General features: G+C 43.5%; 5 protein-coding genes across 8 annotated transcripts; 3 read left to right on the forward strand and 2 right to left on the reverse strand.

Annotated features, from left to right (window-relative positions):
- The first annotated feature begins 117,779 nt into the window (after nucleotides 1-117,779).
- cog8 (component of oligomeric golgi complex 8) lies at nucleotides 117,780-131,279 on the forward strand. Its single transcript, XM_068049226.1, has 4 exons — nucleotides 117,780-118,362; nucleotides 118,824-119,642; nucleotides 129,375-129,543; nucleotides 129,711-131,279. The coding sequence occupies exons 1-4, from the start codon at nucleotides 117,820-117,822 to the stop codon at nucleotides 130,019-130,021; spliced, it is 1,842 nt and encodes a 613-aa protein (XP_067905327.1). The 5' UTR covers nucleotides 117,780-117,819; the 3' UTR covers nucleotides 130,022-131,279.
- Nucleotides 131,280-146,009: 14,730 nt separating this feature from the next.
- nob1 (NIN1 (RPN12) binding protein 1 homolog) lies at nucleotides 146,010-158,972 on the reverse strand. 2 transcript variants are annotated; one of them, XM_068049228.1, is made up of 9 exons: nucleotides 158,865-158,972; nucleotides 156,260-156,392; nucleotides 152,948-153,081; nucleotides 152,048-152,119; nucleotides 150,460-150,642; nucleotides 150,001-150,210; nucleotides 147,999-148,096; nucleotides 146,619-146,763; nucleotides 146,010-146,293 (listed from the first exon to the last, which is right to left on the reverse strand). In XM_068049228.1, the coding sequence occupies exons 1-9, from the start codon at nucleotides 158,931-158,933 to the stop codon at nucleotides 146,024-146,026; spliced, it is 1,314 nt and encodes a 437-aa protein (XP_067905329.1). In that variant the 5' UTR covers nucleotides 158,934-158,972; the 3' UTR covers nucleotides 146,010-146,023. The 2 variants fall into 2 exon arrangements, with proteins under 2 accessions (XP_067905329.1, XP_067905328.1); XM_068049227.1 differs by having other exon boundaries at nucleotides 150,460-150,645.
- Nucleotides 158,973-164,439: 5,467 nt separating this feature from the next.
- On the forward strand, nucleotides 164,440-187,830 carry LOC137378814 (ataxin-1-like). Of its 2 annotated transcripts, XM_068049230.1 has the most exons (6): nucleotides 164,440-164,581; nucleotides 175,024-175,125; nucleotides 175,252-175,325; nucleotides 177,481-177,527; nucleotides 178,743-180,622; nucleotides 180,971-187,830. In XM_068049230.1, exons 5-6 carry the CDS (start codon nucleotides 178,847-178,849, stop codon nucleotides 181,472-181,474), a joined length of 2,280 nt encoding a protein of 759 aa, XP_067905331.1. In that variant the 5' UTR covers nucleotides 164,440-164,581; nucleotides 175,024-175,125; nucleotides 175,252-175,325; nucleotides 177,481-177,527; nucleotides 178,743-178,846; the 3' UTR covers nucleotides 181,475-187,830. The 2 variants fall into 2 exon arrangements, with proteins under 2 accessions (XP_067905331.1, XP_067905330.1); XM_068049229.1 differs by lacking the exon at nucleotides 177,481-177,527.
- Nucleotides 187,831-204,734: 16,904 nt separating this feature from the next.
- On the reverse strand, nucleotides 204,735-241,740 carry LOC137378815 (zinc finger protein 821-like). Its single transcript, XM_068049231.1, is given in 6 exon segments — nucleotides 204,735-210,728; nucleotides 210,730-211,254; nucleotides 214,064-214,230; nucleotides 219,244-219,416; nucleotides 227,252-227,368; nucleotides 241,686-241,740. Coding segments are annotated over 6 exon segments (1,074 nt in total). The 5' UTR covers nucleotides 241,738-241,740; the 3' UTR covers nucleotides 204,735-210,688.
- Nucleotides 241,741-257,526: 15,786 nt separating this feature from the next.
- On the forward strand, nucleotides 257,527-271,346 carry aprt (adenine phosphoribosyltransferase). 2 transcript variants are annotated; one of them, XM_068049881.1, is made up of 5 exons: nucleotides 257,527-257,822; nucleotides 267,985-268,088; nucleotides 269,030-269,136; nucleotides 269,278-269,356; nucleotides 270,945-271,346. In XM_068049881.1, exons 1-5 carry the CDS (start codon nucleotides 257,725-257,727, stop codon nucleotides 271,082-271,084), a joined length of 528 nt encoding a protein of 175 aa, XP_067905982.1. In that variant the 5' UTR covers nucleotides 257,527-257,724; the 3' UTR covers nucleotides 271,085-271,346. The 2 variants fall into 2 exon arrangements, with proteins under 2 accessions (XP_067905982.1, XP_067905981.1); XM_068049880.1 differs by having other exon boundaries at nucleotides 257,529-257,822; nucleotides 269,030-269,163.
- Nucleotides 271,347-286,940: the final 15,594 nt, after the last annotated feature.

Genomic DNA, 286,940 nt, shown 5'->3' on the forward strand with positions numbered 1-286,940 from the left:
CACTGAAATTACTGTTGCGCACATCTTTTTAAGTTCTGCAGTGAAGGCACCAATTGATAACGTCGCCAATGAAGCACTTATTACCCACCTCGGATGCAGGAATCATCACATCCTTGCGTCATCTCCTGCACTGCCTCCTTTGCTGGAATGCCGTCCTTAAGTGTCAAGGATTGTTTTCTCAAGGGCACATTTTACATGAAAGGAAATAATGAAAGAACATCAGTGTCAGAGCTTCCCTCCCTCCAATGAAATTACTGTTGTGCATGCTTTATGCTCTGCAGTATAGGCCAATGAATCACTTAGTACCCACCTCAGCTGTAGGAGTCAGGATGATGTAACTGCCTTTATCTCGTGATGGTTCAATGCTGCTCTCAGGGAAAACATGAATGATGTGAGGGTGCTGGAAAAAGAAGGACATTTCTTTTGGACTATGAACATAAAGCAGGCCATTTAGCCCAGCTGTTCCCTGCTAGTGGTTATGCTACTCGTGCGTCTTCCCATCCATTCCCATTTAATCCTGCCTACTACTATCAGCATCATCTTCCATTTCTTTCACTCTTATCTACCTTTGCCTTAAAGCCACACTGAGGATGGAGAACGATGTGGCTACACTCCCACCTCACCAGTTGTGTACGCAGCAAGAGCATTCACATTTGTGCTACCACTGGACACGGCATGCTTGTTTCTTTTAGTGCTCAGTCTCTTCTTGCTGAATGTTCCCCAAGTGCTTGACCCCTTTGGACGCCTTCTCTGCTTGACAGGCAGCAGCTGGCAATTGCGGAGTCTCACAAGGCTCTGCATGGTTGTTTCAAGGGCGGATGGGGAAACATGTGGCTGTGTGTCCACGTGCACTGCTTGGATGGGTGTAGGAACAGGTGACTGTGTGTCCATGTGCACTGCTTGGATGGGTGCAGGAACAGGTGACTGTGTAACTGAACAGCAAGGAGAGGGTAACGCAGGTGGGGGAAGTGGAGCTTTGAACAGGCAGGCGTATGTATGGTCCATCAGATCATTAGGCCAGGGGGTGAAACGCTCAGGATCCATGGATTGTGGCATGCGACTGATGTCCAGCGAGTGGCCACCTCCATCCGAAGGTGCTTCCGGGCAATTGTTGGGCAAATTAATTGGCTCCATCTCATCAGCCAATCCTTGTGTTTATGGTGCATGCACAGAAAAAGGCACTCCCCTTCCGCTCCGCTGCTCTCCCCTCCCCCCTGACCTCCCTTCCCCCCTCCCTCCCGACCTCCCTTCCCCCCCCCGTCCCTCCCTTTCCCCCCCCCGTCCCTCCCTCCCTGTCCCCCTCGTCCCTCCCTCCCTTCCTTCCTCCTTCCCTCCCTCCCCTCCCTCCTTTCCCCCCCTCCTTCCCTCCTTTCCCCCCCCCTTCCCCCCCGTCCCTCCCTCCCTTCCTCCCTCCCTTCCTTCCTCTGTGCCTCCCTCCCTTCCCTCCTTTCCCCCCCCTCCCTTCCCCCCTCCCCCCCGACCTCCCTCCCCCGTCCCTCCCTTCCTCCTTTCCCCCCTCCCTTCCCCCCTCCCTATCCCCCCACCCTTCCCCCCTCCCTTCCCCCCTCCCTTCCCCCCTCCCTATCCCCCCACCCTTCCCCCCACCTTCCCCCCTCCCTTCCCCCCACCTTCCCCCCTCCCTTCCCCCCACCCTTCCCCCCTCCCTTCCCCCCACCTTCCCTCCTTTTCCCCCTCCCTTCCCTCCCTTGAAATGTTTTCAGACCAACTTAACAACAGGGACTGGAGCACATGTGGTGCCCCAGACAATGTAAATATTTTCAGAGCAACTTACCTTGGAACAATCTCCTCTGTCTAATAAAAATGAAGCAAATGTCCAAAATGACTAAGGCCGAGAGGGGGGTTTTGACGACTGGGCAACTCTCAACCTCCATAAATTTGCCCAGGCATGCGCCATGGAGAGGTCACTCCATAGTTGCCTCACAGCGACTAAAACAACACCACTGACCACCTCCAGGCGCGTATCCATTGTCTCTCGAGATAAGGAGGCCCAAAAGAAAGAAAGAAAATGCCCGACGAAACCTCTCCTCCTTCCATTTTCAAAAACTCGCGCCGAAGCTTTCGAAAGATTGACGCACATGCGCACACGGTCTCAGGCCCTCTGCGCATGCGCTGCGGTCCGGATTGCCAGGACCAGTTTGCGCATGCGCAGAGGCCAACCTGGCGTGTTTCCCGAGGAAGATGACGTTACGCGATGACGTCATCTGCGCATGCGCAAACTGGTCCTGGCAATCCGGACCGCAACACATGTGCAGAGGGCCTGAGACCGTGTGCGCATGTGCGCACCGCGGCGCATCCTGATGACGTAGCGTTGTCATCAATCACTTTGCTTGACAAAACCCATCTGGCTAATTGGATCAGGAAGTACTCCAATTGTCTCTCCATGCCACTAACTTTTAGAATGCAAATGTGCAGCCATGTTTTCAGCCACTGTTCTGTAGTCTTTTTAAAACAAGTTATGTTCAATATCCAGTAAGCATTCAAATAATGTTCCATATGACAAAATTAATATATTTCCATCTGGCAGGTGTGGTTTCCGTCACACTAAGAAATTCACTTCCACAAAGTTTTCTATTTTAAGTCAAGGTCTGACTTCACAAGTTCACACGGCCAGTGGGACACATTCCCTGCTGGTCACATATAGCAGGAAGTTGCTGGCACTGCCCGTAATTACCCTTAATTAAAATTTCTGAACTCAATAAATGTTGACATTATACTTATTATTAAAGATCTTAGAAGATTGACAAAATAATTGCTTGCACTCAAAAGATAATATAGAGGAGTTATAGGGCACATTGTCCATGGGGCTACAGTGACTTTAAGTATTAGTTTAATGGTGTGTAAGAATACTCTAACTGGATGATTCAGTACAGTATTAAACATAGTCAGAGCTGTGTCAATAGCAGTTATCTTGGAAAGTAGAAGACGGATTAGCATTGGGGCATCTGGTCAAACAACAGGCAGTCTAAATAAAGTTTAAAATAAACAGCTATGGTTCTCTGAAAAATTCAAAGTCTCAGACAGTCCTATTCCCCCTCCTCCCCAGTTCAACAACAGCAACATGAAGAAACAAGAAATTCAGGAACTTTTCAGAAAAAAAAACTTAATTTGGCAATTTTGAACCTTCTGGATTACCTGAACTGCCCTCCATTCTCCTTCTGCAAAGTCAGCTATGGCTCAGTTGGTAACATTATCAACTCTGAGTCATAAGGTTCTGGGTTGAAGTCCCTTTCCAGCGACTTGAGCAGAAAAATCTAGGCTGACACTTCAGTGCAGTACTGAGGGAGTGTTGCGCTGTTAGAGGTGATGTCTTTCAGATGAGACATTAAATCGAGACCCTGACTGCCCTCTCAGGTAGACATTAAAGATTCCATGACACTATTTCAAGAAAGGCAGGGGAGCTACCCTGGTGCCCTGGCCAATATTTATCCCTCAACCACACTAAAACAGGTTATCTGGTCATTTTGCATTGCTGTTTGTGGAAGCTTGCTGCGACATTTCCTATACAGTGACTACACTGCAAAGTACTTCATTAGCTTTAAAGCACTTTGTGACGTCCTGAGGTTGTGAAAGGCACTTGTATTGGTGCAAGTCTTTCTTTTCTTTTTCTTATTATGCTCTTCCCAATTTCTCCAGCACTTCCCTTTACGGTATTACATTTACTGACAGTCTCTCTAGTGAAGTTGATCCAATGAAAACAGGAAAATATGCTTTAATTTTACTGACATTTTCTAAAAGGCCTAGGCATTGAGTAGAGCTGACAGGCCTTGAAAATCCACAGCAATCCCTCTTAGCTTCAGCGGGAGTCTGCTGGTAAGGCCGCACATTAGGTCGTGGCTAGATATACCAGACCCCAGCCTTAAGTCAAAGTTCATGATTGGCGTGTTGGAGACAGAGCCTCCGCCTGTTTCAAATGTGACTATTGACATAAGACAAGCCTGGGACTAAGCCAGGGGCAGTTTCCAGGGAGATCAGGCACTCTCCCTCAGGTCACTCCTCGGTCGTACTTCCAGCCTCTTTGGCAGGCACACCGTAGAAGTGTCGCTAGATGTGTGAGTGCTGCCATTGCTAGGCAAATTAGTGAACCACCCAGCCCCCAGCAAGTTAGGCCTGATGTGCACATCTTGGCACTTACGTTAAGATAATATGCCCCTGCACAAATTTTCCAGACAGAGGAGCTTTCCAAGAGAGAAGAGAAAGGAGAAATGATATTTGAAGCACTCAAAAATGAGTGTTTATAGAATAATGCTGGTGGACGCCCGCATGCAGATTTGCCTTCTCTAGAAGGAATACTTCATGTCCTAAGGGAGAAATAATAAGTAGAGACAATTAGAAATAATGAGGAATAAAATTAATGCTACAATTGACTGATTTAGTAATAACGGGCCACTAATTTATGAGCAAAATTTAGGGATTTGTTGAATATTGCCAGCAATGACATAGATAGATTCTGACACGTACAATACAAGCAGAGCTGGATATCATCCAAAACATGTAGCAGCAGATGATTCCCAGACCTAAAAAGATGAATAAAAAAGTATTTTTCATGGTTCAGAAGATTCAAACTGCTGAAGCAGAAATACTGTGGAAATCTGCTTTTGTGATCCTCTATCTGTTACTTCAACACACTTGTTAAAACAGAATGTACTACTTACTAAGAAGAACTCTCCTGCACCCTGCACCATAATTGTAGATTCTGGGAATTAACATTATTTAAACAAATTATTGATAACACCGTGGGTGGAATTTTATGCTCAACCCCGTGGCGGGTTAGGAGGCAGAAAGAGCATAAAATCAGGTGTGATGGTAACGGGGGGTAACCCACCACCATCCTGCCTCCACAAAATTTAGTCTGGGGCGGAAAGGCTTGTGATCGGCCTTCCGGCCCCACTGCCAACTGAGGCCCTTAACTGAGTAATTAATCCCTAATTAAGGGCCCCTTCCCACCGCAGCCACAATTACCCATGCAATGGGCAGCCCTGTCACCACACGGAAGCACGGCACGAAAAATCATGTGGGCTGCTTCCCAACTGCAGGGATTGGGGAGGGGGGAGGGGTGGTGGTTGGTGCTGGGAGTCCCTCATTCAACGACACTTTGTGCCTGAACAGGGGACCCAGCATTGGAACTGGGGGTGGACCCTTGCCCTTGCGGCCAACCCCCCCTCCCCCGCGACCCCCACTTCACGTGATCTCTCTCACCCTGACCTACCTTAAGCCTGGTTCTAGCCTCGCTCCTCAGTGTCTGGTCGCTGCAGCTATAGCAGCAGCCACCGGCCTCTGATTGGCCAGCAGCTCTGCAAGGCTGGGACTTCCAGCGACAGGGTCCTAAATTATATGGTAGGCCCACCACTGTCCAGTTAAGTGCCTGATTGTCACTCAATTCGGAGGGCCTTTCATTCAAAGCCGACACGGGGATCTTGGTGTTGGTGTCCCCTGACGTCGAGACCTCGCTGCCAGTGCAAATTTCCACCCATATCAATTGACTCCAAATAAATGTGTATCTGATGAAAGAATTATTGGAATCCCGGTCCCAGTAAAGTGGAGTCGCAACCAGATCACTATAAGCACACTGCACACCAAAATGGCAAAGTCTGGCCTTGCTCTATTTTGTAAAGCTAGTAAACTTACATCACAACTTTTGCCTACAGCTGGGAGCTCACCAAAAGTGGGGGTTAGGGAGATACAGAAAATCATGCAAAACTACAGCCATTGTAAGATTGCCAGGAGATTTTAAGAGATATTGGCTCTCATTCAAATATATTTAAATTAGGTGTTTGGAAACTTGGCAGGTGGATTATAGGATGGGCTACATCATGGTCGGATATTTGCGCGTTGGTGGGGGGAGGGGAGGTGCAATTTTTGGGCGAAATATTGATGGAAATGACTGCCATCCCAATTTGCTGGTCAGCATAAAAAGATGCCTACTTAAAATCCAGAAAAATGAAAATGGTGTGGAAATTTCAGTAACCAGGTCATTGTGATGTTAAGAGATGGAACCAGAAATGTGTTCCTCCCCATTAGGCCTGGTGGTAAAATGAAAGGAATGTGAACTTGACAACAATGAGTTCAAACTCAGATTTAACAGATTTACACTTCTTTCCCCTCATTATACAAGTTTTGATGGTTCTTGCTCGACGACAAAATGATGTAGCACTTCTGCTGTGAAGCTATTTTACACTCTACACATGCAAGTTTCCTGATTTTACAACAAAGTCTACTAAACAGTAATGCAGTAACACAAAAGTCTTTATTTTCTGAGTGGAATGCACTATTTTGAAAAAAATTTATAAAGCACTTGATACCTACAGCTGTAACACAAATGGTTAATAGTTGAGGGTGCTGGACTTACACTTGTTTTACTCCAATTTTTACATTTCAGCAGAGGGAAGTTATCTCAGAAGGAAATTTTGGCATAGGTTCTTGTTGTGAAAATAAGCACAAGAAACCAGCCTAAATTTCATCATAATTTTGTGTAAGTGTGATCCAGGCAATTCAGGACTAATGTTTTTTATGAAAAGACGAGCTGCTTCTTATCAGAAATACAATGTCACATAAATGAAGTAGAATAAAGCACAGACAGAAATTAAACTTGTTCCATTCACTTGTATGTACCTAAGGTAGCTGAACATTTTGCTGTTGAGGAACTAATATAGATGTATTTACTAATGGTCACTAATGCAGCAATCAAGATACATGGAGAGAAAATAGATGCATTGATTGTAATTTTCACAAATTTCCAAGATTCTGGAAAGGTCCCAACAGATTGGAAAATGCAAATGTAACTCCTCTATTCAAGAAAGGAGGGAGACAGAAAGAAGGAAACTACAGACCAGTTAGCCTCACATCTGTCATAGGGAAAATGCTAGAGTCTATTATTAAGGAGGTTATAGCAAGGCACTTAGAAAATCTTAATGTGACCAGGCAGCATCAACATGGTTTTGTAAAAGGGAAATTATTAGAGTTCTTTGAGGAAGTAACAAGCGGGATGTGGATGCTGAGAGGTGTTTCCTCTTATTGGAGAGACTAGAACCAGGGAACACAGTTTAAGATTAAGGGATCTCCCATTTAATTTGGTGATGAGGAGAAATAATCTTCTCTCAGAGGGTTTTGAGTCTTTGGAACTCTCTTCCCCAGACAGCAGTGGAGGCAGGGTCATTGAATATTTTTAAGGCAGAGGTAGATAAATTCTTGACTAACCAGGGAGTCAAAGGGTATTGGGGTAGGCGGGAAAGTGGAGTTGAGGCCACAGCAGATCAGCCATAATCTTATTAAATGGCGGAGCAGGCACAACGTGGCCGAATGGGCTACTCCTGCTCCTAATTCGTAGGTTCGTATGTGGATAAAAGGGAACATGAAGATGTGGTGTACTTGGATTTCCAAAAGGCATTTGATAAGGTGCCACATTAAAGGTTATTACACAAAATAAGAGCTCATGAGGTGTAGGAGGTAACATATTAGCATGGATAGAGGGTTGGTTAGCTAACAGGAAACAGAGAATAAGGATAAATGCGTAATTTTCAGATTGGCAAGCTGTAACTAGTGCAGTGGCACAGGGATCAGTGCTAGGGCCTCAACTATTTATAATCTGTATCAATGACTTGGATGAAGGGACAGAATGTATAGTAGCTAAATTTGCTGATGATACAAAGATAAGTTGGAGAGTAAGTTGTGAAGAGGACATAAGGAGTTTGCAAAAGGATATAGATAGGTTAAGTGAGTGGGCAAAAATATGGCAGATGGAGTATAATGTGGGAAATATAGAAAAGCAGTCTATTATTTAAATGGAAAGAGACTGCAGAACTCTGCAATACAGAGGGATATGGGTGTCCTGGTACATGAATCACAAAAAGTTAGTATGCAGGAACAGCAAGTGATTAGGAAGCTCAATGGAATGTTGTCATTTATTGCAAAGGGAATGGAATATAAAAGTTGGGAAGTTTTGCTACAGTTGTGCAGGGCATTGTTGAGACCACAGGCTGAATTTTGTTCTCAGCCCAACGTCGGGTTCCGTGGTGGTGGGGGAGGCCAGAGAATCGGAGCGGCAGAGGCCGCCACAGAGCCCAACGCCGGGATTGCAGGGCCCGATCTTCTCAGCGGCGGCAAGGTTTTGTGGCGGCACCTCCACCACTCTGTGACGGGATCCTACTTTAAATATTTAAAATAGCTCTCTACCTAAATTTAAATTTAATTCCCCATGATCTTACCTTCAGTACCTAATCTTCAGCATGTTGTGTGGCACTCGCATCTTCACTTTCCTGTTCAGGAGAAGCTGGTGCCAATGAGGTGAGGAAAGGGTCAACTCTGCAATATTTTAAGGATGGGTGGACAGGGCAACTCTGCACTTTGTTTGTAAGACTGGCAGCCTTTTAAAAATGGCGCCAGCATCTGCTCCTGCATCAGGTGACACCTTGAATGGCATCGCCAATGTCACCCCACCATGTGATGGGTGGGGCGGCTGCCATCAATAGGTTAAGCGGCTGCCCGCCATGTAATCGCAGCTGCGCAGGTCCTGTGCAGGGAGGCTGGCATTTTCTGCAGCGCTGTGGGGACTTGACAGGGTGGATGCTGAGAGGTGTTTCCCCTAATAGGAGAGACTAGAATCAGGGAGCACAGTTTAAAATTAAGGGAACTCCCAATTTAGATGGAGATGAGAAGAGTTTTTTTTCTCTCAGAGGGTCGTTAGTCTGTGGAATTCTCTTCCCCAGAGAGCAGTGGAGGCTGGGTCATTGAATATTTTTAAGGCTGAGCTAGATAGATTCTTGAGTGACAAAGGAGTCAAAGGTTATAGGGGGTAGACAGGAAAGTAGAATTGAGGCCACAAACAGATCAGCCATAATCTTGTCAAATGGCGGAGCAGGTCAAGGGGCCAACTGGCCTATTCCTGCTCCTAATTCATACGTTCATCTTTTTTAAACATCTTTTCAAATTAGTCTTTGGTTACTGAACTGGACCAGCCATATAAGTACTGTGGCTACAAGAGCAGGTCAGAGACTAGCAATTCTGCAGCGAGCAACTCACCTCCTGACTCCCCAATGTCTGTCCACCATCTACAAGGCACAAGTCAGGTGTGAGATGGAATACTCTCCACTTGCCTGAATGAGTGCGGCTTCAACAACACTCAGGAAGCTCGACACCATCCAGGACAAAGCAGCCCACTGAGCTGGCACCCCATCCACCACCTTCAACATTCACTTCCTCCACCACCGACGCACAGTGGCAGCAGTGTTTACCATCTACAAGATGCACTGCAGCAATGCACCAAGGCTCCCTCAACAGCACCTTCCAAACCTGCAACCTCTACCACCTAGAAGGACATGGGCAGCAGAAGCATGGGAACACCAACACCTGCAAAGTTCCCCTCCAAGCCACACACCATCCTGACTTGGAACTATATCGCCGTTCCTTCACTGTCACTCGGTCAAAATCCTGGAACTCCCTCCCTAACAGCACTGTGGGTGTACCTACCCCATGTGGACTGCAGTGGTTCAAGAAGGCAACTCAACACCACCTTCTCAAGAGAAATTAGGGATGGGCAATAAATACTGGCCTAGCCGTGAAAGAATGAAAAAAAACAAAGTGGAAAATAAATCTGCTCTTACAGCTTCTTTTTTCTTATAGCAGGCATTTACTGCAGTAGTCCAGACAGAAAAGACTTCTTGTCCTCTGGAGAAATAGTGCAAGGATCCTGACAGTATTTATTCACAAAATCCCTTCACTTGTGCCCTGATCCAACCTCTATTTTGGTACATAGTACTCTTCGATTTCATCATACACAGGGTAGGTTTTGACTTTAAACGGATGACAGCCAATCGTCAGCTCGTTTTACATCTCTCCTGATTTTCATTTCCATTGATGGCAAATAATTTGTCAGTGGAAAGATCTGCTGATTGGCTGTCAACCCTTTTACATTATCGCACAAAGTCAAAATCTACCCCGGAATATTGTGGCTTCTTTTGGAACAGGGTGAAAAGTAGGAAATGTTACTCATTTGTCAGGCAAGCCCCCACGTGCCAAGAATGAGGAAAATTAATTTTGCCACATGAACATTGATTTTAAACTGAAATAAAAACAAGAAATGCTGGAAATACTCAGCAGGTCCGGCAGCATCTGTGCAGAGCGAAGCAGAGTTAACGTTTCAGGTCAGAGACCCTTCTTCAGAATAAGTTCTGCCAGATCTGCTGAGTATTTCCAGAATTTCTTGTTTTTATTTCAGATTTCCAGCATCTGCAGTATTTTGCTTTTGATTTTAAACTGTTGTTGATGAAGAAAGAGCTTGTTTTAAAAAACAATTGGAGTCTTTGGCTGAAGAGAGACATTAGCTTATCAACAGACAGTACTTTAAAGGACAAAGGGGCTATTCCCTGCTCCAATTTAATCCACAATGGACTTTTGATTACCAGACGTTGAAGCATTCCAGGTTAACTACTAAGATGGTTGAATACACAGAAGAAGTGGTCAGACCAGTTTAGTCACATGACTGGCTGGCTGTTTGTTTTTTGAATTTTGAACTTGCCACAGAGTGTTTGAAACTCAGAAAGCTGTTGGCTCCAGGACTGGAAAAGACCTCTCTCCTGTCTGCTCTCATCTCGTTCTCACCAGCTTCGGAAACCATTGAAGACATGTAAATTCAAAGAGAGAAATGTCTCCTACGTGAACAAGGTTTAAGAAGAATACTGGTCCCCAACGAAACAATCAAAGACTCTACGACGAGCTGGAAACACAGAAACAGTAACAAGAAACCCCCTTCAGCGTGCTTCAAACCTCTCTACTTTATTTTTCTTCTGCTCTTTTCTGTCCCTAATTGCATGTGTGTATCGCGTGTGCATGCTAGTGTGGGTGCGTCGTATATCCGTAGGCGTTAACCGAATTGGAGTTTAAGTTTAAGTTTTAATAAAATTGCACTTTTCTTCTTTGAACCTAAGAAAGCCTGTTTATGCTCATTTCTTTACCTTATAATTGGAAAGTGGTGCACAAGGATTCAGCAAGGGGGAGCTCAAAACACAGTATGTTTAAAAATTAAACCCAGTTACAATAAGACCAGGTGAAGACAATAAAAGACCCCTAGACACCTTTCTCACCTGGTCTTAACACATTAAATATCTCCAGTTAAAAGCATAGTAAGAATAAAGAGGCTCTGTTCCTTACTAAAATAATCCCAAATCAATCAGAACCATTAAAAGTCGTCAGCTGTCTAACACAGAGGTACATGACCAAAGTCCTACCACAGCCATTATGCCAAAGCATAAAACTTAAGAAATATTACCCCAGACTTAGTGAATCTGCCTCCCTTTTCCTTATGTGTCGGAGTGTACTTAACTCATGCTTTATCTCAATGACTCTGAGCTAGAATGACTCATAACATAGACATTTTCTACAGGTCTGGTCATCTGGGTTTGAAGCCATGGCCATCTCTGAGTACTGTCTATAAAAATAATTATGTACACAAAATTGGTTGTAAGCGAGCACCTTGCAGGAAAGGAGAATCAATTTATACAAAATCCTCTCTGATGGCAGTAATAGTTGATTTTTGTTCCAAGCGGCTTATGCAGCGGCAGAGTTACATGAAAAGTACATTTTAATTTAATTGCTTTCCAAGTGCTTGACCCTGTTTTATAAGATGAGTACTATAATGGATTCTCATGCTGCAGTAAAAAGCTGCTCAGCTGTCTGTGCTTCACAGGAATGTGGAATTATTTGGATAGATGAGGCATTGTCAAGAGACTTGAAATGATGAGCAAATTAAGTGAATAATTGTTATGACAGTCATGTAGAAGTGAAAATAGTGTAATAAACTACCAATGCACCTGTGCTTTATTAAACTGAATTTTTTAGCTCATTATTCTGCAATATTGTAAAAAAAAGTATCTATTATTCCCCATGTAAGAGCTGGCTTTTATATGTTGCAATAAAAGCCCCAAATTAAAAATGTAAAAATTAAAAGGAGTTTCTAACAAACTGATTATCACCAACATGTCTGTATACTGATCCTAATTTACTTAAAAGGCAATTTAATTAGAGCTAGAATTTAGATAAACACTATCATTGATGACGTGCAAAAATGTTTAACTAATTGTTAACTTAATGAGGAAGAAAAGTCGAAGGAGTGTATTTTTTGTTCAAAATATGCTCCCATTTTATAGAAAAAAATAATACATTTATTTCAACATTTTTTAGTACCTGCATGGAGACCCTGAAATTAGGGCTGCTTCCCTCCTCAGCGAACCCATAATGTTGCTGATCGGGAGTGTCCCTGTGCTTTCTGCAGCAGCCCCATTGCAAACACTAGGGCTGTGGCTTCAGACTGGCCGATTCAACATTTCATTATATTCATGGAAACCAAGATTAAGACAGATGAGGCCTCCTGGGATCCTAGTGAAAATAAAATCATGATTACTCCTAGCTATATGCAACAGACAAGAGAGAAAATTTTGGGTTTAATGTCTCATCCATAGGAACCACCTGTAAAAGTGAAGGCCCCACTTAAAATTGGCTGCAAATATGATTCAGACCAGTTACTGAGTAGTCTGTTAATATGAGAATTCTGTTAAAAAGAGCACAGATCTTTTTTTTTATTCATTCCATGGCATGTAGGTGTCACTGGCCAGGCCAGCATTTATTGCCCATCTCCAATTGCCCATGAGAAGGTGGTGGTGAGCTGCCTTCTTGAATCGCTGCAGTCCATGTGGGGTAGGTACACCCACAATGCTATTAGGAAGGGAGTTCCAGGATTTTGACCGACTGACAGTGAAGGAACGGCGATATAGTTCCAAGTCAGGATGGTGTGTTGCTTGGAGGGGAACTTGCAGGTGGTGGTGTTCCCAAGCATCTGCTTCCCTTGTCCTTCTAGGTGGGTTTGGAAGGTGCTGCCTGAGTAGCCTTGGTGAGTTGCTGCAGTGCATCTTTTAGATGGTACACACTGCTGCCACTGTGCGTCGGTGGGGGAGGGAGTGAATGTTCGTGGACGGGGTGCCAATCAAGCGGGCTGCTTTGTCCTGGATGGTGTCGAGCTTCTTGAGTGTTGCTGGAGCTGCACCCATCCAGGCAAGTGGAGAGTATTCCATCACACTCCTGACTTGTGCCTTGTTTTTTTTTATTCATTCATGGGATGTGCGCGACGCTGGCCAGGCCAGCATTTATTGCCCATCCCTAATTGCCCTTGAGAAGGTGGTGGTGAGCTGCCTTCTTGAACCGCTGCAGTCTATTTGGGGTAGGTATGCCCACAGTGCTGTTAGGAAGGGAGTTCCAGGATTTTGATCCACCGACAGTGAAGGAACGGCGATATAGTTCCAAGTCAGATGGTGTGTGACTTGGAGGGGAACTTGCAGGTGGTGGTATTCCCATGCATTTGCTGTCCTTGTCCTTCTAGTTGGTAGAGGTCGCAGGTTTGGAAGGTGCTGTCCAAGCAGCCTTGGTGCATTGCTGCAGTGCATCTTGTAGATGGTACAGACTGCTGCCACTGTGCGTCGGTGGTGGAGGGAGTGAATGTTTGTAGATGGGGTGACAATCAAGCAGGCTGCTTTGTCCTGGATGATGTCGAGCTTCTTGAGTGTTGTTGGAGCTGCACCCATCCAGGCAAGTGGAGAGTATTCCATCACACTCCTGACTTGTGCCTTGTAGATGATGGACAGGCTTTGGGGAGTCAGGAGGCGAGTTACTCGCTGCTGGATTCCTAGCCTCTGACTTGCTCATGTAGCCATGGCATTTATATGGCTACTCCAGTTCAGTTTCTGGTCAATGGTAACCCCCCAGGAAGTTGATAGTGGGGGATTCAGCGATCACAATGCCATTGAAGGTCAAGGGGAGATGGTTATATTCTCTCTGGTGGAGATGGTCATTGCCTGGCACTTGTGTGGTGCGAATTTTACTTGCCACTTATCAGCCCAAGCCTGGAAGGCAAGAGGGAACATGTCAGATATAAGACAATATATGGCTCCACGGTTCAGCATTGCCTCCCTGGAGATTCTTCTCCAGGCTGCAAGGGAAAGGCAGGGGGTCCTCTTTCTAATGGAAGGCAAGAAAAGGTCCACCCACCTGACCAAGTGAGCCTGGATGGAGATCGCAGAGGAGATCAGCAGCCCTGGGGTCACCCAACGCAACTGGGTCCAGTGCAGGAATAGAGTCAATAGCCTACTTGGTTCTGCCAAGGTGGAGGTGAGTGCTCCATACCTCCCTCCTCTTCGGGGATTGCAAGTGACTACATGGGAGGCAGCGCAACACGGGGAGCGAGTGACCACAAAGGCGATGGCAGGGGAGCTTGTCATCACCACATCCTGACAGATGCATGGCTGCATCTCGGCGACAGGCCATCTTCTTTCACAGCTCAGCCCAATGACATTCCCTCAGAGCAGATGTGGGGAAGAGCAATGTAGGGAACCCTATCAGGGGATGAGAGGCTCCCACTAGCAGAACAGCTCTCTTGCTCTGCGTGCAAAGTTTTACTCTGTCCATCTTTCCACTTGCAGGACAAACAGGCCCATAATGCAAGGTAGACCTTGCGGACTGGTGGAGGAATAGCTGATATCTGGCCTCTTTCCATGGCTGAGGAGGAGGCACTGGAGCTAGAGGGGGCCCGGGACAGCCCTCAATAATGGATGGGAGACTGGAGTCCCCACACAAGAGAGTGAGGGTAGCCTTCATTCGATATTCACCACACTTCTGGAGATACACATAACACTTAGTTAGCATGACAAGATCTGGAAATCCTAACCCAGAGGCATTTGTGTTCTCTCATGCAGGTCGCCGTCTGCAGGAGGCTCCAGCTGAGTGGGGGAGGGGGGCAGTCTTCAACCCCTGAGGAGGAGGAGCAGTCAGAGGATGCACCGTCACATGACTCTCCTGCACCTTCCACCAGCACAGATGCTTCTACCTCGAAGAGTTTGCATTCAGCCATAGAATCAAAGTCACAAGCTAGTGAGAGCACCACACATGCCCCTGGGCAGTTGGCCGAGGCTGTGACAGCCGAGACCACTGACAATTGGAGGACTGTGGGTGGCCAGGCCATGCTGAGCCCCAGGTTGATGACAAGCTTCTAGTGTTGACAGTACAGGACATGGTGGAGTTGCAGAGAAAGGTAAGGCAGCATCTGGCGGAGCTGCCAGAGGCCATGAGCGGCCATGAGTGGATGTCGGAGGAGTCCATCCATGTCATGAGTGCTGCCATGTCTCAGGCATGTGAGTGCATGGCTTCTGCCATCAAGAGGTTTCGACCCTCATGAAGAACTCAATCCGACGGATGCACGCAGACCTGCACAGTGTTGCCATGGCCTTGAGCTCAACGCAGCAGTGGCAAAGCGAGAGAAGGACGAGGTGCCTGGAGTCTTCTCAAGATCCTCATCCTTCTCTGGTGAGCAGGGAGTTTCAAGTGAGTCTTGAAAGGGGGGAGAACAGGCTAACCGGAGTCTTCCCTCAGGGTGCTCTGAGTGTGGATAGCGGCTCCTCAGCCCCTCCGCCAGTGAGTTCGGCTCCAGTAGCTGCAACTGCTGAGGAGAGTCCTGCAACTGTGCAGGAAACCGTCAGACAGCTGGGACCTCCAAAGTCATCACAGACCAAGGGACAGCCTGATCAGCAGACTGCCTCCAGCCCAGCTACTATTGCAGGGGTCAGACCTCGTAGAAGCACTTGAAAATGTATTAAGTAAAGCACCGAGACACACATGGGTTTTCACAGGTGTTTGACATTTTCCATTTGTATTGTGTTATTAAGTTCTATTGTTATTACAGTTCACATTCATTGTTGAAAAATGCTTATTCTTTCATGCCTTAATTGTGAGATGCTGCCTTTACCTTTGCTCCCTCATTGGGCTGTCAGTGTAAGCCCAGCCCTCCTTTGGTAAGTGTCTCAGATATTCCAGAGCGAGTGGATAAGCTGGGCGCTAGGCATGGAATCCAGATAGAAAGGAGGCGACAAACTGAATCCATTGAGGTGAGTCTTTATTGAGTTCACTTTGAGAGGTTATCCTGGTGACTGGAAGTGGGTAAGTATGAGATTGTCACTTGCCTCCCTGGCCTATCCCTCAATGTGCCTGGCCTCTGGTGCAAGGGGTTCAATATCCAGTGCTGCCTGCTCATTAGCCTCCTCCATGTCCTCCTAGTCAATTGAGGACTGGCAATCAATCACGTCCTCTTCATGCAAGGCCTCCCACCTCTGCAGTGCCAGATTGTGCAGAGCACAGCAGTCCACCACCATACCTGAAACCCTCAATGGGGCATAATGCAGGGCTCCCCCAGATCGATCGAGGCACTGGAATCTCATCTTCAGCAGCCCAATGACCTGCCTGATGGTCGGAGGTGCTGCATCACGCCACGGGGGTCCAGAAAGACAGGGTGTATGAGACCCATGCCAGCTGATCAGTAGGCCTCCAGAACATTGTCGTTGCAGAGACGAAATTACCTTGGCATCTTTGCCTTTGCTATTCCCATCAGCTTATGTTGCTAATGGCTCAGGGACCACCCTTACTGAGAGCCAGCCCAGCATCCAGTGATATGACCACCTGACCCACACACCCAGTAGTATGACCACCCGATGCTCACACCCAGCAGTATGGCCATCTGACACTCACACCCAAGAGTATGGCCACCCGACCCTGACTCCCAGTAGTATGGCCACCCGGCCCTCTCACCCAGTAGTATAGCCACCCAACTCTCACACCCAGTATTATAGCCTCTCACCTGAGACCAAGTCCACCCGGTACTGCCACCCGAGACCAAGCTCACCTGCTACTACCATGCAAGACCAAACTCATCTGTACAGAGTGCACAGCATCTCAGGTTGACAATGGCGTCCACTTCCCCCTCTTGCCCTATCCAGGGCTTGTCATAGCTGCCTTCCTACTGTTGCACTGAGGTCAAACAGTGCCACCACATTTCAGAGGCCAGGGATCTGAAGGCATGTGAGGGCCACTTGTGATTCACTTAATTTCAAGCCCCCATTGAATCGCGATCAGTTGCATGCTAATGTATTACAATGACATATTCAGCAATTCAAATGGCAGTCTTGTTACAATGGAGTGGCAACGTCACCTTGGAGCATTCCCATGACTGACTAAAACCAGAACCAACCAGATTTCTGAGCAGGTGCATCTGACACTATTCTCCGCTCCCCAAACCTCCATTCCCACTCCAAACGGCCTCACTAAATTCTGCCCCATGTGTGCAAAGACAAAAACAGCAGATAAAAGTTGCTACTGATCCTTAGAAGAAACTGGGAGATGAAAAAGATTTAACATGGAAAACAAAATTCCATAGCACATTTGCATGCCATCCAGGTCAAAGCGAATCACAAAAAAATGGCAAACCTTCTGAGGGAAGAAGGAAATCACCAGGTGATCAACAAAGGTGGGGAAACAGAAAGACCTCTTGAGAAGGTGTATATTTGTTTTGTTCGTTCATGGGATATGGACGTCGCAGGCTAGGACAGCATTTATTGCCCATCCCTAATTGCCCTTGAGAAGGTGGTGGTGAGCCACCCTCTTGAACTGTTGTAGTCCGTGTTGGGTAATTACACCCACAGTGCTGTTAGGGAGTTCCAGGATTTTGACCCAGTGACAGTGAAGGAATGGTGATATAGTTCCAAGTCAGGATGCTATGTGGCTTGGAGGGGAACTTGCAGGTGGTGATGTTCCCATGCATCTGCTGTCCTTGTCCTTCTGGGTGGTAGAGGTCACAGATTTGGAAGGTGCTATCTAAGAGCCTTGGTGCGTTGCTGCAGTGCATCTTTTAGATAGTACACATTGCTGCCACTGAGCATCGGTGGTGGAGGGAGTGAATGTTTAAGGTGGCGGATGGGGTGCCAATCAAGCGGGCTGCTTTGTCTTGGATGGTGTCGAGCTTCTTGAGTGTTGTTGGAGCTGCACCCATCCAGGCAAGTGGAGAGTATTCCATCTCACTCTTGACTTGTGCCTTGTAGATGGTGGACAGGTTTTAGGGAGTCAGGAGGTGAGTTACTCTCTGCAGGATTCCTAGCCTCTGACCTGCTCATGTAGCCACGGTATTTATATGGCTACTCCAGTTCAGTTTATGGTCAATGGTAATCCCCAGGATGTTGATAGTGGGGGATTCAGTGATCATAATGCCATTGAATGTCAAGGGGGGATGGTTAGATTCTCTCTTGTTTGAGACAGTCATTACCTGGCACTTATGTGTCCGCGAATGTTACTTGCCACTTATCAGCCCAAGCCAGGCTATTGTCCAGGTCTTGCTGCATTTCTACAGGGACTGCTTCAGTATCTGAGGAGTCGCAAATGGTGCTGAACATTGTGCAATCATCAGCGAACATCCCCACTTCTGACCTTATGATTGAAGGAAGGTCATTGATGAAGCAACTGAATATGGTTGGGCCTAGGACACTACCCTGAGGAACTCCTGCAGTGATGTCCTGGAGCTCAGATGATTGACCTCCAACAACCACAACCATCTTCCTTTGCGCTAGGTATGACTCCAACCAGTGGAGAGTTTCCCCCCTAATTCCTATTGACTCTAGTTTTGTTAGGGATCCTTGATGCCATACTTGTCAAATGTTGCCTTGATGTCAAGGGCAGTCACTATCACCTCACCTCTTGAGTTCAGCTCTTTTGTCCATGTTTGAAGCAAAGCTGTAATGAGGTCAGGAGCTGAGTGGCCCTGGCGGAACACAAACTGAGCGTCAGTGTGCAGGTTATTGCTGAGCAAGTGCCGCTTGATAGCACTGTCAATGACATCTTCCATCACTTTACTGAACAGTACAGCGGTAATTGGCCGGTTGGATTTGTCCTGCTTTTTGTGTACAAGACATGCCTGGGCAATTTTCCACATTGCAGGGTAGATGCCAGTGTTATAGCTGTACTGGAACAGTTTGGCTCAGGGGCACAACAGGTCCTGGAGCGCAGGTCTTCAGTACTATTGCCAGAATGTTGTCAGGACCCATAGGCTTTGCAGTATCCAGTGCCTTCAGTCGTTTCTTGATATTACGTGGAGTGAATCAAATTGGCTGAAGGCTGGCATCTGTAATGCTGGGGACTTCAGGAGGAGGCCGAGATGGATCATCAACTTGGCACTTCTGGCTGAAGATTGTTGCAAATGCTTCAGCCTTATTTTTTTCACTGATGTGCTGGGCTCCCCCATCATTGAGGATGGGGATATTTGTGGAGCCACCTCCTCCAGTTAGTTGTTTAATTGTCCACCACCATTCATGACTGGATGTGGCAGGACTACAGAGCTTAGATCTGATCCATTGGTTATGAGATTACTTAGCTCTGTCTATCGCATGCTGCTTACGCTGTTTGGCATGCCAGTAGTCCTGGGTTGTAGTTTCATCAGGTTGACACCTCATTTTGAGGTATGCCTGGTGCTGCTCCTGGCATGCCCTCCTCCACTCTTCATTGAACCAGGGTTGATCCCCCGCATGATGGTAATGGTAGAGTGGGGGAATATGTCGGGCCATGAGGTTACAGATTGTGGTTGAGTACAATTCTGCTGCTGCTGATGGCCCACAGTGCCTCGTGGATGCCCAGTTTTGCATTGCTAGATCTGTTCGAAATCTATCCCATTTAGCACAGTAGCAGTGCCACACAACACAATTGAGGGTATCCTCAATTATGCTGATGTAAGGTTTAGATAGGATGTGATGTTGAGATAGCAACACGTGATATTTTAGGATGTTAAAGTCGCATAGAATTCTACATTGAAGCTTACATCTCTAATTCCTTGCCTGTAACAAGGTGCCTAGCCCATTGGCTGATAAAGAAGTAAATTTTGGGCATATTGCCTGTGATTTTCCACCCATTGAAATCAATGGACGATCTTATGATCCCTGCTCACAGTGGGCCTGCTATGTCCCATGAGCAAGAACATAACGTCATGAAGTAGGCCAATTTCTCAAATAAGTTATAAATTAGTTCTAGTTGTCATGGAAATGAAGGAAAGAGATTCACAAAGGGTGATGTATGAGCCTTCCTCACAAGGGAAAATTTATTGGCTACTAATTGTCTTGCTATAACTATCTCAATTTAATCAATTTTTCTGGTTTTAAAACTGACAAGCTTCCCATTATTGTAATTGTTAAAGAATTATTTCATATTTATGGGCCAATTATCTCATATGTTTTGATACAAAATGGCTTTAGATGCATATTTATACAAAGCATGTGTTATAGCTCAGGAGCATGATTGGTGATCTGACTGTGAAACATAGCCAATAGGAGTGAGTTATGTTTTATTATCCTCTCCAATCCAAAATGCTAAAGCATATCAAAAATATGTTGTTTTTTATCAGGTTGTTCTACACTTTACATAATGTTCTAAAATAATCTTGCCTTTCTCTCCTCCTACATTTCACCATCCACACTTCTTCATAGTTGCTACCTTTTAAAATAAGGATATTTTGTTACTGCTAATTTATATTTCCACATAATGTAATGGCATCAAAATAGATTATAGAGGGAGAATTTTATATTTACTTTGAAAGGGATTTAATGGGTTGGATTTTAAGTTCCCAATGTGCTGGGAGCCGGGGTTGAAGAAGGAGGGAGGCTTCCAGTAGTACGCAGGGAAACCCAGAAGTAAATGCAGCATGTTCCTTACTCAGCTGCAGCATTACCATATCATTTCTGGATTTCGCTACCAATTAGTGTGAGCAGGCTTAATGACAACCCGCATGGCTCAGCTTCAACTCCAGTGTTTAAAGGCTCGCGCCAAACATGTACTTTGATGGATTTTGGAGTTGGGGGAGGAACAGAAGGAATTCGCAGAATGGAATCCAGATGTTCAAAGGCTGCGGCTCACTTTAGTGACCCCTCCCTGGATATATGCAGGGGGCTGTTACGGCCCACAGAACGATACTCTGGCCTACTGATGGCAGCAAGAGACCTGCTGGTGAAACAAAGACAGCGTGGCTGGGGGGGGGGGCTTGAAATCAGTGGTAGGAGTCTGGTGCCACACTTGTGGATCCAATTCCAAAAATGGTTTAATGATCTGTTACCACCAGGTGTGAAAGGGCTCGAGGAGTTCCCTCTCAGCCAGTGTGTTCTGATGAAGGGTCACTGACCTGAAAAGTTAACTCTGCTTCTTTCTCCACAGATGCTAACAGACCTGCTCAGTATTTCCAGCATTTCTTGTTTTTATCCCTCTCAGCCTTTGCCTGGTTTGGTGGTAACAGGGTTTAATTTTTAAAACACCATGTTTTAACTTCCCCTGTGAATCCTTGTTCACTGCTCTCCAATTGTAAGGCAAAGAAATCAACCAGACAGGTTTTCTTAGATTTAAACAAGGAAGGTGTAAGTGTATTAATCTTAAAACTCTAATTCGGTTAAAACTACTATCAATGTGTGACGCGACCACACTGGCATGCATATGAGATAAACACATACGCAGATAGCAACAGAAAAGGAGAAAGAATAAGGAGGAAAAGTTTGAAGCAATAGCTGGAGTTCATTTACTGTCCTTTGAGTTCGATGTAGAGTCGTTGATTGCAGTTAGATCTTGCCGTTTCGTTGGGGCCCAGTGCACGCTTTCAAAATTATTTCACTGTAGGAGTCTTCTCTCTTGAGGTTTAAGTGGTTTCCATGGGTCTGGAAATTCGAGAGAGAGAGAGAGAGAGAGCCAGGGAGAGACCTTCCTTCTCTTTTGTCTTCATATTGCAGATTCTCTCCTCAAACTGTTCTGTGAACACAATTCAAAAACCCTGGGCCATCAGGTTAGTCATGTGACTAGTTTTTTTTAACAAACTCTCCTGCATTTTTGTGGATTCCTTTCATCTTAGCAGACACCCGCAGTAGGGTGGGGGGGGGGAATGAAATGCTGGCTTGTTACCCATTCAATGTCTGGTGATCAAAATCCATTTGGGTTAATTGGGTCAGGGAGCAGTTCCAGTATCTCTTCAGGTAACTGTCTCTTAGCATGCAAATGTTCCCAGCCACTGCTGTTATCTGTTTAAACAGATTATCTTTTCAGTACAGCAACAGTTTAAAATTAATGTTCATATGACAAAATTAATATGCCTCATTCTTGGCAGGTGAGGTCTTCATGACAGACCTAAGTAGGTAAGAAAAGGTGAGTACAGTGACACATTCACCTGCATCCTGATGTGTGTAACCCAATCCACTCACTGCTTCCTCAAGCCTACTTCAGTACATCACTCCTCACACCAACTTACCTTGCAGGTGCACCCATCCCTCTCTATCTATGCACTTCCTCACATCCCCATCTGTTCATCAACCACTGACACTCACCCTCATCTTTATGCAATGTCATGCCTCTTCCTCATAATCAACCTCAATAAATGCTCTCAACCCATCCATTCAACTTTTCTATCCCTCCTTTATCCAGAGCACAGAACACAAGGGAGAGGCAGAGAACTGGATGTGTCCCTCGAGTCATCTCTCAACTGACAGCTACAGAGGAGAAGGTGCTGGACTTCAATGGAATCTCAGTGTGCTTGGCTGTCAGAGATGGAAGCCTCCTATCTGTTCATTACATATCTGTTGACCCTCAAACTAGGGTGTCAACTGACGTGGCGGACAAAAGACACCTGTACGAGATACTTTGTATAAACACTTTTATTGATTCTTAAATCACTTAGCTACTCGTTACTTCAATTATTAAACTACTTGTTACTTGCTACAATAAATCACAAGCTTCACGGCTTGGACTTAAATATGACCCGTTGCAAGGTGAGGTGATCAGTCTCCCTCCGATGGGTTCTCTTCACTGAATCCCGACTTGGTTCCCCTTCGCAATGGTCCTGCAGGTCTTCTTCTTTTTGGGGCTCCTAGCCTCCCCTTTTTATCCAGTTTCTCCCAGCATCGAGAACGTTCTTCGTCGCGTAGACTCAGGGCCTGGAGTCATCTGTCTGCTTAGTTCCAAAACAAAATACATCTGCTGGCCTTCCTTCTTATCTGTAACTTCAGCATCTCACAGTCTCATCGAAAATGTCTGATCACACACTGCCTAGCAGGCTGGAAAACAATTACTTCAGCTGATTCACAGCTCCTTGTCCTTTTGTAAAGCTGGCAACTTTTCTCTTCATGCCTTGCACAGTTTTAGCTGTTAGCCAACTGGCAACAGTCCCCCATTTGATCCATTCAGCATTAGCGAATTGGATCATAAAGGAGCCCTGATCATACCCCACCTCACAACAGCTGATATTCAAGTCCATGCCATGTTACATTTAGTTATGTCTATCATTCGTTCTCGTTTTCGCATATACCAATCCATTTCTAACTTCCCTTCCATTTCAACTTTCCAATGTTTAAACATAATCATAGTATACATTTGATACATCAAAATCACAGTCATACCAATAATCACAATGTGCGAAACAATTCTTATCCATCGATGTATCTGTCTGTTGGTATCCCAATTCAAAATATCATCCCACCAGTTGGTTACTCTGATCGTTTCAATCTTTCGCACGGTTCCCTCGGCTTTCTGAATGACTTTGACAAATATCTGGTGCATTTTAGCTAACTGTTTCTTGATCCATTGCAAGTCCTCAGGTAAAAGTCTAATGTTAGTTTCGTATTTTTCAAAATACTTTCCTAAACGCTGTTTGATTTCTTCCGTGACATTAATCCTGCCGACTAAGCCAATTCTGTTGCGCCTATTTTAACTCGGGATGGGAAGATTGACCCCTTTTCCAATTATGTCAAACTCCCAGGCACCAGACACCGGAGTACAAACATATGACAAGAAGTTTAGGGGCTCTCTTAGCCTGGTGAGTATGAGCATCCTCCCAATGCTGCACTCCTACGGATCCCTGACCCGTGTACTGAGGGCCACTTATCCTCTATGTACCCCCTCAAAATGGACCCCTGGCCCATGAGGATTCCCCGAATCCTTAAGTAACTTACACAACGGAGCCCTGGCCCGTGATCCTTAACTTCCCCTTTTGTATTTCGGTGTCTAGTTCGGATCCTGCAAGCTCAAAATAAGCTGGCTGAGAGTTCTAACCTTCTGGTCCAAATGCTCTATATTATCATACATAATTTTATTATCGCAAGTCCATTTTCTGGTGCTGCAGTTAAGGCAGGGCAAGGGAGATCAGTTACTTGTGGCTACTGGGTTGTAACCTTACTCGTTGGTGATTCAGATGTGGGGGTAGCTGTGGGGGTTGGTGCTTCTTGCCTGAATAATTTCACGATTGCTGGTTTGATTGCTGGCTCCTTCCCTTGTACACCCCCCAGAATTCCTTTAGATCAGTCACTTGTATCAGCCAGATCTAATTGCGAATTCCCATTAATTATAATTCTGTTTCATTTTGAGCCCCGGAGAAACTTACAGTCCAATATTCACAGTATCTTTAAAATAGAAATGAAACATTCACATTTGATTCCAGGCATTACCATGTTTTGTTTGTTTTTTTTCTCTATCTCAAATGGCATTTTCATTTCTTAAAAGTAACTTGCTAAATTACACTGGATTTTCAACATCTCAAATTATTCCAAATTCAAATAACAGTGTTGCTGGGGGTGACACGTTTTGTTAATGTTCCATTTAATTTCTCTCCAAAAGAAACTTTTTTATATACTTAGGAACCACCTTGACTGCTTTTTTCATCATTTTTTGTTGAATGAAATTTTGACTTAAATGTCAAAAAATAAATTCCTCTTTGAGTGCGTCAAATAACCACTTATATCAATTTAATTTTGTTTATCGATTCCAATTTCTAATGCCCAGGCTTGGAGGTATTGGATAGTTTTTTTTTAGAGACAGAAGTGCTTGCAACTATCTCTCCTTCTCAAGCACTTTGTCTTGGAAGATAACAAATAAAAGTTTTTGAAAAGGCAAAGCCTTTATTCCAAATTGTGACTATGCTGTGACATTTGATGTCTGCAATTAAGTTGTTAAATTCTTAAAGCTGCTGGATCTCTTGCTGTGGCATCAGTTCTCACGTGGCCTTGGAACCTACCGACACCTGTTTAAAAAAAACAGAAAGAATCCATTGGGGTTCTGCCCCTGAGCCCAATGGGTTAATTTGTCCAATTATATCTGTCGATTTAGAAATTTAAAATTTAATAATGTCCAATATATATAAATTTTACTCTCAGCAATGCAAAAATTGTGTGGTGGATTAAATGGAAAAACAATAGCTGCAGCAGGGTTAATTTTTTTTCTCTCCAAGGGGCGGTGCAAAACCTTCCCAGCTGCGTCACTTTACGTAACTTTTTTTTCTGTTGAAGAAAACCACACTCCATTTTAAACAAGTTTTTTTTTCAATTCTTTTGTTATCCTTAGGGTTTGAAAACAACAAAATCATTAGTAACTTCAAAGGAAAGCATCTCCATCAGGAAAGACAGCATTTTACATTAAACTCCAATTGTTTTCAAATTTTTAGCATCTTTTGTAAGCGCTTTCTAATCCAAAGATATTTTTTATATAACAAAAATGATTCTAAATTCCAATTCACTGCATTAAATATTTAAAAATTAAAACTGCCAATGTTATATGAGTTATGTCCGGAACTAAAGACTCCCCCAAAACTTGACATGCTAAACTTGAAAGTTCATTGTGGCCACAAATGAAATTTCCAGTTTTTTCAACTTAACAGGTTAGTTAACCTTAATAGTATAAACTTAACTCAGACTCATTAACTTATAATACTTATCAACTACACACAGAACAGAATAGCACGTGCTTTTTTTTTAAAGATAGGTAAATTACGTCATTTTTCTTGTTCTTTCTTCAGGCGCCTTTTCAAATGACTGTAATAAAACGAAAAACTAAAGAAAAAGTTATTTAACATTATTATAACAAAAGACTTAACACCAGCTTCTTGAACAAACTTTAAACAGACAGAATCTTTTCCGTATCTCCTTTGTTTATCCTTCTTTCTCTTAAACCAATATCCAATTCCTGACATTTGCTACTTAAAACAGCCAGTAAAACATGTCTTTAATTTAAACTCCAAAAAAAAACAGATTTTAAACTGGAACTCCAATTAAAGCAGTGCTTTAAACTTCAAATTGGATTTCTGCCAGACATCTTCAGACCTTCAAAGCTGAAGCTTATCTCTTAGAAAATTGTTCATTGCCTTTTCACAGTTGCAAAACCAACTTTTAAAATACAATAAAACTTTACCTTAAAATATAATTCAATTTTATATCCCATCCTGGGTGCACAATGTTAAATTGAAATGAAAGCACTCAACAATCACTTTTCACACTCAGTCAATTCCAAACAACTTAGAAAATTGATTCCTGTAATAGGTTATGAATTCAAAGTACCAAAATCTGTGTTAAATTCCCTGTCCCGATGCCAAGGAACACACAGATTCAACTAGTTCACAACCAAAACATGACTCAAGGTTCCCACTAAATATACACGTGTAAAAACAGAACAAGTAACAGACTCATGCTTTCAACATTAAGGCCAGACAACAAAGAGTTAACGACTGTCAGTTCTACAGAACAAAAGCTGCACAAGGACATTCATTTCATTTGTGGAAGCTTCCAACATTCACACATTCAAATCAAAAGACGCAGAACTTGTTTTTACTCGCTTGAAATTTCACTAAATATCTTACCTTGGTTGACAGCAGGTTGACTTTTTAATGTCTACTTCTCGCTGACACTTACTAGTGCAAATTGTAACATTTTTCATTTAAGTCAGATGCCGCCTTAGTAACTGCCTCTTTCTCCTGCACTGCTCTCTTTCTCCCCTGGTGTTTCTGTCCAATGGCTCCCGGTGCCTCAAAAACCTTATCAGCATATTCGACCCACTTGGGCCATTTACGCTTTAGGTACTCCCAGAGCACCTCCTCCCACTCTGGACAGGCATCCATCATTCTGCTGTTTGCCCGGCACGTCTGTGGGTCGGACAAGGTGTGACTTTAAGGCGATGACTTAACCGTGCCCACCCAGGGACGCTAAAATGTTGACCCTCAAACTAGGGTATCAACTGACGTGGCGGACAAAAGACACCTGTACGAGATACTTTGTATAAACACTTTTATTGATTCTTAAATCACTTAGCTACTCGTTACTTCAATTATTAAACTACTTGTTACTTGCTACAATAAATCACAAACTTCACGGCTTGGACTTAAATATGACCCGTTGCAAGGTGAGGTGGTCAGTCTCCCTCCGATGGGTTCTCTTCAGCTCATTTCCCGGCGGAGCAGCAGGAGAAGGTAGCGCCTCTTCGGTGGGTGAGTGAAGGCATCAGGAGCTGTGTTTTAAAAGTAAGTACTTACTGTTTTACTTACTGTTTTCCTTGTCTTTGAGTTTCTTTTGGCGCCGGAGGAACCGGAAGCTGGTCGGCAGCGAGGACTCCTGGGTGGGTATTTTCCTTAAAGGTGCGGAGCTCCGTGGACTCGGCCTCATTTCCCGGCGGAGCAGCAGGAGAAGGTAGCGCCTCTTCGGTGGGTGAGTGAAGGCATCAGGAGCTGTGTTTTAAAAGTAAGTACTTACTGTTTTACTTACTGTTTTCCTTGTCTTTGAGTTTCTTTTGGCGCCGGAGGAACCGGAAGCTGGTCGGCAGCGAGGACTCCTGGGTGGGTATTTTCCTTAAAGGTGCGGAGCTCCGTGGACTCGGCCTCATTTCCCGGCGGAGCAGCAGGAGAAGGTAGCGCCTCTTCGGTGGGTGAGTGAAGGCATCAGGAGCTGTGTTTTAAAAGTAAGTACTTACTGTTTTACTTACTGTTTTCCTTGTCTTTGAGTTTCTTTTGGCGCCGGAGGAACCGGAAGCTGGTCGGCAGCGAGGACTCCTGGGTGGGTATTTTCCTTAAAGGTGCGGAGCTCCGTGGACTCGGCCTCATTTCCCGGCGGAGCAGCAGGAGAAGGTAGCGCCTCTTCGGTGGGTGAGTGAAGGCATCAGGAGCTGTGTTTTAAAAGTAAGTACTTACTGTTTTACTTACTGTTTTCCTTGTCTTTGAGTTTCTTTTGGCGCCGGAGGAACCGGAAGCTGGTCGGCAGCGAGGACTCCTGGGTGGGTATTTTCCTTAAAGGTGCGGAGCTCCGTGGACTCGGCCTCATTTCCCGGCGGAGCAGCAGGAGAAGGTAGCGCCTCTTCGGTGGGTGAGTGAAGGCATCAGGAGCTGTGTTTTAAAAGTAAGTACTTACTGTTTTACTTACTGTTTTCCTTGTCTTTGAGTTTCTTTTGGCGCCGGAGGAACCGGAAGCTGGTCGGCAGCGAGGACTCCTGGGTGGGTATTTTCCTTAAAGGTGCGGAGCTCCGTGGACTCGGCCTCATTTCCCGGCGGAGCAGCAGGAGAAGGTAGCGCCTCTTCGGTGGGTGAGTGAAGGCATCAGGAGCTGTGTTTTAAAAGTAAGTACTTACTGTTTTACTTACTGTTTTCCTTGTCTTTGAGTTTCTTTTGGCGCCGGAGGAACCGGAAGCTGGTCGGCAGCGAGGACTCCTGGGTGGGTATTTTCCTTAAAGGTGCGGAGCTCCGTGGACTCGGCCTCATTTCCCGGCGGAGCAGCAGGAGAAGGTAGCGCCTCTTCGGTGGGTGAGTGAAGGCATCAGGAGCTGTGTTTTAAAAGTAAGTACTTACTGTTTTACTTACTGTTTTCCTTGTCTTTGAGTTTCTTTTGGCGCCGGAGGAACCGGAAGCTGGTCGGCAGCGAGGACTCCTGGGTGGGTATTTTCCTTAAAGGTGCGGAGCTGAGTAAACCCGAGCCACTACACATGTAGTGTCTCCCACCCATCCTCCTCCTCTAACCTAATAATAAGACCCTTTTTACCCTCCTCCTCTAGCCAAAAAGGACTGAACAGGTAAGCTATTTACTGTTTTTGTTAATATCTATAGTTGTACTTAACTAAGGGGTAATTGAATAAAAGAAATGGCAGCCAGTGTAGTGTCTTGCTCCTCCTGCAGAATGTTCGAGGTGAGGGAAACCTCCGGTGGCCCTGCCGACTTCACCTGCTGGAAGTGCATCCGTCTCCAGCTCCTATCAGACCGTGTTAGGGAATTGGAGCTGGAGCTGGATGAACTGAGGATCATTCGGGAAGCTGAGGGGTTGATAGATAGAAGCTACACGGAGGTCGTTACTCCACAAATCAAAGGCAGCTGGGTAACAGTTAGAGGTGGGAAGAGGTCAGTGCAGGGATCTCCTGTGGTCGTTCCCCTCAACAACAAGTATACAGTTTTAGATACTGTTGGGGGGGACGGCCTATCGGGGGCAGGCTGCAGTGACCGGGCCTCTGGCACGGGGTCCTGCACTGTGGCTCAGAAGGGAAGGAGGGAGAATGGGAGAGCACTAGTCATCGGGGACTCGATGGTGAGGAGTACGGACAGGCGGTTCTGTGGGCGCAGGCGAGACGCACGGATGGTTTGTTGCCTCCCTGGTGCCAGGGTCCGTGATGTTTGTGATCGCGTCTTCAGGATCCTTAAAGGGGAGGGGGAGCAGCCAGAGGTCGTGGTGCACATTGGCACCAACGACGTAGGAAGGAAGGGTGGCACAGATGTTAGAAGTGAGTTTAGGGAGTTAGGCTGGAAGCTGAAAGCTCGGACGGACAGAGTTGTTATCTCTGGTTTGTTGCCGGCGCCACGTGACAGTGAGGCTAGGAATAGGGAGAGAGCACAGCTGAACACGTGGCTGCAGGAATGGTGTAGGAGGGAGGGCTTCCAGTTCTTGGATAATTGGACTGCATTCTGGGGAAGATGGGACCTGTTCAAACAGGACGGGCTGCATCTGAACCAGAGGGGCACCAATATCCTGGGAGGGAGGTTTGCTAGTACTGTTCGGGAGGGTTTAAACTAGTTTGGGAGGGGGATGGGAACCGGACTTGCAATCCAGGGACCAGTGGGTCCACTCAGAAAGACAAAGAGTGTAGTGAGGTATTGGGGAAGGTAGCACTGTCGCAGAGGACAGATGGGCACGGAGAAGGGTTAAAGTGCGTATACTTCAACGCTAGAAGCATCAGGAATAAGGTGAGTGAATTGAAGGCGTGGATGGGCACTTGGGACTACGATGTTGTGGCCATCACTGAAACGTGGATAGGTGAGGGGGAGGCATGGTTTTTGGAGGTACCTGGTTATAGATGTTTTCATAAGATTAGGAATGGTGGTAAAAGAGGTGGGGGGGTGGCATTGTTAGTTAGAAATAGTGTAACAACTGCTGAAAGAATTTTCGAGGAGGATCTGCCGACTGAGGCACTGTGGGTTGAGGTCAGGAACAGGAAAGGAGCAGTCACCTTGATGGGAGTTTTCTATAGGCCCCCCAATAGCAGCAGGGAGGTGGAAGAGCAGATTGGGAAACAGATTTTGGAAAGGAGCAGAAGTCACAGGGTAGTAATTATGGGGGATTTCAACTTCCCAAATATTGATTGGCAACTCTTTAGATCGAATAGTTTGGATGGGGTAGTGTTTGTGCAGTATGTCCAGGAAGCTTTTCTGACTCAGTATGTAGACTGCCCGACCAGAGGGGAGGCAATATTGGATTTGGTACTAGGTAATGAACCAGGGCAAGTGATAGAGCTGTTGGTGGGCGAGCACTTTGGAGATAGTGATCACAATTCTGTAGCATTCACTGTGGTAATGGAGAGGGATAGGTATGTGCAACAGGGCAAGGTTTACAATTGGGGGAAGGGTAGATATGATGCTGTCAGGCAGGAACTGAGGAGCATAAGTTGGGAGCATATGCTGGCAGGGAAGGGCACGGTCGAAATGTGGAACTTTTTCAAGGAGCAGATAGTAGGGGCCATTGATAAGCATGTCCCTGTCAGACAGGGAAGGGATGGTCATGTGAGGGAACCGTGGTTGACAAGAGAGGTTGAGAGTCTTGTTAGGAAGAAGAAGGATGCGTATATAAAGTTGAGGAAAAAGGGCACAGGCATAGCTCTGGAGGGATACAAGATGGCCAGGAAGGATCTGAAGAAAGGGATTAGGAGAGCTAAGAGAGGGCATGAAAAATGCTTGGCGGGTAGGATAAAAGAAAACCCCAAGGCCTTTTACGCGTATGTCAGAAATATGAGGATGACTAGGGGGACCGTAGGTCCGGTCAAGGACAATAGCGGGAGACTGTGTGTTGAGCCGGAAGAGATAAGTGAGGTTTTGAATGAGTACTTCTCTTCGGTATTTACGAATGAGAAGGGGTGTATTACTGAAGAGGACGGTGGGAAGCAGACTGGTAAGCTCGAGGAAGTGCTCGTTAGGAGGGAAGATGTGTTGGGGTTTTTGAATAACTTGAAGATAGACAAGTCTCCCGGGCCTGACGGGGTATATCCAAGGATGTTATGGGAAGCAAGGGATGAAATTGCAGAGCCGCTGGCAATGATCTTTTCATCTTCTCTGCTGACGGGGGTGGTACCAGGTGATTGGAGGGTGGCAAATGTTGTGCCCCTGTTCAAGAAAGGGAATAGGAACAACCCTGGGAATTACAGGCCAGTTAGTCTTACTTCGGTGGTAGGCAAGTTGATGGAAAAGGTGCTGAGGGATAGGATTTCTGAGCATCTGGAAAGACACTGCTTGATTCGGGACAGTCAGCACGGTTTTGTGAGGGGTAGGTCTTGCCTCACAAGCCTGATTGAATTCTTTGAGCAGGTGACCAAGCAAGTGGATGAGGGTAAACCAGTGGATGTGGTGTACATGGATTTTAGTAAGGCATTTGATAAGGTCCCCCATGGTAGACTTATGGAGAAAGTCAGGAGGCATGGGATAGTGGGGAATGTGGCCAGTTGGATTAAGAATTGGCTAACTGATAGAAGGCAGAGAGTGGTCTTAGATGGTAAATACTCAGCCTGGAGCCCAGTTACCAGTGGCGTGCCGCAGGGATCAGTTCTGGGTCCTCTCCTGTTTGTGATTTTTATTAACGACTTGGATGAGGAAGTCGAAGGGTGGGTCAGTAAATTTGCAGATGATACAAAGGTTGGTGGAGTTGTGGATACCGAGGAGGGCTATTGTCGTCTGCAAAGGGACTTGGATAGGTTGCAGTGCTGGGCTGAAAAGTGGCAGATGGAGTTTAACCCTGAAAAGTGTGAGGTCGTCCATTTTGGAAGGACAAACATGAATGCAAAATACTGGGTTAACGGTAGGGTTCTTGGGCATGTGGAGGAGCAGAGAGACCTTGGGGTCTATGTGCATAGATCATTGAAAGTTGCAACTCAAGTGGATAGGGCTGTGAAGAAGGCATATGGGGTGTTAGCGTTCATTAGCAGAGGGATTGAATTTAAGAGCCGTGAGGTGATGATGCAGCTGTACAGGACCTTGGTAAGGCCTCATTTGGAGTACTGTGTGCAGTTCTGGTCGCCTCATTTTAGGAAGGATGTGGAAGCCTTGGAGAGGGTGCAGAGGAGATTTACCAGGATGTTGCCTGGAATGGAGAATAAGTCTTACGAGGAAAGGCTGAACATTCTAGGCCTCTTCTCATTAGAAAGGAGAAGGATGAGGGGTGACATGATAGAGGTTTATAAGATGATCAGGGGAATAGATAGGGTAGACAGTCAGAAACTTTTTCCCCGGGTGGAGCAAAGCGTTACAAGGGGTCATAAATTTAAGGTGAAGGGTGGGAGATATAAGGGGGATGTCAGGGGAAGGTTCTTTACCCAGAGAGTGGTCGAGGCATGGAATGCCTTGCCCGGGGAAGTTGTTGAGTCAGAAACTTTAGGGACTTTCAAAAGGCTTTTGGATAGGTATATGGATAAAGGAGAATGATGGGGTATAGATTAAATTGTCCTTGACAGAGGACAAAGGATCGGCACAACATTGTGGGCCGAAGGGCCTGTTCTGTGCTGTATGTTCTATGTTCTATGTTCTATGTTCTAATCCCGACTTGGTTACCCTTCGCAATGGTCCTGCAGGTCTTCTTCTTTTTGGGGCTCCTAGCCTCCCCTTTTTATCCAGTTTCTCCCAGCATCGAGAACGTTCTTCGTCGCGTAGACTCAGGGCCTGGAGTCATCTGTCTGCTTAGTTCCAAAACAAAATACATCCGCTGGCCTTCCTTCTTATCTGTAACTTCAGCATCTCACAGTCTCATCGAAAATGTCTTATCACACAATGCCTAGCAGGCTGGAAAACAATTACTTCAGCTGATTCACAGCTCCTTGTCCTTGTGTATAGCTGGCAACTTTTCCCTTCATGCCTTACACAGTTTTAGCTGTTAGCCATCCGGCTACATATCAATTGGCTGTTAATTGAATATATATGGGAGCAGGCTAAAAGAGGAGTTGTTGATTGAATTGCACAATATGGAATGTGTGTCTCTCTAAGTAAAAGCTTGTAAGTCTATAAAAAATAGGCTCTATCCATCGCTGCTTGGCTACCCAAGTATGGTAGCAGAGGATGGTTGCCTAAAGGTGGAGGTTTGAATTTATGTGATTTTTTTTTGTCTTTCAAGACATAAAACTAAAATCCTAGTGGCCACTGTGGAAAATGGCAGAAAGCAAGTTTGAATCATCAGGGTGAGATTGCCCTTTGATGTTCTCGGAGTTTGCCATATGACAGTGGAAATGTGAGATTGATATTTGTACATGGGTTACTACTCTACCAAAGAGAAAAGAAGGCATGGCCTTGGCATTGTCGCTTCCTGCAAAAAATAAAATCAGAAGTAAGCTATTTTCAGAAATGGATGCCACTCAGTTGGATAGTGATGAAGATTTGGACTCTCTAATGGAATTCCTGGATGAAATCTAGAAAGATGACTTGTTACAGGCCTATGAGGCCTGGTCAGAAATGGATAACTTTCAGAAAACAAATGGTCATTCTATGGACTTTAGCAAATTGTACACAAGGTTGACAAATTTCAAATTGGGTATCACTTAAATTACTAGATTGTGTTAAGGTGGCTCATATGGACAGGTAACTAATCCTAACTGGCATTCAGTTCTCAGAGAAGGAGATTCTGTTGGATCAGATGTCTAATGCCTTAAAAATTCCTGGGGCAACAGTCATTCCTTTCAGCCTTCATGGAACAAATGAGGCAGTGGCACAAAGAAAAAAGACTTGATGGTTACCAAGTTTCAAAATATTCCAGACACCGTACGCAGGCATGCATGTAATGGAAGGATTAAAGACAGCCAGAATGGTGATGAAAGCACATATAAAATATCCAGTTATATCAGTAGAAGACAAAGTTGGAACAGTAATAATGGCTGAATTAATTCCAGGAATGTCCAAGGAAAAGTTAATAAATACTTTGGATGTGACTCGAAGTATCATTATGTGACAAATTGCCTATAGTGAAGAGGAAGTTTCTTTGAAATGGCACAATGAAGAAAATAGGTCTGGAGAAGAGGATGAAGATAATGAACAGATTATACTGGTCACAAGGAGTTTTAATCATAGAGTCCTGTGATAAATATATTGATCGCAGACGCCTTTAATTGTGAGGTGAGGTGAGAGTGACTGCCCTTGACATCAAGGCAGCATTTGACCAAGTCTGGCGTCAAGGAGACCTAGCAAAATTGGAGTCAATAGGAATCAGGGGGAAAACTCTCTGCTGGTTGGAATTGTACCTAGCGCAAAGAAAGATGGTTGTGGTTGTTGGAGGTCAACATCTCAGCTCCAGGACATCACTGCAGGAGTTCCTCCGGGTAGTGTCCTAGGCCCAACCATCTTCAGCTGCTTCATCAGTGACCTTCCTTCAATCATAAGGTCAGAAGTGGGGATGTTCGCTGATGATTGCACAAAGTTCAGCACCATTCGTGACTCCTCAGATACTGAAGCAGTTCATGTAGAAATGAAGCAAGACCTGGACAATATCCAAGCTTGGGCTGATAAGTGGCAAGTAACATTCGCGCCACACAAGTGCCAGGCAATGACTATCTCCAACAACAGAGAATCTAACCATCTCCCCTTGACATTCAACAGCATTATGATCGCTGAATACCCCACTATCGACGTCCTAGGGGTTACCATTGACCAGAAACTGAACTGGAGTAGCCATATAAATACCGTGGCTACAAGAGCAGGTCAGAGGCTAGGAATCCTGTGGCAAGAAACTCACCTCTTGACTCCCCAAAGCCTGTCCACCATCTACAAGGCACAAGTTAGGAGTGTGATGGAATATTCTCCACTTGCCTGGATGGGTGCAGTTCAACAACACTGAAGAAGCTCAACACCATCCAGGACAAAGCAGCCCGCTTGATTGACACCCAGTCAACAAACATTCACTCCCTCCACCACCGACGCAGCATCTACAAGGTGCACTGCAGCAACGTACCAAGGCTCCTTAGGCAGCACCTTCCAAACCCACGACCTCTACCCCTAGAAGTACAAGAGCTGCAGATGCATGGGAACACCACCACCTGCAAGTTCCCCTCCAAGCCACACACCATCCTGACTTGGAACTATATCGCTGTTCCTTCACTGTCGCTGGGTCAAAATCCTGGAACTCCATTCCTAACAGTATTGTGGGTGTACCTACCCCACATGGACTGCAGCGGTTCAAGAAGGCAGCTCACCACCACCTTCTCATGGGCAATGAGGGATGGGCAATAAATGCTGGCCTGGCCAGTGATGCCCACATCCCATGAAACAAATAAAAAAAAATTGTACCATATGTGGGGTACATTGATTAAATTGTTATCTTGGTTCACCATGTAGTGATGATCAATGCAAGGTTAAGTAAGATAGAAGTACGACTTGCTTTAGGTACAATGATTTGAGATCGCTCAAGAAAATGGTAATTCCATGTATAATAGCTGGAGTATGCTGTTTTCCAAATACTGATGTGGTCTCTAGTGAGATACCTATGCTATTGAGTAAACCTTCCATGAAAAAGGCACAAATGAAACTTGACGTGGAACATGTTTGGGATAGAAATGCAATACTGTACTAATTTGCCTCCTGGCTTGCTGTAGTCATGTGGCCTCTACCATGAGGCACTCTAACTGAAGGCAGCCATCACAGTCAGTTTTCATTAAAGACACAGCCCACACCAGACTGGTGTCCTGAGTGAAGCTGCGATTGAGTGGTGAAGAAGCACAGCTACGGAACAAAGGAATGGTTAGAACTGCTAAAAGCTGCTAAAAGCCACAAGAAGCCACAGAAAAGGAACAAAGAAACAGCTGAAAGCACAGGGTAAGACAATGGCTGCAAATTTTCCTCTGCCAGCGCCAGTAGAAATGAAAGGTGATGTGAAGAAAAATTGGCAGTTTTTCCTCTCACAATGGCAAAATTACAGAATTGCGACAGATTTAATTAACAAACCAGAGTGGCTGCGAGTAGCTACACTTTTATCATTGTTGAGGAGTGCCTGTTACAAAGTGTATTCCACCCTAAATCTCTCTGAAGAACAAAAAAAACAGACAGCAGAAATTTTGAACGCCTTGAAGGCACGCTTTGAACCCCAAGTGAACCTAACCTAAGAACGGTATGTGTTCAATATTCGGGTCCAAGGTGAAAAAGAGTCCATTCATTAATATGTGACTGCATTAACACAGCTCGCAGATTCCTGTGAATTTGTGCAACTAAAACTTGATCTAATTAAAGACAAGATTGTATTAGGCATATGATATCCCGCAGTGAGAGCATGTCTACTGAGAGAAGACAAACTTACTCTCAGGAAAGCGAATGACGTGTAGACGTGCTGAGGTTGTAAATCAGCAGCTGGACCATATTCATGGCAGAACAGACCAGGCCTTGCATTATGCTGATAGACATTCCAGGCCGAAAGGGCAGAAAGATCTCAGACAAAGGGTAGGATGCCAGAGGACATCACGCACAGGAAAAGAAGGCATGTCCAGCGTGGGGAGAGCAGTGTTCTCAGTGCAAGAAGCTGAATCATTCTGCACACATGTTCAGCTAGAAGGAAGCATTACAAGCAGGTATGGATGACCACTGGAGAGATGTCAGCTGAAGATTGTGACAAATCACTATACACCATACAATAGGTTGGTTCAGACAGGTCGATAGGTGATAAGTGGTTTATGACTGTTGGAATGATGACTGCAGAAGGAGAATATCAAGTCAACAGAAAGTGTCAGATAGACACTGGTGAGTCATGCAACATCATGACCTTCACAGACCTGTGCAAAGTGTCTCAACATGGCGATCCAAAAATGAAGCCCTCAAAAGTAAGGTTGAGGCTACATGATGGCATCATACTAGTGCCCAAGTGGACAAGTTACTCTGAGAGCCCAATACAATGGCAAGAACGAAGATCTGGAGTTCCAGATCATAGACGGCAAGCAAAAGCCACTTGTCTCAGCCGAAGCAAGTCTAAAGCTTGGACTGGTAACCCTCAACGTGCAAAAAGAGATTTGCAACGTGTCGCAGCACACTAAATCATTGACCGCGGAATAGATACTAGAGGAGTACAATTATGTATTTACAGGTTTCAGATATCTTCCTGGAGAATATCATCTCGAAGCAGATGAGAGGTTAAGACCAATTCAGGATCTGCCAAGGAAAGTTCCAGCTGCCCTCAAGGCCAGCCTGAAAGACAAGATAGAAGAGTTGGAAAAGAAGGGAGTAATCAAGAAAGTGACAACCCCTACAGAATGGATTAGCAGCATGGTAGCAGTGAAACAACCTGGAAAGCTGAGAGTATACATCGACCCAAAGGATCTAAATAAAGCTCTGAAGAGATCACACTACCCCTTGCCAACCATCGAAGGAATTTTGCCACAACTTGCAAAGGCAAAAATCTTCACTACCCTAGATGTGAAGGATGGTTACTGGCAAGTGAAGCTGGATGAAAACAGCAGCTTTCTAACCATATTCTTCATGCCGTTCAGGAGATACAGATGGTTGCGCATGCCGTTCGGCATTTCCACGGCTCCAGAGGAGTATCAACGCAGACAGCATGAGATAGTTCGTAATCTTCCCGGAGTGGAAGCTATAGTGGATGATCTGATCGGGGAGGCAGTGGTGTAGTGGTATTGTCACTGGAACAGTAGCCCAGAGACCCAGAGTATTGCTCTGGCGACATGGGTTCAAATCTCACCACGGCAGAAGGTGGAATTTGAATTCAATTAATAAATCTGGAATTAAAAGCGAGTCTAATGATGGCCGGAAGTCATTGTCAATTGTTGAAAAACCCAACTGGTTCACTAATGTCCTTTAGGGAAGGAAATCTGCTGTCCTTACCTGGTTCAGGCCTACATGTGACTCCAGACCCACAGCAATGTGGTTGACTCTTAAATGCCCTCTGAAATGGCCTAGCAAGCCACTCAGTTGTATCTAACTGCTACGAATTCAAGAAGGAATAAAACCGGACGGACCATCTGGCATCGACCTAGGCACTGGAAACGACAACGGCAAAGCTAGTCCTGTTGACCTGCAAAGTCCTCCTCACTAACATCTGGGGGCTTGTGCCAAAGTTGGGAGAGCTGTCCCACAGACTAGTCAAGCAGCAGCCTGACATAGTCATACTCACGGAATCATACCTGACAGATAATGTCCCAGACACCGCCATCACCATCCCCAGGTATGTCCTGTCCCACCGGCAGGAGAGACCCAGCAGAGGTGGCAGCACAGTGGTATACAGTTGGAAGGGAGTTTCCTTGGGAGTCCTCAACATCAACTTCAGACCCCATAAAGTCTCCTGGCATCATATCAAACATGGGCAAGGAAACCTCCTGCTGATTACCACCTACCGCCCTCCCTCAACTCATGAGTCAGTACCCCTCCATGTTGAACAGCACTTGAAGGAAGCACCGAGGGTGGTAAGGGTGCAGAATGTACTCAGGGTGGGGGACTTCAATGTCCATCACCAAGAGTGAGTCGGTAGCACCACTACTGACTGAGCTGGCTGAGTCCTAAAGGACATAGCTGCTAGACTGGGTCGGGGCAGGTGCAGAGGGAACCAACAAGAGGGAAAAACATACTTGACCTCGTCCTCACCAATCTGCCTGCTGCAGATGCCTCTGTCCATGTCAGTATTGGTAGGAGTGACCACCACACAGTCCTTGTGGAGACAAAGTCCGGTCTTCACATTGAGGATACCCTCCATCGTGTTGTGTGGCACTACCAATGTGCTAAATGGGATAGACTACGAACAGATCTATCAATGCAAAACTGGACATCCATGAGGCACTGTGGGCCATCAGCAGCAGCAGAATTGTACTCAACGACAATCTGTAACCTCATGAACTGGCAAATCCCCCACATCAAGCCAGGAAACCAACCCTGGTTCAATGAAGAGTGGAGGAGGGCATGCCAGGAGCAGCACCAGGCATACCTCAAAATGAGGTGTCAACCTGGTGAAGCTACAACTCAGGACTATTTGCGTGCCAAACTGCGTAAGCAGCATGCGATAGACAGAGCTATCGATCCCACAACCAATGGATCAGATCTAAGCTCTGCAGTCCTGCCACATCTAGTCATGAATGGTGGTGGACAATTAAACAACTAACTGGAGGAGGTGGCTACACAAATATCCCCATCCTCAATGATGGGGGAGCCCAGTACATGAGTGCAAAAAATAAGGCTGAAGCATTTGCAGCAACCTTCAACCAGAAGTGTCGAGTTGATGATCCATCTCGGCCTCCTTCTGAAGTTCCTAGCATCATAGATGCCAGTCTTCAGCCAATTCGATTCACTCCGCATGATATCAAGAAACGACTGAAGGCACTGGATACCGCTTTGGGCACTGACAACATTCTGGCAATACTACTGAAGACCTGTACTCCAGAACTTGCCGCACCCGAGCCAAGCTGTTCCAGTACAGCTACAACACTGGCATTTACCCGGCAATGTGGAAAATTGCCCAGGTATGTCCTGCACACAAAAGGCAGGACAAGTCCAACCTGGCCAGTTACTGCCCCATCAGTCTACTCTCAATCAACATAAAAGTGATGGAAGGTGTCGTTGACAGTGCTATCAAGTGGCACTTGCTTAGCAATAACTTGCTCACTGACGCTCAGTTTGGGATCTGCCAGGGCCACTCAGCTCCTGACCTCATTACAGCCTTGATTCAAACATGGACAAAAGAGCTGAACTCAAGAGGTGAGGTGACAGTGACTGCGCTTGACATCAAGGCAGTATTTGACCATGTATGGCTTCAAGAAGCCCTAGCAAAATTGGAGTCAATGGAAATCAGGGGGAAAACTCTCCACTGGTTGGAGTCGTACCTAACGCAAAGGAAGGTGGTTATGGTTGTTGGAAGTCAATCATCTCAGCTCCAGGACTTCACTGCAGGAGTTCCTCAGGGTAGTGTCCTCAGCCCAACCATCTTCAGCTGCTTCATCGATGACCTTCCTTCAATCATAAGGTCAGAAGTGGGGATGTTCGCTGATGATTGCACAACGTTCAGCACAATTTGTGAGTCCTCAAATACTGAAGCAGTCCGTGTAGAAATGCAGCAAGACCTGAACAATATCCAGGCTTGGCTGATAAGTGGCAAGTAACATTCGTGCCACATAAGTGCCAGGCAATGACCATCTCCAACAAGAGAGAATCTAACCATCTCCCCTTGACATTCAATGGCATTATGATTGCTGAAACCCCCACTATCAACATCCTGGGGGTTACCATTGACCAGAAACTGAACTGGAGTAGGCATATAAATACCATGGCTGCAAGAGCAGGTTAGAGACTTGGAATCCTGCAGCGAGGGACCCACCTCCTGACTTCCCAAAGCCTGTCCATCATCTACAAGGCACAAGTCAGGAGTGTGATGGAATACTCTCCACTTGCCTGGATGGGTGCAGCTCCAACAACACTCAAGAAGCTTGACACCATCCAGAACAAAGCAGCCCGCTTGATTGTCACCCTGTCCACAAACATTCACTCCCTCCACCACCAACGCACAGTGGCTGCAGTGCGTACCATCTACACCAAGGCTCCTTAGACCACACCTTTCAAACCCGCGACCTCTACCACCTAGAAGGACAAGGGCAGCAGATGCTTGGGAACACCACCACCTGCAAGTTCCCCTCCAAGCCACACGCCATCCTGACTTGGCAATATTGCCATTCCTTCACTATCGCTGGGTCAAAATCCTGGAACTCCCTTCCGAACAGCACGGTGGGTGTACCTACCCCACATGGACTGCAGCGGTTCAAGAAGGCAGCTCACCGCCACCTTCTCAAGGGATGGGCAATAAATACTGACATAGCCAGCGTTGCCCACATCCCATGAATGAATAAAAAAAAAGTTTATGGATGCAGAGACTCAATAGAAGAAGCCATTGCTGACCATGTTCAAAATCTAGTGCGACAGCTGGACAGAGCTCGCCAGATGAACCTGAAGCTGAACAAGAAAAAATTGCAATTAAAGATGCCCGAAGTCAAGGACATAGGTCATGTACTGGTAGCAAAAGGTCTTCACCCAAATCCAGAAAAGGTGAAAGCAGTGCAACGATTTGTTGGATTCGTCAACTATTTAGCAAAATTCTTGCCCAATTTGTTGTTGGAGTGTGAACCATTATGCCAACTCACTGCCAAGGACATGCAGTGATATTGGGGCACAGAACAACAAGCAGCATTGACTAAAATCAAGCAACTAGTGACTGCAACGCCAGTGCTGAAATACTATGAAGTAAAAGATGAAGTTACCCTGCAGTGTGATGCCAGCGAGACAGGACTTAGAGCAACCCTAATGCAGCATGAACAACCGGTTGCATTTGCATCCAGGGCGTTACGCAAATGAAACAACACGATACTCAGATCGAGAAAGAGTGCTTGGCCATTGTCTTTGCTTGTGAACATTTTCATCAATACCTACTTGGAAGAGACAAAGTGACAGTCGAGTCTCACCACAAGCCACTTCAAAGCATTTTCCTCAAGCTGCTACTATCTGCTCCAAAGCGTCTACAAAGGATGTTACTCCAGTTACAGAGATATCATCTGGATGTGACATACAAGCAAGAGAAACAGGTGTACATAAATAAAAACAGAAAGTGCTGGAAATACTCAGCAGGTCAGGCAGCATCTGTGGAGAGAGAAGCAGAGTTAATGTTTCAGGTCTGTGAAAGGTAAAACCAGAAACGTTAGCTCTGCTTCTCTCTCCATAGATGCTGCCTGACCTGCTGAGTATTTCCAGCACTTTCTGTTTTTATTTCAGATTTCCAGCATCTGCAGTATTTTGCTTTTATTTAAACAGATGTACATCGCTGACATGCTGATGAGAGCTGCACTCCCAATGAAGAAAGTGGAGGATGCTACGACAGAGTGTGAAATCTTCCAGATCCAATGTGAAGCTGCAGCTCAACATGCTCTGGAAATCATCAACCCAGCAGAGACATTGAATCAGACAGACACGCGCCTTGCTCAAATTAAGCGAACTACCCAACAAGATCCAACTCTACAAGTGTTGCAAGAAGTAATGATGAAAGAATGGCCTGACAGCATCAAGGACACTCCTGTGGTCACAAGAGCTTGCAGAGATGAATTAACAGCCCAAGATGGAATCTTGTACAAAGGAAATAGAGTCATTATCCCTGAAGGGTTGAGAGGGAGAGATGCTATAGCGCATCCATGCAAGCCACCAAGGAATTGAGACGAGTCTGAGGAAGGCATGAGAAGTGCTTTCCTGGCTAAAGATGAGCAATAATATCAAGGACCTCATCAGCCAGTGCAGTGCATGCAACGAGTATCAAGCTAAAGAGTCGCTGATGACACATGACATCTCAGACAGACCTTGGATGAAGCTGGGAACAGACCTCTTCAGTCTCACAGGAACTGATTATCTTGTCATCATGGACTACTATTCTGACTACTGGGAGGTTGGCCAGCTAACCTCAATGACTACCGGTGAGATTGTAGAATGCCTGAAAGCACACTTTGGTCGTTACGGCATTCCAGACATTGTGACGACCAACAATGGCCCTCAGTTCACGAGTGAAGAATTCAGCCGCTTCATAAAGGATTGGGAAATTCAACACCATACAGCATCCCCACACTATCCCCAGTCCAATGGAAAGGCTGATGTGGCAGTGAAAATTGCCAAAGGAATCATAAAGAAATCAAGCAAGTCTGGCACCGATATATACATGGCATCCTTGAGTGGAGAAATATACCTACCAAAGGCATGGAAAGTAGTCCAGTACAAAGACTAATGTCACGCCGCACCCAAACTACTCTTTCAATAGCAAAAAAGCTACTGAAGCCAGAAGTAGTAACAGGTGTGAGTGACAAAATCAAGGCGAAACGGAAGAAAACCAAATTTTACTTTGACAAAACTGCCAAACCATTGCCAGAATTGAGCATTGGAGAGAGAGCCAGTCAGGGTACAGACTTTCAATGTTGTTGTTAAAGAGTCAGCCCAAGTGGCAACTTGGGACCTGCGTAGAGCAGTTATCACCTCGATCATATGTGGTGGAAGTGAATGATCAGATATACCATACGCAGAACTGGAGAAGCTGTTCCGTCAAAGCAGGCGGCCAATCAGGAAGATGAGAACTCACAAACTGCACAGACCACAGAACAACCTTCAGCCCCAGAGGTCCACAGCATCCCAACAATGGAAATGGAACAAGAGTTACCGTGGCAACAAGTGACAGGGGAATGACACTCACCAGAGAAGGAAAATCAACCAGATGAACAACTGACAACGCGCACACGCACTATTAAGAGACCAGCACGATTTAACGACTATGTGTGCAATGCATGTGCAGAGACTGGCAAGAATGATGAATGTCTAATGCATGAGAACAGTTGTATGCATAGTGGGTAACTTGGGCAACTCACAGTGTAAATGATAATGCATGCAAATTTTTTTTGTTTTTTTGTACGAAAAGGGGGATGTTTGGGATAGAAATGCAATACTGTACTAATGTGCCTCCTGGCTTACTGTCGTCACAGTCAGTTTTCATTAAAGACAGGGTCCACACCAGACTGGTGTCCGATGAGCTCGTAACAGAACACACTGAGACATTTATTTTTGGAAAGTCAGTTAATCTGCAGTTTACCTGGTCAGGACAATATTGTATCCCCTTAACAAAACCTGATGGGCTGAATTTTATGGGCCCTCTATGGATGGGAAAAGAGGCGGGTGTCCCAAAAAATTATGTGTGAAGGTGGGGGTGGAGTGTCCGTCGCCATCCTGACGCCCTCGAATTTAATCCATGGCAGGGAAGGTCGAAGACAGCCTTCCCATCCAGAGGCCAATTGAGGCCTTTAAGTGGCCAATTAATGGTCACTTAAGGGCCTTTTCCCACTGCCGCTGGTATTTTACCAGCAGCTGGTGGAAGCCATTCCATGTGGGGAGGATGTCCAACAAAACAAGGCAGCCTCCCTGTGGCCTAGAGGGTGGGCCTCCTCTGTTGGAAATCTGCGGCCTATGGAGGGCTCTCGACAACAAAGGCCACCCCTCCACAAACAATCACCAGTTTCCTCAACGACCACCCTCATCCCCCTCCCCCTCACCAGGGCCTGCCAGACTGGCCCCGATGAGCCCGCCACACTTACCTGAGATCCGGGGCTCCGGTGCTGGTCCTGGTTCCAGGCCTCCTGTAGTACTGACAGTGGCAGTGGCGTTGTCAGTACTCCTGAGCTGCCAGCCCTCTGATTGGGCAACAACTCTTGGGGGTGGGATCACTGTCCTTAAAGGAATGAGCACCCTGACAGCGGGAAGTTAAGTGTCTGCCCACCATGGAATTCGGCCAGTGTTCCAAAACAGGGGCGAGTTGGGGTCATCCCCTGCCTTCCAGCCTGTCGCTGGGACCCCTGCTGTCCAGGGAAAATTCAGCCCCATGTTTCTGATCAGAATGTTAGGTAAGGATTGATTTCATCAAGTGTTAAGAATAAGAGAGGAAACAAAAGCAAATTGTCCTAAAGTTACACAGACAATTTGCCCACACTACCTGTCAATAGTTAAAAATCCTGCTAAAAGATACAGATGCAGTTGATGAGGTGTGTACAAAGCTAATAGAAGAGATTAGTGAGAATTGCAAAATCTGTAAGAAGTATCAAAAGATGCCCCTATGTCCTATTGTAGGCCTTCCATTGGCACGTGACTTTAACAACGTAGTTGTTATGGGTATAAAGGTATGGGAAAAGTGGAAGTAGAAGGTGTGGCTTGAATAGATAAATCAATGAAATAAAGACCACTGAACAGTGACAGAGCAGAACTATTAGTCGTTTTGGTGGCTGCCAATAAACTTGAGGATAAAAGAGTAAGACAGGCAAAACACTAGGAGTTAGATAGTTGGAGAGAATTTGGAGTTTATCCTGAGGTACCAGATAAGGGGTAACCAGCTTCGTCACATAGGTGGATTTGGACTTCAAAGAAAAAGAGGAAGATGAGAGAGAGAATGGGATCAGAGAGAGGGGAAAGAGACTGGTGTCAGAGAGAGGTGAATGAGCGACTGGAATTGGAGACAGATGGTGAGAGAAAGACGTAAAAGAGGATGCTTTCTTTATTCAATCTTCAAATAATATCCATTGAATTTTGAAAGCATTCTCCACCTGCATTTTTTGGCAGAAAAAGTCAATAGTAATCAAATACTGTGTTACGGCCATGTGGCGAGGGGTGTGGGTGGTTCTCACTATTCAACTCCTACCTGACTGCAGCAAGTGTTTTTCGTTATTAGGGTTTAACTCCTTTGTGTTTTATTTGTCAAATAAACAGACAGTGACAGATTTTCTTGTAGGTTTAAAAACAGAAGATTAATTATTTATTGAGCAATACGCCTTATCCTGAAATTGTTGCAACCGCACCCACTCACACATTCACTCGCACACACACACACACACGAGACAGATAGAGAGGAAAAGGGGTAAGTGGTTTTTAAGTGAGGCAGGGTTTCAGAGTTCACGGTAAACCTGTTGAATTCTCTCTGAGGTCAGGTTCTCTTTGGTTGTGGGCCTGAGGTGTTTTCAGATTTCTCTGTTGGTTGAAAGTTCAGTTTGAAGACAGAGGATCACTTCTAATTCACTGCTGCACAAGTTGAAAATGTAGAATTCACAGCAGGATGTCTCCCTTCTTGGCTTGTTGGGAGTTATTTCTCCCAGCTCTGAGCTGGACAAGTTTTTGGTGATGCTTCATTCTGGGTCTCTCGCGCACTCTTCAGGGAGCTAGCTTTAAAGCTAAAAGTTTCTCACATCTTGCCTCTGCCTGGAGACAGAAATTTTCTACCCTGTTGTAACCAACAATGGCCCAGGATGTGGCTACTGCACATCTTCTCTGTTTCAGAAGAACCTACTCAATTCAAAATGTCTCTTGATGGGTTCAAGCAGGATGGGTGTAATTTTGAATGTATTCTTTTGTCTTTGCCAGACATTTTGAATATACAAAGCCAGGTCTTTTAACCTTCGGTGGCCATGTTTTAACACATTGTCCACTTTTTAAAAGAAAAGTCAATTTTTATAACTCCTCAGAGTGAGTTCTGTATTTTCAATCGCTGCACTTTGCATGAGCGTAACAACTGTGAGACAGCGAGTCTAATTTCTAACATCTGTAAGACAGAAGACAGCGACAGTGAAAAAGACAGAAATAGAGACAAATAGTGGTTTTCTTCGTTCTAATTTGATTTTTTGAAGAAAAAACAATGCGACTTTGATCATCACCCCCACCTAACAGTACTCCCGAGGCCTGTGATCTTTCTCCATTGATCCCCAATCACAGACTCCAAGGCCCACCCGTTCCTCATCTAGACTCTTGCGATCCAACCCAATCCTGGAAATTGGAGCACTAACCTGTGCAGGCTCGTACTGCAGTACCATTTACATTATGATGAGGTCCAAGACCTGAAATCCTGCCCCTCAGACCTCCCCTTTTGAGCACAGGCTGTTAACACTCTGCAGGTTAGGTGCACCTGAATTTATGGCCTATTACTTTAAAGATTTTAAGAAAAATTTAATTCACTGCCACACACACGATTTAATATAATTCTCATTCCAGGTTTTATTCCTCATAAGCTATCAGATGATTTAATTTTTGATGAACCAAGGTGTTCTGTTCAGTAGTTGTAGGCATCAAATTGATTAAAAGCTCCAACTTTCAAATTTGATGTCACTGACCATTCTAGCACTAAGAACGAATTGTTCTTATCCCAACGGCGGGTTTCATGGCGGCAGGAGGGGGCCGGAGAATCAGGACAGAATCGCCCACCATGGAATCCGGTGCCGGGATTCCCGGTTCTGATTCTCTCAGGGGTGGGATAGGCCGACGACAGCCTTCCCACCCAGAGGCCAATTGAAGAATTTAAGCCCTTAAATAGCCTATTAATGGAAAATGAGACGCCCTCACTGTGGGCTTGGGAGGTAGGGGGGTTGCTCCTTCGCGGGCAATTTGTGGCCCATGGAGGACCCCTACTGGAAACAACTGTACCCCCCAGAACCCCCTCCTCCTGGACCGAACGCACAACCCCTCACTGGGGCCTTCCGGACTGGCCCTGGAGACTCCGCCTCACCTACCTCTTCTCTGGGGTTCCAGTGCTGGGCCTGGGTCCGAGGCCACTGCGGTACTGGCCGTTACTGCTGAGCTGCCGGACCTGTGATTGGCTGGCAGCTCTTGGAGGTGTGAACCCATCCCTATAAAGTCTTTAAAGGGATGGGGATCCTGCCTCCTTAAACTTTGACAGCAAAAGACCAGACAATCGCTCTGGGACTGAAGAAATGCACAGACGTGGCTCCTGCTGCCTTTTCGGCCCGGCACCAGAAGACCCACCTCCTGCACAAAATCCAGCCCATGTTAACTGCAATTCAGAATTAGTGATTGAATCATTTAGATTTATGTAACTTATCTGAGCAGAAAAGAGACTTAATACAGCTTTTGTGGACACCTTCACAATCATGTATGAGCAACAGAAGAGCATCTAGAATTATACAATGTGTGAGACTTAGATTGTACTCAAAAAATTAATAGCCTTGCAATGTATTTAACAGCAGTCTGCAAAACATACAGGACAGTGCATCACATGAGCAATTATGTACCTTAATTTTGAGACGCTATAAAAATCATATAATTAGCATTTCAGCCTTGGCTCAGTGGTAAGATGATCACCGTTTTAGGCACCACTCGAACAATTTGAACATATAATCTAGGCTGACACTTCAGGGCAGTACTGACAGAGTGCTGTCATCTTTCAGATGACACACTAAACTGGCAGCTGTATTCCATCTCAATCCATGGCATGATTCAATGAAGATAGGTAAAGAAAGAGAAAGAGGCAAAAAGACACAAATGCAAACAGACAGGTGGTTCAGTTACAGTTTGAAGGTTACCTTCACATAGCTTCTTGTGATTGACTCCAAGTGTTAGTGTTACAGGCCAATCAGCTTTTTCAGCCCCAATCAATGCATGTTTTGGGGAGACTAAAGAAAATACGAAAATAATTCATATGCTACAAAAGCAATTAACTAAATAAATGAAAGACTCAGTATTACCTATCTTACAATTCAAAATATATTGTTTTATAAATATGTTCAGGGCAAGAGGATAATCAGGGAAACAGTAGGGCCCATTAGGGACCAAAGTGTGTGGAGCCGGAGGACATTGGTGAGGTTTTAAATGATTACTTTTCATCTGTGTCCACTATGGAGAAGGATGATGTAGGTGTAGAGATCAGGGAGGCAGACTGTGATCTACTTGAACAAATTAGCATTGAAAAGGAGGAAGTATTAGCTGTTTTAGTGGGCTTAAAAGTGGATAAATCCCCAGGCCCAGATGAGATATATCCCAGACTGTTATGTGAGGCAAGGGAGGAGATAGCAGGGGCTCTGACACAAATTTTCAAATCCTCACAGGTGAGGTACCAGAGGATTGGAGGACAGCGAATGTGGTACCATTATTCAGGGATAAACCAGGTATTTACAGGCCAGTGAGTCTAACATCAGTGATAGGGAAACTATTGAAAAAAATTCTGAGGGACAGGATTAATCTCCACTTGGAGAGGCAGGGATTAATCAGGGATAGTCGGCATGGCTTTGTCAGGGGAAGATCATGTCTAACAAACTTAATTGAATTTTTCGAGGAGGTGATTAGATGTGTAAATGAAGGTAAGGGGGTGGATGTAGTCTACATGGACTTCAGTAAGGCTTTTGATAAGGTCCAGCATGGGAGATTGGTTAAGAAGGTAAGAGCCCATGGGATCCAGGGCAATTTGGCAAATTGGATCCAAAATTGTCTTAGTGGCAGGAGGCAGAGGGTGATGGTCGAGGGTTGTTTTTGTGATTGGAAGCCTGTGACCAGTGGTGTATCGCAGGGATTGGTACTGGGACCCTTGCTGTTTGTAGTGTACAATAATAATTTAGACATGAATATAGGAGGTATGATTAGTAAGTTCGCAGATGACACAAAAATTGGTGGTGTCGTAAATAGTGAGGAGGAAAGCCTTAGATTACAGGTTGATATAGATGGGCTGATAAGATGGCAGTGGCAAATGGAATTTAATCCTGAGAAGTGTGAGGTGATGCATTTTGGGAGGACTAACAAGGCAAGGGAACATACAATGGATGGTAGGACCCTAGGAAGTACAGAGGGTCAGAGGGACCTTGATGTACTTGTCCATAGATCACTGAAGGCAGCAGCACAGGTATGTAAGGTGGTTAGGAAGGCATATGGGATACTTGCCTTTATTAGCCGAGGCATAGAATATAACAGCAGGGAGGTTATGACGGAGCTGTATAAAACACTAGTTAGGCCACAGCTGGAGTACTGTGTACAGTTCTGCTCATCACACTATAGGAAGGATGTGATTGCACTGTAGAGGGTGCAGAGGAGATTCACCAGGATGTCGCCTGGGCTGGAGCATTTCAGCTATGAAGAGAAACTGGATAGGCTAGGGTTGTTTTCCTCAGAACAGAGAAGGCTGAGGTGGGACCTGATTGAGGTAGACAAAATTATGAGGGGCATTGCTAGGATAGATAGGAAGAAAGTTTTTCCCTTCGCGGAGGGATCAATAACCAGGGGGCATAGATTTAAGGTAAGGGGCAAGAGGTTTAGAGGGGATTTGAGGAAATATTTTTTCACCCAGAGGGTGGTTGGAATCTGGAACACACTACCTGAAGGGGTGGTAGAGGTAGGAACCCTCACAACATTTAAGAAGTATTTAGATAAGCACTTGAAACGCTATAGCATACAAGGCTACGGACCAAGTGCTGCAAAATGGGATTAGAATAGATAGGTGCTTGATGGCTGGCACAGACACGATGGGCCGAAGGGCCTGATTCTGTGCTGTATAACTCTATGACTCTATTGTACCAAATCATTTGAAGTCCTGAATCAATAATTAGAAAATATTGCATTGGCATTATCTTTTAGAGCTCTTAATAATGGCCTGTTGGGCGAACATGACGAGCAAGTGTGCATCAGCTTTACTTCTACTAAACCATCAAACTATTAAAGTCATACTTTAAAAGATATTTTCTGACACAATACACCAAAGTATTCCTATATTTAAACATCCTTATAGTGAGCCAGTGGGCTATCATTTCAAATTATTCTGATCGCCTGCTGTATTTTATTGGAGTTTTCTTTTCACTTCAGAGTTGTTTTCATTATATGTACCCCAAATAAGAAAGTGTTTCTTTCAAAAATTAATAATCACAAAATATAGGGGGAACATTCTGTGAACTTGATGTATAAAATCATAAAAATAAGTAACTAATCTTTCTTTCTTTCTTTCTTTGGCCTCCTTGTCTCGAGAGACAATGGGTAAGCGCCTAGAGGTGGTCAGTGGTGTCAGTCGCTGTGAGGCAACTATGGAGTGACCTCTCCATGGCGCATGCCTGGGCGAATGTATGGAGGTTGAGAGTTGCCCAAGCGTCAAAACCCCCCTCTCGGCCTTTCTGGTAAGTTTACGAATTTGTAACATGACACACAGAGGCAATCATCTATTGGTATCAAACATATGCAGCATTAGTATATTAACTAAGCTACAGAGGATGTAACTGTTTATTTTAGCCAACATCTGTGCAGCATTATCAGACGCTTCTGTTATATTGTTCTAATTTCCCAGGAGATGGAATGTTTTTACACTTAGTTTCCCCTGCAGCAATAAGTACCTGTTCTTCTGATAATGCAGATGCTGTCTAAAATAAACAATAGCAGCAAAAAAACATGAATCCAAGGGCATTCATTCCTAATTCTGGGTTTTATTAAAATTTAAATCAGCAGTTAATGCTGTGCCTCTTTATTGTTACAGCACTTTATACTGTACTGGAAAAACATTACATTGAAATGCCTTCTATTTAACTGTTTTCATATTAAACTTGGACCTCTACATGCTCCATAAAATCATTCTTTCGTTAAGGATTGAGTAGCATTTCCACACTAGCATTTCAATAAAATGTAAAACAGTGTCACTTTACTTGCAAAAATGAATTAAACTTAATAATGTTCTATGGATCCATGCATTTATTTAATTTAATTTAATTTACAAAAGATGTCCCAGTCCAGGGCAGAGATTTGGCTCTGTCAAAATTCTAATAAGTGTGTCAATAAAAAGTATTTGACTGTTGTAAAAATGTACAAGACACACATTAATTACATTAAAAGCACAATTCAAATGCTTAATTTGCAAAACACAAGGAGAACTATACCTTATGGAATGTATACATTTTGCAGAAGAAGTTCAAGCCAATGACCATATCACTGTCTAGTCATATTGAATATTCAGCTGGTGACATCTGTATGGTTCAGTGCAAAAAATATTTCTGGTCTTTTCTGATAGCAACTAATCATGCGAGTTATTCACGAGGAAAATTATGTTCCATTTGCAACTCCTCAGATCATGAAGCAATCCGTGCCCACAGGCAGCTAAACCTGGAAAACATTCAGGCTTGGGCTGATAAGTGGCAACTAACATTCGCACCACGCAAGTGGCATGCAATGTCCATCTCCAACATAACAGAGTCTAACTACCTCCCCCTCACAGTCAATAGCATTCCTATTGTCGAATTCCCAATCATCAACATCCTGGGGGCCACCATTGACCAGAAACTTAACTGGACTAGCCACGTAAATACTGTGGCTACAAGAGAAGGTCAGAGGCTGGGTATTTTGTGGTGAGTGATTCACCTCCAGACTCCCCAAAGCTTTTCCACCACCTAAAAGGCACAAGTCAGGACTGTGATGGAATACTTTCTTCTTGCCTGGATGAGTGCAGCTTCAACAACACTCTAGAAGCTCAACACCATCCAGGGCAAAGCAACCGACTTGATTGGCAACCCATCCACCACCTTCGACATTCACTCCCTCTAACCCCAGGGCACACTACATCATAGCGAGTGGTGGGGAGCAGGGTGGGGGTGGGGTAGTTTAGTTAAAGGGAGACCTAATGCTTCCTTGTGAGACCGGGAGGAGCATTCCTGCCCTTCCTGGCCCACAAGAAAACCTGAAAAACAAATTTCAAATTTGTGTGCTGTGCCTCTTCTGGCCCAGGATCTGGGGCTAAATTTTTAAAGCTCCCTGCTAATTTCAGTGGCGAGCTTCAAAAACAGGCTCGGCGCACACACAGAGGTGCGCTGCTGAGCTGCCCCGATATTTAGTGCAGCGGCTCATTTCCATGGAGGGGGCAGAACACCTGCCCCCAATGACTTAGAGGAGGCAGGAGCTCCATCTCTGGCAACGATGTCCGGTGCCACCATGCAGGCGCCGGCACCATTTATAAAGGGCTTCAGGCCCTTCAGATTCAGTAAAATTTTAAAGTCACAGAATGTTGAAAAATAAAGTTAGACGTTTATTCACATCTTCAATCCCTTCTCCCACACCCCAGTGACAAATCAATTCATTAATCGCTCTTTCCCCTCAAAAAAACTTTTATTCCGATCTCGACCTTCCCTCCCCCCCCGAACTTTATTAACTTTAACCTTCAACCCCTTCCAACCATTTTCTCCACCAAACGAAAGAGTTTACCTCGCTTCCTCCACCGCCCTGAAAATTTCATTCCTCCCCCCTCCCCACCAGTGTTCCACCTCGGATCTCCGAATGGTGATCCGAAGGCACAGGAGTTCGGGCAACTGGCTGGAATTTTGGAGCGGGATGGCTGTCACTACAAGGTAAGTCATTATTCATTAATGACCATTTATTATAGTATTTAAATTAAGGCGCCGTGTGACAGGGGGTCTGCCACGAGGCCTTGCTGCCGCCGGTAAAATGGCACGGTGCCTTTCCCTGGCAGGCCTCTCCCAGAGGTATTTTCCGGGCCCCAATCCCTCCCCCCCCCCCACCAAGAACCCGACGATGGGGGCGCTGGTAAAATCAAGCCCCCGGTTCCCAGCAGGTTTGTCCGACAGGGGAGCGACACTGACACCAGTACCCCACCCCCTGCACACTTCCACTCAGGCATCTGGTTGAAATCGCAAATCAGGTCCTGATGACATCATCAGATGCGATCTACATATTTAAAACAGGGACACACTTCCTACCTGCTGGTGTCCTGCTTGCCTACTCAAAAGAGCAAGTTAATATCAGGCCATCTGAGAAGGAAGTGGGATGGGTGTGGGTAATTTACATCTGTTATTGTAATTACACCCCCTCCCCAGCTTCTGCCAGGTGGGTGCAGTTAAAATCAGGGCCGTTGACTCTGTTTCCCTTTCCACAGATGCTGCCTGACCTGCTGAATGTTTCCAGCATTTCCTGTTTTTATTTCAGTATAACTAACTAGAGACGTCATTCCTTTTTAAATAGTAAACAACTGAATAGTCAGCTAAACATGCCTTAATGAAACAAGAATAAATTGGATCAATTTTTAAAAAGCAGTGTCAATGATGAGATTCAAACCCACAAGATCACAGTGTAAACTTGTTTTTGTCACTGCGTTAAGAATCAGGTAAGCAGGCCATTTTCTAATGCAGTTTTAAGTTTTGATGTTAAATTCCAAGAAGTAGAAGTGCATAGCATTGTGAAATTTCACACAATCATCCTGGTTCATGCCATACAGTCCTTTGAATCTGGTCTGCTGTGAATTGCTCATTCGGTGGTGGGATTACCAGCCAATGTTTAAAAACTGTCCATCCTCTATACTTTATCTAGGATAATACTAAGATGTTTGACATGATTGACAGCTGACATGTCCCGTTCTATATTTGAGAAGTCACGGGTTTTCTTTTTAAACAATCGCCTGAATATGAGTTTCACTGACCACTACAGCTCTATGTTTTTGTTTTCCCAAGCATAACAGAAAGGGAATGTTGCTTTGCCAAATCATTCTTTGTGCATATGTAACACATACAGGTAAAAATCAGTCGCTGTTTTGCGTTGTAACTGAAAGACCTTACTGAATAAACTACTTTGGTATACTCACAATCCCACGCAGCACATGTCTATATTAATCAGTATATTAAGACAAATAAGGAAATCTGTTGATGTTGTGACCTGATTTCTGCCATCTGCTTACTTTGCCTCAAAGCAACAACATCAGGCTTCAAGGATTATGTTTATCTGTTCAGGAGAAAGCCTAGTTATATAACAAGGCATTCAAGAAAAATGGCTCTGTTAATTTTTTTCTCAAAAATTAATTGGAACTATATACTGGGGGGAAGGAGAATGATCTTGATTTCAGCTATGGATCAGAAAATAAATAAGCCAGTCTCACTCTTGTGGTTTCTGACATCTCCAGCATTTCTTCATTATGTTACAATCTTATAATACACACAAATACAATTTTAATTTTACATTTTATGCATTCATTGCTGAAACTGAAATATCATAAACAAATATATTATAAGAAATTATTATTTTAAAAATGTGTATTTTTATTATAATGGAGACATTTGCCATTGCACAAATATAAAATTGGTTTTTCAGGGCCAGTGAGGCTGTTCATCAGTAATTATGACTTTAGCACACCATTGAAAATCCAGTTGCACCTCATTCAACAAGGTATAACTTTTTCAGGGTTTTTACAGCAAGACTAAGAGCAAAAGTGTGGAAGTTCTCAACGGTTCAGTCACTTCTATTTGATAGCAATCTGGGGAGATTTTAACTGTGGCCGCTATGGGAAAGCGTAGAATCACTGGCAGCAACTTCTGGATTTCCACATTTAACTGCGCATTTGCGGAATCCAGCAGTTACTGTCAGTTTCAGAGGAGTAATGACAGTGAACGCTAACAGTTTCCCTGTCATTACTACCACCAAGTCAGGTCTTATTATTATCTGGAGGAAAGCTTGCAGAAAGTCAAAGTGGCAGGATTTGTGCCCATGTAACTACCCTGACGCATTTTTTTACAGTGGTTCTCATGTATGGCCTAATCGCCAGTAATACACAAGCCTTACCTAAATTGGATATTTAGCCTTTTGCTTTATTCAGTCTTTTCTATATTAGCTAGAAAATGCAGCTGCATTCTCATGGAATGTCGTGACTTGTCAGATGGATATGAATGTAAAGCCCGTGAAAAAATACTCACTGTCCTGCCGAAGTTTCCCATTTACTAAGTGACAGTAGATGATATATTACACTGTAGAAGTTAAATTGTGTATCAGCACTTCTAAACAACAGCTCTGCACATTCTTTTTACATTTCCAGCAATTTTGTAACACAGGACTCAAATGGTTCGCACAGAAATAAGTAGTCAATCCGTTCACTGACATGAAATTACCAGCTATCAGACTGACTGTGCTTCATACTGGCATCCCTTACACATGATAACTGTGATCCTTTCACAAGTGGGAACAGTTTCTCTCTATCTACTCTGTCCAGACCCCTCATGATTTTGAATACCTCTATCAAATCACCTCTCAGCCTTCTCTTCTCCAAGAAAAACAGTCCTAACTTCTCCAATCTATCATCATAACTGTCGTTCCTTATCCCTGGAACCATTCTCGTGAATCTTTTCTGTACTCTCTCCAATGTACCCACGTCTTTCCTAAAGTGCGATGCCCAAAACTGGTCACAATACTCCAGCTGAGGCCGAACTAGTGTCTTATATAAGTTCAACATAACTTCCTTGCTCTTGTACTCTATGCCCCTATTAATAAAGCCTAGGATACTGTAAGTTTTATTAACTGCTCTCTCAACCTGTCCTGCCACCTTCAATGACTTATGCACATATACACCCAGGTCCCTCTGCTCCTGCACCCCCTTTAGAATTGTACCTTTTATTTTATATTGTCTCTTCATGTTCTTTCTACCAAAATTAATCATTTCACATTTCTCTGCATTGAACTTCATCTGCCACCTATCTGCCCATTCCACCAACTTGTCTATGTCCTTTTGCAGTTCTTGATTATCCTCCTCACAGTTCAAAATGCTTCCAAGTTTCATATCATCCGCAAACTTTGAAATTGTGCCCTGTACACCAAGGTCTAGGTCATTAATATATATCAGGAAAAGCAACGGTCCCAACACTGACCCCTGGGGAACTCTACTACAAACCTTCTTCCAGCCCGAAAAACATCCATTAACCACTACTCTGTTTCCTGTCACTCAGCCAATTCCGTATCCATGTTGCTACCGTCCCTTTTATTCCACGAGCTATAACTTTACTCACAAGTCTGTTGTGCGGCACTGTATCAAATGCCTTTTGAAAGTCCATTTACATCACATCAACTGCATTGTCCTCATCAACCCTCTCTGTTACCTCCTCAAAAAACTGCAGCAAGTTAGTTCAACATGATTTTCCCTTAAGAAATCCATGCTGGCTTTCCTTAATTAACTCACATTTGTCCATGTGACTATTAATTTTGTCCTGAATTATTCTTTCTAGAAGGGCAACTAGGGATGGGTAATAAATGCTAGCCCAGCCAACGATGCCCACATCCCATGAATGAACAAATAAAAAAAAGTTTCCCCACCACTGAAGTTAAACTGGCTGGCCTGTCGTCGCTGGGCTTATCTTTATACCGTTTTTGAACAAGGGTATAACGGTTTGCAATTCTCCAGTCCTCTGGCACCACCAGTCTAAGGAAGACTGAAAAATATGGCCAGTGCCTCCACGATTTCCACCCTCACTTCCCTCAGTATCCTGAGATGCATCTCATCCGGTCCAGTGCTTTATCCACTTTAAGTACAGACATTCTATGTAATACGTCCTCCTTATCAATTTTAAACCCTTCTAGTGTCTGAATTACTTACTCTTTCACCATTGCCTGGTTTGCATCTTCTTCCTTGGAAAGACAGATGCAAAGTATTCATTTAATACCTCAGCCATGCGTAAATCCCCTTTATGCTCCCTAATCGGCCCAACTCGTCCTTTCACCACCTTTTTACTGTTTATATGTCTATAGAAATCTTAGGGATTCCCTTTAATGTTAGCTGCCAGTCTCTTTTCATGCTCTCTGTCTTTGCTTATCTTATTTTCTTTTTCACTTCCCCTCTGGACCTTCTATATTCAGCTTGGTTCTCAATAGTACTTTCTACCTGGCATCTGTCATAAGTACGCTTTTTCTTATGTATCTTAATTGCTTCCTCTTTCGTCATCCAGGGAGCCCTGGATTTGTTAACCCTACCTTTCCCCTTCGAGGGAACATACCTTGATTGTGCCCAAACTATCTCTTCTTTGAAGTTAGCCCATTGTTCAGCTACCGTTTTTCCTGCCAACCTTTGACTCCAATTTATTCACCCCAGCTCCTTTCTTACCCCATTGAAGTTGGATTTCCCCCAGTTAATTATTCGTACTCTGGATTGTTGCTTTGTCCTTTTCCATAGTTAGCCTAAACCTTATGATACAATGATCACTATCCCCTAAATGATCTCCTACTGATACGTGATCTACTTGACCCACATCATTCCCAAGAACCAGGTCTAGCAGTGCCTGCCCTCTCGTTGGACTAGAAACATATTGCTGTAGAAAATTTTCCTGAACACACTCTAGAAACTCTTGCCCCTCACTGCCCTTTACACTACTGCTATCCCAGTCTATGTTTGGATAATTAAAGTTCCCTCATTATATCTACCCTATAAGATTTGCACCTCTCTGTAATTTCCACGCAAATTTGTTCCTCCATGTCCTTCCCACTAGTTGGTGGTCTATAGACAACACCGAGCAATATAACGGCACCTTTTTTGTTCCTTAGCTCTAGCCAAATTGATTCTGTCCTTGATCCCTCTGGGACATCCTTTTTCTCCAGCATTGCCATGCTCTCCTTAATCAATACCGCCACATCTCCCCCTTTTTTCCCTTTGCTATCTTTCCTGAACATCTTGTATCCAGGAATATTCAATACCCAGTCTTGCCCTTATTTAAGCCAGGTCTCTGTTATAGCCGCAACATCATATCTCCACTAGTCAATCTGCGCCTGTAACTCACCAATCTTATTAACAACACTCTGTGTATTCACATACATGCACATTAACCCTGATTTAGACTTGAGTACTTTCTCCCTTACTCTGACCCCACCTAATAAGTTACTATTCTCTACTCTAGTGCTATCTATCTCTTCCTGTATTCTGTGCACCTTGGTATTCCTCTCTGATATTTCCTCCTGGTTCACACACCCCTGCCAAGTTAGTCTAAACTCTCCCCATAGCACTAGCAAATCGCCCCGCAAGGAAATTTGTCCCAGCTCTGTTCAGGTGCAACCCGTCCAGCCTGTACAAGTCCCACCTTCTCCAGAACTGATCCCAATGTCCCAGGAATCTAAAGCCCTCCCTCCTGCATCATCTTTCCAGCCACGCATTCATCTGCACTATCCTCCTATTTCTATACCCACTTGCGTGTGGCACTGGGAGTAATCCAGAGATTACTACTTTTGAGGTCCTGCTTGCTGATTTCTTATCTATCTCACTAAACTCTTTCTGCAGGACCACAACCCTCTTCCTACCTATGTTGTTGGTACCAATGTGGACCACAACTGCTGGCTGTTCACCCTCCCCCCTCAGAGTGCTCTGCAGCCGTTCAGTGACATCCTTGACCCGAGCACTAGGGAGGCAACATACCATCCTGGATTCACGTCTGTGGCCACAGAAATGCCTGTCTGTTCCCCTGACTATCGAATATCCTATCATTATCGCTCTTCCAGTCTTCCTTGTGCCCCGCTGTGCATCTAAGCCATCCGTGGTGCCATGGCCATGGCCTTGTCTCTGGTTGCATTCCCCAGATGAACCATCACTTTCCTCAGTATTCAGAACTGAATGCCTGTTGGAGAGTGAGATGCACTCAGGGGTCTCCTGCCCTTCCTGCCTGTTTCTTCTTGACTGTCTGGTGGTCACCCATTCCCTTGCTCCCTGCATACTCTTAAGCTGTGGGGTGACCACATCTATAAACATGCTATCCACGAAGCTCTCATCCTCACGGATGTGCCCCAGGGACGCCAGCTGCTGCTCAAGTTACAAACCCGGAGCTCAAGCTGCTGCAACTGACGACACTTCTTGCACATATGGTTATCCAGGACCCGAGAAGCATCCTGGAGTTGCCACATAGCACAGGATGTGTACTGCAGAGGTTGGAACAGCCCTTCCATTCCTCTGTCTATTGGATAATAAACTTTGGTACTACAAATAAACCCTACCAATAGTAATAATAACCTTATTACTGCTAATACTAAACTTTAGCAATACTAATCTACGTTACCACTATTAATATACCATACTAATACTAAAAAGCTAACAACAATAGTAATAACCTCACCAATAGTAATGAACCTTATTTAAAAATAAACCTTATTTAAAAATCAAAGCTAAGACTCACCAGCTACCCACTTGTAACTTGTGATTAATGTTTAATATTTTTAACATTTTTAAACTCCCCATTGTTTCTGAGTTCCTAAGCGGCTATACTCACCAGCCAATCAACTCATTGCTTTTCCGTGACGTCACGGTTTTTTTTCTCTCTTTTTTCAAACTCCAGCGCATAGAGATAGGTTCCTCGTAAGTGGAAGGCCCAGAGCCTGGATCTGGATTTATTCCCTGCCCAGTAGGTTCCTCGCAGGTCTGTCACTACCGCTGCTGCTCCCGACCCTCTCCAGGTAAGTGGAAGGCCCCAAGCCTGGGTCTGGATTATTTCTTTCCCTGGAAGGTTCCTCATAGGTCGCTGCTGCCGCCGCCACTCCTGACTCTCTCCAAGTAAGTCATGATTCTCTCATTTGATTCTTTTTTCCACCTTAATGTGATCCAAAGTCTAATAATCCCAAATCTCTCTCAGGTCTTATTGATTCAATGCTTTCCCACTGAAGGTACATCTCCACTGGTGTGAATGCTCCAAGATGGTGTTGAATGTCTTGCTAATGAAAGTAATATCAAGCAATTCATTCAACTGTTCAAGCCATTGTTCTGGATAGGAGGTTTTTAGACATGTGTCTCCAGATGGAAACCTTGGAATGTGAGGTATTTCAAATTGCGGTGGCCATCTTAGCTGCCAGATTTTTAAAATTTGAATGTCAGATTCCAGCATTCCTTTTAAAAGTTTATGGTAGGTTTTCAATCGATGAGTTAAAATCATCACTCAGCATAGCACGCTTTCATGACAAGGTGCTGAACAGGGATAAAAAGCACCAACTTCCCAGTACTGTCTCCCGTGCCCGAAATATGCCTGACACCTTTGGGTCACACCATACAAAGCATCCCTGGCAATTGCCTAAATGAATTGCCTAAAACAGGCATGAATCCTATTCATATGTTAATGAGAGGCCTGATGCTTTTATTGAACCTCTTCCAGAAATTCATTAGGACTGAACTCAGGTTCTTTAGCAGCCTAACCAGTGGTCCTTAAAAGGACTGCTGGAGCCCCCACTAAAAAGTCTTTTAAACGTTCCTTCATATAGATCCAGGTGGAGCAGAGTACAATTCTACTGTGGCTGCTATTGGCTCATGTCAGCACCCCACCTGTCCTCCTCTCACTCCTCCACTTCCTAAGGCTTACCTGAGGCCCACTGTTGCCAAGGCTGCTGACACAAATTGGTCTGAATCGAACTAGCGAGCTGTCTGTGGTTGCCCAATTTAGATCCAAAGTGGTTGACCTCACATTTACCTACATTGAAATCTATTTGCCACAGTTTTGCCAATTCGCTTAATCAATTAATATGTCTTAGTAATCTTATGCTTTCATCTACACTGCTTAGGGGACAATAGCATAGTGGTAACGTAACTTGACTAGTAATCCAGAGGCCCGGATTAATGCTTAAGAGACACGAGTTCAAATCCCACCATGACAGCTGGTCGAATTAAAATTCAATTAATTAATGAATCTGAAATAAAAAGCTAGGTTCAGTAATGGTGAACTGAAACTACTGGAGTGTCGTAAAAACCCATTTGGTTCAATAATGTCTTTTAGGGAAGGAAATCTGCCATCCTGATCCAACCTGGTCTACATGTGATTCCAGACCCATAGAAATGTGGTTGACTCTCATCTGCCCTCTGAAATGGCCCAGCAAGCCATTCAGTTGTATCAAACCACTACAGAAAAGTCAAAAAATAAAACCAGATGGACCACCTGGTATTGGCCGAGGCGCTGGAAATGACAAAGGCGCACCCTGCCCAGTCAACCCTCCAAAGTCCTCCTCAATAACATCTGGGGACATGTGCCAAAATTGGGAGAGCAACAGCCTGACGGTCATACTCACTGAATCATGCCTTACATCCAATATTTCAGACTTCTCCATCACCATTCCTGGTTATGTCCTGTCCCACCGGCAGGACAGAACCACCAGGTGGCAGCAATGTGGTATACAGTCAGGAGGGAGTTGCCCTGGGAGTTCTCAACATTGACTCCGGACCCCACAAAGTCTCATGGCATCGGGTCAAACACGGGCAAGGAAACCCCCTGCTGATTATTACCTACTGCTGTCCCTCAGCTGATAAATCAGTACTCCTCCATGTTGAACACTACTTGGAAGAAGCACTGAGGGTAGCACAGGCACAGAATATACTCTGGGTGGGGGACCTCAATGTCCATCACCAAAAGTGGCTCAGTAGCACCACTCTACACCGAGCTGGCTGAGTCCTGAAGGACATATCTGTCAGATTTGGCCTGTGGCAGGTCTTCATAGAACCAACAAGAGGGAAAACACTACTTGACCTCACACTCACCAATCTAGCTGTCGCAGATGCATCTGTCCATGACAGTATTGGTAGGAGCGACCACCACCCAGTCCAGGTGGAGATGAAATCCGATCTCACACTGAGGATACCCTCCATCGTGTAATGTGGCACGACAACCGTGCTAAAGGGGATAGACTCAGAACAGATCTAGCAACTTAAAACTGGGCATCCATGAGGCGCCGTGGGCCATCAGCAGCAGCAGAATTGTATTAGATTAGATTAGATTAGATTAGAGATACAGCACTGAAACAGGCCCTTCGGCCCACCGAGTCTGTGCCGAACATCAACCACCCATTTATACTAATCCTACACTAATCCCATATTCCTACCAAACATCCCCACCTATCCCTATATTTCCCTACCACCTACCTATACTAGTGACAATTTATAATGGCCAATTTACCTATCAACCTGCAAGTCTTTTGGCTTGTGGGAGGAAACCGGAGCACCCGGAGAAAACCCACACAGACACAGGGAGAACTTGCAATCTCCACACAGGCAGTACCCGGAATCGAACCCGGGTCCCTGGAGCTGTGAGGCTGCGGTGCTAACCACTGCGCCACTGCTACTACAATATGTACCCTCATGGCCCGGCATATCCCTCACTCTACCATTACCATCAAGCCAGGGGATCAAAATAGAAAGTGCTGCAAATACTCAGCAGGTCTGGCAGCATCTGTGGAGAGAGAAACAGAGTTAACGTTTCAAGTAGATGACCTGCCAAAGGCCAATTATCTCAGCCCCATGATTTAACTGCAGTTCCTCAGATTAGTGTCCTAAGCCCAACCATCTTCAGCTTCTTCATCAATGAGCTTCACTTCATCATAGGTTCAGAAGTGGGGAAGTTCGCTGATGAATGCACTGTGTTCAGTACTTTTCATGACTCCTCAGGTACTGAAGCAGTCTATGCCGGCAACATTCATGTGAGCTGATAAGTGGCAAGTAACATTCATGCCACACAAATGCCAGACAATGACCATGTCCAACAAGAGAGAATCTAACCATCTCCCATTGATGTTCAATGAGATTAACATCACTGAATTCCAACCCCCCCACCCCCACCACCCCAATCAACATCCTGTGGGTTACCATTGACCAGAAACTGAACTGGACCAGCCACATAAATACTGTGGTTACAAGAGCAGCTCAGAGGCTGACAACTCTGCAGTGAGCAACTCACTTCCTGACTCCCCAAAGCCTGTCCACCATCTAAAGGCAGAAGTGAGGAGTGTGATGGAATATTCTCCACTTGCCTGGATGAGTGCAGCTTCAACAACGCTCAGGAAGCTCGATAAGATTCGAAACAAAGCAGCCCGCTTAGTTGGCACCCCATCCACCACTTTAAACATTCACTCCCTCCACCACCAGAACACAGTAGCAGTAGTGTGTACTATCTACAAATTGCACTGCAGCAACTTGCCAAGCCTCTTTCGACAGCACCTTCCAAACCCGTGACCTCCAAAACCAAGAAGGACAAAGGCAGCAGATGCATGGGAACACCCCCACCTGCAAGTTCCCCTCCAAGTCACATACCATTCTGCCTTGGAACTATATCACCGTTCCTTCACTGTCACTATCAAAAATGTGCAACTCCCTTCCTAACAGCTGTGTGGGTTTACTAACTTGTGGACGCATGGACTGCAGTGGCTCAAGAAGATGGCTCACCACCACCTTCTCAAGGGCAATTAGTGATGAGCAACAAATGCTGGCCTTGCCAGCGACACTCACATTCCATGAAAGAAACAAAAATGCCACCTATCCTTGTGTCATCAGCAAACATGGATGTGTGGCTTTCTATCCCATCATGTAAACCATTAATAAATACAGTGAATAGTTGAGGCTCCAACACAGATCCTTGCAGGACACCTCTAGTCACATCCTGCCAATTTGAGTCCCTGCCCATTATCCCTACTCTCTGGGCAGAATCTTGTGCACTTTAAGGAATAGTCTAGGGTCGGGATCATTTCCGGGTCCCCACTCACCACTCGCTGTTGGCTTGCCTGCCTGGGAGATCTTCCAGAAGGCGACAAATTAAGAGGCCGCCTCTGGACCTGCCGTCCAATTAGGGACACCGGGTGGGTTCCTGAGGTTGCAGCCTTGGAAGGACAGCAGCCTCATCGCCAGAGGTGGGCGCTGCCACTGTTGGAGGTGGAACACGAGGGCGCCTCCATCTTGAAACGCCTTCTGAAGAGGCTTGGATTTGTTTAAAATCACTCTGGCCACAGCGGTGAGGACACACCTGTGAAGGGGAAACCCCTCCTCAAGGTGGCCGGTAGCTGCAGCTGTGGCCAGCTGATGGCCGCAGCTCCAGTAAAGGGGCAATTGTAGGAGCCCTTGTGGGGCCAGCCGCCAGTAAGCCGCCTCCTGTATTCAAATCCTCTTGCAATGAAGGCCAACATACCACTCACCTTCCTAACTGCTTGCTGTACCTGAATGCTTGCTTTCAGCAACTGGTGTACAAGGATACCCTGGTCTCGTTGCACCTCCCCCTTTCCCAATCTATCACCATTCAGATAATAATCTGCCTTTCCGTTTTTACAACCAAAGTGGATAACCTCACATTTATCCACGTTATACTGCATCTGCCATGCATTTGCCCACTCATCCAACTTGTCCAAATCACATTGGAGCCTCTTTGCATCCTCCTCACAGCTCACAGTCCCCTCCCCCCCAGCTTTGTGTCATCTGCAAACTTTGAAATGTTACATTTAGTTCCCTCACCCAAGTCAGTAATATATATTGTGAATAGCTGGGGCCCAAGCACTGATCCCTGTGGTATCCCACTAGTCACCGCGTGCCACCCAGAAAAAGACCCATTTATTCCTACTCTTTGTTTCCTGTCTTTCTACCAATTCTCAATCCATGCCAGTATATTATCCCCAGTACCATGTGCTTTAATTTTGCACACTAACCTCTTATGTGGGACCTTATCAAAAACCTTCTGAAAATCCAAATACACTACATCAACTGATTCTCCCTTATCTATTCTACTAGTTACATCCTTAAAATACTGCAGTAGATTTGTTAAGCATGATTTCCCTTTCGTAAACCCATGCTGACTTTGCCTAATCCCGTTTATGCTTTCCAGGTGTTCAGCTATCACATCCTTTATAATAGACTCTAGCATTTTCCCCATTACTGATGTAACGCTAACTGGTCTGTAGTTCCCTGTTTTTTCTCTCCCTCCTTTTTTAAATAGTGGGGTTACATTTGCCACCCTCCAATCTGTAGGAACTGCTCCAGTCTATAGAATTTTGGAAGATGACCACCAATGCATCCACTATTTCCAGGGCCACTTCCTTTAGTACTCTGGGATGTAGAGTATCAAGCCCTGGGGATTTGTCAGCCTTTAACCCCATTAATTTCTCTAGCACTTTTTTTTTTACTAATACTGATTTCCTTCAGTCCCTCCCTCTCATTAGACCTTTGGTTCCCTAACATTTCTGGAAGGATATTTGAGTCCTCGTTTGTGAAGACAAAACTAAAGTATGTGTTTAATTGTTCTGCCATTTCTTTGTTCCCCATTATAATTTCCCCCGTTTCTGACTGTAAGGGACCTACATTTATCTTCACTAATCTTTTTCTCTTCACATATTTATAGAAGCTTTTACAGTTAGTTTTTATGTTCCCTGCAAATTTACTCTTATACTCTATTTTCCCCCGCGTAATCAACCTCTTTGACCTCCTTTGCTGAATTCTAAACTGCTCCCAAACCTCAGACTTGCTGCTTTTATATACCTCCTCTTTGGATCTAATACTGTCCCTAATTTCTTTTGTAAGCCATGGTTGAGCCACCTTTCTGGTTTTATATTTGTGCCAGACAGGAATGAATAATTGTTGTAATTCATGCACACGTTCTTTAAATGTATCCATTGCCGATCCACTGCCAACCCTTTCAGTAAAGTTCCCCAATCTACCATAGCCAACTTGCGCCTCATACCTTCGTAGTTTCCTTTATTTAGATTCAGGACCCTAGTTTCAGATTCAACTACTTCACTCTCCATCTTAATGAAGAATTCTATCATGTTATGGTTGCTCCTCCCCAAGGGACCCTGCACAACAAGATTGCTAATTAATCCTTTCTCATTGCGCAATACCCAGTCTAGGATAGCCTGTTCTCTAGTTGGTTCCTCAATGTATTGGTCTAAAAAACCATCACGTACACATTCCAGGAAATCCTCCTCCACAGTATTATTGCAAATTGGATAGGAACAAAGGCGCATATGTGGAGTTAGGCTGCAGATCAGCCATGAGCTCTTTGAATGGTGGAACAGGTTCAAGGAGCTAAATGGTCTACTCCTGTTCCTATGCATCTGCAATTTGCAAAAAATACACTGATATGGCTGGAGGCCCAACTGTGATCGACTCACAGGCCTCCGGCTTCTGACACGTACTCCCATTCTGCGCCTGAAAATGGGCCGAGAGGAATTTCTAGCCCTATGATTTTCAATATGGAAAACAGTTGGGCCTAGAAGTTACACTGAGATCAAACGCATAACAGGTTTTTATGAAATTCCTTTGTCTACTATTTTATCAGCGGAGTCAACAGGGTACATTTTATCATTGTGCGATAGTATAAAACAGGTGATAGCGAATTGGCATCCTGATTTACTCCCCTCCCGATCGACTGCCAAGTCATTATCACCCATTTCAAATTATGACAAAGGACAAAGATAAAATGGATAGGAACAAAGGAGCATATGTGGAGTTAGGCTGCAGATCAGCCATGGGCTCTTTGAATGGTGAAACAGGTTCAAGAAGCTAAATGGTCTACTCCTGTTCCTATGCATCTGCAATTTGCAAAAAATACACTGATATGACTGGAGGCCCAACTGTGATCAACTCCTAAATCAGGGGAAGGCAAATTTTACGAAACTGAGAGGTGACCTGGCAAAAGTGGACTGGATACAGCTACTTGAAGGAAAATCAGTGGCAAACCAGTCGGAGGCATGCAAGAGTGAGATACTACGGGCACAGTGTAGGCATGTCCCCACAAAGATTAAGGGGGTACTGCCAAATCTAGAGCTCCCTGGTTATCTAAAAGCTTACAGGGTAAGTTAAAGCAACAAAAAAAATTACGACAATCACAAATATCTTAATACTTTAGAAAGCTTAGAGTATAGAAAGTGCAGGGGTGTAGTAAAAAAAAAATTAGAAAAGCAAAGAGAGGACATGAAAAATTATTGGCAGGTAAAATCAAGGAAAACCCGAAGATGTTTTATCAGTATATTAAGAGCAAGAGGATAACTAAGGAATGGGTAGGGCCTATCAGAGATGTACAGGGGAACTTATGCGTGGATGCAGAAGATGTGGGCAAGGTTCTTAATGAGTTTTTTTACTCTGTCTGCGCAAAGGAGAAGGATGTTGCAGACATTGTAGTTAAAGAGGAGTGTGAAATATTAGCTACGATAAGCATAATGAGTGAGGAAGTGCTTGAGGGTCTGACATCCCTGAAAGTGGATAAATTGCCAGAACCGGATGGATTGCATCCCAGGTTGTTAAAGGAAGCCAGGGAGGAAATAGTGGATGTGCTGAGGATCATCTTCAAATCCTTACTAGATACAGGAGAGGTACCAGATGATTGGAGGTTTGCGCACGTTGTACCATAGTTTAAAAAGGGTGCGAGGGATAAACCAGGTAATTATAGGCCAGTCAGACTGACCCCAGTGATGGATAAATTGTTAGAATCTATTCTGAGGGACAGGATAAACTGTCACTTAGAAAGGCACGGATTAATCACAGATAGTCAGCATGGATTTGTTTAAGGGAAGGCCATGTCTTACTAACTTGATTGTGTTTTTGAGGAAGTAACAAGGAGGATTGATGAGGGTGCAGTGGATGTGGTTTACATGGATTTTAGTAAGGCATCTGACAAGGTCTCACATGGCAGACTTGTCAGTAAAATGAAAGCCCTTGGGATACAGGGGAATGTGGCAGGTTGGATCCAGAATTGGCTCAGTGACAGGAAATGATGGGTAGTAGTCGACGGATGTTTTTGTGAATGGAAAGCAGTTTCCAGTGGTGTTCCACAGGGCTCAGTGTTGTGTCCCTTGCTGTTTGTGGTATATATTAATGATTTGGACTTAAATGTGGGAGGCATGATTGGGAAATTTGCTGATGACACAAAGATTAGCTGTGTAGTTAACAGTTCAGAGATAAGCTGTGGACTCCGGAATGATATCAATGTTTTGGTTGAGTGGGCGGAAAAGTGGCAAATGGAATTCAATCCAGAGAAGTGTGAGGTATTGCATTTGGGGAGGGCAAATAAAGCGGGGAATATATAATAAACGGGAGGATATTGAGAGGGGTAGAAGAAGTGAGAGACCTTGGAGTGCATGTTCATAGGTCCCTGAAAGTGGCAGGACAGGTGGATGGAGTGGTGAAGAAGGCACATGGATTGCTTTCCTTTATTGAACGAGGTATAGAGTACAAAAGCAGGGATGTGATGCTGGAAATGTATAAAACGCTGGTTAGGCCACAGCTGGAGTATTGCGTGCAGTTCTGGTCACCACATTACAGAAAGGACATAATTGTTCTGGAGAGAATACAGAGGAGATTTACAAGAATGTTGCCAGGGCTTGAAGGTTGCAGCTATGAGGAAAGATTGGAGTGGCAAGGGTTGTTTTCCCTGGAACTGAGGAGGCTGAGGGTGACTTGATTGAGGTGTACAAAATTATGAGGGGCCTAGAGTGGACAGGAAGGACCTGTTTCCCCTGGCGGGGAGGTCAGTTACCAGGGGGCACAGATTTAAGGTGATTGGCAGAAGGATTAGAGGGGACATGAGGGGAAAGTGTTTCACCCAGAGGGTGATGGGTGTCTGAAATTCACTGCCAGGAATGGTGGTGGAGGCAGACCCTCAATTCTTTTAAAAGGTACCTGGACATGTACCTGAGGTGCTGTAACCTGCAGGGCTATGAACCTGGTTTTGGATTAGTGGGATTAGTTTGGGCGGATAGTTTATTCGGCCGGCTCAGACACCATGGGCTGAATGGCCTCCTTCTGTGCTGTACCTTTTCTATGGTTCTATGGTTTGACACAAAGTCAAAATCCATCCCCGACTCTGTTAATGAAGGGCAAATAAAATAAACCTGAACGATATTATAAAATAAGGGATTAGATTTTTACCCTAAGCGGTGTTTCACCAGCCAGTCAATAATCCCAAGAGGAAGCACATTCCATTTTGAGGGCTGGATGTCATTACCAAACTTGCTTACTGGGCTCTCCTTCAGCTGGATCCCCAGTCTTGTCCGAAAATGGCAAACAGGGTCTTATGTATGACCTTGTTTGCATATTAAAAGGGCCGACCACCTGACTCAGGTTGGCGCTGCCACCCAGCTATAGGCACCATCAGAGGGAGTGGGGCAGTAAGTAATTCCCTAAATACATCTGGGGCACTAAAACCTTGGGCTCGACATTCATTATGGAGGCGGGAAACAGGAACCGGGTCTGGTTTTGGGTCAGATCTGCATCCCGTGGGAAGCTGATTCAGATTGCAATTCTTAAATAGGTAAGCCCTTAATTGGTATGGAGACAGATTTCCTGTCCTTTTAGAGCCAGTGGGATTGAAAATGGCAGAGGGTCAGATCAAATGTGGAGCTCATGTAGACTTCCACAGCAACTATCACTGAGACTGCTCGTTGTCCTGAAGGAGAGATCTGCTTTCCACAGCACCAGAGGGAAGTGAGATGTCACAGGGGAGCTGGAAGCCTGGCACTAGGGGCAGGGGAGACCCTCACATGGTCGATGCCAACCTGGATATAATGCTGGAGGCCATAAGGGAGAGGAGGAAGCTCCTCTTCCCAGAGGGTGGTAGGAAGAGGCTACCTATTCATGTAGCAGGGGCACCTCTCTGTTCAGTGTTATCCCCCTCCTCTCTTATCTCCTGCTCCTCCCCCGATGAGTTGTCCTCAAGGTCCACACCTCTCTAGAGGGCCATGGTATGGAGAGCACAGCAGACCACCACAAGGCAGGAGGGTATTAGAAGGCGCCACCCAACCGAACCATGCATCAGAATTGCATCTTCAGAAACCCGACGGCCTGCTCAATGGTTGGCTTGCTGGCATTGGTTGTTTCGCCTCTGTGCCTCTGTTTGGGGATCCCATAGAGTGGTCAGTAGCATCTCTTCAAGGGATTATTTCTCCTGTCCCCTTGGATCCATCCATGCACTTTGGGGATGGAGTGAAGTACCGGGAGCCTGGACTGGTGGAGGATGAGTCATGGCAGCTGCCAGGAAAGTGAGTGCACACATAGAGGAATTTCTCATTGTGGTCCCAGACCAGTTGGATGTTAAGAGAGTGGAAGCTCTTCTTGTTGATTGATCTCACTGGCCGGTCACTGGGTGCCTTGATGGCCACATGGATGCAAGTGATGATGCCCTGCACCTGGGGGAATCCAGCGATGGAGGCTGAACCCAATGCCCTCTATGTCCACACAGACCCATCAGTGTCAAAGTGGGTGTCGTCCCTGCCCTCCTGAAAATGACATCCCTGACCTGCTTGATGGCTTGATGGGCTGGCGACTGCGATGCTACCAAGGTCCACAGGTGTTCCCTGGAACAAACTGGTTACAAAGAAATTTACAGCGATGCAGACCTTAAGGGCTGCAGGTAGGGGACTGCCACAGGGGCCGTGAGGTCTCAGGTCATTGTGGATCAGAGCACACAGGACCGAGACCATCTGCCTGGATAGGCGCAGCCTCCTATGGCACTGGCTCTCTGTCATTTGTTGGTAATTGACTCTTGGGCTGTGCAACCAACGTCTTGGGTAGCACCTTTCTCCCCTTCCAGCCCCCCACTGTGCTGCTCTGACCTCCTGCTGCATCTGCCATAGCTCATCTGGCTGCTCTATCCAATGTCAGAGTAGCCTGCTCCCATTTGAACTCCGTCAGCTGGGCTTTGTGTGTTCACTAGGCCTTCCCCTGCCAACCCCAGGTGCCCAGGCGATGCCAGTGGCCTTATATCCCTCTCCGATTCCTGTCACTCATCACTGAGAAAAGAAAGTCTTATAGTTTCAGCAATGGCCACTCTGCAGTTTTTTAATCAGTCCTTTCCATATCCCTCATGGTCCCCTGCAGTGTTAACACTCTGCCGTATTCCCCACGTGGCGTTCGTCCCGTTCCCAGCCATTAAAAACTGCTGCTGACAATCCTGTTAATGAGCTTTTCAATTAGCTCAACAGGCAATTAATTGGAGGTGTGCACCCGACCCATTCTCTTACTGCTGGCGTCCCCTTAAAGATGGCGTCTCATTCTGGAGGTGGTGGGTCCCAGTGCCGAGCTCCGTGAACATGATATTCAAAGTGCACTCGCCTCTGTGCCCACACTCAATGGGCTTTAAAAATCTAGCCCTTTGTCTCTGTAAGGTGGGAAGTCTCAAAATCTCCCCCTCCTCCATAATACTTAAAGGAACAGAAAAATAACTAAACAATGTTGAAAGTTGTCGTAATGTCAACAATAGTGAAACAGATATGAATGCTTGTTGGACATCTGAATCAATAGAATTTCAAATAGCATTTCATTCAGAGCTGTCAACCGTCAACAGAAGGCCAGGTAAAACACTTGAGGACTCTGTTCCAGCTCTAATACTCAATTACTGTACCATCTTCATTTTAAAAAAATTACATATATTAAAAAAGCTCCCAATTTTAGATATTTCTTCCTCTTTATTTTCTCCCCAAACATTGCAGTATTTTCCACCATTGGGTGAAATGACCCAAGTCTGTAATAACACCATTCTATAATTATGGGTGAGCTTTCTCCATTTGCTACCACCTCCCCATAATGCAGCTGAGATCTGGGTTCATTGTCTGGGTTGCTGTAAAGACAAAATGTATGCACATCCCTCCTATATATGTGACACAGTACTTGAGTATTCCAACTCACTCTGAGGAGCACTAGAATTTAATTTTTGTGCTCTGAAAGGATACATTACAAAATTATTCATCCACCTATGCATCATTATTCTATTCGTAATAATATTAAGTAATTTGTGTGGATTAAAGAATTAGCTTGAAAACTCAATTAAAAGTAAAAGTTAGTTGCAGGTTATAATTGTGAGCCTTTGCTTCTATCCTGTCTCTATTCAACATTTGTTCTCTGGCAACCTAAGTCTTTTCTTCAGGCCTCCCTCAGGTTCTCTAGGGATAATTTTGACTACGTGCAATAGTGCAAAATAGACAATAGCAAATCGGCAGCTTGTTGGTGAGATGTAAAACGGGCTGCTAATTCGCTATCACCTGTTTTAAACTATCATACAAAATGAAAACTACTCTCTCTGTCATTTGAACTGAGCATACATGGAGCATGGAAGAAGTGTTTAATTTAGAGGTAGCAGTACTGGTCATGTTTGGGGAACGGTGGAGTTTGTCTGCCAGCCTCTTGAAAGGGCCTGGCCCCGATAAAGGAGTTGCCGTGGCTTGATGATGCCTTCCTTTTGCCAGGTTTGGAATCCAAACATGATGAATCACTGGGAGTTCATGTGAGACAATACATTGAATATACTGTACTTCAAAGATTCTGTTCAAATTCCACCTCACCTGGGAGATGGCAGCTGGAGACAGTACAGTCAGAAAGTCACACATACTGGTTGTGTCCCCACATCAAGCCAGCCTTGGCAGCAATCTGGGAGGTCACAGACAACATGACAAGATTTAGAATTTCTATGGACTCAGCCTATTGGGCCTACCAACTGGAGAACTAGCCCCCTGGCTCCTCAGAAGCTAACAGCTTCCAGCGCTGGCCACAAGAAGATACATTTCCCCCTGTGGAAATTTGCAACCCTTTCCACAACAAATAAATGGGTTAAAGACTTTTGGGACTTATCCCAGTCATGATGAGTAATGCATAAGGCCCTGCCAGGAACTCTGGAAGGCTGCCACCTTTCTACCACCATCTATGTGTTAGATGCACTTGCTTGGACTTCTTCCTCATTTTCAATCCAGCTAGCAGGAACAATTTTCTGCGCTGCAACAACAATTTCTTTGTCAGTCAACAATCGGGACATCAGGGCCTAGAAATTTGTTTGTGCAGCACCTGTCTTTCAGGTGACAAAAGGGCACTAGCAAGTCCAATATGGCAAGTGTGCACACACACTCAGTCCACGCCAGAAGTGCACTTATGTCAACTTGGTTAAGTTGCTCCATGGTCATCCAGGGTTCCCAACTGAAAGTAGCGCTAGTTCCATTGACTATGTAAATCATGGCCTAACAGTTGCTTCAGGCCCCTTTGTGAAATTATTTCACAACTGGCCAGAGCAAGCACCCTTCATACTGAGGTCAGTTTTCTCAGGTGTACAACAGTCAAACCAACAATCTTTAAAGGGACCACTGGAGGCTGCCACTAAAAGGTAAGTAAAAGTTTTCATTACAACTGCAGACTACTGCTTGCCACCCCCACCTTCACCCACAGCTGTGATTTTCTCCCCACCCCAATCCTGCTATCCCTCTAAACCTGCTCTACCTTCCCTGCAAACCAACACCTTTCCCTCCTTTCTCAGCTTCGAACCCTGCTTAATTTGCTTCCCTCTCCTAGCTTCTAACCTCCCTTCTACCTCCTCCTCCTGGCTCTTAGCCCTGATCCACCTTTCCCTTGAGGCAGACACCTCCATTCTTTCTGCAATCATGATCACTATGCTTGGTACATCACACATTCTCTGTTGCTGCTCAATGATTCTCCTTTTTATCGATGGCTCCCAAGGATACAGATCTGTATCCAGCTGAGCAGAGCTTGGAGAGGGCAGCACATATGTCCCTGTCACCACCATCAGCTCTTTCTCACTTGTGAAGTGTCAATCATCAGGTGAAAGCCCAGTGATCTGCCTTACTGGTCCCACCAAAGTGCGAGTACCTGAACTTGTGCATGTTAAGTATGAGTCCTGTGACAGTGCACCCTCAGAAGGAATCCCCTCTTCTCAGGAATCGCTGCATGTGTAGAGGCCCTCGTGGAGATAAAATATATGAATCAGTACTGGTAAAGCAAAAATGTTGCAATTTATTATGAAGATGATCATATTTCACAACCTGTTGAAATCAAATCAACATGACTGAGTGTTGTTTGACATGATATTTAATTGTGTCAGCAGGTAGCTGGGAGACCCTAATCATCCATCTCCAATGGCCAGGGACTCTGAAATGCCATTGATCTCCACAGCATCCTCCTGTGCAGTTGTAAGCTACAAGATCTGTGCCAGCCCATCTATGGTTCTCTCCCTCTCCCTGGTGTTCTGTGCTCTCTTCTCCTGCAATGACAGAAAGAACAGACCTATGACTGAGTGTAATGGCATGTGCTCACCCAATGGATGCAGTGCATTTGGTAAAGGCGACTATCAGGGAAAGGCATGAAAGGATGAGGGTGAGTGGGAGTGATGGATGGAGCGATGGGGATTTTAGCAAGTGCATTGAAAGAGGAGGATGTGTGCACCGGCAAGATAAGTGGGTAGAAGGAGTGATGTGATGGAGTAGGCTAGATAAGGCAGAGTGAGAAGGTGGGTTGATGTGCACAGCAGGATGTAGATGAATATGCAGCTGTTCTCACCTTTCCTGACCTGGTTAAGTCATTAAAGCGCTTCCTGTACTGAATCCATGAGCGTGGCACTGTACCCCTGTGATGACCTCCTGGGCCACCTCCAGTCAAGCCTTCTTTGTGTCAACAGTCAGTTTCTTCTTTCGATTGCTGGGGAAGAGTATCTCTCTCTGGCTTCTCACAACCCTCAGCAGCACATCAAGTGAAGCATCACCGAAGCAGGGTGCAAACTTTTATCATCCTGAATCCATTGTCAAAGTTCTTCCTTTCTTGCTTCCAACTCCAACTCCTACAAATTCCATCTTTGGATTAGCTCTTTAAATACTGGAGTTGAGATCGCGTCAAGTGAGTCCACACTAAGACGGCTGCCAAGCAATCAATGCCAGACCCAGAAGTAAAATGATAATAAGCTGGTTACATTGAAAAGCCCCATACAGACACACTGAACTTACTTCCAGGTTTCCCACCTGATAACAGACCTGCATCCATGCTCCCAATACATCTTTGAGTAAATATCAGTACCAATGTTTGCACAGTAAGCTATGCAAGAATGTAATTTAAACTAAGTTGTAATGAGTTGTTTTTATATTGTCTGAAGCAACATAAATGAGATGCGTGGAGTCCAGTGAGTTGAAGATCTCAAATCAGGTTTATTAACAGTCAACAAGGATATACAGTGCAGAGCTAACTATTTACAGGACTTGCCTTTTGGTGTTAACAGTAGCAGAGATATTCTGGCTCTAAGTCATATGACTGTGTCCTGGTACTTGGCTCATTAGCATACTAAGATTTAAAGGGACATCACATTTAAAGGCAATCACACAACATCCCCCTTCTTTCCAAAGATGTCTCATATGCTAAAAGTAAAAAAACACATTAGATAACATCAAAATTATTAATTCATAGATAGAGATTGTGAAATTTACAAATATAGAGGCTCAACAGTTCATATATTGTCTCGGTGGTTTGACAACTCTTGCTTGGGGAGTTTGCATCTCATCTGTTGTTGTTCTTTCTGAAGTTTCTCCCTCTCTGTATTCAATTTCTGTTGCTCTGCCTTCAGCCTACTAACATACTCTGTTGCTTTTCTGAAGATGACCACTTTTGAGGCCTTATCATTCTTGGAAAGCTCCGGCACCTCATCTCAAAGTTCCAACAGACAATTCTTCAACTCATTCTTCCTCTGCCTCCTCAGGCCATTGCATTTCCTTCGCCTCTCCTCATCCTCTGCATCTGAAGGCTTGGGGCTCAAGGTTGAGGACTTGTTGGGGGAAGAGCACTTGATCTCATGGAGATAACTGTCCGTTCTGACTCGTTGTGATGCTGGCAGTCCTCTAGAGAGCAGAAGTGATGACACGGCAATGTTGTGCTGTTGCTGGGTTTTCAGACTGCATCGTTTGATGCTGGTCAGAGTCTGCGAGCATGTTCCGGTCCTTCCAGATTTCCCCTTGGCAATGCTCTCGTGGATAGTTATGATGTTGAGGTCCTTACACGCTGGTAGTCCTGCCACTGCTGGTTCGCTCGTGTCTACTAGGTAGAACATTTGTGATTTCTATGTCAACTTGCCATAGCTACATTGTATTGTCAGTGTGCCACTGCAAGGGATGGGTGACCCATTACATGCTGTTAATTTTGTAGTTGTTGGTTGTATCATTGCATTCCAATGACTCAAGTACATAGCTTTGAGGATACGAACTGGTAGGATATTTGCACCAGCTCCGGTGTCAATCTTGACCCTGAGTGTATGTTTACCAGCTTTCTTTGGGCGCGTGATGTTAATAGTGACGAAAGCTTCCAGTTGCTTGACTTCATGAACGTGATGTGTCAGGTTTACAATATGGAATGCTTGCTCGTCTTCTGTCTGAGAACTACATTTCTTTGGGTCTTGTCTGTTTCTTTTAGTTAGTTAGTTAGTTAGAGATACAGCACTGAAACAGGCCCTTCGGCCCACCGAGTCTGTGCCGACCATCAACCACCCATTTATACTAATCCTATACTAATTCCATATTCCTACCACATCCCCACCTGTCCCTATATTTCCCTACCACCTACCTGTACTAGGGGCAATTTTATAATGGCCAATTTACCTATCAACCTGCAAGTCTTTGGCATGTGGGAGGAAACCGGAGCACCCGGAGGAAACCCACGCAGACACAGGGAGAACTTGCAAACTCCACACAGGCAGTACCCAGAATTGAACCCAGGTCGCTGGAGCTGTGAGGCTACGGTGCTAACCACTGCGCCACTGTGCCGCCCCCGGTTTCACCGGTGACTTTGTGTATCAGCTTGCATTTATGCAGTTCTCTGGCACTTTCCTTGTTGCTATTGCCCTGTTTTCCATTTGTTTGTATTCTACCATAACTTCTGGCTGCATCTTAGGAGCCAGAATTCCTGCATAGGCAGGCCCAGTGTCCTTTTGCACTGCACGCCTTGCACAGGTCTCGAAATGCAGGACAGCTTCACCGTGAGTGGGACCAACCACACTTACTACACAGCTTGTTTGCTCTTTTGGACCTGGTTATTGTGCCAGTACTATTGGCGGCACCTAATGCTTGCAGGTGCTGTTGCCCAGCTACAATGACTTTGTATTTCATAAGAACATAAGAACTAGGGGCAGGAGTAGGCAATTCAGCCCCTCGAGCCTGCTCCGCTATTCAATATGATCATGGCTGATCTCATCTTGGCCTCAACTCCACTTTCCTGCCCATTCTCCATAACCCTTCAACCCATTACTAATTAAAGATCTGTCTATCTCCTCCTTAAATTTACTCAATGTCCCAGCATCCACCGCACTCTGGGGTAGTGAATTCCACAGACTCACGACCCTTTGAGAGAAATAATTTCTCCTCATCTCTGTTTTAAATCTGCTACCCCTTATCCTAAAACTATGACCTCTCGTTCTAGATTGCCCCACAAGAAGAAACATCCTCTCTACGTCTACTGTGTCAATCCCCTTAATCATTTTATATACCTCAATTAGATCTCCTCTCATTCTTCTAAACACTAGACAGTAAAGGCCTAATCTGCTCAATCTCTCTCAAAAGACAAACAAATCAATCTAGTGAACCTCTTCTGAACTGCCTCCCACACAACTACATCCTTCCTCAAGTAAGGGGACCAAAACTGTATGCAATACTCCAGGTGCAGTCTCACTAATGCCTTGTACAGTTGCAGCAACACTTCCCTACTTTTATACTCTATTCCTTTAGCAATAAATGCCAAAATTCCATTTGCATTCCTTATTACCTGCTGTACCTGCATACCAGTTTTCAGCGAATCATGCACGAGGACACCCAGATCCCTCTGCACCGAAGCACTCTGAAGTTTCTCTCCATTTAGATAATAATTTGCCTTTCTATTCTTCCGACCAAAATGGAAAACCTCACATTTATCCACGTTAAACTCCATCTGCCAAATTTTGGCCCATTCACCTAACCTATCCATATCATTTGTAAGTTTCTTATTTCTTTATTGCAACTTACTATCCCACCTATTTTAGTGTCATCTGCAAATTTGGCTATAGTACCTTCTATCCCTGCATCCAAGTCATTAATATAGATTGTAAATAGTTGGGGCCCGAGGACCGAACCCTGTTGCACCCCACTAGTTACATCTTGCCAGCCAGAAAAAGACCCATTTATTCCGACTCTCTGTTTTCTGTTGCTAAGCCAATCCTCTATCCAAGCTAATAAATTGCCCCTAACCCCATGTGATCTTACCTTGCGTATTAACCTTTTGTGTGGCACCATATCAAATGCCTTCTGGAAGTCCAGATATACTATATCTACAGAATCCCCATTATCCACTTTACTTCTTACAGCTTCGAAGAACTCGAGCAAATTAGTCAAACACCATTTACCCTTCATAAAACCATGTTGACTCTGATGGATTGCGTTTTAACTTTCTAAATGTCCTGTTTTTACTTCCTTAATAATGGATTCTAACAATTTCCCAACGACAGATGTTAAACTAACTGGTCTATAGTTTTCTACTTTCTGCCTCCCTCCCTTTTTGAATAATTTTATTAGCTTTTTTCCAATCCACTGGAACCTTTCCCACATCCATGGAATTTGGGAATATTATAAACAATGGATCCACTATCTCTGCTGCTACTTCCTTTAAAACCCTAGGATGTAGGCCATCAGGCCCTGGGGACTTGTCTGCTTTCAATCCCAATAGTTTGCTCAGTACTTTTTCCCTAGTGATGATGATTGTTCTAAGTTCCTCCCTTTCTATAACATCTGCATTTCCTGTTACTATTGGGATGGTACTAGTGTCCTCCACCATGAAAACTGAGGCAAAATACTGATTTAGTGTCTCCGCCATTTCTGTTTTCCCTACTATTAACTCCCCAGTCTCATCCTCCAAAGGACCAACATTAATTTTAGCTACTCTCTTCCCTTTTATATACTTAGAGAAGGTTTTGCTATCAATTTTATATTTTGCGCTAGTTTTCTTTCATAATTTACCTTTGCTCTTTTTATTACTTTTTTAGTAACCCTTTGCTGATCTGTAAAAGTTTCCCAATCTTCCAGCCTGCCACTGGCGTTTGCAATATGGCATGCCGTAGTTTTTGTCTTTATGTTATCCTTAACTCCCTTGCTTAGCCATGGATGTTTTCTCCCCCTCTTAGAATTTTTCTTCCTCTCTCGAATATATTTTAGTTGGGAAGAATTTAATATCTCCTTAAACATCTGCCACTGTTCATCAACTGTCCTACCTTTTAGACTTCCTGCCCAGTCTACTAGAGCCAAATCTGTCCTCATGCCTATGTAATTACCTTTGTTTAGCTCCAGAACACTAGTGTGGGACTCCAATTTCTTGCCCTCAAACTGAATTTGAAATTCTAGCATGCTATGATCACTCTTCCCGAGAAGATCCTTAACTATGAGATCATTAATCAATCCCACCTCATTACACAATACCAAATCTAGAATAGCCTGCTCCCTTGTTGGTTCCACAACATATTGTTCCAAAAAACAATCTCTAATATATTCAATGAACTCTCCCTCGAGGCTACCCTTGCCAATTTGATTAATCCAGTCTATATGCATATTAAAATCACCCATGATCATTGCCGTACTTTTCTTACAAGCCCCCAGTATTTCCTGGTTTATATTGTGCCCCACTGCGGAACTACTGTTTGGGGACCTATAGATTACTCCCACCAGGGACTTCTTTCCCTTGCTATTTTTTATTTCTACCCAGACTGATTCTACGTCTTGATCTCCAGTGCTTATATTATTTCTCACTACAGCCCTGATCTCTTCCTTTACTAACAAAGCTACACCACCTCCTTTTCCTTCCTGCCTATCCTTCCGAAATACTGAGTACCCTTGGATAATCAATTCCCAAACCTGATTTCCCTGCAACCACGTCTCAGTAATCGCCACTAAATTATACCCATTCATCTCTTTTTGCGCTGTTAACTCATTTATTTTATTCCGCATGCTTCATGCATTCAGATACAAAGCCTTTAAGTGTGTTCTATTATCAAATTTCCCTACTCTTGTACGATTTCTTGGTGCAATATGAAGTTCACACATTCTGTCTCTACCTTTTATTTTCTGGTAACAATCAGCCTCATCACTAACCTGCATTCCTACCTTCTCCTTTAACTTTGACTTCCTAATTTTCCATGCAACTGAACCCTCCCCCCACCGACTATTTAGTTTAAAGCCATATCTACAGCCCTAGTTATGCGATTCGTCAGGACTCTGGTCCCAGCATGATTTAGTTCTGAAGAAGGGTCACTGACCTGAAACGTTAACTCTGCTTCTATCTCCACAGATGCTGCCAGACCTGCTGAGTATTTCCAGCATTTCTTGTTTTTATTTCAGATTTCCAGCATCCGCAGTATTTTGCTTTTATGATTTAAGTGCAGCCCGTCCGATTGGAACAGCACCCTTCTTCCCCAGTACTGGTGCCAATGTCCCACGAATTTGAACCCATTTCTCCCACACCAATCTTTGAGCCACGCATTTACCGCTTTAATCTTATTGACCCTGTGCCAATTTGCTCATGGCTCAGGTAGTAATCCAGAGATTATTACCTTTTTGGTTCTGCTTTTTAATTTAGCCCCTAGCTGCTCATATTCCCTCAGCAGAACCTCTATCTGCATTCTACCTATATCGTTGGTACCTACGTGGACCATAACAACTGGATCTTTCCCTTCCCACTCCAAGTTCCTCTGCAGTCCAGATGAGATATCCCGAACCCTGGCACCAGGTAGGCAACAGAGCCTTCGGGACTCTCGATCCTGGCCATGGAGAACAGTGTCTATGCTCCTAACTATATTATCCCCGATTATGACTACATTTCTCTTTTCTCCCCCCACTTGAATGGCTCCCTATACCACGGTGCTCTGGTCAGTTTGCTCATCCTCCCTACAGTTCCTGCTCTCGTCCACACAGGGAGCAAGAATCTGCTGGACAAAGTCAAGGGCTGAGGCTCCTGCAACACTACCTCCTGGATCCCTCTAGCTACCTCACTCATAGCCCCACCCTCCTGTCCCTGACCACTGGCTGAATTCAAGGTAGTTAATCTAAGGGGTGTGACTGTCTCCTGAAACACAGCGTCCAGGTAACTCTCCCCCTCTTTGATGTGTCACAGTGTCCGCAGCTCAGACTCCAGCTCATCAACTCTGAGCCAGAGTTCCCCGAGCAGCCAACACTTGCTACAGATGTGGTCACTAGGAACCACAATGGGGTCCACCAGCTCCCACATCATGCAGGTACAACACATCACCTAGCCCTGCATATCTATTTTATTTAATTAGATTTTAATTTGTTTTTTAAATTTCCCACTGATCTTTAATTCTTTAATCTGCTTTAGTTTTTAGTTTATATACTAATAAATCGATCGAGTCTTACTCTATATTTGATTTCAATTTAAATTAAAAGCTTGCCAGAATACTGACCCCAGCTGCTTTCTGTTTCCCTGCTCTCACTGTTGAATGTAATGTCACTCTGATGTCACTTTCCGATTTTTCCACGGCTCCGCTCCTGCTCCTCGGGCTGCGCTCTTCTCTGTCTGTCTCTCCGACTCTCTGCTCCTTGGGCTGTGCTCCTCTCTCTCTGTCTCTCCGACTTGCCGCTCCTTGGGCTGTACTCCTCCCTCTCTGTCTCACAAACTCTGGTTTGATGCACTTTTTGAACCCTCCGCTCCTCGGGCTGTGCTCTTCTCTCTCTGTCTCTCCAACTCTCCACTCCTCGGGCTGTGCTCTTCTCTCTCTGTCTCTCCAACTCTCCACTCCTCGGGCTGCGCTCCTCTCTCGCTGTCTCTCTGACTCTCCGCTCCTCAGGCTGTGCTCCTCTCTCTCTCCAACTCTGGTTTGATGCACTTTTTGAACCCTCCGCTCCTCGGGCTGTGCTCTTCTCTCTCTGTCTCTCCAACTCTCCACTCCTCGGGCTGCGCTCCTCTCTCACTGTCTCTCTGACTCTCCGCTCCTCAGGCTGTGCTCCTCTCTCTCTCCAACTCTGGTTTGATGCACTTTTTGAACTCTCCGCTCCTCGGGCTGTGCTCTTCTCTCTCTGTCTCTCCGACTCTCCGCTCCTTGGGCTGTGCTCCTCTCTCTCTCTGTCTCTCCGACTCTCCGCTCCTTGGGCTGTGCTCCTCTCTCTCTGTCTCTCCGACTCTCCACTCATGTCATGTCTTACCAACTTAATAGAATTCTTTGAGGAAGTGACAAAGTTGATTGATGAGGGAAGGGCTGTCGATGTCATATACATGGACTTCAGTAAGGCGTTTGATAAGGTTCCCCATGGTAGGCTGATGGAGAAAGTGAAGTCGCATGGGGTGCAGGGTGTGCAAGCTAGATGGATAAAGAACTGGCTGGGCAACAGGAGACAGAGAGTAGCAGTGGAAGGGAGTTTCTCAAAATGGAGACGTGTGACAGGTGGTGTTCCACAGGGATCCGTGCTGGGACCACTGTTGTTTGTGATATACATAAATGATTTGGAGGAAAATATAGGTGGTCTGATTAGCAAGTTTGCAGACGACACTAAGATTGGTGGAGATAGTGAAGGGGACTGTCAGAGAATACAGCAGAATATAGATAGATTGGAGAGTTGGGCAGAGAAATGGCACATGGAGTTCAATCAGGGCAAATGCGAGGTGATGCATTTTGGAAGATCCAATTCAAGAGTGAACTATACAGTAAATGGAAAAGTCCTGGGGAAAATTGATGTACAGAGAGATTTGGGTGTTCAGGTCCATTGTTCCCTGAAGGTGGCAACGCAGGTCAATAGAGTGGTCAAGAAGGCATACGGCATGTTTTCCTTCATCGGACGGGGTATTGAGTACAAGGGTTGGCAGGTCATGTTACAGTTGTATAAGACTTTGGTTCGGCCACATTTGGAATACTGCGTGCAGTTCTGGTCGCCACATTACCAAAAGGATGTAGATGCTTTGGAGAGGGTGCAGAGGAGGTTCACCAGGATGTTGCCAGGTATGGAGGGCACTAGCTATGAAGAGAGGTTGAATAGATTAGGATTATTTTCATTAGAAAGATGGAGGTTGAGGGGGGACCTGATTGAGGTGTACAAAATCATGAGAGGTATAGACAGGGTGGATAGCAAGAAGCTTTTTCCCAGAGTGGGGGATTCAATTACTAGGGGTCACGAGTTCAAAGTGAGAGGGGAAAAGTTTAGGGTTGATATGCGTGGAAAGTTCTTTACGCAGAGGGTGGTGGGTGCCTGGAACGCGTTGCCAGCGGAGGTGGTAGACACGGGCACGATAGCGTCTTTTAAGATGTATCTAGACAGATACATGAATGGGCAGGAAGCAAAGAGATACAGACCCTTAGAAAATAGGCGACATGTTTAGATAGAGGATCTGGATCGGCGCAGGCTTGGAGGGCCGAAGGGCCTGTTCCTGTGCTGTAATTTTCTTTGTTCTTTGTTCTTTGACTCTCCGCTCCTCGGGCTATGCTCCTCACTCTCTGTCTCTCCGCTCCTCGGGCTGCGCTCCTCTCTCTCTGTCTCTCCGACTCTCCGCTCTTCAGGCTATGCTCCTCTCTCTCTGTCTCTCCGCTCCTTGGGCTGTGCTCCTCTCTCTCTGTCTCTCCGACTCTCCGCTCCTCGGGCTATGCTCCTCTCTCTGTGTCTCTCTGCTCCTTGGGCTGTGCTCCTCTCTCTCTGTCTCTCCGCTCCTTGGGCTGTGCTCCTCTCTCTCTGTCTCTCCGACTCTCCGCTGCTCGGGCTGTGCTCCTCTCTCTCTGTCTGCCATCTTCCAGCAGTGCAACGATGCTGTGACCTTTCTTTTTCCCCAGTAGGTCTTTCTGAAATGTTTCAAAGGGTGTTGATACAATCACCAGCTCCATTATTCGGTCTGACAGCTCAATTTCTGAGATATCGTATTCATTGCCCTTACTACGGCATCTGCTGATGAACTGGTCTATTGATTCCTGTGGCTGTTGCCAGTAGGACATCAATTCCAGCCAGTGAATTCGAAAATTCACTCTCAATCGGAGCGGATCTTCCAGCACTTTCCATATCTTTGCGGGATCTTTCTGGTCCTCTTTAGATAATCCAGAGTATTGATTCTTTACAATCCTTCATTTCCAGTCGCTATCATTATTTTTACAGCCTATTTTTCTCGTTCTACAATTACTTGGACTCTAAAGCATAGTTGCATTCTCTGTTGAACAGTTTGAACTCAGATAGGATATCCAAGGCTTTCCAGTTCATGCTGGGAAATTTGGTATCCACGTTCCTGCTATTATTTTGCTTTAAAATTTGCTTTAAGATCTGGTTCTGTGACTCTGTGCTGCTTTCTTTTATTATAAAAACTGTCTGTTCTCTAGACTAGCTGCTTTGATTGTCAGAAGCAAGTGTTTTGCAGTGCTGTGTTTGTATCTTGCTTCCAGTACTAAGCCTGTTCTGTTTACACAGGCGTTCAACAGACATTTCTTGATGCTTGAGTGGTTTATGAGTTTTTTTTAAACTCTGGCTGAGTGAATGAAAGCTCTTCATGCTAGAGTGATTTAATAGGTTTCTTTTTATAGCTTTAGCTGCGAGCTGCATGAATGGAGGATTCCTGTGCTTTTTCCTGTAATGGCGCGGACCTCCATCAGCCTGGGAGCAGAGTCGGTCTTGTTTTTTTTAAAGAGGTTTTGCAAAAGATCAATTTTTAAGCACTTCAGAGCTTTTTGGGGGAAAAATCTATCTTCTGAAAGACTTCAAAGCTTCCGTCGGCACAAATACTCACCCAATCACAGTGATTGATTTGCAGCCTGTCATTCAGCGCTCTGTCCTCTACAGCTTGAGGTAAGCATTTTCCTCTTTCCCTATTTGGGCCAGTACTTATTTTTGAAACTTTCCCTCTTTTAGCTGTAGGAAGGTAGTTTTAAAAGCTGTTTTCCTGTGGTCTTCAATCTTGGATTCTGTCTTCTCACCACAACTGCCCCCATGTAATGGGTTGTTTTTATGTTGTCTGATGCAACAAAAATGAGATGCGTGGAGTCCAGCCAGTTGAAGATCTCAAACTGGTTTATTAACAGTTAGCAAGTATATACAGTGCAGAGCTAGCTATTTACAGGACTTGCCTCTTGGTGTCATTAGCATACTAAGATCATAAAGGGACATCACTTTTTAAGGCAATCACACAACATAAGTATTCATCCACCATAGTATTCCTGTGCTGAAAACTGAGCTGCCGTTTTACTTGCTTGCACAGTATGTCATCTATAATGATGAGGTCCATGTATCCTTTTATAATGATGTCATTTGTCCAAAATAATTTACTTTTATTATACTGTTTCAAAATAAAGACATACCAATTCAAGCCAGCTCATTTCACAGCTGTGTTTATATTTGTAAAACACCGTCCTTTAGCTGACAGAATGTTCATTTCTTTAGAGCACAAGACACCCTGAAGGGCATGGGGATTGCGAATTCATGCCGCCTGCTCATCACCATGATTGTTGCATGCAGCCCAGCACTAAGTGGGCTGCTGACTGGCTGCATGCCCAGCAGGGGTGCAGGCACAGTTGCATGTCTGGCTAGCATGAGTTACAGCTTGCCTGCAATTCTTAAAGGCAGCCTTCACCTCTTAAAGGTGAGGTGCATTCAGGCTGCAGCAGCTAGTGGAACTGTTTCTTAAAGTTAGCAGATCAGAGAGAGGGCTCCCAATTTCTCTAATGTGGTGCTGGAGGCCTAAGTGATGGAGGTCAAAAGGAGGAGAGAGGTTTCCACAGGAGGCCAAGAGGCGCTCCAGGTACATGAAGGGAATGGAAGCAGCTAGCAAGGGAGGTCAGTTCAAGGAATCTGGCACCAAGCACCTGAGTGCATGACGGAAAAAGTTCAATGATCTTACACAGGCAGTTAAGGTCAGTGAATGCATCTTGCAATGAAATCTCCCACCTGCTGCACCACCAACAACACATGCCACTCAATGCATCTCACCCCCATCACTCACCAATCAGGACTCATGCCTAACATTCTTATGCTTGACCTCACCCTCACACACTTAGCAGTGCTGCAAGCCTCACACCCACATCTTGCAGCTTTCACAAACTTCAGCTATTCAGCTGTGACAGGCACATCACCCAAATACACTGCAAGACACTTACTGACACTCTTTCCTTTCTCTTGCAAGTCAAGGTCAGACATAACAAGAGGCAGCACCGTAGAATTGGCGGGGAACAGGCATACCTGCATCTCCTGAGCCCTTTGGAAGAGATGGTTCTGTGAATTATTGAGCCAGCAGTGACTAAGGCCTTGGTGTCCCCAAGAACATCCAGGATGAAGGTATGTTCCTGCCTTATGCATCTTCTCAAATCCTACTTCACTGTCATCCTGCCAGCTAGCATTAAGTGCAAGCTGTAGATGGTGTGACCATGGGCATCTTTCTTTCTACCTAACCCCACTTGCCTCACCCCAACCCTTCCCTTCTGCATTTTGCTTTCAGATACCCAAGACCTGACACCTGGCTAGCCAATACAGTCTCACCATGACAGGCATGAGCAAGAGCACGCATACAATTAAGAAACACCATTACTCAATCTAACACTTGCAGCCACCAGCTCAGATACTGGCACATCCTTTAGAGTTAGCATAGCACATCGGATCAGCATGTGGTGTGTCACTGGGCATGACTGGGCTACCACAACACCAGGCCAGGGGAACATATAGCACGTGTGCCAAATTGCCATGGTGCCACCAGGAACATCACGGAGCAAAGCATCGGTGTTCTAAGACAGATAGATTCCACTGCCAAAGACTCAGATGAGGACTTCAATGGGGCGATGTAGAGGAGAACGCTGATGGCATGTGCACAGAAATGCTTGGTGCATTGACAGGCCTACCACATGGCTTGTTGTCACTGTCAAGAAGCATTGAGGAATCCAGCTCCAACTAGGCACAGGGCTTCAAGATTAGTACATTCTTTCCAGTGTGGAAATGGTGGCCAACTACATGACAGTACTTGCAGACCCAGCTATGATACAGTGTCTAATGGTTGATATCTCAGCTTCCATTGCAGCACATGCAGAAGCCACCCAACATCTGTGGTGCAGTGGAAGCTCAGACTGAGGTCATGAAAGCCATGCTTGTTGCCATGCAAGCCCGGCTCAGTGCCATGATGGTTTAGACTGCTGCCATCATGGCTGCGAATACCAGTGCTCAAAGGGGATTGCAGGCTGTCACAGCAGTCTAGCAATCTATGCTCCAGTAGGTTACTAAGATGTTGAGGCACCACCCCAGGGGAGTGGCAGTGGCTCCGTGATGCACGAACCTGCTGCCCTCTCCCAGGATGACAGCATTTGTGCTCCCACCACTGCCAGTCTATCAGTGCCTTCACTATTGCCTGTCAGTCAGCCAGGCAGACTAGACTGCTGCCGCCCAGGCCAAGGTGGTGCAGTCCGAAGCTGAACCCTCGTGGAGAGCTGCTCGAGATTGTCCTGCAAGGTCACCTGTGGCCTCCCCCAGTGAAAATCAGCAGCCTTCCACCAGCAAGACTGCATCCAAAGGGGTAGCACTACGTAGGAGCCTCAAGGCCTGGCAGAGGCACCCGCAAGATGGGCACTAAGGAAATACACAAGAGTGGATTGTTCAGTTTTGTATGTATTATTGGAAGTGTTGTCAGATAAAGTTGGTAGGATGGGTATTTTTGTAGTGTCTTATTTTTCAGGATTTTGGCTAAGACCCTGATCCTGAGCAGAGGGATGCAAAGGTGGGGAATTGTGGAGCGCGGTGATGTGGGAATGAGATTTTAATGGGAACCAGAGTCTGATTAGCCACTCAGATAGCCTGTCCAAAGCAATGGGGTCCCAGATGCCTCATTTCTTCCTCCTCCTCCTTCTCTTCCTCCTCCTCCTTCTTCCTCCTTTTCTTCATCCTTCCTCCTCCTAAGATCCTCATTGAAGGCCTGGTGGCAAGGGTGGCGCCCTCAGGAGAGCCAGGTTGTGGAGGACGTAGGACCACCATGGAATAGGAATCATACTCTAGTGAGTACTGGAAGGCTCCCCCTGAGCAATCCAGACAGTGGAACCATTGTTTCAGAAAACCGATGGTTTGCTCAGTGATGTTCCTGGTGGCACCATGGCTCTCATGGAGGCATGCTGTCTATGCATTGTCCGGTGGCAGAGAGGTGTAATGAGCCATGTGTAGAATGTGTAGCCCCTGTTATTAAACAGCCAGCATGTGGTTCATCATGGTGATTCAAATTTGGCAGGAACTACTGACTAGTGCAGGATGTGGCTGCTGCCAGAATAGGTGGCATTCACCGACAAGATTCTCTGTGCTGTAAGATTTGGTTCAGGAGTCAAAGGTTGCCCAAAAAGGGGGTCAAATCATAGGTAGTTTTAAAGCAGTTTATTAAGAAGCAGCAGTTTAAATATGATGATGCATAGACCAAATAGGCAGAAAAGACATACCAAAAATGTTGGGGAACACAGGACTTAGTGAGAGAGAGGAACTGAAGGAAATCAGTATTAGTAGAGAAATGATGTTGGGGAAATTGATGGGATTGAAGGCCAATAAATCCCCAGGGCCTGATGGTATGCATCCTAGAATACTTAAGGAAGTGACCCTAGAAATAGTGGATGCATTGGTGGTTATGTTTCAAGATTCTATAGACTCTGAAACAGTTCCTACAGATTGGAGGGTAGCTAATGTAATCCCACTATTAAAAAAGGGAGGTAGAGAAATTGTAGGGAATTATAGAACGGTCAGCCTGACGTCGGTAGTGGGGAAAATTCTAGAGTCCATTATCAAAGATTTTGTACCAGAGCACTTAGAGAACAGTGGTAGAGTCAGCATGGGTTTACGAAAAGGAAATCATGCTTGACAAATCTACTAGAATTCTTCGAGGATGTAACTGGTAGAGTTGATGAGCGGGAGCCAGTGGATGTGGTTTATTTGGACATTCAGAAGGCTTTCGACAAAGTCCCACATAAGAGATTAGCGTGTAAAATTAAAGAGCATGGGATTGGGGGTAGTGTATTGCAATGGATAGAAAATTGGTTGGCAGACAGGAAACAAAGAATAGGGATAAATGGGTCTTTTTCCGAACGGCAGGCAGTGACTAGTGGGGTACTGCAGGGATCGGTGCTAGGACCCCAGATATTCACAATATACATTAATGATTTAGATGAGGGAACTAAATGTAATATCTCCAAATTTGCAGATGACACAAAACTGGGTGGGAGGGTGAGTTGTCAGGAGGATGCGGAGAGGCTTCAGGATGATTTGGACAAGTTGAGTGAGTGGGCTAATGCATGGCAGATGCAGTATAATGTGGATAAATGTGGAATATTGTGTGCAATTTTGGTCTCCTTATCTGAGGAAGGATGTCCTTACTATAGAGGGAGTGCAGCGAAGATTTACCAGACTGATTCCTGGGATGGCGGGTCTGACATATGAGGAGAGATTGAGTCGGTTAGGATTATATTCGCTGGAGTTCATAAGAGTGAGGGGGGAATCTCATAGAAACCTATAAAATTCTAACAGGACTTGACAGGGTAGATGCAGGAAGGATGTTCCCGATGGTGGGGGGGGGTCCAGAACCAGGTGTCATAGTCTAAAGCATCTGTGTAAACCTTTCAGGACTGAGATTAGGAGAAATTTCTCCACCCAGAGAGCGGTGAGTCTGTGGAATTCGCTAGCACAGAAAGCAGTTGAGGCCAAAAGATTGTATGTTTTCAAGAAGGAGTTAGATATAACTCTTGGGTCTAAAGGGATCAAAAGGTATAGGGTGAAAGCGGGAACGGGTTACTAAGTTGGATGATCAGCCATAGTCATAATGAATGGTGGAGCAGGCTCGAAGGGCTGAATGGCCTACTCCTGCTCCTATTTTCTATGACACATAACTGTAACAGGTTGAATGGTTTACCGATCCCAGATTGTACAGTGGGGCAGAACGGTGGTGGCAGTCTAGCCGACGGATGAGGTAGGTGAGGTGTTGCTGGTTTCTAATGTCCATAGGATCCTCAGCCTTCTTGAGCTAACCAAAGTGTTAGGTAGAAGCCAGCACAGACTCCACTTCAGGAAGCCCTCCTTCTGTCCAAAGAAACTGATGATTTTCCTCCCGAGCACTTGGCTACATACTTTATTTCTAGGGGCTGGTGGGTGTCTCATGTCAATCACTTGTTCGATTCTGGTACTCAAAGTAAACCCCTCCCATGCCCATCACTCTTCCCCTGAAGTCATCTTGTGGCTTATCACTTGCCAGGTACCATTTGTAAACTTCCGCCAGATGCTTGTCTAGAGACAGTACAAGGCTCCAACTTAGGAATGTCTTGTTTCACTGCCTGTGTTGGAGTCATGACCTTGGCAGAGATAACAGGCCTATGATGTCCTGTGTCTGACAGCCTGGCAGACTGCTATAATATCATTCTTAATAAGAGAGAGCTATTTCTATAATATTCAATTAATTTTCTTAAGATTTGATAAGGCTATTAGACAGCCTTTTCTTACAGTGCATAGTCGCACACCAATTGCATATTGAAAGAATGGATCCCCTTGTGGTCGCGGTACATCTCCCCGTTAATATGTGGCGCCCAGTGAGTCATATGCATGCAGTTGATGGCTACCTGCACTATTGAGAATCCTGCTAACCTGGCAAAGCCACATGCCCACTCCTTCTGCTTCTCTCTGGTTAGAGGGAAAATTATGAAGTCCCCTCTCCTGGCAAAGAGGGTCTCTGTTACCTCCCTGATGCAGTGAAGCACAGTGAACTTTGATATGTTGACAATGGCAATGACTCCAGCCTGGAAGGATCCATTTGCATAGAAATGGAGGGCAATGGTAATCTTCACGGTCACTGGCAGCGCCATTTTTGCCCTGCTCTGCGGCTACAGGTCTAATTAAAGGAGCACAGTTCAAGGACCATCTCGTTGGTGAATCGTGGTTGCCTCAAACACTGTTCCTGGCTGAGGTGGAGGTAGGAGAAGTGCTCCCTGAATACTTTGGTGGGTATGGCCTTATATTGAGAGCCCTCCTCCCTCTGTGCACAGCTTCCCACTCTGCTGTCTGTGCTCCCTGTTGTGCTGCAACCCAAGAGGGACTACAACTCCAATTAGTGAGAGGAGTCTTGCTGCTGACAGGCCTTCAAACTCCACTGAACCCATCGGAAAAGTCCAGCACCACTCCCTGCTGACTCCAACAACTTTTCAGAATTCCTCCAACAACACAGTACACAGAACATGATGAAATACGGTCCTACAATGTAATCTGCACATTGGTGAGGGTATAATATTCCCAGACTCTGGCTGTTGCTATGTTTGCACAGACTCTGCAGCGGGTAAAGAAAGTCAAAAGCAGCTCACTTGAAATTCCCAAGCTGATCCCTTTAACTAACTCTAGTGAGGATCCCTCATGCAGATGAATGCATGCTCAGCTGAGAGTCTTTAAAAGAGGCCGTTAACAGGACTTAAGGTCCAAAATGGAAGGTCGGAAGCCAAATCAGGTTAGACTCTAAGTGACGTGATGATCTGACCCACTGCACGCTTCTTGTGCACACATGGCACACCCGCGCTAGCACCCTCACAAGCATGGCACACCCTGAAGGCCACGCTGTAAGTGGCCAGAAGCAATTTGATCGTCATTTTCAGCTCTCTGGGCTTCTGTAGCGCTGACACCAGCGGTGCTAAAGAGCAGCAGTTTGTGGCCAGTAAACTTCCTAAGAAGTGCAAGGAATATCCTTCTGTGCAATAAATTGGAAACTGATATTTGTTAAGTGCATTGAACTAAAATAAAATAGTAGCATGTTATTAACAATATCTGAATATATTTTAATGATTGCATTTAATTTTTGTCTTTGGGTGATTGAATGTAGTGCCAAGTCAATGGAAAGTAAAATTGGCTGGGTGTAAAATGGACACTGATCTGACCCCATCAGTTTCCAGCTGGGTGGGTTAGGTTAAAATTCCCCCATGCATTTTTTCATGAGTCCCTCAACCTTAAAATATATTGTGTCATTAATATTGTTAACATGTAACACACATCAAAATGGACATATTTCCACAAAACTTTATTGATTAGAAATGTTACATAGAGACAAACACCATAGCATCCAAGGCTACGGGCCAAGTGCTGGAAAATGGGACTAGAATAGTTAGGTGCTTGATGGCTGGCACCGACACGATGGGTTGAAGGGCCTGTTTCTGTGCTGTATAACTCTATGACTCAATGATATCCATAGGATGTAGGATACACAGATTAGACCCGTGTAGTGCTAATCCCAGAGATTCAAATTTTTAATCATTCCTTTTATTATTTTCAGACTGTTTTGTCCCTGCAGTGATTTCTTCCCTTAGGATCATCTCTTTCTTTGGTTAAAAGGAATTGATCCTACCAAGCCTCCAATAACATGATGAAATATGGTCCTACAATGTAATCTGCACACTGGTGAGGGTATAATATTCCCAGTCTCTGGCTATTGCCAGGTTTGCACAGTCTCTGTGAAACATTTGGACTCAGTATGAATTCAGTTCATGAGCTAATTTCTTCCGACAGAGCTGCTCATCTCAGCTTTTCCCCTCAAGGCAAGTGAACTCATCTGGAAGCTTTGCTGAAGACAGACAGAGCTGATTACATGTGGATGGATGGCTACAAGTGCCAGCCGGTCTTAGGACTGAAAGCTATGATGACAGCAACACTGCAATTCTAAGCTACTTTAGTCAAGTGCAGTTCGTCTGTTGTCACACTGCTGACAAAGCCAATCTTTCTTCATTGAAACTATTCCTTTAGATGTAGATGTGTGTGCCAAAAGTTTGATAAGAGCTAAGATCAGACAAGTGATAAAGGGCTGTATTTTCCTCCATCTGCCAGAAATTCTCTAGGCTGGGGTTTTGCGCTGCCTATGTGACAGCATCAGAAACTCAACTTATTTTCCTGGGGCAGGCTACTTTATTCTACAGGATGAGCACGGGATAGCATCCAGAGGCAGCACCAGGAATTTGTGTAGAAGGGCAAGAGGAGTAACCTCAGAGGGTACTGCTATTAGAAGAGCCTCAAGGCTCTTGAATGCCAGGTTGATATGTTACTGTGATGAAATCTGCAGTTGCAAAGCTTTTTTTTTTAAGACCCTAACTGAGAGGAAACTAGAATTGAAATGGAAATGGAAACCAAAACTGAAACAGAAGCTGGACAAACAACAGGTTTCCAAGGAAACTGACACTGGTTAGAACCAGATAAAAGGAGACAGAGTCCTCCCCAGACCAGGCAGATCAGGCAGGAGTGGAGCACTGGCAAGCAGAGAAAAGTGAAGACTGAATCCAGGAGCTGTTTTTGTTACCTAGCCAACTATCCAGAGCCAGCCTTACAGTGCACAGGTGGTCACTGTAGGATTCAGGTAAAGGAAAGACTGGTAAATCCACGCCATCAAGACTGTCGTGAGCAAAGCTGAGGAGGTTCTGGAGAAGTGCGCCTTGTGGTGAAGACCGCACCTGTGGAATTCAGATTGAGAGGGAACTGCTGTCGGAAGAACAGTCGCTAAATCCTTGAAGAAAGGAGCTGAAAATCTACCTGAGGAACTTCAGAGTTGTAAAGAACTGTGTGACTATAACTGTTACCCTATATTCTTGGTGGACTGCCCAGTAAAACAGTGAGACCCATCTCTGTTGTACCTGATAGTTAAGGTGTAATTTGTAATATATATATTGACCGTGATCTGTCCGTTGCTTCAAGTTTAATTTAAGTTCCGAAGAAGGGTCACTGACCCGAAACGTTAACTCTGCTTCTCTTTCCACAGATGCTGCCAGACCTGCTGAGTGGTTCCAGCATTTTTTGTTTTTATTTCAGATTTCCAGCATCCGCAGTATTTTGCTTTTATATTAATTTAAATTGGTTTTGGTTTGAGTGTTGAAGAAAAATTTATAAAAGTGAAATCTTGTCTGTTTGGTTTGGTTTGATTTCCTAAATTGGGATCAATCGGTGGATTCAATTCTTTTCATTTGTTGGTGGTCTCCACAAGAATCATAACAAAATTGGGGACTTGTCCGGGTTGCATTGTTCACAATTAGGCTTTAAAATAGCTTTGCTGGAATTTTCTAGGGTTTAAGTAAAAAAGATTTCACATTTACTTTGGTTGGATTCAGTGGGAAATCAACATGAGTACTATTAATATACAAGAATTTGTTAAGAGAGGTTTGACTCTCAGTATATTGCAGCAGTTGAGAAAGGTCAATTTGGTCGCGATAGCAGCACAAGTGGGGTTAGTGTAAGCCCAGAAGCTATGAAAGCAGAGATAATCCAAGAATTGGTTCCTCACTTGAAGCTGGAGAAAGAAAAGAATGTTTTTGCTAGTGTTCAAATAGAAATAGCTAAAATTGAGTTAGAGAAGACAAGATTGGAAAGCGAAGAAAGAGGAAAAGCAAGAGAAGAAAGAGAAAGACAAAGACAATTTGAAGTGAGAAAACTTGAATTTGAACTAGAGAGGATAAAACTGAATAGGGAAGAGAAGGAAAAAGAACAAGAAATGCAAAAATTGGCATTAGACCACAAAGTGAAAATGGAAAGGCTCAAAGCCAATGAGCGTGCACTGGGGTGAAAATTGATGATGACCCAGATGAAACTCCTTGTGGTTTTGATCTGGCAAAAGATATATACTTGGTACCTAAATTTAGTGAAGAGGGAGTAGAAATGTATTTTGTGTCATTTGAGAAGATTGCCATGAATCTGGAGTGGCCTAAATCATCTTGGCCAATGCTCCTACAGAGTTTTTTTTAGTGGGGAACTATTTAGAGGTGTACTCATCTTTTTCAGATGAACACTCATGAGACTATGAAAGATTAAAGACTTGTTCTCAATGCCAATGAGTTGGCACAAGAGGCTTACAGACAAAAATTTAGAAATTTAAAAAAGATATATTTTTGGAATTTGTTAGAGAGAAAGAAATGGTGTTTGATATGTGGTATAGATCAATGAAGATTGCACAAGATTTTGAGAACCTTAGGGAAGTAATTCTGATTGAAGAATTCAAAAATAGCACCCCTTCAGGAATAAGGTCTCACCTGGAAGAACACAAAGTTGGTAAAATAAGGGATACCGTGGCCATGGCAGATGATTACGAATTGACCTGCAAAAGCAGTAGTTACAAGCCCCAGTTCGGAAACTTTCAGAGAAGTTGGAGAGATAGGAAGTTTGATAATGAAAAGAGATCTGGTTCTATTGAAAAAGATGACAAAAGTAAAGGCATAGACACACCTCAGGTTAGTAAAAGAGAAGGCCGGGGGAAAAGTTTGGAAGGGACCAGCATGCTATTTCTATCATGAGAAAGGACATGTGAAGGCTGAGTGCTGGAAGTGGAAAAACAAGCCTGTTGCGTGTCTACAGTCGAAGGGTGTTTCCACAGGGGATACTGTCGTAGCGGGTGACGTTCACATCAAGAAGGTAGTTTCTCCCATGTGCACTGATAGAGGGAATGAGATTGCAGAGAACTATAGAAGTTTTCTGTTTAAGGGTGAAGTATCCTCACAATCGTCTGGTGAGGCAGGCAAGCTAGTTGTTATCCTTAGAGATACAGTGGTGGCACAGTCACTGATGTTGGCAGGTGACATGAATTTTTTCCCCGGTACTTCACTGAAGGCGAAGGTGTTAATCCAAGGGATTGGTGGAACCCAATTATCCATTCCTTTATATAGGGTTAACTTAAAATGTGGTCATTGCTCCTGTTACCGTTGGGGTCATCCGTAGTTTGCCCAGAGGGGGTAGATTTTCTGCTAGGAAATGACTTGGCTCGGGATAAGGTATTGGCATCTCCAGTACTTCAAAAAAGCCAGTTGAGGTTGTTTAAATTGAGGTTTTGCAGGAGAAATTTCCTGGAATATTCCCAGACTGTGTTGTGACGAGATCCCAGGTTCATAGAGTTAAGCAAGATGAGATGGATTCAGTCGTTGTGGAGGACAATTAGGGGGTTTGGTTAGCTAAAACTTTTTTCAAGGATTTGGATGAAACTGTTGGTGATAAAGGCTCCAAGGCTAGTAATGGTGAATTCCTTAGTAGATTTTCTTTGATTGAGGCACAGTGGGCAGCCCCTGCCTTAAGAAATTTGTCTCGGACAGCGTGTTCTGAGGCAGAGGCTGAAATGGTCCCTGGGTATTTTTAAGTCAAGAATGACATTCTGATGAGGAAGGGGAGGCCTCCCCAGAGGCCCACTGATGAGGACTGGCCTATCTTGATTAAATCTAAGGAAACCTGTTTGATTTCTTTGCCTTACAATTGGAGCAGTGAACAAGGATTCACTAAGGGGGAGCTAAAAACACGGTGTTTTACTATTAAACCATGTTACGGTTAAACCAAGCAAAGGCTGAGAGGGAATCCCTAGACCCCTTCTCACCTGGTCGTAACACAGGTTTCCTTAGATTTAAACAAGAAAGGTAGACATTTATTAATCTTAAACTCTAATCCGGTTAACAACTATGAATATGCGACACGACCACACTAGCACGCATACGCGATAAACACACATGCAGATAGAGACAGAAAAGGTAGAAGGAATAAAGGGGAAAGGTTTGAGGCAATAGCTGGTAGTTATTTACTGTCTTTTGAGTTCAATGTGGAGTCTTTGGTTGCCGGCAAGTCCTGTTATTCATTGGGGCCCAGTACACACTTCAACTTGTTTCGATGTCGCAGTCTTTTCTCTCTTGAGGTTTACGCGTCTTCCGTGGGTCCAGTAGCTTGGGAGAAGGCAAGAAAGAAACAGCTAGGAGAGCGGCTTTCTTGTTCCAGCTTCAGTTGCAAAACTGCCTTCTGTTCCTTTCTGTGTGGCACAATTAAAAAAATCAAATTGGTCAGTAGATCAGTCATGTGACTAACTGGCTTAACCACTGCTTCGTTTGTGGATTGTATTGTCTTAGCAGGCCCTGGAATGCGCTTCCTTACACCTCAATGTCTGGTGATCAAAATCCATTTGGGTTAATTGGATCAGGGAATAGTCCTTTGTCTTCACAAGCAGTGTCTCTTAGTATGCAAATGTCCTTCCAGCCCAAATGTCTGGTGATCTCTTTAACAAATCATTTCTTCACTTCAGCAACAGTTTAAGATTGATGTTCATATGACGAGATTAATATGCCCCATTCTTGGCAGATGGAGGGTCTGCATGACATTTTCTTTATTCCACTGACTGAATTTATATTTTTTGAAGAAGTTTAAGAGAGAGCAGATGAAGGATGACTTTGCTGGCAGCTTATGATGGCCACCTAATTTGCAACACTGTCTCCTACATTGTAAGGTCTGTGAGGTGGAGACAAAATGGCGCTCATCCCAGCAAGAACCGAGACCGAGGAAGTTTAAGGGAACTACCTGTTCCTTTTAGCAAAAAGATAGACACTGCTACCATATTTGAATCACTGGGTGACTGTCATGTGACAATCCCTTCCCATCTGTGGTTTTAAGCTTGTGTTTCTCTGCAGCAAAGGAGAAGCCTCTGGACTCTGACACGTGCAGACCCAAGTGGTGGGGGGGGGGGTTCCCCTCCCTCTCTCTCTCCTTTCCAGCTTGGAAGCCTTCAAATCCTGCCTGTTGACTGACCACCTTTGCATACTCTGGCTACAATCAGACACCCCGTTACAGGAAATCATCCACTTCGCTGTCTCCAAGAGACGCACTGAACCAGTCATCTACCTCTTCAAACTAAAAGCCTCAGGACCACCGAATTTAGCTAGAAGCCAGCCGAATCACCAAACCCCACAGACTGTATACCCCTTTTTCTATGGACTCTAACTCAACCAATCTACCTTTCCCCACTCTGTAACCTATTTGTGTGTGTGTAAATCTTTAGTATGTGTGTGTGCGTGAGAAAATTGGCATGTAGTTTATTATTTTAATTAGTTTGGTTTAAGTAAAATAAAGTTAACTTCTTTCATTGTTAAACTCAAGAAAACCTGTCCAATTGGTTCTTGTTATGATTGTAGCTAGTAAGTAATCAAACAGCTACTGAACTGGCCGGTACATACACTTTAAAAAAGAATTAAACCTGTTGTGGTCAAACAAGGAGAGGGAAAACAGGGAAGCTCTTCGACCCCTCCTCACTTGACCATAACACGTCACACATGTCAGATGATTGAGAAGCCACAACCTTTGATTAAGATAACCCCATTAATAACAATAGCTACATTAACGAACAGTTTAGTAGGGTTCTTGTGGATTGTGTTGGACTCTTACCAGCGACTAAGTCAGGTCCTAAGTATCTCCTGACCATCATGGATTTGTCCACTCGTTTTCCAGAGGCAATAGCCTTGAAAAAGATCATAGCAAACGTTGTGATTGAGGGGTTTATTCAGTTTTTCAATGGGTATGGGTTGCCAAAAGAAATCTAGCCTGACCAGGGGTTAAATTTCATGTCAGGTATATTTCAGGAGGTCACACGTGCATTGGGAGTGAAGCAGCTCAAGTCGTCTGCTTATCACCCGCAGTCACAAGGTGCTTTGGAGAGATATCACCAAACCCTGAAGAGTATGATTAAGGTCTATTTTTTTGAGATCCCCATGATTGGGATAAAGGGATATCATTTCTGTTATTTGCAACCAGGGACACACCCAATGAGTCTACTGGTTTTGGTTCCTTTGAATTGATCTATGGGGATGAAGTTAGGGGTCCTCTTAAACATAGTAAGGAGAGATTTTTGGCACAGGAGGAGGAAATTACCCTCCTAGATTATGTGCCAGAGTTTCAAGAGAGACTCTCAAAAGCTTGTGAGAGGGCTAGAGAACATCTCAAGGTTTCTCAGCAGGTGACGAAAACACAAACTGAGAGAACAGCTAAGGCACATAGTTTTCAACCCGGTGATAAGGTGCTAGTTTTGTTGCCTTTGCCTCATGAACCACTGAAAGCTAGATTTAGTGCTCCTTACTTAAAGAAAACTCAGTGAGGTGAACTATTTGGTAAATACCCCAGACAGAAGGAAAAGTCAAAGGGTGTGCCATGGGAATATGCTGAAGAGGTACTATGACCATAAGCATAGTCAGTCAGTAGGTGTAGCACAGGTGGTAGAGAATATAGATGGTGACCCTGGTGCAAGTGATAAACCAGATGAGTCTGAGACTGAGTGTTCCCAGATTGAGCCCCCTGCAGTGAAACCGAAAATGTTCAAGTGTTGAAGGGTCTGGATGAGGTGCTACAATATCTACCTGAGCACCAGAGGAAAGACATAACTGACCTATTGAGAGACAATGAGCTGGTATGTGCAGATAAGCCAGGTCATACTTCTCTGGCAATTCAGGAGGTTGATGTAGGGAAGCTAAACCAATTAAACAAAACCCCTAGACTCAATCCCAGTAAATTGGCTAAAGTCAGAAAGGAGGTTCCGTACATGTTGAGTAATGATATAATTAAACCTAAAGTACTTGTTGTTTCCTGTTGTTTTAGTACTAAAACCAGATGGTTCTCAAACGTTCTGTATAGATTACTGAAAGGTTAATGTGGTAACTATGCAATCCCAAGGCTTGAGGATTGTATTGATAGGGTGGGGAACTCAAGTCTTTGTAAGCAAGATTGATTTTTTTAAGGGATTGGCAAGTCCCCTTGTCTGACCAAGCTAAAGAAATATCTGCTTTTGTGACACCGGATGGTCTGTTCCAATGTAACATTATGCCATTTGGTATGAAAAATGCACCAGCCACATTTCAAAGATTGACCAATCAAATGATTGCCGAATTGAGTAATTGTGTTATGTACATCAATGACCTTTTGGTGTATAGTGACAGCTGGAGTGATCGTGTTTGACATTTAAGGGCTCTATTTGACAAGTCAAGGTCACTTATTTAGGACATATCGTGGGTCAAAGTCAAGTATTACTATGAAAGGCCAAGATTCAGGCAATAATAAATTTTCTTGTATCCAAGACAGAGAAAGAAGTGTTATGGTTTCTGGGTATGTCTGGATTCTACAAGAAATTTGTCCCTAATTTCAGCACAGTAGTCACTCCATTGACTAATCTGTTAAAGAGGAACGTGAAGTTCATGAAGGTCAGAGTCATGCCAAACAACATTTTCGAAGTTAAAGGCCATTTTCATAAAAGAACCAGTACTTGCAGCACCAGATTTTAATAAACCAGTCAAAGTGGCTATTGAAGCCAGTGATGGGATAAGAGTAGTACTGCTCTAAGATGATGTAGTTGGTATGGAATGGCTTGTTAGCTACTTCTCTAGGAAGCTCAATAAACATCAAAGTACTTGACCATTGAGAAAGAAGCTTTTAGTTGTGTTCTGGCTTTACATCAGTTTGAGGTATATGTAAACAATAGTCATGGGGAAATACTACTTTATGCAGACCACAACCTACTTGTGTTTCTAGAAAAGTTCAGAACAAAGAACCTCCAGCTGTTTTGTTGGGAGTTTGATGTTATAACCATTTACACTGAAAATTGTGCCTGTGGCAGGGAAAAGCAAAGTAATTGCTGATGCTCTACCCAGAGTTTAAAGGGGTGTAAAAAAGGAAGGCCCTGAGTTATGATAATTCTATGATGCTTGAATCCTAATTGTCACATTTACTTGGGTTCTGTTATTGGTTAAGTCCTTGCGATTTTGCAAATACGATATGTATAAGTGTGGAATATGAAAATGTTATCTGTACAGTATGCCTTAAGTATTCGTTAAAATGTTTATGATGTAAAGAACTTGCTGAATTTCTAAACTATTGTAAAGAAAACTTTTCTATGGTAAAGCTTTCTTTTCCCCAAAGTGGGAAGTGTGATGGACTCTGTGGTTGCAAAGCTTGTTTTTTTTAAAGACCCTAACTGAGAGGGGAACTAGAATTGAAACAGAAACTAGGACTGAAACAGAAACCAAAACTGAAACAGGAAAAACTACTTCAGGTTTCCAGGGAAACGGACACTGGTTAGAACCAGATAAAAGAAGTCAGAGTCCTCATTAGACAGGCAGGAGTGGAGTGCCAGCAAGCAGAAGAAAGTGAAGACTGAATCCAGGAGCTGTTTCTGTTACTTAAAGTAGCCGACTAACCAGACCCAGCCATACAGTGCACAGGTGGTCACTGACTCGGATAAAAGGAAGACTGGTAAATCAAGACTATCATGAGCAGAGCTGAGGTTCTGGAGAAGTGCACCTTCTGGTGAAGACCGTTCAGATTGAGAGGGAAGTGCTTTAGGAAGAACAGCAGCTAAATCCTTGAAGAAAGGAGCTGAAAATCTACCAGAGGAACTCAGAATTGTGAAGAACTGTGATCCTATAATTGTTACCATATATACTGGGTGGATTGCCCAGTGAAACGGAGACCCATCTCTGTTGTATCTAATAGTTAAGGTGTAATTAATATATATAGACCGTGATCTGTCTGTTGCTTCATGTTTAATTTATGTTGGTTTTGGTGTTTGAGACGGTGGGGGGTGGGGGGGTGGGGCGGATGGAGTTGGGTGGTAAAGTATCCAAGAGAGAAGAATTATAAAGCGGCTTTTCTAGATGATAGGAAGGGGAGGCGATAAGAGAGAATGACCCAAATTAGACCAAGAGATAAAAAGGAAGCTAGAAGCAATGGGTTTGAGTCCAGAGCGGCAGCAAAAATGTGCATGCGAATAGATACAGAAAGAATTCAATTGAAATATTCTAAAGCTAGGAGATCTGTAGCATGAGATAAAAGTGTGATATTTATAGCACTATTTAGTGTCGATCATGGATCCAAAACACAAACGAATGTCGCCATGCTTTTCTGATTGGTGTTTGGGGAACTAGTCAATCAAAAAACACTTCAAAACTGAAAAAACATATCTCTCCTTAAATTCTTTTTGAAGCTATATCTGTTTTTTACCTTTGATTTCTCTTTGTTTCGACATGAGACATGCTTGTAATGTAGGAAATGTAGCAGCCAACTTGTGCACAGCAAGCTCCCACAAACAGTTGAAACAAATGATCAGATAATCTGTATTCGGTGTTGGCCAGGAGATAAATACTGGCCAGGAAACAAGGTGAATGCCCCTGCCCTTCTTTGAATAGCATTGTGAGATCTTTTACATGCACCCAAGAAAATTTAACAATTCATCCAAAGGACAGCACACCCAACAGTGAAATGTTACCTAAATTGCACTGCAGTGACAAACTAGATTAGGTGCATAAATCTCTAGATTGAGATTTGAACCCATGACTTTCTGACTCAGAGGAAAACTATTATTTTCGTTCATGCTCACATATCTCTCATGCTGCTATTAGTAGTAATTGCTTTGTGCTCTTAAATCATTCAATTACTTCAGGACCTCTGAGCACTGGGGTCAGATTAATTCTTTTCTTTATATATTGCAATGCTTGTTGTGGTCTTTATGAACTTTGAGGCTTCTAAATAACAGGTTGTATATGTATATATGTTCCATAACAGATGTTGCTAGTATATTTGTAGGCTTTTGTCAGTAAATGAGGATTTGTTCACTTATTCACCATTTTCACAAAAAAAAGCTCACTCTGAATTGAATTTTAAAACATTGACTGTTAAAACACTCATTAACTGGATGAGAAACATTAAAGGATCATTACAGCACATGCACCATAATTGTGAAAAAGTATTTGTTACTGCTAATTAAATTGCATTCTGAAGAAACACATTGCAAAGTCTGAAACATAGTTATTAATTACATTGAAAATAAGAATTCTTACGCTTTTTAATTAAAAATAAATATTGGTCTGTTACGGACAGGTTGGAAATTATAGGGGTGGTTTCCCTTTTCACCTCTCAACTGGCCGCAGACAGTGTTTTTATTAGAATTGTGTTTTAACCTTTGAGCGTTTTAATGGTCAATAAACAGACAACTGACAGGTTTTCTCAGAGGTTTAAAGATAAACGCTTATTAAAAAAAACAAATTCACAAATTCAACACCACCCCCCCACACACACACCAAAAAAGATAGAGATTAAAAGATAACATGCATTGAAGTCTAGTGTTTTTAAAAGAGTTTGTTGTGAAATCTTGTTTGTTTCCCGGGAGGGAAATTTAAACAATGCAGGTCTGTTCTTCCTTTTCTCCTGGTTCACTGGAATCAATCTTTGCAGAGTTTCAGGTGGACGTACACTTGACTGCAGACTTCTTTGGTTAAATCTGTTACAGTCCAATGGCGAAGATCCTGTTTCAATCTCTCAGATGGAGAGTTTTCAAAGGTCACCTTTGTGTCTTTGCCTCTAGGTAGTTTTTTTAAAGTTGGTATTCGGCAGGGTCTTCTTCTTGGCTGGAATAGATCTCTGTCAGCCGCCTGGCTGCTGGCCTACTGTCTCTGCTCTGGCTTTCTGCACAGAAAAGTAACTTTTTTTTTTAAAAAACCTTACCAGGCTTGGTTTCTGTCTCCCCTGGTGCAATGTCTCTGACCGTGGCCATTGTTAGACAATGGTGTTTGAATGTTGCTCATCTTGATAAAGTGGTGTTTGGTCACACCTATTATCCTGAGTTTGAGTCTGTAGACTCTAGGTCTGCAAAGGTCATTATTACATGCCATTTATTGGCCCACATCTGAATGTGGTGCAGGTTTTGCTGCATGCAAGCACAGACTGCTTCAGTATCTGAGGTGCTGTAAATAGTACTGAACACTGTGCAATCATCAGCGAAGATACAGAGCAGCATAATCTCATGGTATGGTGGAACAGGCTCAAGGGGCTGAATGGCCTACTCCTGTTTCTATTACCAGATCCCTTATGTTCATGGGTCACTACACAACTTAATCTTCCCTGTCAATATTGTTTAGACATACTACAATTACTAGTAAATTACAAACTGTGGCAATACCTCAAAATAACAATCTCACATTTAAACCAAAATCTTTTATTACAGAAATATAGTCAAAATTACAGCAGGGCCAGGGATGCCACTGGTGCTTGGCTGCACCATGTTATTATTAGACTCTTGGGACTGAGGTGTCACTGCCTGTAGTTCAGATATTTTCCAGCCCTCACCTTCCCTCCAGGTATTTTCCACACTTCCATCACACACCTATCCACTATCCACCCCCACACCAGCCATTCATGGTCCATTTGGTGCTTTGTACCTTCCTCCACAGCATATCTGAGGTATTTCAGGCTGTAATTAGACAGACTGAATGTTCCTGCATATTTAGACAACTCTGCTATTTTTGGTGGTTCAGCAGATCCAGCGACGCAAAGGTGCTGTTGGAATTTACAGCCCATCATGAATTTCTTTGAGATTTTCACTCAAGAAGAAAAATTATACGTAAAGGGCTCTCAGTATTCCTTTCAACTGCAAACAAGGTATTCTTTAATATTTCTCTCCAGAAAATAGTTATCATGATTTCTGGAATATTCTTAAGACAGACATACCTACAAAAATAACATATTGCTGTGTTTCATTCATTTTACCTGGTAATTTAATTTACTGGTTTTCAAGGAAACCTGTTCAAAGATATCTGTGGATGTTTGTGTGATTTAATTGGGATCTGGGTGTGTTGAATGATGAAGTTAGCGAACACAAAAAAAATTCATTGTGAGATCACAGTGAATTGCACGAAAATGGAATTCTCCTTTTTGTATTTTAGAGTTGGTTTCCAGTTCTTGAAAGCGTGTAGGCAAGATGATTGATTCATTTTGTTGACTTAGTTCAATAGCAAACAGCATTAACCTTTCATCCTCATCATTTTGAAGTAGTATGATATGAAGTATGCCTATATATTAAACAGTGCTGGTTTCCACAGGCCAAGTGGTGCTCAGTTGCAACAGCTGGGTATTGTTAGCACTTTCCTACTGCACAGGTATCCTTTTACATTGGCCGGGATTTTATCTGGGCAATGGGGGTCTTGAACTGGTTATACATCTTCATAAAGTTAATTCATTTTCTAACTTACCCTCCCACCATCTGGTGGCTCTCTTCATCTTGCCTGGGTAAGTTTAGGATCCATGTGTAGAGACCCGGGGAGGGGGTGCAGGGGAATGGTACCTTTCATGGTGCAATACATTATTGCAATAGTATAATTACATAGAATGTACAGGAAAGAAACAGACCATTCGGCCCAACTAGTCTGTGCTGGTGCTCATACGCCACACGTGTATCCTCCCATTCCACCTACCTCATCTCAGCCTTTCAGTGTATGTTGCTATTCCTTTTCTCTCATGTACTTGTCCTTTCATAGTTTCCTTTTAATTATTGCTTTTCATATCCCGATTTTGTTTAGATTTCAGCACTCTGGTCCTCATCCTATGGGTTCTGATAATTTTTACATTTTCTGTCATTTTCTTGTTAATTTTGAAAGCTTCTTACAGGTACAGACCCAAATAATTACTAAATGCTTTTTCCAATTAACTTTGTTGACAAGATTACATATGATTGCATATGATTAACAAAAACTACAGTATTTCTGCATGTAATAAAGCAAAATAAATTAGGAATTAAAAATAGATATAGTTTACTGTTCCAGAAGAATGCTCCAAAGAAATGGATGGCATACTACAGACTAGTTTGATGAGAGAAACTGTAACATGTAGCCTAGAATGGCTAAGTATCCCAGCATGCTTTTCCAGCAGGCCAAGAAGTCTTTGATTGTGGTCCGGAGTACACAATAGCCAGACAAATGGACTGTCAAGAGGGAAGCCCTTGATTAGATCTAGCAAGTCATCAATCTAACAAAAATAGGTAGACTAAATAGAATATGAATTAGGTAAGGTAAGATATTACCATGCAGACCCCCACCTGCCAAGAATGAGGCATATTAATTTTGTCATATGAATACTGATTTTAAATTGTTGCTGGAGTAAAGAAATGACTTGTTTGAAGATCACCAGATACTGAGCAGAAAGGACATTTGCATACTAAGAGACGCTGCTTGTGGAGACTTACGCCAATTAACTCAAATGGATTTTGATCACCGCACATTGCAGGTGTAAGGATGCACATTCCAGGCCCTGCTAAGATGATACAATCCACACAGACAGGACTGGTTAAACCAGCTGGTCACACGACTAACTGGCTGGTCCAGGTTTTTTGAACGAGACACAGAACAGCTTGAATTCAGAAGACAATGAACAACTGAAGCTGAAACAAGCAAGTCTCTCGCCTGGCTGTCTCTCTCTCTCGCTTTCCCCCCAAGCCACCGGACCCACAGAAGACATGTAAACTTCAAGAGAGAAAAGACTCCTACACTCGAACAAGTTGAAGCGTGAACTGGGCCCCAATGAATTGCAAGACTTACTGGCAACCAAAGACTCCCCACTGAACTTAAAGGACTGTAATTACCAGATATTGCCTCAAACTTTTCCCCTTTATTCCTTCTACTTTTTCTGTCTCTATCTGTGTGTGTGTTTATCGAGTATGAATGCTAGCGTAGTCACGTCGCATATTCGTAGTCGTTAACCGATTAGAGTTTAAGATTAATAAATTTCTACATTTCTTGTTAAAATCTAAGGAAACCTGTTTGATTTCTTTGCCTTACAATTGGAGCAGTGAACCAGGATTTACTAGGGAGGGAGGGGGAGCTAAAAATACGGTGTTATAAAATTAAACCCTGTTACGGTTAAACCAGGCAAAGGCTGAGAGGGAACCCTGAGATCCCTTCTCAGCTGGTCTCATCAATATATAGAGTTCCATAAGGAGATGCAGAAAAGGGATTTCTGACATGAAGATTCCCCCCAGCAGAACCAAATAATATTTGTTTTATTAATTATGCCTCTTGTACTAACCACTTTAACTCGTTGAAAAACTAGGCCATTCTTGAGCCTGATGATTGTACTTTGCTGTGAGTCAGCTTGTTAACTCAATGACTGCTATGTGTGTTTTAACCTATTAATAAAATATATCTGCTACACACCATATCGGTGTGGTCTCCGTCATGATTGTATGTGTGGGCTTGATTATTAGAAACTATACGGTACTTGGAAGAGAAACTGAAAGTAACTTTGTACTTTGGGGACAGCACCTGACCTGGGGGTTGTTGTACGGTCAGACAGGTATATGCAGCAGCAGTGAACAGAACTCTTTATTAAACACTTGTTAAATCTTTATTAAAGTTAAATCTGTGACTTCAAGAGTGATTGTTTGAACCTGAGATATGACATTGACGCAAGGATATAAAGAGAAACAATATAGAGGTGAATTCGGAGATATTTAGCATTGTGTCAGGGCATTTGCTGGAGCTGATATGTTGGCAGTCCAGGGAATTGAGCTGTTTGATCCGGCGGGTGATGCCAGTACCGTCACCGTGAAATGGAAAGCGTGGCTGGAGGAATTTGAAGCGTATGCTGACAGTCATGGTTTGTTTTTGAAAGGGTGACGGAGGGGCAGAAAGCACAGCGACGAGCCTTCTTCCTGTTTAATGCAGGTGCGTCAATGAGAGAGACTTTCAAGACGTTGCTACGGAAGAAAAGGTAGAGTATGAACATGCAGTGAAAGCTTTGAAGGACCATTATGTGGTAAGGCCAAATGCCACATTCCAAAGGCATGTTTTCCGTCAAATGAGACAGAACGAGGAGGAAACAGTAGCTGGATTTGTGATTCATTTCAGGCAGGTGTCAGATGGAATTTTATGCAATTATGCTGCGATGCATCTGAATAACCAGATAATGGATCAGATGATCCAACATTGCAAGTCGGATAAATTGAGGCGTAGGCTGCTGAAAAGGTGAGGTGACTTAATGTCGGATGACACTTTGAAAGTAGCGGCTGCATTGGAAGCAGTGAATGGACAACGTCACAGCATGAAACTTGATCCCATTTCCGCCATCAGCACAACCAAATCTGACATTAATCGAGTGACACAACAGAATCCAGGTACGCGTAAATATAAACAGTAAAAGTCTGAGAGAGAGTGTTTTAGATGTGGCAACTTGCGGCACTGTGGAAGAGATGATTGCTGCCCTGCCAACGGAAAGATATGCAGAAAATGTAGGGGCAGAGATCATTTTGCCAAGAAGTGCAGAAGCAAAGCTGAACAGAGTGTGAAGCCTGGCAAACTATGTAAAGGAAAGAGAGATGGAAGTAGGACAATTGTGAGACGAGTTGAAGAAAATGCAGTGAGTGAGGACACAAATAGCAATCATGGATACATGTTTTCTGTCAATGGAAGCAACCATGAGAAAGTTCCAGTGATTGTTGGGGGTCTTGAAGTGAACATTATTATAGATTCAGGCAGTGACAGTAATGTCATCAGCAGAGCACTGTGGGAGGAACTGAAGACAAAGAGAATAAAGTGCACATCTCGAAAATGTGTCAAAAAGCTTTATCCTTACACATCTAAAACCCTACTTCAAACTGTTGGATGCTTCACTGCGAGTGTGAGAGCTGGAGATCAGAGTGTGGAGGCAGAATTCGTTGTGATTGAGGAGGATGTTGAGCCTCTTCTGAGTAGAGAAACTGGCCAAGCCTTGGGGGTGCTACACATTGGATTGAAAGTGAATTCTGTGAAATCTTATGTGGAGATTTAATGGGGATTTGGACCAGTGTTTCAAGAAATTGGGAAGTTGCACAACTGCTACAATTGTACAGGGTTTTGGCGAGACCACATCTGGAATACTGGGCTGGACTTTGTTCTCCCCCATGTGTTGGGGTGCGTGGCAGGATGGGGGGCCTGAAGATGCCTCCGGGAGAGAGCTGCCACACACCTGACACCGGGAGGGCCCGGCCCGATATTATTGGCGGTGGGACCCCCATTTGAATATTTAAATAAATTTAAATGAATTAATTAATGACACTCACGTCGCCGCCTAATGTCCCGCTGCGATCTTCGGCCCGGTGGCCAGCACTCCCACACCTTCGGATCCCTGTCCAGGGAAACGAGGTGCCACACTGGTGGGGAGGGGGGAGGAGGTAAGTTTATCATTGGGGGGCTGGGGGGGGGGAGGGGAATGGGGTCAAAGTCATGTCACGGGTGTAGGGGATGCTGTGAAGGGTTGGAGGTTAAATTTTGTGCAGCTTGGTGGGGGGTGCGGTCAGATGGACACGGTAAGTGTTTTGCGGCGAGGAAAGGGAAAATAATTAATCTTATTGCTATTGGGAGAGAGGAGCAGAAGAAATGTTTTCATTTAAAAAAATTTACTGTACCTTTAAATATTTAAACTTCTCGGTAGTGCTGACAGCCCTTTAAAAAATGAAGTCAGCGCCTGCACACAGGCAGCTGATGCCATTGCCAGGGATGGACAGCCAGCCCTCTCCATGTGATCATGGCCGGGGGGAAATGAGCCACCTTACGGAAAATTGTGGTGGCTCCCCAACAGGTGGCCCACATAGACAGGCCGCTGTTTTGTTTCCAGAAGATTCAGCCACTGTGTGCAGTTTTGGTCTCCACATTTAAGAAAGGATATACTTGCATTGGAGGCAGTGAAGCAAAGGTTCACTAGATTAGTCCCTGGGATGAGGGGGTTGTCCTATGAAGAGAGACTAAGTAAATTGGGCCTGCATTTTCCAGAGTTCAGAAGAATGAGAGGTGAAACATTGAAAAATATAAGATTCTAAAGGGGTGGATAAGGTAGACACTGAGAGATTATTTCTGCTAGTTGGATAATCTAAAACACAGGGGCACAGTCTCAGGATAAGGGGCCGATCATTTAGGACTGAGATGAGGAGAAATTACTTCAGTCAAAGGGTTGTGAATCTTTGGAATTCTCTACCCCAGAGGTTGTGCATGCTCCGTTGTTGAATACATTTAAGGCTAAAATAGCCAGATTTTTGGTCTCTCAGGGAATCAAGGGGTCTGGTGAGCCAGCAGGAAAATGGAGTTGAATCCTAAGATCTGCCAAGATAATTTTGAATGGTGGAGCAGGTTTGATGGGCCATATGGTCTACTCCTGCTCCTATTTCTTGTGTTCTCATGCACAACCACCAAGTGATATTAACAATTGATGAGAATATGAAGCCTGTAGCTCAGACTGTATTCAGAACACCTTTTGGTCTGAGAGGGAAAATTGGGACAAAGATCAAGGAACTCGTTGAACAAGACATCATAGAGCCAGTTGAAGGACAAACACACTAGAGAAGGAAGCTGTATCATTCGTGTAGTCTGTGGCAGTTCATGCTACACCCAGAGCAATGACAACTAGAGAGATTGAAAGAGAGTCAGACAAAGATCCAGAATTGAATGACATCTAATCCAAGCTGGAAATTGGGAGAATTGCCCATTCAGAGCATACATCGTTATAGGAGATGAACTGTGCACAATTGGGTCATGTGTTCTCAGAGACAACAGACTTGTAGTGCCACAAAAGTTTAGGCCTAGACTGGTGATGCTAGCTCATGAGGGTCATTTGGGAGTGGTTGGTACTAAGCAAAATTTACAAACCAAAGTATGGTGGCCAGGGATAGAGATGTGGAGCAGTTTGTCAAAACATGTCATGGATGTCAACTTGTTAGTTGACCCAATCCACCAGAACCAATACGCAGTACACTGTTATCAGCTGGACCATGGGAGGATGTAGCAATTGACTTCTTAGGTCCACTTCCATCAGGAGAGTCCATACTCGTGGTGATTGACTATTACAGCCATTATTATGAGTATGTGGTAATGAGGTCTACAATAGCGGACAAAAACAGTGTTTGCATTGACTTAAATATTTGCAAGACATGGTCTACCAGTCACTTTGTATTCAGACAATGGACCACAATTTATTTTACAGACCTTTGCAAATTACATGCAAGTCACAGGCATTCACCATCACAGAGCAACCCCTAAATGGCCTCAGGCAAATGTGGAAGTGGAAAGACAAAACCAATTCTTAGAGAAACGAATGAGGATTGCTCAGGCTGAGGATAAAGACTGGAAGGAGGTGTTGTTGTCATAAGTGGCCATGTATAGAGCAACTACACACACAATGACAGGAACGAGCCCAGCTGAGTTGTTATTTGGATGCAAAATACGCACCAAGATATCAGAGCTGAGGGACATTAGAGTTGATCAGGAGGTTCGAGATCATGATGCTGTGAAAAAGGTTGCTGCAAAGTTCTATGCAGACCACAGAAGGAGAGCTAGACAGTCTGATGTGATGCCAGGTGATGAAGTATTACTGAGACGGACTTAGTATAAATGGGTGGTTGATGGTCGGCACAGACTCGGTGGGCCGAAGGGCCTGTTTCAGTGCTGTATCTCTAAATAAAATACATAAAATTATTGCCAAGAAGGGAAACAATGTGACTGTGCAGTCGCCAGAAAGAGTACTGTATAACAGAAATTCTTCACGCGTCAAAAGTATTATGGTGACAAAGACACAACAGCGGATGAACCAGATGTAGGAGCTGAGGCGAAGCTGACATTCAGCAATTCAGATTCCAAGCCAGTGATGCTGATGGCAGGCAGACTGCTTGCTATCCAGAGGGAGAAACATCGATTCCAGAGGGGCTGACGACATTTCCTAATCCTGACATGGTGACCAGAGTTCCTGAGACAACAGGCAGCGCGAGAAGAGACTACCAAAACGATATGAAGATTTTGTATTGTGATTATGTTCAAAACAAAAAGGGCGTTCGCCAAATGCTGCCCTTGAAAGCAAATGTAATTGAAGAAATTCATTTACTCAGTGAGTTAGGAAAATAATGATTTAAGTTTGGTTATAAAATTTATTACAGTATGTTTAGTAAGAGATCAAATTTTAAACTACGTACATCAAGCAGGAAAATCATGGACATATTTTAGCCTGATAAGGGAGGAATGTCATGATTGTATGTGTGGCCTTGAATATTAGAGACTATACAGTACTTGGAAGAGAAACTGAAAGCAACTTTGTGCTTTGGGGAAAACACCTGACCTGGGGGTTGTTGTAAGGTCAGATAGGCATAAGCAACAGTTGTGAACAGAATTCTTTATTAAACACTTGTTAAATCTTTGTTGAAGTTAAATCTGTGATGTCAGTGTGATTCTTTGAGCCTGAGATGTGACAGTCTCCCTCGGTATCTCTTACAAAAGTATATAATTTAGTGAATAATACGCTGTTCTGAAATGTGACATTAAACAAAAGAAGAGAAGGTTCTTACTGCTTCGGGTTTACAAACAGGCAAAAAGTACAAAAGCAAAGGCACGCTAAACCTATCATTTTCCACTCTTCATAAACTTCAGCTCATCCAAAGATTCTGCTGCCCAAATGTTAACTCGCACCACGTTCTGCTCACGCATCACCCCTGTTCTCGCTGACCTACATTAGCTCCTGGTCCAGCAACGCCTCAATTTTAAAATTGGCTGTGTTTGCTGGCAACGCAACCACTAGGTAGCGCACTGCACATGCGCAAATGCCGCCTTATGCACTGAAACGTCACTGTCTGCAATGTTTTAGGCAGCTGCCAGGATTAAAGATGGCACTGCTCAATTTATCACAAAAAACAAACTAAAATCAATCACTGCAATCCCACCCCAAACAATATCCCGCTTCTCTTCCAGCATCCCGATTCCAGCATTTCTTGTTTTTATTCCCGCTTATCTTCCCTGGCGCTGCCTCCTGCACCCATCTACTCACCGCTCGCTCGCCGCTGCCTTCCCTCAGCCACCCGTTTCATGCTTCAACAACACCCCCACTTCCCCAACTGGTCAGCCACTCGCTCCCCCTCGCCACTTTATCGCCATCAGCTGCTCACTCCCACCTCTTCCCCCCCCCAACTCCCTCCCACTTCTTCTCCCCCCCAGCTCCCTCCTGCTTCTCCCCCCACCCCCCTGCTCCTGCTCCCCAGGGGTGAAGCGGGTGAGAGAGAGAGAGAGAATGGCAAGTTAGGGATGGGGAGGGAGACTGCGAGCGAGAGACTGGTGGAGAGGGGGAAGTTGGGTTCCCGCTGGGTGGTGGGGCTGAATGACGTTCCAGTACGGCTGCCCGATGACATTTTTGCGCGCATGCACGAATTAGTCCTAGCAAGAATGTATGCTGCACACGCGCTGCACCTTACTGACAGCAAGAGACCGTTCTGCGCATGTGCACAGCTCTGATGACATCGGCGCACCGGATGCGTTATCTGGAGTCACTTTATTTAACATTTTCATCCTTGTCTTCAAATCCCTCATAGCCACACCCCTCCTTATCTCTATAACCACCCCCAGCTCTACAATCCCCAATTATCTCTGTGCTCCTTCAATACATTAAAGACACCACATAAATGCAAATTGTTGTTATTGTTGTTCATTAAGCCTCAGCTGAAGTTTTGTATCCAATTCGGGGCACCATTTTAGGATGTCATGGCCTAGGTCAGGTTACAGAGATTTACCAGATTGGTACAAGTGATGAGCAACTTCACTTATGTGGAGAGACTGGAGAAGTTGGGATTCTTCTCCTAAAGTTAAGTATAAGGGGAGATTTAATGGAAGTGTTAAAAATTAAGAGGGATTTTGTTAGTATACATAGGAAGAAACTGTTCCCACTGGCAGCACAGGCAACCAGAGGACAGATATTTCAGGGAATTGGAAAAAGAACCATTGGAAAAAGAACCAGCAGGGAGACGTGGAGAATTTTTTTATGCAGTGAGTTGTTAAGATCTGGCATGCGTTTCCTAAATGGGTGGTGGAAGCAGTTTCAACAGTAACTTTCAAAAGGAAATTGGATAAACTCTCGAAAAGGAAAAATTTGCAGGCCTTGGGAAAAGAGCAGGGACTAATTAGATAGCTCTTTCAAAAAGCCAGTATGATTGGTCAAATGTACAATTCAATGATTCTAAAAAGAAAAATGTTAGGAATGAGAAAAGGCCACTTGGTTCATTTTTTAAAATTCTTTCATGAGATGTGGGTATCACTGGCAGGCCAGCATTTGTTGCTCATCCCTAATTGCCCTTAAACGGAAAGGCTTGCTAGGCCATTTCAGAGGGCAGTTGAGAGTCAGGAGTCACATGTAGGCCAGACCAGGTAATGATAGCAGATTTCTTTCCCCAAAGGACATTGGTGAATGAAATGGGATTTTACAGCAATCAATGATAGTTTTATGGCACTTTTACTAAGACTCATTTTCAATTCCAGATTTTTAAAAATTAATTAACTGAATTTAAATTCCACCAACTGCCATGGTGGAATTTGACCCAATGCCCCCAAAGCATTAGCCTGGGCCTCTGGATTATTGGTCCAGTGCCATTACCACTACACCACCATTCCCCCCCACAACTCATCCCCTTCCTTCATAGCATTAAATTTCATTCAGAATAACCCAGTGCTTTTGGCTCTATTCAATTTCATGGTAGGTCATTCTAAATGTTAATATTCTTTGAATACATAAGTTTTTTTCCTGATATCTGTGTTTAACAGTGGATCTCAACTGGGCCAGGCATTGAGTGACTACAAATGGACTTGGCATCCCTGGGCTACTGAAAGGATAAACAGGCCACGATTTCTACTTGTGATCTCTGTCCAGAGAAACCAGCTGAACACGTGCATGTGTACATTAGGTGAGGGCAAAGTCAGGCTTTGGCTCAGCCGGCTAGAGTTAAATTTAAATCAGGCTGCCCAACTGCAGTGTGGCAGCCTGATTTAAATATTGTGATGAAGCACCACCCCCCCCCACCCCCTCACACACACCTTTTTTGAGAGCAGAACACATAGAAAACCATGTAAAAGTGGCAGCAGGTGCAAAGATGGCAGGATTGTGGTCCCGTTTCATTTTGAACTTTCAACTTCACCCTCCAACCACATCCCGCTCATCGTGGGATTGTGAGGTATTTTCAACCCAAACTTTTCACTACTTCAATAGTACTAATTGGCAAAAAGGTTGTTCAGGAAAGATCGGGTCCAGGACAAAGGGAATATTATGTACATGAAGGCAGAACCTCTATGTGGTCAACCAAAGATGGATATGGTGAATTACAGTGTTCATGTTATACTTGGCTGACTGAGGTGTCACAAATGGGGAACTGAAGAAGGGTCTATTTCCGTGGGATTGGAGATGCAAGAATTATTCTTCAACTGACATACAGATATAAACTCTTGCGGACGTGGATGCTGTTTTGGCTAGTCATTTCGCCCCTAAGAACTATGTATCATTTGAGAGGTGCGTTTTCTACCAATACTCCCATGAAGAAGGAGAAACTGTCAAGAGATGCCGGTTGAGACTTAACTGAGATTATGGTCCATGTATTGATCAAATCAGGGATCAGGTCATTGTAAATGCTGGACCCCCACACTGAGAAGCAAACAGAGAAACTGCATTAAGCCTGGGTGAATTGTTGGGAAGAGGCAGGACTCAACAGCAAATAAAACAGACAGTGGCTCTCAAACATGGGTCCATGGGGTCTGCGAAATAATATGAAAGTGCTTACTGAGTCAGCCTTATGGGTGAGCAACATAGAAACTTAGAAAATAGGTGGAGTAGGCCATTCGGCCCTTCGAGCCTGCTCCACCATTCATTCTGATCATCCAACTAAGTAACCTGTTCCCACTTTCTCCCCATATCCTTTGATCCCTTTAGACCCAAGAGCTATATCTAACTCCTTCTTGAAAACATACAATGTTTTGGCCTCAGCTGCTTTCTGTGGAAGCGAATTCCACAGGCTCACCACTCAGTGGGTGAAGATATTTCTCCTCATCTCAGTCCTGAAAAGTTTAACCCGTATCCGTAGACTATGACACCTGGTTCTGGACCCCCCCATCATCGGGAACATCCTTCCTGCATCTACCCTGTCAAGTCCTGTTAGAATCTTATAGGTTTCTATGAGATCCCCCCTCACTTTTCTGAACTCAAGTGAATATTATCCTAACCGACTCAATCTCTCCTCATACATCAGTCCCGCCATCCCAGGAATCAGTCCAGTAAACCTTCGCTGCACTCTCTCGATAGCAAGAACATCCTTCCTCAGATAAGGAGACCAAAACTGCACACAATATTCCAGGTGTGGCCTCACCAAGGGCGTGTATAATTGCAGCAAGACATCTCTGCTCCTGCACTCGAATCCTCTTGCTATGAAGGCTAACATACCTGCCTGCTTACCTTCAGCAACTGGTGTACGAGAACACAGTAGGGCGGCACAGTGGTTAGCACCGCAGCCTCACAGCTCCAGCGACCCGGGTTCAATTCTGGGTACTGACTGTGTGGAGTTTGCAAATTCTCCCTGTGACTGCGTTTCCTCCGGGTGCTCCGGTTTCCTCCCACAGCCAAAAAGACTTGCAGGTTGATAGGTAAATTGGCCATTATAAATTGCCCCTAGTATAGGTAGGTGATAGGGGAATATAGGGACAGGTGAGGATGTAGTAGGAATATGGGATTAGTGTAGGATTAGTATAAATGGGTGGTTAATAGTCGGCACAGACTCGGTGGGCCGAAGGGCCTGTTTCAGTGCTGTATCTTTAAATCTAAATCTAAAATCGAACACCCAGGTCTCGTTGCACATTCCCCTCTCTCAGTTTATAGCTATTCAAATAATAATCTACCTTCCTGTTTTTGCTACCAAAGTGGATAACCTCACATTTATCCACATCATACTGCATTTGCCATCTCTCTCAACTTGTCCAAATCACCTTGAAGCTTCTCTGCATCCTCCTCACAACTCCCCCTCCCACCCAGTTTTGTGTCATCTGCAAATTTGGAGATATTAAATTTAGTTCCCTCATCTAAATCATTTATATTGTGAATAGCTGGGGTCCCAGCAGCGATCCCTGCAGTACCAGACAAGTCACTGCCTGGTGTTTGGAAAAAGACCCGTTTATTCCCACTCTTTGTTTCCTATCTGCCAACCAATTTTCTATCCATCACAATACACTACCCCCAATCCCATGCGCTTTAATTTTACATGCTAATCTCTTATGTGGGGCTTTGTCCAAAGCCCTTTGAAAGTCCAAATAAACCACATCCACTGGCTCCCCCTCATCAACTCTACTAGTTACATCCTCGAAGAATTCTAGTAGATTTGTGGCAACATGGGCAACCACGCAGGGCACCATGGTCAGCAGCAAGCAAATGAGTGGCAGTTGGAAGCAGGCTTGATGTAAGTAGGGAGGTGGGAGCAGATAGCGCCAACTGAGTTCAGTCTTGTTCAAGACAGGGGAATTTTTATAAATACTACATACTTAAACTCAAAGCAAGCGTGCCAAATACAAGTTCACCCAGAGCACCACTTTCCCTAATTTAGATGGGGGTGGTCTGTGATTACTAAGCCATTTGAAAAGGGGCCATTCAACTAAAAACATTTGAGAAGCACTGGAATAGAAAATGGAGACAATGGACACAACAGCCAGGAATTAAGGCATGAATGTGGCTGACAAGGGCAAGAACCGAAATGTACAAAAAAAAAGCAATGCTAGAAGTGGAGACTTGTTTTACAAAGGGTCAGTTAACAAAGGATCCAAATTTCTCAGTGAGGGGAAAGAAATGCAGGAATTGAAGCTAGGTTAGTCACTCTGTTTATACGAATACACTACAAAAAGTATAAGTCAAGGTAAGTAATTTCTGTACAGTAATGTGTGTTTTATCTTTGACAGTCTTTTTCATTTTTTTTCCAATTCATTTTGTGTTGTATTTTATCATTCTTCTTGTCATTTGCAATTGCCCCTTTTCCTTGCCAACACTTTCAGCAGATTTGAGAAGAACACTGGTGACCTCTGCAGGATGTGCAGTTTTGCAGAACATCAACAACTCCCAAATTCCTCTTCAACAAAACATTATAACTAAAGAAGCCTCGGGAATATATCTGCAGGCACATTTTTAACTCAGTTTGTAGACAATCTTTTGATTGTATTACACCAACTAGGAAGAAATCACTATGTTCGAGGATTATATGCAAAGTGTTGAAAAGCTTTCTGGTGCTAGCCTTGGCTCACTTGTAGTACTCTCACCTCTGAGTCAGTAGGTTGTGCATTCAAGTTCCACTCCAAACAGTTGAGCACATAACTTCAGCCGACATGTGGTGCTGAGGGAGTGCTGTATTGTTGGAGATGCCGTCTTTTTTGGATGAAACTTTAAACCAAAAGATCCCATTGTGCTAACTGAGAGCAGGAAAATCTTCCCACGAGTACTGGCCAATATCAACAAAAAAAATTATCTGATCATTTCCTTATTGCTGTTTGTGAAACTTTGATGTGCGCAAATGGGGCGCCAAGTTTCCCAACATTAAAACAGCGTCGACACTTCAAAAAAGCACATCTTTGGCTGAAAAGCACTTGAGGAAATCTCTAGGTCATAAAAGGGGCTATATAAATGCAAATCCTTTCTCCTTTGAATTTTAGTATTGGTAGCATTTGACAACCATGAAGTTTCCTTGACCAATACAGCAACAACATTACCTTACAACAGCAGACATGTTCCTGATCAGGAAGTGACGGTTGAACCGCCTCCTGCTAATAAAGTGGTTGTTGTTGAAACCGGACGTGACGCTAGCCAGCAAAATGGCGACCTTGGGGATTGATGTGGAGGATGAGAGCATCCTGGCGTCGATTTTCAAGGATTCTTTCCCTGAAAACTGGAGGGAGAATCCCGATTTCACGCTGTATCTCTCCGAGCTCAGCTCGTACGGGGTGGATAAGCTCAACCGGGAGCCCGAGAGGCTTGCGGAGGAGCGGGCCCAGATCCTGCAGCAGACTCAGGAACTGGCCTTCTCCAACTACAAAACATTCATTAAAACAGCGGAATGCACCAAGGAAATCTACCGCGACTTCGGCCTGGTGGAGAAGCACGTCTCCAGCCTGCTGGACAAGCTGCCCGGACTGAGCGAGAAGTGCAGGCAGTTCATCAAGGAGACGGAGGAGACTGGGGCCAGCAGGAGGATGAACACCCTGACCCTCAACCGCCACACCGAGATCCTGGAAATCCTGGAGATCCCGCAACTCATGGACACCTGCGTCAGGAACGGCTACTATGAGGAGGCTCTTGAGTTGACCTGTTACGTGAAGAGGTTGGAGAAGAAATATTCTTCCATACCCGTGGTACAGGTATTAGCTTCCTTGTAATTTTGTTTCCAGTATCAGCTATGGGTGAGAATTGATTTCAGAGTGTTCCTCATGTGTAATTCTTCTTAACATGACATGAAATAGATATAAAAAAGCAAAAACTGCCGATCCTGGAAACCTGAAATAAAAGCAGAAAATGCTGGAAATAGACTTTTATTCATTCACAGGATGTGAGTGTTGCTGGCAAAACCAGTATTATTGCCATCGCTAATTGCCCTTGAGATGGTGGTAGTGATAGATATAACTGGCTGCAGTATAGGATTTTCCTGATACAACAAAAAGATACTTTCTTTTAGTTTCATCTCCTATGCACATTTTATGCATTTTGGTCCAACTTCTGCTCACCTCGATCATTATTTCAAATTGAGAAATGTAAATACATAGTTTTGTCGTCTAAATCTCTGCAACATTTTAAAGTGTTCTTTATCACATTTCTCACACAGGGGATAGTGAATGAAGTCCGTTCATCTGCTCAGTTGATGTTAAACCAGCTTATCCAACAGCTACGTACCAATATCCAACTTCCAGCTTGTCTTCGGGTCATAGGCTATTTGAGAAGGATGGATGTTTTCACTGAAGCAGAATTAAGAATAAAGTTTCTTCAAGCTCGAGATGCCTGGTTAAAATCTATGCTTGGCTCCATAACAGACAGTGATCCTTATTTTCACATAACTAAAACAATTGAGGCTTGTCGAGTACATCTGTTTGACATCATCACTCAGTACCGTGCTATTTTCTCAGATGAAGATCCATTATTGCTTTCCAGCAATCCCACTGTGAATGAAAGTGCTATTTTCCATGGCTGGGTGGTGCAAAAGGTTTCTGAGTTTTTGCAGACCCTGGAATCAGATCTTCAGAAGGGAGTGGGTAGTCGCTTGGATTCATTGCTGGGGCAGTGCATGTATTTTGGGCTTTCTTTTAGTCGTGTAGGAACAGATTTTCGTGGACAGCTTGCTCCTATGTTTCAAAAGGTTGCTATGAATACTTTCATGAAAGCTGTTCAGGACGCTGTGGAGAAGTTTCAGGAAGACATGAATTTGTACACATTAACCTCTGCCTCGTCAATGTTAGGCAGCGCAATCCCTGTGACACTACCGACTAGTCAGCCGGGCACTCTGCAGCCTCCAATGGTGCTTCTGGACTTCCCTCCGCTGGCATGTTTTCTAAATAACAACTTGGCAGCCTTTAATGATCTTCGTCTCTGCTGTCCTATAGCACTTGCGCAGGAAGTAACCATGTGCTTGGAAGATGCACTTGTGAAGGTATTTCAGCTGCTGTTACCACAATATAATCAAATGCTAAAGAAAAGTGTTTTTAAACAAAGTGCCAATTAAGCAAGTTTAGAAACACAAATGTTGGTGTGTTGCCTACTTAAGTTTTGTTTACAGTCTAGCTTAATTGAAGTACTAAAATGACTGGTCATTTGATACTATAAGATATTTCCCTCACTGTAATAGTTTTTCCATCACACTCATCTGTCACACTAAATCTGCAACTTGGAACATCTTCCCCACTTCTACCATTTTTCTGAACTATTTTATAAAAGGGGAGAAAAAAAGGCTGACTGTAAGCATTCCCATAATTTGACATATCAATATTTTTTGCCTTTCAGCATATATCAGTGGCGATGATCATATTGTACATTCTGTGGATAAAAACAGCATATCCTCCAATTGATTATTATTGCCACAAGGGTATATGCTAAAATTCTTGTATCTAGCACACGTTGTCTCTCAGAGGCATTGTACCTAACGTATCGAATTTGTAGGGCAAAAGATGGAGGGAGAGAAAACAGGAACCACAGGCCAGTTAGCCTGACATCAGTCATTAGGAAAATGCTGAAATCTATTACTAAAAAACTCTTAACAATGCACTTAGAAAATCATAGGATGATGAGACAGTCAATGTAGTTTTTACGAAAGGGAAATTGTGTTTGTCAAATTTATTAGAATTTTTTGAGGATGCAACTAGTAGGGTAGATAAAGGGGAGCCAGTAGATGCAGTATACTTGGATTTCCAAAAGGCATTTGGTAAGGATCTACACAAAAGGTTAATATGAAAGCTAAGGGCTCGTGGCATTGGGGGTAATATATTAGCATGGATAGAGGATTGATTAAAGGACAGGAAGCAAAGAGTAGGGATAAACAAGACATTTTCATGTTGACAAGCTGTGACTAGTGGAGTGACACAAGGATCAGTGCTGGGGCGGCACTATTTACAATCTATATTAATGATTTAAACGAAGGAACCAAGAGTAATGTATCTACGTTTGCTGACAATGCAAAGCTAGGTGGGAAGGTAAACTGCGAGCAGGACACAAAGAGGCTGCATAGAGATAAAGAGAGGTTCAGTGAGTGGACAACAAGGTGGCAGATGGAGTATAATGTGGGAAAATGTGAGGTTATTCACTTTGGTAATAATAGAAAAGCAGAATGTTTTTAAAAGGTCTGAAAGTTTTAAATGTTGATGTTCAGAGACTTGGATGTACTTGTACAAAAAACAGAGTTAGCATGCAGGCACAGGAAGCAATTAGGAAGACAAGTGGCATGTTGGCCTTTATTGCAAGGGGATTGGAGTACAAGTATAAGGAAATCTTGCTACAATTGTATAGGGCTTTAGTGAGGCCACACCTGGAGTACTGTGCACAGTTTTGGTCTCCATTTCTAAGGAAGGATATACTTGCCTTGGAGGCAGTACAGCAAAGTTTCACTGGTTCCTGGAATGAGGAGGTTGTCCTGTGATAGCCTGAGTAAATTGTGTCTATACTCTCTGGAGTTTAGAAGAATGAGGGGTTATCTCATCGAAACATGCAAGATTCAGAAGGGGTTTGACAGGGTAGACATTGAGAGATTGTTTCCCCTGCTAGGGAATCTAGAACATGGGGCACAGTCTCAAGATCATTTAGGACTGGGATGAAGAGAAATTTCTTCAGTTGGATGGTTGTGAGTCTTTAGAATTCTCTATCCCAGAGAGTTGCAGATGCTCCATCGTATTCAAGGCTGAGCTAGATTTATGGTCTCTCAGAATCAAGGGATATGGGGAGCAGATGGGAAAGAGGAGTTGAGACAGAAGATCAGCCATGATTTTTTTTATTCATTCTTGGGATGTGGGCATTGCTGGCTAAGACAGCATTTATTGCCCATCCCTAATAGTCCTCGAGAAGGTGGTATGGTCTACTCCTGCTCCTATTTCTTAGGATCTTATGTTCACAAGTACATAGGAATAGGAGCAGGTGTAGGCCATTCAGCCCATCGAGCCTGCTCCGTCATTCAAACAGTTCATGGCTGATCATCTACCACTATGCCATTTTTCCCCACTATCCCCATATCCCTCGATGTCATTAGCATCTGGAAATCTATCGATTTCTGTCTTGAACATGCTCAATGATTGAGCTTCCACAGCCCTCTGGGGTAGAGAAATCCACAGATTCAACACCCTCTGAGTAAAGAAATTCCTGCTCATCTCAGTCTTAAAAGGCCTACTCCTTATTCTGAGACAGTGTTCCCTCGTTCTAGACTCACTAGCCAGAGGAAATATCCTATCCACATCCATCCTGTCTTGCCCTGTAAGAATTTTGTAAGTTTCAGTGAGATTGCCCCTCATTCTTTGAAGCTCTAGAGAATACAGGCCCAGTTTCTGCAATCTCTCCTCACAAGACAATCCCGCTATCCCAGAGATTAGTGTGGTGAACCTCAGTTGCACTCCCTGTATGGCAAGTATATCCTTCCTTAGACAAGGAGACCAAAACTGTACACAACACTCCAGATGCAGTCTCACCAAGGCTTTATACAATTGCAGCAAGACATCTTTACTCCTGTATTCAAATCCCCTTGCAATGAAGGCCAACATACCATTTGTCTTTCTAATTGCTTGCTGCACCTGCATGATAGCTTTTGTGACTCATGAACAAGGACACCGAGGTCCCTTTGGACATCAACGCTTCCCAATCTCTCACTATTTAAGAAATACTCTGCCTTTCTGTTTTTTCTACCAAAGTGGATCACTTTACACTTATTCACAGTACATTCAAACTGATGGAGCTGTCGACTGACAAGTCCCTGGGTCCTGATGGGCTTCATCCTAGGGTCTTAAAAGATGTGGCTAATGACATAGTAGATGCGTTGGTGTTAATTTTTCAAAATTCGCTGCATTCTGGAAAGGTTCCATCAGACTGCAAAGTAGCAAATATAGCCCCTTTATTCAAGAAGTTGTGGGGGGGGGGGTTGGTGGAGAGACAGAAAACAGGTAAATAGGCCAGTTAGTTTGATGTCTGTCGTGAGGAAGATGTTAGAATGGATCATTAAGGAGGCACTTAGAAAAACTCAAGGTAATCAGGAATGGTTAGCATGGTTTTGTGAAAGGGAAATTGTGTTTAACCAATTTATTGTAGTTCTTTGAAGGAGTAACATGCGCTGTGGATAAAGAGGAGCCCGTTGACATACCGTACTTGGACTTCCAGAAGGCATTTGACAAGATGCCACATGAAAGGTTATTGAGCAAAGTAGGGGGTAACATATTAGCATGGATAGAAGATTGGCTGGCTGGCAGAAAACAGAGAGTATGCATAAATGGGTCCTTTTCTGATTGGCAGGTTGTGACGAGTGGAGTCCCACAGGGATCTGTGTTGGGGCCTCAACTTTTTACAATTTATATTAATGACTTAGATGAGAGGAATGATAGCATGGTAGCTAAATTTACAGATAACACAAAGATAGGTAGGATGTTGTGTTGTGAAGAGGACATAAGGAGGTTGCAGACCGATATAGATAGGTAAGTGAGGAGGGGAAAATCTGGCAGATGGAGTATAATGTGTGAAAATGTGAAGTTGTTCACTTTGGCAGGAAGAATAAAAAAGCAGCGTTTTACTTAAACTTAGAAAGACTGCAGAATTCCGAGGTGCAGTTAGTATGCAGGTACAGCAAGTCATAAAGAAGGCTAATGGAATGCTATCCTTTATTACAAGAGGAATTGAAAATAAAAGTAAGGATGTTATGCTTTATGTTATGCTTCAGGCGAGGTACCAGATGATTGGAGGTCTGTGAATGTTGTACCATTGTTTAAAAAGGGTGCGAGGGATAGGCCAGATAATTATAGGTCAGTCAGTCTGACCTCGGTGGGTAAATTGTTAGAATCAATTCTGAGGGACGGTATAAACTGCCACTTAAAAAGGCATGGATTAATCAGGGATAGTTAGCATGGGTTTGTTAGGGGGAGGTCATGTCTTGCTAACTTGATTGAGCTTTTTGAGGAAGTGACGGGGAGGATTGATGGGGGTAGTGCAGTGGATGTGGTTTGCATGGATTTCAGTAAGGCATTTGACAAGGTCCCGCATGGCAGACTGGTGAGTAAAATGAAAGCCCATGGGATACAGGGAAATGTGGCAGGTTGGATCCAGAATTGGCTCAGGGACAGGAAACAAAGGGTAGTAATTGACGGATGTTTTTGCGAATGGAAAGCTGTTTCCAGTGGCATTCCACGGGGCTCGGTGTTAGGTCCCTTGCTGTTTGTGTATACATTAATGATTTGCTTAAATGTGGGAGGCATGATTGGGAAATTTGCTGATGAGCCAAAAATTGGCCATGTAGTTAATAGCAAAGAGGATGGCAATAGACTCCAAAATGGTATCAATGATTTGGTTGAGTGGGTGCAAAAGTGGCAAATGGAATTCAATCCTAAGAAGTGTGAGGTAATGCTTTTGGGGAGGGCAAATAAAGCGAGGGAATACAAAATAAACGGGAAAATATTGAGAGGGTTAGAAGAAGTGAGAGACCTTGGAGTGTATGTCCACAGGTCCCTGTCAGGACAGGTGGATAGAGTGGTGAAGAAGGTATCTGGAATGCTTTCCTTTATTGATCAAGCTATAGAATACAAAAACAGGGATGTGATGCTGAAACTGTATAAAACGCTGGTTAGGACACAACTGGAGTATTGCGTACAGTTCTGGTCACATTACAGAAAGGACATAATTGCTCTGGAGAGAGTACAGAGGAGATTTACAAGAATGTTGCCAGGGCATGAAAGTTGCAGCTATGAGGAAAGATTGGATCGGCTAGGGTTATTTTCCTTGGAACTGAGGAGGCTGAGGGGAGACTTAATTGAGGTGTGCAATATTATGAGGGGCCTAGATAGAGTGGACAGGAAGGACCTGTTTTCCCTGGCATGGAGGTCAGTTACCAGGGGACACAGATTTAAGGTGATTGGTAGAAGGATTAGAGGGGACATGAGGAAAACCTTTTTCACCCAGAGGCTGGTGGGTGTCTGGAATTCTTTGCCAGGAATGGTGATGAAGGCAGAAACCCTCAATTCTTTTAAAAGGTACCTGGGCGTGTACCTGAAGTGATGTAACCTGCAACGCTATAGACCAGGTGCTGGAAGGTGGGATTTGATTGGGCAGCTGGTTTTTTCAGCCGACAACTAGCTGAATGGCCTCCTTCTGTGTCTTTATGGTTCTATGACCAACACAAACAGATGGACCGCTGGGTTGAGCACTACCTAGAACTGTACTCCAGGGAGAATGCTGTCACTGAGACTGCCCTCAGTGCAGCCCAGCCTCTACCAGTCATGGATGAGCTGGACATACAGCCAACCAAATCGGAACTCAGTGATGCCATTGATTCTCTAGTCAGTGGAAAAGCCCCTGGGAAGGACAGCATTACCCCTGAAATAATCAAGAGTTCCAAGCCTGCTATACTCTCAGCACTACATGAACTGCTATGCCTGTGCTAGGACGAGGGAGCAGTACCCCAGGACATGCGCGATGCCAATATCATCACCCTCTATAAAAACAAAGGTGACCGCGGTGACTGCAACAACTACCGTGGAATCTCCCTGCTCAGCATAGTGGGGAAAGTCTTTGCTCGAGTCGCTCTGAACAGGCTCCAGAAGCTGGCCGAGCGCGTCTACCCTGAGGCACAGTGTGGCTTTCGTGCAGAGAGATCGACCGTTGACAAGCAGTTCTCGATTCATCAGAGACAGGAGAAATGCCGTGAACAACAGATGCCCCTCTACATTGCTTTCATTGATCTCACCAAAGCCTTTGACCTCTTCAGACTACTAGAAAAGATTGGATGCCCACCAAAGCTACTAAGTATCATCACCTCATTCCATGACAATATGAAAGGCACAATTCAACATGGTGGCTCCTCATCAGTGCCCTTTCCAATCCTGAGTGGCGTGAAACAGGGCTGTGTTCTCGCACCCACACTTTTTGGGATTTTCTTCTCCCTGCTGCTTTCACATGCGTTCAAGTCCTCTGAAGAAGGAATTTTCCTCCACACAAGATCAGGGGGCAGGTTGTTCAACCTTGCCTGTCTAAGAGCGAAGTCCAAAGTACGGAAAGTCCTCATCAGGGATCTCCTCTTTGCTGACGATGCTGCTTTAACATCTCACACTGAAGAGTGCCTGCAGAGTCTCATCGACAGGTTTGCGGCTGCCTGCAATGAATTTGGCCTAACCATCAGCCTCAAGAAAACGAACATCATGGGGCAGGACGTCAGAAATGCTCCATCCATCAATATTGGCGACCACGCTCTGTAAGTGGTTCAAGAGTTCACCTACCTAGGCTCAACTATCACCAGTAACCTGTCTCTAGATGCAGAAATCAACAAGCGCATGGGAAAGGCTTCCACTGCTATGTCCAGACTGGCCAAGAGAGTGTGGGAAAATGGCGCACTGACACGGAACACAAAAGTCCGAGTGTATCAGGCCTGTGTCCTCAGTACCTTGCTCTATGGCAGCGAGGCCTGGACAACGTATGTCAGCCAAGAGCGACGTCTCAATTCATTCCATCTTCGCTGCCTCCGGAGAATACTTGGCATCAGGTGGCAGGACCGTATCTCCAACACAGAAGTCCTCGAGGCGGCCAACGTCCCCAGCTTGTACACACTACTGAGTCAGCGGCGCTTGAGATGGCTTGGCCATGTGAGCCGCATGGAAGATGGCAGGATCCCCAAAGACACATTGTACAGCGAGCTCGCCACTGGTATCAGACCCATCGGCCGTCCATGTCGCCGCTTTAAAGACGTCTGCAAACACGGCATGAAATCCTGTGACATTGATCACAAGTCATGGGAGTCAGTTGCCAGCGTTTGCCAGAGCTGGCGGACAGCCATAAAGACGGGGCTAAAATGTGGCGAGTCGAAGAGACTTAGTAGTTGGCAGGAAAAAAGACAGAGGCGCAAGGGGAGAGCCAACTGTGCAACAGCCCCAACAAACAAATTACTCTGCAGCACCTGTGGAAGAGCCTGTCACCCTAGAATTGACCTTTATAGCCACTCCAGGCGCTGCTTCACAAACCACTGACCACCTCCAGGCGCGTATCCATTGTCTCTCGAGATAAGGAGGCCAAAGAGAGGTTATACAGGGCATTGGTGGGACCACATCTCAAATACTGTGTTGAGTTTTGGTCTCCATATTTGAGGAAGGATGTAAATGCGTTTTATGCAGTTCCGAGGAGGTTTACTAGATTGATGCTTGGAATGAGCAGATTGTCTTATGAGGAAAGGTTGGACAGACTGGGCTTATTTTCACTCGAGTTTGGAAGAGTGAGGGGAGATTTGATTGAAGTTTATAAGATCCTGAACGGTCTTGATAAGGTGGGTGTGGAAAGAATTCTTCCTCTTGTGGGTGAGTCCAGAACTGGGGGGCACTGTTTTAAAATTAGGGGTCGCCCTTTTAGAACAGAGATGAGAACTGTTTTCTATCTTGTGACTTTGGAACTCTCTGCCTCAGAAGGTGTTGGAGGTGGGGTCATTGAATATTTTTAAGGCAGAGGTAGATAGATTCTTGTTTGACAAGGAAATCAAAGGTTATCGGGGTAGATGGGAGTATGGAATTTGAGACCTAAACAGATCAGCCATGATCTTATTGAATAGTGGAGCAGGCTCGAGGGGTCGAATGGCATACTACTTCTGCTCCTAACCCGTTTGCCCGAATGTTGATATATTCCATCTGCCATGTTCTTGCCCATTCACTTAGCCTGTCCAAATCCCTTGAAGCCCCTTGCACCCTCCTCACAACTTACTTTCCCACCTAGTTTTGTGTCATCAACAAATTTGGAAATATTTGGTCCCCACATCCAAATCATTTATATAGATTGTGAACAGCTGTGGCCCAAGCACTAATCCTTGCGGTACCCCACTAGTAACTGCCTGTCATCCTGAGAATGACCCATTTATTCCTACTCTTTGCTTTCTCTCTGTTAACCATAGCAGTATATTACGCCCAATCCCATGTGCTCTAAATTTTGTTTACTAACTTCCTGTATGGGACCTTATCAGAAGCCTTCTGAAAATTCAAATACACCACATCTGGAATGAGCTGCCTGAGGAGGTGGTGAAGGCGGGAACAGTAGCGACATTTAAGAGGCATCTGGACAGGTACTTGAATGAGCAAGGCATAGAGAGATATGGAATTAATGCAGGCAGGTGGGATTAGTATAGATAGGCATTATGGTCGGCATGGACACGCTGGGCCGAAGGGCCTGTTTCTATGCTGTACGACTCTATGACATCCACTATTCTCCTTTATCTATGCTACAAGTAACATCCTCAAAAAAACACAGGTTTGTCAAACATGATTTCCCTTTCACAAATCCATGTTGACTCTGCCCAATCATATTATTTTCCAAGTGTCCAGTTATCTCATCCTTTATAATAGATTCCAACATTTTACCTACTACTGACATCAAACTAACAGGTCTGTCGTTTTCCATTTTCTCTCTTGCTCCCTTCTTAAATAGTGGGATTGCATTTGCTACTTTCCAGCCTGCAGGAACCATTCCAGAATCTATAGAATTTTGAAAGATAACCACCAATGCATCCACTATCTCTGTAGCCACCTCCTTCAAAACTCTGGGATGTAGCTCATCTGGTCTAGGGGATTTATCAACTTTCAGTCCAATTAATTTTTTGAGTACTACATCTATTGATACTAATTTCTTTCAATTCCCTTGATTCCTAGTATTTCTGGGAGATTTTCTGTGTCTTCGTCTGTGAAGACAGTCACAAAGTAACCAAATCCTCATTCTCCACTGCAAATTCTCCTGTCTCTATCTGTAATGGACCTACATTTGTCTTTGCTAATCTTTTCCTTTTCACGTACCTAAAGATAGTGCAGATAGTATAGGATACGAGCAACAGAGTTTTGGACAGTGGCCGAACATTCCAGGACTCGTGTTTGCAAATCCTTCCCCTCTTTCCTCTGTCCAGTGATGGAAATCTGAGAAGGAACACATTTTTAAAAATAATGTATGCTTTGAACTTTTGGAACTTATCTATTTTAATTACTAGCCCTCACTCACTCCCTACCTCATACCTAGGAAGAGAGAGAATTTCTTCAGCTATAGAAGTCTCAAGTCTAGCTTGGGATCTCAATGAAAGTTTGAGAGTAAAAGGGAAAAAATGAGATATGCAGAGTGAGTGTGTGTACAATGTATACACTGAGTCGGGGGTACGAAGACCAATGGGTCCAAAGGTTTAAGCAGGATGGAGAGCATGAGAAAGTGGCATGACCAAAATAAACAAGATTCTTAACTAAAATTACTATTTACATTATAAAATAGCAATGTCTTACTAGCACTATTTTGCCTTGCTCCGTGGCATGTGTGCTTCTAGTAATTGCTCTTTTGATGCGGGGGAGTAATTTAAGGCTGAACATTTCCTTTGGAATGAAACCTCCAAGATAATCAGCAGTGATTGTGCTGGACTGCAGCAGTGATCTTCACAATAGTTTGACAAAAACTGAATTTGAAAACAGTTGTTCTAAAAATCAGACTTTTATTGAGTTTTGAGGGAATGCAGTGAGTTGGTGGCAGAATGGAGGAATTGCATTCCCAGACTTGTGCTAGAGTTATCTCTGATACATTAACATTGATAGCAGTGGCAGATCTGGATAAGGCTACAGCTCTATCTTCTTTCTTCGGAACAAGATGTTAAGTGCTGAGTACCTTGGAGAACATTAGTTTTTTTTTGCTAATTCATTTTTTTTCTTTGTAGGTTACAAAGTTAATTCTCACTTTTCATCGAGCAGAGGAAACTGCATTCAGTGTGAAAGAACGGGAGTTGTTTGTCCAGTTCTGCATTACATTTACTGAAGACCTAGTGCCTTACCTGAACCGATGCTTACAGGTTCTTTTTCCACCTGCACAAGTAGCACAGATTCTTGGTATGTACTCAGTTGTTGCTCATGCTCCAGTCACTATTTACTTAGTTTTAATGTATTATACTTAATTGCTGTCCAATAAACCTTGTTGAACCACAGCCCAGTGACTCACTGGCAGCCAAATATTATCCTTTGTCTTACATATTTCACATTTTTTGTGTGTTTGGCAGGTATTCCTCCCACTCAACTTCATAAATATGGTTCCATTGGGTGCATTAATATAGGCATTATTGTAGAACTGCTTGATTTTCTCCTACCAAAAAAGGAAGTTATAATTCCATCCAAGAACAACCTTGATGGGGAACTGGAACAGATCCTGAGAGCAGACAGCACTTTAGACAACCCTGGATTAGAGACAAAAACTGAGAAGCTAAGTGAACAATATCCACCGGCACTGCCGTCATCTGCGCTGAATGTTACAACGGAGGAAATGAAACCAAGCCCACCAAATGTAGACAGCCAGACAGCAGTAGGTACTTGACTGAAATCTGGATTGTAGCGTGGTTTTAAGTTTAAAAACTGTGACTGTTGTGTACATGGAATTCCTATCATTTATTCCAAACACTGGACTGAAATGCATAAATGCTTGACATTTCTTCTAGTTCATTAAAATTGAAAAATTAGATTATCTTTGGGATTAGTTGGCCCTAAAATGCAGAACATTTTGCAATGAAAAAAATCCTGATATGGTCAACCAAGGTGAGATACGTGCTATTTTTTATCTCAACACATCAGGCCATGTTTATGTAAACTCTTACATATTAAGTTGATAAAACAGGAAATATAGTTTTTCCAAGTATCTGATGTTTTGATAACTTTTTGTTGTCATCTCAAAACAACCACAAAGAATTTTCAGCAGTTAGTGTAAATGTATATAATGAGAACTGAGAAAGCATGATTAATGTCTCTGAACAGAATGATAGCGTTTCTACATTTGACACTTTTTTTTGTCAAGTTTTATTCCGTTAGTTTGACAGTTTTTGTAAGTTGTTAGCTAATTCATGCTAATGACAGCACTACTTACTGCTAAGGCAACCACTTACCATTGAATTAGCTACTAACAAGATTTGTGTCACAACAAACCATATTCCAAGTTTTACTCCAGAAATGAGCAATCACTTGGAAAGAAACTGGCCTGACAAAAATTTATTTTATATCTCCCATATATGGGATCACTATTAAATCTGGCCTGTTTAAGAAACTAGGATGGTATTGAATCGCTTAGGTCTAACTTTCGAAAGACCGTGCAGTTTACAGGCTTGAATTGTACAATACAATCTCAAACTATACGTGTGGCAAGCTGTTCAGAAATAATTTTATAAACTTAAGGGTGTGGTAGAGTTTGTGAAATTAAAATAAGTGCTTGTTGTGTAAATAACTATTGTAAACATGATGTAACTTGCAACAACAATATTATTGGGATATGTGAAACTTGATCAATTATGTGTTAATCAATGAAAACATCCTTAGCTTTGTGAATTGTAAATAACAAATGTAAGGTGAAAAGTGCTCTAAAAATGATTTCTGGGCTTCGAACAATTTTGTCATAAGGTGCCAAGTGGGTAAGGCAATAGGTTATTAATCCCTTGGGCAGAATAGGCACAGGTTTAAGTCCCATCCTCGTCATTAGGGAAGTTTTGTCTAATTGTTGTGATTTCTCTTGTATAAATCTTGTAAAAATGGTTAATTTGTTTCCTGTATCAATTAAAGATTAGTCGACTTCCAAGCAATGTACAAGGGTATGCTTTTTACTATATGCAATCTGGCAAAAATGGAGATGAATTTACAATTGACCAGTTCTGTAATCCAATACTATTTATCTTGTTGATTTTTGACAAAGTACAAGAATTAATTTTATCATGAACGATAAATACTTTTTGTGTCATGTTAAGGGCTCAGTGAGATTTAGAATGCTCGAATTGCACATACCAACTGTTAGGTATGAAGGTTAAAAGAATCAGTTTTTTCATTTCCAGCTCCCCCTCTTTTCCTGCTTGTTCTTAAGAAGCATCTCTTTGGTCTCCTTATCTCGAGAGACTATGGGTAAGCGCCTGGAGGTGGTCAGTGGTGTGTGGAGCAGCGCCTGGAGTGGCTATGAAGGCCAATTCTAAAGTGACAGGCTCTTCCACAGGTGCTGCAGAAAAATTTGATTGTCGGGGCTGTTACACAGTTGGTTCTTCCCTTGCGCCTCTGTCTTTTTTCGTGCCAACTGCTAAGTCTCTTCGACTCGCCACACCTTAGCCCCGCCTTTATGGCTGTCCGCCAGCTCTGGCGAATGCTGGCAACTGACTCCCACGACTTGTGATCAATGTCACAGGATTTCATGTCGCGTTTGCAGACGTCTTTAAAGCTTAGACATGGACGGCCGATGGGTCTGATACCAGTGGCGAGCTCGCTGTACAATGTGTCTTTGGGGATCTTGCCATCTTCCATGCGGCTCACGTGGCCAAGCCATCTTAAACGCCGCTGACTCAGTAGTGTCTATAAGCTGGGGATGTTGGCCGCCTCGAGGACTTCTGTGTTGGAGATACGGTCCTGCCACCTGATGCCAAGTATTCTCCAGAGGCAGCGAAGATGGAATGAATTGAGACGTCGCTCTTGGCTGACATACGTTGTCCAGGCCTCGCTGCCATAGAGCAAGGTACTGAGGACACAGGCTTGATACACTCGGACTTTTGTGTTCTGTGTCAGTGCGTCATTTTCCCGCACTCTCTTGGCCAGTCTGGACATAGCAGTGGAAGCCTTTCCCATGCGTTTGTTGATTTCTGCATCTAGAGACAGGTTACTGGTGATAGTTGAGCCTAGGTAGGTGAACTCTTGAACCACTTCCAGAGCGTGGTCGCCGATATTGATGGATGGAGCATTTTTGACGTCCTGCCCCGTGATGTTCGTTTTCTTGAGGCTGATGGTTAGGCCAAATTCGTTGCAGGCAGCCGCAAACCTGTCGATGAGACTCTGCAGGCACTCTTCAGAGGCATACTTATTCCTATATCCCTATTTTAAAATGAGATGGCATAATGGAGGGCAAAATAGAAAAGTAAACGCCAGAGAACACACCATTTACTGTAGAACTGAGCCAGGTTCCTGGTTCGATACCTAGTTGTGTTGAAGTATTATGAGCAACTCCAATGGGTAGGTGGTGGGAATCACTATTGCTACCTATTGGATGAGCATAGGATTAAGTTCAGCAGTAATACCTTTCACTGTTAAATAGCCCGCCCACACTAATCTACACAAAATATTGACAGGCTGCTGGGACCTATGTAAATCAACCCCAGAAAGCGAAACAACTGGAACGTTTTGGGAATTTACATGATATTGGCTCAGATTTTGCAGCAAATAATGGTGACGCCGCCAACATCAGTTATTAAAGTGTAAATCGGACAGCAATTTCCAGCAGATACACATGCCCAGTTAAATGCAGAAATCAGGAAGTTGCTATCAAAGTTGCCCTGTTCCTCCAGAAGCTGTGTTATAACACTATCTTGTGCAGAATCAACATTAAAACATATGGAATGGGGTGAAATTACAGTTCTTAACCACTAGATACTCACTAAACAGTCAGAAGAAGTTGGGGCTTGTCCATTCAAGTGTAAGTGAATTTTTAACAGCATATGAACATAGGAGCAGGAGTGAGCCATTCAGCCCATCACGCCTGCTCTTCCATTCAATATGATTTTGGCTGATCATCCACTTCAATGCCTTTTTCCCACACTAACCCCATATCGCTTTATGTCATTTCTATTTAGAAATCTGTCAATTTCTCCTTTAAACATACTCAATGACTAAGATTCCACAGCCCTCTGGGGTAGAGAATTCCAAAGATTCACAACCCTCTGAGTAAAGAAACTTCTCCTCACCTCGGCATGCTAAGTCTTAGCACTGCCAAACGAGCTGTCTGGCACTTAAATTCACTTTTACAAATGTGGAGTCTTGTTCCTTCAGATTTTAATTATACTGTCGATTTTTTTAAAATGTTAAAAAAAATTCTGTCTCTTATCTCAATCCCATCTTTCCTTCTGTTTCTGTACATGATTTGACATAAATTACTCTTCTTGGTTTAGACTCTGCTTGTCTCAGTAAGGATTCTGCAATCTAATTGATTAAAGAGATACACCATTACTTGCTCTGTTCGCATAGGTCCCAGAGCCCCTTTACAGCGTGCTCTGCTGTTTTGGATTTATAATAACCACAACTTCCAGTGCAAACTCTATTGATGAATTTGTTGATGCCAAGTGACCTGATAGATACCAAGACCACCAGGCACTCTTCTAGAATGTACAACTCCTAAGTGGTTATCTTAATACACAAATTGTGACTTTTTCTGTCATTACAATTTTGCTTACTGTGGAAAAAGTGCTGTTATATTTTAATGTTATTCTCACTTTATTTTGGTACTCTGGCATTGAAATGCAGTTATGTACTAAAATGCTGCACCATACTGCTAGTACACCCACTTCTGCAAATGGCAAGTTTCTAAGCTCATTTGTTATGCAAGGGGTAGGAGCTTTTCCAAACTAGACTAGGCCAGGGGGCTGCTGGGTAAGTAAAACACTATATATTTGGGCGGTTTAAAATAACTTTCCTTTCATTGCAGCAGCTTTTTCGGGAGCAGAGTGTGAGCGAGTGAGCAGCTGGGAAGGTCGGTTTGAAAGTAAATTTAATTTCCTTTTGTTTTTCGGCGGAGGCCAGGGGGCTGCTGGGTAAGTAAAACACTATATATTTGGGCGGTTTCTGAACCCGAGACACCACACTTGTCGTGTGTCCCACCCGCCCTCCTCCTCTAACCAAAAAAAAAAGGACTCGGTGGGGTGTTTATAAGGTAAGGCTTTTTCGATTTCTCTGGTTTTATTGTGATTGGTAAAAACTTTTCGTTCCTTTTTCATTTAACTAAGTTAAGCTTAAGATTAAAAATGGCAGGAGATCTCAGACCCGTGTCATGCTCCTCTTGCTCAATGTGGGAGCTCAGGGACATGGCTGATGTCCCTGACTCCTTCACGTGCAGGAAGTGTGTCCAACTGCAGCTCTTGTTAGACCGCATGACGGCTCTCGAGCTGCGGATGGACTCACTTTGGAGCATGCGCGATGCTGAGGAGGTCGTGGATAGCACGTTTAGTGAATTGGTCACACCGCAGATTAGGATTGCTGAGGGAGAAAGGGAATGGGTGACCCAAAGGCAGAGAAAGAGCAGGAAGGCAGCGCAGGAGTCCCCTGCGGTCATCTCCCTCCAAAACAAGTATACCGTTTTGGATACTGTTGAGGGAGATGGCTCACCAGGGGAAGGCAGCAGTAGCCAGGTCCATGGCACCGTGGCTGGCTCTGCTGTTCAGAAGGGCGGGAAAAAGAGTGGAAGGGCTATAGTCGTAGGGGATTCGATTGTAAGGGGAGTAGATAGGCGGTTCTGTGGTCGAAAACGAGGCTCCCGAATGGTATGTTGCCTCCCAGGTGCACGGGTCAGGGATGTCTCAGATCGGCTGCAGAACATTCTAAAGGGGGAGGGTGAACAGCCAGTTGTCATTGTGCACATAGGCACTAATGATATAGGTAAAAAACGGGATGAGGTCCTACAAGCAGAGTTTAGGGAGTTAGGAGCCAAGTTTTAAAAGTAGGACCTCAAAGGTAGTAATCTCAGGATTACTACCAGTGCCACGTGATAGTCAGAGTAAAAATGAATGAATAGTCAGGATGAATGCGTGGCTTGAGAGATGGTGCAGGAAGGAGGGGTTCAGATTTTTGGGACATTGGGATCGGTTCTGGGGGAGGTGGGACTATTACAAATTGGACGGTCTACACCTGGGCCGGACTGGAACCAATGTCCTTGGAGGTGCTTTTGCTAACGCTGTTGGGGAGGGTTTAAACTAATGTGGCAGGGGGATGGGAACCAATTGAGGTCAGTTGACAGTAAGGAGGTAGTAACAAAAGCCTGTAAGGAACTAGATAATGAAGTCAGTGTGACTAAGGGGAAGAGCAGGCAGGGAGCAGATGATGAATATAAAGGGACTGGTGGTCTGAGGTGCATTTGTTTTAATGCAAGAAGTGTAGTAGGTAAGGCAGATGAACTTAGGGCTTGGATTAGTACCTGGGAGTATGATGTTATTGCTATTACTGAGACTTGGTTGAGGGAAGGGCATGATTGGCAACTAAATATCCCAGGATATCGATGCTTCAGGCGGGATAGAGAGGGAGGTAAAAGGGGTGGAGGAGTTGCATTACTGGTGAAAGAGGATATCACAGCTGTGCTGAAGGAGGGCACTATGGAGGACTCGAGCAGTGAGGCAATATGGACAGACCTCAGAAATAGGAAGGGTGCGGTAACAATGTTGGGGCTGCACTACAGGCCTCCCAACAGCGAGCGTGAGATAGAGGTACAAATATGTAAACAGATTATGGAAAGATGTAGGAGCAACAGGGTGGTGGTGATAGATTTTAATTTTCCCAACATTGACTGGGATTCGCTTAGTGTTAGAGGTCCAGATGGAGCAGAATTTGTAAGGAGCATCCAGGAAGGTTTTCTGGAGCAGTATGTAAATAGTCCAACTCGGGAAGGGGCCATACTGGACCTGGTGTTGGGGAATGAGCCCGGCCAGGTTGTTGAAGTTTCAGTAGGGGACTATTTTGGGAATAGTGATCACAATTCCGTAAGCTTTAAAATACTCATGGACAAAGACGAGAGTGGTCCTAAAGGAAGAGTGCTAAATTGGGGGAAGGCCAACTATACCAAAATTCGGCAGGAGCTGGGAAATGTAGATTGGGAGCAGCTGTTTGAAGGTAAATCCACATGTGATATGTGGGAGGCTTTTAAAGAGAGGTTGATTAGCGTGCAGGAGAGACATGTTCCTGTGAAAATGAGGGATAGAAATGGCAAGATTAGGGAACCATGGATGACAGGTGAAATTGTGAGACTAGCTAAGAGGAAAAAGGAAGCATACATAAGGTCTAGGCGGCTGATGAAAGATGAAGCTTTGAAAGAATATCGGGAATGTAGGACCAATCTGAAACGAGGAATTAAGAGGGCTAAAAGGGGTCATGAAATATCTTTAGCAAACAGGGTTAAGGAAAATCCCAAAGCCTTTTATTCATATATAAGGAGAAAGAGGGTAACTAGAGAAAGGATTGGCCCACTGAAGGACAAAGGAGGAATGTTATGCTTGGACTCAGAGAAAATGGGTGAGATTCTAAACGAGTACTTTGCATCGGTATTCACCGAGGAGAGGGACATGACGGATGTTGAGGTTAGGAACAGATGTTTGATTACTCTAGGTCAAGTCGGCATAAGGAGGGAGGAAGTGTTGGGTATTCTAAAGGGCATTAAGGTGGACAAGTCCCCAGGTCCGGATGGGATCTATCCCAGGTTACTGAGGGAAGCAAGAGAGGAAATAGCTGGGGCCTTAACAGATATCTTTGCAGCATCCTTAAACACGGGTGAGGTCCCAGAGGACTGGAGAATTGCTAATGTTGTCCCCTTGTTTAAGAAGGGTAGCAGGGATAATCCAGGTAATTATAGACCGGTGAGCCTGACGTCAGTGGTAGGGAAGCTGCTGGAGAAGATACTGAGGGATAGGATCTATTCCCATTTGGAAGAAAATGGGCTCATCAGTGATAGGCAACATGGTTTTGTGCAGGGAAGGTCATGTCTTACCAACTTAATAGAATTCTTTGAGGAAGTGACAAAGTTGATTGATGAGGGAAGGGCTGTCGATGTCATATACATGGACTTCAGTAAGGCGTTTGATAAGGTTCCCCATGGCAGGCTGATGGAGAAAGTGAAGGCGCTTGGGGTCCAAGGTGTACTAGCGAGATGGATAAAGAACTGGCTGGGCAACAGGAGACAGAGAGTAGCAGTAGAAGGGAGTTTCTCAAAATGGAGACGTGTGACCAGTGGTGTTCCACAGGGATCCGTGCTGGGACCACTGTTGTTTGTGATATACATTAATGATTTGGAGGAAAGTATAGGTGGACTGATTAGCAAGTTTGCAGACGACACTAAGATTGGTGGAGTAGCAGATAGTGAAGGGGACTGTCAGAATACAGCAGAATATAGATAGATTGGAGAGTTGGGCAGAGAAATGGCAGATGGAGTTCAATCAGGGCAAATGCGAGGTGATGCATTTTGGAAGATCCAATTCAAGAGTGAACTATACAGTAAATGGAAAAGTCCTGGGGAAAATTGATGTCCAGAGAGATTTGGGTGTTCAGGTCCACTGTTCCCTGAAGGTGGCAACGCAGGTAAATAGAGTGGTCAAGAAGGCATACGGCATGCTTTCCTTCATCGGACGGGGCATTGAGTCCAAGAGTTGGCAGGTCATGTTACAGTTGTATAGGACTTTGGTTCGGCCACATTTGGAATACTGCGTACAGTTCTGGTCGCCACATTATCAAAAGGATGTGGATGCTTTGGAGAGGGTGCAGAGGAGGTTCACCAGGATGTTGCCTGGTATGGAGGGCGCTAGCTATGAGGAGAGGTTGAGTAGATTAGGATTATTTTCATTAGAAAGACGGAGGTTGAGGGGGGACCTGATTGAGGTGTACAAAATCATGAGAGGTATAGACAGGGTGGATAGCAAGAGGCTTTTTCCCAGAGTGGGGGTTTCAATTACTAGAGGACACGAGTTCAAAGTGAAAGGGGAAAAGTTTAGGGGGGATATGCGTGGAAAGTTCTTTACGCAGAGGGTGGTGGGCACCTGGAACGCATTGCCAGCGGAGGTGGTAGATGCGGGCACGATGGAGTCTTTTAAGATGTATCTAGACAGATACATGAATGGGCAGGAAGAAAAGAGATACAGAACCTTAGAAAATAGGCGACATGTTTAGAGAGAGGATCTGGATCGGCGCAGGCTTGGAGGGCCGAAGGGCCTGTTCCTGTGCTGTAATTATCTTTGTTCTTTGTTCTTTACTTACACATCTAGCGCCATATGCAAGTAATAGAGATCAGGAAGCAGACCAGTAGCCTATTCTGATTCTTTTCTTTTGGGCCTCCTTATCTCGAGAGACAGTGGATACGCGCCTGGCGGTGGTCAGTGGTTTGTGAAGCAGCGCCTGGAGTGGCTATAAAGGCCAATTCTGGAGTGACAGGCTCTTCCACAGGTGCTGCAGAGAAATTTGTTTGTTGGGGCTGTTGCACAGTTGGCTCTCCCCTTGCGCCTCTGTCTTTTTTCCTGCCAACTACTAAGTCTCTTCGACTCGCCACAATTTCGCCCTGTCTTTATGGCTGCCCGCCAGCTCTGGCGAATGCTGGCAACTGACTCCCACGACTTGTGATCAATGTCACACGATTTCATGTCGCGTTTGCAGACGTCTTTATAACGGAGACATGGACGGCCGGTGGGTCTGATACCAGCGGCGAGCTCGCTGTACAATGTGTCTTTGGGGATCCTGCCATCTTTCATGCGGCTCACATGGCCAAGCCATCTCAAGCGCCGCTGACTCAGTAGTGTGTATAAGCTGGGGATGTTGGCCGCTTCAAGGACTTCTGTGTTGGAGATATAGTCCTGCCACCTGATGCCAAGTATTCTCCGAAGGCAGCGAAGATGGAATGAATTGAGACGTCGCTCTTGGCTGGCATACGTTGTCCAGGCCTCGCTGCCGTAGAGCAAGGTACTGAGGACACAGGCCTGATACACTCGGACTTTTGTGTTCCGTGTCAGTGCGCCATTTTCCCACACTCTCTTGGCCAGTCTGAACATAGCAGTGGAAGCCTTACCCATGCGCTTGTTGATTTCTGCATCTAGAGACAGGTTACTGGTGATAGTTGAGCCTAGGTAGGTGAACTCTTGAACCACTTCCAGAGCGTGGTCGCCAATATTGATGGATGGAGCATTTCTGACATCCTGCCCCATGATGTTCGTTTTCTTGAGGCTGATGGTTAGGCCAAATTCATTGCAGGCAGACGCAAACCTGTCGATGAGACTCTGCAGGCATTCTTCAGTGTGAGATGTTAAAGCAGCATCGTCAGCAAAGAGGAGTTCTCTGATGAGGACTTTCCGTACTTTGGACTTCGCTCTTAGACGGGCAAGGTTGAACAACCTGCCCCCTGATCTTGTGTGGAGGAAAATTCCTTCTTCAGAGGATTTGAACGCATGTGAAAGCAGCAGGGAGAAGAAAATCCCAAAAAGTGTGGGTGCGAGAACACAGCCCTGTTTCACACCACTCAGGATAGGAAAGGGCTCTGATGAGGAGCCACCATGTTGAATTGTGCCTTTCATATTGTCATGGAATGAGGTGATGATACTTAGTAGCTTTGGTGGACATCCGATCTTTTCTAGTAGTCTGAAGAGACCACGTCTGCTGACGAGGTCAAAGGCTTTGGTGAGATCAATGAAAGCAATGTAGAGGGGCATCTGTTGTTCACGGCATTTCTCCTGTATCTGATAATGATGGGAAATAAATTCAAATCTTGCATACTCAACTCACAGTTGGCATCTGTGCAGCCTTGGAAGGTGTGGTCTAACCCGGGCTTTGTATACCTGCAGCATATCTTCTAATCCTTAGTATTCTAGCCCTCTAGATATAAAGGCCACTATTCCATTCGCCTTCTTAATTATTTTTGTACCTGTCCATGATATTTTAATCTATGTACATGGATCCCCAAGTCTCTTCAGACCTTCACTGTTTCTAGCTTTTCACCATTTATACAGTACTCTGATCTATCCTTTTTAGGTCCAAAATGGATGACCTCATACTTGCTCCAATTGAAATCCATTTTCCACAATTGTGTTCATTCACTTAATCTGCTAATATCCCTTTGTAATTTTATGCTTCCATTGCTGGGCTTGATTGACCAAGTGAGGGCATCACAGCCGATCTTGCTCCTGACCTGCACCGTACTTTATACACACCCTGCTCTTCCAAATATTTGCAATGTCTACACTTCTGTCCTAGCTCAGATTATCTAAGCAGATACAAACTTGTGATTTTATTTATGAATTTATTTCCCTACTCTGCTTGTCTCTTGTTACACCTGGTGCATTTCCCCTCTAAAATATCAGTGAGTTAACTTTCTTTTCTATGCGGTGGCATGAATTTGAAGGGCTGAAAAGCTCCTTCTGTGCCGTAAATGACTTTTTTTATTCATTCATGGGAAGAGGGTGTCGCTGGCTATGCCATCACTAATTGCCCTTGAGAAGGTGGAGATGAGCTGCCTTTTTGAACCACTGCAGTCCATGTGAGGTAGGTACACTAACAGTGCTGTTAGGCAGGCAGTTCCAGGATTTTGATCCAGCGAGATAGTTCCAAGTCAGGATGATGTGTGACTTGGAGGGGAACTTGCAGGTGGTGGTGTTCCCATGCATTTGCTGCCCTTGTCCTAGGTGGTAGAGGTCACGGGTTTGGAAGGTGCTGTCTAAGAAGCCTTGGTGCATCGCTGCAGTGCATCTTATAGATGGTACACACTGCTGCCACTGTGCGCGGTGGTGGGGGGAGTGAATGTTTGTGGATGGGGTGACAATCAAGCGGGCTGCTTTGTCCTGGATGGTGTCAAGCTTCTTGTTTTGGAGCTGCACCCATCCAGGCAGGTGTAGAGTATTCCATCACACTTCTGACTTGGGCCTTGTAGATGGTGGACAGGCTTTGGGGAGTCAGGAGGTGAGTTACACACCGCAGGATTCCTAGCCTCTGACCTGCTCTTGTAGCCACGGTATTTATATGGCTACTGCAGTTCAGTTTCTGGTCAATGGTAACCCCTAGGATGTTGATGAATGGGGGATTCAGTGATTGTAATGCCATTGAAGGCCAAAGGGAAATGGTTAGATTCTCTCGTTGGAAATGGTCATTGCCTGGCATTGTGTGGCGCAAATGTTACTTGCCACTTATCAGCCCAAGCCTGGATGTTGTGCAGGTCTTGCTGCATTTCTACATGGACTGCTTCAGTATCTGAGGAGTCACGAATGGTGTTGAACATTATGCAATCATCAGCGATTATCCCCATTTCTGACCTTATGATTGAAGGAAGGTCATTGATGAAGCAGCTGAAGATGGTTGGGCCTAGGACACTACCCTGATGAACTCCTGCTGTGATGTCCTGGACCTCAGATGATTGACCTCCAACAACCACAACCATCTTCCTTTACACTAGGTATGACTCAAACCAGCAGAGAGTTTTCCCCCTAATTCCCAGTGACTTCAGTTTTGATAGGGCTCCTGGATGCTGTACTTGGTCAAATGCTGCCTTGATGTCAAGGGCAGTCACTCTCACCTCACCTCACCTCTTGATTCAGCTATTTTGTCCATGTTTGAACCAAGACTGTAATGAGGTCAGGAGATGAGTGGCCCTGGCGGAACCCAAACTGAGCGTTGCTCAGCAGGTTATTGCTAAGCAACTGCCGCTTGATGGCACTGTCGATGACCACCTTCCATCACTTTACTGATGATTGAGAGTAGACTGATGGGGCGGTAATTGGCTGGGTGGGACTTGTCCTGCATTTTGTGTACAGGACATATCTGGGCAATTTTCCACATTGCTGGGTAGATGCCAGTGTTGTGGCTGCACTGGAACAGCTTGGCTAGGGGCACGACACGTTCTGGAGCACAGGTCTTCAGTACTATTGCTGGAATTTTGTCAGGACCCACAGCCTTTGCAGTATCCAGTGCCTTCAGTTGTTTCTTGATCTCACGCAGAGTGAATCGAATTGGCTGAAGTCTGGCATCTGTGCTGCTGGGGACTTCAGGAGGAGGCCGAGATGGATTATCAACTCGGCACTTCTGGCTGAAGATTGTTGCAAATGCTTCAGCCGTATCTTTCACACTGATGTGCTGGGCTCCCCCATCATTGAGGATGGGGGTATTTGTGGGGGAATATTCTGGGCCATGAGGTTACAGATTGTGGTTGAGTGCAATTCTGCTGCTGCTGATGGCCCACAATGCCTCATGGATGCCCAGTTTTGCATTGCTAGATCAGTTCGAAATCTATCCCATTTAGCACGGTGGTAGTGCCATACATGATGGAGGGTATCTTCAATGTAAAGGCGGGACTTTGTCTCCACAAGGACTGTGCAGTGGTCACTCCTACCAGTACTGTCATGGACAGATGCATCTGCGGCAGGCAGATTGGTGAGGACAAGGTCGAGTTTGTTTTTTGCTCTTGTTGGTTCTCTCACCTCCTGCCGCATACCCAGTCTAGCTATGTCCTTTAGGACTCGGCCAGTAATGGTGCTACCAAGCCACTCTTGGTGATGGACATTGAGGTCCCCCACCCTGAGTACATTCTGCACCCTTGCCATCCTCAGTGCTTCCTTCAAGTGGTGATCAACATAGAGGAGTACTGATTCATTAGCTGAGGGAGGGTAGTAGGTGGTAATCAGCAGGAGGATTCCTTGCCCATGTTTGACCTGGTGCCATGAGACTTTATGGGGCCACAGTTGATGTTACGATCTCCCAGGACAACTCCCTCCCTACTGTATACCACTGTGCCACCACCTCTGCTGGGTCTGTCCTGCTGGTGGGACAGGACACACCAGAATATTGTAATGGTGTCTGAGACATTGTCTGTAAGGTATGATTCCGTATGACTATGTCAGGCTGTTGCTTGACGTCTGTAGGACAGATCTCCCAACTTTGGCACAAGCCCCCAGATGTTAGTAAGAAGGATATTGCAGGGTCAACAGGGCTAGGTTTGCCGTTGTCGTTTCCAGTGCCTAGGTTGATGCCGAGTGGTCCATCCGGTTTCATTCTGCTTTATTGACTTTGTAGCGGTTAGATACAACTGTCTTGGATAGGCCATTTCAGAGGGTATTTAAGAGTCAACCACATTACTGTGGATCTGGAGTCACATGTAGGTCAGACCAGGTAAGGACAGCAGATTTCCTTCCCTAAAGGACACTAGTGAACCAGATGGGTTTCAACAATCAATGGTTTCATGATCATCATTAAACGAGCTTCTAATTCCAGATTTATTAATTGAATTCAAATTCCACCTTCTGTTGTGGTGGGATTCAAACCCATGTCCCCAGAGAAATAGACTGAGTGTCTGGGTTACTAGTCCAGGGACGATACCACTATGCCACTGCCTCCCTGTGAGTAGATGGACTGGAAGACCAAACATTTTTGTGATGCTCATCCAAACAGGTTACAATTTCCAACCACAGTAATTGCGTGTAACTACAGGAATGGTGCTTATTAGATCTAATTGTGCAGTTGCTGATTTTCTTACATTTTTGTCAGCCTCCTTGCAGATACACATAAGCCATTATTAAGCTCAATATCAGAGCTTAAAACCACTGACAAATCTACACAATTAGAATTTTTGTTTTCCTGCTGTGGATTGCACACAATCTTCCTTTTGGGAACCACCTCACTTAACTAAGCTTGGAGGTTATGATGGACAAAGGTCAATAACATGGAAATCGCTGCAACGGCGATTGGTGACAAACACTATTAATTAGACCATTGCACTCCTTGATTCCCCCATTGGCCAATTTATGGCATGATTTTCTGGAGAATTCATTGCAATATGCCACAGCAAGTATAACAACAAATTAGAAATGGCACAGCGAATGTAAAGTACTCTCAAATGAATTATGTTAAAAGATTTAATAGCAGCATTGAGAACTTGAAGTAATAGCGAAAGTGACCTATTTTCAGGCAAAGAAAAATTTAGCTGCTAAAGGCTTGTTAAACATTAGCCAAATACCTGGCTTACAGGAGCCTCATCAGTTATAAGCTTCCTTCAACTACAGGTCCATATGAATTATTTTGTGTGTCAAACCATATAATACTCCAACTAATCAATAAATTTCTCCAAGAAATTTGCTTATTGATTTCTGCAGAAATTTCAAGCTCATATATGTTTCATTTATATTTGGCAGAAAATTACACGATATGGACAGGACTAAATGTTTAATTATCTAAGATAGCAAATCCATACTGATGAAATATGAACTGTTTATATCATTATAGTGAATATTTAGAGTGAAAGCATAGTTTCCTTTTAGTTTCAGACTAATTAGCTACTGTTAACAGCTGAAGATCAACAGAAAGGGCATTTAGGGATGGGGCAACAAATGTTGGCCTTGCCAGTGGCGATCACATCCCAGGAATGAATAAAAAAGTCAGAGGAAGTGATTATAGTCATCTAACAAGTTTGAGAAAGATTGCGAGAGAGCGCCTGCTCAGGTATGCCAGTCGTATTGAAGTGTTTCATAGATGGACACACTATAAATTTAAAGAGCTAAAGAGAAAGGTGTTTGGCACAAAAGAGGAAACTGAGCTTGACAACTTTAACAATGGAACCACCGCATATCCTCCATTGAAGGCCAAAGGAGAAAATAATCACCAATGAAGGATTAAGGACGAGATAACAAAGATAAAATGTGCTGTTCTCTGGTAAGACTTATGGAGGAAAGAAGAACATTTTTTTGTCCTGTTTGATGGCATGGATGAGACCAGTGTTCAACTAGTACTAATCTCTTGTGCTGTATTTCAACCAAGTTAAATATTTACTGCATTGGTAGGTAGTCTATTTGAAATTAATCCACATGTCTAGTTTTGGCTTCTTGAGCTTACCTCATTCAGTGGTTCCTTGTCTTAGTTTTTTTTTAAAAAATCATCAGCTTACTATTTTTTAAAACCTGAATATTTCTTTTTTTCACCTCCATCTTTTTTCAGTGAGAACAGATTTAACTTATTTAACTAAGGCCGGTCTTCATCCTCTTGAATTCTTTTTGCTTCCTTTCCAACATTTTGATATTGGTAGCTAGATACACTTTTCCAAGTGCAGTTTTGTTTATGCTTTATAGTGTCAGTATCACTTAGAATTACTTAAGAATATACAATGCAGAAACAGGTAATTTGTTCCAACTAGTTTGTGCTGGTCTTTATACTCCGCCGGAGTTTCCTCCCATTCTACCTACCTCTTTGCAGCCTTTTAGCCTATCTTTCTTTTCCTTTCTCATGTATTCCCCAAAAGTTTTAGATAGATGCTGAATTCAGCATCTTTTACCATTAACAGCCATGCAGTGGCACCAATCATGGTTAAGTATTATTTGTCAAATAGAATTTATAAAGAAGATATGGCAGAACAACTTTGGAAGTTACTCCACCAATAAGAATGTTTAACTGTCATGAATGCAGATTAGATATATCTAAAGAGGAAACTTTAAAAAACAAAGTCTGATGAAACAAAGTAGCGAGAAAAAAATTAAAAAGTGAGTGTCTTAAATTTATTTATACTGAAGTTGGCAAAAATTGTAGAGTATAGCCACAGAGAATCAGGACTCAAAGGATCTGTTAAATTCCACAGGAGTATTTTATACTAATGAGGCATGAAGCATGTGGCTGAAGACATACACAGTTTTGACTGCTAAACCCTCTTCCCCCAGCAAGAGTCATATCCCTTCAGGCAATATTGTTGATAAAAAGGATGTTAAATAATGAACATCCTTTAACAACCCATGTTGAATTTACATAATACATAAATAGTTTTACAACACAAGTGATGGAAAACCCAAGTAAGATACTGAAAAATTGGAGTATAATAGTTGGGAAAAAACATTTATTTCTTCTTAACAAATTTTTTTGACACAGCATTTGGGTTCATCCTCCTCCTCCCAGCTCCAATTCTGTTGTCCCGAATGTTTAAGTGAGCAGCTCTGCTGTAGATGTCATTCTCCACAAATGGGGAAACCCCGGCAATGTAATCTGGGTCAAAGACATTCGTCTTCTGCCTAGCTTTTCTGGACAGTCGTTGCTGAGGAAAGTTCTGGTCTTCACTCAAATGTGGATTATTGCCATGTTTCCCGCCATGTGGTGTTGGGATAGAATACTATTGGGGGAAAAAAATTAATTTGATTCAAACAATTTTAATCAATCAGAATACTTAGGATATAAAAGTATCATTCCAGATGAGGTATTTACAATTAATTTTTAAAAACATGGTCAACCATAGTTTACCAAAGAAAATGTTTGCTCTTAAAAAGGAAACATTCTTTCTGAAACAAGACTTATATTCCTTCCATTTAATTAGTATTTAAACTACAAACTACACTTAAGTAGTTTTATAATAGAGACTAAATCGAACAGGAGGAGTTGTGTAACATGACAAAATGCGTTTCACATTAATTATAAATGAAAATAAAAAGTGATCTTACCCTCAGTCCTCGTGCATTTAGAACCTTTGGGTTTTTTGAAAAATGCATGTGAACACTGCCATCCTCATTTATAGTCACTGCCACCTTCTTCAGCGTCTTGTTACCACAACTTGGGCAGAATGTCTTGTTCATGTTAGTTGTAGTCCTAGTTGAAGCCAACCAGAGAGGTAAGCTTAGTACACAACTCTGGATTTCAGGTATCTTCATTATCCCTTCCTCGTTATTGATACATGTATGGAGGATTTAAAAGCTTCTCTATTGCAGAATCCACCAGTGGCTCAGAGGTAAAATTACCATCTCAGCCATATAGACCAAGAAGGACTGAAGTTAGATCCACAGGTGTCGTCAATGCACAATTAGCTACTTCAGCTGCAGTAGGAATGCAACAAGTGGCATTAGCACTGCTGGACTAAGATGGGGAAATGAATTTGCAATCCACATCACATAACTCCCTCCAAGTTAGCAATGATTCAGAGAGGAATAAAGATGTCCAGTATGGAAATGTTAATTAGGGAGACATGATGGGCTGAATGGCCTCCTGTGCTGTACTTTTTCTATGATTCTAGGGCGATGCTCTTCTGAGCTTGAAGCTAAAGCAAAATATTGGACCAGAGAAGAAGGTATCTTACTTTGAAGTTACCTACACTATATTTGCTCAGTGACTACTAGCTTCCAACACTGGGTCCCTAAAATAAAAATCAGTTTCCAAGAATAGTATCCTTTGCCCTTTGATAAACATAAAAATTGATTAAAACACCTCAATTCACAATGGACTGAGGTTAAACATACCACAAGATTAATTTTCCCTACCCCAAGCACCAATCTGTCGGAACACCTGGCAGGGTGGTTTACACCCTTGGTGCTGGATGGTTTCTTCATTCTCTCATGCTTATGGTTTACTGAAGCTTGCTCTACTCTGGCAGATTTTCATGCTTCCATTTCTACCTGCCTCATCCCTCTCCTCCTCAGCTATTCACACATTCTCAATGTCTCTTTTCTCTTATTATACTTTGTATTACCTCATGCTAATATCACTCTGGCCATTTAATCAACTCCTAATTTCCACTTAAGCACTTTGCAGATCATTTATTTCTCCACTTGAGTACTTGTTCTTTTACCCCTCCTTTTTATTAATGCTGTTCTTGTGTCATATCCTCCAACTCTGACAAAAGGTTCACATCCAAAACATTAACTCCTCCACGTATGCTGATTAACCTGCTGAAAGTTTCAGATTTCCAACATCTGCAGTTTTTGTGCCTTTGGTGGTTATGGCGTGCTTTTATCCTCCAAATTCCCCATGATTCCTGGTTTTTGATGTATATCATTGTACAGTTTTAGATACTCAAAAAACATTCCAATGTACATCTGATCAATACTTACTTGAAACATGCATGACAACGCAAAATATAGTTTCTTGCTTGTTTTATAAGCATTCCTTTTAACGAAATCACATGAAGCCCCATCTGAATAAGGACATTCTAAGAAAGAAACAAACAACTTGGATTTATCATATGTTATAGTGTAGGTACACATGGCAACCAACATAACTTTTTTTATTTTGTAGTGGACGTGCAATTTGTTTAAGTTTGTGTGGCTCCTTTTAATTTTGTTGTGCAAACGCGCATAAACAACTTAAAGGGGCCGACTTGTGCATACCTGCATGGGGACTTTCGGGTTGCAGTAAAGCTGAGCAGCTTAAACGGAACATTGGCAGCAGCCAATTTGTGCACTGCACGTCCCACAAACAGCAAAAAAATGAATTTGTTTTCGTGATATTGGTGGAGGTTTAAATGTTGGCCAGCAAATCAGGTGAAGAAATAGAGTGTAGGTCTAAATAATTTGTGTAGTCACTAACTTGCAAAATGTACAATTAGAACACTGGCAGGAAGAATGAAAAAGCAGAATATTATTTAAATGGTGAGAGACTGCAGAACTCTGCAGTACAGAGGGATCTGGGTGTCCTGATACATGAATCACAAAAAGTTAGTATGCAGGTACAGCAAGTGATTAGGAAGGTACATGGAATGTTGCCATTTATTGCAAGGGGAATAGAATATAAAACAAGCAAGATTTGCTACAGCTGTACAGAGCTTTAGTGATACCAGATCTGGAATACTGCGTGAAGTTTTGGTTTCCATACTTAAGAAAGGATAAAATTGCAGAGAAGCTTTGTTTGTCCGATTCCTGGGATGAAGGGGTTATCTATGAGGAAAGGTTGAACACGTTGGGTGAATACCCATTTGAGTTTAGAAGAATGAGAGGTGATCTTATTGAAACATATAAGATTCTGAGGGACTTGACAGGGTGGATGCTGGAAGGATGTTTCCACTTATGGACGAGACTAGAACTGGGGACACAGTTTAAATAAGGGGTCTCCCATTTAAGATGGAGATGGAGAAATTTTTTCCCTCAGGGTGGTTTGTCCGTGGAATTCACTTCCTCAGAGAGTAGAGGCTGGGTCATTGAATATATTTATGGCTGCGTTAGATAGATTCTTGATAAACAAGGGAGCCATCTGTTATGGAGGGCAGAGAGGAAAGTGGAGTTGAGGCCACATTCAGAACAGCCATGATTTTACCCCAAATGGCGAAGTAGGCTCAAGGGGCCAAATGGCCTACTCCTGATCCTAATTCATATGCTCTTATGTAACACCAGAATACTCACTTCATGTAGGTACAACTGCTACTTGCAGTAGCTTTCCATCACCACTGTTATCTTTGATATCTCCACCCTTAATCTTTTTTCAATGAACCGTAGTCTCTCTTTTGGCCTCTAGTGGAAGCACCCTACATCCTCCATTGTTAAAGCTGTCTCCAAGAAGCTGTTTCCTCTTTTGTGCCAAACACTTCTTTTCCCTTCAACAACTCTTAACTCTCTAGTAAATCCAACTCTATTGCAATACGACTGCCATGTCTGGGCAGGATCTCAGAGAAGTCTCTCTGTTATGGCCACTGCACCTCAGAACTTTTCCCTCAATCTTACGAAGCTCTAAATACAAAATCTTACAAGCTCTTCCTCCTGCCTATGTTCCCACTGTATGAAACCAAGAACTTTTACACCTGATCAGTACTTCCTGATTTACCTCATCCTTGCTTTTTCCAATCTGTGTGGTCCTTGCATTATGAGGTGATGGGCTAAGGCCCAATGTAAAATAAAGTTAAACTGCATATGCAAGATCTGTCACCACTAGTCTTCTCTACTCATCACTGGGATGTAGGTATATTCACCAGTTCAAATGGTAAGCTAAGAATAATAGTACTTTTCTCGTGGGGACAACATGGTAACATTGAAGATCTCAATAGGTTTTTAAGCACGGGTATAAATAAACACACGCTTTCGGCCAAAGAGTTCAAAAACTTAAAAGTAAAAAAAAAACTATTACCTGCATGGCAAAATCTGTAGTCATACAACCAACTTTGATATTTGCTGCTGTCTCAGAGCAACCCATGTCCTGGAAGATCTGCTGAATGTTACTAGGTGTTATCCACCCATCATCGTCATCTTCCTCCTCCTCCCCATCACTTTCATGCAGTTCTTCTTGGTGTTGCTTCTTAAATGGTCTCTCTTTTGAAACGCAGACATTCTCTTTGTTCTGTTAAGTAATGCAGGTTAGCACATCGGTTTCTGGTAGGCATCAAAGTATTATAATTGGAATATCTGGATTTATTTTTCAGTGGTTAAAGATTAGCCTGTCTGTTTTTGTACAAACATTAACATTAGCTTAGTTAAACAACAGAATAAAACCCAAACCAAAATACTGCAAATGCTGGAAATATGGAATAAACAGAGTTAACGTTTCAGCTTGATGACCTTTCATCAGAAAAAAATTCATGTTCCTTACCAGCAAGTCTTGTAGCTCTTCTTCAATGCAAGGTAGTGGGTTTCTCCAGTACTGAAAGGAATTGAATTCTGATAAATCAGCCACAGCCGACTCACTAGAATGTTTTGTTCTGGTGGGATGGCTAGGCTCCTCTGAACATAAAGGGAGTATACCATCTCCCGTTGGCCAACCTTTCTCTGGATGCTGCTGCATAAAAAGAAATGATTTTCATTGTTTCTTACATTGTTCCATTAAAACAAACTTTACAGCCTAGGACATAAAAGTTTCTAAATCACTAAAATTTTAACGGTGGGTAGTATATAGGAAGGGTGAGTGAAACAGCTTTGTTTGGATGTACAAGTCAACCTAAATGCAACCGACTCAAGTCTAAACAAACTAGGACTGAAACTAAATTAGCTCGACAAATAATACCGTATGTTAGTTTCAAGTTTTTTCAATTTCTTGACCAATCCAGAAATTTTATTTCTGCAATTTCTCCCTCTCCCTGCACTTCACCCCACCCCCCCACTCCCAATCTTCTTCCCTGATTCTGAAGGAGGACAATTCCTTTTGATCTGGTAGTTTTGATATGCAAATCTAGGCAGGCTATTTGAATGTGGAGGACATCAGAGTGAAGTCTGATTCTGTCTTCACATAATATTTACACAAAGAAAGCAGTAAGCTGACTAAATGTTCCCTTTTCTGGTGCCCCAACAGTCGAAATCAGCTAACTCAACACCCTCTGGGAATCAAGCTAAAACTATATGGTCTTCATGGTGCCTCTACTAATTAGGCTGGGGGATTGGCGAGGTCGGCGGGCGGGTGCAGTGGATAATTAAAAACTGTTTTAGTACAAGAAATCCATAGCTAAATCTGGTCTAGCTTAATCAATTCTGAACAACGTTGGCTTTGACTAGTACCATGTTCCTCTCAACGGCAGACCGTTTCTTTCTCATTAGTCCCCCTCATTTCCCTTAGCCTCTGTGCTTCAGTTTCTGTCTTCAGCTTCCAATTTTAGTCCCTTATTCTAATTAATAGCCTGGTTACACACATTGAACACTACAATGTAGCCATCTATTTCAAAAGTTGAATTCAGTAAATTTTAAACTCGATAAAGTATAGTAAAGCACTCAGGAGGTAGTCTGCATTTGGAAGACACAAGTTAAAATCTTTATAGTCAAGCTCCATTCCAGAACTTGAGCTTATAACCTAGGCCGATATTTCAAACCAGTAATGACAGACAGTACTTTTAGATGAGGTGTTATATTTGCCTGAGCGTGCAGACAGTTTAAGAAGATCTCAAGGCAATTTTCAAAGAACAGCATGGAGTTTTCCCAATGTCTTGACCAATGTCATCTTCAACCACCACCACCAAAACAAAATAACTGATCATTCATCTTATTGCTATTTATGGACCTTGTTGAGTGCAAACTGGTTGTTGTAATTGTCACAAAACAACAGTGACTACAGTTCTTTATTTACTGTTCTATACGTTGATCATGGAGATTAGGGATGCAATATGTACAAAACTAACAGTTGTTGCTTGAAGTAGAATTCATAAATTCTTTACAAAGGTTCTAAACTATGCATTTAATCTTTTTTTTTTTACCTTAGATGGCAGATGAAAGCCTGCTATGTTGATCAGTGACTCTGGGTGCCTTAAAGTGGTACTCACTTCAACCTACCCAAAAAAGAACAAATTGGATTTTCCACAATTAGTGATTTTTTTTCTCTACTCGAACACATCTGCCTAAAATTTCTATTGCACAAGATAAACAATGGACTGCTGACATGTGACATGTATATTTTGAAGCAATGAGAATAGCAATGTGACTCCTGAACGTAACACTGAAATGCCAATGCATGCTCATTGCACAGAAAGTTTCTTCAGATTCTTGACGAACCATAGGTTCAATGCCTATGTATATTTGGCACAGTGTGTATATGTAACTGATATTAGCTTGGAAAACAAGCCATTTTTACCGTGAACCAGTGACATTTGTTAATTATCTGTCCTGTTTCACACCTTCAGTCTTAGGCCTAATTGTAATTTAGCAGTATCAGAAGAGGAGTTATAAATCCTCTTGATAAGTTGTTTCTGGATTATGCAAGCCTGCGTATTAGATTTACATTCAAAATTCTGGGCAAAGTTCATGGAATGGAGGCTTGATGGGCCTTTTCCTGCTCATTATCTTCATACAAGATCTTATGTTAGAATCTCAAAAACGTCCACCATATTCAAAAATGTGCAACAGAGCTCACTGTTCTGCTAAAACTATTTGTGTACAGTATATGCTCCTCAAAAATAGTCACAGCCATGCACAATGAAATCATTTTCAACAATGTAGTCATTCAGCTGTGTCACAGTAACCCGCACTATATTTTGCCTGATGTAGCAGTGTATCTGCAGTCCCTTCATGAAACTGCAGCCATCTAAGGGTGTTGCTGTTCAGACAGTACAACAGATAGTCCATCAGTGAAAAAAACTTCCATGTGATAAATGACTTACTTTTTGTGCAGGTTCTTTTTTCAAGTGGCCAATTCCCACAAATTCAGCTTCAAGCTGATATGTTAGTGCCAGAACCTTAATGTCAGTTGCTGACAGGCTTGGGTAGTCTCCAGTGTTTTTGGAAAACTCAGTTACTGTGAAGAAAATATTTTTTAAAACAATTTTTAAAAGCATGTTTGAATCTAGAGATTTTATGAACAAAGCTGCATTAATAGAGCGCCTTTCGTATACTTAGGACTTCCCCATTAATTAGTTTTGAAGTGTTATGTCAGCAAGTACACCAGGTGATTTCTACAGAGCAAGGTTTCACCAAAAGCAATGGGATGAATGACTGATTAATCTGTTTTGGTGACGTTGGTGGCCACAACCCCAGGAGAACGCCGCTGCTTTTCTTCAAACAGTAACATGGGATCCTTTATGTTCAATTAAAGTGGTGGTTCTCAAAGTATGGTTCACAAGGGGCCTGCATGAAAGAACCCTCATCTCCACCATTCGTGTGACATCACCCAACCAGCCCAATCCTGCGTGTGTGGCACGAGTTGTTATAGCGCGAACAACAACAATGTAGTTTGATGAGCAAGATTTATGTTACTGTCACAACATACAACTGCGAGATCGGATTTTCAATACTTATAGGGCTGAAAACAAAGAGGAGAAACCAGCCGAACGTGGACCCCGACATGAGACTGAAGCTCTCCAGCCCGGAACCAGACATCGCCTCATTGGTGTCTCATCAAAAGCAGCGCCATTCTTCCCATTAACTCCAATGAGTTTTTTGCTGTGGCAAGCAAAAGCGGGTGGGGTAGAACCAGAATGGGGTCTTTTGCCCCACCTAAACGGTTCACGGATGAAAAGGTTTAAGAACCACTGACTTAAACAAGCAAACAGGGCCTCAAGTTAACATCTCATCCAAAAGGTAGCACCTCCAACAAGGCAGCATTTCCTCAATACTGCACTGGAATGTTTAGATTACATGAATCCACAAACTGCTGAGAGCCAAGAGCTCTCCCACCGAGTCAAGTTAACAGTCTACATTTTTGCTAGACAGTGCACAATAGAATCTAGAGAACTTAGAAATATAGCATTTAGCCCCTTGCGCCTGTTCCACCATTCAATGGGATCATGACTGATCTGCAACCTAACTCCATATATTTTATTTTGCACCATATCCCTTAATAACTTAGATTAACAAAAATATATCAACCTCATTCATTCTTAAAATTCATTGACCTAGCATCAACTGCTGTTTGCAAAAGAGAATTCCAAACTTCTACCACCCTTTGCTTATAGAAGCATCTCCTAATTTCACTCCTGAAAGGCCTGGCTCTAACATTTAGACAATGTCCCCTAGTCCTAGACACCTCAACCAACAGAAATAGTTTCGCTCTATCTACCCTTAATACCTTGAGATCTTTGATCAAATCACCCCTTAACCATCTAAACTGCTTAGTTTGTGTAATCTTTTCTCATAATTTAACTCTTGAAATCCAGGTATCATTCTGGTAAATCTATCCTGCACTCACTCCAAGGCCAATATACCTTTCCTAAGGTGCGATGCCTGTTACTGAACACAGTACTCCAGTGTGATCTAACCAGGGCTTTGTATAGCTGGAGCATTTACAAAGTATGCTGTTCTATCCTTTTAGGTCTAAAGTTGATGACCTCACATTTACCTATAATGAAATGCATTTGCCACAGTTTTGCCCATTTACTTAATCTATCAATATTTCTTTACAATTTTATGCTTATATCTGCACTGCTTACAATGCCACCTATCTTTGTCATCAGCAAACCTGGACATGTTACTTTCTATACCATCATCATCTAAGTTATTAATAAATTCAGTGAATAGTTGAGGCCCCAACACAGATCTTTGTGGGACACCACATCCTGCCAATTAGAGTACCTGCCCATTATGCCTACTCTCTGTCTCCTACCGCTCAGCCAATTTCTAACCAAGTCAATAATTTTCCTTCAATTTCATGAGCTTCAACTTTAGCTAACAGTCTCTGATGAAAAACATTATCAAATGCCTTCTGGAAGTCCATATAAATATCAACAGACATTCCCCTGTCCACGACTTTAGTCACCTCTTCAAAAAAATTCAATCAGGTCGTCAGGCATGACCTACCCTTTACAAATCCATGCTGGCTCTCTCTGATCAGCTGAATATTTTGAAGGTGTGCAGTCACTTTATCCTCAATTATATGTCAAGTGAACTTTAGAAGATTATAGTTAGGGCATCTGCAATGTTCTCACCTACTTCCTTTAAAACCCTGGGATGGAAACCTTCAGGTCCAAGGGATCTGTTACTCTTTAGTGCCATTATTTTCATTACTGTTAACTTGCTTACGTTAATTACGGTGAGTCCCCGCCCCGATTCACTATTAGTTTCTTTGGGATTTCTGGCATGCTGATCTCTTACTCTACTGTAAGTACTGAAACAAAATAATTATTCAACATGCCCACCATTTCCTTAAGTTAATTTACAATATCACCATTATCAGTTTAAGGGGTGCAGATTGCTCCTGACCATCCTTTTTCCTAATTGCAAAAAAAGTGTTGATTTTGATATCCCTTGCAAATTCTCTTCATATTCCATTTTTAGAGCACTTACTATCTGTTTTGTCACCTTTGGTTGTTCTTTGTATCTCTTCCAGTAGCCAGGATTTCTACTATTTTCTGCACTTTTGTATTCTTTTTCTTCTACTATTATATTGTCCAGTACAGCTCTTGCCCCTTTGGGGTAGAAACTGGTTCTGTATCATGTTAAATTATTTTTTGAACACTTCCCACTGATCATGTTATCAATTTACCCATTGGCAGATTTGCTTCATTTACTGTGGACAGTCTCTGTCTCTTCCCAATAAAGTTAATCTTACCTAAATCAGCAATCTTAGTTGCTCTTTCTTGTTTCTCCCTTTCAAACACAACATTGAGTTTGATCATATTATAATCACTATTAAATAAATGTCCACACATCACTAGGTTGTTAACTTGGTTAACAACTGATAACTGTGGGGCACTGCTGGGTGTAAATGGCTACTGTGCTCACATACATAACTGACTCATTTCAAAGTAATTCATTGCACATGAAGCATTTTGGGGTGCTTCTGATAATGTATTACATAAATGTAAGCTCTTTCTTTCCTTCATTAAACAATAGTATCCATTTTGTTAAAAAAGTGAAACCAAAGAAAAATTAAGAACTTTAAAGTCAGCTTTATAAAAGAAAAATAAGTTTTATAACCATAAATATGTTTTTTATTACACTTTAAGCCAAGCAAATAACATCGGGGGGAAAAACCTCACCTTGTCGAATATATTCAGGAAATGGTTCTTTGAAATGGAGCTGGTATGGCAAAACTGCCAGCCTTCGCTTAGTTTCCTTGTCCCGTATTTCATTCACAACTTCCTTTAATGTGTAGATGTTTTTTCCAAACTCCTAAAATCAGTAACATTAAGAGCTATAATGCAAAGAAAGCTATTTTTGTTGATTTTATCTCTCAAATTAAATGTTATTAATCTGATAAGCTCCTGGCTCACATTGAAAGAGAACAATCAAATATATAAGCAATCTTGCTTAACAACTCTCTCAAATTCTGAGAGCTTGGAATATCTTTTTTCTCTTGCAGGTGGGTGGAGATTAGCTTTAAAGGAAGACAATGGGGTACGGACAGACATAAAAGATCCTATGACACTATTTGAAGAGAAGGGTGCTCTCGGTGTCCGGATCAACTTTCCTCCCTCAACTTTTACGAAACACAGATTATCTTGTCAGTCATCTCTCTTGCTACATGTGCTACCTTGCTGTATACAAATTAGATTCCATGTTTGCCAACATAACAAATATTTCAAAAGTGATACATGGAATGTGGCTAAGTGCTTTGCAACTGAAGTTACAATTTCTTACCAAGGTACTTTGCTTTTCCATTTTTATTTACTTGTTTGCTTCTTCCCACTCTACGATCCAGTTTTTTTCTCTATTTCTTACATCATTTCATCTCATTTTCTTTACACTAATTTCATTTTCTTTATCCCAGTTTTCAAATTTATTTTACAAAAGCAAAATTCTACAAATGGGTTCTGAAATAAAAACAGAAAATGCTGGAAATACTCAGCAGGTCTGGCCCCATCTGTGGAGAAAGGAACAGAGTTAGCTTTTCAGGTCGATGACTTTTCAGGTTCTGATGAAAGGTCAACAACTTAAAACGTTAACTCGGTTTCTCTCTCAACAGATACTGCCAGACTTGCTGAATATTTCCAGCACTTTCTGTTCAAATTTCTTTTTCCATTTTGTCCCATCTTGCAGCTGGAGAATGAGTCGGTTGCTCATGTGAAAATTACACTGCCAAACGAACAAACATTGCTCGCCTCTGCACATCTACCAACTTTTTTTTTCTCTCATGTCATATTAGATAACTTTAACCAATAACAATGTTTTAAACAAATTTGGAAATTATGCAAAACTAATGGACTACTATTTTTTCACTTGGATATTTAGTTTGTTATAACTTTGCATCTTTTGAAATACATGCAAAAAAGTAAAATTCTACATTTTCATCCTACTTAGCAAACATCTGACCTCTCAGTGGCCTAGTGACTAAATGCATCATGTGTTGTAGTTTTGAGGAAATACCCACCACCAGAGCCCAGAACTGTGCTGAATTGGACAATTTTTGCTGGGATGATTGGAGACGCTACAAATGACCTGTCTATAGGAATGGGAGAAAAAGGTCACATCTCACATCCTGGGTAAGATCCATGGGGTTGTTACATACATCACTGTAGATCAGACACTGGAAACTTCAAAATTGAGTCTAACTTTTAAAATACAAGTCCCTTTGCTTTGCTTCCTTGTGTTGGATGTGGAGACATTACATTTAGCACAGAGGGCATCAATTTTTATAGCAACAAAACAAAAAACCCATCACACTTCTTTTCTGCATCCCGTTCAGATTTTGATCTGACAAAAGGCTGCAGCCACGTTAACCAGTGAGAGCCATACTGGAAAAAGTGAGGGTGTATGGAAAATTGGGATCAACTTTGATCCTCTACTGATCCTAGTTGAATAGCCTGCCAAAATTTGCTATTTAGGCCACTCACATGAAAAATTACCATCTATCAGGTGCCTTCTGGTCTGGCATCCTATGAACTGTACTTCAGGCCAAGTCAATAGCATAAGAGGGAAATTGGAATTTTAAAAAAATGTAAATTCACATTTTAAACAATCTGAGAAGTGACAAGTGAAGTCAAGATTGGATCACTTTACGTTCCCAATAACCTCTTGTCTGCAGCTTCAAGATGATACACCTGGCAATGGAAGGTTGAACGTAAACACACCCTATGACAAACACAGTAATCAGATATCTGAAAAATCAGGCTACTTTTGGAAAGCGACTCTGCCTCAGTAGTGCGAACTGAGGGAACAGACTAGTCACGCTCAGTAGTTTGGTTTGGAGAACCTTGGGCCCGGCGATGGGCTGTCATCCATATCTGACACCAGGGTGACAACAATATGAAATTTAGTAAGTGCATAATTAGACCGAACAAGTGCCAATCCCACAGTTGCACATAACTACTGTGGTTGTAAAACTGTAACCTATTTCAATGAGGAAGTATTTGGTTTTCCAATCCCCCCGTTTTTGATTGTATACAAGATTCCTCATATGGCCCTAATGATGATGGGCATGTGATCAGATAGGGATTGCTACATTGAGTGCATTGGAACGTCTGTACTGTCACATTGTACCAAGGTTCTAAATAAGAGGTTGCAACGGACGAGACGGAGCGTGAGCTCTGTCAGTGCGCAGTCCCAGAACCTGGGCCCTGAAAAACAAACACAAAAAAATATTTACATCCAAGTGCAGTTTCTTGCTGCTCCTTCCACAAAGACACACAATGATTGCCTACCAACCTGGAGTGGCGCGTTCCTTAAGAAAGCTCCGGCGTCTGCTACAACATGCTCAACTGCACTAACCGCCATGTTCCTTTCTCGCACTGTCCAATCATCAGCAACATTACTGGAGCTAGACACATTAGTGAACTATCTGCTCATTGGTCAATGTAACAAGTCTAGGACCCCCAGCAGTGTAACACTGACTTGTTGCCATTCGCATTAATCTGATCTGAATGGTCAATGATGGGATAAAAGCTATGCTAATTCTCTGCATTCTGTTTTCACCTGGCAAAAGAACGTGAACAGTATCCAAAGCCATTTATAAAGAGATGTGCTGCCAAGGAAGTTTAATTCAAAATAGAAACTGTTAGGAAAAATTCCGATTTAATTTTTTTTTCCAAAATATACTTTATTCATAAAAATCTGTAAAAATTACATTCCCAAACAGTTTAAAACAGCATCAAGTCAAAAAATACACAAACAGTGCAAAGGTGATCAGTTTCCTTCTATACAATCATGAGTTGCCTCACAACTCTTCCATTTCCGAAGTTCTGAAGAAGGGTCACTGACCCGAAACGTTAACTCTGCTTCTCTTTCCACAGATGCTGCCAGACCTGCTGAGTGAATCCAGCATTTCTTGTTTTTGCTTCCATTTCATTGTCATGCCATATATATTTTTACATTTACAGCACACAAAATTTCTCCGATACAGTTCGAGGGGTTTCCCATGGATCCAGCCCCTCAGTTCAGCTTGGTGGGGGGACCTTACACTGTGGTCTTTCCCCATTGAGCCTTTGCTGCGGCTGCACCAAGCTTTAGTGCGTCCCTATGCACGTAGTCCTGGACCTTGGAATGTGCCAGTCTGCAACATTCAGTGGTGGACAACTCTTTACGCTGGAAGACCACAAAGTTTCGGGCAGACCAAAGGGCGTCTTTCACCGAATTGATAGTCCTCCAGCAGCAGTTGATGTTTGTCTCAGTGTGCGTCCCTGGGAACAGCCTGTAGAGCACAGACTCCTGTGTTACAGAGCTGCTTGGGATGAACCTCGACAAAAACCACTGCATCTCTTTCCACACCTGCTTTGCAAAGACACATTCCAGGAGGAGGTGGGCGACCGTCTCTTCCCCACCACAGCCACCGCGGGGGCATTGCGTGGAGGGGGCGAGACTTAGGGCGTGCATGAAGGATCTGACGGGGAGGGCCCTTCTCACCACCAGCCAAGCTACATCTTGGTGCTTGTTTGAAAGTTCTGGCGATGAGGCATTCCGCCAAATGACTTAGGCAGACTGCTCGGGGAACCATCCGACAGGATCCCCCGTCTCCTTTTCCCGCAGGGCCTTGAGGACGTTCCGTGCAGACCACTGCCTGATGGATCGGTGGTCGAAGGTGTTTTCCCGCAGAAACTGCTCCACGAAGGATAGGTGGTACGGCACGGTCCAACTGCATGGAGCGTTCCGCGGCAATGTGACCAGGCCCATCCTTCGCAACACCGGGGACAGATAGAACCTCAGCACGTAGTGACACTTGGAATTTGCGTACTGGAGATCTACACACAGCTTGATGCAGCCGCACACGAAGGTGGTCATCAGGAATTCCGATTTAATGGATCAAATTATAAATACTGCAAAAAAGGCTTGCATTTATATAGCACTTTTCATGATCACCAGACATCTCAAAACACTTTATAGTCAGTGAAGTACTTTTAAAGTGTAGTCATTGTTGTAATGTAGGAATGTGGCAGCCAATTTGCGCACAGCTAACTCACACAAACAGCAAAATGATAATGACCAGATAATCTTTTGTGAAATAAAAACAAGAAATGCTGGAAACACTCAGCAGGTCTGGCAGCATCTGCGGAGAGAGAAGCAGAGTTAACGTTTCAGGTCAGTGACTCTTCACCAGAACTGGCAAAGGCTAGAAATGTAATAGGTTTTAAGCAAATAAAGCAGGGGTAAGGCAAGAGTTAACCAAAGAGAAGTTGTTGAAAGGACAAGATCACAGAGAATGACTGACCAGAAGGTCATTGAGCAAAGGCAAGACAAAACGTTAGTGCAGAGAGGATGTAAATTGACAGAAAAATAAAACAGCCCTGGCCCAAAGCACAAACATGAAAAAAAAGCAGTGGGTAGGCACATGGTAAAAAAATGAATGATGAAACAAAATAAAATAAAATATACAAATAAAAAATAAAAAATAACTAAAAATAAAATGGGGGGGCCCGTCATACTCTGAAATTATTGAACTCAATGTTCAGTCCGGCGGGCTGTAGCATGCGTAATCGGTAAATGAGATGCTGTTCCTCCAGCTTGCGTTGATGTTCACTGGAACACTGCAGCAAACCCAGGATAGTTGGCTGAGCATGAGAGCAGGGGGATGTGCTGAATTGGCCAGCAACCTGAAGCTCAGGGTCATGCTTTCAGACTGAGGGGAGGTTTCTGCAAAGCGGTCACCCAATCTGCATTTGGTCTCCCCAGTGTAGAGGAGACCACATTGTGAGCAGCGAATACAGTATACTAAATTGAAAGAAGTACAAGTAAATCCCTGCTTCACCTGAAAGGAGTGTTTGAGGCCGTGGATAGTGAGGAGAGAGGAGGTAATGGGCAGGTATTACACCTCCTGCAATGGCATGGGAAGGTGCTGTGGGAAGGGGACGAGGTGTTGGCGTTAATGGAGGAGTGGACCAGGGTGTCGTGGAGGGAACAATCCCTTCAGTATGCTGACAGGGGAGGGGAGGGGAAGATGCGTTTGGTGGTTGCATCACGTTGGACATGGCGGAAATGGCGGAAAATGATCCTTTGGATGTGGAGGCTGGTGGGGTGGAAAGTGAGGACAAGGGGAATCCTGTCGCGGTTCTGGGAGGGAGGGGAATGGGTGAGGGTAGAGGTGTGGGAAATGGGCCGGACACGGTTGAGGGCCCTGTCAATCACAGTTTGGGGGAATCCTCGGTTGAGGAAAAAGGAAGACATATCAAAAGCACTGTCATGGAAGGTTGCATCATCAGAGCAGATGCGTCGGAGACGGAGAAACTGGGAGAATAGAATGGAGTCCTTACAGAAGGCAGGGTGTGAAGAAGTGTAGTCGAGGTAGCTGTGGAGTCGGTGGGCTGATAATGAATATTAGTAGACAGCCTATCTCCAGAGATGGAGACAGAGAAGTCAAGGAAGAGAAGGGAAGTGTCAGAGATAGATCATGTAAAAGTGAGAGAAGGGTGGAAACTGGAAACAAAATAAAGTTTTCCATTGCGGGGCAGGAGTAGGAAACAGCACCGAAACAGTCATCAATGTACCGGAAAAAGAGTTAGGGGAGGGGGCCTGAGTAGGACTGGAACAAGGAATGTTTGACATATCCCACAAAAAGACAGGCATAACTAGGACCCATGCGGGTACCCATAGCGGCACCTTTTACTTGAAGGAAGTGAGTGGAGTTGAAGGAGAAGTTGTTCAATGTGAGCACAAGTTCAGCCAGGCGGAGGAGGGTGGTGGTGGATGGGGACTGGTTGGGCCTCTGTTCAAGGAAGAAGCGAAAGAGCCCTCAAACCGTCCTGGTGGGGGATGGAGGTGTAGAGAGATTGGACGTCCATAGTGAACAGGAGGCGGTTGGGGCCAGGAAACTGGAAATTGTCAAAATGACGTAGGGCATCTTTTGTGATGTTGATTGTGAGGAAAATATTGGCCAGGACACCAGGGATAACTCCGCTGCTCTTATACAAATAGTGCCATGGGATCTTTTACATCCACCTTAGAGGGCAAACCAGGCCATTAAACTAAGTATCATCCAAAAAAAAAGCACCCTCAACCATGCAGCACTCCCTCAGTACTGCACTAGTGCCTGTCTAGGTTTTTGTGCTCAAGTCCTGGGGTGGGACTTGAATCCAGAATCTTGTGACTCGGAGGCAAGATGGCTACCAACTGCATCACACCTGACACAGTTGAATCTTTAATATCTCTGTTTTGAAGTTATTTTGATAGCAAATGTTGATGTCATAATTTAAATCATCATTAAATCCAGATTAAATATTCCAATTTCTGAAGAAAAATCTTCATTTCCTAGATTCATTAAATATAAAATGAACTTGTGTTTAGTGAAAAAAACCCAGAAAATTCTGGAAATACTCAGCAGGTCTGGAGAGAGAAAGAGAGTGAACATTTCAGGTCGATGACCTTACATCAGGATTGGTAAAATTTAGAGATGTATGAGGTTATAAGCAAGTGAAAGGGGGAAGGATGGGAAAAATAACAAAAGGGTAGATCTGTGATCAGGTAGAAGGCAGGAGAATTTAAATGACAAAAGGGTTCATGGTGTAAGGGCAAAGGGAGTGGAACTGGGGCAAATAAATAAACAAATAACGTGCCTTGAGGAGGTGTGACAGGCAGAATCATGAACAGCTGCCATCTGAAAGCAAAAAAAGGGGGAAAAAACAAAAACAGCAAAGGAAAAGGAAACAAAATGGGGCAGAGGTTATCATCTAAAATTGTTAAACTTAATGTTGATTCCGGAAGGCTATAAAGTGCCCAGTCAAAAGATGACTGTAGGGAAATATAGGGACAGGTGGGGATGTGGTAGGAATATGGGATTAGTGTAGGATTAGTATAAATGGGTGGTTGATGGTCGGCACAGACTCGGTGGGCTGAAGGGCCTGTTTCAGTGCTGTATCTCTAAACTAAACTAAACTAAACTAAACATGAGGAGCTGTTCTTCGAGCTTGCATTGAGTTTCACTGGAACTGCAGGAGATCGAGGACAGAAAGGTCAGAGGGCAGCAAGGAGGAGAATTAAAATGATAAGCGTCTGGAAGCTCAGGGTCAAGCTTGCAGACTGAATGGAGATGTTTAGTTTAGTTTAGAGATACAGCACTGAAACAGGCCCTTCGGCCTGTTCCACAACAGATGTTCCACAAAGCAGTCACCCAGTCTGCATTTGGTCACCCCAACATAGAGGAGACCACATTGTGAGCAGCAAATGAAGAATACAAAATTGAATAGCTTACAAGTAAATTTGTTTGGGGCCTCAGACGGTGAGAGCGGAGGTGGTAACAAATCAGGTGTTGCATCTCCTTCCCTTACATGGAAAGGTGAGGGGTGTTGGGAGTAACTGAGGGGTGGACCAGGGTATCGTGGAGGGACTGGTCCCTTCGAAATGCTGAAAGGGAAGGGGAGATGTGTCTGGTGGTGGCAATCACCCTTCCACCACTGTACTTGCTTAAACCGGTTACATTTATTATTTTCCCAGTTCTGATATAAGACAATCGACTCAAACGTTAACTTTGTTTCTCGCTCCCAAATAATGTCACTGAGCACGCTCTCCCGTATTCGCCCGGTGCTGCACTATTCGCCCGTTTGCTGACGGGCACAGATGCAGTGGGTAGTTTTCACCTCAGCTAGGGGTATCTGTAGATTTGCCATCTGTAGATTTCCTGCAGTCCTCCCGCCCTGAGGGGGCGCTGTGACTGGTATTTTCCTGTAGTCCTCCCGCGCCGAGGGGGCGCTGTGACTGGTGTTTTTCTGCAGTCCTCCCCTGCTGAGAGGGCGCTGTGACTGGAGGATCGATTCCTGATGTTTTGAGGTTGGGCGCCTTGGGTGACGCCATCAGCTTGCGCCATGGTGTTTGTCGCTGTAAAGTTTTTTTCTGCTGTTGAGTTTCTAATTTTCAGGTGAACGAAAATCGAAGACTCGATCACGGAGAGGGAAAACCCCATGAATTCGCGGAGGCTGCTGGAATCGGGATGAGATTTTCAGGTAAAGAAAAGAAATCAACTAAAGAATGGGATCTTACAGCCTGTTTTACTGAACTTTAGAAACCTGTAAGAAGAATCCAGTTTCCTGCTGGGCCTGTCAGTGCTGTAACTTTGAAATTTGAGAAATGCTGTATATTTAATTAGGGTTAGAAGAATAGTGTATTGGTCTGTAAACCTTCTTTCAAAACAGTGCATAAAGAAATTGATTTGAGTGTTGTGACTTTTTAACTGATGTAGGAAATACCATTGTAGCAATTAAAGGAGGTCCCCAACAATGACCTCCTTAACACTCAGAGGCACTGGCTAGTGTAGTTCTGAGCTGTAAAAACCAGCAAGGCACCACATTTGATTTCGAGCCTGTGCTAAACTTAGCTTTTGGTAAGGAAGGTGGTAGGGATACTATCATTAGCCTCAAAACTAGGGAGAGGCAATTCAGTCAGATCTGTTGACAAATGTATGCACGTCAGTGAGTGGTGAGAACTGAATTTGAGGCACAGCCCACCAACATTCACTCTCTAAAGTTGGCCACTTGTACCAGTGAATGGAGCACTGCCTCACCACAACTTTTCAAAAACCTGACATTTGTAGAACAAGAGTGAGGAAGGAGTCCTATAGTTTTGAAGTGGAGGGGTAGGAAAGAATAGCTTAGGAAACTATGCCATTAGTCTTGATTTCATCTCAGTGGAGTAGGGAGGATAGGAATAGGGTGTAATATGGCACATTCACATCTCTAAAGGAACAATAGACTAAGTCAAAGCAAAAAGCTGCAGATCCTGGAAATCTGAAATTAAAACAAAGTGCTGGAAATACTCAGAAGATTTGGCAGCATCTGTGGAGAGAGAAACAGAGTTGGTGTTTCAAGTCGGAAATGATGACTTCTTCAGAACCGAAGGACGGTAGAAATGTGATGGGTTTTATGCTGTTGAAAGCGGAGGGAGGAGGAACAAAGGGGAAGGTTTGTGATAGGGTAGAGGGTGGGAAAGATTGAAAGACAAAGCATTTGTCCAGAGAGAATGTTAATAGCAGAATAATGAACAGCTCTGTTCAAAAACAAAAACATGAAAATCCCGAGTGGATCATCCATTTCGGCCTCCTCCTGAGGTCCCCAGCATCACAGATGCAGTCTTCAGCCAATTCAGTTCACTCCACATATCAAGAAACGGCTGAAGGCACTGGATACAGGAAAGGTATGGGTCCTGACAATATCCTGGCAGTTGTACTGAAGACTTGTGCTCCAGAACTAGCTGCGCCCCTGGCCAAGCTGACAGCGACAACACTGGCATCTACCCGACAATGTGGAAAGTTAAAGCAGGATAAATCTAATCCAGCCAATTACCGCCCCATCAGTCTACTCTCAATCATCAGCGAGGTGATGAAAGATGTCATGAACAATGCTATCAAGTGGCACTTACTCAGCAATAACCTGCTTAGCGATGCTCAGTTTGGGTTCTACCAGTGCTATTCCCTCCAGACCTCATTATAGCCTTAGTCCAAACATGGGCAAAAGGGCTGAATTCAAGAGGTGAAGTGAGAGTGACTGCCCTTGACATCAAGACAGCATTTGACGGAGTGCAACATCAGGGAGCCGTAGAAAAGTGAAGTCAATGGGAATAAGGAGGAAAACTCCTCAGTGGTTGAAGTCATATCTAGCACAAAGGAAGATGACTGTGGTTGTTGGAGGCCAAACATCTACGCCCAGGCCGTCACTGCAGGAGTTCCTCAGGGTAGCATCCTTAGCCCAACCATCTTCAACTGCTTCATCAATGACCTCCCCTCGATTACAAGGTCAGAAGTGGGGATGTTTGCACAGTGTAATACTGAAACAGTCTGTGTCCAGCAACATTCAAGCTTGGACTGATAAGTGGCAAGTAACATTCGCGCCACATAAGTGTCAGGCAATGGCTACCTCCCCTTAACGTTCAATGGTGAATCTCCCACCATCAATATCCTGGGAGTTACCATTGATGAGAAAGTGGACCAGCCATATAAATACTGTGGCTGCAAGAGCAGGTCAGAGGCTGGGACTTCTGTGGCAAGTAATTCACCTCCTGAATCCCCAATGCGTGTCCATTATCTACAAGGCACAAGACAAGAGTGTGATGGAATACTCTTAATTTGCCTGGGGGAATGCAGCTTCAATGACACTCAAGAAGTTCAACATCATTCAGGACAAAGCAGCCCGCTTGATTGGCACCCTATCTACCATTTAAACCTTCACTTCCCCCACCGCACAGTGGCAGCAATGTGTACCATATACAAGATATACTGCAGCAACTCACCAAGGCTTCGTCAACAATACCTTCAAAACCTCTGACCACTACCACCTAGAAAAACAAGGGCAGCAGACACATGAAAACAACGTCACCTGCAAGTTCCCCTCCAAGGCACACATCATCCTGTCTTGGAACTATGTTGCTTTTACTTCACTATTGCTGGGTCAAAAACCCTTCCAACAGCACTGTGGGTGTACCTACACCAGATGGACTGCAGTGGTTCAGGAAGATGGTTCACCACCTTCTCAAGGGAAATTGGGGATGGGCAACAAATGCTGGCCTTGCCAGCAATGCTCACATCCCATGAAAGAATTAAAAATCTAGTGATTTGGGAGACTAATTAGATATGATGATGGGAGGATACTATGATAGTGACCTATATAGAAGTCTTTTATGCTAGACCCCATCAAAGGCCTTGGAGATGACCAAAACAAAGACAGAACATTCACTAAAGTGTTCAAGATCAGAATTTCAATAGTGCATAACATGGGCAGCTAGATAGATAGTGGAATTGCCAGGCTGGAAAGCATACTGGTGATGGGGAATAGGCTAGAGCCGTAATGGTAATGGATAATTGGTGAGTTAACAGCAGCTTCCATAGGCTTAGGCAGTACTGAAGTAAGGTATTCAAGCAGTAGTTTGAAGGGCATGAGATCATCTTTCTTGGTGGTAGGAGATGAATAGAGAAAAGCACATTTCCAAGGAAAAGGAAAGGTGGATTGGAATTGTTGTCATAGAAACATAGAAAATAGGAGCAGGAGTAGGCCATTCGGCTCTTTGAGCCTGCTCCGCCATTCATTATGATCACGGCTGATCATCCAACTCAATAGTCTGATCCCGTTTTCTCCCCGTACCCTTTGATCCCTTTAGACCCAAGAGTCAGACTTACTTAATAATGGATGACACACAGCCCAGCCCTATCCTATCCTTACCTATCATCCATCTACATTTGGATGTGCAGGGCACAATTTCAAAATTTGCAGATGACACAAAACTTGGAAATATTGTGAACTGAGGGGGATAGAGATAGACTTCAAGAGGATAGAGACAGGCTGGTGGAATGGGTGGACATGTTGCAGATGAAATTTAATGGAGGGAAGTGTGAAAAGATGCATTTTGGTAGGAAGAATGAGGAGAAGCAATTTTAAGTAAAGGATACAATTCTAAAGGGGGTGCAGCAACAGAGGGAGGTGGGGATATATGTGCACAAATTGCTCAAGGTGGCAGGGTAGGTTGAGAAAGTGGTTAAAAAGCATACAGGATCCAGGGCTTTATAAATAGAAGCAGAGTACAAAAGCAAGGAAGTTATGAAGAACCTTTATAACACACTGGTTTGGCCTCAAAAGGATAAGTGTGTCAAATTTGGGCACTGCATGTTAGGAAGGATGTGAAGGCTTTAGGGAGGGTTCAGAAAAGATTTACGAAAATGGTTCCAGGATGAGGAACTTCAGTTATGTGGATAGATTGGTGAAGCTGAGGTGTTCTCCTTAGAGAAGAGAAGGTTGAGAGGAGATTTGATAGAGGTGTTCAAAGTCATGAGGGGTCTAGGCAGAATAGATAGAGAGAAACTGTTTCATTGGTAGAAGAATCAAGAACCGGAGGCGATATGAGGAAAAACTTTTTTACGCAACCAGTGTTTAGGATCTGGAATGCATTGCCTGAGAGAGTGGCCGAGGCAGATTCAATTGTGGCTGTCATACGGAAATTGGATGAGCACCTGAAGAGAAAAAAATTGCAGAACTGTGGGGGAAGGGTGAGGGAATGCAACGAGCTAAATCGCTCTCGCAGAGAGCGAGCATGGACTGGATGAGCCGAAAGGCCTCCTTTTGTGCTGTAACCATTCTATGATTTATTGTCATTGTGCACAGAGGACAGTAGTCAGCAGTGGGAACCAGATTTGATGGTTCTCTTCCTAGGCAAAGAGTGCTGACTGTTGAGACCAATAATAGCATCACCACTGCCAACCTGGCTGAGATAAGCTAAGGACTGCTTGTGTGACCTCCCTGTGATTTAGTATCTCACAATATGAGGCAGTTCTCCCAATTAAACTATGTTGTGTAATTTTTTTAAAAATATGTGCCTATAGTTCCTGTTGTCTTGCTGTGAGTGTCATTATTTATATTTTTTGACAGGCTGAGATCTCCAGTTGTGCATTCTTGCCCACCAGCAACATGACCTTAATTCTTAGGCAGTGCATGGTACAAAGATAGACGCAATAGTGTGTAGATCAAAATAGCTTCCTTCCAAGGCAGTGTCTGTCTTTGAATTGTTGATGTCTTCATTTGCCATGGTCATCAATTATATTTCTCAATTGTGTGAAATTCTGAGAGTACAAGCTCAGCAAAATAAATTGCCACAAGCAGATCTACATTAGTCTCAGTGCAGTGCAGCTCTGGGTGCAGAGCATGAGGATAACAGTAACACATACATAATATAACATGATGCACCTTGGCCCACATATCATTTTGAATACTTGTTTTAGGAGAAGTAAAACTGAATGGCACAGTAGGTTAGCAGATGGTTTGAATGAAGCCCAGGTATAATAGCAAAAGTGTGCTCTCTGCAAGCAGCACAGGCTTCTTAGCAAAATGTGGTTCGGCCAGGCTCAACCCAGGTCCTAGTAGTAGTGGGGCCATAGTGCAAAATTCTTTATGGTGTGCCACATATTGCTGATAAGCTTGCTCTGAGGATGTCGAAATTAGGAAAGAAACAATCATAATTGTGCAGAAGGGATGTTCCTCTGAAGTTGGAGTTAAGGTACAATTTTATTGCACAGTGAGCTTTAAAGTCCTCATCAGTTATTTGTAAATGTGAGAGCGAGTGAGAAAGAAAACAAGCATAAGTAAGGGATCATTTTTGTGAAATTCAACTTTGGGTAGAGAATCGGCCTTTTATATACATTTTAGAAAAATCCTATAGGGATATAATGCATAGCCAATCTGCTACCTCCTGTTTTTACCCTTGCTAAAATTGAATTTCACCCCCAATGTTCCATGTGAAAACAGGAAATTTGAAGTAAAATATACCAGTTCTTATTACTTGCATCTATTTCACAAAGTTTTTTAATTTGTGAAGGAGATGTTGATCCACAATTGTTTGTATTGTCAGTTCAAACACAAAATCTATCCATGTAGATTTTATGTACTGAGAAAACTTAACAATATTTTCTGGTAACCTTTTTTGGAAATGGACTGAAAATTGATCCACGTTGTCTGGCCACTCTTTTTCTGCACCTTAGAAAGCAGTTTGTTGAAGCGAAACATTAGTGCCAGCCTTGGCTCTTAAGTCAGAAGGTCATGGGTTCAAGCTGCACCTCAGAGACTTGAACACATGATGTAGGCTGATACTGCAGTGCAGTACTGTGGGAGCGCTGCACTGTCGGAGGTGCTGCCTTTCAGGTGAGGCATTATACCAGCTGCCTGCTCGTGGGTGTAAGAGAATGCATGGAGCTTTTCGAAGCAGAGGAGGGGAGTTCTCCCAATGTCCTTGCCAATATTTATCCCTGAACGAATACCACAAATTATCTCGTCATTTCTCTCATTGATGTTGTGGGATCTTGGTATGTGCGAATTGGCTGTCACGTTTATCTACTACACTGTGAAGCACTTTGGGATGTTGTGTGTATGTGAAAGACAGTATATTCATGTAATCTTTCTTTTGATTTTAAACATTAGTCATATGGTAAAGTAGTGTCCATTAGCCATTTTGATAGTTGTACATCTAACCATATGTCAATTGGTTTAAAGAGATCCTTGCATTTAGATGCATTAAAATCTGTCTGTTTTTGTTTTCGTCATTGATTCTAAAAAGAATGTAAGTTATTATAGATTTATTTTTGTCGTCTTTAATCTGTGTTGATAATGTGTTGCCGGAGATACTTTCTGGTTTTGAGCTTAGATGTTGCTCGACACAGTTAAGACAGTAGATCGTGTATCAGCAAGAGCAGATCCAGTGATTCTTGGCCTATTTTTTGAGAGTACAGTTTCATACATGATGTGATTCTCAGCCTAGTTAAGGTTAACATTGGAAGATTCAAGTTGGTCTTCTCCATATTCATTATACAAACTGTAAATACAATTTATTGATGTTGAATTTTGGATTCAGCTGCAAATTATCATTTGTAAATTAAATTATTTGGTCTTCGCCTTGATTTATTTCACAAAACCTTGGTATTTTTGAAGGTCAAGTACAGTCTACTTGCAAAAGAACATACTGGCTATTAGTCAGCTAATATTAGATGGTGACTTTCAGCAAAGTAATCCATTTACTCGGAGAAATCACTGGAAACTACTCTCCTTAAGAATGAAAATGTTACGTAAGGAGAAAAACTGTTAGAAGTAGCTGAATTATAATTCCATTTACTGTACTTTTTTTAAGGAAGCAAAATGATGATCAGGAGATGATCATTTAAATATTGAATCATGAACACAATTCTTCAGCTTTAAGATCTTTGAATCTTTCAATGCCCTACCCTTGTATCAGGGATATATTACTGATAGCTCTGGATATTTAGTACATGTAGTGTAATCACAGCTTATTCAGTTTGATTTGAATTATACTGAGTGCCAGCAGTACAGTAGCTGTTAGTAATACCTTATCAGTTAGCTTTTGGTTCTTGATGTAGATAAATAATTTTCAGAAATGCTAGTGTTATGTCGCTCCTCCATGAATATTCTATATGAAGATGCATGCTATTTTCTGCTTTTCGGTGTGTTTTTAACCAGTAAAATTAGTTTATTTTCCTGCATTATGAAAAGGAAAATTAAAATAGCTTGGGTAAATTTACCATGTGGTACAGTGAGCTATGTAGACCAGAAAAGCCCTAGTTTTAATCGCTGATCTTTGCTGGAAAGCTCCCTTGAGCTATGGAAGAAATGGGGGTGGGTGGGTGGGAGGGGAATGATCCCTTTTGGAAATTACATGTGGATAAATATTGGACATATTCCAAGCCAGCTCTAATATGCCGTTCATAACCAACCATTAAAATAATATGTGAATGTTTACTAACAAAGCTGTCAGATGAAGAATGATCACTTGGGTGAGGTGCTACAAAAGAAAAACTGCATGCCAGCAGGAACAGAGAACTGGAGAAAATCTGTGGGTGGGGGAAATACATCTATCCCATATTAACCAGCACCTTTACAACATTGCAGCAAGTGTCATGATACAAGTGAACATTGTTTCTTGACATGAAGCAGCTTGAATCTTTTCAGTGTTGTAGCACAATAAAGGGATTATAATTTTATAGCTAATATTATGTGTCTAATTGTTTGAACCAAATAAACAGGCTGACTATATTGCATTATTGTATAAGTGTAAGATAGAAGCAGTGCATTTGTGTGATGGGTTACAAATCTCTGGTCTGCACCAGATATTCTGTAGGATTCATGTTACCAGTCACTCCTGTAAACAGATTCTGCTTTCCTACAATCTGAAGAATACCTTTACCTCTCAATATCTATGATAACATGGCCGGTGGGAGGTGGTGGGATGTTGAAACGTTACAAACCCTAGTTGTGTGTACTGGATTCTCTGAACTCCTATCTTGCAGAGGCAGCGAGATGAGGCCTGTTGTAAACCTGATTTATTTGACTCGCAATACCTACCAGGTGGAATATGTTTTAGTGAAATTCAACCTATCTCATATCATTACTTCAAATTCACATCAAAGATTATATATTGTGAAAATTTAGCCTTTGAAATGGGCATAGCTTCATTTTATAACTCAGTATTTGGAGAACTGTGCAGTGCTAACTGTAGAAAAGAGAGCTCTCTAACATTTTCAAACTCCAACTCACATCAGACTGGTTTTTACAGAGAAACATTGAGAGGCAAATCTGACCTTTCAGCCTCCCCCAATTCTCTGTGCTGAGGATTGGTTTCCTGAGCTGCAAATAAAACCTGCCATCTTCTGCCCTATTCTTTCCTCACCCCCAACCCACCTTTGGTGTGGTCGCCATGGCAACACATTGTCTAGATAACTAGAATATCTGCTGTGCTCAATAAATAGAAGCATTCTACCATTACAGTGCAACTGTCTCTAAAATGTACTGATTAAATCCCTTTTCCCAAACTGATAATATGCAAGAAACACAATTCTGTTGCCCACTTTGTCTGGTCCCAGCTATTCAACATTCCCAGTTAGGAGTTAACTCCTTGTGGATTGAATTTAACTTGATAGCAACATCACAATAAAAATTAACTGCAAAATCCTTCCCCAGCCAAATAGACAAAAACTGAGAACTTGATAATTATGTTGATGTATGAATTACTATGAACAGTGGGGCAATTTGTTTAATTAATTGTCTTACATACATACTTTGGCAGATCTCTATCAGAACCATGCTGATTTTCTTTAATATCATTGCCTTTGTCACTCTTTGCATCTGTGATTTGGATCATCTTGAAACACACGATACTCCATTACATTAGTTTCAAGTATCTTTTTTCCATTTGTCAGATACATTTTTTTCTTGGCATCTCCTGGCACATCAATTCTGTCCTTGGACACAGTTCCAAAGGTGTAGGTCACCCTCTGGTATTTTACCTGAGATGAGTTAATAGTTTGGATGTAGACCCTTTGTCAGGAAGGTTATTAGGAAGGGTCTAATTTTTTTTTTTAGAGATACAGCACTGAAACAGGCCCTTCGGCCCACCGAGTCTGTGCCGACCATCAACCACCCATTTTATACTAATCCTACACTAATCCCATATTCCTACCAAACATCCCCATCTGTCCCTATATTTCCCTACCACCTACCTATACTAGTGACAATTTATAACGGCCAATTTACCTACCAACCTGCAAGTCTTTTGGGTTGTGGGAGGAAACCGGAGCACCCGGAGAAAACCCACGCAGACACAGGGAGAACTTGCAAACTCCACACAGGCAGTACCCAGAATCGAACCCGGGTCCCTAGAGCTGTGAGGCTGCAGTGCTAACCACTGCGCCACTGTGCCGCCCACTCTGGAAACACTATCCCATCTGTTTCTTTTTAGGATGCTGACAGACCTGCTATGAATTTGATGACTAAATAAGTTAATTTTAAAAAATGTAACTGCACATATTCTGTGTTTGCCAGTGTTTTAGTCATCACATTCCAAAATTGCATCCACTTTTTCATGGATTAGGAAAGCTAATAACCTTGTTCTTTAAATTGACCATCGCAGTTCCACCCCTCTCAGTTCTCATTTAAAATCCTCATCTTCTACCATTCGCCCAGGTACCATAAACATTTTCACACTGAGATATCTTCACTGCTTTTCTCCCTTAGCCTCTGCACCAAGCAACTTCTCATCCTGAGTGATTTCAATCTCCATCTCTCTTCTGAGTTCACTGTTTTCTCATCCTCCCTTAATCTCCCTTCCTGTACACTCCCCAATTCATATTCACAGCCTCAGTTCACTATTCCAATGTACTCCTGGTTGGCCTCCCACATCTACCCTCTGTAAACTTGAGGTCATCCAAAACTCTTGCCCGTGTCCTTACTTACACCAAGTCCCATTCACCCATCACAGGTTAAGCAATATCTTGAATTTAAAATTCTCATCTGGTTTGCAAATCCCTCCATGGCCTCACCCTTCCCTGATCTGTAATTTCCTCCAGCCCTACAACCCTCCGAGATATCTGCGTTCCTCTAATGCTGACCTCTAGAGCATCCCCCATTTTAATCACTCCAGCAGTGGCGGCTGTGCTTTCAGCTGCCAAGACTCTAAGTGCTGGAATTCCCTCCATAAACTTCTCCGCCTCGCTACCTCTTTCCTGCTTTAAAACGCTCCATAAAACCTGCGTCTTTGACCAAAGTTTTGGCCATCTGCCCTGATATCACCTGATGTGGTATGGTGTCAAATTTTGTTTTTTAATGCCCCTGTGAAGTGCCTTGGGACATTTTATTACACTAAAAGCACTATATAAATACAAATTATTGTTGTAAATTGTTCTGCACACCTATTCACAAAACTGTGGCCATCATTACTTCACTTCAGTGTCATTCAGTTCAAGATGCTCTTTGAAAGCAACAATTCTATAATTGTACTGCGAGCTGCATTTCACAACTCGTGAGAATTTCTTGATCCACTATTGTGCTTTACTCAAATCTCAATGACAATACATATTTATGTTATGCAACATAGTAACCAAAAATATTTTATTTTTCCTTTTCATTTTTAGGATCAAGGTAGAAGTCACCTTCCTGGATACTACTTTAGTTGATGATGGATTGTTTGGCATGATGTTAGTTATTGTTCAACTATGGGAGGTTTAATGTGTGAGGTAATTCATCCTCTTGTTTAATATAAAATTATTTATGAAATGTGACATAAAATTGTTTAAAATTGTGTTGCTTATTGTTTACATGAACACTATTATTTGAATTTAATCTTTCTTGTGCTCATCAAGGTGAAGGATGTCAGTGTTCGGAATCATAACATTTTTCCACTTTGGGTACTCCGTGTCAACAGAAGCACTCACAGGTAAGGTTTAGAACAATGTAGATGGTGTGTGTGTTTGTTGGACATGACAGGTTTCTGGCTCAGATTGTTCCCAACTGGTATACAGGAACATGAAGGATGCCAGTCCATGTCAGGAGGCATTTGGTAATGGCAGCCATAATTTGACATCATCAAATAGCTCCCTGCTAAATGGACTACAGGTGGGAAAAGTACTCTCATTCCAAATACTGTAAAATGGGTTAAATTCACAATTTAAAATTTGTTTGTTACATACTGCTACATTTTTATCACAAAAACATCTAAATTCATATGCTGTTAGATCATTCATTTGGGAATGGTGCATCGTGGATATGTTATTGGACTAGAAATCTAGAGGCCTAGACTAATGATCCAGAGTTCAGATCCCACCACAGCAGCTGGGGAATTTAAATTCAGTTAATTAAATAAATCTAGTATCAAAGCTAGTATCAATAATGGTGACCACGTAACCACTAAATTTTCATAAGAAACCTTCTAGTTCACTAATGTTCTTTAGGCGAGGAATTTTGCTGTCCTTACCTGTTCCAGCCTATATGTGACTTGAGACTCTCAGCAATGTAGTTGACTCTTTTAGATTTTTTAGATTTAGAGATACTGCACTGAAACAGGCCCTTCGGCCCACCGAGTCTGTGCCGACCATTAACCACCCATTTATACTAATCCTACACTAATCCCATATTCCTACCACATCCTCACCTGTCCCTATATTCCCCTACCACCTACCTATACTAGGGGCAATTTATAATGGCCAATTTACCTATCAACCTGCAAGTCTTTTGGCTGTGGGAGGAAACCGGAGCACCCGGAGGAAACCCACACAGACACAGGGAGAACTTGCAAACTCCACACAGGCAGTACCCAGAATTGAACCCGGGTCGCTGGAGCTGTGAGGCTGCGGTACTAACCACTGCGCCACTGTGCTGCCCTCTTAACTGCCCTCTGAAATGACCTAGCAAGGCACTCAGTTGTCATGATGGCTCATGACTACCTTCTCAAGGGCATTAAGGGATGGGCTATGTAGTAGCGCCTGCATCCTGTGAAGGAATTTTTAAAAAATTCTGCTACTGTGTTTCTCAAGCTCAGTGGCACTTTACTCTTCAGCATATGTGCAATGTCAAAGTTCTGCCTTGCCTCACCTTGTGCAGTTACAGCATACATGCACTCCTGACTGTAGCACCAGCTGGTAATTTCCTTCAAGCTGTGATGGCCAGGGAAAGGCAAAGCCCTGACATTTCATACATGCTGCTGTTTAGAGTTAAAGTAAGCCTGAGAAACAAAGTGACAGATTGAAAGAGCTAGAATGGTATTTTGTGTTACTGGAGACCTGGAATTTCAACATGCAAAATATGTTTTGCACTCTTAAGTCTCTGCTCCTGCAAAACATACCATATATGTAAATTTTCTCATGATGTTGTATGTCATGCATGTTAAGATTGTTAAATTACAAAGATGAGGGAGTGGTTTACACTGACAATACTTACAGTACCTTTTCCATTAATGACCAAATCAAATGATATCAAGGCAAAGGAGAATAAAACTGCTGATACTGGAGATCCATAACTGAAAATGCTGTCAATCCATAGTAGAACAGTCAGCATGTGTAAAGAGAAAAAGCAGGTTAACATTTCAGGGATAGAACCAACATCAGAACTGCAAATGAATAGACAAACAAGCATTTTATAAGGTTGGATTAAGGAGAGGGAGAAAACCAACAGATACTCCAATCACAGGGAATTAATGGGTTGAATGATCACTGAACTGTTTAATATTTTAAAAAAAACAGGCAGGCAATGGAGATGCATTGCAAGATGAAAAATATGCAAATAGCTATGAGGGTAAAAAAACATGGAAATTCCCACATAAAACAGCGAAAGAAGAGAAAAGGCTGAAAATGTAGGAGGTCTGTCTGTCTGCAAGTGTGACTTGACCACCTGTGTCTTGCTATGTTAACTCCTGTTCCCATTACCAATCTGACCTCTTTGGAACAGTGAAGGCCTAAAACAAGAGGCCAAATTAGACTCAATGCAAGCTTCAAGAACAGCATCCCGTTTTTCTTCTGGGTACTCTTCAGCCCTCCTGTCTGAACACTGGCAGTACTAATATAAAACCTTGCCTGTGTCTTTCATTTTCTTCACAGCAAGTGATGCCTGTGCTGGGAGCGGGATTGTCAGTGTCAAGGAGAGGGTAGGTTGGTTTATGTTTCAAGTATAGCCCCTTCATTAGAATGCAACATTGGCATGGTTTTGACATGTTGGCCTGGTTTTTTTCCCTTTTTCTCTTGCCAGCATTTTCTGTTTTCATTTCTGACCTCCTGACAGTTATATGCACCATGAGTGTTACCCCAGTTTGTACTAGTCACTGTCCACAGTGTGAAATTATCCACTTTTTGGTATTAAGAATGGAGAATCAGAATATTTTTTTAAAGGTTAGACACTCAAATGTTGGTATTCAGAGGGACCCTAGAAAATGAATCACAAAGTTAACATGCAGGTACAGCAAGCAATTCAGAAAGCAAATAGTATGTTAGCCTTGATTGCAAGGGGTTTGGATTATAAGAGTAAGGAAGCCTTGCTGCAATTATTTGGCTTTGGTGAGACCACATCTGGAATATTGTGTACAGTTTTGAACTCCTTACCTAAGGAAGGATATCCTTGCCTTGATTGCTGGGATGAGAATGCTGTCCTATGAGGAGAGATTGAGTAAAATGGGCCTAGATTCTCTGGAGTTTAGAAGAATGAGAGGTAATCATTGAAACATATAAAATTCTTAGAGGGTTTGACAGTGTAGATGCTGAGAGGCTGTTTCCCCTGGCTGGGAGTCTAGATCTAGGGGTCATAATCTCAGGATGAGGGGTCAACCATTTAGGACTGACTGAGATGAGGAAACATTTTTTCACATAGAGGGTAGTGAATCTTTGGCATTCCCTACCCCGGAGAGTTGTGAATGCTCAGTTGATTAGTATATTCAAGACTGAGATCAAGACTTTTGGACACTAAGGGAGTCGAGGGATAGGGTGGGAAAGTGGAGTTGATGTAGAAGTTCAGCCATGATCTCATTGAATGTCAGAGCAGGCTCGAGGGGTCTTATGTCTTACTGCTGCTCCTATTTCTTGTGTCTCAGTCAGAGGCCCAAGAGGTACTCCTCCATGGTTGAGGTTAAAGAAGACTTACTCTACATCAGGAGGCTCACTGAACTTGGAAAAGTTTGATTCTGACGCTGGTTACTAAAAATTGAAGTATTTTCTGTTACTTAGCAATGACATCCATGAACCTGCTGAGTAGCAAGAATAAATCTTTTTAAAAAAAATTTAATTTGTGATTGTCATGCATTTTAACGGTATACAAGTAATTTTTTTTTATTGTCACTTACATATTCTCTGTTTCTCCTCTGACTGATTAGGGTCCTGCCAGCAGGTGGTTTGAGGAAAGCAGTAGAATATCTTTGTTCTCCTGCTGACATTCCTCAGTGATATTTTTAGGAAAATTAATACCCCAGAGTACAATATGAAACCTGCTTATGAACGAAACCAAGAATGCCTGCCACCAAAGAAACGAGAACTACTACAGAATAGTACTGGAGGTGAGGACGTCTTAAAAAATAATACATTGCCAACCAATATTACCACTGTAAGTGATGCTGATTGGTCAAGAAGTGCTCCTGAAGAGAGCCAGACAACACAGAGATATGGAGTCAGAGCTGATAATGGTGAAAGCTCACCAGGAGTCGCAGTGGATCAGTATGGCATGATGTACAAATTGGCTGTACCTTCTGCAAACTATTCACTAAGTGCTCAACATTCATTAGTGAATATGGGGCATCTCTCACCCGCATACAGCATTGCATCTCCGCTTCTTCAGCACCATGCGGTTCCATATACGCCAGTTCATTACACCCAACTACCCCACACTTCACTGCAATTTGTAGGAGCTCCATATCCAGTACCGTATGTCTCTCATGGGATTCTGCCAAATCCATTGATTTCCTCTGCTGTCGGCATCCCCACCTCTCATCTTTCCCAACTTGTTTCATATCCTTCCATGATGACTGAGGCTGGCACTCCTCCTCCACAGGCAGCATCTCCTGCACAAACATATAGTAAAGCTACTGGTTCTCCCGTACACAGTTTGACTCCACAAGGACCACTGCCTCACCTAACCACGGCAGAAATTTCACAAGGCATGGCCCATGGTAGGGTCCCACTCCATTTTCAATCTTCGCTGTTAACACCATCATATGCAACATTTGCTACAGCAGTGTCAAATCCAGATATTTGTCATGAAAATAGATGTAGCCTTCAGATGGCAAAAGACAAAGAAACTGCTGAAACTGTATTGGAAGTCTCTACAAACCGAGGTGAAGGAGTTTCAGACCATCAAAGCTTTGAGAAACGGTCACGACATGAGAGATTTATAGAACTTCAGGCACCCCATTATGTTAGCAGCAGAAAGGAAGTCCAGCTCTCTGCCTCATCAATGGAAAACCAGAGAGGCAGTCCCCATTTTTCTGCCCACAGGGAACCAAGAAATGAGGTTATCTCTCCAGCACAGAGGAGTACACCAGACACAGACCTAGAAGTCCAACAAGTAGTTGGGAGTTTGGGTGTTCGAGGGTCTCAGGGTCCTGTGGTTGTTAGAAAAGAAGTCTTAAGTAATATTAAAGTTTCACAGAATTCACTCAAAAGTCAAGAGCAATTGAGACACCATTCGCAGATCATTCCAGGTAAGAACTTTGCAGAATTTTGTTCCACTGAAGAATTACTGCAGTCACCATATCTGCCTGCTCAACAGCACATTACCACAGGACTCAAAAGGCATCCAATAGATGACCAATGTGGACATTTGCATAAAACAATGGTGTTAGCCAATGGGCAGCCAGTATTAATGCCTGTTGATGCCCCTGTTCTCGAGGAGGATGCATTGGTTAATAATGTTGCTGTAACTACAGAACCCACAATTCAAAGTCATCTTGATGGGCAAACAAGAGCTTGTACAGTGGTTCCACTTCCAACATCTCAATCCACAGTACCACTCCTTCAGCCTGTCCTGGTCCAGCAGTCCCCACCTGCTCATATTCCTTCGCATTTTATGAAAGGTGCCATCATCCAGTTAGCAAATGGGGAGCTGAAACGTGTAGAAGACTTGCAAGTGCAGGACTTTGTGCATAGTGCAGAGATTAGTGCCGGGTTAAAGATCGACTCCAGTACAGTGATTGACGTTGTTGAAAGCCAGCGTCCCGGCTATGTCACCCTCCATTTCTGTGTAGGAGAACCTCAAACAAAGGTGAGTCTGCAATTACAGTTACAAGTAATCTCCTTAAAGAAAAAAATGTTGGTCAAAAATCAGTTACCAAGTTAGTCCATTCCTGCTTGAATTAATATGGTTGCCAGACATTATGCAGGGAACCCAAACGTTTGGGTTGCCCCAAAGAATTGGTGATGCAGTGAAGTCTAGGCCTTTTTTTTTGGTTAAAACATTTGTAAAATGGATCCAGATCAGTGAAGGAAGTGTTTGCAATAGCAAAGATTTTATTTGGGTAGTTAACTTGGGAAGTTAATTTGCTTTTATTTTAAGAATGTTAAATGTGTTACTGTGGGATTGAGACATTGTGATTTTTCTCCTGTGTTGTAGGTGAGTGTAGAGGTCACTCCAGAGCATCCATTCTTTGTATTTGGCCAGGGTTGGTCCTCTTGTAACCCAGAACGCACTGCACACATCTTTGGACTTTCATGTCAAAGACTCACAGTGGGCAATGTCTGTATATCACTCGGCGTCCAAACTTCTGGCAGGAGCTCTACCCAGCCAGCATCCTCTCCAATCAATACTATTTCAGCTCATGACTCAAGGACCATGGGAACATCTGAAGTTGTCTTAGCTCCTCCAGAAGTCTCAATCCACATAAGTAGAAACTCTGAGGTTAGAAATCATTCAAAAAACTCCGTCATGCAGTATTTGCATACGGACTCTGAAAGCACAGGAATTCCCAGCCACCTGAATTACCAACGTCGTTGGTCCACCCCAGTTTTCCAAAGAGACGGTTTTCAATCAGAGGAGGCAAAAATTTCCTCCCGGCCTTCTTTCATACCACAAGAAGTCAAACTTTCAATTGAGGGACGTTCAAACGCTGGGAAATAACTGCATGAAGTCTGAGGGAGTATAAATTAAGACAGATTCGCACCTACTATGTTAGCCTTTTGCCATTTCTATACCGAAAAATGTACTTTTGATAGTTTTCACAAAACATTTGCAGCATAGAGGAGATTAGATCTGCCATTGGAACATTAATGGCAAATAGGGAATGTGTGGCAGAACAGATTTTTCTTAAATAATAAATGAGGGTGCTATTAACAGTACAAAGCCAATATTTTTGAAGAACACGTGTTCTGATATTGCAAATATTTTCCAACTTCAGAGATAATCTGGTAAATTTTGTATGTTGTTCCCTGAAACACCTGTTTTGCCTGGGGTTGGTGATCCTGGTATGAAAAGATTACACTGTTGAGGTCCCCGCAGTACGTTCTTGAAAAGCATTAGATGTTACAAATTAGTTTTCATTTTCCCAGTTGACAAACCAGGCTTTAACTCCATTGTCAACAAAGTAACTTTTAAATTAAATTAATTGTAATATTGACATGTTATCACTTAATTTAAAGAAAATTGTTAGTGATAGATTTCAAGATGGACAGGGGACTTTATTTGGCAAAGCACAAAGTGCATCTTGAAACCAGTAATTGAAAAGAGCCATTAAATGTGCTGTTTGGCAACATTTAGGTGGAAAAGTATGCAAATTCTTAGGAAATATTTTGCAAAGGGTCATTGATGTAGAGGAGGTCTGAGCTTGTATGTGTTTGTCAACTCAATTTTCATAGTAATTTAATTCAAAACATTAATCTCTTCCAGATATAGCACTAATTTTATAACTGAGCAACTTGTTGGTTTTAAGCCCAGAAAAACCCATCCACATTCTCCATGATGAATTATGTTATGTCCCAGGCACTCAGTGATTGAACAAGAGATTTGCCATGCATGGCCCATTTTCTCATTAATGTCCAATGGACAGTTCTCACAAAAGAGTAAATTGACCTATGTAAGCTGGATTTAACACTTATGGTCAAATGATTTTCTTACCCTTGATTTAAAACTTAAGATATTTAAAATAATGTAATTGGTTATGATCACTAAGCATAATCAAAAGGGTAAGTACATTTTTCTTTTTTTTAATGTTTTAAGAACATTGTTTTGTAACCTTCAAAGAGGATCAAGTACCTTACTGAGTTAACAGTGTTTTAAGGTGTTTTGTGCAGTTCTTGTGCTAAATTAATTTGATCAACAGCCTAAGTAGAGTAGCTAAAAAAGGTTTAGGTACTCTTTTTTTTGTGTAATAGTGAGTGAACTGAACACCATATGCTGAATTATTCTGCTGTGGTGTTGATGCTTGAAATTATCCTCATACAAGTCTCCTGGCTGTAGAGGCGACAACTTAAAATATCCTATGGTAGTGAACAAGAACTTTCAAATCAGTACACTTCCAAAGGGCACACACACAAATTGGACCTATCTTTAAGCGACTTCTCATTTTCTTTGCACTTTTTTTACTTTTACAAGATTCCATTTAATATTTAGAATCTACTTGAGCTGCAGCAGTGGTTTACTTAATCACATTAAACAGAAATGGGAAAGTGAGCTTCAGGTAAAGTTGCATGTGAAAAGGGATTGGCTATGTAAAGTAGTGAAGAGCAGTTAGATGCTACTCTACTAGTGGCAGTTCTTGCAAAAATATAGCTGATGTAATCGCTTTCACCATTTGACTCATTGATATATGTAGTTAGATGATGAGGTTAGATGAAAGATTAATTAAACTGTACAGAAGTGTGCTCTGGGTATACTTGCCCCCTTATAGCATGATGCTCAAGTTCTGTGCATGCACCTCTTTTAAAAGATATTTAATTTTTGATCTTTTTGTGTCCTAGTTCTTTTTTTAAATTGTCATGGTTTTGGGATAATTCAGCTGAACTAGCTGAAATCCACTTGTGGTGGACCCGTTTTCTCCGTTATGGTGAAGTGATACTCATTACTAGTTGTATTGTTTTTGCCACTGCTGTTCATAGGTTACTGTCTTCAGGAAAGCAAAGTAGAAAGTTGCAATAATTAGATCAAGCGTGGAAAAAAAAATTAATTTTGAAATGAAGGATAAAGAGATAATAAAGCAAAGGTGAAGAATGACCGAGGGATTTTAAAGTATATTTCTGTGAATAGTTGGTGCACTACTACGAAATGTGGTTTTATTCCATTGGTGATTGAGGACCCCAGTGCTACATGACTAATTACACTTGTATTTAAAAAGCTGATGTGAAAAGAATATTAGAATTAGAACTAGTGCTAAAGTACTTTTGAAAATTTATCTTAGTGTGTGCTATATTTTATATTAAACATTTTGTCACCTAGCACTTTTAAATAATTACAGTGCTGATGAGTGTCACTCATTACAGGTTTATTAACTAGCCCACCCAATATGCTTTCTGATGTTGCAGTGCATACCTGTGTTCTTTGGCATGTAATTAGTTTGTGTATATGCACTTTGACCGTTTAAACTGAAACTTTTATCTCCCCAAACCTTAATTTAAAGAAACAAGCAACATTATCAGTTTATCTGAAATCATCACAAGAAATAATTATCGCCTTTTCAAAATGTAAAAAGAGATTTTTAAAAATAGATTATTGAGATACCTATGCACAACACTTTTCATGTTCAGCTGATTAAGTGTAGTTATTTACTCATTTTGTGAGACAATGTGGTATATTTGATCATTAGCATCAGAAATACATTGTGTTTAATTACCTGGGACAGGACTGGTAAAGATTCATGCACATAGCTGTGAAAACCATGAGCCTTTGCACAACTTAATGGACATACCAGAGTTGACTTTTGTATTTTAAATTAACTGTTGCATCCCCAGTAATTTGACAGTGATTTCCCCCCACTCTCCCCCACCACCGCCCAGAGTTAAATTACAGTGCAGCATAATCTGAAACCATGAGTATTTTAGTAAACCTTTTTTTAAAAAGACATTTTCTTATGTGAAAGGCTGTCGTGTTTTGCAGTAAAAGAATCTTTAAATCCAAGGCTTCGTGTACTAACCAGCACACAGGTAATACCTAGGATTGAGGCTAATTTTATCATCAGGAAATGAATGCCCATTGTCAACTGTGGTACTTGGAGTTACTTTCGCAAACATTTTATCTTCAATGTTGTCACTGGAAGTAAATGACTGCCCAGATCATGCAGTATTTATATACCAAACTGCATTTACAATTTATATGGAATTGCACTTGCTAAGAACTGACATGGAGAGGACGTAAAAGGGAACTATAAAGGTTCAGGAATTATACCAAAGTTCAAAGGTTTAAGCAGTTTGTTATGGGTCTAGTAAGGTTAAAAATTTTACTTTGTAAAATAGCACTGGGTGCAAAAGTACAAAAATGAGCTGTAGCCAAATCCCACAATAAAAATTTCCTAATCTCTGGACTAGGAACTGCATCTCTTATATTCCTTACCAGTAGTAAATGCAGCTTTAATATTTTTTCTTTAGAAACTGTATCAGCCTTTATTGATTTACAACATTGATTATTAAAATCAATTTTTGTGAGACTGCAGATTGCAAAATAAAATTCCATACCAATTTAGTTGCATTATTTTCACGATACTGTAATTTGTAGTTTTTTCAGAATTCCTACCGTCTAGATGTTTTTAGCCTTTTGAGCCCCATCCAATAAGATGCATTCTAAAGAAGACATAAGGGGATTTTAATTTGTTTTGCAACGTGTTGCCAGGGGTGATACATTTTTGTGCAGGATTATCTACTGTCTCTTTCTTCTACATTGTAAAAACATCGAAGAGATGTACAGAAAGCTCTTTTATGCTAGAACATTTTCAAATTCACAAGTGCAAATTGAAAAAAGTAATTGGTAAGTTTTACCTGCTAATAACATTATCTGTTGGTTGCATAATATATTTTAATGTTACTTTAACAAATGTTAGTATTATATATTTGTGCTATAGGAAGTTTTTATGCATGAACGTTTCCTTTCAGACTACTTGATAAGAAGAAAATCCTATTTAGACACATAAGTAGGGAATCTGGTTACTATTTTTTCTCTTTGTGTCTGTCTGTCAGCATGGTCAGTATTCACATTTAAAGTTGACGATAAGGCCTCTGAAGCGCCAACCTTGGCTGAATTTCAAAACTACCCACATAAAAGTCTGTAGTGTTTTCTGACATTTACAATAAATTCTTTGTAGTTTAGAATGTTCAAAAATATGTACATTATGTATATCTGTACAACAAGAAAGTTTATTCAAAGTGCTGAAGGTTAAGATTTTTAAAACTGGATATCTGTTTGTTGATACACCTTGCCAAGTTATTTTTAACCTGTGTAAAGAATATAAAGGTAACACTAATTACTATTTTATTTTGTTTCAAAATTTCTCAGAAGGGATTCTGGCAGGTTTTAATTTTTAACTAGTCTGTGCAGGTCAACAGAAGGGAGACTGCCTTTAAATCATACAACTAAAAGATAGGCTTAAAACATATTTTGATGTTTGTCAGTGAATACTCAGTACAAAATCAAAGCCAAGGAGAAAAAGTTGCAGCGGAGGACTATTGTTTCAACAATCTATGGAGTTAGCACTAGTGGATTTATTTCCATTGTAAACATTTAAATTAATGCAATTATTCTTAGCTGGTTTTCTGCAGTATGATTGGCTGAGACAACATGCGTAGCTAGACAATATACCATATCTTGGAAGGGGGAGGAAGAAAGAAATATTTTCTATTTGATTATAAGTTGGGTTTTGCAGTTAGCCAATAGCCTTAGCAATTAGCTTTCATTCCTGAAAATCAAGTTCAACTATAGCCCAGGACAAGGTGACTAAGGTTTCCTCTTAATGTTGGCTGTTAATTCTTTGAGTACTGAATTCCATTTGCAGCTTTTAAGATTTGCACATTTTCGATTCTATAATATTTGCAGTAATTATTTGTAATTTTTTTTAACACTGTAGAGTTTGTAATTATGTTCACACTATTCTTGGAATAAGTTATTTCCTGTTAAAGCCCTCTCTTAAGTACACCAAAGCATTTGGTGATTGAAATAAAAACTGAAAATGCTAGAAATACTCAGCAAGTCAGGCAGCTTCTGTTTCAGGTCATTGATCTTTCATCAGAACCTTAACTCTGTTTCTCTCTCTACAGATGCTGCCTGACTTGCTGAGTATTTCCAGCATTTTCTGTTTTTGTTTCAAATTTCCAGCATCCGCAGTATTTTGCTTTTGCATTAGGTAATTAAGTTAGGCCCCTCAGCATATTCCATGGTAGGCATGGATTCAGGCTACAGAATTGACTTTCATGCCATTTCAGCAGCAATATTAATATTTTATTACTGCTGAGGTAAAATGTGAAAGCAGAATGCCAGCCAACCTTGAGGTTCCAGTTAGAATGAAATGGAATCTGTGCCCATTTACATCATATTCTTTAGCACATATATACTGTTACACTAGGTAATATCACTAATGTACAAAGATGCATTTCAGTCCAAAATACACAATATAGATTTTCCTTCAGGTTTACCTATTTGCTCAAGGTTGTTCTGTATACTTAGTGAATTAAGTGCTGCCTCTTTGGTTGTCGGATTTGATCAATACCTGTATCAAAATTGGTACTGATAATTTACATTTCATGTGCTCATTCACACAAATATGTATAACAAGGCATTCCTTCCTTTAACTGTGCTTTTGAGTATTATAGGAATTGTTGTAATGTGCATTAACTTACAGTTGCTAGATGGGGAAAATGGTACAAATGCAGAACCCTAGTGTAAATTCTATTAATTTTAAGTAGATGTTTCACACAGGCATTTGATCATTTTATGGGTTGCAGGTGTCACCATAGAAGATTTGAATGTTTGGAGCCCATTCCAAAGCCTGAAAAAAAATTTTTTGTTGGCTTTTCATAAATCAATACTTAAATTATAAACGTTTGTCCTGCTTATAAAGTTTCTTGTGTTTAGGAAGCAAAATGTGCTGACGTTCAGTGATTTTCTTACACCATCATAGAAGCAACAAGGTTACAGGTATTATCTGTAGAAATGGTCATGGTAAAAGTTCTGCATAGGCCAACGAAAAAGGGCTTCAACTTCAATCTCAGAATTGGGTTACTGCTTTAGCTAAATGGGTATTGGTCATCTTATAGCTGCCAGAATCACTGCATTCCTACCAGAATCCTTGAAAGCATTAATCTATATCGTGTTGTGTTTTTGTAACCATTTTTTCTAAAAAAAAATTAAAAGTTTTAGATTTGTATATTTGTATTTTTGTGGCCTTTTATGCTGTTTAATGTTAATTTTGTGTACTACAAAAGAAAATGTATTTTTATTGCCAAGTCTAACTTCTTATGTATGACTGCATTAATTTGTTGGTATGTAAACACTGCATAATATAAACTCTACATTTTACTTTTGTCTCGGTAATTATTGAGTGGGCTCATTAACTGCAGAGTCGTTACTTATGACGTTAATCCCTTTCTTTCTGTCATGATCATTGCCTACATCATGGGTGTCAGATGAGTCATAGTTTTCCTTCTCATTGTGCACCTCTTTTCCTTTCCAACCTGTTATTTTCTAATTTTACCCATCGTGCTGTACAAAACTTTCCTGTCAAAGTTTTGAGCTAAAAAAAATTCTTTGAGAAACAACCCCCATGATAGTCTCTCACCAGTTGCACTACAAGCCCCAAATATAAATGTAATCACAGATTGCACATAAGTTTATGAATATTTTTATCTAGAAATGTGCCTTCAATAAAGTCAAGATATTTCAGGAGTACACTCCAATAGGTAAAATCAGCTTTATTTCAGTAGCACTGTAACCTGGTCAATAGGGAGAGAAAGGGGACAAATATTATTGGAGGCATGCAGAAGTAATGGAAAAATACGAAGGGACATTTGGGTATTTTAGATTTGACATCTAAAATTTTCGGAACGTTTCAGCTATGAAAATAGGCTGCGTTTGCTGACAATGCAACCACTAGGTGGTGCAGTACTGGCACATGCGCAAATACAGCCTTATCCACTGAAACGTCACTGTCAGCGATGTTGCAGGAAGCTGCCAGTAATAAAGATGACACTGCTCAATTTGACGCAAAAAATAAACTCAGCCTTAAACCCAAATCCCCTCAATGGCTGTGATAGCCGCCTCCATCCCTCACCCAACAGTTCCCCACTCCATCTTGCCATCGCGCTTCGCTTCACTACTTCCTCCTGCTCCCATCTACTCGCCACTTGCGCCCTGCATCACCGCTTCTTTCCTCTCGGCCACTCACTCCTGCCCTCGCCGCTGCCTTCCCTCAACCACTCCCCACCTTGCCGCTGCCTTCCCTCAGTCACTCGCTCCCACTCTCGCCGCTTAACCCCCCCCCCCCCCTTCACCCGCCCCCCACCCCACCCCAGCCGCTCACTCCAGATCTCGCCACTTTTCCCCCCTTGGCCATTCGCTCCTGCCCTTGCCCTTCCCCCCCCCCCCCCCCCCTCGGCCACTTGATCCCAGCCTCGCTTCCCCTTTCAGCCGATTGCTTCCCACTACGCTACCTGAAGAAGCAACAGGATGTGGGGAACGAGTCGCTGAAGCGGCAAGGTGGGGAGGGACTAGGGTGGGGGAAAGTGGGGAAGCGAGTGGCCGAGGGGGGAAAGTGGCGTGAGCGGCTGAGGGAATGCAGCGCTGAGGCTGGGAGCAAGTGGCCGAGGAGGGAGAAGCGGCGAGCAGATGGGCGCAGGAGGAAGCGGCGAAGTGAAGCGCAATGGCAGGAGAGAGCGGGGTACTGTTGGGGATGGAATGGAGGTGGTGATTGCAGCCATTGGGGGGGAATTTGGGTTAAAGGCTGAGTTTGTTTTTTTGTGACAAATTGAGCAGCGCCATCTTTACTACTGGTAGCTGCCTGAGATGTCGCAGTAACGTTTCTGTGGATGAGGTTGCATTGGTGCATGTGCCAGGACTGCACCACATAATGGTTGCATTCTCAGCAAACACAGCCATAACAGTATAAACTGGATGCAGAATGCAGCATACGTAGTAAAGATATCTCAGAGGTATGTTAGGTTTAGAGTATAAGAAATGTAGCAGCAGGGATAAAAAGTTGGATGACAGAAAATAAATTTGTGGAGAGAACAATTAATGCAATGTTTTATTTTTTAATGTATTTCTGTGACATTATTGTTTGAGGCAACAGTGCCCTCCTGTGGACAAATTAGGAATAAATGTCAGCAATACAGCGCTACCCATTGACTTCAATGGAATGGAACACTTGTATTAATTAAACAGTCGGCTTCCCCTGTCAGCACCAGTTCTAAATCAGCTGTTAGGCGCCGACCGAAGCCACTTGCCTGCCCAGAGGCTGACTGGCACCGCAGCTGGGTGATCCACAGGAAGGGCCTGGCACGCGTCCAGAGTCGTCGCCACCACCCTGGAGGGCAGTGCCTCATCCAGCCACGGCACGTGCCAGCCCCGCTTTGCACCTCAGCCCAACTGACCCAGCCCTCAGAGCCAATCCTTATCCCAAAGTTACGGATCTGACTTGCTGACTTCCCTTACCTACATTCTTCCAACATGGCAGAGGCTGTTTACCTTAGAGACCTGCTACGAATATGGGTATAGCCCGGCGTGAGACTTACACCATCTCCCCCGGATTTAAGGGCCAGCGGGAGCTCACCGGACGCTGCTGGAATCGCGATGCTTTCCAAGGCACGGGCCCCTCTCTTGGGGTGAACCATTCCAGGGTGTCCTGCCCTTCACAATTCTGGAAAGGTTCCATCACACTGGAAAATAGCAAATATAACCCCTCTATTCAAGAAGGGGGAGGGAGGCAGAAAACTGGTAACTATAGGCCAGTTAGCTTGACGTCTGTGATGGGGAAGGTATTAGAATTGATCAGCTATATAGAAACATAGAAAATAGGAGCAGGAGAAGGCCTTTTGAGCCTGCTCCGCCATTCATTATGATCATGCTGACAAACTCAGCCTTAAACCCAAATTCCCCCCCAATGGCTGCAATCACCACCTCCATTCCATCCCCAACAGTATCCCGCTCTATCCTGCCATTGCGCAACTCAGTAACCTGTTCCCGCTTTCCCCACATATCCTTTGATCCCTTTAGACCCAAGAGCTATATCCAACTCCTTCTTGAAAACATACAATGTTTTGGCCTCAACTGCTTTCTGTGGTAACGAAGTCCACACGTTCACCACTCTCGGTGAAGAAATATCTCCTCATCTCAGTCCTGAAAGGTTTTATTTAGACTATGTCTCCTGGTTCTGGACTACCCCCCCCCCCCCCCCCCAACGGGAACATCATTCCTGCTTCTACCCTGTCAAGTCCTGTTAGAATTTTATAGGTTTCTACGGGATCCCCCCCTCACTCTTCTGAACTCCAGCAAATATAATCCTAACAGACTCAATCTCTCCTCTATGTCAGTCGCACCATCCCAGGAATCAGTCTGGTAAACCTTTGCTGCACTCCCTCTATAGCAAGAACATCCTTCCTCAGATAAGGCGACCAAAACTGCACACAATATTCCAGGTGTGGCCTCACCAAGGCCCTGTATAATTGCAGCAAGACATCCCTGTTCCTGTACTCAAATCCTCTCGCTATGAAGGCCAACATACCATTTGCCTTTTTTACCGCCTGTTGGACCTGCATGCTTACCATCAGCGACTGGTGTATGAGAACACCCAGGTCTCATTGCATATTCCCCTCTCAGTTTATAGCCATTCAGATAATAATCTGCCTTCCTGTTTTTGCTACCAAAGTGGATAACCTCACATTTATCCACATTATACTGTATCTGCCATGCATTTGCCCACTCACTTAACTTGTCCAAATCACCCTGAAGCCTCACAACTCCCCCTCCCACCCAGTTTTGTGTCATCTGTAAATGTGGAGATATTACATTTAGTTCCCTCATCTAAATCATTAATATATATTGTGAATAGCTGGGGTCCTAGCACTGATCCCTGCGGTACCCCACTAGTCACTGCCTGCCATTCAGAAAAAGACCCGTTTATTCCTACTCTTTGTTTCCTATCTGCTAACCAATTTTCTATCCATTGCAATACACTAGCCCCAATCCCATGCTCTTTAGTTTTACATGCTAATCTCTTATGTGGGACTTTGTCGAAAGCCTTCTGAAAGTCCAAATAAACCACATCCCCTGGCTCCCCCTCATCAACTCAACTGTAAATGTTCTTGTTTACCTCATGCTTGTGATGTGATCTTCATGCACTGATAGTACGTCAGTGCTCATGTTTCTTTTCAAAGTATTCCAAGATGAGGGGAACATCTTTTAATTTATGCTAGGCTATAGCTGGGCACTTATAAAAACTCAAGGTAATCAGGAATAGTCAGCATGGCTTTGTGAAAGGGAGATCATGTTTAACCAATTTATTGGAGTTCTTTGAAGGAGTAACATCTGCTGTGGATATAGGGGAGCCAGTGACATACTTTACTTGGATTTCCAGAAGGCATTTGACAAGGTGCCACATAAAAGGTTATTGCACAAAGTAGGAGCTCATGGTGTAGTGGGTAACATATTAGCATGGATAGAAGATTGGCTTGCTGGCAGAAAACAGAGAGTGTGCATAAATGGGTCCTTTTCTGATTGGCAGGATGTGACGAGTGGAGATCCGCAGGGCTTTGTGCTGGGGCCTCAACTTTTTACAATTTACATCAATGACTTAGATGAGGGGAGCGATGGCATGGTAGCTAAATTTGCAGATGATACAAAGATAGGTAGGAAAGTATGTTGTGAAGAGGACATGAGCTTGCAGACCAATATAGATAGGTTGAGTGAGTGGGCAAAAATCTGGTAGATGGAGAATAATGTGGGAAAATGTGAAGTTGTTCACTTTGGCAGGAAGAATAAAAAAGGAGAGTATTACTTAAACGGAGAACGACTGCAGAACTCTGAGGTGCAGAGGGATCTAGGTATTCTAGTGCAGGAGTCACAAAATGTTCGTATGCAGGTACAACAGGTAATAAAGAAGGCTAATGGAATGTTATCCTTTATTACAAGAAGAATTGTAAATAAAAGTAAGGGTGTTATTCTTCAGTTATACAGGGCCTTGGTGAGACCACATTTCGAATATTGTGTGCAGTTTTGGTCTCCTTATTTAAGGACGGATGTGAATGCATTGGAGGCAGTTCAGAGGAAGTTTCCAGATTGATACCTGGAATGAGTGGGTTATGTTATGAGGAAAGGTTAGACAGACCTGGGCTTGTTTTCACTGGAGTTTAGAAGAGTGAGGGGAGATTTGATTGAAGTATTTAAGATCCTGAACCATCTTGACAAGGTGGATGTGGAGGATGTTACCTCTTGTGGGTGAGTTCAGAACTAGGGGGCACTGTTTTAGAATTAGGGGTCACCCTTTTAGGACAGAGATGAGGAGAATTTTTTTATTTATTTATTTAGAGATAAAACTCTAGAGCACCAGAAATCCTCCCCTCAATTGGAAATCCTGCTCCAGTAAATATTGGGTCCCATGCATTCCTATTGTACTCTCACATCTGTTAATGTGTTACTTTAAGGAACTCTTAAAGGTGAGTTCACAATAGTCGTAGCCTCAAGTACTTTGGTTTTGCTTCATACTGATACACCAGCTATAGTGTAAATGCAGCCTGAATCTGGTGCTGAGCCTTGACAATACCAGAGAAAAGAGGATTGAGAGAACAGGTTGATGTCTTCTGCAGAGAAGGTGAGTTCAGCAGAGTTTCAGCGCTTGGCCTATTTTGGCATTTTTAAATTTGTCATATGCAAATGTTTTTGTTTACTTCATGGTTGTGATGTGATCTTCATGGAGTGGGTAGTAAGTCAGAACTCCTATTTCTTCACCCTATTCAAAGTATTCCAAGCTGAGAGGAACATCTTTTAGTTTATACATTCATTTTTGAAACCCTACCTGTTAAGTAACCAGCACCAGAAGTAACCAGTATTTAGCAGAAGAAACATTTATCGATTTGTAACTTGGGTAATTTTGGATTTGGAATCTAAAATTTTCAAAACGTTTCAGCTATAAAAAAAAAGGATGCAGAACGTGGTGAAGGCAGGTTCAATTGAAACATGCAAAGGGAAATTAGTTATATGAAAAAGCAGCACATGCAGTGTTATGGAACTGAAGGAGTCACTCTTTCAGAGAGCTGCCGTGGACAGGATATGCCAAATGGTCTCCTTCTGCTCTAACGATTCTGTGATATGTAGTGAAGATATCTCAGAGGTATGTTAGGTATAGAATAAGAAATGTAGCAGCAGAGATAGAAAGTTGGTTGACAAAACTAGAAGAAAAAAATGTTTGAGTTGGCAAGTGCTTCAATCAGCATTTATGCAGAGAACAATTAATGCAACTTTTTAAAATGTATTTCTGTAACATTACTGTTTGAGGCAATAGTGCCCTCCTGTGGACAGACGAGGAATAAATGGGTTGGCATCTTTCTATCTATGAAAGATGATGGCTATGCAGCAAGCAATCCATTTAGGTGGGGTATCTTCTCTTGGTGCACCTTTGTTGATAGCTGTAAAGGCCAATCCTTGAGAGGCAGTATCTACCACAAGTGCTGCACGTGAAGCTGCCGAGTGACACTGTGATGTGTCATTTTTGACATTGGCACCCGTTGCCAAGCTGCTGTGCAACTGGTCATCGTAGTAATGCACACCAGTCACAGGATGTATCGCCATTTCGCTCTTTCACCAGTAGTGCGATAGTCGACATTTAGGGCCTTCATGTCAAACTTGTCAGCATTCTTGAAGCAGAGCTTTGGGCGCCCCACTGGTCATCTGGCACCAGCTACCTCATCATACAGAAGGTCCTTGGGTATGTGACAGTCTTCCATCCTGATCAGACATGTTCACAGTTGAAGCTGCCTCTATTTAATCAGGCCAACAAACTTGCGAGCTCTGCCTTTGAGAGAACTGCCACATTTGTGATTTCAATAGGACAGTGACAGCAATATCAACAAAGATTTTAATGTATTAATTGAACACTTTTTGCATTGCACAAAGACAGTAGAGACTACGTGTACTCTTCAGATGAAACAATTATAGGACTGGGGTAAATTGATCCAGGATATGCAGATCATTCAGTTTCCATTTTGAAAGTAATAAAATTATATATAAATAAAGGGCAGAATGTAAGTTTTATTTCTACCATTTCCAATGAAACCAGTCTACATAAACCGGTCATGCAAAATTACATTCTTCTCTGAGTGGTATGGCTACAGTGCCCTTGGGAGGGTTTACTTAAATACCTTCCATTATAAATATGGAAATAAGAATATATATGGGAAAGTTAACAGGAAATGCATACATAGGTAAGGTTTCCAATATTGATCGAATACGAGAATTACAGAACATGCTTCTGGTGTTTAATAGCATCCTATACATTCACATTGCAGGAGCATTACAACAATTCAAAAATTAGTTTTTTTTAAAATTTTGTGGACATATTTCAAGTTTAAAAATTCCAACAAATGTTGGAGCTTGTTTTGTAAGTTAGTTAAATATTAGTCAGTCAAAGTTCAGTGCATTAGCAACATTTACAATAAGGTTTTCCCAATCTTCCACTAAAATGGAATTATCCAACAATTTGAAGTAATGTAACTAACACAAAGTGGGAAATATAGTGCAAAAAGGTTTAAATTGTTAGTGACTGAACTATATTTAAGAGGATTAACTGAAGATCCCATTTCCACAAATTGAGTAAACCAGGCACATTTTACAGGTGAATTATAGGTGGCTACAACTGTTCCAGCTTATAACAGTTCTAAAAAAAAAAAGAAAATGTAACATTTATAAAGATAGCAGAGGATGGAGAACTTTCAGTTTAATGATGGGTTTGTACATTAGTGTCACTGTCAAAATTTGTTTTTTGTGTATCATCTTCCATTACTACAGGTAACTGTTCTTTGTCACGTTGCTGAGTTTTACACCGCGAATTAGATAATGTTATGACCAAGGCAGGAGGAGTGCACTGTCTTATCTAGTTCCATTTCTCCACAGGTCACAATATATATTTAAATGTTTACCCAGTTACCAATAGTCAATCATAGACTACTCTTTACACCAGAAATACACCAACCAGGTTTCTTTAATAAACAATAAAATTATCAGTTTATTATAAAACAAGACAACCAGTATTGAGGCAAAGCATTAACAGATCGAAATATGAAAGTTCCCTTTTCCCTTAGCCCCTCACTCTCACATAAAAATAGAGATTTTCTTTTTAGAGCTCAGTTACAAAATAAAAGACCAAAAAAAGGAATACTTTGACCAAATACTTGTTAATTCTTGAAGACAAGAAAGATATGGAAAGATGTCAGATGTCCTTTTTTTGGTTTGGCGTACCAAATATGCCTAGACTGCTTGTCACTGGGATCCTTTTCTGGAGCAATTTGTTCAGGTGGCGTCAAGGATTTACCCAGCAGGTTTGTCCAGTGTCTCAGGAGAAATGTGGCAACTGGGGTTTCAGGTATGTCTTTCAGGAGGAATACATCATTAATTTTTCTATTTCTTACACCCACTTCTAAGAGCTTCTTAAAAAGATGGAAAAACTGGCAGGCTTTTCAAAGAGATGGAACAGGCTGAGCTGGGGTTTTGTCCTTCAGGTTGATTTTTTAAAACTCCCACTGACCGTCCAAAGTGAAACCAAAAAACAATATCTCAAGAGTCAAGCCTCCTAACCCCTATAAATCTTGACCTGTCATTTTTCTGCAAACATCTCCAAGGCAAAAAGCCCCTGTTTGCAAACAAGACATCTCAGTCCTTTCAATGACCCCAGTGAAAAAACATCCATAGAATCCTTTTCAGTTTTCCCAAATAAAACACATCCTCAAAATTCAACAAAAAAAATCGAAGTACTTTCGTAACAATAAGTATTGTGCAGTTAGTTTAAAGCATAAAATGACGTACAATCAGAATAAATAGAATCATGCGAGGGAGACAAGTATTCGTGGTGTCATTGTACTTTAGGGCTAGTAATTAGAAACAAAGTAATTCATGACAACGCTACTTCATCGGACAACGTCATCAGGATGCGTCGCGGTGCGCACATGCGCAGACGGTCTCATGCCCCCTCATACCGATTGCGTTGTCAACAATTGCGGTCAATTAGAAAAGTGTTTATGAGTTACTGTTCTGCTTTTGCATTTCTGCTCCCAAAACCATGCCCTCTATTAGGACTTGCGTCTTGAAACTGCAAAAGTTTAGGGCCTGTTCATGAAAATCAAATTTTTCTATTGGTTACATTTTAAATATCTCAGGTTGCAACATTGCACATCACTTATTTACATTATTTTCAACTCAGTTTTAAACCTCGAAGATATCATATTCAATTGCTGAAAAGGGTTTCAAAAACTTCCTAACTTGCAAAATCCTCTGCACTTGATTAATTTGATTACTTTGCTGTCTATTTAGATCTGACAGGCAAAGTGCAGCTCTTTGGAACCCATATTCAGATTGTGAGGGTAACGATTAACTGAAGTAGACAGTGGTGAAGTCTGGAATGTGAACTTTGGGACCAACTGCATGTATTGCAAGTCTTCAAATCCTGTATATTCCGACATTGGATGTGAACTGGGAGTAACATTATGTGGATGAAAATACCCGAGAAACCAAAAGGTTTACACTAAATATTAGCTGAATTGGCACTACAGGTTTGTGGCTGAAGTAACAATGGTTCATCAGTATCAATATTCATGACCAGCCCTAGCACACATAATGGCATAAATGAGTCATAATAGAAGTTCATCCCATCTTCTGCACAGACTGAAGTGCAAGAGTTTTTGTTTTTTGTTGTTGCGATGGTGCTTAAGTAGGTGCAAATAGCAGCTCCACCATTCTAAAGACAAACAATCGTGTATCTCCTTAACTAGTCAGACTGAAAAATAGTCACTCACCCACTTAGAGTTTGAACCAGGATGCGTCAGTTAAGATTTAATTCAATGCCAAATCATGTACAGGAAGCAAAATAAGGAAGAAAGACTGGATTGAGAGGGAAATAAGTCAAAAAAAAGTTTTAAAAATTGAAAAAAGTGCAGAAATGAGAGTTACATTTTCAGACCTAGGGAGCAATGTTCTCCCTAGGCTGCACGGCCAGTCGGGAATGTGCCATGCAGGAAACAAACAGGCCACGCACAAGCAACGTCCCCTTAAGATGCATGACCCAATGTCAAACTTAAAGGGATCTCACAGTGCGACAAACCAGCTGCACATAGCAAGCAGAAGTTAGAGGCAACATTGCCAGGGAGGTTGTTTGGTAGCAATTAAGACTTAATAAACCATTGAAAATGTATGTACATTGGAATGGATAAGCCTAACTTTTTCTAACACATTTAGTGAATATTTATCATGAAAGTACAGCAGCTTCGCACCATTCTATTTGTTTTACTGCTGAGTCTCTTGGTGAGATATCAGTAAAGCGCAGCTTCTGGAGGAGTAGAGCAACTTTCTGATAGTATTTCACTGCGCATATGTGGTCACTGGAAGTTTGTGTCTTATTTCCACTTCAATAACTGTGAGCACTGATAACATTATTTTCTACCACAAAATTTGGACGAGTATTATTCATAGCAGCTACGGTCAGCCCAGTCACACATAACAGAATCAAGCCTATTTCCAACATAAATTGTATTGATGTCATTAAATATAGCTGCCTTAGGGCCTTCCAGTTGAACATGGTATGTTTTATTAGCTTTGTATTTGTATTAGAAGTGAAGCAGTTATTTTATACCATCTCCAATACCTTAAAATTATGGGTTTAGTTTTTTTTTAAACTATGTTAGTAGTAGTTATTCCAGTGGCAGCTGGTGCCATTTAACAGATGACATCCCATAAATTAATAAAATTGAATCAGCAGTCCAATTGTCCCACATTGAATTTGAAAGAATAATCTCAAAAATGTCAGACTAGGTCCTGTCATTCCTGAGCGCCTGACCTCATTATATGGACAAAAGAGCCAAACTCAAGAGATGAGGTGAGTGTGACTGCCCTGGACATCAAGGCAGCATTTGACCGAGTATGGCATCAAGGCGCCCTAGCAAAACTGAAGTCAATGGGAATCAGGGGAAAACTCTCCACTGGTTGGAGTCATACCCAGCACAAAGGGAGATGGTTGTGGTTGTTGGAGGTCAATCATCTCAGCTCCAGGACATCACTGCAGGAGTTCCTCAGAGTAGTGTCCTAGGCCCAACCATCTTCAGCTGCTTCATCAATAACCTTCCCTCCATCATAAGGTCAGAAGTAGGGATGTTCGCAGATGATTGCGCAATGTTCAGCACCATTCGCGACTCCTCAGATACTGAAGCAGTCTGTGTAGAAATGCAGCAAGACCTGGACAATATCCAGGCTTGGGCTGATAAGTGGCAAGTAACATTCACACCACGCAAGTAGCAGGCAATGACCATCTCCAACAAGAGAGAATCTAACCATCTCCCCTTGACATTCAATGGCATTACAATCGCTGAATCCCCCACGATTAACGTTCTGGGGGTTACCATTGACCAGAAACTGAACTGGAGTAGCCATATAAATACCGTGGCTACAAGAGCAGGTCAGAAGCTAGGAATCCTGCAACGAGTAACTCACCTCCTGACCTCCCCAAAGCCTGTCCACCATCTACAAGGCACAAGTCAGGAATGTGTTGGAATACTCTCCACTTGCCTGGGTGGGTGCAGCTCAAACACTCAAGAAGCTCGACACCATCCAGGACAAAGCAGCCCACTTGATTGGCACTCCATCCACAAACAAACATTCACTTCCTCCACCACCGATACATAGTAGCAGCAGTGTGTACCATCTTCAAGATGCATTGCAGCAACGCACCAAGGCTCCTTAGACAGCACCTTCCAAACCCGCGACCTCTACCACCTATAAGGACAAGAGCAGCAGATGCATGGGAACATCACCTTCAGGTTCACCTCCAAGCCACACAGCATCCTGACTTGGAACTATATCACCATTCCTTCACTGTCGCTGGGTCAAAATCCTGAAACCCCCTTCCTAACAGCAAGTGTATCTACCCCATATGGACTGCAGCAGTTCAAGAAGGCAGCTCACCACCACCATCTCAAGGGCAATTAGGGAATGAGCAATAAATGCTGACCTAGCAAACATCTACATCCCATGAACGAATAAAAAAAAAAAATTTCACCAAGATCCCAGATGCCCCATTATCAATTTACACTTCCAGGGCTAACATTTTGAGCTGAGGGGTAATGGGAAAAGTCGAACAGGGCATACAGTAAAGTGCCCTGCTCCATCAAAACCTGGGCTGTAATGTTTCACAACAATCTCAGCATCTTGTCTGCACAGAATCTGGAAGAAACAAATTTGCTTTACTGATATGGTACAATTCCAGCAACTGTACAAGTAGTAGTTAATTTTAACTGATGACTTATTTAATCTCAACGTCATAAGTAATAAATGCCTTAGTACACATACAAGATACTGCTGTAGCATCACAGGCTCTTTTCACATCAAATCTGCCAATTAGTACAGGCAATTTCTGTCACCTTGTATAGTTGACAGTATTTTCCTCCAGTTTTCTTCTTTCCTGAAGATGCTCGTGCTTGTAGAACTTCATGGGTGTCAGCAACCCTCCAGGATCTTATCCTCATATTAGCCCATACAGCATGTAGTTGCAGGCTGCTGATTGGGGCCATCACATTCCAACTAGATCCTATCCTCACCTGAGGTCTACAGAAACTTTCCATCGACAGTCACTCCTTAGCCCATGGTATCAAGGTCAATTATACAACAACTTATATTTATATAGCACATTTCATGCAACAAAACATCCCATGGTGCTTCGGAGGAGCATTATAAAGCAAAATTACAGAAGATGTCCAAAACCTTGGCCAAAGAGGCATGTTTTAAGCAGTGCCTTAGGAGGAAAGCAAGGTAGAGAGTCAGAGGGGTTTGGGGAGGGAATTTCAGAGCTTACAGCCTCAACAGCTGAAGGCGCGGCCACCAATGGTGGAGCAATTAAAATCGGGGATGTTGAAGAGGCCAGAATTAGATGAGCGCAGTTATCGGAGGGTTTTGGGGCTGGAAATTAGAATGAGAGAGGAACAAGAGCATGGAAGGATTTGAAAACAAGGATGTGAATTATAAAATCAAGGCATTGCTTTACTCGAGGCCAATGTAGGTCAGTGAGCACAGTTGTGATAGTTGAACAGGATTTGGTGCAAGGACACAGGCATCAGAGTTTTGGATGACCTTAAGTTTATGGAGGGTGGAATGTGGGAGGCTAGCCAGGACTGCATTGGAATAGGGGCATGAATGAGGGTTTCAGCAGATGAACTGAGGCAGAGGTGAAATCAGATGATGTTACAGAAGTGGAAATAGGCAGTCTTAGAAATGGCGTGAATGTGAGATCGGAAGCTCATCTCAGGGTGAAATTTGACACCAAAGTTGCAAACAGTCTGGTTTAGTCTCAGGCATTTGCCTGGGAGAGGAATGGAGTCAGTAGCTAGGGAACAGAGTTTGAAGTGGGGACTGAAGACAATAGCATCAGTCTTCCCAGTATTAAACTATAGCATCTCAACTTCCCCCTCCCACCAGCTGAGACTAGCCAAACCAGCACAGCCCATGCATTAAATGTTAAAGCTGTATAAATTCAGCTTGTTGCTGGGTAAATTTAATGAGCCATTAGGGGAGCACAGTATTCCAAAAATCAGCCCGTATGAAAGGGGATCAATACAAAACAAATGCAGCAAGGGTTCATTGGACATTTCGAATATTAATATTTTCTCCATCAATGTGTAATACAAACAATTTTGTATTTCTATCTCCACCAGAAGTTAGGCAGAATTAAGTTGAGTGCTATGGCTGGTACAGTACCTCATTTTGTTGAAGAAAGATCAAAGATAATTACTTGCACTATATCCCAAGCTGTTTTTTCTTCCCTCCTTGCCAAGATAAAAATTAAAGAGATCAGATTATCAAAGCAAAAATCTATTCCATTTCAGAGATTTTCAAATCAAGGTTTATTAAACTTCAACATACATACAAGAACAGCACATATTGCGTAAGGTCTTGAATATTTGAAATTCCAAATTGTTTGTTTTTAAAAGAAACATACAAAAACATAGAACACTTGTGCCAATACGTTCAGTAGACTAGTTACAACTAACATAACAAAGAGTTACTGATAGGAAGTAGCATAATTCCTGCATACACATGGGCAATAAATGTTGGCCTTGCCAGCGATGCTCACATCCCATGAATTAATTTTTTAAAAAGTAATTCCTTATCTAAGTCGCTTTGAGACAGAGCACATCAGCACCATGTTAAAGGATTGACTGGATAAAATATTCCAATTAATCCTCCTTTTAAAAAAAAATCCATCAATTAGTGAACACTTTGCTGATCAGCTCCATTCTGAAAGTGGTGAAAAAAAATCAGTTTATGCTTCAAGCTGATGTAACTACACCTGTATTTAGAACCCTTTGAAGAAGTTGGTTAAAATGAGAAATTTGAGCATGCTCCAATTAATAAAAAAGTTAAAGTTTCAAAAGGAAATACTAATTTTAAAAGGATCAATAAAAACTCATTGAAGTCTTAAGATGATTTATCTCAATGAAGCTATCGTGATCTGACACGCATTGCCTGAGTGTGATGGAAGTAGATTTAATAGTAACTTTCAAAAGGGAATTGGCTATATCCTTGAAAAAGGAAAATTTGCAGGGCTGTGGGGAAAGAGCAGGGAAGTGGGGCAAATTGTACAGCTCTTTCAAAACTGGCACAGGCACAATGGGCCAAATGGCCTCCTTCTGTGCTGCATGATTCTATGACGTCTGCAAACAATGAAGTAATAAAATAATTGGCTGTGTAGTTATTCAGAGCATGCTCATGTACTTGCAAAAGATTTGGCACAACTCATCATAAACATAAAAGCAACAAAGCTTGCAGTTCTTCATACAAACTTCACAATAGCACAATAAGTTCAATGCACACTAAAGATAATTCAGGACTTGTGAGGTTGATGTTTAAAAAATAATTTAAATCAAGCGACAGCAGAAATTTCACAATTTTTCTTTTACACAGCAGTTTTCAAAATGTTGTCAAAGTAACTAGATTTCCCTGTTCTGATTTAAGATTTAAAAAATTATAAATCTAAACTTAACACAAGAGGGACAGTATATCAATAAAAATCAAGTACTTAAAAAAAAGGAAATACTTACATGGTGTAGGCTAAACCATCTCAGAACATTGCAAAAAGAAAAGGTGGTACAACTAGACAGGTAATCAGGTTTAGAACTGGTTAGTCAGTGAGCAATATGAATAGATCAACATGGTTATTCTTAACAGTTAACATATTCAACAATTACACAGATTACAAGATAGGGTCAATACATGAAGACCTATACATGCAAAACATTTCAAATATTTAAGCTTTTTAATTAATCTTAGCACCAAATCTTGTATTTGCAATAGGCAGTGCAAGAAAAAGGAAAACTATTTTTGAATATGCCCAGCTTGGTTAAATTCTTGTTCTTTACATTATAGTCTAGGCAGACACTAAATCAAACTTAGAAAACAACAATCATAGAATAGTACAGCACAGGAGGTGGCCATTTAGTCCATCTTGTCTGTGCCAGCTCTTTTAAGGAGCAATCCAGTTAGTTCCATTCCCCAGCTCTTTCACCATATCGCTGCCATTTTTTCTCCTTCATGTATATATTAAATTCCCTTTTGAAGGCCACTGTTGGATCTGTTTGCACCACCCGATCAGGCAGTGCATTCCTAATCTCAGTCATTCATTGCACAAGAAAACTTTTCTTGTCGCCTCTGATTCTTTTGTCAATCACCTTAAATCTGTGCCTTCTGGTTAACAACCCTTCTACCACTGAAAACAATTTCTCTTTATTTACTCTGTCTAAAGCTTAATGATTTTAAACACCTCTATCAAATCTCCCCTTAGCCTTCTCTGCTCCAAGGAGAATCCCAGCTTCTCCAGTCTATCTACCTAACTGCAAACCCTCAACCCCGAAACCATTCTAGTAAATCTCTCCAAAGCCTTCACATCCATCCTAAATTGTGGTGCCCAGAATTGGAAACAGTACTTCAGCTGATGCCAAACTTCATTTTATATAGGGTTAGCATAATTTCTTAGCTTTTATATTATCTGCCTCTTTTTATGAAGCCCAGGATCCCATATGCTTCATTAACTGTTGTCATGCAGACCCACACCTGCCAAGAATGAGGCATATTAATTTTGTCATATGATCAATTTTAACTGTTGCTGGAGTGAAGAAATGACTTAAAGAGACCACCAGACCTTTGACTGGAGAGCATCTGCATACTCAAACACTGCTTGTGGAGACAAAGGACTATCCCCTGATCCAAATAACCCAAAGGGATTTTGATCACCAGATATTGAAGGTGGAAGGAAGCACATTCCAGGCCGTGCTAAAACAATACAATCCACAAATGCAGAAGTGGTTAAGCCAGTTAGTTACCTGACTGACCTGCTGGCCAACTTGTTTTTTTTTTTTAATTTGTGCCACACAGTAAGAAACAGAAGGTAGTTTTTCAATTGAAGCTGGAACAAGCAAGCCTCTCTCCTGGCTGTCTCTCTCACCTTCTCCCAAGCCACTGGACCCACAGAAGACATGTACACCTCGGGAGAGAGAAGACTCCGACATCGAAACAAGTTGAAGCATGAACTGGATCCTAACGAATAACAGGACTTAGCCAAAGACTTCACATTGAACTCAAAGGACTGTAAATAACTAACATATTGCCTCAAACTTTTCCCCTTTACTCTTTCTACTTTTTCCTGTCTCTATCTGCGTGTGTTTATCATGTATGTATGCTAGCATGGGTGCATCGCATATTCGTAGTCGTTAGCCGGATTAGAGTTTAAAATTTAAAAACTTCTTCCTTTCTTGTTTAAATCCAAGGAAACTTGTTCGATTTCTTCACCTTACAATTGGAGCAGTGAACAAGGATTCCCTGAAGGGGGAGCTAAAAATGGTGTTTCTAAAATTAAACCCCATTATGGTTAAACCAGGCAAAGGCTGAGAGGGAACCCCTAGACCCCTTCTCACCTGGTCACAACACTGTCCTGTCACCTTCAAAGATTTGTGCACAAATACTCCGAGGTCTCTGTTTTCTCACCTCCTTTAAAATTCTACTATTTAGCTTGTATTGTCTCTTCATTCTTCCTACCAAAATGTATCACCTTTCTGCGTTGAATTTCATCTGCCATGTGGCTGCTCATTCCACAAGCCTATGTCCTCTTGAAGTCTATTACTATCATCCTCAATGTTTGCAAGACTTCCAAGTTTCATGTCACCTGCAAATTTCAAAATTATGTGTGTTAATGTAAAATTAGACAGATCCAATGGTAATAAAATACCAATCATTTCCACTGAAGTAGAAGAGCAATTGGCATTTGCTTTCTAGAGGATGAGGGGCTTACTGGGACACCATGTAGCACAAGTAACATTCACCTCATCACAGAACAAGACTTTGGTCTATTTAGAGTTAAAAGCCCCATTCTATCTTAACCTGCTTTTCTCAGCAGAAATATTAAAATTCAGAAAATTTACAACAACTAGCAAGGGAAGGATTAGAACCATTAAAAATGTACAACACAGAAGGAGGCCATTCAGCCCATCATGTCCACGCCGGCTGAATAAACTAGCTGCCCAAACTGATCCCACCTTCCAGCACCTGGTCCATAGTCTCGCAGGTTACAGTACTTCAGGTACATGTCCAGGTACCTTTTAAAAGAATCAAGGGTTTCTGCTGCAACTACCATTCCTGGCAGCAAATTCCAGACACCCACCACCCTCTGGGTGAAAAAGTTTCCCCTCATGCCCCCTCTAATCCTTCTACCAATCACCTTAAATCTGGGACTCCTAGTAACTGACCTGCCCTCCAGGGGAAACAGGTCCTTCTTGTCCACTCTATCCAGGCCCCTCAATTTTGTACACCTCTAACAAATCACCCCTCAGCCTCCTCAGTTTTAGGGAAAACCCTCGCCGATCCAATCTTTCCTCATAGCTGCAACTTACAAACCCTGGCAACATTCTTGTAAATCTCATCTGTACTCTCTCCAGAGCAATTATGTCCTTTCTGTAATGTGGTGACCAGAATTGCACGCAATACTCCAGCTATGGCCTAACCAGCGTTCTATATAGTTCCAGCATCATATCCCTGCTTTTGTACTCTAACTCTGCCAATAAAGGAAAGCAATCCATATGCTTTCTTCACCACTCAACCTACCTGTCCTGCCACGTTCGGGGGGGGGGGGGGAAAGAGAGGAGTGGGGGGGAGGGGAAGAATAGAGAGGGAGGGAGCAAGGAGTGAGGACAGAATGTGACCATCTCAGGAATGAATATTGTTCAATAAATAGTGAATCTTCTGTTTTAAACCTACAAGAAAACCTGTCACTGTCCATTTATTTGACAAATGAAACAGGTCACTTGGTGTGGTCAGTTGGGAGGTGAACAGTGGGAACATCACCCACCTGGCCATATCATCATCATGGCGGAGCTCAATCTGCTCCTTTCTTAGCCTCCAAGGTACAACAGGGGTCAGTGTCCTCAGCTGAGTTTTCCCCTTTCTATTCAGAAAAAAAGGTGGGCAACTGCAATTTGCTCAAACTAGCAGAGGTCAGCTAACTCAGCACAATCCAGGGACAGACCTATCTGCTTTTATTTTCAAATTTCCAGCATCTGCAATATTTTATCTTTCGAACTAGGATATTCTTGGTCTGCATGGCTCAGTAAACCACTAAAGAATGTATCTATCCATCCATTGTCCACAGCAAATATTTACTGCAGAATTGTATTTCAGAATATGTCAGTTTAAAATTAAAAAAAAAGTTGATGATTCTTGTATTGGAGTTACAAGTGTCTCCAATGGTTTACAAATTTATGAAACTATTTCCCCCAACAGGTGGACAAATTTCATCTCAGGAGTTGGGATGTAAATTTAGGAAATCAAAAAACCTAATGTTGGTGTTCAAAATCCTAAAATATTTGATAAATGCAAACTAATGATCTCATAACATGAAATTCGAATCCAATCCTTACAGATAAACTTCCAGCACATCTTTACACAAAGGATTTTAACATTGAAGTACTATGTTAAAAAGTACGACTTCATTAAAGAATCTAATCAAAAGTTATTTTGCAGACCAGCTTTGGCCCGTGGCTGTTACATTTATTTTTGCCCACTGAAATTGCACGATCAAGATAAATGTTAATGCATTAAGAAAAACTGCCATTTCATCAGTCTGAGATGGTTATGGAACTAGGGCCTTGATGTTCACTATGTCACACATAAAATCCGAGTGAAGCCATTACTTCAGAGCCTCCCAACTGCATAAAGTGTCACTATTAACAGGATTTCAAATTTCTTTAAATTAAGCCCTAAAGAATGTCTCCGGCATAATTGTTTTACATATATAGCATAGAATGCTTATAAAATCGCAACAGAACTCAACTCAAAGCACATTAGAGACAGTATCAAGTACACAGACTTTGAAGACAAAATTATAGTGTACTCTTTTGCATGAAAAACTATAATATTCAATTTATAATTCTATTAACAGCACTGCCTTTTAAATGCATCTATCCCATCAAGGAACATCCTAGGTCAACTTTGCTCAGTATCTGTTTCACTAGACCATCCAAGTTAACATTACATACATAAAAGCTAGGACAATACTACAATTGTAGTACCTAATTTTGAAGACTACCCCTTAGAAAATTAACACAGAAGCAACACAAACCTTTTAACTACTGGTAATGTTAAATATGCACAATTTTTGTTTAGAAATGCAAAAAACATGTAAAATGAAAAAGTCATTGAAGCTTCCTTTGAACACACTAATATATATATTTTTATTATACACAAAAGGGACAGTAATGTTTCAAAAGTATGTCTATGAATGGAGGGTATTGGGCCTATCTAGGGATAGTACAGAGCAATAAAAGCAAAATACTGCGGATGCTGGAAATCTGAAACAAAAACAAGAAATGCTGGAATCACTCAGCAGGTCTGGCAGCATCTGTGGAAAGAGAAGCAGAGTTAACGTTTCTTCGGAACTGACAAATATTAGAAAAGTCACAGATCATAAGCAAGTGAGGTGGGGGTGGGGCAAGAGATAACAAAGGAGAAGGTGCAGATTGGACCAGGCCACATAGCTGACCAAAAGGTCACGGAGCAAAGGCAAACAATATGTTAATGGTGTGTTGAAAGACAAAGCATTAGTACAGATTAGGTGTGAATACACTGAATATTGAACAGCAGCAAGTGCAAACCTGAAAAAAAAACAGTGGGTAAGCAAACTGAACAAACTAGGATGAAATGAAATAAATGCAAAAAAAGATTGTAAAAAATGTTTAAAAAAATAACTAAAAATGAAAGTAAAATGGGGGGCTGTCATGCTCTGAAATTATTGAACTCAATGTTCAGTCCGGCAGGCTGTAGTGTGCCTAATCGGTAGATGAGATGCTGTTCCTCGAGCTTGCGTTGATGTTCACTGGAACACTGCAGCAATCCCAGGACAGAGATGTGAACATGAGAGCAGGGGGGGAAGTGTTGAAATGGCAAGCAACCGGAAGCTCAGGGTCCTGCTTGCGGACTGAGCGGACATGTTCCGCAAAGCGGTCACCCAGTCTGCGCTTGGTCTCCCCAATGTAGAGGAGACCACACTGTGAGCAGCGAATACAGTATACTACATTGAAAGAAGTACAAGTAAATCACTGCTTCGCCTGAAAGGAGTGTTTGGGGCCTGGGATAGTGAGGAGAGAGGAGGTAAATGGGCAGGTATTACACCTCCTGCAATTGCAGGGGAAGGTGCCATGGGACAGGGATGAGGTGGTGGGGGTAATGGAGGAGTGGACCAGGGTGTCACGGAGGGAACGATCCCTTCGGAATGCTGACAGGGGAAGGGAGGGGAAGATGCGACTGGTAGTGGCGAAAATGGCGGAGGATGATCCTTTGGATATGGAGGCTGGTGGGATGAAAAGTGATAGCACAGAGCAACTACTTTTTGTTCAGTTAATTAGTTGAAGGTAGTGGGTGGAAGGAAGTGGCGTGCAGGGGCATAATTGGGACTTTTATTGGAACATTTGTCCACATATTGTGACAGCGCTATACATTATAGCACTGAATGTTTGTTTCATTTCAGTTCATTCTAAATAAAAGAAAACCTTGTATCGAAAGCCATTGGGAAGTGATCCTCAGATTGAGAGATTGCTGTACTTTTCCACTTCTCAACACACAAGCCAACTTCCATCTTGTCGTTTTTCAGATCAGCATAAGCAACTTTCATTTTGAATCAACATTCTTTAATAAAAGCAGTAATTTATGTTGAACACATGCATGGCACAAAATGCAGCAATACAGATGCCAGGGTAGAGAGAATAGGTTCAAAATAAAGATTCAAGTTTATTTTCCATGGAGGAGTAATTTACTTAACTGTAATTTGCACTTCCTGGCCATGGCAACTTGATGGTTACTTATTTGAAATCCCATACATTCTAAAACTAATCCGATCCATTTTTGAGTGCAGGTACGACAAAACTATAAATTAGATGGAAACCTTGGAGGATGTGGGTATTAATGGGGAACAATGCTGGTTTTATATTAATATAAGCAAAACATTGGAGAGGAAATCAATATATTGGATTTTAAAGCAAACCTTTATGTGGCACTAGAAAAACAATTTTACTCCATGATCAAATTAAATCCGGCAATTGAAAATTAGCTTTTCTAAGTAGTGTTCAGGTATAAACTAGTGATAACATATTTAAATTCATGTAATTTTCTGTTGTGGTAAGATACCATTGAATTACTTTCAATTAAGAGATTGGCCTATACTAAGCATCAGGTGCCAAAATAATTCAAGTCATAATTCTTTAGGCTATGAAGCAAGTTTCGTGTATAAGATCAAGAAACCTGTAAAAAAAAACTTCTAAAAGTTCATGTCAATATGCATATGATTAAAGTATTGTAAAGATAAAATCCAATCAAGCTGATGATTCTAACTACAGTATATGCTCGAACCATGATTTACAGTTCAGTAATCAAGGAATTCAATGTTGCTATCAAAACTTACCACATTCAAAGCTGAACTGTATTAACAGTACTGGAAGAATTTGGTCAACCCTAATGATACTTTGATTGTCAGTAAATCAGTAATTCATTTAACCAACGGCACAGTGGCGCAGTGGTTAGCACCGCAGCCTCACAGCTCCAGCGACCCGGGTTCAATTCTGGGTACTGCCTGTGTGGAGTTTGCAAGTTCTCCCCGTGTCTGCGTGGGTTTCCTCCGGGTGCTCCGGTTTCCTCCCACAGCCAAAAGACTTGCAGGTTGATAGGTGAATTGGCCATTATAAAATTGCCACTAGTATAGGTAGGTGGTAGGGGAATATAGGGACAGGTGAGGATGTGCTAGGAATATGGGATTAGTGTAGGATTAGTATAAATGGGTGGTTAATGGTCGGCACAGACTCGGTGGGCCGAAGGGCCTGTTTCAGTGCTGTATCTCTAAAACAAAACAAAACAAATAAAACAAAAACTAAAGCAATATAAAAAGTTTTGTCCCTATGTGAGTTTCCCATTGTGACGATGGAGTTAATGGCTTTCAAAAATAAATGCTCTGAATATAGTATCATGACATTTAAAATGAATGTAGAACTGCAGGAGATGCCTCCTTTTCTCAAAAGTCCTATGTTTGTTCACAAATTAGCCCAATTATCATCAGCTGAGTAAATTACTCAGTTCCAAATGAATGTCCATAACAAAATGCTACCTATTGGCTAAGGTCATGTCCATCAAGCTTGCCTTAAAATTGAAATCTCATTTGCTTTGTGATCTTACTGTGAAATATCCCTGCCAAAGTCTTTGAGTAACAGTAAGGAAAGAATTCTGCATGAGGTTTGTAGCATGCAACACGGTTTTAAAGTGCAGTAAAATAATTTAACACAAGAAAATGGACCACATAATTCCAGTCAATAGAATTACACAAAGTAGCACAGATCCATTGAGGTTTGAGATTACTAGATCAAAAGTGACATTTACAGTTTGATAAGAGTTCCTGCAGATTATATGAATTCACATCTACAGAAACTCATTTTGTATCTTTTACTCTGCATTACCGTATTTCCAATGCAAATCACAATCATATCTCTATGTTTCTGGCTTTTGTCATCTCCTGGAGCTTGAACCAAAAGAATAAATTCTGTAGTTATTTTTGCTCTGAAATGAAAGTCAAATTTTCATAACTATATGCTCATCTTACAGACTGGGGCAAGCAACATGAAGCTGAAATGAGTTTCTCTGGTGTTGATTTCTGAGAAATGTGAACTGACAGACTTGGGTTTAACTTCTGTAAACGTCTCTTTATTCGTTTTGCTTCTCTCTCTCGTACGAGTCTCGCCTGCCGTTTTTCTGGTGTCTCATTAGCTCTTTTCAGTCTCATAGCTTCCCGGTCACGTTGCAACCTTCTTGCCCTCTGGTCTTCTGACTCCTGCATTCTCTGAAGACGTTTGGCCTCACGGTCTCTCAGTCTCCGCATCTCCCTTTCATCTGCTGATTCGTTGGCACGTTTAAGTCTTTTTGCAGTCCGTTCACGCTCTAGTCTTTGCAAACGAGCATGCAGGGGCTCATTCTGTCTACGGACCATCCATTTATGGACTGAAGTCTCTTGAGCCTCAATAAGATTTCTGTAAGCTATACATGTTTCACAGACAAAGAGCATCCCTGCAGCCACCATTGTATTCCAGAACGGTCCTGCTTCTTCAGATGCAGAAGTTCTCTCAGTGTTATCATTGATATCAGGCTTTCTATCAGGCAACTTCACACTGTAAATTCAACAACCAACACAAAAAATAAGAATGTAGTAACTCATATTTAAAAGAGAAAACTCCCACATTTTTGAAACAGCAAATCTAATTAAGCCCTTATATAGGGCTTCATAATTGCCTATGCCCAGAAATAAAATTTTAAGTATACTGACTAATTATTCACCTCAGTTCTCTTCATAGTCAGTACTAAATCGATCTAATTTAAGATCAGGAAGTAATAAAGATGGTAGGTTTAAAAAACTCCAAAATTGGAAACGACAAATTAACTTGCATTTATATAGCATTTTTCATGACAATCCAAAGTGCTCTACATCTGCCATTAGTTAGACTTGCTCCTGGACCCTTCAGCACAAAACCTTTGCCCAAATTGCAGAAAGTGAAAACTGATAAAAGTGTAGCGATGAAAACATAGCATCTGGGACCCAAGTAAACAGGGCATCTCCCTAACCAATGAGATTTAAAAATTGGGAAATGAATACAGGAGGGGGGGGGATGAATTCAATGACAAATCAGGTACAAAGAGAAATAAAGGGAGAGGAAAAATGACATAGATGACTATGTGGGGGGTAGGATCAGTAAGTTCACGGATGACACAAAGATTGGCTGAGTGGTTAACAGCGAGGTGGAGTGTCTTAGGTTACAGGAAGATATAGACGGGATGGTCAAATGGGCAGAAAAGTGGCAGATGGAATTTAACGCTGAAAAGTGTGAGGGGGATACACTTTGGAAGGAGTAATGTGACACAGAAGTATTCAATGCATGGCCTGACACTGGGAAGTTCCGAGGAACAAAGGGACCTTGGCGCGTTTGTCCATAGATCTCTGAAGGCAGAAGGGCAAGTTAATAGGGTGGTGAAAAAGGCATATCGGACACTTGCCTTTATCAATCGAGGCATAGATTACAAAAGCAGGGAGGTCATGTTGGAGTTGTACAGAACTTTGGTAAGACCACAGCTGGAGTACTGTGTGCAGTTCTGGTCGCCACATTATAGGAAGGATGTGATTGCATTGGAGGGGGTGCAGAGGCGATTCACCAGGATGTTGCCTGGGATGGAACATTCGAGCTATGAAGAGAGGTTGGATAGGCTTGGGTTGTTTTCGCTGGAACAGAGGAGACTGAGGGGTGACCTGATCGAGGTGTACAAGATTATGAAGGGCATGGACAGGGTGGATAGGGAGCAGCTGTTCCCCTTAGTTGAAGGGCCAGTTACGAGGGGTCACAAGTTTAAGGTGAGGGGCGGAAGGTTTAAGGGGGACTTGAGGAAGAACTTTTTTTACCCAGAGAGTGGGGACGGTCTGGAATGCCCTGCCTGGGAGGGTGGTAGATGCAGGTTGCCTCACATCCTTTAAAAAGTACCTGGATGAGCACTTGGCACGTCATAACATTCAAGGCTATGGGCCAAGTGCTGGAAAATGGGATTAGGTAGACAGTTTCAATGCATTGTGCAGACTCGATGGGCTGAAGGGCCTCTTCTGCACTGTATTATTCTGTGATTCTGATTCTGTGAAAAAAAGATTGGATTGAGAGGGGGGAAAAAGACAAAGGAAAAGTAAGGAAAAATATCCAAAGTTGCCTTTTAAACTTTGTGAAATAATTCACAACCTGAAGTAATGAGACACCACATTTAGAATTGTTTACTTCCTGGGCAAGAAAGTTTGATTAATTATCAATTACCACCCATCAAAAAAGGTACTTATGCTGATAATTACTAGACTTTCTACAGTGAGTTTAATGGACAAGTAATATGCAAATGCAACAGCTTCATGATGATCACAGAGGTTGAGCATCAGATGCCATCTGAGAAGCTAATGGCGGAATGGCACAAATCGACCAGCAACCTTCGGCAATTCATAATTCGAATGATCTCTTCCTAGCTACAGCTTGTTGGCCGATTTGCGCATTGATAATGACATGCATTGTCAAGATACCATTATTTTTTCAGCAAAATCTGTCCCAGTGATGTGTGTGGTGTCCCTACCAGAACTTGGTTGGTGGTTGCATCTATGCTGACATCCACAAAACTATATTGCATCATAATTCATTACCTTCATGATGTTGTCTGACAAATGTGATTATTTGTAAGCCTCTTTCTATCTCTCCATGGGCTCAAATTGGAAAAAAAAGACCAATTTCTCTTTCTCTAATTTTTCCTAACTACAACTGTGACTACTTCAAAAGTACATTAAGCACTTTGGGACAGTCTGACATCATGAAAGGTGCTATATAAATAAGTTATTTCTTTCTCTTTTGTGACCAAACATGATTTCAATTTTTTTTTTATTTCTTTTTCTTTTTCTTTTTTTTTTAATTTAAAAAATAAATAAATAAATTTTATTTGACATGTTTAAAATCACCAACAAAATTCAAAAACCTGGATAAATGAGACTCCAAACTGTAATAATTGTTCGGTGCCAGTGAGGTTGATTGGCAGTCATTAACACTTAATGCAGTTAAAAATGTTACTTAAGCTTATAAAGACAACCCTTAACTTTGTGACAAAGTTAATGGTCAACTACAGCAAGTTCATAAAAAAAACAAGGAGACCAAGGACAAGATGTTTTTGCAAAGCTTATAACAGCTCAAGACAGTAACTTTTGAGATATTCACATCTGCTCCTCACCTGAAGTTTACTCATATAATGGTGAGCACCATTTGCCTTGCCATTATACTGACAGCAAATTTTGGCCCAATATATCTTCAAGCTTTAGTTCCCAAAAAACATACATTGAATGACCAATGAGAGCCCTGAGCTACATAGTTTTTGCTACATTTTTACAATGACTAGCATTAACCATAGCTAACTGACCTGTGCATGTGGTTCTTTGATGTGAGTGACTGCCCACACACTGCACAGTGATACGGTTTCTCGCCAGAATGGATCAACATGTGCTTATCCAGTGAACTTAAACAACTCAATGTACTCCCACAAATACTGCAGATGAGCCCCTTGGTACCTCTAATGTCCGCGTGGTGCTAGAAGTACAATTATTAAAATGTGAGTTCACAAATACAGCCTTGTATCAACAATTATTAGCAGTCAAGTTACACATTTAAAACTTTCAGGATAATTTATATGTAGAACTAAGTAAAATTTGGAACAACAGGAAATGCTGGAAACAAACACTTAGCAGGTTAGTTAGCATCAGTGGAGAGAACAGATAAGATTGTAATTAAGGTACAGACCCTTCAAACTGGGAAAAAAATTATAGATTTTTTAAAAATGTTGCTCAAAAGGGAAAAGGGGCGGGGGAAAACACAAACATGAATTAAATTTGGATCCTGGTTTAACAGTAAGGTTATCATAGGCTCTCATGTCAAAATCAATTTTAACCAAAACTTAATTAGAACCATAGGCTACTTGCACAGTAAAGTTACATTTCTGATTTTAGCTAGCCTTCATTTGAGAATTGCTGAAAATAGAGACATGTTATTGAAGCTTTTCGTCTTGCACTCATCAGGACAATAAGCAAGAATAACCAATGTAAGGGAAAACAACAACTTATACTGCATGAGAAGAGAGTGCTGACTGGTTGGCAAGTGAACTCTGATTGGTAAAGGCATTGCCATGGAGAATGCACCAGTTTACCGTGATTGACAGTTAACTGCCAAGCTTTGTTTGAAAGTTCAACCTGGCAGCTTGACTCTGATTGGTCAAGGAATTGCCCTGAGGAATGAAGGAATGGCTGTCACTTATTTTGTTCAGCTGAACAGACACAATGTGCGTACATGTTCTTTGTCTGCAAAGAACAGGGCCCTGTGTATTAATATATGTGCAATATACGTGCAAATGCACCACACTGCAACCCCGACTGACCATCTTAAATTGGTTGTCTGTGTAATTCTTAGCACACTGCGGATTATTTAGCAAATGTTGTCCAATCGCGGAATCACATTTAATGTTGGACACTGTTTTGAGTTTTGCAAGCACGGGCTGGTTGGGTATGGCCTGTACCTTGCCCGTTGCGAACAGCGGAAGACACAAGTTGTTTGATCCGCCAGTCTTTGGGACATACGGCCTATATACCTAGTATCACACTGACATTGAAATTCATTCATCACATTACTCATTTGAGAGATAGGCAGGACATCTTTTTGGCTTGATGGCAGCATCCTGTTAGTGGCGAACACCACACGCATAGTAGCAGCATGAAACAGCTAGCTTTCCCTGTTGCTCAAATGTTTGGGATACATTACCCTTCCAGGGTAATTTGAGGTAGACTGCACACTCTTCAGGACCGAACATGATGGCCTTAGGCCCATTCATAGGTTTGCTTGATATACAACGAGAAATGGTCTGATCAGAGTAGCCATTGTCACGCAGGATGTCTTTAATTCACCCTATTTCTGAAACATGCTTGCATGGTGAGCAAATGGCTTGGGCCCTATTTAAGAGTTTGCCGATAAGGCCAATCTTATATCATGTGGAACTGTAAGAATCCCAACGTGTGTACTGACCAGTGAAGTGACCAGTTTGCGGTAGACCGTGGTCGAGAACCCCTCAACAGATTTCTCAACTAGTACATCAAGGAAAGGGAGCTCATTTGACTGCTCCATTTCAAATGTGAATTTGAGCGCAGGATGGAGCCCATTAAGACGTGCAAGGATTCAAATATAGCAAACGTATCAACATATCAGAAATATGCAAGAGGTAGGAGGTTAGGTGGCATTCCCTCAAAGACACGTTTCTCATGGAACCCAACAAAGATGTTTGCGAGAGCTGTGCCTAGAGGGAAGCCCATGGCAACACTATCTATTTGGGCATACATGGTGTCGTTAAAACGGAATTCGACCGTACGAGTTGCCAAGTACATAAGTTCAATGAATACTGATTCACGCAATGGTGGTGAGTCTAGATCGCCATGATATAGTGCTGTAGCACAAACACCTATGCTTCCTTAAGTGGTGCATTAGTGAATAGGCTAGCAATGTCAAATGAGCACATGGACAAGGCATTACTATCGATATGCAAGTCCTGTATGGTCTTTGCAAATGTGAAGGAATCCTTCACCATGGATGTGGAGAACTTGCTCAAAACTGGTTGTAACAATTCACCCAACCATTTGGCCAACTCATGTTGTGCAGAACCGGTCATAGATAAGATAGGGCATAGAGGGACATGACTTTTGGGAAGCCCATACATACACGGACGCAACGAGCCATAAGGACGAACCCGGTCACATACATCACCTGGCAGCTCGTTGCTCTTGCTCAAGTCCGGCAAGCGTTTAAAGCTTACTTTTGAGCAAGGCTGACCTGTCATGTTGAGTGGCAGGTCCAATGGATACAAATTTGGACCCGTCATTAAGAATGGCGTACAATTTGTTGATAGCCACATGGTGCATTTTCCATAGCAATGCCTCTACCAATCACAGTTCACTTGCCAACCAATCAGCACTCAGTTCTCGTACAGTACAAGTTGTCATTTTCCCTTACACTGGTTATTCTTGCGTATTGCCCTGATGAGTGCAAGACGAAAAGCTTCGACAACATGTCTCTATTTTCAGCTATCAAGTTATGTACTACCAAACGACTATCCTTTATTTTGTAAAATATTGCTGCTCTTCCTGATGATAAAGGGCAAATGAGAACTTCCCTAGAATATTTTGAAATCATACTTTAGGAATAATAATTGTAAGCCTAAGAAAAAGCTACAGACCCGAAATGTTAACTGTTCTTCTCTCCAGATGCTGCCTGGCCTGCTGAGTATTTCCAGCATTTTCTGTTTTTGTACAAGAAAATGCTTCATTGGGTTATCAAGATGCCTCCAGTAACTTTGCAATTATATTCCTGGACATGAATTCCGCTACATTTCTCACAATTTTATCAAAGTTTAAATTTCAAGTGAGAGCCTACAATGGGCTTAATCATCATGTGGTCATCTACAAAACAACAACTTGCATTTATATAGTGCCTTTAACATTGTTAAATATCCCAAGTCTCTGGACAGGAGTGATTATCAAATAGCATTCAACACAGCCACTCAAGGAGGTATTAGAACAGGTGACCAAAAACTTGACCAGTTAGGTTTTAAGGGAGTGCCTGAAGGGGGAAAGAGAGGGGTAGAGGGTTTAGGGACAGAACTGCAGAGCTTAGGACCTAGGCACCAGAAGGTACAGCTGCCAATGATGAAGGGACTCACAAGGGGCCAGAACTGCAGGCTTGCAGAGACTTGAGGGTTGTGGGGTTGGAGAAGATTACGGATTATAGAGAGGGGGGAGGTCAGAGAGAAATTTCAAAACAAAGATGAGAATTTTAGCCAAAAAACAAACCTAAGGCATTGCAGACCAGGAGCCAATGTAGGTCAGAAATGACAGAGATTATGGGTGAATGGGACTTGGTGCGAGTTAGGATACAGAAAGAAAAGCTTTGAATGAGCTCAAGTTTATGGAGGGTGAAAGGTGAGAAGCCAGCCAAGAGTTTTTTGGAACAGTCAAGTCTGTAACAGGGTTCCCCAACTGTGGTACGCGTAGGTACTGGGGGTACAGGAGATGTCTCTGGGGGCAGTTATGTGGGAGAAATTGTCTAATGGTGCATTTAACATCTAAAGCAAACAATGAATCTTTTCCCCCCCCCCCCATATGTTTTAAATTACTATTTATTCCAACGTGTGTATTTAAGCATACTGTCTTGATGAAAAAAGTTCAATTGATTTGTGTGCTGATACAACACAAAAGCTGAGTAGCAATTTCAAACAAAAGCTTAATGATATAGCACCTTTAATGTTAAAAAAAAAGTCAAGGAACTTCAGCAATGGAAGTTTGAAAGGAAAAGAATGAGGAGAGCAATGGGAGAGATTAGTCGGGGATGACCAAAACCTGGCCAAAAAGACGGGATCTGAGAAGACTTTTAAAGGAGCAGAGACTGGTGGATATGCAGAAGTGGTTAGTGGGAGAGTGGAGCCAAGGTATGGAAAACAATGTACGATTCAATCGCCTATCACTCCAAACATTAAGCGCCTATGCTTGAACAAACAACCTTATGCATCACATTAATGTGAAGTACTATTAAGCCATTGTTTAAGTTGTATATATGTAATATAATGTGTACATTTTATCCAGGGATTGGACATTAAAGGGGTTAAAATATTGAAACTGCATGCTGGCAGGGGTGTGCAGGCAGCTGGTAGATCTGGAAGGCCTTATGTATCAAGTTTGGGAACCTTTGGTCTAGAGGTAGTAAGGGCATGGATGAAGGTTCCAGCTACAGATGAGCTGAAGCAAGGGTGGTGACAGGCGACGTCACGAAGGTGGAAGTAAAACAGCCTTGGTTAGATCAGCCATGATCTTATTGAATGGTGGAGCAGGCTCGAGGGGCCGAATGGTCTACTTCTGCTCCTAATTCGTTTGTTCGTATGTATGGAGAGGATACTGGTTCAGTAGATAAGATCAGCGTCAAATAGGATGCCATGGTTGCAAACAGTGCAGTTCAACCTCAGACAGTGAGCGGGATGGCATCAATGGTTAGGGAACAGATTCCATCCATTTAATTTTAAAAAGGCTGTGTTGATGAATAGGTAAATGGTGTAGCCCTTAAACATATGTGATACCAACTTTCTTCTCTGGCTTATGCTGAATTAACTAACTCAGCCAGCTTGTCAGTGAAAGCACTACAATCAGTTGTAGCAAAAACACAACCAAAGTTCCTGATCTGGATCATCATCCAGTTATCTCTGGTGAAAGTATACATGAATAGGATTCAGCTAACATACAACAGTCCTCTGTTCAAATAGTTCACTGACATCTACTATTCAGGTTATAAAAGAATGGCCACTTAGCCCAGGTATCCAAAGGCTGGCTCTGCCCATGAGACTGTACATAACTATGAGTCAACTACAACGAGAGATGAGAGAAGGGAAGAAAAAGTGTTCAAAATGTGAAATAATTCACTGAAACTGGAAGTTCTTGATCCCTGGACATTTATTTTGCATCCATTTCTGAGGTAAAATACAGGTCTTAACATTCTATTTTAGACTCTGTAGCAATTTACCTGACTGTCCTCAGACTGTAAAAAATTACTGCTCTTCCCTGGTCGCCTCATGTTACTTTCAGTTTCATCTTTACTTATAGTTGTCACCAACCTACTGGTGGGTAAAAGATGATCTTCTGATTTTTTCAAGAATAAGTCATCCTCTGAATATTGTGTTGCAGCCTCACAATTCTCTTTAAAAGAAATTGAACAGAGAAATCAGAAATAGATGTGATGTTTATTTTTCCAATATCTTGCTAAAAATACTTATTTTCATTCTAATTGCAATATTGATATTCTTTTCAAAATGTCCAAATCCAACAGAATAAAAATATGAAAACAAATTTTCAAGTTTTTATTCTCTCTCATGAAACTGGTTTTAGGATTTGTTTCTTCCCAAGCTTCTGAAGGAACAGTATTTTCAGGGATGTAGCTCCACAGCTGTCTTCTGGTACCTCAACCAACTAGCCATTCTTTACATCAAATCTAGGGCCCTTATATGCTACACAAATACTTCCTCTAATCTCAACTCCTCATTGGCCCTCTGAATCAACTGAGCTACCTCCTCCAGTGCCTCAGCTGATTGTAGCTATGCCCCCTTAAACGTGTCCTCGATCTATCCTCCCTGCACAACTGATACCGAACCTGGACATTAATGCTCTAAGCTGATTCCACACGGTCTAAAAGTTGGCTTGATCCCACCATAAGCACTAGAGTCCCCGATTGTGACATGTCTTGCCAAATCTGGTCATGCCTACAGGACCTGAATTCCCTTTATGTCCATTAACATGTGGATTTTGGTTGCTGCTCCTGACCAGAGGCCATTGCTTCCATCGCCCTTCCTCCTCCTCCCTTGCATCATCAGGCCATACTACCATTCATTTCTCCCTCTCAAGTACTTTGTGCCAACTTTTCATGATCTCTACCCCGACCCATTGATATTCTTTTGCCTTTCTACACTCCTCCCACTGTCGCAAGCTTGATAACCACCTTGCTTACCCCTTGAATAAACCCATGGCTATTCTCTACTTCTCTTAGGATTCTCTGAAGGATCAGTTGAGGCACCCTTTGCTGCTCATTTGAGCAGTGATCCTAACTGCCCCAGCCTCCTCTCTCACTGAACATTCGACCCAGTGCAGCTACAGGGGCTGACCTCACACCTCAACCATTCTCCTCATCCTACCTCATACCCATTCTCCTCATCCCACCTTTTAACTCTGCCAGATCACTGCCACCTTCACATTCCGCACCTGAAAGTCCATTCACCTGCTCCTGGGGAACAAATTGCTTACAACTGTACTTTTCAGCTCCCACTTGTCTAACCATGGGTCCTCCACATTCACTGCAATCCCTCCACAGCTATTACTTTGCTCAACCACACTCTCACCCCATCCTTTGATGCCCTTGTCCCCAACTAAACCTCCAATGTTTCCTCATTTTGATTGGTCTCCCTGGTACGGCCACCATATTCGCTCCTTGAAATTCAAGGGCATATCTGGTGCACAGCTGGCTCTGCCATCCACTGCCGTATCTGGCTGGACTACATCAAGCTCAGCCAAATCTCTCTTCCCTGCCAATAACCACAAACTACTCTAGAATCATCCTGGAGAATGGCCTACTCCTGCTCCTTTCAGCTATTCAAACCTGTTCTGCCATTCAATGAGATCACAGGGGAAATCTGCAAACTAACTCCATTTATCTGCCTCTACCATATCCCTCAATACCTTTTAAAAGCAAAAATCTATACCAGATTGCCATTTGCGGAACAGAATGCTAATCTTCTACCACCCATTGTGTTTGGAATGTTTCCTAACTGCACTCCTGCAAGATCTGGCTCTAATTTTTTAGACTATGCACCCCCCACCCCCAGATTCCCCAACCAGCAGATATAATTTCTTTCCATCTACCCTTTCTATTTCCTTCAATATCTTAAACTTTGATCAAATCACCCCGAATTCCAGGCAACACAGCCTTAAGCTTGAGATCCCTCCTTGTAATTTAACCCTTGGAGTCCAAGTATCTTTCTGGTAAATCTATGCTGCACCAAGCCCACCTGCCCCAAAACCCCCAAGGCCAATATATCCTGCCCAGAATTGCATAGTTGGAGACCAGGGAAAACATGAGCTCTGGTCTAAGTCAGGTCTTTATATAGTCAAAGCATGACTTCTACACCCTTTTATTCTAGTCCTCTAAATATGAAGGCCAGCATTCCATTAGCCTTTTTGATGATTTTCCATACCTGTTCATGACATTTTAATGATCAACGTACCAGAAACCCCAAGTTTCTTTGGACCTCCATTGTTTCAAGCTTCTCACCATCTACAAAAGTACCCGGTTATATCCTTTTTAGGTCCAAAGTGGAAGACCTCACATTGAAATCCATTTGCCACAGTTTTGTCCATTCACTTATCATATCAATATCTCTAATTTTATTCTTCCATCTACACTGCTCACAATATCACCTATTTTTGTGTGATCTGCAAATTTGGATATGTGGCTTTCTATCCCATCATCCAAGTCATTAATAAATACAGTGAACTAAGATCCCAGCACAGCAGGGGTCTAGCACCACAGCTCCAGCGACCCGGGTTCGGTTCTGGGGACTGCCTGTGTGGAGTTTGCAAGTTCTCCCTGTGACCACATGGGTTTCCTCCGGATGCTCCAGTTTCCTCTCACATGCCAAAGACTTGCGGGTTGATAGGTAAATTGGCCATTGTAAAAGTTGCCCCCAGTGTAGGTAGGTGGTAGGAGAATTGAGGGAAGGTGGGGATGTGAGGGAAAAATGGGATTAATGTAGGATTAGTATAAATGGGTGGTTGATGGTTGGCATAGACTCAGTGGGTCGAAGGGCCTGTTTTGGTGCTGTACCTCTCCATGACTTTGACACATCTGCCATTTTCTTATTTTCACTGAAAATATCAGTTTTCAAGGGGCCCACATTGATCCTGACCACCCAGTTTTTCCTAATATAACTGTAAAAATCTGCATTGATTTTGATATCACTTGCAAGTTTCTTTCCATAGTCCCTTTCTGTAGCTTTTACTAGTGTTGTCACTCTTCTTTGTATTTTCCGAAATGAAGGAACTACACGCATATATAGTACTTTTCACGACCCTCAGACATCTCAAAGCACTTTACAACCAGTGAAGCACTTCTGAAATGTAGCCACTGTAGTAATGTAGGAAACACGGCAGACAATTTACACACAGCAAACTTACACAAGCAACAATATGATAATGACCAGATAATCTGTTTTTGTGATGTTGATTGAGGGATAAATATTGGCCAGGACACCAGAGATAACATCCCAGCTCTTCTTCGAAATAGTGCCATGGGATCTTTCACATCCACCCCAGTAGGCAGATGAGGCCTTGGTTTAATGTCTCAACTGAAAGACAGTAACTCCAACAGTGCAGCACTCTTTCAGTAGTGTCAGCCTTGATTTTTGCACTCAAGCCTTGCAGTGGGACTTGAACCTGGAAACTTGTGACTCAAGAGGCGAGAGTGCTACCAACTGAGCCACAGCTGACAAAAGAGAAATCCCTCCCTAGTAGAGGCCTGCTCAGGTCAGGAAAAAAGAACCCAACCGAACCACAACGGACCCAAGCCTGAGTCCCTCCGATTTTGCTCAGAGCCCGACCCGCCCCCGCCCCACCCATCCGTTTACTTACCTTCCTGACACCGAACCTGCAAGAAGCTGCAGCACATGCGTGATGACATCATAGTCACTCGCTCACTGCACAGACTCAGTTTCGTCCCGGACTCCCAGCTCAGCTAAATTTTTTTTAAATTTCAATACTTAGAAGAGCACTTACCGTGTGTGTCTGGCCCGACCCGACGCAACTCGACCTCGGCTTGGCCCAACCCGACCAGAGCCCAAAAGCCGCAAGTTGAAGATGGGCCCCACCCAAGCTCGACACGTTGTCGGGTCCAGGTCGGGTAGCAGGCCTCTACTCCCTAGCTCTGTAACTTCCTCCCTCACTACAAACCCTTTCCCCAAACTCTGCTCCTCTAACTCTGGCCTCTTGTATATCACAGACCATTGTTAGCAATTCCTTTAGTTACCTAGACTCCATGTTCAAGAATTTCCTTCCCAAACTATGCTGCCCCTTCACGTACCATTACTGTCAAAACCCTTTTTAAAATTCACCTCTGACCAAGTTTGTGGTTCCCTCTCCTTTGGCTCAGCATCCCTTTTTCTGTATGCCTTTGTAAAGCACATGATATTGTTCTACATTAAAAAGGTGCTATATGAATGCAAGTTGTTGTTTTTAATTTCTATTTAAGCTTGCATTAAAAAAGTCATCTACGTTATTTATTAAAGATGTTGTAGATAGAGTTTCCCCATCGATTCAGTGGCTAAATACACTGCCTGCAATACCAGCAAGCCATGCCGACCAGGGGATTCAAACTCAGTTCCCTGGCCTATTAACCACAGCACTAAAACTGGCCTATGGACCTGGGAAGGGTAAAAAAAAACCCGGATTTCTGCTCCCAATTATCATCTGGTGCATTGCTGGGAGGTGCACATGTGGACATCAGGTGAAGCCTGATCTATCTGGTTGACATTGATAAGTAAAATAGCCACTTGGGCACAATGTTGGATGCATAAATTATATTCCACTAATCAGTCAATGCTGGCTGGGGGGAAAGAATGAAGGGAGGAGGAAAGAAAGCAAATAGAGGAGCAATATCTTAACTCTTAAAGCTGAAGCAACATGAGCTAAATAGAATGGACATAAAAAAATACCACATTTGGTGTAAACTTAAACTCAGATTAGCTAAGGGGAGGCGGTGGCGTACTGGTATTGTCACTGGACTAGTAACCCAGAGACCCAGGTATTGCTCTGGGGACATGGGTTCGAATCCCACCACAGCAGAAGGTGTAATTTGAATTCACTTAATAAATCTGGAATTTAAAGCTAGTCTAATGATGGCCATTGTCGATATGTTGTAAAAATCCATCTGGTTCACTAATATCCTTTAGGGAAGGAAACTGCTGTCCTTACCTGGTCTGGCCTACAGGTGACTCCAGATCCACAGCAATGTGGTTCACTCTTGCAAGCCACTCAGTTCAAGGGCAATAGGGATGGGCAATAAATGCTGGCCTGGCCTGTGACGCCCACATCCCATGAACGAATTTTTAAAAAGCTAAGAGAAATAAACTTCCATTCATTTAGTGCCTTCCACATCCTCAGGACGTCCCAAAGTGCTTCATAGTCAATTAATTACTTTTGAAATGCTGTCACTGTTGCAACGTAGACAAACAGCAGCCAACTTGTGCTCAGAAAGGGTCCATGAAGAGCAGAGATAAACCTCTGTTTCTTTAGTGGTGTTGGTTGAGGGATAAAGCGTTGGCCTGTACACATACTTAAAGGTAAGAGCACTACCATTGAGGCAAGTACTCCCACTTAGCAGCAAGATTTTGCAGTATTATGTTGAGGCCAGCCGTCAGCACTTGTGGGTAAAGCATCTGTGGAAGATATTCTCATCTAGATGGGTGTTCAATAGAGAACACCAAGTAATCTGGGGCCTATTCTTGGAAGCTCATTCAGCATACCCAATCCCCTCTAAATATCTAAACCACCTTGGAAGACTGCAGACTAATAGCTACCTACCAATAAACGAGCAAGGACAGCTCGTCAACCAACATAAATATTTGGCAGAAATCGCCTGCTTTGACAAAACGGCACTCATAGACCAAAGCAAATTACTTCAACCCTTAAACTCACTTTCAGGCAAACGATGCCAAGCTATTTCAAATGGAACAATGTATAAGCACACTGTAATCAGTGTTTTCATAAAATATATATAAATGCAAGAAATGTGAATGACTTTAAACTCAAATTCAATAAAGATGGTGGGTCAAAAGATGAAATGTTTTTGACATCTAACTTAAGATAACATCTTTGTGTTAAAATTGTGGTTATGTTAGTGGTTATGTTACTGGACTAGAAACGCAAAGGCCTGGGCTAATGATCTGGAGACACGCGTTCAATCCCACCATGGCAGCTGGGGAATTTAGATTCAGTTAATAAAATAGGGAATTAAAAAGTTAATAGTAATAATGTAACTACTGGATTGTTGCAAAAACCCAACTGATTCACTAATGTCCTTTAGGGAAGGAAATCCGCTGTCCTTACTCAGTCTGGTGTGTGTGAGATTCCAGACCCACAGCAACGTGGTTAACTCTTAACTGCCCTCTGAAACACCCTAACAAGTAGAGCATGGCTACCTGACCCGAACCAGACAGGACCAGACGACGTGTCGGGTTCAGGTCGGGTCGCTCTTCCGGGTCCAGCATTCAGGCTTGGGTCGGGTCGGACACGGTGACAGCCAGGAAATCAAGGCAGGAAACACTCTACACTAGGCTGCAGTGAGCAATTCCGTCCAAGGTACAGCACAACCTCTTCAATAAAGTTGATGATATTCCGGTGGTTGGATCGGGCGTGGGGAAAAAAAATGAAAGGACACAGGCAGGGTCGGATATGATTCTGTCGGGCTTGGGTCAGCTTTCGTTTACTAGCAAACCACTCAATTACATCAAACCGCTATGAAAAAGTAACGGATTGCAGAGGTTCAAAGAGGTGCTCACCACCACCTGCTCAAGGGTCACAAATGCAGGTCCTGCCAGCATTGCCTACATCCCATGAATGAATTTAAAACAAACTTCTGTAATAAGTGTAACCCAAAATTAAAGTAAAATACAATCTGAAAATTGTAAATACACTCCAAAACCTTACTTTTATTTTTCCAATCAAGTTTTACATTGACATTTTGAGGAACTAAGGTGTATTTTATAGAATCAAAGCACTCTGGAACAAACAAGCTCAAAATGCTAAAACTATAAACAAGATTTTAATTCATGTAATCAAAATTTCAATACAGCAGCCCATCACTTCACAACTAACTGGATCTAAAATCCATATGGTTAATGATAGATGTTACTTCTACCCTTATGCATAGCAGATACATGCAGGTAAATTATACAATCCTGCAATTCAAATGGAGGGGGAGGGAATTGTCAGACATTAAAAAAACTAAACTCAAGCAGTTTAGTACTGCAATCTGAAACAATAAATAGAATGGCAGCCTTTTACTTGGTCTCTGACAGTTTTTTTTTTAAAAAAGCTAACGCCAGTTCCTGCAGTGGATGTCAATTCGCTGAATTTCTTCAAGCAAGAACTGGACCTGTTTCTGGCTGGAACAAAGATCACCTCATACAAGAAGATAGGTGCTACATAGAATTACCAGGGTGATTATCTGAAGCAGTTTCAATTGCCTGGCAGGGTGGAAGGGAACGTCCCAGATATTTTTCCCCAAATTGGCCTGGCCTAGCTTTTTTTGCCTCTTTCAAGTGATTACATGGTTTTGGGTAGTATGGAGAGTGCATATATTATGTTATAATATATTATATTGTGATTATATAAGACATCACAATTGTGTGGGGCAGGCTGGATGGTCTTTTCTTGACCACTATTCTAAAACAAAACTAAAAAGTCCTTCTAGTGAGCAAGGTTAAGTTATCTTAAGAGCACATATTAATGCTACAATGGCTTAAAATCATGCAGAATCAATTAATCCAGTGCTATTAAAGTTCCTCTGGGAGGGTTCTTCTAAAGTTTTAAAGATAATCACAATATCAATGAGTTGCGTTTTTGAAAGAAATCAGATGCTATATTTTACCTGTCATGAACTGCAGTCAGAACAAGGTTACAATCTGTTGAGTTAGAATATAATGCATTAAGTGGTGTTTTTTGGTTCTATATCCAATTCTTTAACAGTGTACAAACTTTGAAAACTATTAGGGAAAATTACACTCGAGTACACCATTTTGTATAAAAAGGTACATATAACATTGAAAATGCAAAACAACATTCATTTCAATGTTATTGTAAAACTTCAGCATGTACAAGTCAAATTAGTCAGTCAACGACTTCAAACCTTTAGAAAATACCCTAATAGGACTACACGCAATTCATCTGGGAAACCTAGGACCCATTATTCCTGCATTTTAAAATAAACTTACCACTTAATTCAACAAAGTCCTCCTCTCGATTTCCATGGTCACTAATGGACTCTGTGATATCAACTCCAGCTTTATCTGTGTGCACACATTCCTCCATCCCTACAGAATGCTGCACCACTGTACAAACACAGAACACTTCTCAATTTATGGTAGCTTTTGAAGAATTGAAAATTTTTGATGGTGTATTCTAAACTCTTGTTCAATAATTAGGCAATATTCCTCTCAAGTATATAAAAGTGACAAATTCCAAACAATCAGATCACAAAATGGCTGCTCTGTACCAATCCTTCATTTTCACAGCACCACCTGTGGTAGAAAACAGAAAAAGAATCTACGGAAAGCACATGTTTTTCTGTTAGGCTGAAGTATGACTATTGTAACCCATACATTTACAAAGTATTTCAGTTGCAAAAGTTATCGAGATAGGAAACAAATGATCAAACTACAAGAAAACTGCAAGCCCCTCGCTTGAATCAGTTAAATTAATACAACGTCATACCAGACACACTGAAAATTTGGTGACCATTACTCAGAGCTGTCAACACCTGACCAAATGCTAGATATAAGGTTTTTTAGTCACAGACTACACACCTGAAGCATTAATTCTCCTCAAAATAGTTAAAACGCATCCATCACTCCAATTGCAAAGAAACGGGCAAATGGAACCAAGATAACCATAGTCGGTGACATTTTTCCTACTCATAACCCACCAAATGAGTTTTGATTTGTTAATATTTTCTCTTTCTTTCACTGAACCATAGACAAGACGCTCTCAGCACTTTGTGCCAAGAGATGCTGGGAAGCCCGCTCACATCCATAGCCCTCTTACTGACTTCAGAGAAAAACCATGCATGCATGCAGAAAATCACTATCGGGCAGGACAGTATATGCTCCCAATCACAAATGAAACTGAAGTAGGCTTATTTAGACACCTGCTGAAAATTCCACACAATGTTGTATTAAAACTTCCATTTACTGCTTGATGGCTCAGAATAAGCATACCACTTTGTATGGTGGTACACAAGCAAAGACCAGGAAAGGTGCAAGTTCAATCCCCAGCAAGTGCAAACTTCAGACACTTTTATCTTAGAAGGTACTTCTGCTACAATGCTGCTTGCCAATATAAAGGGATAAAAAGGAGAAAACAATGAAAATAAATCAAAGCACTGTTCTCATTATTGCAGAAACATCCTGAAAATGCATTAAAGACAGTTTAAAACTTCTCAAATTCAAAATGCAATCCTGCCAGTCTGTCCAACTCTTGTTTTGCAATAAATTATAATTTTCAATTGTGTCAGCTGTATTTAAAAGGCAGTTTACTTTTGTCTAATTATTGGTTACCATTCACTGCCTTGTACTGTAGGGTATAGCTGATGCCAGATTCTCAACACTGCAATAGTCAGTACTGTATTATTTATTTTTTTAATTTATTTAGAGATACAGCACTGGAACAGGCCCTTCGACCCACCGAATCTGTGCCGACCAACCACCCATTTATACTAACCCTACAGTAATCCCATATTCCCTACCACCTACCTACACTAGGGGCAATTTACAACGGCCAATTTACCTATCACCTGCAAGTCTTTTGGATGTGGGAGGAAACCGGAGCACCCGGCGAAAACCCACGCAGACACAGGGAGAACTTGCAAACTCCGCACAGGCAGTACCCAGAATCGAACCCGGGTCTCTGGAGCTGTGAGGCTGCGGTGCTCTTAAAGTTGACCTCTAAATTCAAGGTTTTTGGCATATGTACAAAATTAAACCAAAAACAGAAAGCAATGCACAATTAAAATATTTATGGGGAGGGCTTATAAAGCTCGAGTACTTCAGTTTTTATGGAATTTCTCACCTTGGATATATTGACTTCAGAACAAAGCTTTGGTTTTCCAAAAATACAAACATTTGATTAAATTATGGAAATAAACATTTTACTGGAAATCAGTGATTGTAATTACACTTTAATGTAAACTGAAGAAACAGCTCATATTGCTGTGTACAGTATTACACATCAGAACAAAGGTACAGTTTGTTCCTTAATCCCTCAGCAGAACTTTGAATCATTCCCATCCCCACCCAGGCAAGATGTATGCCTCTCTTGTGATCGGGGAAATCTATCAGTCTGTCTGGATGTTGCCATGTCTGTCTCGCAGTGCAGCTGAAGAATCACACCCACTGAGGCTAAAACAGAAATATGTTTTGTTCCTTCATTGGAAAACACGATCAAACAAGCTGGAGTAGTACTATTTAATAGAGATGCCTGTCTATACACATTCCATTTACTTCAGTAGCACTTAATGTTGATTCTTTATACTTAAAAACAAGTTCCTCACCTTTTCTTCCATTTTTTATCCTCTCCTTTTATCTGCCAGATCTATCTCCATTACAGTCCATCCAAATCTGTCTTTTGATTTTTAAAAAATCTTTTCAATATCAGTTTCTAGCTTCATCACCCTTCCCATTGTCTCCACAAAATCTGTGCTGTATCTTACTCTACACCCCTGGTTCTTCAATTCTACAAACATGCTGCAATGGAGATATTACAACAGCTGCTGCTCCCTTTACGTTTTGACCATTTTAACCAAATTTAAAATACATGTGCACAGTCCAAATATTACAAACATTATCTAACAATTCTTTGTTGCTTTTCCCCCCTGTCTTGCCTCTCCTGAAGGTGATGAGTCCTTGCGAGGTACAGTTTGATGAGCACATTTTGGTACCTCACCCAAGAAGAAATTATGCATGTGTAAGCTATCACAAGAGTTCTACCTGGTCCTCATCCAATGTCAACACATGCAAATACACATTTCCAGCAGATGCTACTAGTTTGAGATCTGGAGCTCTACCCAATTAGCTTTGTAATTCAAGGACGTGGTGGTCAACTGTAGACACCTTACTGGCATTGCAGCCTGATCAGTTAGTACACAGACTAGGGATCAAACATGGAGTTATCTTGGTCTGAATGGCTGTGCTACTCACTAGACAAACTCACTGAGCTATCAAGGACAGTCTTTCTCATTCTTATATCCTTCATGCAAAAATCAGAAAACATCCAATGACTAAGCTCATCACAAGAGATAAGACACTTTCCCCAAACTCAACCTGGGCGGCACAGTGGCGCAGTGGTTAGCACCGCAGCCTCACAGCTCCAGGGACCCGGGTTCGATTCTGGGTACTGCCTGTGTGGAGTTTGCAAGTTCTCCCTGTGTCTGCGTGGGTTTTCTCCGGGTGCTCCGGTTTCCTCCCACAAGCCAAAAGACTTGCAGGTTGATAGGTAAATTGGCCTTTATAAATTGTCACCAGTATAGGTAGGTGGTAGGGAAATATAGGGACAGGTGGGGATGTTTGGTAGGAATATGGGATTAGTGTAGGATTAGTATAAATGGGTGGTTGATGTTCGGCACAGACTCGGTGGGCCGAAGGGCCTGTTTCAGTGCTGTATCTCTAATCTAATCTAAAATCTAATCTGTACAATAGCCCCAACCGAGATTCATTTCTTTTAACTACCAGCAGAAATTCTACAAACCTCTTATTTTCACTAATTTGTTTGCGATTAAAACCTGTTTTCCACATGTATTGGTCAGGTAGGTTCCATGCTCGTTTTTTTTTAAAATACCACTTTCCCCCAGAAAGGTCAATAAGATCAAAATCCACAAAGACTTTAAATTCTGTGCATCCAACCTTTCGAATAACAGTCACGTAAAGTGTCTTCATTGCCTCCCCAAAACACACAAATTTGAACAATGGCAATCATTTTCAGTTGTAAAATGTAGAGGGTACAGGAAAGTAACCCCACCATGAAATTATTTGTACATTAGGTATGGAGTGCACACCCACTTCAGCAGACTTATTCCAAGGCAGAGACACAATTGTTATGCATAGGAAGACACTGTGGTCAGTTATCAAAACAAACATTTGTATGAGTAGGGTTAAAACTCTCTTCTGACCTATTAGCTCATGAAGTAAGCTAGCTCCAAAAACCTTTGGGATCAAATAAAATGCTTCAAGTTCTCCAGAGGGAAAGAATAACAGCCATTAACCCAACTACATTACAAAATAGCCTCCATCAACACCCAAGTCTGCTGACATCAGAATGTCAGACTCAGGGAATGCTTAAACAAGTTTCTTGGTTTAATCAGAGTTTCAAATCTCATGGTCCAGGTGAATTTTAAGGAGTCATCAACACTCCATCATTGTGAAGGGCCACTCAAAAATGAAGGCCAGAGTCCTTGCATAACTAGATTTAGCTCAATGTAGATCCTCTCGCCAAACAGAGCATTATGGAAGATTTTGCCTCGCAGTTCTTAATGTCCACTGTGACACTGATAATTTAAACTCTGGCTTCAGATAGTATTCGAGTTAAGATTTTGCTATTCATGGCTTTGTGACAGATGTCACTTTATGTTAGTTACCACTAAAATAAAGTTAGAATTCAAAATTAAAGTTACCATTCCCTCACTGTTGTATACTGTGTACAAGATTTTATGATCTAGGTTCAATTGCTCAGCTATGTTCTGTCCACAAAAAGCAGGACAAAAGTCCAACCCGGTCAATTACCACCCCATCAGTCTACTCTCAATTATCAGTAAAGTGATGGAAGGTGTCATCAACAGTGCCATCAAGCAGCACTTGCTCAGCAATAACCTGCTCAGTGACGCTCAGTTTGGGATCCGCCAGGACCACTCAGCTCCTGACCTCATTACAGCCTTGGTTCAAACATGGACAAAAGAGCTGAACTCCAGAGATGAGGGAAGAGTGACTGCAACTGCCCTTGACATCAAGGCAGCATTTGACCAAGTATGGCATCAAGGAGCCCAAGCAAAACTGAAGTCAATGGGAATCAGGGGGGAAACTCTCCGCTGGTTGGAGTCATATCTAGCGCAAAGGAAGATGGTTGTGGTTGTTGGAGGTCAATCATCTCAGCTCCAGGACATCACAGCAGGAGTTCCTCAGGGTAGCATCCTAGGCCCAACCATCTTCAGCTGCTTCAGCAATGACCTTGCCTCAATCATTAGGTCAGAAATGGCGATGTTCACTGATGATTGCACAATGTTCAGCACCATTCGTGACTCCTCAGATACTGAAGTAGTCCATGTAGAAATGCAGCAAGACCTGGACAATACCCAGGCTTGGGCTGATAAGTGGCAAGTAACATTCAAGCCACACAAGTGCCAGGCAATGACCATCTCCAACAAGAGAGAATCTAACAATCCCCCCTTGACATTCAATGTTATTACCATCACTGAATCCCCCACTAACATCCTAAGGGTTGATATTGACCAGAAACTGAACTGGAGTAGCAATATAAATACCGTGGCTACAAGAGCAGGTCAGAGGCTGGGAATTCTGCTGCAAGTAACTCACCTCCTGACTCCCCAAAGCCTGTCCACAATCTACAAGGCACAAGTCAGGAGTGTGATGGAATACTCTCCATTTGCCTGGATGGGTGCAACTCCAACAACACTCAAGAAGTTCGACACCATCCAGGACAAAGCAGCCCACTTGATTGGCACTCCATCCCACAAACATTCATTTCCTCCACACTTGAACATTGTAAAGTATGGCTGCTCCCATCTGGTAAGCCATGAAGAGTCCTCCAAATGATTAATATAAAACTGAGAAGTCGAATGAGCAAAAGTAAGAACTTGCTGACCCGTGGCAATTTATACAATTAACATTCCTGTTGAAATGGGAATAGCTATAAACAGCAATGTCACTAGAATCACAGTAAATGGCACATGCAGTGTTTCATAAACATTGAGAATGTGGGTATAGTGGATGAAAGTGGCATCATACCAGTTGCGACCACAGTTGAAATTAAGGTCATGGAGATGGCAAAGGTGACATCCCCTCCTAGAAGTAGACTGTAGAGGTAACCTCTACCTTCTCCTGGGGCAGAGCAAGTATTTATTTGCCCAAGGGAAACCAGCTGCATTTTTTGTTACCCTGGGCAACAGCAAGAGCGCTCACATGATGCAATGTGTCCACTTGGCTGTGGGGGAAATGGCAGAAACCAGCTGAGACTAGTTAGTTCTGAGAGATTTTCCAGCAAGGCGAACTGAAGAAAAGGAGCCGTTTTATTCCCTCAAAAAAATTCTACAAGGAGCTACAAGCCAAGTTAATTCCCTGAGTAAAAAGGAAAAGCTTTTCTTTTCAAGAAATTATTTGTATTTCTGTGCTCATCGTTCAAAGGACTGTTTATTGCTTGCTGCATCCGAAGAGTCGAATGTCTATCTTCTGAAGGACTATTTTTCATCAAATCCGGATGAAGACTTCTAGTGACCTTTGACCATTTCCACATTAGAAGACCTCATCCATCAGGAACATAACCTGCAAAGACACTCTTATCTATTCTAGAGGCAGCTAATTTATAAAACTCCACTTTTAAAACTGGTTAACTTAGCTTTTGAGTGTGCACACATGAATCGGGGTGGGGGGGGGGGGGGGGGAAGTTACATTAAAATAAGTTATGAAGGTTTTTAGACATAGGTTTACTTTAATAGTGTTTAAGATTTAGTTTTTTTTTTAAATCAATAGTTAATTTGTTGTTGTCTAAAGATACCTGGTTTAGACTGTTTACTTCTGGGGTTACCATTACACTTATTTTGGCTGTTTTCCGATTGGGTGTGAAAGCTTAATATGCTGCGCCCTGTGGAGCAACGGGACTGAATTGACAATGCATTGTTCCCACCGCGGTCGTAACGCCAACCTCTTCTGAAGTCAACAATACAAGCAGGAATGCGGCTCCAGGATGTTGGTTTTGCAGTACCTCACTTGAGCAGTCATTTTTTGAAAGCCTTGACATTAATAATTGCTTATTCAACCATGGAGGATCTGCCAAAATCTGTTCTCACTCGACATCTGCATGCACACACTTCACCCAAAAGTGATGAGATAACAACTTTCAGCAGATGCCAGGGTGATTTTACCCCCTCTCTGGATCAAGAACATAGCTGTAACTACTTGTGGCCACCCTTATTATGACTGGCTAGCTAAACACTGACTGCCCTGAATTAGTGACTCATTTCTCCATCGCCTAATGTATGTTTCCACTGAACCATGAGGAGGCAAAAAGGGAGGTTATGGTTTTATCAATCAATCTCATGCACAATTTCTGTTTTGTCAAAATGTTAGATGGAAGCAAACTAATTTTAAAATGGAATTTGAAGATTTTATTGGCATGAAAATACTTTAATATTTACCAGAAGTAAAACACTATCCGGTCCTCTTTTTCTACAAAGCATCAGCATGAAGTTATTTTTCCATTCTGACTCATCCAGTTATTTCTGTACCTACAAGCTAAATACTTCAGCCAACACTTTACAGCTAAAATTACAAGCTTTTAACGTTTGGAAACCATGTCTCCACGAGAAGAGCTTGGTTAAAAAAGGTCCTTTCTAAAATTACAGTCCTTTTATTTTATATAATAACCAATTGTTGTGATTGATTTAATCAATTTGCATTTCTGTTGTAATTTTAACATAGGAAAATATCCCAGAGCATTAATGAAATCTAATTTTGCTGAGTAAAGTAACAATACTACAAAAATGTCAGTTTCACTCAGTTGACAGCACTCGCCTCAGAATCAGAAAGTTGTGAAATCAGTCCTAGAGTGGGCCTTGAAGAGGGTGTACTGCATTACTGGAGGTGCATTTTCAGATGAGATGTTAATCTGTAGTGCCTGTTCCAACATGGCACTATTCAAAGAGGAACAGAGCGCTTTTGTCATATCTTAACTAGCATCCCTTTTGCAATAAAATAAAGATCAACCTAGTCATTAATTTCCTTGCTGTTTGTGGGATCTTGCTTTGTTCAAAATGACTTCCATTTGCCAACGTAACCAAAGTCATTGCACTTCATAGTAATTCACTTCTGAAATGCTTTGAGACCTATTTTCCTGAGAGACTTCATTTTCCAATTGCAAGTATTTTTCTGGTGGCCTTTACAAAAGAGCGAATGGTCAGATAACAGATGTGTTTCCAACATGCATTAAGACTTCCTCTCATAAATCACAACGTCCCTACTTAGAAGAGACAAAACTGTTCCAAGCAGTTCCCCAAACAGCACACTATTACAGATACTGACCCATGGCATAAATAGTAGCACTATCATAGTACAGTGTACTGCACAAATGTTGCAGAATTTTTAACTTCATTAAAGCATTTATCCAGGGTCACCAGATGCAAAGAACCAATATCAAACAATTACTTGGCAGTAACATGTTTTAACTCCACTATTACCTTAGCAGCCAGCAGGAAATGATCAGTACAGGGTTTACACAAAATATATGCAACATAAAATGAAACATAGAGCATTCCAATTTTCCGATAGCAATTTCGCTGTTTACAGTGGCATGGACAAATGAGCAGTTAATGCACATCATTCACAATTATAAAGATGCAAGTAAGTATTATCTGTATTAAATATAACCACATTACCCATTAAATGATCTTCAACAGAAGTTAAGCAACACTTGGCATTTAGTCGCACATCGCATATAAAATTAATGAAAAAAAGTATACTTAATCACAGGGAGGGTGAAAGTTTCTAAGCTTATATTTTCAGGTGCTTATAACTCAACTGAAATACTTTGGTTGCCAGACAAACAACTAGCTATCCAAATCAGATTTTTTTTTTTTTAAAGTTCAAAATAAAAAATCTTTTTAAAGTTAACATACATTTTTTTTCCGCACGTCATATCTGATCACAAATTGCAATGCTAATTATCAAAGCTCCGCCCCATTAACAGAGAGAACTCTTTTGCTGAATTAAAGTCATTGTGTTTGTTACTGCTACTTAAGATTGTTGTAGAATGGCACCGTCAGGCTGAGTATACAAAAATTATAACAGGAACACATTTAAGAGAGGCAACATCACTTCTGGCATTATAATAGTTTCTACCCAAATTTTAAATTTATCAGATTGATCAAAGCAAAGCCCATATTTTTGTAAAGTTTAATGTAATGCAAATGTGACACTTAATTTTCACATTGCTAGATACTGTAAATCTAAAACACTAGGGTAATCCTTGAGACACTGTGAAATTGCCTGTTTGAGTGACTTTTTGGCATTGCTTCTGATGTCAATCTGGGGTAAAGTGGAGCACTCAACGTCCGCAGCACCCACAGATCGTGATACAATGAGAATTAAAGAACTGTTGTTTTCCTAATATTCTTTGTTTTTATGCAAATATTATATGTTGTTTATATCTCAGTAATTTACTGCTGAATTTGAATAAATAAGTTAGGTTGAAGTTCTTACAAAAATCAACAAGCAAAATGAGTGCTTAACTAATAGTTTCTGATCTTCCAATGTGCTTGCTGTGGCGCATTCGAATAATTGTTTCAGTAAATTTTGGGGTAAATCTGCAACAGAAGGATCAGGAAGCAATACAGTATAACTAATTGCACTCATTAACATCTCCATTGCAGCCGATTCCCAGCGGATGCCTTCAAGGAGAGGAGGGAGGGAGAAAATTTAGGGCAAAATAAAAATTGCAGGTGCATAACTGGTTGTTGAAGGTGCTGGAAAATTTGTTCCATAAATCAGACATGTTACAAAGCAATAGGAGCTTCAGCATATTATAGAACTGTTTCTTTTAGAAGGATGTAACTATTTTGTTGAGTTAAACTACCACACTAACACAACCAGTTCCCAATAGGCGGTGGCATCCTCAAAGTACGATTGCTGGACGAGCTAAAACCCGTGGCTGGGAATATCTGTTTCTTTCCTAGGTCTTCCCACTGCACCATGAGGATCTGGCCTTTGAGAATTCGGAAGGTTATTTTAGAATTGCCATCAACTGCACAAGATCTACTCAAAGAGCTGTTGGCACTAGCACAGGCTCCCATAACGTAAAAACAGCTTTTAAAAAATGCTGGAGCAGCAAGATCCTGTCAGTACAACCTCAGCCTGAGACTTAGGAATGCAGATCTATCATTTCCATCTGTACAGCCATGATTATTATCCTGGTGTTACAAGGTTTTTGACTTTTGTATTAGAAACTTAGAATTCTGTGTTTTAAAAAACTGAAAAAAGGATTTCAGTGGACATTGACACCTACAAATAGCTGAAACTTTTGAATGTTCTGTAAGGAAGTTGAACTTGTATACAAGGATAGGAAAGCAGGCATTTTCAAGGAAACCAGCAAGGGGTTTGACCTCCTCAGAACAACACTTTGAATGACAAGGGAGACTATGTCTGGACATGTGACCTGTCCAGGAGGTTGCTTTCACTTTGGACTCTAAAAAACTGAGTTGGACAAAGTGCAGGCATTTGAAATTTGTTTTTTGACCTGATTGGAGATGAGAAAGGAAGACCCAGAAAAAGCATTACCTCGCTGTAAAAGAATCCTGCATCTCGAGAAGAAACTCGAATTCAAAGGTGGCAGATTCCTATTGCCTCTTGTCTCTGAAGAAACCCTGCATCAAGCGGTTCCTGTTGCCTCCTGTGTTTTAAAAAAATCCCAAAATCTGAAGAAATCTTATTCTGCTATACTGCTGCTGAAAAACCCAAGACCTGTTGCTACACTATTGATGAAAGACCTATGTGAAGCCAGCTGCAGTGGTATTGCCTTGAAAGCCTACCCATCACAGACAGTTTATGAACCTCGCCTGGAGAGATTTCGACTGGCATCGACTCTGGGACACATCAAACCAAAGAACTTCCTACCAGAACATGACAACCCAAGTTATTTTATTATTTCTTTAATTCTTATGAAACAGCTATAGACCAAAGCAGTTTGTTCATTTGCCGGTTAACCGTTTTTTTTTTAATGTATGTGTGCGCATCGCGTGAGGGGTTGGGAAATAAGGAGTTCTCGTATATAGAGTTCTCTCATTATCAAAACTAGTTTTTATAATAAATAGTTGATGTTGATTAAAGAAACCCGGTTGGTGCGCTTTTTTCTGGAGGACAAATAGTATATGTAATTGGCTGTTTTTTCGGTAGGTGGGAAAATGTACTGATATGCTAGGACCCGTGGAGAAGTGGGACTGTATTAACAGTGCAGTTCTCCCACCTCGGTCGTAACACAGGTTTATCTTCATTTTCTTTCTACTGCAATCTTGGGCCAAATGAAAGTATATACACTTTCACAAAATACAATTCACGATATGGGGAACACTGTGAAAATATCATTCCAAGATACCTCATAGGAGCAAATGCACAGGCTCACCAAACCTTTGCAAGAAATCAGGATGACCAAAGGCTTTTTCAAAGAGATATGTCGAGAAGGCTTTTACAGGGAAAGAGAGGGGTGGAGAGGTTTGGAAAGGGAGTTGCGCAGAGTAAATTTGTGGCAGCTGAAGATTCTGCCATAGAAAATGAAGTAGAGATATGCACAAGAGACCAGAGTCAGAACAAGAGAATGCAGGGGGCGTTACAATGTTGGAGAAGGTTGCAGAGACATTGTAGGCAGAATTTGTAGACTAGGCAATTTAAAAATTTGAACTATTAGAGGAACCAAGAGCCAATGTAGCTTAGTAAGGATGAACTCAGGGACAATGGTCAAATGGGGGCTGGGGCGAGACAGTAAGGTGACCACAAAGGTGCAGACTATTTAGAGTTAAGGAAGGGTAGAAATCAGAATGCCAGCAAGGAATGTGTTGCAGAAAGAGTCTAGAGAAGGTGAAGGTATGGATAAGAATGATGGAGGAAGTTAGGGGTAACGTAGGAGAAAGGCAATATTGTAGAGATGAACCATAGGCTTAGTAAATAAAAATAATTGGCCAAGTATTGCTCAATTTCCCAATAGATAGTTTTTCTCGCTATCTATCCCCTAATTTCAGCTTCATGAAAGCAAATGAGCGAGCCGCTTTGATATACGCTTCTAAGCTAGTAGGCAAAGGGGTAGGGAGGGTGAGAGAGGTATGGCAGATCCAGTTCGGTTTCTGGTCAATGGTAACCCCCAGCATGTTGACAGTGGGGGATTCAGCAATCATAACACCATTGAACATCAAGGGGAGATGATTTAGTTTAGTTTAGAGATACAACACTGAAACAGGCCCTTCGGCCCACCGAGTCTGTGCCGACCATCAACCACCCATTTATACTAATCCTACACTAATTCCATATTCCTACCACATCCCCACCTGTCCCTATATTTCCCTACCACCTACCTATACTAGGGGCAATTTCTAATGGCCAATTCACCTATCAACCTGCAAGTCTTTGGCATGTGGGAGGAAACTGGAGCACCCGGAGGAAACCCACGCAGACACAAGGGAGAACTTGCAAACTCCACACAGGCAGTACCCAGAATTAAACCCGGGTCGCTGGAGCTGTGAGGCTGTAGTGCTAACCACTGCGCCACTGTGCCGCCCAGTCACTGTTGCTGGGTCTAAATCCTGAAACTCCCTTCCTAATTGCACTGTTGGTGTACCCACATCCCAAGGACTGCAGCGGTTCAAGAAGTCAGCTCATCATCTTCTCAAGGTTAGATTCTCTCTTGATGGAGATGGCCATTGCCTGGCACTTGTGTGTTACAAATGTTACTTGCAACTTATCAGCCTAAGCCTAGATGTTGTTCAGGTCTTGCTGCATTTCTACACAGACTGCTTCAGTATCTGAGGAGTCACGAATGGTGAACACTGTGCAATCATTAGTGAACATCCCCACTGCTGACCTTATGAAGAAGGGAAGGTCATTGATGAAGCAGCTGAAGATGGTTGGGCCTAGGACACTGCCCTGAGGAACTCCTACAGTGATGTCCTGGGACTGAGATGATTGACCTCCAACAACCACAACCATCTTCCGTTGTGCTAGGTATGACTCCAAGCAGCAGAGAATTTTCCCCAATTCCCATTGACTCCAGTTTTGCTAGGACTCCTTGATGCCATACTCAGTCAAATGATGTCAAGGGCAGTGTCTCTCACTTCACCAGTTCAGCTCTTTTGTCCATGTTTGGATCAAGCTGCGATGAGGTCAGGAGCTGATTGGCCCAGGCAGAACCCAAACTGAGCATTAGTAAGTTATTACTGAGCAAGTAGCACTTGATAGCACTGTCGACGACCCCTTCCATCACATAACTCCAATGATGTTGAGCAATCTCTGTACTTTTTTTGTCCATACAAATAAAGGCTATAAGTTTCCAACATTAATATTAAAGAGCAAACAACGGCTACCTCATTATAATCTCAAACACTACTCTTTGTAATATGGTTCATCCTTTGGCATTTTCCAGTTTGTTACTAGGGTTTATATCTTCTGTTATTGCCGCTATTACAGCTAAGTTTATACATACAACTTCACATCACACAATAGCAAAAGATGTTTCACAAAATGAAACTAGAATAAACCTAGAGTCAGGATTTGATGGCAACTAGTTTTTTTCTGAGACCTGAGTTTTGTTCACAAAGATAACATCTCTATACAATAGACTATTTTGAAGGCAACAGACAAAACTAAACAGAGACTTCAATAACAAGAGGGAGTTGCTGGACAGCAATTGATTCATTTTAGTGAGTCACAAACATGAGTTTTTTTTTTAAACAAAGTATTTATGAAAACTGCAATGAAATTAATCTGAAACAATTAAATCTGTCTAATCTTACACTTATATCCTTCAATCTGATTCTATGTACCTTCTGTTTGCTGTTCTATTTCCTTCTTCTCCCAGCTGTCTCTGTCACTTCTTATCTATCTGGCCATCTGTCAACGTCTCTTTAGCGTCTCCATTTGCAAAGAAAAAAGTTGCAGGGCAAAATTAATTTTGATTTAGTTTTAAAAACACGTGCATAATGCAGCAGTGTTGTACACTGTACTGTGGAAAATCAAAAACTTAAAGAAAATAGCATTAAAGCAATCCGAATTGCTCAAATTTCACTAATGTTTGGCTTTTCCTGTTGTGCTTTATTTTGATGCAGTTCTAAAAATGCTAAAAACAGGGTTGCAATAAGTTCAACTGTATTTTTCCCAAATCAGAAGCATCATTCCCAACATTTACCTGCTACTGACAGATCTGGTTAAGAGTGCTTATTAAGAATAGCTCAGAAACAGATCACTAAAATCAGTAACTCCAGATCACTAACAGTCACTAAAATACCATCTCACACACTGCAGTTCCCACGTTAGCTCGGTCCCTGTCTGGAGTGCCTTCTCCCCTTTTGCCTCCCCCCCCCCTCAGCGCCTTTACTCTAGTCCTCACCATCTGCCCCCTTGTATTTCCATGCATTTACCGCACCGTACGGTGCCCTGGCCCTTCACTTCTCCCCTTGTTTTGTAGCACTGGGTGAACTGGTCCCCTGCAGTCACGGGTACCCACATCCCAGTTTAGCTGCAGCTCCAGATAAAATAGGGCGGGGGCATATTAGAAAGGGGCAGGCCCCGCTCCCCGGCCACCCAGTGAAGGGCACAAGCCGCAAGGAAGCTCCGGTGGGACTCCGTGCCGCTACCTCGCCTTCTCCTGCCTCTCTCTCCTCCCAGGAATACTCACACTGCACGCGGTACAGGTTGGACTGTTTGCGACGAGACATCACTCCTTCCATCACCTGACTCCTGCTGTAAGATGGCGCGGCCACGTGATCCGACCGACCACCCGCCCCGTCTCCGAGTGACGTATTCACCAGGCAACGCTCCTTAGCAACCTCCTTGCCTCGAGTCGGAGGGAAGGTGCTGCAACATTTTACCATCATAAGGCAACCCTTTCAGCGGAGGGACCAACCCCCCATATTAGTGTAAATAGCAGACGGACAACCATCTGGGGATCATTGGAAAAAAACGTGCATTCATATGGCGCCTGTCACAACCCCAGCCAATGAAGTGCTTTTGAAGTGTTGGTCACTGTTCCAAGGTAGGGAAACGCAGCAGCCAAATTGAACACAAGGCCCCACCAAACAGCAATTGCCAATGAGCAGATAATCAGTTTCAATTGGTGGTGTCTGAGGGGTAAATATTGACCAGGACACTGCTCTTCAAAATACTGCCACAGGATTTTTTACACCCACCTGAGAGAGCTGATTGGGTCTCAGTTTAATGTCGCATCTGAAAGATTGCACCTCTGACAGGGCAGCCAGCATTCCCTCAGTACTGCACTAGAGCATCAGACTAGATTTTGTGCTCAAGTCTTCAGAGTGGGATTTGAGCCCACAGCCTTCTGATGCAAAGGTGAGAGACAGAGAGACACTAAGCTAGAGCTAATGTGCAGACACTGTACTGTCAGCTAGCTGCTACAGTTATAGTAAGTGGGAGTGTAATAGTTAAGTTAACCACCCAGTCTTTCCTGAAACAGTTCTTTGTGAAGATGGGAGCAGAAAACATACTGTGGAACAGTAAAGAACTTACTGAGCGTGGTATGCAGTTATAGTAACCCATATTTGTGGATGCAAATTGGTTCTTGGTGTACATGAGTGCAAGAGATGTGCAGGATAATCTGGGTGTTGTGACCCAAAATGGCACAAATGCACTAAAACCAAGGAGTGGTGCGATCCTTTTGAAGAGATAATTTCACGCCACTGTAAGTTTGCATCAGCTGCACTACAATTCTAGTCCTGTGTAAACCAGTATTTTATGGGATATTTTCAATGAAAGGCAAAATAGTTCTTCAGAATACACAAAGGTGACCAACAACAACAACTACAACTATTTATACAACAACAATCACTTATATCGCACTTTTAACATAATAAAATGTCCCAAGGCGCTTTACAGGAGCATTATAAAACAAAGTGTGACACCGAGTCACAAAAGGAGATATTAGGTCAGATGGCTGAAAGCTTGGTCAAAGAAGTAGATTTTAAGGAGTGTCTTACAGGAGGAAAGTGAGGTGCAGAGACAGAGAGGTGTAGGGAGGGAATTCCAGAGCTTGGGGCTTGGGCAACTGAAGGCATGGCCACCAATAGTGGAGCATTTAAAATCAGGGATGCTCAAGAGGCCAGAATTAGAGGAGTGCAGATATCTAGGAGGGTTGTGGGACTGGAGGGGATTACAGAGATAGGGAGGGGTAAGGCAATGGAGGAATTTGAAAACAAGGATGAGAGTTTCAAAATAAAGACATTGCTTGACCGGGAACCAATGTAGGTCAGCGAGCATAGGGGTAATTGGGGAATGGGACTTGGTGCAAGTTAAGACATGGGCATCAGAGTTTTGGATGACCTCATGTTTACGAAGAGTAAAATGTGGAAGACCAGCCAGGAGTGCATTGGAATAGTCAAGTCTAGAGGTAACGAAGGCATAAATGAGGGTTTCAGCAGCAGATGAGCTGAGACGGGCGAAATTGGCCAATGTTAAAGACATGGAAATAGGCAGTCTTAGTGAAGTTCATCTCCGGGTCAAATGTGACACCAAGGTTGCGAACAGATTGGCTTCATCTCAAACTGTTGCCAGGGAGTGAAGTGGAGTCAGTAACTAGGGAACACTGTTTGGAGCGGAGACCAAAAACAATGGCTTCAGTCTTCCCGATATTTAATTGGAGGAAATTTCTGCTCATCCATTACTGGATGTCGGAGAAGCAGTCTGATAATTTAACCACAGTGGAGGAGTTGAGAGAAGTGGTGGTGAGGCATTGCTAAGTGTCGTCAACATACATGTGAAATCTAACACCATGCTTTTGGATGATGTCGCCGAGGGACATTATGCAGACAAAAAATAGGAGGGGGCCAAGGATAGATCCTTGGGGGACACCACTGGTAACGGTATGGGAAGCAGTAAGAGAAGCCATTGCAAGTGATTCTCTAGCTTTAATTAGATAGATAAGAATAAGAGAGCAGTCCCATCCATCTGCATGATAGTGGAGATTCATTGGAGGGGGATGGTGTGGTCAGAGGCTGCAGACAGGTCGAGAAGGGTGAGATGGAAATTTTGCCTTTGTCACAGTCATAGGATGTCATTTGTGACTTTGATAAGAGCTGTTTCGGTACTGTGACAGGAGTGGAAAACTGATTGGAGGGATTCAAACATGGAGCTCCAGGAAAGATGGGAACAGATTTGGGAGGTGACAACACGTTCAAGGACTTTGGAGAGGAAAGGGAGGTTAGAGATGGGGCAGTGGTTTGCAAGGGTAGTGAGGTCAAGAGTTTTTTTGAGGAGAGGGTGATCATGGCAGATTTAAAGGAGAGAGAGTCAACAACTGAAGAAAGAGAACTGTTTACAATATTGTTATATGTGGAGACCAGGAGGGGAAGTTAGGTGATTAGCAGTTTAATGGGAATAGGATTGAGTGAACAGGAGGTGGGTCTCATGGACAAGATCTCAGAGAGGCATGAGGGGAGATAGGAGAAAAACTAGAGAAAGATGCGAGTTCCGGGCTACGGCAAGGGGAGCATTATAGGAAGTTTAGCCAGGTGGGCTAGTGAAAGGGAGGGACACAGCAGAGGCAGCTGATTGCATGGTCTCGATCTCGGTGACAAAAATGTCCATGAGCTCATTGCACTTATTGTTGGAGGTAAGAGCGGAAGGGAAAGGGGTTTAAGAAGATGGTTTGCAGCAGAGAAAAGAAGCTGGGGATTATCATGCATTCCAAGATGATCCTGGAATAGTGGGCAGTTTTAGCAGACGACAGTAGGACCCAATAGTGTTTTAAATGGTCCAGCCAGATCTGGCATTTGATGACTAAACCAGTTATCCATCATATTCTATCAAGTTTACATCCCTTGGAATTAAGGGAGCAGAAATGAGGGCCGTACAGTGCGAACGACCAGGGTAAGAGAGACTGATCTTTTTATTGGGGACTAAGGCATCAAAGGTGGAGGAGAGGGTGCAATTGATCAAATCAGTAGCTGCAGAAATGTTGTGGTGAACAGAGGGCCAAAGGGTAGATAGTTGAGATTTTGAAAGTGCAGTGGCAAGTGAATAGGCGGATAGTTTTTTTCCAGGGATGGATACAGAATGTGGTAGTGTTGGGGTATGGAAAGGGGATGTGAATGGAAAGTGATACAAGCAAGTAATCAGAGATGGCCTTATTTGTAATTGATATTTATTTATTTTTTTAGAGATACAGCACTGAAACAGGCCCTTCGGCCCACCGAGTCTGTGCCGAACATCAACCACCCATTTATACTAATCCTACACTAATCCCATATTCCTACCAAACATCCCCACCTGTCCCTATATTTCCCTACCACCAACCTATACTAGTGACAATTTATAATGGCCAATTTACCTATCAACCTGCAAGTCTTTTGGCTTGTGGGAGGAAACCGGAGCACCCGGAGAAAACCCACGCAGACACAGGGAGAACTTGCAAACTCCACACAGGCAGTACCCGGAATCGAACCCGGGTCCCTGGAGCTGTGAGGCTGCGGTGCTAACCACTGCGCCACTGTGCCGCCCTAATGATGGGATTAGCAAGAGCACGGGAGATGATAAGGCCGAGGGGGTGGCCATGAATATGGGTTACAGAGAAACAGAGAAAATAGGAGCAGGAGTAGGCCTTTCGGCCCTTCGGGCCTGCTCCGCCATTCAAAAAAGATCATGGCTGATCATCGAATTCAGTACCCTGTTCCCGCTTTCTCCCCATATTCCTTGATCCCCTTGACATTAAGAAATATATCTATCCCCTTCTTGAATATATTTAATGACAGGGCCTCCACTGCCTACTGCGGTAGAGAATTCCACTGGTTCACCATCCTCTGAGTGAAGAAATTTCTCCTCATCTCAGCTCCTCGAGAACCGCGTTAGGGAACTGGAGCTGGAGCTGGATGAACTTCGGATCATTCGGGAGGCGGAGGGGGTTATTGAGAGGAGTTATGGGGAGGTCGTCACACCTCAGGTAAAAGAAGTAGGTAGATGGGTTACCGTCAGGGGAAGGAGAGGGAACCAGCAGGCAGTGCAGGGATCCGCTGTGGCCGTTTCCCTCAACAACAGGTATACCGTTTTGGATACTGTTGCGGGGGCGACTTACCAGGGGTAAGCAATGGGGTACAGGTATCTGGCACAGAGTCTGTCCCTGTTGCTCAGAAGGGAAGGGGGAAGAGGAGCAGAGCATTAGTCATTGGGGACTCCATAGTTAGGGGAACAGATAGGAGGTTCTGTGGGAACGAGAGAGACTCACAGTTGGTATGTTGCCTCCCAGGTGCCAGGGTTCGTGATGTCTCGGATCGTGTTTTTGGGATCCTTAAGGGGGAGGGGGAGCAGCCCCAAGTCGTGGTCCACATAGGCACCAACGACATAGGTAGGAAGAGAGATGGGGATTTAAGACAGAAATTCAGGGAGCTAGGGTGGAAGCTTAGAGCGAGAACAAACAGAGTTGTTATCTCTGGGTTGTTGCCCGTGCCACGTGATAGCGAAGCGAGGAATAGGGAGAGAGAGGAGTTGAACACGTGGCTGCAGGGATGGTGCAGGAGGGAGGGTTTTGGTTTCCTGGATAATTGGGGCTCTTTCTGGGGTAGGTGGGACCTCTACAAACAGGATGGTCTTCACCTGAACCAGAGGGGTACCAATATCCTGGGGGGGAGATTTGCTAGTGCTCTTCGGGGGGGTTTAAACTAATTCAGCAGGGGAATGGGAACCTAAAATGTAGTGCCAGTGTACAGGATGTTGAGAGTAGTGAGGTCAGGGATAAGGTTACAAGGACGCAAGAGGGCACTGGCAAGCAAGAACCTGGTTTAAAGTGTGTCTACTTCAACGCCAGGAGCATCCGGAATAAGGTGGGTGAGCTTGCAGCATGGGTTGGTACCTGGGATCTCGATGTAGTGGCCATTTCGGAGACATGGGTAGAGCAGGGGCAGGAATGGATGTTGCAGGTTCCAGGATTTAGATGTTTCAGTAAGAACAGAGAAGATGGTAAAAGAGGGGGGGGTGTGGCATTGTTAATCAAGGAGAGTATTATAGTGACAGAAAGGACATTTGAGGACTCGTCTACTGAGGTAGTATGGGCCGAGGTTAGAAACAGGAGAGGTGAGGTCACCCTGTTGGGAGTCTTTTATAGACCTCCAAATAGTTCGAGATGTAGAGGAAAGGATAGCGAAGATGATTCTCGACAGGGGCGAGAGTAACAGGGTAGTTGTTATGGGGGATTTTAACTTTCCAAATATCGACTGGAAATACTATAGTTCGAGTACTTTAGATGGGTCAGTTTTTGTCCAGTGTGTGCAGGAGGGTTTTCTGACACAGGATGTAGACAGGCCAACCAGGGGCGATGCCACATTGGATTTGGTACTGGATAATGAACCTGGCCAGGTGTTAGATTTAGATGTGGGTGAGCACTTTGGCGATAGTGATCACAATTCGGTTAGGTTTACCTTAGCGATGGGCAGGGACAGGTATATACCGCAGGGCAAAAATTATAGCTGGGGGAAAGGAAATTATGATGCGATTAGGCAAGATTTAGGATGCGTAGGATGGGGAAGGAAACTGCAGGGGATGGGAACAATCGAAATGTGGAGCTTATTCAAGGAGCAGCTACGGCGTGTCCTTGATAAGTATGTACCTGTCAGGCAGGGAGGAAGTTGTCGAGCGAGGGAGCCGTGGTTTACTAAAGAAGTTGAAGCGCTTGTCAAGAGGAAGAAGAAGGCTTATGTTAGGATGAGACGTGAAGGCTCAGTTAGGGCGCTTGAGAGTTACAAGCTAGCCAGGAAGGATCTAAAGGGAGAGCTAAGAAGAGCAAGGAGAGGACACAAGAAGTCATTGGCGGATAGGATCAGGGAAAACCCTAAGGCTTTCTATAGGTATATCAGGAATAAAAGAATGACTAGAGTTAGATTAGGGCCAATCAAGGATAGTAGTGGGAAGTTGTGTGTGGAATCAGAGGAGATAGGGGAAGTGTTAAATGAATATTTTGCGTCAGTATTTACAGTAGAGAAAGAAAATGTTGTCGAGGAGAATACTGAGATTCAGGCTACTAGGCTAGATGGGATTGAGGTTCACAAGGAGGAGGTGTTATCAATTTTGGAAAGTGTGAAAATAGATAAGTCCCCTGGGCCAGATGGGATTTATCCTAGGATTCTCTGGGAAGCTAGGGAGGAGATTGCAGAGCCTTTGTCCTTGATCTTTATGTCGTCGTTGTCGACAGGAATAGTGCCGGCAGACTGGAGGATAGCAAATGTTGTCCCCTTGTTCAAGAAGGGGAGTAGAGACAGCCCTGGTAATTATAGACCTGTGAGCCTTACTTCGGTTGTGGGTAAAATGTTGGAAAAGGTTATAAGAGACAGGATTTATAATCATCTTGAAAAGAATAAGTCCATTAGCGATAGTCAGCACGGTTTTGTGACGGGTAGGTCGTGCCTCACAAACCTTATTGAGTTTTTCGAGAAGGTGACCAAGCAGGTGGATGAGGGTAAAGCAGTGGATGTGGTGTATATGGATTTTAGTTAGGCGTTTGATAAGGTTCCCCACGGTAGGCTATTGCAGAAAATACGGAAGTATGGGGTTGAAGGTGATTTAGAGCTTTGGATCAGAAATTGGCTAGCTGAAAGAAGACAGAGGGTGGTGGTTGATGGCAAATGTTCATCCTGGAGTTTAGTTACTAGTGGTGTACCGCAAGGATCTGTTTTGGGGCCACTGCTGTTTGTCATTTTTATAAATGACCTGGAAGAGGGTGTAGAAGGGTGGGTTAGTAAATTTGCGGATGATACTAAGGTCGGTGGAGTTGTGGATAGTGCCGAAGGATGTTGTAGGGTACAGAGGGACATAGATAGGCTGCAGAGCTGGGCTGAGAGATGGCAAATGGAGTTTAATGCGGAAAAGTGCGAGGCGATTCACTTTGGAAGGAGTAACAGGAATGCAGAGTACTGGGCTAATGGGAAGATTCTTGGTAGTGTAGATGAACAGAGAGATATTGGTGTCCAGGTGCATAAATCCCTGAAGGTTGCTACCCAGGTTAATAGGGCTGTTAAGAAGGCATATGGTGTGTTAGCTTTTATTAGTAGGGGGATCGAGTTTCGGAGCCATGAGGTCATGCTGCAGCTGTACAAAACTCTGGTGAGACCGCACCTGGAGTATTGCGTGCAGTTCTGGTCACCGCATTATAGGAAGGATGTGGAAGCTATGGAAAGGGTGCAGAGGAGATTTACTAGGATGTTGCCTGGTATGGAGGGAAGGTCTTACGAGGAAAGGCTGAGGGACTTGAGGTTGTTTTCGTTGGAGAGAAGGAGGAGGAGAGGTTACTTAATAGAGACATATAAGATAATCAGAGGGTTGGATAGGGTGGATAGTGAGAGTCTTTTTCCTCGGATGGTGATGGCAAACACAAGGGGACATAGCTTTAAGTTGAGGGGTGATAGATATAGGACAGATGTCAGAGGTAGTTTCTTTACTCAGAGAGTAGTAGGGGCGTGGAACGCCCTGCCTGCAACAGTAGTAGACTCGCCAACTTTAAGGGCATTTAAGTGGTCATTGGATAGACATATGGATGAAAATGGAATAGTGTAGGTCAGATGGTTTCACAGGTCGGCGCAACATCGAGGGCCGAAGGGCCTGTACTGCGCTGTAATGTTCTAATTCTAATTCTAATTCTAAATGGCATACCCCGTATCCTGAGACTATGACCCCTGGTTCTGGACTTCCCAGCCATCGGGAATATCCTCCCTGCATCTAGCCTGTCTAGTCCTGTTAGAATTTTATAGGTTTCTATGAGATCCCCTCTCATTCTTCTAAACTCTAGTGAATGTAAGCCTAGTCGACCCAATCTCTCCTCATACGTCAATCCTGTCATCCCGGGGATCAGCCTAATAAATCTTCTTTGCACTCCCTCCATGGCAGGAACATCCTTCCTCAGATAAGGAGACCAAAACTGCACACAATACTCCAGATGTGGTCTCACCAAAGCCCTGTATAACTGCAGTAAGACGTCCTTACTCCTGTACTCAAACAGGAGGTTGGGGAGGTAAGATGCAGGGAGAGATTTAGGGAGGATAAGAGAGCAGTGAACTCAGAGGAGCGAGAACATGATGAGTTGAAATGGAGATTGAAATCACCGAGGATGAGAAGTTGCTCAGTGCAAGAGGCTGAGAGGGGAAAGCAGTGAAGAAATCTCAGTGATAAAATTTTTCGTACTTAGGTGGGTGGTAGAGAATGATGATTTTGAAAGAGAGGTGAAAGCAGTGGAACAAGGTGAGATGCTCGAAGGAGGAGAAAGTGCCAGAGGAGCAGGGGGTCAGTATAATGCCTTTAACATAATAAAACGTCCCAAGGCGCTTTACAGAGCATTATATCACAAAGTATGACACCGAGCCACAAAAATATTAGGTCAGATGACCAAAAGCTTGGTCAAGGAGGTCGGTTTTAAGGAGTATCTTACAGGAAAAAGCGAGGCGGAGAGGTGTAGAGAGGGTTATTCCAGAGCTTGGGGCCTAGGCAACTGAAGGCTCAGCCACCAATAGTGGAGTGATTAAAATCAGGGATGCAAAAGAGCCCAGAATTATAGGAACGCGGATATCTTGGAGGGTTGTGGGGCTGGAGGAGATTAAATATGGGGGGGGGGGGGGGGGGCGGGGGCGAGGCCACGGAGGGATTTGAAAACTAGGATGAAAATTTTAAAAACAAGCTGTTGCTTGACCAGGAGCCAATGTAGGTCATTGAAAACAGGGGTGAAAGGGGAACAGGACTAGGTATGAGTTAAGACATGGGTAGCAGAGGTTTGGATGACCTCAAGTTTACGGAGAGTAGAATGTGGGAGACCATCCAAAAGGGTGTTGGAATAGTCAAGTCTAGAGGTAACGAAGACAGGAATGAGGGTTTCAGCAGCAGATGAGCTGAGACAGGGGCAAAGTCAGGCAATGTTACGGAGGTGGAAATAGGTGGTCTTGGTGATGGCAAGAATATGAGGTTGGAAGCTCATCATAGGGTCAAATGTGACACTAAGGTTGCATACAGACTGGCTTAATCTCAGACTGTTGCCAGGAAGCGGAATGGAATCAGTAACTAGAGAGTGGAGTTTAGAGTGGGGACCAAAAACAGTGGCTTTAGTCTTCCCAATATTTAATTGGAGGAAATTTCTGCTCATGTGGTACTAGATGTTGGATAAGCTATCTGATAATTTAGCAATACTGGAGGAGTTGACAGAAGTGGTGGTGAGGTACAGCTGAGTGTCGTCAGCATACATGTGAAAACAAACGCCATGCTTTTGGATGATGTCGCCGAGGGACAGCATGTAAAAATAGGAGGGAACCAAGGATAGATTCTTGGGGGACACCAGAGGTAACGATGTGGGAGAAGCAAGAGAAGCCACTGCAAGTGATTCTGTTGCCACAATTACATAGATAAGAATGGAATGAGCGTTGGTCCTCTAGAAAGTGAGTCTGGGGAATTAATAATGGAAAATAAGGAGATGGCAGATGAATTTGCATCAGTCTTCACGATAGAGGATACAAGTAACATCCCAGAAATAGCTGTAAATCAGGAAATGGAATGGAGGAAGTCAAGAAAATTACATCACCAGGGAAGTGGTACTGAGCAAATTATTGGAGCTGAGAGCTGACAAGTCCCTGGGTCCTGATGGACTTCATCCTAGTGTCTTAAAAGAAGTGGCTAGTGAGATAGTTAATGCATTGATTTTGATTTTCCAAAATTCCCTAGATTCAGAGATGGTTCCATTAGATTGGAAAATAGCCAATGTAACTCCTTTATTCAAAAAGGGAGGGAGACAGAAAGCAGAAAACTGCAGGCCAGTTAGCTTGACATCTGTCATAGGCATAATGTTAGAAACTATTATTAAAGACGTTATAGCAGGGCACTTAGAAAAATTCAAAGTAATCAGGCAGAGTCAACATAGTTTTGTGAAAGGGAAATCATGTTTAACTAATTTATTGGAGTTCTTTGAAGAAGTAACAAGTACTGTGGATAAAGGAGAACCGGTGGATGTACTGTACTTAGATTTCCAGAGGCATTTGATAAGGTGCCACATCAAAGGTTATTGTGGAAAATAAAAGCTCATGGTGTAGGGGGTAACATTTTGGCATGGATAGAAGATTGGCTAGCTAACAGAGTAGGCATAAATGGGTCATTTTCTGGTTGGCAAGATGTAACAAGTGGTGTGCCACAGGGATCAGTGCTGGGGCCTCAACTTTTTACAATTTATATAAATGACTTGGATGAAAGGACCAAAGGTATAGTTGCTAAATTTACTGATGACACAAAAATAGGTAGGAAAGTAATTTGTGAAGGGGACATAGGAGGCTATAAAGGGATATAGATAGGTTAAGTGAGTGGGCAAAGATCTGGCAAATGGAGTATAATGTGGGAAAATGTGAAATTGTCCATTTTGGCAGAAAGAATAAAAAAGAAGCATATTATCTAAATGGCGAGAGATTGCGGAGCTCTGAGATGCAGAGGGAGCTGGCTGTCCGAGTGCATGAATCGCAAAACGTTAGTATGTAGGTACAGCAAGTAATTAGGAAAGCGAACAGAATGTTATCATTTATTGTAAGGAGAATTGAATACAAAAGTTGGGAGGTTATGCTTCAGTTATACAGGGCATTGGTGAGACCACATCTGGAGAACTGTATACAGCATTGGTCTTCTTATTTAAGGAAAGATGTAAATGCGTTGGGAGTTCAGAAAAGGTTTACTAGTCACTGTTTAAAAATAAGGGGTCACCCATTTAAGACAGAGATGAGGAGAAATTTTTTCTCTGAGGGTCATGGCTCTTTGGAACTCTCTTCCTCAAAAGACGATGGAAGCAGAGTTTTTGAATATTTTAAGGCAGAGGTAGATAGATTCTTGATAAGCAAGCAAGAAAGGTGACCGCGGTGACTGCAACAACTACCGTGGAATCTCCCTGCTCAGCATAGTGGGGAAAGTCTTTGCTCGAGTCGCTCTAAACAGGCTCCAGAAGCTGGCTGAGCGCGTCTACCCTGAGGCACAGTGTGGCTTTCGTGCAGAGAGATCGACCGTTGACATGCTGTTCTCCCCTCGTCAGATACAGGAGAAATGCCGTGAACGACAGATGCCCCTCTACATTGCTTTCATTGATCTCACCAAAGCCTTTGACCTCGTCAGCAGACGTGGTCTCTTCAGACTATTAGAAAAGATTGGATGCCCACCAAAGCTACTAAGTATCATCACCTCATTCCATGACAATATGAAAGGCACAATTCAACATGGTGGCTCCTCATCAGAGCCCTTTCCTATCCTGAGTGGCGTGAAACAGGGCTGTGTTCTCGCACCCACACTTTTTGGGATTTTTTTCTCCCTGCTGCTTTCACATGCGTTCAAGTCCTCTGAAGAAGGAATTTTCCTCCACACAAGATCAGGGGGCAGGTTGTTCAACCTTGCCTGTCTAAGAGTGAAGTCCAAAGTACGGAAAGTCCTCATCAGGGAACTCCTCTTTGCTGACGATGCTGCTTTAACATCTCACACTGAAGAGTGCCTGCAGAGTCTCATCGACAGGTTTGCGACTGCCTGCAATGAATTTGGCCTAACCATCAGCCTCAAGAAAACGAACATCATGGGGCAGGACGTCAGAAATGCTCCATCCATCAATAATGGCGACCACGCTCTGGAAGTGGTTCAAGAGTTCAGCTACCTAGGCTCAACTATCACCAGTAACCTGTCTCTAGATGCAGAAATCAACAAGCGCATGGGAAAGGCTTCCACTGCTATGTCCAGACTGGCCAAGAGAGTGTGGGAAAATGGCGTACTGACACGGAACACAAAAGTCCGAGTGTATCAGGCCTGTGTCCTCAGTACCTTGCTCGATGGCAGCGAGGCCTGGACAACGTATGTCAGCCAAGAGCGACGTCTCAATTCATTCCATCTTCGCTGCCTCCGGAGAATACTTGGCATCAGGTGGCAGGACCGTATCTCCAACACAGAAGTCCTCGAGGCGGCCAACATCCCCAGCTTATACACACTACTGAGTCAGCGGCGTTGAGATGGCTTGGCCATGTGAGCCGCATGGAATATGGCAGGATCCCCAAAGACACATTGTACAGTGAGCTCGCCACTGGTATCAGACCCACCGGCCGTCCATGTCTCCGCTTTAAAGACGTCTGCAAACGCGACATGAAATCCTGTGACATTGATCACAAGTCGTGAGAGTCAGTTGCCAGCGTTCGCCAGAGCTGGCGGGCAGCCATAAAGACGGGGCTAAAGTGTGGCGAGTCGAAGAGACTTAGTAGTTGGCAGGAAAAAAGACAGAGGCGCAAGGGGAGAGCCAACTGTGTAACAGCCCTGACAAACAATTTTATCTGCAGCACCTGTGGAAGAGCCTGTCACTCTAGAATTGGCCTTTAGAGCCACTCCAGGCGCTGCTTCACAAACCACTGACCACCTCCAGGCGCTTATCCATTGTCTCTCGAGATAAGGAGGCCAAAGAGAGATAGATTCTTGATAAGCAAGCAGGTGAAAAGTTATTGGTGGTTGGAGGCAATATGGAATTGAGGTTACAATCTGATCAGCTATGATCTTATTGAATGGCGGAGCAGGCTCGGGAGACTGAGTGGCCTTCTCCTGCTCCTAATTCATATGTTTGTAACCACGTGAGAGCAATCCCATCCAGCTGGAAGACAGTGAAGAGGCATTGGAGGAGGGTGACGAGGTCAACCGCATTAAAGGCTGCAGATAACTCAAGAAGGACAAAGAGGGAAAGTTTACCTTTGTCACAGGCATATAGAATGTCATTTATGTCTTTGATAAGAACTGTTTCAGTACTGTGGCAAAGGTGTAAACCTGACCATTGAATATATCCATTCAGTGTCCACACTTTATAGAATTACAACATGGAAACAGGCTGTTCAACCCAACTTAGTGTTTATTCTATGAATAAGCAGTCATGGCGTCCAATTAGCTTGCCCTGTTCCCATGCCCCCTTCTTCCTTTTCCTTCAGCCACCTATCTGGCAGAGGTGAGCATCTCCAGTGAAAGGCTCAGCATTGAATTCCCATTCAAGACAAATTCCCATTATGGAAGTATTGTTTGCACTGTTAGTAGAAGTTTTCCACAGCTGATAGATACCACAGAAGAAATTTTACATTTGTCATTAAAAAAAATTACAGGCTATTAATTTTTAATTTACTGAAGGAAGTTTATCTGCCAATATAGAGATAACCTTCCCTCAGCAATAACTCTCCAATTAGCTTCATGTTGTGTTTCTTTAAATCAATTTATTTTGTGGTCTTAAATGGGCAAACCAATTAAATGCAGCTCCCTCTTAGACTGCTTTCCTCCAAGGAGTTCCTTTACATCAATAAAAAACTGAATTTCTTTCTCCTTTTTAATTTGTTTTACTTGTTTATTGGTAGCTTCCCTATTTGCAGGGTCAGCCATCGGTCAGTTTGTAGCACTATCCCCTCTGAGTCAGATGGTTGTGGATTCAAGTCCCACTCCAGGACTTAAGCACAACAATCTAGGCTGATACTCCAGTTCAGTACTGAGGGAGCACTCCCGCACTATCAAAGGTGCTGTTTTTAAATCGAGGTCCCGTCTGCCCTTTCAGGTGGATGTAAAAGATCCCATGGCACTATTTTTGAAGAAGAGCAGGGGGGGAGTTATCCCTGGTGTCCTGGCCAATATTTGTCCCTTAATCAACATCACAAAAATGGATTATCTGTTCGGTAGCACATTACTGTTTGTGGGGGCTTGCTGTGCACAAATTAGCTGCCACATTTCCTATATTACAACAGTAACTACACTTCAAAAGTACTTCATTGGCTGTAAAGCGCTTTGGGATGTCTGGTGGTCATCAAAGACGCTATGTAAATGCATGTCTTTCTTTTTTATCCTTTTTATTCACTTGTGATTGAATCATTTGCACCACAGTATCCCCAAGATTTGAATTGTTGCTGCTTTATGAAAATATTTGAGCCAATCAAGTACAAGAATGACATAAAAACAGAAAATGCTGGAAATACTTAGCAGATCTGGTAGCATCTGTGGTAAGAGAAACAGAGGAAATGTTTCAGGTCGATGAAACTTTGTCAGAACACGCCTGACACTCAATTAGTGTCTTATATTTTAGTATACATTGGTGGATCTCCTGTGGCATTGCCAATGCAAAGTCAGGACAAAGTGAATTTCCATGAGTGCATTAGCGATGGTGATGTAGGCTTAAATATGGAGATCTGTAGTAGCTGGAATATGAAGCTCCATCTCGCACTAGAATTGTGAAACTTACAGGCATGACTGTGACAGGTAGCTTATATCACGGGAAAATCTTATTGAGACACCACCTAGAAGCGTGACAGAATGACGATGTCCAAATAAAGAATATGTGACATACAAAGCAAATCTAATGAATAGATAACCTTCCAGGAAGGCAGAGTTCTACTCACACATCAAAGCAATTACACATAGAACTTTGTACTGCATTGCAAGTCAGACTGCAGTTTGTCTGTGCATCCCAGCAAGTACAACAACTTGCATCTATATCGCACCTTTAATGTAGCAAAACTTTATTTTATTTAGAGATACAGCACTGAAACAGGCCCTTTGGCCCACCGAGTCTGTGCCGACCAACAACCACCCATTTATACTAACCCTGCAGTAATCCCATATTCCCTACCACCTACCTACACTAGGGACAATTTACAATGGACAATTTACCTATCACCTGCAAGTCTTTGGCTGTGGGAGGAAACCGGAGCACCCAGAGAAAATCCACGCGGTCACAGGGAGAACTTGCAAACTCCACACAGGAGTACCCAGAATCGAACCCGGGTCCCTGGAGCTGTGAGGCTGCTGTGCTAACCACTGTGCCGCCCTCTTGAGGCATTTCACAGGAGCATTATCAAACAAAATTTGACACTGAGCTACATAAGGAAATATTAGGGCAGATAACTGAAAGCTTGATTGAAGAGGTAGGTTTTAAAGAGCATTTTAAAGGAGGAATGACAGGTGGAGAGGTTGAGGAAGGGAACCTTGCTGTCCTGTAAATTGGCTACCACGTTCCCTACATTTCATTTTCAGTACGCTTCAGAAATATTTCATAAGCTATGAATTGCTTAGTGACATCCTGAGGAGGTGAAAGGCACTATATAAATAAATGCAAGGTCTTTCCTTCATGAGGAGTTGTAGACTGACAAATACATGAAGAGGGATATAGGATTTAAGGATTGGAGAATGGAGGCAGTAACCAAGGATTTTCTGTTTTGAAACGGTGATCAACCACAACAATAAAAATGACTTGTAGGAAAAGTTCATTTGTTGCCAACTACAGGGATTTATGCTGGTGCCATTCACATGACTGGTCTCTCTCTCTGCACTGCTGCCGTGCAATTTGCCTGGACACCCTGGAAAAAGCTCTTCACTCCTACTGGTACCTATCCGTCTACCAGAGACCCCACGTCACTATCTGCAAACATCTGGCTGCTCTGACAGTGGAAAAATTGTTGTAATTTCGAGCCCGACCAAGACTGCACCGCCCCTTTAAGAGGTGCACACAGCCTTTAAACAACGCCTCCCTCGCCGGTCTTCCCGCCCAATTGGGTTGCGCCGCCAATAGTGGGCGCAAAAAGCGCCGGCAGTGGGCCCATTGTACGTCTCATAGTGAGTTCCGCCTCGTCCTGTTCCGCCTTCTGTACTAATGAGGAGGTTTGTGCCAGACTGGCGGGTGAACGTACAGGCGAGTTTTGAGCTTTGATGTTCACAGAGACGGTGCGAGGATGTGTTCCGAGGCGGAGCTGCATGAAGAGAAGCTGCAGCTGGTGCGCAGCGGGATCAAGATATTTCCCAACTTCCCCAAACAGGGCATCATATTTCAGTGAGTTTCTCCTCTCCCCCTCTTTATCGGTGAAGGGGGCTATGCACCTGGTCCCTGTGAGGTACTGCTTAAAGTATAGAACCACTGCTAGAGTCTCTCGGTATTTTGGATTTTTTTTTGCAATCGACATTGATCAGCTGTGGCAAAGGCCGTTACTTGTGTAAGCAACGTGCTGGGGGTTTGTTGGACAGTATTGAGGAAGTGGAATTCCTTGGCCCCCTGATTACATCTTTGAGAAAATTATTAACTATAAGGCAGAATTCATAGAGGAAAAGAAGGCGGGCTTCCTTCAATCATAGAATCATAAAGTGTAAGGCATAGAAAGAGACTACTTGGCCCATCCTGTTTGCAATAGAAACAAGAAATGCTGGTTTGCCAGCATTTGTGGAGAGAGAAGCAGAGTTAACGTTTCAAGTCAGTGACCCGAAACGTTAACTTTGCTTCGCTCTCTGCAGATATTGCCAGACCTGCTGAATATTTCCAGCATTTCTTGTTTCTATTTCAGATTTCCAGCATCTGCAGTATTTTGCTTTTATTATCCCATTGTGTCTGCCGGCGGAAAAACGATCCACCTATTCTAATCCCACCTTCCAGCATTTGGTCGGTAGCCCTGCAGTTTACGGCACTTGAGGTGCATATCTAGACTCCTTTTGAATGAGTTGAAGGTCTCTGCCTCAACTACCCTTTCATGCAGTGAGTTCCAGACCATCACCACCCTCTGGGTGAAAAAGTTCTTCCTCCTCTCCCCTCTAATTTTTCTACCAATCACTTTAAATCAATGCTGCCTCATCACTGACCTCTCTGCTAAGGTGAATAGACCCTTCACTTCCACTCTATACAGGCCATTCAAAATTTTGTACATTTCAATCGGCTCTCCTCTCAGCCTTCTCTGTTCCACGGAGAACAACCCCAGCCTATCCAATCTTTCCTCATAGCTGCATTTTACCAGTCCTGGCAACATCCTTGTGAGTCTCCTCTGTACCCTCTCCAGTGCAATTACATCCTTTTCTGAGGTGAGGTGACTAGAACTGCCTAACCAATGAGTTATACAGTTCCAGCATAACCTCCCTGCTCTTGTATTCTATACCTCGGCTAATAAAGGAAAGGATTCCATATGTCTTCTTACCCACCTTATCAACCTGTCCTGCTACCTGCAGGGATCTGTGGACATTCACTACAAGGTCCCTTACTTCCTCTACACTTCTCAGTATTTTCCCATTAATCGTGTATCCTTTGCCTTGTTTGACCTCTCCAAATGCATCACCTCTCACTTCTCCAGGTTGAATTCCATTTGCCACTTTTCTGCCCATCTGACCAGACCATCAGTATCTTCCTGCAGCCTACAGCTATCCTCGCTATCTACCACACAGCCAATCTTTGTGTCGTCCGCAGACTTCTTGATCGTGCCCCCTACGTTTATGTCCAAATCGTTAATATACACCACAAAAAGCAGAGGACCCAGTACTGAGCCCTGCGGAACACCACTGGAAACAGCTCTCCAGTCACTAAAATAGCCGTCAACGATTACCCTTTGTTTCCTGACAGTGAGCCAATTTTGTATCCACCTTGCTGCATGTCCCTGGATCCCATGGGATTTTATTTTTTTTAACCAGTCTGCCATATGGGATCTTGTCAAAAGCCTTGCTAAAATGCATGTAGACCACATCAGCTGCACTACTCTCATCTATCTTCCTTGTTACTTATTCAAAAAAATTTGATTAAGTTGGTCAAACAAGATCTTCACTTAACAAATCTGTGCTGAATATCCTGGATTAACCTGTGCCTTTCTAAGTGACAGTTTATCCTGTCTCTCTTAGAATTGATTCCAATAATTTGCCCACTACAGAGTTTAGACTGACTGGCCTGTAATTATTCTGTCTAACCTTCGCTCCCTTTTTAAACAGTTACAATGTTTGCAATTCTCCAATCCTCCAGCATCACACCCTTATCCAGTGAGGACTGGAAAATGATGGTTAGACCTTCTGCTGTTTCCTCCTTTGCTTTTATTAGCCTAGGATATATTTCATCTGGCCCTTTCAAGGATGATAATCCCATTAATGCTTCTTCTCTCCCTATGTTTATCACATCCAATACTTCACACTCTTCCTCCTTAACTGAAATATCTGCATCGTCCCCGACTTTTGTGAAGACAGACACAAAGTATTCATTAGGAACCATACCAATATCTTCCGCTTCTACACATAGGTTACCTTTTTGGTCTTTTATGGGCCCTACTCTCTCCTTAGTTATCCTCTTACTCTTAATGTATTGATAAAACATCTTTGAGTTCACCTTGATTTTACTTGCCAATATTCTTTCATGCCCTCTCTTTGCTTTCCTAATTTCCTTTTTGATTTCAGCCCTCTGCTTTCTATGCTCCTCTCAGCTTTCTGTAGTATTGAATTCTTGGTGTCAGACATAAGCTTTCCTTTTCTGCCTTATCTTGCCCTGTCGTCTCCTTGACATCCATAGGCTGTAGATTTGGCCGGCTCACCCTTTCTCTTTGTGGGAACATGTTTACCCTAAACGCCTTGAATCTCCCCTTTGAATGCCTCCTGCAGTTCTGACACTGATTTACAAACAAGTGACAGTTTCCAGTCCACTTTTGCTAAATCACCCTTCAGTTTAGTAAAATTGGCCTTGCCCCAGTTGAGAACTCTAACTCCTGTTCTATCTCTGTCCTTTTCCGTAATTATGTTAAAACTGACTGAATGATGATCACTACCCTCCACCAAAATGCTCTCCTACTGCCACTCCTTCCACCTGCCAATCTTCACTTCCTAAAACTGTGCCCTCTGTTGTTGGGACTTGCTACGTACTGCGCAAAAAAGTTCTCCCGAATGCACTGCAAGAATTTTGCTCCCTCAATTCCTTTCACACTAAAACTATCCCAGTTAATATTGGGGTAATTTTTTTAAAAACTCTACTGTTACTGCCCTATTGCTCTTGCACTTCTCAGATTTGCCTACATATCTGCTCTTCTATCTCCCTCTGACTGTATGGGGGTCTATAGTACACTCCCAGCAGTGTGATTTCCCCTTTTTTGTTCCTTAGCTCAATCCATATGGCCTCATTTGATGAATCTTACAACTGTAATAGTTTCCCTGACCAAATTTGCCTCTTCCCCACCCCCCTCTTTCTTATCCCCCTCCCTATCGCATCTGAAACCCCTGTAACCAGGAACATTGAGCTGCTATTCCTGTCCCTCCTTAAGCCATGTTTCTGTACTAGTTATGATATCATACAGCCACATGTCTATCTGTGCCCTCAGCTCATCTGCTTTATTTGCTATACTCCTTGCATTGAAATAGATACCCTTGAGGATTGCCAAACGTTTTTTTATTTTCTAACCCTTGTTTCCTCTGTCTTCCAGACTCATCCATTAATTTTCTGCCTTCCATTTTAATTTCTGATTTTGTCCCAGCTGAGTGTATCCTCAGGTGCCCATCCCCCTGCCAAACTAGTTTAAACTCTCCCCAACGGCACTAGCAAAACATCCCGCAAGGAACTCAGTTCCAGCTCTGTTCAGTGCAACCCGTCTGGCCTGTACAGGTCCCATCTCCCCCAGAGCCGGTCCCAATGCCCCAGGAATCTAAAGCCCTCCCTCCTGCACCATCTTTCCAGCCATGCATTCATCTGTCTTATCCTTCTGTTTCTATACTCGCTTACATGTGGCACTGGGAGTAATCCGGAGTTTAATACTTTTGAGGTCCTGCTTGCTAATTTTTTACCTAGCTCCCTAAATTCTGACTGCAAAACCATATCCCTCTTTCTACCTATGTTGTTGGTTCCGATGTGGACTACGACTGCTGGCTGTTCGCCCTGCTCCTTCAGGATGCTCTGCAGCCGCTCAGTGACACTCTTGACCCTGGCACCAGGGAGGCAACACACCATCCTGGATTCATGTCTTTGGCCACAGAAATGTCTGTCTGTTTCCCTGAGTATTGATTCACATATCACTATGGCCTTTCCTGTCTTCCCTGTACCCCACTGTGCAGCTGAGCCACCTGTGGTGCCATGGACTTGGCTCTGGCTGCACTCCCCACGTGAAGCATCACTTTCCTCAGTATTCAGAACTGAATACCTGTTGGACAGTGAGATGCACTCAGGGGTCTCCTGCACATCCTGCCTGATTCTTTTTGACTGCCTGGTGGTCACCCATTCCCTCTCTCCCTGCATACTCTTTTAATCTGTGGGGTGACCACATCTATAAACGTGCTATCCACGTAGCTCTCATCCTCATGAATGCACCGCAGTGTTTCCAGCTGCTGTTCAAATTCCAAAACCTGGAGCTCATGCTGCTTCAGTTGACGACACTTCCTGCACAAATGGTTCTCCAGGATACTGGAAGCATCCTGGAGCTCCCACAAAGCACAGGAGGTGCACTCTCTGGTTGAAGCAACCCTGCCATTCCTTTATTTATTAGTTGACCCTTTGCTACTGCTAAAAAAAACCTTAACCATACTACAACACCTTAGCATTATTAATAAAATATTACTAGTACTGATAAATCCTACTAAAAATCAATTCAGTTCACTAGTTAAAATAAACCATACTAAAAAAAAAACCCAGCTACTCACTTGTTCTTTATTAGTAAGCTATTTACACACACCCTAACAGTAGTGTACTAACCCAGTTATTTAGAGTTATTCCCTAACAACAGTTACTCACCAACCAATCAGCTTGCAGCTTTTCTGTGACATCACTGCTCACTTTGTTTTCAAACTCTGGCGCGCCTGGACTCCTCTTTGCTGTTGTCCCGGAAGGTGAGTGCTCTAGGACGCGATCCTCGAGGTCTATTTATCCACTCCGTGGTCTTCCCGCAGGTCTGCTCCTCTACTGGAAGGTAAGTGCTCCATCCTCCCTGCCTGTTTTCCCTTTATGCCCACAGCCAGATAATTGGGTGTAAGAGAAAAATGTGCCCTTTAAGACCGAGAAATGTGTAAGTAAGTTGGCCGCATGTCCAGCTGTACTGAAAGGGTTTGACGGTTTGGATGAGGAGATGTTTCCAAACAGTGCTATCAAATTTCCTCTTGGTCTCTGCTATAACAAGGATAATCCCAGCATCTCCAGTTTATCCACGTAACTATAATTCTTCAACCCTTGAACCATTGTAATAAATCGCTTCTGTATCATCTCCAAAGCCGCCTTGTCCTTCCTAGAGTGTGCGGCCCTGAATTTGACACAGTACTCCAGCTGAGAGAAAACCACTGTTGTGTATATAGGTTTAGCATAATTTCCTGGCTTTTGTACTCCTGTCTCCTAAAAGCCCAGTATCCCATATACTTTCTTAACTGCTTTGTTAACCTGTCCTGTCACCTTCAAAGATTTGTACACAAATACCCCCAGGTCTCTGTTCTTGCACCCTCTTTAAAATTGTACTATTTAGCTTGTTTGTCTCTCCTCATTCTTCCTACCAAAATATATCACCTTGTAATTTTCTGCATTGAATTCCATCTGCCATACGTCTGTGCATTCCACCAGTCTGTTTGTCCTCTTGAAATCTATTACGGACTTCCTCACTGTTAGTACAGTTCCAAGTCGTGTAATCAGCAAATTTCAAAATTGTGCTCTGTACCCTCAAGTCCAAGTCATTAATGTATATCAAAAGCAACAGTGTTCCTGTAGTGAACCCTTGGTAACTTCACTATATACCTCCCTCCAGTTCAAAAAACAGCCATTCACCACAACTGTTTTCTGTACCTTAGCCAACTTTGTATCCATGCTTCTCCTGCCCTTTTAACTCATTTTTGCTATTTTGCTAACAAGCCTAATATGCAGTACTTCATCAAACATTTTTTGAAAGCTTATATACGCATCATCAACTGCACTGCCCTCGTCCACCCTCTGTTATCTCAGCAAAAAATTCAATCAAGTTAGCCAAACACGATTTGCCCTTTTCAAATCCATGCTGACTTTCCTCTATATTAGTTTTAAGAATTCTTCAATTATCTACGCATATATTGGCCCAGATTTCGTGGTCAACGGCAAAGTGACAGCACTCGACACTAACCTCAGTCTAAGCTACAAACTTGCCTAATGCGATGGTGGGGGTGAGAGTTTCAGCTGTAAGGGGAGAGGGTTCCCTCATGGCACAGGCCTCAGTGTTCAGTAACATGGGTGGAAAGCACAGATCACGTGATTCAGTGACTGGAAGCCACAACTGCTGAATGTCAAAACCAAGCTGCTGCAGTAACTGTCATGTTAAAAAGTTATTGGAACAAGAGATTGCGTCAGATTAATTTGATCAGACTTTACAAAATCATAAATTTATGCATTGAAGAGAAATTTGATCAGAATCATTTTAATAAAATATATTTATAAGTCTGATAAATATTTTTAAAAGTGATATACATTGAAACATTTACAATCCGATAAATTATGCTAAAAAGTCATATACATTTCAAAAGTCAGATAAATCTTGTTAAATCCATTTTAACATTTAAAAAGTCTGATAATTAAATTCAGGGAGAGTTGCAAAATCTGCCCATGTCTAACAGCCATTTTGAAAGTTGCCTTTTGGTGATGGTATCCTTGTTAATTATTTGCAAAATAGGAGGAGGCTCTTAATGCCTTGAAAGCTCTAAAGTTTTTCAGTCAGAATAATTCATTGTTAGGAGGTAAACAGCCCAAGTTCTCGCTACTTCCAAAGATCTTGTTTTAATCAATAGGTCAGTGACTGATATGGCACAGCAGAGATTGGCCCAGCACAACTTTGGGATTTACGTGCTGTAGTGAGCACACTCCAGAAGTTGCTGGGCCTTTCCACTGTGCAACGACGCCAAATGCCGACAGCTTTGTCACCATTGCCCAAGCAAAATCCAGGCCAATATGCTGTAAATGTTTCAGGGAACATAATGGGGTATAATGCAACAGTCTAAAAAAACTGTTGCCAAGTGATTTGTCATGCTGTTCCTCATGACTGTTCTTTCCAGTATGATCTCATTAAGCATCATCACTATTGGAAGAATTTTAAAATTTAAATTGAGTTTGCATTTCTTTGGACTTGTAAAAATATAAAACTGATGGAACGGAAAAGACCAACTGGTCTATTGATCCTGCTCCACACAGTCATGATGCCATAAGCATCATTCACAGCAAGCCCAACACACAGCAGTTGTGTCCATATATAACTTATATGCATGATCCCTTGATCTTCTAACCTATCTAATTGAAGTAATCTGTCGCTATAAGCACAGTATAATCTCTTCATTAAAAACCTCTGTCAGATTGTCTCGGAGTCTAGACATAAATGGACTCGGCGTTTTATGCCTATCTAGTTGATTGATCTGCTTTACACTGGGTACCGACCTTGCCGCTCTCCTCTGAACCTTTTCCAAAGTCTCTGTCGGTTGTCATGTAAGAAATTGTTTCCATGCGTTAAGAACAAGGCAAAACTAGTTAATTAGGCCTGTTGACACTGAAAAATATTTCTTTGGACTTGTGCATCACTAATGATCATGAACTATGATTTATGCCATACAGTTCAAAGCACTTGCTATACTTTCTATAATCAATACAGGACTTCAGATAAAACGGGTAATTATTAAGGAGAACCTTTATTTGTATAACTCCTTTCACGTCCTCATGAGAACTGACGCAGCTCGACAGTGAAGGGTAGAATAAAAACAAGAAATGCTGGAATCACTAAGCAGGTCTTGCAGCATCTGTGGAAAGAGAAGCAGAGTTAACGTTCGGGGTCAGTGACCCTTCAACGTTAACTCTGCTTCTCTTTCCACAGATGCTGCCAGACCTGCTGAGTGATTCCAGGATTTCTTGTTTTTATTTCAGATTTCCAGCATCCGCAGTATTTTGCTTTTATTTTAGTGAAGGGTAGAACACTGGAGCCTAGTCTTTAGACAGTTTAGGTTTTATTTACAAAGATATACATTGCATATCATGCACCTCCAACTAACAATTCCTCTTTCAGTCTGGTCCTATATATGCACAGAGTTGCTAATTAATACCTGCCATCGGAGTACAATTAAGACTCAATTGATATCCAGTAAACACTCGTGACACTTAACAACTAGTGAATACTTCATGAAGTATAGTAACTTTTTAGATAATCCTCACTAGCATGTTTAACATTTTAGAATCCACTCAAATATATAGCTATAAGCATCTGGCTTTGGAAGTTACTGCTGTGTTCACATTAAATAATTTTATCTGAGTTCCAAAAGTCTAGTGATTTGACAAAAAGGTTACCGGAATAGAACTGCTGACATGTAGTTTGTGGTTCTGCCTTCCATTTTGCACTACAATACTGTTCTGGTGATGTGCTGCTATGTGCATATCACATTTTAACTACTAAATCCAGTAGCAGCTGTAGGAGGCCAAAACTGTTTGGTTAATTAATAGGTGATCCTGAATTGCAACCCAATATAATACCCACTATTTCCTGGTGATAACTAGTTTGATTTCAATTAGTAATTGGAATAAATCTACTTTAAAATGTAGATAAATAATTTTTAAAATATTTGCTCTCTGAAATTGGTGGTAATCTGTAATTTCTTTAGTGATGTATAGAAAGTAGAAAAGAGTTATAGTTCTTGTTGCCCGCAATTTGTTAAAGTAGACTTTCTTACATAGAAACATAGAAAATAGGAGCAGGAGTGGGCCATTTGGCCCTTCGAGCCTGCTCCGCCATTCATTACGATCATGGCTGATCATCCAACTCAGTAACCTGTTCCCGCTTTTGCCCCATACCCTTTGATCCCTTTAGACCCAAGAGCTTTATCTAACTCCTTCTTGAAAACATACAATGTTTTGGCCTCAACTGCTTTCTGTGGTAGCGAATTCCACAGGCTCACCACTCTCTGGGTGAAGAAATTTCTCCTCATCTCAATCCTGAAAGGTTTACCTGATGTTGATCTGCTGTTGGTTTTCCAAGTGACACAAATGTCTCCAAGACTGAATATAAAGCTGACAATCCCTTTAGCCACCCTCACCAACATAATGTGCAGAAAGGCTTCTGTGTTTCTTTATATAGTATATACATTACAGAATCACAATTGTTAAAGTGCAGAAGGAGGGCATTCGGCCCATCGTGGCTGCACTGGCTCTCTGAATGAACACTTCACTCAGTTCCATTTCCCTGCTGCCTTCCTGTAACCCTGCACATTCTTCCTTTTCATGTAACAGTCTAATTCCCTTTCGAACGCTTCAATTGAACCTGCCTCCACCACACTGTCAGTGCATTCCAGATCTTAACCAATCGCTGCATGAAAAAGTTTTCCCTCTGTTGCTTTTGCTTCTTTTACCAATTACTTTAAATCTGTGTTCTCTCGTTATCAATTCTTTCACGAGTGGGAACAATTTTTCCCTATCTACTCTGTCCAGACCCCACATGCTTTTGAATACCTCTATCAAATCTCCTCTCAGCCTTCTTTTCTCTCAGGAAAACAGTGCTAACTTCTCCAATCAATCTGCATAACTGGTTCCATGGATGAGGAGCTTCATTCGCATGAATTTTTTTTTATATATATAATTATACATACTTACACATCTTTATATCACAAGAAGCTAACTACACTTCTTATGGATTGGTATATACATTTGTACAAACAATTTGGAGGAAGGATACCTAATTGTTAGATTCATGGCTGCATTGCTAACTGAATTTCACTGTCTATATGGCCTGCCTGCCATCTAGTAATAAACCCCTTATAGTTCTTGATCCTTGTGCATGCAACTTCAGTGTCCTTCTTCACACATGAATGCTTTGAGATAGGTATGATCAAGTTAGTTCCATCCAATTTCTGTAGGTCAATTGATAACTACCCTCAGAATCTATAAATATGCAATGTGTTTAATCTAGTTAAAGCCTTTCTTTACAATTGATGACAACAGACACTTATTACTCTTCTGCAAAAAAAACCTGCAGATGCCGAAAATCTCAAAGGAAAAACACAAAATGCTGGAAACATCCAGGTCAATTGGAATCTATGGACAGAACAGATGAGTTAGCATTACTGGTGTAGACCCTTTTCAGAACAGGATGAAGGGTTCTGAAAAGGTGTCTACATTGGCTATATTAACTCATCTGTTCTCTTACAGATATTGACTGACCTCTTGAGTGTTTACAGCATTTTCTGTTCTACTTATTTTACTTAGCACTCTTCTACTTTGTTGTACTCTTGGGTTATCTCTCTTTTTTCAGAGACATCTTCCCTCTTCTGAAAGACCCCAAAGCTTTCAATGCAGTTGTTGACCTATTCGAAGATCATTTGAGAAAGAAGTTTTCCCAGATTGACTTAATTGCGGGTAAGTCTGAGAGTTGTATTAAAAGGGGTCTTGTCCTTTAAATTGGGACTTTTAGAGGAAGAGGCCTTCAAGAATTTGGGACGTAGATGGCTCTCTTCTCATAATGCTTTGATTTCATAATGCTTCACATGTGGCTGTTTCATCGCCTGGATAGTGAGTGTCATTAGACTCTTTGACAGACAGTGTTGAGACTGGTTACCCCAGTGGCCGAGTTGATGAATGCACCACCCAGTAGCTTAGGTGTTGCATACCAGAATTCCTAGTCTCTGTGTTGAGTTAATTGATCTCTTCGCCCTTGAGCTCAAGAGAGAAAAATTTGCCAGGTTTCCATTTCTGACCATTATCTAACCAATGGCCTGTATTTCAGGATGAGAATAGGACAATCATATAACCTTCTAATATTCATTATTTTGAAATGTTTTTGAAAATGATCACTTGATTAATATACTGGAGCCTTGCCAGCATCTGTGGAACTGTATCCCAGCAAGAGTTATTGCCTTCAGATAAAGGGAGGGAGATTTTTCTTTTAAAATTGTGATGGCTAAAAGTTTTCAGAGGAAGAAATAGAAAAGATCAATAAAGTGACAGTTCAAATAAACATGTTAATTTATACTGGTATAAACTTGGGAAAGAAGAAACTAATGTATACTATTTGTTACACGAAAATCATAGATATGCTGACAGTAAAACCTCCAAGAGTGGTGTGGAATAGGCAATGGCTGAAGCTTAGTTCATCACCTACATTTCCAAATGACTCCTTCCTTCTATGAATTTATGTAGAAGTGTTGTTTGTCGTCCTTCTCATCCATAAAAGATTAAATGTGTCCTCACTGAAACTGCAGGAATTTTTATATGTAGTGGTTTACTCAGCAATACCACTGTTGTATATATTACAAGCTGCTAAATTTCATGGTACAGTAATTCTATTTTTGTGTTCACAGGTTTAGATGCCCGTGGATTCTTATTTGGCCCAGTTTTGGCACAAAGATTTGGAATTGGTTTTGTGCCAGTTCGAAAGAAAGGAAAACTGCCAGGGCCAACCTTGTGTGTAAGCTATAATTTAGAATATGGACAGGTAATTCTTAATGTATAATCCTGATTTTTTAAGAAGTTAAATATTGTAGCCTGGTAATATAAATTACTGTCAGAATGTCACCTTCTTCTGAAAGGCTTGTTTTCTCTCTTACAGAATGAAGTTGAGATACAAAGTGATGCTGTACAAGCAAAGCAGAAAGTTGTCATTATTGATGATTTACTTGCAACTGGAGGTACAGGATATATGATTACCTTTGTGTTTTGCATTTAAACAGTAATGTGGGTCCAGAATTTGCTGGAACAGGGTATCTGAGCACTGAGTTGCAAGACTAATGGCAGAGCAGTACAAATTGTCCAGCAAATTCTTTGCCATAAATTGCTGGGTTATTTACACTTTAATAATGGTTCATGGCTTTAACTTGCTGTTATCTTGCAAGCAAATTTGGACCATTATACACAGTACAGCAATGTACCAGTCCTGGCATAAGGTGTATTTTTGATGGCTGCGTTTGCTGGCAACACAACCGTTAGGTGGTGCAGTACTTGCACATGAGCAAATGCAGGCTGTTCAACTGGAACATCAGTGTCTGCGATGTTCAGGCAGCTGCCAGGATTAAAGATGGTGATTTTCAATTTATCACAGAAAATGCTTATGGCTAGATCGTTCCAGCAAACTAACCTTACATTAAGTTGGATGGAAGCATGGTAATATGCTACTATGTAGTTATAGGATACTAACTGTAAACCTCAGATCCATTTAATATTCCAGTAATCCCATTAAATACAAAAGGAATTTTATGATTGAATTTCCATTTGAAGATGGTGAATTGGCACCCCGATCGATGGAAAAGAAAATCAGGCAGCGTATAAAATGTGCTGCCAATTCATTATTGTGATTCGTTTATATGACTGACTGACCAGGACTGATTTCACCTTAATGCAACTACTAGCTCCCACCCTACTGGCCACTCTCTCCCCTCGGCAACTCGCTTCCTCCGCCTCCTCCCCACCAGCCGCTTCCCACCAACCCCACCACCGCTCGCTCCAGACCTCACTGCTCCACCCCACTTCCCTAGCCGATTGTTCCCCGCTCACGCCACCCTGATCTCCAGTCGGTTGTTCGCTCCCCCATTCCTTCCCCCAGCCGCTAGTTATAGGCCGCGCTGCTTCCCTCCTCTTGGACACTCGCTCCCATGTTTGATCAGTCTCCACGCACCGCCCGAAGAAGCAAGGCGGGCCGCAAGGGATGACTGGGCTACGTCGGAGCAAGTGACTGAGAGGAGGGAAGCGGCGTGGCCTAGAGCTAGCGACTGGGAGGCGGGGAGCGAGTGGCTGGATAGTGGGGTGGCGTGAAGCAAGGAACAATTAGCCAGAGGAGTGGGGCGGGGGAGCAGCTAGGCTTGGAGAGAGCAGCTGAGGGGAGGAAGCGTCGATGCCTGGAGCAAGTTGCCGAGGGGGGAGAGCTCCAGCTTCAAAGTCTCCCATTCAGCTGCTTCCTCCAGCCGAGTGGGGTGCTGGATACCCGATGACACTTTATCACGCATGCGAACGGATGGACCAGGCACAGATACGCGATGCCGTCATCCTGCGCATGCGCCACTTAGTCCTGGCAAGATGTAGCTGTGCATGTGCACAGCTTGGCACACTCTGACGTCCGTGAGCCGCTGTGTTGTCAGGAGTCACTTTGATATTTGATAGTTAAAACTGCATTTCAAAGTAAAGGTATGAAAGTTCGTAAAAATTCTTAACCAGGTACAAAGTTATGGATATTAATTTTTAAAAGACAAATAATTGAATCCTATATTTTTGTCTTTGGTGCAGGTACTCTGTCAGCCGCCTGTGATTTGCTGAACCAAGTGGGAGCTGATATTCTTGAGTGTTTGGTAGTGATTGAAATTAAGGCACTGAATGGCATAAAGAAACTGAATTCTGTTCCGTTCCACTCACTTCTGCAGAACTAAGCTATTGTCTTTCTGAATTGGGACTACCTTGCAGTATTTCACATTTCATTTAGATTTACAATTCTTCATAAGGGCTGACTCAATTATTTGCAATTTTTAGTATTTAGCCGTTTTGTCATATTGGGTATTGACTTCATGTTTAATTACTTTAGCTAGTACTTGTGTAGAATGATTTCCACTAATCCACATCCTTGCATATCAATATCTATACCTTTTTAGTGTTTACATTATTTGCAAAGAAAATTAAAATAAGTTAAAGGATGTTGTAGTTTCAAAATAAATTACCTAGCTTTAAAATCATCGACAACAATTCCTGATTGAAATGCCCCTCGTGGAGAAATGATCTCCCACTCACTACTATGGTTCATGTGAATTAATAGTCACTTGGGTCAGGTACCAAAAGACAACCAGCAACCATGGAACTTTTTAATTCACAAGGAATCATTGCCTTTGGAAAAAGAGAATTGCATAGAAACACAAAAAGAAATTACATGAGAATTCTAATTTTATCCAGCTTTAAACTAGATTTTAAACACACATGAAACATAAATTGGTCACCGAAAGAAAGTCACTTGGAATTCTCATGTAATTTCTTCTCCTAGCCATGCTCTCCCTAGCAGCATTGTGGGAGCGCCTTCGCTACTAGGACTGCAGTGGTTCAAGGACTTCACTACTTCCCAAGAGCAATAAGGGATGGATAATAAATGCAGCCTTGCCACTACTACCCACATCCTGAGAAATAATTTCCACATCCCAAGAGCAAATATTTTTTTTAAAAGGTGAAGGGGAACTTTAATATAATGTTAACTTGGTAGTACTTCTGCCTCAAGTGCCACTACAGACTTCAGCACATATTTCAGCTGATAATTCAATGCAGGACTGTGGAGGCATCATTAGATGTGGTTGTTTTGGATGAGAAATTAAACTGAGGCCCAGTCTGCTGCAGTGGGCATGAGTGGCAGACATGATGGACCAAATGATGGCCTCCTGTGCTTTTATGATTCTATGAATACAGTTAATGAAATTCCTGAAGTCAAAAACCCTAGTTTTAACTTAACTGTCCAGCAGAAATGTCAAAGAAGTCTCGGGTGATGAGTAAACCAGACACCTGACCTGCTGGAGAGGCTGGGTTAAAATCAGAGCTAAACATTCCAAGCATGCATCCTTTAAAGTACCAGTAATTACATGCTGCACTGATGTATCTGCCTCAGTTACACAAAATGCTAGCTAGAAGTTAAAACACAGAATCAAGCCATTCAGTCCAACCAGTCCATGTTGACTTTTAGTCTCCATGTGAGCAAACAGTCCTAATCACATTTACCCAGCCTGTTAAATAATCCATAAAACCCTTTTTCCTTCATCCATCTCTTCAATCTAATCTTGAGTGTTGGCATAGTTTCACAACCAGTAGCCCTGAAAGTGAATTTCACAGCTTCACAACTCTTTGTGTAAACGAGTTTCTCTCTTCTAAATCTTTACATTTATTCTTTTATCTATGGCCCGTCATTCTATAAGATATACATCCTAGCTAACAATGTGACAACACTGACACAATTATATCATGTTATGGAAATGTATTTTTTTTTATTTGTTCATGGGATGTGGGTATTGTTGGCGAGGCCAGCATTTATTGCCCATCCCTAATTGCCCTTGAGAAGGTGGTGATGAGCTGCCTTCTTGAACCACTGCAGTTCCTGGGGTGTAGGTACATCAACACTGCTGTTTGGAAGGTAGTTCCAGGATTTGAACTCTCAGTTGCTGCCCTGCTCTTGCAGCCACAGTATTTATGTGGCTGGTCCAGTTCAGTTTCTGGTCAATGGTGCCCCCCAGCTTGTTGATCGTGGGGGATTCATCGATGGTAATGCCATTGAATATCAAGGGTGATGGTTAGATTCTCCCTTGTTGGAGATGGTCACTGCCTGGCACTTGTGTGGCATAAATGTTACTTCCACTTCTCAGCCCAAGACTGGATGTTGTATAGATCTTGCTGCATCTGGAGACGGCTGCTTCATTATCTGAGGATTTGCGAACATTGTGCAAGCATCATCGAACATCCCCAATTCGGACCTTATGATGGAAGGACGGTCATTGATGAAGCAGCTGAAGATGGTTGGGCTTAGGACACTACGGTGCGGAATGCCTGCAGTGATGTCCTGGGACTGAGATGATTGACCTCCAACAACCACATCCATCTTCCTTTGAGCTAGGAACATCTACAACCAGTGGAGAGTTTTTCCCCCTGATTTCCATTCACTCCAGTTTTACTATGGCTCCTTGATGTCAAGGGCAGTCACTCATACCACACCTCTGGGGTTTAGCTCGTTTGTCCAAGTTTGAACCAAGGCTGTAATGAGGTCAGGAGCTGTTATCTTAAAAACAATTTACCATAAAGTGGTTAAACACTTGAACTAATCAAAATTATTGTTTTTGAAATATTGTGCTTGCATTAGACAATCGAACAGTTGAGTTTAGATGGAATTTCCATTAAAAGTAATGTAATTACATGAAATTTAACAAGTTTACCTGACTGGAATCTGAAAGGGACTGCTAAAAGCAGAGAACCTGTTGTTAATTGTTCTCTTTTATTGAAGCTAACACAGTTTATATGCAAAACTCTCATTGGTGCAAGAAATACAAGCACTTTGTAATACACTGGGTGTAATACTGGGGGAAATATCAACTGTTAGCAGAAAATCTCCAACACAGAAGTCCTCGAGGCAGCCAACATCCCCAGCATATACACCCGACTGAGTCAGCGGCGCTTCAGATGGCTTGGCCATGTGAGCCGCATAGAAGATGGTAGGATCCCCAAGGACACATTGTACAGCGAGCTCGTCACTGGTACCTGACCCACTGGCCATCCATGTCTCCACTTTAAAGACATCCGCAAACGCGACATGAAGTCCTGTGATATTGACCACAAGTTATAGGAGTCAGTTGCCAGTGGTGCCCAGAGCTGGTGGACAGCCATAAAGATAGAGCTAAAGAGTGGCGAGTTGAAGAGACTTAGCTGTTGGCAGGAAAAAAGACAGAAGCGCAAGGAGAGAGCCCGCACAACCAATTTTATCTGCAGCACCTATGGAAGAGTCTGTCACTCTAGAATTGGCCTTTATAGCCACTCCAGGCGCTGCTACACAAACCACTGACCACTTCGAGGCGCTTACCCACTGTCTCTCGAGATAAGGAGGCCAAAGAAGGAGGAGAAGTAGCAGCAGAGAAATCTGATCTCAGAATAATTTACATTATCAGCATGACCTGATAAAATAGTTGACAATGGCAAGATTGAGTCTAGTCAGCTCGTTATTAATGATGGCTCAGTAGACTCAATGTAGACATTGCAGCACTTCAGGAGACACGCCTCCCTGCGAGTGGATCTCTAACAGAGCAAGACTACATCTTCTTCTGGCAGGGTAGGGATCCTGAAGAACAAAGACAGCATGGAGTGGACTTCGCCATCAGAAACTCCTTGCTCAGCATGATAGAGCCTCCCTCAAATGGCTCGGAACGCATACTGTCCATCCGACTGTTCACCGCCTCTGGTCTAGTACACCTACTCAGCATCTATGCTCCAACACTCTGCTCCCCACCTGAAGCTAAAGACCAGTTCTACGAGGAACTGCATAATATCATTAGTAGCATCCCCAACACCGAACACCTATTCCTGCTGGGGGATTTTAATGCCAGGGTTGGGGCTGACCATGACTCATGGCCCTCCTGCCTTGGGCGCTATGGCGTTGGTACGATAAATGAGAATGGACAGAGAATGCTTGAGTTGTGTACCTATCGTAACCTCTGCATCACCAACTCATTCGTTCACACGAAACCCTGTCACCAGGTTTCATGGAGGCACCCAAGATCGCGTCGTTGGCACCAGCTGGACCTCATTGTTACAAGGCTATTAAAAGAAGTGAAACTGGACAGACCACCCAGCATCGACCTAGGCACCGGAAACAACAACGGCAAACCCAGCCCTGTCGACCCTGCAAAGTCCTCCTCACTAACATCTGGGGGCTTGTGCCAAAGTTGGGAGAGCTGTCCCACAGCCTAGTCAAGTAACAGCCTGACATAGTCATACTCACGGAATAATACCTAACAGACAATGTCCCAGACACTGCCATCACCATCCCCGGGTATGTCCTGTCCCACCGGCAGGACAGACCCACCAGAGGTGGTGGCACAGTGGTATACAGTAGGGAGGGAGTTGCCCTGGGAGTCCTCAACATCAACTCTGGACCCCGTGAAGTCTCATGGCATCAGGTCAAACATGGGCAAGGTAACCACCTACTAATTACCACCTACCGCCCTCCCTCAGCTGATGACTCAGTACTCCTCCATGTTGAACACCACTTGGAGGAAGCACTGAGGGTGGCAAGGGTACAAAATGTACTCTGGGTGGGGGACTTCAATGTCCATCACCAAGAGTGGCTCGGTAGCACCACTACTGACCGAGCTGGCCAAGTCCTAAAGGACATGGCTGCTAGACTGGGTCTGCGGCAGGTGGTGGGGGAACCAACACAAGGGAAGAACATACTCGACCTTGTCCTCACCAATCTGCTTGCCGCAGATGCATCTGTCCATGACAGTATTGGTAGGAGTGACCACCGCACAGTCCTTGTGGAGACGATGTCCCGCCTTCACATTGAGGATACCATCCATCGTGTTGTGTGGCACTATCACCGTGCTAAATGGGATAGATTTCGAACAGATCGAGCAATGCAAAACTGGGCATCCATGAGGCGCTATGGGCCATCAGCAGCAGCAGAATTGTCCTCAACCACAATCTGTAACCTCATGGCCCGGCATAATCCCCACTCTACCATTACCATCAAGCCAGGAGACCAACCCTGGTTCAATGAGGTGTGCAGAAGGGCATGCCAGGAGCAGCACCAGGCATACCTCAAAATGAGGTGTCAACCTGGTGAAGCGACAACCCAGGACTAATTGCATGCCAAACTGCGTCAGCAGCATGCGATAGAGCTAAGCGATCCCATAACCAACGATTCAGATCTAAGCTCTGCAGTCCTCCCACATCCAGCCGACAATGGTGGTGGACAATTAAACAACTAACTGGAGGAGGTGGCTCCACAAATATCCCCATCCTCAATGATGGGGGAACCCAGCACATCAGTGCGAAAGATAAGGCTGAAGCATTTGCAACAATTTTCAGCCTGAAGTGCCGAGTTGCTGATCCATCTCGGCCTCCTCCTGAAGTCCCCAGCATCACAGATGCCAGACTTCAGCCAATTCGATTCACTCCACATGATATCAAGAAACGACTGAAGGCACTGGATACTGCAAAAGCTATGGGCCCTGACAATATTCCGGCAGTAGTACTGAAGACCTGTGCTCCAGAACTTGCCGTGCCCCTAGCCAAGCTGTTCCAGTACAGCTACAACACTGGCATCTACCCGACAATGTGGAAAATTGCCCAGGTATGTCCTATACACAAAAAGCAGGACAAATCCAACCCGGGCAACTACCGCCCCATTAGCCTACTCTCAATCATCAGTAAAGTGATAGAAGGTGTCATCAACAGTGCCATCAAGCGGCACTTGCTTAGCAATAACCTGCTCAGTGACGCTCAGTTTGGGTTCCGCCAGGGCCACTCAGCTCCTGACCTCATTACAGCCGTGGTCCAAACATGGACAAAAGAGCTAAACTCAAGAGGTGAGGTGATAGTGACTGCCCTTGACATCAAGGCAGCGTTTGACCGAGTATGGCATCAAGGAGCCCTAGCAAAACTGAGGTCAATGGGATTCAGGGGGAAAACCCTCTGCTGGCTGGAGTTATACCTAGCACAAAGGAAGATGGTTGTGGTTGTTGCAGGTCAATCATCTGAGCTTCAGGACATCACTGCAGGAGTTCCTCAGGGTAGTGTCCTAGGCCCAACCATTTTCAGCTGCTTCATCAATGACCTTCCTTCAATCATAAGGTCAGAAGTGGGGATGTTCGCTGATGATTGCACGATGTTCAGCGCCATTAGTGACTCCTCAGATACTGAAGCAGTCCGTGTAGAAATGCAGCATGACTTGGACAATATCCAGGCTTGGGCTGACAAGGGGCAAGTAACATTCGCACCACACAAGTGCCAAGCAATGACCATCTCCAACAAGAGAGAATCTAATCATCTCCCCTTGACATTCTATGGCATTACCATTGCTGAATCCCCCACTATCAACATTCTAGGGGCTACCATTGACCAGAAACTGAACTGGAGTAGCCATATAAATACCATGGCTACAAGAGCAGGTCAGAGGCTTGGAATCCTGAGTTGAGTAACTCACCTCCTGACACCCCAAAGCCTATCCACCATCTACAAGCCACAAGTCAAGAGTGTGATGGAATACTCTCCACTTGCCTGGATGGATGCAGCTCCAACAACACTCAAGAAGCTCGACACCATCCAGGACAAAGCAGCCCGCTTGATTGGCACCCCATCTACAAACATTCACTCCCTCCACCACCGACACACAGTGGCAGCAGTGTGTCCCATCTACAAGATGCACTGCAGCAATGCACCAAGGCTGCTTAGCACCTTCCAAACCCGCGAACTCGACCAACTGGAAGGACAAGGGCAGCACATACATGGGAATACCACCACCTGCAAGTTCCCCTCCAAGTCACACACCATCCTGACTTGGAATTATATCGCTGTTCCTTCACTGTCGCTGGGTCAAGATCCTGGAACTCCCTTCCTAACAGCACTGTGGGTGTACCTACCCCACATGGACTGCAGCGGTTCAAGGCAGCAGCTCACCACCACCTTCTCAAGGGCCATTAGGGATGGGCAATAAATGCTGGCCTGGCCAGCGACGCCCACATCCCATGAATGAATTTTAAAAAAGGCGAGCCTCCTTAAACAGTGATTCAAATCACACACAGCTTCCACAGTGCGGACTGCGACGCCGACCACTCCCTGGTGTGCAGCAAGGTTAGACTCAAACCAAAGAAGCTGCATCACTCTAAGCAGAAGGGCTACCCGCGCATCAACACGAGCAGAATTTCTCATCCACAGCTGTTAAAAAATTTCTAAATTCACTTGTGAAAGCTGGGTGGAGCACTACCTCGAACTGCACTCCAGGGAAAATGTTGTCACTGAGACCGCCCTCAATTCAACCCAGTGTCTGCCAGTCATGGATGAGCTGGACGTACAGCCAACAAAATCGGAACTCAGTGATGCCATTGATTCTCTAGCCAGCGGAAAAGCCCCTGGGTAGGACGGCATTACCCCTGAAATAATCAAGAGTGCCAAGCCTGCTATACTCTCAGCACTCCATGAACTGCTTTGCCTGTGCTGGGACAAGGGAGCAGTACCTCAGGACATGCGCGATGCCAATATTATCTCCCTCTATAAGAACAAGGGTGACCGCGGTGACTGCAACAACTACCATGGAATCTCAAACAAAAACAAGAAACGCTGGAACCACTCAGCAGGTCTGACAGCATCTGTGGAAAGAGAAGCAGAGATAACGTTTCGGGTCAGTGACCCTTCAGTAACCATGGAATCTCCCTGCTCAGCATAGTGGGGAAAGTCTTTGCTTGAGTTGCTTTAAACAGGCTCCAGAAGCTGGCCGAGCGCGTCTACCCTGAGGCACAGTGTGGCTTTCGTACAGAGAGATCGACCATTGACATGCTGTTCTTCCTTCGTCAGACACAGGAGAAATGCCGCGAATAACGGATGCCCCTCTACATTGCTTTCATTAATCTCACCAAAGCCTTTGACCTTGTCAGCAGACGTGGCCTCTCCAGACTATTGGAAAAGATCGGATGTCCACCAAAGCTACTAAGTATCATCACCTCATTCCATGACAATATGAAAGGCACAATTCAGCATGACAGCACCTCATCAGACCCCTTTCCTATCCTGAGTGGCGTGAAACAGGGCTGTGTTCTCGCGCCCACACTGTTTGGGATTTTCTTCTCCATGCTGCTTTCACAGGCGTTTAAGTCTTCAGAAGAAGGAATTTTCCTCCACACAAGATCAGGTGGCAGGTTTTTTTTTTTCTTTTTTTTTTGCGTGTGTTTGATGGGACGGTGTAGAGTGAGCTTTACTCTGTATCTAACTCCGTTTTTTTTTTTTTTTACAAGGTGACCTTTATACCCCAGGCCCCTTTTATATTTTTCACATCGAGGGGGCCTTTATCCCTCAGGCCCCCTTTATGTACATATTTACAGTTTTAAAATAACTTTATTAAAACAGATAAATAAACAAAAAACTCAAATTAAAATGCCATTCTCGGCGTCGACGATGCACTCCAGTCCCTGCGGTGCCCACCGGTCGCGGAAGGCCTCAAGCGTACCGGCGGACACCGCATGCTCCTTTTCCAGGGACACCCGGGCGCGAACGTAACCGCGGAAGAGGGGCAGGCAATCAGGGAGGACGGAACCCCCGACGGCCCGCAACCTGGACCTGTGAATTGCCACCTTGGCCAGGCCCAGGAGCAGACCGACGAGGAGATCCTCCTCCCGGCCCAAGCCCCTCCGCACCGGGTGCCCAAAGATCAGGAGCGTGGGACTGAAGTGCAGCCAGAATTTGAGGAGCAGCCCCTTCAGATACTCAAATAGGGGCTGCAACCTCGCACACTCCGTATAAATGTGGAACACGGACTCGTCCAGGCCGCAGAAAGTACAGGTGGCCTGGGAGTCCGTGAACCTACTTAAAAGCCTATTGCACGGGACTGCTCTGTGCAGCACCCTCCACCCCAGGTCCCCGATGTAAAGGGGGAAGACTCCCGCGTAGAGAGACCTCCATCGGGGTTTCCCCTCGCCGCCAGATGGCAACGCGGACCGCCAGGGCGTGTCCGGCCGGCTGACGAGGGCGAGGAAGTGGAAAGTGTGCAGGAGCAGCCCGTACAGGAAACCCCTCCGCGCCGATTGGAATGGCACGGAGGGCATTCCCGAGAGGCGGCTCGGGTTGTGCGGGACCGGCTCCCGAGGAGGGTTTCGGGGCCTGGGTCCGATGAGCAGTTCCGGCCCAGCGGGGGTCAGCTCGGCCGGGATCGCTCCGCACTCCCGAGCCCCCTCGCCACCCACAGTGAGGGGCGTCCCGGGGGTTTCAGCTACTCCTCCGCCCGCCGGACCGTCCCCGGAGTCGGCCGCCCGGACAGCCGAGGCGCTCTCCTCCGCCGGCGGGGGAGCGCCCTGACTGGAGGCGACCATGTTCCAGACTCGGAAAAGATCCCGGTAAAAGACAGGCAACTCCCTCAGAGAGGCGCGGCTAACGGACTCCACCGGGAGCTGCGTGTCGTCTTGAAGGCAGTGACACTGGCGGAAAAAATACGTCGCCAGCGCACACCATCTGGGAGGACGCTCGACGTACAGGTATCTCTGCAGGGTCCGAAGGCGGAGAGTCGCAGCCTGGGTGCGGACGCACACCAGCGACTGACCGCCCTCCTCGATCGGGAGACTCAGGACCGCGGCAGAGACCCAGTGTTTCCTCTTGCCCCAGAAGAAATCGACGAGTTTCTTCTGGATCTTGGTGGCAAATACAGGGGGCGGGGCCAAAGTGACCAACCGGTACCACAGCATGGAGGCCACCAGTTGGTTTATGACCAACGCTCGGCCCCTGTAGGAAAGCACTCGGAGCAGTCCTGTCCAGCGCCCCAGCCGAGCGGTGACTTTCGCCTCCAACTCCTGCCAGTTTGCCGGCCAGGCTTCCTCAGCGGGGCTAAGGTGGACTCCCAGATAGAGGAGGTGCGTGGTGCTCCACGCAAAAGGTGTCATCTCCTCCGGCAGGGAATCCACCCGCCACTGACCAACCAGGAGTCCGGAACATTTCTCCCAATTGATCCTCGCGGAGGACGCGGCAGAAAAGGTCTGCTGGCAGTCGCGCATCCTCCGCGAGTCAAAGGGATCTGTGATTGCGAGGAGCACGTCGTCGGCGTAAGCCGAGAGGACGACCCGCATGGCCGGCTCGCGCAGAGCCAATCCCGTCAACCTCCTGCGAAGCAGGCACAGGAAGGGCTCCACGCAGATGGTATACAATTGGCCGGACATGGGGCACCCCTGACGCACTCCTCTCCCAAATCGAAGGGGCGCCGTCAAGGACCCGTTAACTTTGACTAGACACTCTGCGGCGGCGTATAAAAGTCGGACCCGGGCCACGAAATGCGGCCCGAGTCCGAAAGCGCGCAGAGTCCCGAAAAGGTAATCGTGATCCACCCTGTCGAACGCCTTCTCCTGATCGAGGGAGAGAAAGGCGACCGACTGACCAGTCCTCTGGGAAAGATGGATCAGGTCCCGGACCAGGTGGATGTTGTCCTGGATGGACCGGCCCGGGACCGTGTAGGACTGGTCGGGGTGGATCATGTGGGCCAGCACGGAGCCCAGGCGGGTAGACATAGCCCGGGCAAAGATCTTATAATCCGTGCTGAGGAGGGAGACCGGACGCCAGTTTTTAAGCAGGCGGAGATCGCCCCTCTTCGGCAGCAGGACGATGACCGCCCTGCGCCACGAGAGGGGCATCTCCCCGGTCGCCAGGCTTTCCCCCAGGACCCGCGCGTAATCGTCCCCCAGGACGTCCCAGAACGCCCTGAGGAACTCCACGGTCAACCCATCCAGCCCTGGGGATTTGCCCCTCGAGAGCTGGTGGAGGGCGCCAGTCAGCTCCGCCAACGTGAGCGGAGCCTCCAATCCTTCGGCGCCCTCCGGGCTGACCTGCGGCAGGTCCTCCCACAAAACTCTGCGCGCATCCTCGCTGGACGGATCCGGAGAGAACAACGCACTGTAATACGTCCGGACCAGGAGGCCCATTCCCTCCGGATCCGTGATGGAGGATCCGTCGTCGGCCAGCAGCTCGACAAGCTGCTTACGGACCCCCCGCCATTTTTCCAGCGAGTAGAAGAAGGGTGAGGCGCGGTCCAAATCTTCCAGGATCTGGATCCGCGACCTCACGTACGCGCCTCGGGACCCTATGAGCTGCAGGTTCCTCAGCGCGCCCTTCTTCTCTTTGTACGCCTGCCACAGGGCCGGGTCCGCGACGGCATGACCGAGGCGGGATTCCAAGTCGAGCACCTCCCTCTCAAGGCGCCCGACCTCGGCTTCCCGCCTCTTGGTCGACCCCTTCGCGTACTCCTGACAGAAGACGCGGATGTGAGTCTTGCCCACATCCCACCATAGCCTCAAGGAGGGGAAGCCCCCCTGCTTCCTTCTCCAGTCGGCCCAGAATCGACAGAACGAGTCCCGAAATCGCACGTCCTCCAGCAGCCGGTTGTTAAAGTGCCAGTACGCGGACCCCGCCCGCGTGCGGAGCGGAGTGAATTCCGCCCACACCAGGCGGTGGTCCGAGCACGGCACCAGCCGCATGGAGGCCGCCGAAACGCGGGAGACGTACGCCTGCGAAATGTAGAGGCGGTCGATTCGCGACCCCCCTCCTCCAGACCTCCACGTGAAGGCGCTGGAGTCGGGATGGAGATTCCGCCAGACGTCCACCAAGTTAAGGGAGCTGATCAGTCCCCTCAACTTCTCCACCGACGCTTGGCCGCGCTGGGGACCGGAGCGATCCCCCACCTCGAGGGTGCAGTTAAAATCCCCCCCGAGGATGATGCACTCGCCGCTGTCGATGGAGCTCAAGAGAGCGGACACTTCTTCAAAGAAGCGCGCTTGCAACGCGCCGGGCCTGGGCGCGTACACGTTCACAAAGTGGAGCGGCACGCTACCCAGGCGAACGGCGAGGTGGAGCAAGCGGCCCGGCACTAGCTCCTTGACCCCCAAGATCTCCGGCTGAAAAGTCGGGGCCAACAAGATAGCCACCCCACTAGAAATAGGGGTGAGGTGACTCATGTAGACCCCACCCTGCCACTCCAGGAGCCAGGTGGCTTCGTCTCCCGGAACGGTGTGGGTTTCCTGCAGAAAGCTCACCGCGTATCTCCCTTCCCTAAGGACTGAGAGATTGTGAAATCTGCGGTGAGCCCCTCTGCTGCCGTTGATGTTGAGGCTGGCTATGGTTATCTTCATGTCAAAGGTACGTAAAACCCGTCACCAACAGCTCACTGTGAGGAGGGAGTGGAAGTGCACCTGGCCCTCCACTCCCCCAGCAACCCATTGAGGAACACATTAAAACGGCGCCTCTCAACCAGTTTCACGTCCGCGCGCTTGCCCGCTATCTTAAGGGCGGCACGGACGGACTGGATGATCAGCGCCAGATTCGACCAACGGTCGAGGGCCAGCTGAACTTTATTGCGGCAACCTCTGCAAGCCGCGAGGAAATCCCGGAGTTCCGCCGTGGGGATGAGAGGAGATTCGGTGGGAGGCACGAGGGACTCCACCACCTCACTGGCGATGGAATCAAGATCATCCTCCGTGCCCCGCACCGAATCCCCATCCTCCTCCGGGTCGTCACCGCCAGCGGCCGACACATCCACCACACACTGTGGGGCGGACGTCCCGGCCGCGCCAGCTGGTCCCGCCTCCGTCACGATCCCACCCCCAGGATCGATGGCGGAGGAGTCCTCTCTGGGTTCTATTGTGAAACTGGAGCCTGTAGGCACCAGCGGTTCAGGACCCCCCTCCACCTCCATCCCCAGGCCAATGACTGGTCCAGGGGAGACAGAAGTTCCCGACTCCGGGAAACCAGCCGGAGCCGAGAATGGAGGCGGCGAGAGGAGGCCATCTCCCGCTCCGCCAGCACCCACAGGCCCAGCAGGTGGGGCAGCATTCTCAGTTATAACTGGGTCGGGTGTCTCCTGGTTGGTGGTGGACTCCGGCTGGGAGGCCCGACCCTCTGGGGCCTCGCCCTCCCCTTCATTCAGAACACCCGACCCAGTAGCAGTGGCAGAATGGGCGGTTTCCCCAGGCTCCCCCACCACAAGCAGGGCCCCACTTACTCCTTCAGGAGGGGCCTCACGTACCGGGGCCATCCCCTCCCCTCCATCCTGAGGAATCGGGAGCACCTGCCCGGACTTTGCAGCCTTGGTGGTGGCGGTAGGGGGAACCTGAGGACCAGAAACAGGAGGCAGCTCCCCTCCAACAGACGGGCCCTGCACCTCAGGGCCCTGTGTTATTTCTGTGGAGGGGTGCCTTCTCCTCTTTTTCGCACTTGGGCACGGAGACTCAGAGACCTCCATGTCATCAGAGGCCTCCGCCTCCGCACCCTTTTTTCCTTTTTTAGTCACCCTGGGCCTGAGCCCAGCCCTGGGACAGGTGGATTCCATGGGAATGGGCTTTGGGCTGAGCTCAGGCTCGGGTTGAGTCAAAGTGTCCAGGGGACGCGCCTCACGATGTTTCTTTTTTCCCCGCGTCTTCCTTCCGCTCGGACGGACGCTCCCCTCCCCGCCAGAGGCTGTGAAAACCACAGCCTCCGGAACCGACTGAGCGGTGTCTGTTGGATGTGCGGGGGGAGTGGGAGGAGGTGCTGTGGAACCACTCTGGGCCGCCGAGGTGGAGCTGGCGGCCGGGAGGTTGGGGCAGTTCTTCCGAACATGCCCCACCCCCTTGCAGACGTGGCACCGCGCCCCGTCCGAGGTCCAAAAGACGCGGTAGGCCGTCCCCTGGAACTCCACATTAAATTGGCCCTCCGTGTCCTCCTCCCGCGCCAGCTGCATAAATAACTGGCGGCGGAAGGAGTAGACATGTTGGAGGCTGTGCTCCCGAAGACCAAGCCGGACTGGGGTGATCCCCGACCTCACCTCCCCCAGATGGTGTAGGTGGGGGAGGAGGAGCTCACTGGGAATGAAGGGTGGGACGTTGGACAACATTATCCGATGCGCAGTGGCCCCCAGAGGGTCCACTGGCAGGAAGGTCCCCCCCACAGTGAGCCCTTTACTCAGGGCCAGGGACACCGCCCGCTCGGTCTTCAAAAAGAACACAGCCTTCCCATACATTTTTGAGGCCGCAACAATGGCCGAGGGGCCGACAACCACGGCCATTGCCTTAACGCAGGCCTCAATAGACATGTTGGGGTGGGGATAGCTCTTCACCCCATGGCTGCATGTCAATAATTTAAAGGGTGACGGGGCCACGTGGGCAGCCACAGAAGCTGCAGCTGCGTAGGTAGTAGAGGGCCCCGCCACCGGTGATGAAGGGCTTGCCATGGGTCCAAGAGCTAAACCCACCCCAAATTGTGGACTTGCACACTAAATAACAGATTCACAGAAAAATTTGAAAAGACAAACAAACAAACAACAGGTTAGTGGAGAGGCTGAGGTAAGAGAGGAGAGGCAAAGGCAGGCTGGAAGGGATGACTTGCTTTCTGGAGGTGGTGCTCACAGTACACTTAAAACAAACAGTCTTTGAAGTTGGTCTTCCGGTCTTCTGGTTGGGGGAGTCGTCTTCACCTGGGTCAGCTGAAGCTGCCCAGGCACTATCTATCCCCTTCCGTCTGTTTAGCTGGGCAGCTTCAGCTGACCCAGGCTTGGCAATTGGGGTGGGGAGGGAGCTTCCCTGTGTGCTTTTGCAGCAGCACAGATTCCTGTTGAATTGGCAGCCCCACCCCTTGTTGTTCCAGCCACTTGTTCCTCCCCCAACAGTCCAAAGTAAATTACTGGTGTTCAGCACCCACCTCCAGACAAAGCCTTGTTTCCACAAAATGTCCCTTTCTTCTCTTTAATGGAGACTGTTGTTGGAGTTTTCCTCTGCTTGTTGGTAGCTGCTCTCCCTTGCACAGTGCAGCTCCTCTCTCCACCTCTGCAACCTCCAACTGCCACCAGCACTCTCAGCTGCACCTCGTTGAGGCTCTCAACACTCAGGCTCCCAAATCAGAGAGCAGCCAATCCCAGTGCTGTACCTGTCCTGGGAGTGTTTGATGTGGACAGTGTAGAGGGAGCTTTACTCTGTATCTAACCCCGTTTTTTTTTCTTTTCTTTTTTTCATTTTTTTTTGTGGCCTTTATACCCCAGGCCCCTTTTATATTTTTCACATCGAGGGGTCCTTTATTCCTCAGGCTCCCTTTATATACATATTTACAGTTTTAAAATAACTTTATTAAAACCAGATAAATCAACAAAAAAACTCAAATTAAAATGCCTTTCTCGGCGTCGACGATGCACTCCTGTCCCTGCGGTGCCCACCGGTCGCGGAAGGCCTCAAGCGTACCAGCGGACACCGCGTGCTCCTTCTCCAGGGACACCCGGGCGCAAACGTAACCGCGGAAGACGGGCAGGTAATCGGGGAGGACGGACCCCCTGACGGCCTGCAACCTGGACCTGTGAATTGCCACCTTGGCCAGGCCCAGGAGCAGATCGACGAGGAGATCCTCCTCCCGGTCCAAGCCCCTCCGCACTGGGTGCCCAAAGATCAGGAGCGTGGGACTGAAATGCAGCCAGAATTTGAGGAGCAGCCCCTTCAGATACTCAAATAGGGGCTGCAACCTCGCACACTCCGTATAAACTTGGAACACTGACTCGTCCAGGCCGCAGAAAGTACAGGTGGCTGGGAGTCCGTGAACCTACTTAAAAGTCTATTGCACGGGACTGCTCTGTGCAGCACCCTCCACCCCAGGTCCCCGATGTAAAGGGGGAAGACTCCGGCGTAGAGAGACCTCCATCAGGGTTTCCCCTTGCCGCCAGATGGCAACGCGGACCACCAGGGCGTGTCCGGTCGGCTGACGAGGGCGAGGAAGTGGAGAGTGTGCAGGAGCAGCCCGTACAGGAAACCCCTCCGCGCCGATTGGAATGGCACGGAGGGCATTTCCGAGATGCAGCTCGGGTTGTGCAGGACCGGCTCCCGAGGAGGGTTTCGGGGCATGGGTCCGATGAGCAGTTCGCACTCCCGAGCCCCCTCGCCACCCGCAGTGAGGGGCGTCCCGGGGGTTTTGGCTACTCCTCCGCCCGCCGGACTGTCCCCGGAGTCGGCCGCCCGGACAGCCGAGGCGCTCTCCTCCGCCGGCGGGGGAGCGCCCTGACTGGAGGCGACCATGTTC

Source organism: Heterodontus francisci, chromosome 17 (assembly GCF_036365525.1).
Source record: "Heterodontus francisci isolate sHetFra1 chromosome 17, sHetFra1.hap1, whole genome shotgun sequence".
Classification (NCBI taxonomy): domain Eukaryota; kingdom Metazoa; phylum Chordata; class Chondrichthyes; order Heterodontiformes; family Heterodontidae; genus Heterodontus; species Heterodontus francisci.

Excerpts from the sequence above, each read along its gene's own strand:
- cog8 (XM_068049226.1), top strand. The coding sequence starts at position 117,820 with ATGGCGACCTTGGGGATTGATGTGGAGGATGAGAGCATCCTGGCGTCG. Across the intron at positions 118,363-118,823 it reads CTTCCATACCCGTGGTACAG|GGGATAGTGAATGAAGTCCG; the intron begins GTATTAGCTTCC and ends TTTCTCACACAG. Across the intron at positions 119,643-129,374 it reads TGGAAGATGCACTTGTGAAG|GTTACAAAGTTAATTCTCAC; the intron begins GTATTTCAGCTG and ends TTTTCTTTGTAG.
- nob1 (XM_068049227.1), bottom strand. The coding sequence starts at position 158,933 with ATGGCGGTTAGTGCAGTTGAGCATGTTGTAGCAGACGCCGGAGCTTTC. Across the intron at positions 152,120-152,947 it reads AAAAAGAACCTGCACAAAAA|GTTGAAGTGAGTACCACTTT; the intron begins GTAAGTCATTTA and ends TTTTTTGGGTAG. Across the intron at positions 146,294-146,618 it reads TAAATGCACGAGGACTGAGG|TATTCTATCCCAACACCACA; the intron begins GTAAGATCACTT and ends TTCCCCCAATAG.
- LOC137378814 (XM_068049230.1), top strand. The coding sequence starts at position 178,847 with ATGAAACCTGCTTATGAACGAAACCAAGAATGCCTGCCACCAAAGAAA. Across the intron at positions 180,623-180,970 it reads TAGGAGAACCTCAAACAAAG|GTGAGTGTAGAGGTCACTCC; the intron begins GTGAGTCTGCAA and ends CCTGTGTTGTAG.
- aprt (XM_068049880.1), top strand. The coding sequence starts at position 257,725 with ATGTGTTCCGAGGCGGAGCTGCATGAAGAGAAGCTGCAGCTGGTGCGC. Across the intron at positions 268,089-269,029 it reads CCAGATTGACTTAATTGCGG|GTTTAGATGCCCGTGGATTC; the intron begins GTAAGTCTGAGA and ends TTGTGTTCACAG. Across the intron at positions 269,357-270,944 it reads TGATTTACTTGCAACTGGAG|GTACTCTGTCAGCCGCCTGT; the intron begins GTACAGGATATA and ends TCTTTGGTGCAG.